The 269618-nt window shown below is 62.8% G+C and overlaps 15 protein-coding genes across 51 annotated transcripts in view; 9 read left to right on the top strand and 6 right to left on the bottom strand.

Annotated features, from left to right (window-relative positions):
• The window catches only part of ZFR2 (zinc finger RNA binding protein 2), a 38188-nt gene extending 538 nt beyond the window's left edge, over positions 1–37650 (top strand). Inside the window, exons 2-18 of one of the 4 annotated variants that reach the window (XM_070272495.1) lie at positions 12685–12919; positions 13882–13996; positions 14682–14980; positions 17167–17349; positions 20000–20228; positions 21448–21608; positions 22524–22643; positions 23613–23752; positions 24512–24641; positions 25201–25391; positions 28516–28687; positions 31370–31508; positions 33238–33344; positions 33815–33910; positions 34892–35003; positions 35655–35752; positions 36432–37650. In XM_070272495.1, the coding sequence (XP_070128596.1) occupies positions 12685–12919; positions 13882–13996; positions 14682–14980; positions 17167–17349; positions 20000–20228; positions 21448–21608; positions 22524–22643; positions 23613–23752; positions 24512–24641; positions 25201–25391; positions 28516–28687; positions 31370–31508; positions 33238–33344; positions 33815–33910; positions 34892–35003; positions 35655–35752; positions 36432–36611 (2707 nt within the window). In that variant the 3' untranslated portion in view covers positions 36612–37650. Of the gene's footprint in view, positions 1–12684; positions 12920–13881; positions 13997–14681; positions 14981–17166; positions 17350–19999; positions 20229–21447; positions 21609–22523; positions 22644–23612; positions 23753–24511; positions 24642–25170; positions 25392–28515; positions 28688–31369; positions 31509–33234; positions 33345–33814; positions 33911–34891; positions 35004–35654; positions 35753–36431 lie in introns of all 4 variants that reach the window. The other 3 variants (XM_070272494.1, XM_070272493.1, XM_070272492.1) reach the window with 3 other exon arrangements.
• An 11123-nt stretch (positions 37651–48773) lies between these two features.
• Positions 48774–55345, top strand: MATK (megakaryocyte-associated tyrosine kinase). 5 transcript variants are annotated; one of them, XM_023644409.2, is made up of 14 exons: positions 48776–48985; positions 49817–49977; positions 50214–50272; positions 50666–50779; positions 50866–50981; positions 51058–51277; positions 51732–51825; positions 53056–53121; positions 53586–53685; positions 53759–53843; positions 53929–54002; positions 54131–54326; positions 54742–54828; positions 54913–55345. In XM_023644409.2, the coding sequence occupies exons 3-14, from the start codon at positions 50264–50266 to the stop codon at positions 55150–55152; spliced, it is 1401 nt and encodes a 466-aa protein (XP_023500177.1). In that variant the 5' UTR covers positions 48776–48985; positions 49817–49977; positions 50214–50263; the 3' UTR covers positions 55153–55345. The 5 variants fall into 5 exon arrangements, with proteins under 5 accessions (XP_023500178.1, XP_023500177.1, XP_070128599.1 ...); XM_023644410.2 differs by lacking the exon at positions 49817–49977 and having other exon boundaries at positions 48774–48985; XM_070272498.1 differs by lacking the exon at positions 49817–49977 and having other exon boundaries at positions 48851–48985; positions 53759–53834.
• Positions 55346–58246: 2901 nt separating this feature from the next.
• RAX2 (retina and anterior neural fold homeobox 2) lies at positions 58247–60600 on the top strand. The gene is made up of 2 exons (XM_023644413.2): positions 58247–58636; positions 59220–60600. Exons 1-2 carry the CDS (start codon positions 58421–58423, stop codon positions 59556–59558), a joined length of 555 nt encoding a protein of 184 aa, XP_023500181.1. The 5' UTR covers positions 58247–58420; the 3' UTR covers positions 59559–60600.
• A 50-nt stretch (positions 60601–60650) lies between these two features.
• MRPL54 (mitochondrial ribosomal protein L54) lies at positions 60651–64756 on the bottom strand. The gene is made up of 3 exons (XM_023644412.2): positions 63962–64756; positions 63081–63243; positions 60651–62332 (listed from the first exon to the last, which is right to left on the bottom strand). The coding sequence occupies exons 1-3, from the start codon at positions 64077–64079 to the stop codon at positions 62200–62202; spliced, it is 414 nt and encodes a 137-aa protein (XP_023500180.2). The 5' UTR covers positions 64080–64756; the 3' UTR covers positions 60651–62199.
• Positions 64757–64844: 88 nt separating this feature from the next.
• On the top strand, positions 64845–70821 carry APBA3 (amyloid beta precursor protein binding family A member 3). Of its 2 annotated transcripts, XM_023644408.2 has the most exons (11): positions 64845–64998; positions 65523–66180; positions 66259–66307; positions 68609–68754; positions 68866–68952; positions 69039–69197; positions 69413–69592; positions 69676–69888; positions 70199–70318; positions 70409–70549; positions 70621–70821. In XM_023644408.2, exons 2-11 carry the CDS (start codon positions 65605–65607, stop codon positions 70690–70692), a joined length of 1743 nt encoding a protein of 580 aa, XP_023500176.2. In that variant the 5' UTR covers positions 64845–64998; positions 65523–65604; the 3' UTR covers positions 70693–70821. The 2 variants fall into 2 exon arrangements, with proteins under 2 accessions (XP_023500176.2, XP_070128597.1); XM_070272496.1 differs by lacking the exon at positions 70199–70318.
• An 83-nt stretch (positions 70822–70904) lies between these two features.
• On the bottom strand, positions 70905–94764 carry TJP3 (tight junction protein 3). 2 transcript variants are annotated; one of them, XM_023644407.2, is made up of 21 exons: positions 94525–94764; positions 84963–85019; positions 84743–84852; positions 84137–84239; positions 83689–83989; positions 82539–82642; positions 81607–81766; positions 81267–81375; positions 80071–80129; positions 79761–79827; positions 79511–79667; positions 78834–78942; positions 78472–78709; positions 77725–77936; positions 75324–75419; positions 73418–73488; positions 72908–73118; positions 72727–72827; positions 72223–72504; positions 71488–71534; positions 70905–71098 (listed from the first exon to the last, which is right to left on the bottom strand). In XM_023644407.2, the coding sequence occupies exons 2-21, from the start codon at positions 85008–85010 to the stop codon at positions 70996–70998; spliced, it is 2688 nt and encodes an 895-aa protein (XP_023500175.1). In that variant the 5' UTR covers positions 85011–85019; positions 94525–94764; the 3' UTR covers positions 70905–70995. The 2 variants fall into 2 exon arrangements, with proteins under 2 accessions (XP_023500175.1, XP_023500174.1); XM_023644406.2 differs by lacking the exon at positions 94525–94764 and adding an exon at positions 88530–88727.
• Positions 94765–98722: 3958 nt separating this feature from the next.
• On the top strand, positions 98723–147236 carry PIP5K1C (phosphatidylinositol-4-phosphate 5-kinase type 1 gamma). 3 transcript variants are annotated; one of them, XM_023644402.2, is made up of 19 exons: positions 98723–98910; positions 121555–121586; positions 122888–122980; positions 124791–124921; positions 125733–125850; positions 127938–128090; positions 128221–128520; positions 129152–129357; positions 130828–130911; positions 131508–131556; positions 133841–133925; positions 135480–135641; positions 136321–136459; positions 136908–136940; positions 137574–137678; positions 140016–140136; positions 141455–141532; positions 143935–144018; positions 144300–147236. In XM_023644402.2, the coding sequence occupies exons 1-19, from the start codon at positions 98817–98819 to the stop codon at positions 144300–144302; spliced, it is 2070 nt and encodes a 689-aa protein (XP_023500170.2). In that variant the 5' UTR covers positions 98723–98816; the 3' UTR covers positions 144303–147236. The 3 variants fall into 3 exon arrangements, with proteins under 3 accessions (XP_023500170.2, XP_023500171.2, XP_023500173.2); XM_023644403.2 differs by lacking the exon at positions 141455–141532; XM_023644405.2 differs by lacking the exons at positions 141455–141532; positions 143935–144018.
• Positions 147237–148882: 1646 nt separating this feature from the next.
• Positions 148883–160683, top strand: CACTIN (cactin, spliceosome C complex subunit). Its single transcript, NM_001434730.1, is given in 10 exon segments — positions 148883–149148; positions 150500–150971; positions 153253–153348; positions 153840–153985; positions 154835–154997; positions 155076–155190; positions 157947–158139; positions 158763–158885; positions 159000–159283; positions 159550–160683. Coding segments are annotated over 10 exon segments (2262 nt in total). The 5' UTR covers positions 148883–148969; the 3' UTR covers positions 160041–160683.
• Positions 160684–162993: 2310 nt separating this feature from the next.
• Positions 162994–171716, top strand: TBXA2R (thromboxane A2 receptor). The gene is made up of 3 exons (XM_023644401.2): positions 162994–163407; positions 166698–167539; positions 170985–171716. The coding sequence occupies exons 2-3, from the start codon at positions 166754–166756 to the stop codon at positions 171228–171230; spliced, it is 1032 nt and encodes a 343-aa protein (XP_023500169.2). The 5' UTR covers positions 162994–163407; positions 166698–166753; the 3' UTR covers positions 171231–171716.
• Positions 171717–172040: 324 nt separating this feature from the next.
• GIPC3 (GIPC PDZ domain containing family member 3) lies at positions 172041–178297 on the bottom strand. 6 transcript variants are annotated; one of them, XM_070272488.1, is made up of 7 exons: positions 177596–178297; positions 176738–176923; positions 176419–176599; positions 175221–175333; positions 174871–174965; positions 174525–174764; positions 172041–174470 (listed from the first exon to the last, which is right to left on the bottom strand). In XM_070272488.1, the coding sequence occupies exons 1-7, from the start codon at positions 177818–177820 to the stop codon at positions 172313–172315; spliced, it is 3198 nt and encodes a 1065-aa protein (XP_070128589.1). In that variant the 5' UTR covers positions 177821–178297; the 3' UTR covers positions 172041–172312. The 6 variants fall into 6 exon arrangements, with proteins under 6 accessions (XP_070128589.1, XP_023500160.2, XP_070128590.1 ...); XM_023644392.2 differs by having other exon boundaries at positions 172041–174764; XM_023644397.2 differs by lacking the exon at positions 172041–174470 and having other exon boundaries at positions 174476–174764; positions 174884–174965.
• A 2395-nt stretch (positions 178298–180692) lies between these two features.
• On the bottom strand, positions 180693–186186 carry HMG20B (high mobility group 20B). Its single transcript, XM_023644399.2, has 10 exons — positions 186093–186186; positions 185757–185812; positions 185397–185505; positions 184627–184830; positions 183889–184009; positions 183551–183597; positions 183208–183280; positions 182715–182930; positions 181845–181977; positions 180693–181349 (listed from the first exon to the last, which is right to left on the bottom strand). Exons 2-10 carry the CDS (start codon positions 185792–185794, stop codon positions 181337–181339), a joined length of 954 nt encoding a protein of 317 aa, XP_023500167.1. The 5' UTR covers positions 185795–185812; positions 186093–186186; the 3' UTR covers positions 180693–181336.
• A 6771-nt stretch (positions 186187–192957) lies between these two features.
• MFSD12 (major facilitator superfamily domain containing 12) lies at positions 192958–201354 on the top strand. Of its 2 annotated transcripts, none has more exons than XM_023646425.2 (10): positions 192958–193388; positions 196526–196736; positions 197853–197991; positions 198071–198253; positions 198496–198588; positions 198671–198763; positions 199248–199418; positions 199500–199594; positions 200629–200759; positions 200856–201354. In XM_023646425.2, the coding sequence occupies exons 1-10, from the start codon at positions 193091–193093 to the stop codon at positions 200876–200878; spliced, it is 1437 nt and encodes a 478-aa protein (XP_023502193.2). In that variant the 5' UTR covers positions 192958–193090; the 3' UTR covers positions 200879–201354. The 2 variants fall into 2 exon arrangements, with proteins under 2 accessions (XP_023502193.2, XP_070128580.1); XM_070272479.1 differs by having other exon boundaries at positions 192997–193388; positions 196526–196740; positions 197857–197991.
• Positions 201355–201486: 132 nt separating this feature from the next.
• TEKTIP1 (tektin bundle interacting protein 1) lies at positions 201487–211311 on the bottom strand. The gene is made up of 4 exons (XM_023646426.2): positions 210902–211311; positions 202010–202248; positions 201797–201922; positions 201487–201685 (listed from the first exon to the last, which is right to left on the bottom strand). The coding sequence occupies exons 1-4, from the start codon at positions 210982–210984 to the stop codon at positions 201507–201509; spliced, it is 627 nt and encodes a 208-aa protein (XP_023502194.2). The 5' UTR covers positions 210985–211311; the 3' UTR covers positions 201487–201506.
• A 1928-nt stretch (positions 211312–213239) lies between these two features.
• On the bottom strand, positions 213240–235582 carry FZR1 (fizzy and cell division cycle 20 related 1). 8 transcript variants are annotated; one of them, XM_023646398.2, is made up of 14 exons: positions 235441–235582; positions 221402–221532; positions 219932–220057; positions 219771–219834; positions 219559–219686; positions 219080–219162; positions 218478–218661; positions 217608–217673; positions 217036–217138; positions 216771–216955; positions 216375–216608; positions 215951–216055; positions 215237–215329; positions 213240–214901 (listed from the first exon to the last, which is right to left on the bottom strand). In XM_023646398.2, the coding sequence occupies exons 2-14, from the start codon at positions 221468–221470 to the stop codon at positions 214860–214862; spliced, it is 1482 nt and encodes a 493-aa protein (XP_023502166.1). In that variant the 5' UTR covers positions 221471–221532; positions 235441–235582; the 3' UTR covers positions 213240–214859. The 8 variants fall into 8 exon arrangements, with proteins under 8 accessions (XP_023502166.1, XP_023502165.1, XP_070128575.1 ...); XM_023646397.2 differs by having other exon boundaries at positions 215228–215329; positions 235441–235581; XM_070272474.1 differs by lacking the exon at positions 235441–235582 and adding an exon at positions 234192–234956.
• DOHH (deoxyhypusine hydroxylase) lies at positions 234811–248488 on the top strand. 13 transcript variants are annotated; one of them, XM_070272484.1, is made up of 7 exons: positions 240273–241011; positions 242561–242748; positions 243846–244167; positions 246136–246212; positions 247461–247701; positions 247792–248159; positions 248230–248488. In XM_070272484.1, the coding sequence occupies exons 3-6, from the start codon at positions 243894–243896 to the stop codon at positions 248139–248141; spliced, it is 942 nt and encodes a 313-aa protein (XP_070128585.1). In that variant the 5' UTR covers positions 240273–241011; positions 242561–242748; positions 243846–243893; the 3' UTR covers positions 248142–248159; positions 248230–248488. The 13 variants fall into 13 exon arrangements, with proteins under 13 accessions (XP_023502186.2, XP_023502183.2, XP_023502187.2 ...); XM_070272485.1 differs by having other exon boundaries at positions 241008–241045; XM_070272487.1 differs by lacking the exon at positions 242561–242748 and having other exon boundaries at positions 240207–240397.
• Positions 248489–269618: the final 21130 nt, after the last annotated feature.

Genomic DNA, 269618 nt, shown 5'->3' with positions numbered 1-269618 from the left:
GCGGGCGGCTGGAGGGGCAGAGGGTGGAGGGCGGGGGTGTCACGACCCCTGATGGGGGCGGGGAGACGATGGAGACCAGGGAGGGTATCTGGTGGGGCAGGGGGTGAAGCAGAGACCTTGTTGGGAGATAGGGGGGTGGAGGTGGGGACCTGACCCCTGATTGGGAGGGAAGAACAACCTGGAAGGGTACCTGGGCAGGCAGGGAGAAGAGCAAAGGGTGGAGGGCCAGAGCTGCCCCCTGATGGGGGGAGAGGGGAGAGGATGCAGAGCTGGGAGGTGGCAGATCCCCGGAGCAGCAGCCAGAGACTTGGGGGGTAGTGGACTTGACGTGGGCCAGAGCCTGAAACCCTACAGGAGGAGGGGCACCTGGGGCCTCTGGGGAAAGGGGAGCAGTAAGGGGGGGTAGAGGGACCTGGGACCTTGGAACTCAGTGGAGCAGGTGTCTGGGTATTGAGGATCTACCCAAGCACTGGGGCCCAGGGGACCCAGCGTTTGGGAGGGGAGGGAGAGGAAGGAGCCTAGAGATGGGAACCAGTTGGGAGAAGGAGGGAACTATGGGTAGAGACATGTGGGGTATGTTTGTACCCCACACGTACAAACGCCCCCTCCCACACCGTTCTCCGGGGCCAGCCCCTTGGAGCAGCTCTGCTGTCTCAGTCCTTGGGCCTGGCGCTCAAGACCAAGTCTGGGGCAGGGGTGCGGGGCTGGGGTCCCTGGGGAAGGTGCCCCCCCCCCCCCCGCATTGTTTTCATTCCTCGCCCTTGTGTCAGTTTCCAGCCCTTAGCCTGGCAGAAGCTCTGCAGCCGGTTTCTCAGGGACCCTGAGGAGCCAGCCACGGCTGCCACCGCCCCTTAGGCGAGGGCCGGGGCTTTGCTGCACGTTTCCCTTGTGCTGTCATTGTGATAGTGCCCTGATGGTCCCCGTGGGCTCCGAACATGCTCGTGCAAATGAGAAGTCCTGCTGATGTTTTCCTCACTCGAGTCGTCCCTGAGGTGTCGGGTTTGGCTCGTGAGGGGTTTTCTATCAGGGAAAGGATGTGTGGGCTGCCGTCCTGGAGGGAGCGGTACATCTTTATTAGATTGCCCCTTGTCCCCCTCATCCACCGAGGCGTTCCCGTTGCTGGTGCTTGAAGCAGCAGGACTCTGGGAAACGCCCCACCCCTCTGCTGCCTGCCAGCTCTTGCTTTTCTTTCTCTTTTCACTTGCTCTCTTTCTCCAGTGCATTCGTCAATCAGAGGTGGAAAGTCACTTGAATGTTGTGCTTTCTATTAAGATTACCTTCCAGAGAAAAAACTGAGTGTTTACACTGATAAAATAGGTAATTTCTGAGCTTCACTAGGTGCGTTTGTCATTTAATTTAATTAATACACTTACTACATTTTTATGTGGGTTTTTTTTTTTTTTTTTTTGCTTTGGAAGATTAGCCCTGAGATAGCATCTGTGCCAGTCTTCCTCTATTTTGTCCTTGGGATACTGCCACATCATGGCTAGTAAATAGAGTGGATCCATGCCCAAGATCCGAACCCGCGAACCTGGGCCGCCAAAGCAGAGGTGCGGAACTTTAACCATTCGGCCACAGGGTGGCCCTGCACTTAACTACATTTTAACACGGCTGTCTGTATTCTGACGGCTTGCGTGATACAATATATGCATGTAACTACGGATGCGAAACTACTACGAACCGAATGTCCCATTAGTCTGTGTCTTTAGAATTGTCCCCGAGAGTGTGTTATTCCTTGAGAAAAGAGTGGACTTAACTAAAACTAAGACATGGGAGTCATAGCAAACTAAATTTCAGTCTCACAAAAGCTTGAAACGAGTTGTCTGCATTATCTGCCTAATTTCAAGTTGACCAGACGCTGGGGGACACAACTTTGCCTAAAACCTTTAGCTGCCTCTACGGTCTGTGTTTCTTATGATGTGCCGCGGAAAAACGGAGCAGATGACAGAGTTTGTGCGTGCCAGCTTTACGGTAGCGTTTGGACCACAGGAGTTTCAAAGCCCCTTTCATGGATTGCCGAGGCGGAGACAAGTGTTTATTTCTTGGAGGAATTTTGAGTGGGTTTTCTTGGATTCTAAAACTGACAGCCGTAGCCCTGGCCAGGAACATTCCTTCCATCGTCCTTCCTAAATGGGGTTGGGATCTGAACGGTCCTTCAGTTGTTGGTCTGTGAGAATTGGGTGCACGGTCTCTCCTGGAGGCGTAATGAAAGTTTGCGGTCGCCCGAGGACAGTGTTGCTTTATTTTATTTTATGAGGTCTTTTAAATCTCGTAAGCCTTTTGTAGTTAGCACTGCAAGTATTCAGCATTGAGGATTCACCCCGTCTGGGAAATTGAGTTTGACGGTGTTTTTGATTAGACCGAGGGCAGTTTCCAGTTGGGCAGCCGAGAGCGGCTCCAGGACCCAGCAGGTGCTGTGTGAGGGTGAATCGCGTTGGTGGGAGAACCCGAGAGCGCGGAGCTGTGTGCCGGAGGGCCGCAGCCGCCTGGCCGTGTCGCGACAGCTCCCTCTGCATGGAGCAGTTTTGTCAAAATGCCGCCCGCGGAGTGGCTCCCGCTGCCTTCACGTTCTTTGCTGGAGTTCGGTGTCATGCTGAGGTTGCCATCGGGAGCAGCTCTGTTTTCCTAAGCTTTGGGCTGAATTCCGTCATCTGGAGGATGTCAGGAGGCTGGCAGTTGGGCTGGAACGCCCTCAGACTCGCTTGGTGGTGGTAGTGATGGAAGTTGCTGGTCATCGGGTCTGTCTTATGCCTCAGTCCCAGACGCTGATGTCGCCTCGCGTCCTCACAGTGTCCCTTGAGGCCAGTATGATGATGCCCATTTTCTGGAGAGGAGAATGAGGCTCAGGGTGCAGTGACTGGCCTAGGGTCCCCAGGGTGGTACGTGGGGGGTCTGGGCCGGTGCCTTTGCCCCACACGGGCACGCCTGAGCCTGGGGGCTTGTGGCAGAGCTGGCCTGAGCGCCGCGCGTGGCCGTGGGGCCCGCTGGACGACAGCGGGTTGTGGTCATTGTTTGCAGCACCTCCTGGCCCCTGCCCCTCTCATTCTGGGCCCCAGTTGCATTGTGGTTTAGGGCCACGTTCTTCAGACTTTACAAAACCGCCCTCCCCAGGTAGGGAAGCCAAGGAAGTGTCTGGGCTGGCGTCGCTGGGACGGTGACTGAAACCCAACCTGTCTCTCTCGAGGCCACGGAGAGCTTGGGGACGGCCCCGGAGCCACACCGCCCCCCTGTGCCGGCAGACGGAAGACCCCTGGTAACACCCATGATCGGGAGCCCCTGCTCTGTCAGCTACAGCTGGGCCTGGTTGGCCCCGGGCCGGCCTCCACGGCCTGCCCCCCGCGGGTCTCCAGAGCCCTCGAGAGTGAACCTCACCCAAGGCCCGGCTCTCCCCTGAGCTTCAGTCCAAGGAGCAGGCTGCTGGGGGAGTCTGCTGTCGCTGCCTCGGGGCCCCGGGACTCCTGCCTCCACACCCCAGAGCAGCGCTGCGTTAGCCAGCCTGGAAGAGGGGCCCGTGGGGCCTCTGCTGAGTCTGCGGCTGATCGGTGATGCTCCTCGGGGGCGCCTGCCGTTGACCCCTGGGGATGGCCGGCAAGTTGCCCTTGGAATAGCGAGGCGCGGGGGTCTTCCTGTCGGAGAGCAGTCGCTGTGGTTTCTCTAAAGGCCCGTCTCACTGAGGCTGAGGCAATCTGAGGATTGCTGGAGGAAGTCCCTGGAAGGAAATTTTGACTGGCAGCTCTCAACTACAAACTTGATTTAAATATATTTTAAAGAAAACGTTTCAAATGACAGAGCTATGTTATCTTAACTCTGATCACATGCAAATTAGGTACAGTAAAATTTTTGAAGTATGGATTTTGAATTTTTATTTTATCCATTTTATCACCAAGGTCAGCTCATCAACATCGAAGCATAAGGAGATTCCTAAGAGAGATTTTTTTTTTCCTAAACATACTCTGTTTCTGAATCTTTAGTAGTTTTATTTTATATTTTGCCCAGATCTACCAACATGCGTATTTAGAATTGTCAACAGATATATCAAATTTAAAAGCATTTTCAAATGATCTTTAAGCTCACTTGTTCAATGTGTGTCATCGGTGTTCTTTTGTGTGGCCGTAGAGGTGAGGGGACGACGACTGTCGACCTGGGTAAATAACTGGGTGGTTGTGGAAACGTAAGGAAGACGTGCAGAAAGGGTGTCTGTAAACCGTGTGTTTCTTCTCTCTTTATTTTATATTAGTAAATGGAAAGTTCGTGAAACTTCAGATCAGGGATTATCAAGGGCCAGACACATACATAAACGAGTCGAGTCCAAGATGGTAGGGGGTGTCTGGGGGACTCGAGACGGAGCCTGTGCCCCCCCCCTTGGAGTTTTAAACCCCAGCCCCAAATTCAGACTCATGCGGGACCGTTGACCCCTGCCTCCACTTTCTGACCTCTGCCTGATGTTTTTAAACGTTTATCACCAAAGGCTGACGTAGGAGATAGTATAGACACGTTCTGTAATTAAAAGGAACAGTACATACCCCAGCCAGGAGGAGGAGCCCTCATATCGACTGGTTTTGGTCAATTCAGAAGGTTCTGGGGGTTTTATTGTATTAAAAAGTTAATGTCAGTTTTGTTTTCATCGCGGCTCTAAGTTGTTCAGACAGCTTTCTCGTCTAAGCCGACCGATGCTGGCTCATTCAGAGCAAAATCGGGGCGCTTCGACGAGGCAGAGATTATTTTTGCTTGTTTCCTTTGTCTTTGCACGTCTTTTTCTATGTCTGTGACACCTTTGATCAGAAGTATGCCGTTTACTCATAGAATATTCTTTAGAATCTTGATTGGGAAAAGTTTTGGCACCACCCAAGGTCTGCTTGGTTGGCCTTGTTCCCTTGTTCTGTCCTGTGCACCAGCCGGGAGCTCAAGTTCTTTGCCTGTTCCTTTCTGTGGTCTTCATGTCACACGATCATGGTAAGGTGGCCGAGGGATTTCTTCTAGCTGGAAACTTCATTTGTAAAGGTTTTGGGGAATGGAACTTCTTTTTTTGGTAGATATTTTGCTTTGGGCAATTTCCTTTCCTGCCCCCCTCCCCCCCCCAAAGGTAAGGTAAGTTGCATTTGTGGCACTTCACTGTCCATTTGCCTTTTTTTCTTCTTTTTTTGCAGGGGAGGATTTGCCCTGAGCTAACATCTGTTGCCAATCTCCCTTTTTATTTTTTTCTTTTCCCCAAAGCCACAGTGCATGGTTGTGTATCCTGGTTGTAGGTCCTTCCAGTTCTTCTGTGTGAGCCGCCACCACAGCATGGCAGCTGATGGGCGGATGGTGTGGTTCTGTGACAGGGAAACGAGCCCAGGTCACCGAGGCAGAGAGCGCTGAACTTTAACCACCAGACCATCAGGGCTGGCCCCCATTAGCCTTTTAAATGAATGTATCCTAGGTCACGTATTTGTCACTGTTGACTAAGAATGGAGAGTTGCTTCCCTGTGCTCCTGGAGCATTTGTACTTGGGAAAGTCAGTTCGGTTGACCGAGGTTAATGCCTCGATGAGTTTTGCTCTCGGGGCAGCATGAGCTCTACCGCCTAAGACCTTTGGACGCATGTTGGATAAGAGCCAGTGGCGTCCTTTTAATTTAGAATGTCGTTGGCTGAATCGAGGGTTGGTGGTTCGACGTCTGTTGTGCTTGCTCACGAGAGCCCCAGATTGGCTGTCTAGTCCTGCCCGCTCTGTTGACTCAGAGGCGCACGTTAGACCCGAGTGGACGTGGCTGTGGGGTCTTTCCGCCCCTTCAAGCATCAGGAGAGGAGAGCGCTGGAACCACAGACAATCCCTTGCTGGTCCCACAACGCTGGCCGTTCCCCACTTGGGGTCACAGCAGTAGAGAGGCCTCACGGCCGCAGCGACACTGGTGGGAAGTCCTTTCATGTGCCCTGCTTCTCGGAGGCGCGTACGTAACGCTTCTCTTTGGCTCGGCCCGCGTAAGACCATTTGGACGGCGTCCTCATGCACCTGGCCCTCGGGGCTGACCGTGTGGCCGCCTGCCACGTGGGGACCATGTTCCTATCCAGAGGATGAAGGGAATTCCAGGAGCTCCACTGCCGCACAGAGTCTGCTCACCCTCGAGGCTCTGGAAGGACTGTCTGCCGTCTCTGGAATCGGCCTCGGGACGGCCGAGCAGCCGGTGGCTGCATCCCCGGGCACCAGGCTGGCCCTGACTGGGAGCTGAGACTCTGACTCTGCTGTAAAGAAGGTGGCAGGTGGGGCTGGGGAGTGAATCCTGTGTCACCTTGTCGGGAGCCCACAGATGTAGTTCGCCAGCCCTCAGCAGCCTGGAGGGATGTTTCTGGGGCGTCTGCATCTGAAATGGGCGTTCCACGTGGAGAATGCGCGGAAGGCTGTCAGCGTAAAACAAATTCTGTTAAAAAATCAGAATCGATGTGGGGATGAATGTGTAATCTGTTGTATGTTTTGAATAAAAAGCCTGTGTGAACTGAAGTGCCAGATGAAACCAGGGCGAGTGTGTTGTCTGCGTGTCCCAGGAGGTGATGGCGATGGGATCCGACTGCCAGTAAAGCAGACGGGAAATGCCCCAAGGGATGGCTCGAGTGGCCGTGTCAGCGTCGGTTGCGTGCCTCACAAGGCCCCATCTGAACTGGAGTGTTGGCGACCCTGCATGGGCTCCCAGACGCTCCTGGAGCCTGGGCTCCGGCACGAGGCCGAGGGAGGGGACCTTTCGTCCCAGCGCACTGCGGGATGGTGGTCTTCGCCCAGAGCTTTCCGACCCTCGGCGCTCAGCTTGGGCTCTGTCTGGCGTGGTCTCCGCCCTCGGGAGAGTTAGGAGGAGGGGCTCAGTAAGTGGGTGAGGAGCGCGCCCTGGAAGGGAGAGGCCACGATTCCAAAAGTGGGGGCTCTGTGAGCTTTCTCAGCACTGTGAGGCCGGGAAAATCTTTTTCCACTTGATTATTTTTCTCAGGCTAAATGTTTGTGTGTGCGCGCACGTGTGCGTGTGTGTTCCCATCGAGTACGACCCTTGGAAAGCAGTATGCAGCAGAAATCACTGTTACAGCCAGCTCAGGGTGACCCGTCTTCCTGACTGTCTCTCAGACCTCACGTCACCTGCCGGGCACTCCTCAGCTGTGCCCTTCCGAAGTGAGGTCTGTGCGCAGGGCCCCACGTGTCTGTGGGGTGGGCCTTTTGGGAGTAAGCCAGAGTGCGTGCGCGCCGCCCCCGCCCCAACCCGGCAAGCCTTGGGTCGGGAACCTGGCCGCCTACAGTGCGTTCTTTCCATCTTCTGGCCTCCCTGTCCCCATTGGCTTGGCCTTGCATCCTAAAATCTCATCTAGATGGTGTGCCCAGAAAAGCCCGACCCCCCAACAAATGTGCAGACCAGAAGCCACTGATGACCTTCGCCTGGGACCCAAGGCCGAGGCCACCGGCCGGGGCTCAGCGATCTGCGTGCTCACAGATGCGCTCAGATCCTGCTCTCCCTGCGCTGACCGGCGCCCGAGCCTCTGCCCCCGGCTTCGTGCCCAGCTCTTCTCCCTCCCGGGCAGGCGGCACCGGCCGGGTCCTCAGTGTCATGGAGACAGCAGCCCTCGCCCTTGTAGTCCAGTGGCATGCTCTCTGCACAGCAGGTGGCTGCAGACGATGTTTAGGCTCCTTGCGTCCCAGGAGGCTTCGCCAGGAGCGAATCTGTGACCTTTAATTCCTGGTCCCCAGCCCCCACCCCAGCTCCTCGCCTCGGTCAGGGGTTGAAAGTTGGCGGCCTGCAGCCCCGCTTGAGGCTCGCACCTGCTTGCTCTGCCTGTGTGGCGGGTTTCTGCTGCTTTATTTGAATTAGTTGTCAGCATTTAAAAATTAGGAGACTTTACAAAACCCCCGATTTCTAGCCTCACTTCACATCGGAAGACCTGGGCCCCCTGGCCTGCCGTGTGAGCTCTGCCTGCGCGAGGCACTGTGACACCTGAGTTCTTGGTTAATTGTCACACCGTCTCAAGAGGTGGGTGTCCCCATTTTGCAGGTGAGTAGACTGAGGCTAGGAAAGTAAGTGGCTGGCTCCAGGTCCCAGTGAGCAGAGCCAGGATTAGAAGCCCGGTGGTCTGGCCCGGAGCCCGTGCCCGGCCCTCGGCTGTGCCTCTTCCCCCTAGTGTCTGAGTTTGAACCCACTCGAGCTCTAAACCGGTCCTTGTGCAGAACCATCGCATCCCCGGGGTCTGTCTGCTTTGAAGGACCGCAGTCCTGTAGGACCAGGGCCACACGCTTATGGCCTCATTTAACCATAATTACCTCTTCAGAGGCGCCGTCTCCAAATACAGTCTCGCTGGGTGTTAGAGCTTCGTGTGAATGTGGGGGCACAGTTCAGTCCGTAGCACCATCATAACGGCCTAACACAGGTCCGCTCTGGGCATGGGACACCTCGCTGACTCCCCATGGCTTACTGGGTAAAATCTGGATTCTGTCCAGCATCTGAGAGCCCCGAGCCCAGCGTCCAGCCTCCTGTCCCCCCCATGCCCTGTCCCTCAGCACACAGGACGGGTTCCATCAGCCCCTGTGCTTTCTCCCATGCCGATGTCCGCACAGGCCCTTGTCTCTGAAACCCCAGTCACCCTTCACGGGAGGCCTTTTCCAGCCTCGGGGAGCGGGAGGAGGGCTCCTGCTGCCCGCTGGGCCGTCAGCACATCCACCCTTCTGCTGCCCCGCCCCCAGCATCTCAGCTGTTCGCACAGGAAGAGACGCTCCATCCCAGCAGCCGAGCAGGTGGGAGGGGGTGACCTCTGGTGAGGTCAAGGGTGTCATGCCATCCCACATAGAACTTAAAGCTGATATTGACTCTGACCCTGTACAGCTCACAGCCAGCCCGCCTGCTCACAGCTGTGACATTTACAGGCCCGCTGCTGGGAGCCGCGCTGCATGCACACAGAACACCCGAGATCTCCCCACACTGAGTCGCATCCAGGCAGAGGGGCCTGGGTGCCTAAGCGTTACCTTTCAGGGTCGTATACGACAAAAGCATGTCCTTTTTAGTTTACACTCGCACACGTGCTGTCTCGAGGCTGATCCTGAGTCAGGGCAGCCCGTGGTGTCCGGGTGATCCTTCTGGTTAGGGTCTGGACCAGGCATGACCAGGCCATGATGCTGCCCACCTGTGGCCTGGACCTCAAAGCTGGTGGCCTGGGATCGAGCTTGTCCCAGACAGTGGTTCTCAACCAGACAGTGTCTGGGGACATCTGTGATTGTCACACTGTGGGTGCTCCTGGCATCCAGTGGGTGGGACCAGGGATGCTCCTCGGGACCCCCACCCCCCAGCGCCCAGGATGGCCCCCCAGAGAGAGTGACGTGGCCCTGACATCAGCAGTGCCTGGATTGAGCAGGTGCACCCTAGACCAGACTGTGAGCTTGTGGCGGGGAACAAGGTCAACAACCACCCGCTGGGTCCCCTCAGTGGCCCCACCAGGTGGAGACAGCTTCCGGCCCGAGTTGGATCACCGTGGGAGCGGAAGAAGGAAGCAGGTCGCTCTGCCTCCTCTGGGCCCTCGGCTAGAGGAGGGAACTCACGCTTCTGCCCCGGGAGACGCTCGCTGCTGTGTCCTCAGTGGGTGCGCTTCATGGGCTGTGGCTTCAGGACCGAGAAGGAGAGCCTGCTCGCGTGGGTGGCCACGGCCTGGAAGGAGCTGGGGAAGAAGGGACCCCCCAGGGCTGCTCCATGTCGCCGTGAAGAAGCAGAGCCATGGGGGCAGCGGGTCTCCGGCCACAGGGCTCCAGTCTGCACGCTCATGCACTCGAGGGCCCGCCCTTGCAGCCTGGGCAGATCAGGCCCCTTGTTGAGTGTGCCTCGTGCCTTCAGAGACGTGGCCTTTCATTGTCCTTCCGGTGTCCATCCCTTCCGTTTTCCTTGCTGGTTTGGGTTGGGTCCGTGCCTCTCCCGTGTGACTCAGGACAGGCCCTGGCCCCAGGGTAAATCCTGCTGGATCTGAGGCAGCCAGCCTGGCCCTGGCCCCCTCGGCTGTGCTTGTTTGAAGGTGGATGGTGCGGGACCCAGGCTGGATGAGAAACCACAGGGGAGGCCGGCTCGAGGAGGCACGTCTAGAACGTGCATAGAACAGGCCCCACAGCATTGCTTCAGCAGCAGAAAATGGGAACTTTCCTGGTGGTGTAAAGATAGGCCAGGAATTCTTGATATTCCTCCCTTCAGAAGCGGCCTGACCGTCTGCCCTGCTTAGATTCGGTGATTCTCTTCCGGCCAACGGACTGTGGCAGGAGTTATGTGATGTCTGAGGCTGGGGCACTGCCAGGACAGCCGCCACCTGGTGCTTCCCCTCTCCCTCACTCCCCTCTCTCGGGCCTCTCGCTCTGGGGGAGCCGGTCTCCCTGTTGTAAGGACACCCAGGCAGGGCTGGGAGACGCCAACCCAGGGAGAAACCGAGGCCTCCCCCAACAGCCAGCACCAACTTGCCAGCCATGTGAAGGGACATCCCGGAAGCAGGTCCACGTCCCCAGTCGAGCCTTCGGATGATGCAGCCCCAGCCGACTTCTTGTTGGCCACGTCATAAAGACCCCAAGCCAGAGCCCAGCCAAGCCCGCCCCACATTTGGGACCCACAGACACTGTGACGATGATGAATATTTATTGTTGTTTGAAGCCACATCATTTTGGGGCAATTTTAAGCTCGGCAGTAGATAACTGATAGCTAATGTGAATGTCCCCCCTGGGAAGATAGGCGAGTGAATGACAATATGTCCAAACAAGTTAATAGCCTTTAAGCTTGGGAGGCCCAGGGCGCAAGGACAGATGGAAGCCTGCACACCGCATGTCTGAATATCTTAGTGTTATAGACCAGGCTGGAAAGAGTTAGATACACTATGTTCTGTCCCGCCTACCTTGACAAATACACCTTTCTAATGACAAAAAAGGGGCGGGGGCGACGGTAAGGGTCTTGTGGCTGTCAAAGCATCAGAGATGACTGAACTGGGTTATCCTGTGTATCTGGGCATTCTCTTGAGGGGCTGGTGATGTTGGATGTCTTAAAATAAAAACATACTAATTAATAAACAATTGTGTGTTCTTTAAGATTTATTTTAGGTGCCTTGATTTCAGCACGAATGACATTTGTAATCAAGATGTTCATGTCATTTGAATTTTGTGACACTATGACCCAAAGTAGCTGTCGTGGGCTGACTTGTGGACCCCTAAAACTCATACTTGAGTCCCGGCCTCGAATACATCAGAATGTGGCTGTGTACGAGGCCATTTGGAAGGGCCGTATGTAGACGGGGGCCCCAGGGGCCACTCCCGCCCCATTCCCCACGGCGTGCCCACCCGCATCTGTGAGGCCGTGCTCCTGCATCTGCCATCTTCACTGGGCACCTGCTGCGTGCCGGGCGCGACTGCAGGGCCAGGAGGAGCTGGGGACGCGCTGTAGCCCTGTGTGCCTGTGGCTCCGAGCTGGCGGGAGGAGACGCGGGGACTGACAAGTGGGAGAGGATCAGGCCGGGCTGGGGGAGACCCAGAGCAGAGTGAGGGGACGTGGAGAGGCGTGCTGCTGCTCTCCTGGACAGACTCAGGGAGGGCTTCTCGGAGGAGGCGGCATCTGAGCAGCCACCTTCAGGAGGTGAGGCAGGGAGCGCGCAGGTGTGGGAGGGGCCGGAGCCGGAGGGCTTCGGGGTGCATCTGGAGCCTTGGAGGGTTGTAAGCAGGAGGGTGGCAGGGTCAGGGCCATGCTTGAGAGGACAAGGACAAGCCAGCGAGGAGGCTCCTCCACCCCCAGCTCTGGGAGGAACTTTCCTGCTTCCTTCCCTCCGCCTGGCTGGTCTCTCAGCGCTCAGTGCAGCCTGGATCCCACTCCTTGTCTTGTCCCCGTCTGTCCACACTCGCTCCACTGGGCAGTGAGCCACTTGGGGGGCGGGAACACGTGTGCGGAGGTCCCCGATGGACGGGGGCCGTGTCCCTTTGGGCTCAGTCGGCCTGCCCCCAAACATGCGCAAGCTGTGGTCTTCACTGCCGCCCTTCCTGACAACGGGCTTGTAAATTCAAGCACTGTCTCCCGGGGCTGGCGTTTAGCAGAGGGCAGGGCCCTGGGGCCAGAGAGATCCGGGTCGGAATCAAGCACTTGATCACTGATCCGCAGGGTTTCCTCCTCCGGACAGTGCAGATGGACAGACGGACTGACGGATAGAGCTGGCACCTTCTCTGGGGGTCACAGGGCGTGAATGAGGCGATGTGGACCAAGGCCCCAGTGCCGGCTTTGTTGACAGAAGCCGGCTCTCGTTATCGCGAGGTTTTAGCTTGCTGTTAACAGACTTTCCTTATTTTAATAATTGGGTGGATCCACTTGTTCCTTGTTTAAAAAATACCATTAAAGTCTAGCTTTCTTTGAAGAATCTTAGTGTCGGGAAATCTTGATGTCGCCCACACAGGTGAGCTGAGAAGTTCTGGAATGGTTTGGGGCCTGACTGCCACTCACTGTGCCTCAGTTTCCTCTTCTGTAAAATGGGGTCATGGATGGTCCCTGCCTCCCGAGGGTGGTTGCAAGATTGCTTTAATTCATGAAAAGCGCTTGAAAAGTCATAGAAAGGTCTGAACAAGTGTTAGTCGTTCCAGAAAGAACTGTGGACGTGGGCAGCCAAAGCAGCTGCCGTCCGTGGCTGGTGGAGTCGATGCTCAACTCGGGTCCCTGCGATGCACGTCTGTGTTTGTCTTGGTTGCAGTGCCCTGCTTCCCTCGGCTTCTCCCCTCCCTGCTGCTGGAGCCACCTCCGCCACGCAGCCCGCTCCTGGGATGGGCCCCACCGCGACCCCGACGCTTCCGGAGGCCGCCCAGCCGCCCCGGCCCGTCGTCCCAGTGGGGTGCAGTGGGTACCAGCCCCACTCTGGCCAGGACTCCTGTTACAGCAGCCCGCCCCAGGAGCCCACCCCCGCGCCCACCACCACTCCCTCCTTCCAGGTACCAGCTGGCCTGTGTCTGACCACGCCCTCCTTCTGGAAAACTCGGACAGTGTTGAGTGGAAGAGTGCGTGGGCCGCCCGTGCCAGCAGACAGTCGGGACATGCCCTCACCCTCCTCGTGCTCCGGTCCCTGCCTGGGAGTTGATCAGGGGACATGCATGTCCTTGTCAGGCCCTTCTGGTGCTGCTGACCCCAGAGCTCCGGTCCACAGACGTGGCCGCCGTGCTTCCGCTTAGAATCACTAAGGTGTCCCATGCTGGACGTGGCCCACGCCCTGAGCCTCTGCCCCCCAGCTTGTCCCCAGTGGGGTCAGTAAATGGCACCCCCGGCCACCAGTTAGCTGAGCTCGCACTGTCTCGCTGCCCCTTGCTCCCTCAGGCCTTTGCTTCCCTAAGTCTTGGGGCTCCCCTCCAGCGCACCCTCCCCGCGCTCCTGCCCTGCTCCAGGGCTCCCCCCAGCTTCCCTGCTTTCATCCTCACCTCCAGGTGGTCCCCAACCCCGCCAACAGCCCGCATCCCCCTATGAACCAAACCAGCTGTGTTCCCCGCTCCCTTGGCACGGAACCCAGACCCTCCCTGAGCCCCTGGCCCGCCCACCCGGCCCCCTGTGCTGGCAGCGCCTCTGAGCTCTGAGTCCTCTGCTCTTACCACTTGCCAGGGCTCCCACAGGCCCACCAGCTGACCCTGCCAGGAACCCTGTCCCTTGGTCTTTTCATGCTTGCCTCCTTGTCGCTCCTCCTGGAAGCCTCTCCCGAGCCGCCCTTGGCCTGCTGGACGGTCCTCGGAGCGCTTGCTCTCAGACGTTAATGTTGGCTCCATGGGAGCAGGCTGCATCCATCTCCCAGGTCACTGCATCCCCAGCTCCGGGAATGGGGCCTGGTGCAGGGCAGGGGCTCAGGCACCGTGCACACGGGGTCACCTTACCCTTCCTCCCACTCTGAATCTCCCGTGTCCTCTCACAGCACAGCTGCGGCCAAGGACCATTGGCAGCCGCCAGAAGCTACGAGAATGAGCAGTGTCTCCCGCCGGCCGCCGGCCAGCCCCAGCTCCCTGCCTCAGCCCCGCTCTGCCAGCCAGGTGGGTCTCTGTGAGGTCCGTGCCGGAGCGAGGGGACGCTCGCCTTAAAGTCACATTGAACATCCCAGATTCACAGGCGGTGCAGAGTAATGGGCGCAGCAGGGCACCCTGAGGTCTCCAGTGGGCGGTGGGCCTGTCAATGAGGGTCGGGGGAGGCAAGGATGGGGACAGAGAGCTGGAAGCTTCTGTCCAGGGAAGTCTTCTCGGCTGGGCAGGAGTTGAGTTCCACCGAGGACTTGGACTTGAGGATGGAAGAGCCGGGCCGGCCCCAGCACAGCTTAGATGTCCAGGGGGTCCGGGGCCAGCTGCACCGGGGCCGTGTTGGCTCCAGCAGCTGGGAGGCCGGTTGTGGGGTCACTAGGAGCATAACTCTTGCTCTCTGGGACTGTGGTGAAGAGGTGGCTTGCTCTCCAGGGACCCAAGGAATTTACGGTCGGCCCAGTGGTGGGACAGCCAAACGCAGCCCCCACCACAGGCACCCACCTGTCCAGCGGGGCTTCCGGCCAGCGCCCTGGCCTCCAGCCCCCCCAGCTCTCAGCCCGCGGCCTCCGTGTCCCCCTGCCCTCCCCGAGCACGGCCTCCGCCCTGTGCTCACTCAAACATGCGTGCTGTTAGTGTACCCGCAGCCCAAATAATCATCCTCGAAACCCACCCGTCCCCTCTCTCTCTTCTCTCTGCTTCCTAGGGCCAAGCTACCTGGGCTATGACGCGGCAGCCTACTCAGGAGCTGGTCCTCAGTATCCTCCACCGCTACCCCCACAGATGCAGCACCCCCCACCGCCGCCCCAGCAGCCGCCCCCACTCCCAAAGCCCGTGGACTCGTGCCCGTGGGGTGGCTCAGGAAGCGGGCCGGGTGCCAGTCCTGGCGGCAGCTTTACCAGGAAGCTACTGGCTCCCACCAAGCAGCTGACTCCCAAGGGTGGACCCCGGCAGCCCCCACTTCACTACTGTGACGTCTGCAGGATCAGCTGTGCTGGCCCCCAGGTCAGCGCCCCCACTGCGCGGAGAGCACACCCTGGCCCCTGTGGCTGACCAGAGGTCAGATACCGGTCAGGGGCCCTGCCTGTCCCAAAGAGGCCTGTTAGCAAACCCGCAATGTTGAGTGTGTGGCAGAATTGCCAAAAATTGCTCTGCTGGCATTCGGGGGCAGAAAGAGAGCAGCGCAGCGCTGGCTGCGGGCCGCAGAAGGGGGCCTCGTGCCTGAGCCCAGGGGCTTCTCCATCTGGGCTTGGGGACGCAGGCATTGCCGCCTCCTCAGCACAGCGAGGGGCCGGGCGGATGCGGCTCCGAGGGGCGGCTCTCTGTGGCGCCCTGGTCACCAGGCTGTTCAAGCAGGGCCACGGGTGGAATCGGTGTGTGTGCCTGTGTGCATCTTGTCTACAGACGAGCCAGCCGTGCCCTGGAAGGATGAGCAGGCGCTGGCGCTCCGTGCTCACGCAGCACGCCTGCTCGTTCTGTCTTGTGTTTCCTGCTCTGAAGGCAAGCCAGAGCCCAGGAGGCCACCCGGGCTGTAGAGACACGAGGAGCCCCGAACGGCTCTGCCAGCCCCCACCCACCCGGCCGAGGAGGGGCTGGGGCCATGCTTGGGGCCGTGTCCAGTGCCAGCCTACCCCCGTCGCCTCCCCAGGCCAGGCGCCGCCCGTCTCCTGGCCGTCGTCAGGTTCTCTGACAAGCTCCGAGCGTTCCTTCTTTTGCTCTAACACACGCTCCTTAGCGGAGGCCCGTTGTCCTTCTTCCGTCTTTGTTTGTCTGCGGGATTTTTATTTCGCATTGTGGGGCTTCTTGCTTCCTCTCATGGTTCAAACACGAGTCTGCTCGTGATTCTAGACTTCACAGCATCGCACTGTGTGAGCGCGTGGTCCTCCCCATGGGGCAGGCGGGCCTCCGTATCGCATGTGGGGCGGACGCAGCGTGGGCTCTGGAGCCGGCGCCCTGGGCTCGCAGCCCAGCCCCACACCTGTCATCACCCCGAGCAGGCATCACAGCCTCTCTGAGCCTCAGTCTCCCCGTGGGGCAGGTACAGCGACAGGCATAGCCTCTGGCACTCTGGCACGTACGCCTTGTGCCGCAGAAATGCCAGCTCCTGTCCCTCCCGGCTTTGTGCTAATGTTAATAGCGGTTTTTCGTTGGAGTTTTTACTGAGATGGTTGTAGGCCCACACGCGGTTGTAAGAGGCGATGCGGACAGGTCCCAGACACCTTCACCCGCTTCCCCCACGCTGACGTTTTGCCCAACGATAGTCCATTTCACGACCAGGATGCTGACATCAGAGCCACCCTCTTGTCCAGACGTCCTGCTTTTACACGGACTCGTACATGCATGTGCCTGTGTGTGTGTTTTGTTCCCTGAGAGCCTGTCACCTGGGCAGCCTCACGTGTCTGCCACCACCGCCAAGAGCCTGAGCATGTGTGTGTGTGTGTGTGTGTGTGTGTGTGTGTTGCGTCGGAATAACAAGATTCCTGCCTTCCAGGGAGGGCCCCTCCGGCTCCCGCCCCCGCCCCTGCCTCCTCGTCGCCCCAGACCCCGCAATGGTGCCAGCTTCTCGTGTCTTTCCGTCCATGGGGCGTTGATTCTTGGCCTGGTTCGAGTGCATCCGTGGCCCGCTTTACGCGTGTTCACTTCAGCTTACGTTGTCCGTCTTGAGGGTTCCGGGGCTGAGTCCGGGTGCCCCGTCAGAGCGTGGTCATCTGCCAGACGCAGCCAGATGCTCTGGCACAGTGGCACAGGCCACGTCGTCTGCCTCACTAGCCGCTCCCGTGTGGAGCCCCCAGTTCATTAGCAGGGTTCCCCCGAAGAAGGGGGCCCCCGTTGTGCCATGGCTGCATCCTTGCTCGGGTTCTGAGGTCAGATTCTGAACAGCTGGCATCTTCTTTCAAGCAGCCCTGGAAACTACATGTGTGACCCTTGGAGGACGCTTGCTTGAGAAGCTCATTGAGTTTCAGGAAAAAAAAAAAGAAAAAGAAACCTTTTATCTTTCAGCCTGAGCTTCTGAGTCTGTCGACTGGGTTTCATTAATAAAGTGGCGCCTGAGCCTCTGGAGGCCAGTGAGTGGAGGCGGGGACGTCAGGCCGGTGTGTCCCCTCAGGTCCACGCGCCACCAGTGACCTGGGGGGACGGTGCCATGCCCGGTGGGCACAACCCCGCTCAGGCCCCTCTTGCTCTGCCGGCAGACCTACCGCGAGCACCTGGAGGGGCAGAAGCACAGGAAGAAGGAGGCGGCTCAGAAGCTGGGCGTCCAGCCCGGCGGCAGCCCGTGCGCAGTGCAGGCCCAGCTGCACTGCCACCTGTGTGCCGTGTCCTGCACCGGGCCCGAGGCCTACGCCGCCCACATCCGGGGCGCCAGGCACCAGAAGGTAGGAGCCCTGCCAGGCCCACGCGCGCCCTTCAGCCCTCGGGACCCAGAGGGGCATCTGCTAACATCAGAGGGCAGCCGCCCACGAGAGGGGGCTTCCCCTGCAGGGCCCACGTGTCCTCCTTGCTCGGGAGCCACACGCCTTCTCCCAGTTATAGAAGCCACCACCTGCCAGCTGGGCAGAAGTATAGAGCCACGCAGGGGCCTCGTACCCAGACCCCGGGGGAAACTGCCACGGGCCCTCGGGTACGTCTGTGTGTTTGCATGAACGGGAGTGTGAACAGCGATGAGAGCAAACGCATATTCCATTTGGGCGCCTGCTTTTTCAGAATAAATAAATCAAGCTAAAGAAGTGAAATTAAAATAGTAAGTTTTAATGTTTTAATATCAATGTCTCAATTGATATTAAATTAGTCCACATCAGTGATTTTAATATCTATTACTATTTTAATATCAGCGTTTGCCTGTGGCTTTAAAAATGCCTGCATTGTGTCACCTCATGGGGACAATGAATGGGCCCCCTGCTGCGAGAAGGTGGGGAGACCCCGCCTCTCCCAGGCCTGCTCCCTCTCGGGTCCACGGGGTAACTGTGGGAAGCAGCGCCCTGCCCTGAATGGCAAATGGCATTGCTCCCCTGCGAGGCCATGCCCACCTTAGAGGGAGGCGCTGGTCGAGGCGGGGGGGTCCCCGAGTTGCCTGGAGCAATTGGCACGGGGGGCTGGGAAGGCCCTGTGCCGGGCCCAGCCTCTGCCCACTCCTCACACAGAACCCCTGCAGCTGCCCCCGGGCCTTTGCTCACACCACCCCCTGCTCTAGGCCCGCCCTCCTCCAGCCCCTGCTGCAGGGCTGGGCTCCCCACCTGAGATCACCCCCTGAGGACCCGGCTGCCCCTACTCAGCAAGGCCTCATTTCCCGGCCCAGCTGGCCCCGGCTCTTGACCGCCTGAGCGAACCCACAAACCCCACAAAGGAAGGAACAGAGAGGCATGGAGGGGGGGACACACTGGCCCAGCGGTTACAGGTGCAGGGGGGGAGTGGGAGCCCCTGTGGGTGGGCTGCAGCTGTCACGGCTCCCAGGCCGCGACGTGTTCTGGGCTCAGGGAGGCCCTGTGGCAGGGGCAGGTCTGAGCTGTGAGTGTCAGAGACTTGAGCCCGGAAACGGGTCTGAGATGGTGACACTGCGGATGCGGGGGGCGCAGCAGGCCTTTCCAGGGGCACGTGTGCAGTAAGTGCCTTTACCCGGGGGAGGATGGGTGCCACCGAATCCTAAGCAGACCTGTGTCCATGGGCATTTATGTGTCTTCCTACAGAATGTGGACATGTATACACATATGTACAGAGTGTGGACACCTGTCCGTGGGTGTGTGCCTGTGTATGTACAGAATGTGCACGTGTCCATGGATGTGCACACACATATGTACAGAATGTAGGTGTGTGCCTGTGGACATGTACACACATCTGTACAGAGTGTGGATGCCTGTCCGTGGGTGTGCACATGTGTATGTACAGAATGTGCATGTGTCCATGGATATGTACACACGTATGCACAGAATGTGGTTGTGTGTCCGTGGACGTGTACACACGCATGTACAGAATGTGGACTGTGTCCCTGGATGTGTACACACATATGTACAAAATGTGGACACATGTCCATGGGTGTTGACGTGTGTTATGTACAGAATATGGACATGTGTCTGTGGACGTGTACATGTGTATGTATAGAATTTGGATGTATGTCCCTGGACACATACACACGTATGTACAGAATGCAGACGTGTGTCTGTGGATGTGTACACGCATATGTACAGAATGTGGGCACTTGTCTATGGATGTGTGCACGCGTATGTGCAGAACATGTCCATGGAAGTGCACAAACGTATGCATGGAACATGGACGTGTGTCGGTGGATGCACACACATGTATGTGTGGAACGTGGGCACATGTCCATGGAAGTACACAAACGTATGTGCAGAATGTGGGTATATGTCCGTGGATGTGTACACATGTATGCACAGAGTGTGGACGTGTGTCCGTGTATACACATATGCATAGAATGTGGAAGCATTTCCGTGGCCATGTACACACGTGTACAGAATGTGGACACATGTCCGTGGACGCAAACACACGTATGTACAGAATGTGGACACATGTCCGTGGACATGTATACACACATGTAGAGAATGTGGACGCGTGTCTGTGGACATGCACATGCACCCATCAGCAGATGTGCGCTACCCACGTGTCCATCCACCACGCTGTGTCCCCGTAGGGGGGCCCTGGGCTGGTTAATGCTTGGGGTGCAGACAACAGCGCTGCCTTTCACCCGGGCAGTAAGTTGAAGGAAGGAGTCGCCATCAGCTGGCACAGGGTGTTGAGGGGTTACAGGTCCCACGTATGCACGACTCATGGGGGCAGAGAAGCAGGGGATGGTCGGCTCAGGAAGGACCTTCCCGAGGGGGTGATGCTCCAGAGAGCCGGCGGCATTTACCCGGGAGCTGCAGAAGGGCTGGGCCCTCGGGGACTGGGACGGGTCCACCGCCGGCACTTCCCCGGATTGCCAGCCCCCCACCCCCTCGAGGGATGCCTCCTGTCTCCTGAGGAAGGTGGGTGAGGCCTGAAGGTGGCCCTGATGGGGGCCTGTGTCTGTTCCAGGTCTTCAAGCTGCACACCAAACTGGGGAAGCCCATCCCCACCATAGAACCGGTGCCAGGGAACTCCAGCTCGGCCCCCGCCACCCGCACCAGCGAGCCGGCCCCCGTCACCACAGAGAGCCCCCCTGCGGCCCCGGCCAAGCCTGCGGCCCCCGCTGGCCCCAGCGTGCGCGCCCCAAGCAGGCCAGAGCTGGCCAAGAGACCGGGGGCCTCCAGGGCCACCCGAGTGGGTACGTGTTGCCGCTTCCTGCCCTGGCTCAGCAAGCTCAGGATTCAGGCAGTGACAGTCCCGTTGCCTCGTGTGCACGTGCAGCCATCACACCTCCTGGGAGGGACTCAGCGTGGAGGGGTGGAGGGCAGGGATGGCGAGGGGAGCTCTCTTCCTACTCCACATCCCTGCCTGGCGGGCGGGACGTGCTGGCCTGTGGGACACACTCTCCTGGACCTTTGATACGAGGCTGTTCCTGGGAAGCGACAGCCGAAATGACAGCTGGCGGCATCCTTTCTTCCCCTGGAACTTGGGCCAGCTCGGCTGCTGGCGGGTCTCCAGAAGCCCCGCCCCAGGCCTGGAACATTCCCTGGGCTTCCATGAGCTGGGGAACACCCCTTCACACCCCGGTGCTGACAGCGAACACACTGGGCCCTGACAAGGTCTGTGGGTCCCGGGAAATCAAGGCAGTCCCTTGCAGCGCCCCATCCATCCTGGCCTCCCTTGGGTGTGGGACGCCACCATTGGGAGCTGAGGAAGCGGTGGCTGAGCAGCCTGTGCCGAGGGTTGTGTGCCAGGCTCTCACTCCGAGACCACCTCACAGGCGTTGTCTGGTCCCCCTCTGTGCCACTCTAAAGCAGATTTTGTCCTTCGTCCCAATTTGTGATGGAAAAACCAAGGCGAGGCACAGTCAAGTACCAGCTGGGCCCCGCTAAGCAGGGCGGTGGGATTCGAACCCGGGTCCATCCGCCGGTCTGCTCCTCGCCTGCCGGCTGTGCGCCGGAGGGTGGACGGGGCTCAAGCATCTTCAGCCGCAGCAGCGCTGGCTTTTGACTAATCACGTGATAGTGAAGATGAAAGCATAAAGCAGTTTTGAGAACAGTGTCTCCCTCCCGTGGCTCAGTGAAGTTGCCCGATGGGGCTCCCTTGTCCACCTGCTGCCTCGGCCCCAATTAACCAAGGGCGGCGGTGTTGTGTGGTTGGGGGTCCCTCACCAAGGGGCCTAGAGCAGGGCAGTCTGAGCGCTGTTCACACTGTGTGGGCCTCGATCTCTCAGATGTGGCCAAGCTGGCATGCAAGGGGCCCCGAGGACAGTGGGTCCCACCAACAGACGTCACAAGGGGTGAAGGGGCAGCGGGAGACCCGGCTTTGCGTCGCTCTCTGCCCTTCACACTGGGGCCTAGAAGCTGCTGTGGTTTCTGGCTGGTGCTGGTCATGAGTAACGCACTTCTTCCTTCCAGGGCCTCCCAAGCCCCAGGCAGCAGGCAGCAGACCCCCCGACGGGAAACCAACACACCCCAAATCAGAGAGGGCCAGAGAGCCGCCCACCTCAGGAGGCTCCGCGGATGCTTCTGGAAGCTCCTGCGATGGGCAGCCAGTGGGCCCAGGCTACGTGGAAGAGGTAACCCAGCCAGGGGACCAGCGTGCCCCCGGCCATTGGTGTGTGCCCCGCTCCACCTCTGGCCTCTGCTGGAGGAGGGCCTTGTGGGGTCTGGCATCAAGACCGCCCCTGAGCCCGGGTTCTCCATCTGTCATTTACACAGCAGTCCCCTGCAGGCCTCAGGGAGCCAAACATCGTGCACTACCCACTGGAAGGTCCAGCCGCTGGGTTTCAGATCTTAGAAGGCAGGCAGAGGCTTTCCCACGGGAGGGAAGATGGGAGGAGCAGTCTGTGCCCTAGGAAGCTGGGCGACCACTCGCCCCACAGGCCCGTGATGCTCAGGCACGAGGAGCCAGTGCGCCCCAAGCGGCCGCCGCCCAGACGCCCCGAGCCCAGGGGGGCCCCGCAGGGCTTGTCCTAGCCAGCCTTCCAGAGCGCGCTTCTGAGGCCGCCTCTGGCCGCGTCTGTGGTCCCAGCCTCCTCGAGTCTTCCAGAGACGTGTGTGTGGCTAAAAGGAAGTTCGGGCCTTTGCCTTCCTTCTGTTTTCATCCTCGAGCTTTTTGGGCAACGATGCAGCATCTTCTGTCTTGTCCCGTGCGAGATAACCACAGCCGATAGGGCTCCTGCTGCTGGAGGCCCATCATGTGCTGGTTCAGGGGAGAAGCAGAAAGGCCAGGAGACAGACGGGCGCACAAGGGGCAGACGGCACGGCGGGGGCATCAGCTGCGGGGGCTGCACTGGGGAACGGGGCAGGGGGCTACATGGTGGCAGAGGGGAGCCGGGCGTGGGCGGCGTGTTGGGCCCTGTGAATAAAAGCACTCAGCAGATGGGAGCCAGCACGGCCGGGCGGCTCCGCTGTCGCTGCTCCGGGCGGCCCTGAGGCTCGTGGCCTCAGAGGGCCAGGGCCGCCGTGATCAGCTGAGCTCCGTGTCACAGGTGTGTGACGACGAGGGCAAGGTGACCTGCTTCCGCTGCCGGCTGTGCGAGTGCAGCTTCAACGACGCCAACGCCAGGGACCTGCACCTGCGGGGACGGCGGCACCGGCTGCAGTACAAGGTGGCTCGGGGTCGCCCAGGGCGGGCTGAACCGCCATGCTTTCTGGGTCTCAGCCGCGTCTGAGAACGCATCTTTGCCTCGTGGGTCTGAGCCCCGACGGCAGCCCAGGCCCGGTGGGCCTCAGGCGACATCCAGCCCCACGTCCCGCTGCCTGGAGAGCAGAGGAGGAGCAGGAGTGGGACCGGCTTCTCGCGCGTCCTCTCTGGCTGGTGAATGTGGAGTTTAGAGCTCTGTGTCCATGTGCCGCTGGCGGGAGCGCTCCAGCGCGCGGTCAAAGCACTGATGCGCCCACAAAACAGGACTCAGTGTGGCCTCGTTTTCCCAGACGCTCGGCGTCGGGTCTTTCATGTCTGACACAAGTCGTTGTTTCTTCCTTTGGCCTCTGCCAGGCGCCAAGCTAGCGGCTCGCTGAGATGGGAGCTCTGGTGCGAGGGCTCCAGCGGGCCTGGGAGCTGGGCTCCGTTTCCCCCGGGGGCGCCTTCCTGTGGCCTAGGGGCTCCCTTGGGCCCTCCTGCCCCTAGGCTCCACCAGAGGGGCTGTCAGCGCCTTCATGAGGCCCCCCTCACACGGGTGTGCCCGGCTTCACACTCATGGTGTTCCTCAGAATTACTCTGATGGGGAACGAGTGTTTTTCGTGGATTTTCGGTGAATATTCCACGGTCACCTGTGGTTACTCGCCAGTGGTGTCACATCACCTTCCTCCTTCGGTCCTTCATCGCACAGAGACGGGGGCTCGGCTTCCGCGCTGGCAGACGTCTGTTAACTCTGTGTGTCACTGTAGTTTCGTTCCCTTTCCTGCCTTTTCTTGGGGACCAGGAGTGTTAAGACATTGGGGGCTTGAAAGCCGACTGCTGTCTAAATCCAGCGGGAGGATGGCCTTCGGGGGCTCTCCCGGGTCCCCGAGACACCCCCGTGGCATTCTCCTCTTGATGGGGGGCTCCCGTCTTACAGCCCTTTCCTGTCTTCCAGAAAAAAGTGAACCCCGATCTTCCGCTCGCGCTTGAGCCCAGCAGCAGAGTACGGAGGCTGCTGGAGGAGCGGGCGAGGAGGCGGAAGCAGCTGACCCGGAGGCGGCTGGAGGGGCTGCGGCGCTGGCACGCGGAGATGAGGTGCGCGCGGGTCCCCGCTCGGGGGCCGCCCCCCTGCCGCCCTTCCCAAAGCTTCTGTCCCTGGGGGCTCAAGGACCAAATGGCTGCCCTGCGCTCTGTCTGGGGGACATGTGCTGTCACCTTTAGGCCTGAGGACCGGACGCTCCTGACCTGCCAGTTGGGCAGGGACACCGCCCTTTGAGGAGACTCGAAGGGTCTTAGAGCCAGCGGCCCGCGCAGGGCAGGCAGAGTTAGCACGCAGCACTGATGAGTGTAGGATGCTGTGGCCACGGTGCCTTTGGGCCCGATTCACAGGGACACCCTGGGTCCCCGCGTCCCCCAACCCCCGTGATCTCTGCCCACTGTGTCCCCTGACCGCCTGCGCATTTGTCACCCTCTAGAGCAATGCCAAAGCATTTTCTGACACAGTATCTGATTCACGGAAAACTGTGGTGGCATCTGAGCCAAGGAACGAGGCCCAGGAGAGACCTGGGGCCACAGCTGCTCGGGCCTGTGTTCCCCCAGCCCCAAAGCCTGTCTCCCAGGCACACTGCGGGCGTTCATGCAGGACCCTCATGTGGGCTCTCATGGGGCCCGCCAGCTGCTGCGCTCCTCGTTCGTCCTCACCCAGCCTTGCTCAGCCCGAGGAGGGGGCGGGAGGAGCCCTGCGTCCGGGGCTTCCCCACCTCGCTGGCGGCAGGAGGCCTGTGCAACTCTGACTTGCGGATCCCAGGGTCCTGTGGCTACATGCAGCTCCTTGTCCCTCTCCGTCCCCCACAGGCGTCAGGAGCTGTGCAGGAGGCGCCTGGAGGAGGAGCCGCGGGCCCAGGACGAGCACCCGGGACCCTCACCGCCCGAGCAGCACCCTCCCTTCAGGAGCAGGCCAGGGGCACCCCCCGACACGCCTCTGGTGGGTGGTGGTCTGGCCTCAAGCCGAAATGCCCCTGTGGCGGAGCCCAGCGGGTGGGTGACGTCCTCACACCCTCAGTGGGAGGACCTGAATTTTCCAGGGATGAGGAGCAGGACTTTGAACCAGGACCCCAAGGGGCACTCGGAGCCGGAGCTGGAGGGGCCTGGGGTCCCCCTCCCCGGCTGCTCGCTGCAGCTTCCTGGGAGCCTGAGGCGGCTCCGTCTGCACAGGCCGGGCCGGGCGTGCCGGGCCCCTCGGATCACATCTTCAGGGAGGAGGCCACGGGGCTGGCTGAAAAGCCTCTGGCTCAGAAACTAAGACTCTTGCCAAAGGAGCCACGGGCCCCGACTCAGCTCAGGGGAGGCCCCGGGGTCCCCGGCATTCTTTGGCCTGGCTCTCTGGCCACTGCCTGCCTGTCACCCCCAAAGCCAGCCTGGCTTGGGGCCCTGTGTCCTCCTGCTGCGGGTACCTCACCTCTGCAAGGCTGACGCTTGTCTTGTGCCCGCCCACCGGGTCCCCGTCCTCTCAGCTCCCCGGTGACGCACGCGCCTCCCTGCAGCCCGCGCAACGGTGGGAGTCCAGCGACGACCGGCACGTCCTGTGCAAGCACGCTGCCATCTACCCCACGGAGGAGGAGCTCCTGGCTGTCCAGAAGGCCGTCTCCCACTCGGAGCGCGCCCTCAAGCTGGTGTCCGACACGCTGGCCGAGAAGAGTTCTGGAAGCCCAGAGCAAGAGGGCAGTGGGCACAGGTAGTGGAGCTCCCCTCCATTCCCAAGGCCGGGGTGACTTGGAGGGGCTGAGGGGCCGGGCTCTGGGCGATAAGTGGCTGCCAGGGGCACAGCTCTGCAGCCTCTGCAGTCGCCGGGGCTTTCCAGCCTGCGGGCAGAAAGTTCCCGGGTCTCCGAGCCGCAGCCCAGGGCTCAAAGGGAGCATCAGTCCCAGCTGGGGAGAGCTGTGTTCCAACCCCAGGGTTTACTTTTCCTCCCGAAGGCGCATCTAGAAATCTAGTTCACAAAAGCTTAACCCCGTCTCCCCATCCGACTCATGACTCGTCCTTCCAGGAGCCGCGATCCCTGGGAGGCGGGAAGGTCCCCACACCTTGTTGTGAAGCCTCGCACGGCTTAAATGACCCTGGAGGCATGTCGCCTTGCCAGGCCCTTTCTCCCCGGTGGCTGCTGTTTCATTTCCCTTTTTGTTTTTTTCCACTGTGGTAACATCCTCAGAGCCCTCTGGACCATTTTTCTGCACGATACAGTGGCACTCGCACATCCACGAGATTGTGCAACCGTCACCACTATTTCCAGAGCTGTCTCACCATCGAAACAGAAACCTGTCCCCGTTCAATCCCCCAGCCCGGCCGAGCCCTGGCCCCCGGTCCCGCTCGCCGTCCCTCTGGCTCGGCCTGTTCCGGACGTCTCCTGGAAATGGAGTCACGCCGCAGGGGCCTTCCGTGTCTGCCTGGCCCCGCTCTGTGGCTCCCTTTTCCCGTAGCGCTTGCTCGCTGGCGAAGAGCGTGCGAGCTCTGGTGGCCGTGATAAGGTGGACTCGCCTCAGCTCAGACGAGAACCTTCGCCAATGTGAGGGCGAAGGAGCCCTCTTCACCTGCCCGGTAGAGAAAGCCGGGGCACACAGACGTTTCTCTCAGCTGCCCCTGCGCCCGCATGAAGCCAACACACCAGACGGCCAGGTCCCCAGAGGGAGGTCCCAGACGGTGGAGCCGTCCCAGCTCCCAGGGGGGTCGGGTTGCTCCTGCGAAAGGACAAGATGCTCTGGCCTCTGTGCCGGGCCCCTGGGGCCTGACACACTGCAGCCCGCTCCGGGGGCAGGGGGGCCAGTGGGAACAGTGGGAACCGCGCTTTGCAGCTGCCCATGGCCAGCGGCGCACACAGGAGGGTGGCCCATCCTTGAAATCCCCACACAGTGTGGCGGGCCGAAAAGTCACCCCTGGCGTCATGCTTTGCTGTCTCCCCCCAGCATCCTCCCTGCGCACACGTTTTGTTTTTGCTTTGCTTGGTTTTGTCACTTTTTGTTTTGAAATAATTGTGAGCTGTCACAAGAGTAGCAGAGGACCGTGGGCCCTTCCCCCGCTGCCCCAGTGCGGACGCGGAGGCACCCGGAGCTCATGTCAGGAGGAGGACTCCCTCCTCCGGGCCTCCCTCCAGCTCCTGGGGCAGCACGCGCTCTGCGTGTTCCATGCCGGCCGGGGCCGTTCACCGGCATCTCGTCACCTGCGCAGATGCGCAGACCCACCACAGTCAGGACCCAGAACCTTCCGTCAGTACCAAGGAGCAGCCTGCTGCGCCCTCCCCAAACCCAGCCCCCACTGCATGCCTTCAAGACAAAAGCCACTTCATTCCTTTTCGGTTTTCACATAACATATCTGTCACATTCCTTGTTATGTCCTTACGTTATTTTTCAAAAACACAGAAACGTGGTTTTTTAATAGGAACATTGTAAACTTTTCTCTGGATGTTCCGTTATCTACTTCACTGTTGCGAAGAGGATGTTAGCGCTGGGTGTCCCTGAACTTTTGTGATGGAAATTCTCTAACATAAAAGTTGACGGGACGGTGTAATTATAACGGGCACCATGTGACTGTCCCTAAACCATGATTGTCCTTGATCTCAGGCCCCGCGCCCGCCCCCTCTGGGAGAGGTTAGTGGAAGTCCTGTCAGACCTCACACTGCCCCTTTAGTAAGTGTTTCAACCCGTATCGCTAAACCATAAGTCTCTTTTTTTTAAAACAAAACCACAATGCTATTATCATGCTTTTAAAAATTAACAATAATTCTTTACCGTTGTCAGCTATACAGTCAGTGTTGAAATTTCCAGTTGTCCCACGGATATCGTAATGTGGCTTTTTAGTTTGGGGGGTTTTTCATTTTATAGTTCGTGTGAATTGGGATCCAAATCGATGGACAGGCCTCTGGGTCTCTCCCTGAGGTTCCCCCCACCCCCACCCTCTGCTTTCTCTTCCCTTGCGGGTCTCGGTCACAGAGTCTGGTCCTGGCCCCGGAATCCAGACGTCCCTGGTCTGGATTTTGCTGGCGGCCCCCAGACACAGGTGCCCTGGGGCCACATCAGGCTCCAGCGCTCTGTGGTCCAGAAATGGACAGGAATCCGTAAACGTGTTTAAAAATAAGATTGTCTCCTGCCCGGAGAAGTGTCACAAAGTCAAAGTGCTGATAGAGTGGCAGGAGCAGGTGGCAGCTTCTGGAGCCGAGGAGCGGACGTTTGTGTCGAGATCGGCTACCTGAGGGCCCCCCAGGCAGCGGTCTGGGCCTCGCAGGGCAGGAGCCGAAGGACCGGGAAGGGTGGAAGGAGAGGGCGGTGGCCAGGAGGCAGGGGTCAGGCCGGGGGCTGCGCCCGGGGAAGAAGTGGGTGTCCCCCCTGCAGAGGGCAGCCGAGAGGGTGGAGTCACACTGCAGAGAGCTGGCCCTGGGCTCAGCGGGCATGCACGTGTGAGCAGCCCGCCCTTAGTGAGTGTGCTGTGGCGCTGGAGGGGCAGTAGGGGCCTCGGCTCGACGGGGAGGATGGAGGGGAGGGGAGGGCAGGCTCCTGCTGAGCGACCAGCGCACCTTCTCGCAGAGGGGGGCACAAAGTGACCCCAGAGCCGGCTCAGAAGGAGCGCCAAGCCAAGGGCTGGCAAGGGTGACGTCAGCTGGCTGAGGACCGGGGACCGTGGGGATGGCCGGCAGGGGCCTTTTCCAGAATGCAGCTTGTCAGGAAATAGTCAAGCCACCGGCCTTTGTGATTAGGCACGACTCACAGGGCTGGGTCAAGTGCCATTCCGGGACCCCGGCGGGGTTGCGCTCGCTGTCCCTGACCCCCTTCTTGTGTGCGTGCCACACTCTCTCGGGTTTGTCTTCGCAGTGGCATCGACCCGTCGCCTCGGATCCTGAAAGGCGTGGTGCGGGTCGGCCTCCTGGCCAGCGGCCTCCTGCTTCGGGGAGACAGGCGCGTGCAGCTGGCCCTGCTCTGCTCCCGGAAGCCCACACGCGCCCTGCTGCGGAGGGTCGCGGCACAGCTGCCCCAGCAGCTCTTGGTAAGCTTCGAGGCCGCCTCGTGGGCTCCTGGGCGGCGTGACTGTGTTCCTACAGGACATGAGGGGACAAGAGACAGCCTGTTAGCTACAGCCCGCCTGTCTCAGACAGTCGGAGGGAGACACTAGGAGACAGGTGAGCTCAGGGCCAGACTCAGATGTGGCTCGACGCCCCGCCACTGAGGGCAGTGACGTCTGGTCTGTCCACACGACGTGGCCTTACCCAGCCACTGCAAGGGCAGAGGGTGGCGAAACCTGCACGGAGACCCTTTGTGGGCGTGATGACTGTGAGATGCCCGTGCACAGGCCTGAAAGGCCTTCTGCCCAGGCGGAAACCCACCCTTAGACTGGGGGGTGACTGACCTTCCTCTGGAGCGGTCCCTCTGTCCTCATGGTCCTTTCCTCCCCTGGATTGATGACAGGGGGAGGGGTGAGCTCACGCCTTGATTTAAATCCGTCACCTTCGATGAAAAAAGTCAGTTCCCAGGACTGTCTCTCCCTCCTGACGTGTGGGTTGCTGGACCCGAGGGAACTCAGCATCGCTCCTCCGACTGGCTCAGCGAGCACTGGGGGCTGGCAGACCCAGGCCCACCCCCTGCGCTCCCACTCTGGTCAGGAGACAGAATAGACAGGTAGCAAGCTAACTTCCAGTTTGTCTTCTGTGATGAAATTAAAACGTGATGCCAGGTAGAGAGCACCTGGGGAGAGCAGGGGCCACATCAGGGTGGGGGGGTGTCCTGACAGAGGATGGAGCATGTGAGGGAAGAGCCGAGAGTCAGGAGAAGCCTTGAAAAAAGGGGGCAGTGTTCCACATAGAAGGACCGGCACCTGCTGAGGCCAAGAGGCAGGAGGCCCCAGGAGAGGTGAGCCTGGATCAAGCCAGGCCTGAAGGCCGTGTGAGCAGGACTCTATTCTCAGGGAAGCCTGGAGGGATTTAAACAGGGGAGTGACGTGCTCCAACTTCACTGATCTAATCACTCACTTCCCAAACACACAGCAGGGCAGTTTTCTGCTACGTACGTAGGGGTGCAAAGATGGCTCAGATGCAGACCTTGGCTTCTGGAATCTCACAGCCCAGCAGCTAAGAGAAGCCCTGAGAAGATGGCTAAGGCTGTGGAGAGCTGGCAGTGGGTCCCACCCAGTAATGTAGACGGGCCCAGGGGCTGCCTCAGCAGGGAGGCCCTGAGAGGGGAGGGGTGGCTGTCGGGAGAAACGGGCATTTCAGGTTCAAGGCCAGCCTCAGGCTGGCGATGATGATGATGACCATGTGGCCCTGGGTGACGCCGGGACAGGAACCCCAAGGGACCACACAGGAACTCTGAGGTGGGCCGTGGGCTCCGTGTGCCCCACCCAAAGACCCAAAGCACATCCACGTCCAGTGAGGCCCCCCCGGGGGAAGCCTCTGACCCTGCCATCTGACTCCAGAGTCCCCATGCAGCCTGGCAGACAGCTTCGCCAGGCCACGGGGCAGCCGGGCAAGCAGTGACCACTGCGTGAGGCTCCATGCCTGCTCGGGGCATGCTGGCCAGGCATCTCTGGGGCTCCAGAACAAGCCAAGGGACACTGTCTGGCCTCCCTGGGAATCAGGTCCCCACACCAAAGCCCCCTGCATTGTGAAGTCTCCTCCGGAGGCTGGGGACTGGGACGGGCAGTGAGAGTTCTCGTGGCTGCGAGCTCGGGGGTCTCTTCTCCCTGAGACCCCTGGAGTGGGCGGCTGGCAGGAGCAGAGCCTGGGGGGGCCGTCAGTAGTGGGCAGACAGAGGGTACCACTGAGGGTTGACCTGGAGCCTCTGCTGGTAAAGGACCGATCCTCTTGGGGTGTCCCCCAGTGAGGGCGGCAGGCATGGGGTGGGGACCGGAGCCCAGGAGGCTCAGATCCTATCTGAGGCAGCCTCTGTTCAGCCTCCTGGGAAACCTTTCTCCCCTGTGTACCCAGACGGTAGCCTGTGACCAACTAGAGGATCTCGCCTTTTCCCCTCGACGGTGTCTCTCGGCTTGCATTCCACATTCGTGCTGAAGGAGCTTTGTTCCTTTTTTGTGGCCGAGGAATATTTTGTTGCCATTTGTCCATGACCGGCCGAGTCCTCCCGAGTGGTTGGACATCTGGTTGTTTCCAGCGTTGTGTGTTACCAGCAAGGCTGCACAGAATGATAACCTTGTGCACAGGCCGCACGGCTCACGTGGGAGCACATCCCAGGGCAGAGGCATGGGCCAAGGCAGGAGCTGGATGCCTCTGGGGAATGTTGCCCGGTCAGCGTCCACCAAGAGTTTCCAGATGCCAGATCTGCACCCTCCCAGCTGCTCTCAGACTCCTGGAGCTTTGTTCTTCTCACAGGGGAGGTGGCACCTCGATAGCGTTTTAATTTGCGTCTTTCTTACTGTAGGGGTAATCTTGTCATTGTGTGAAAGTGGTCACTTCTGTTTCCTTTTCTGCCAAGTGTCTGCTATGTCACTTTCCAGTTTTCTTATCGGATTGAGGGTCTTGTTCTTATTGAGCTACAGGCATTCTTTACATATGAAGGCACCTGTATGCAGGCTCCACTGCTCAGACGTGTTTCTCTGCGTGTGCTCCTGGAGGGCAGGGCCGCATCTCAGTCCCTTGGAGGTTCCGGACCACCATGTCCTTGTCGTTCACATTGCCTCTTGCCCGGAGTAACGCAGCCTTGTGTTGTGTTTGCACTGTAGATGGTGACGGAGGACAAGTACGAGGTCTCCTCTGACCCTGAAGACAACATTGTCATCTCCTCCTGCGAGGAGCCCAGGGTGCGGGTCACTGTGTCCATCACCTCGCCCCTCATGCGGGAGGACCCCTCCATGGACCAAGGTGCGGCTGGGCCCTTCTGTCTGGCTCCCCTCCCCATGCACCGGGTGGCCTAGGGTAGCGTCCACCTCTGCTCTGGGTGGGGTGGGGCATGGCCAGTGGCCTTCCAGCACTTGTGTCAGCCTGGATGCCACTGGTCAGACGAGAGCTGGGTCTGGGCAGCGGGTGCCACGTGGGCCGGAACCCGGGCTGCGGGTGCTCCGGGTATCACCCTCCTCTCTTGGCTCTGGGCTGGCAGGGGCCCCTGCGCCCCGCTCAGGGGAAACCAGCTCTGCCGGGCCAGGAGCTCAGACTGACTCCGTTGGTCTGCCCACAGCGGGGCCCACAGCACACCCCGCTGGTCCCAGACGCGAGGCTCGGGGGCTCGAAGCAGGTTGGATTCCCTGCGAGTCAGGGGGCACTGGGCCAGGCCAGAGGGCAGCCAGGCCTTGAGTCACCGACACACGGTGAAGGCCAGCTGATGGGCCGCGCCGCACCTCTCACAAGGCCACGGAACCTCCTGGAACAGCCCCCAGGCCAGGTTTCCAGACTCCAGTCACTCCTGAACCCCCTTCCTGATGGTGGTTTTGTTGCAGCTGAGGGCCACGAGCTCCTAGCGTCTTTCTTTAAACTGGTTCATTTTTTGGAGGCCGGCCTGGTGGCACAGTGGTTAAGTGCGCACATTCCACTTCGGCGGCTCGGGGTTCACTGGTTCGGATCCCGGGTGCAGACATGGCACCACTTGGCACGCCATGCTGTGGTAAGGGTCCCACATATAAACTAGAGGAAGATGGGCACGGATGTTAGCTCAGGGCCAGTCTTCCTCAGCAAAAAGAGAAGGATTGGCGGCAGTTAGCTCAGGGGTAATCTTCCTCAAAAAATACCAAAAAACCAGTTCATTTTGAACACAAATTGAAAGAGGAGCCTCTGAGCTGTGAGTGGGAAGCCATGGCTGGTCGTCGGAGGTGGAGAGCCCTCTGAGAAGAAAACACAGCTCAGAAAACAGACACCCTGCAGTTCCCGCTCAAGGCCTGCGGGGGTCACTCTGGCCAATGGGGCGGTCAGGACCTGTAGGAAGTGGCACAGCCCCGGGCGCTGCCTGGCAGGAAACCCCGTGATGAGCATCCTGTGATGGGGCCGCGAGCCGGGAGCCGGACCACTGGGCATGTGCTTCCCGTCAGTGTCCCCGTCCCCCGCTGGCTGTCACAGAGCTGGCTTGCAGCCCCTCCCGCGGGCATACCCCGCCCCCTCCACCTCCTGTGATGAGGGGCAGACACCGGGCCTGGGCCCTGGGATGTTTGTGGGTGGAAGTGAAGCCCAAGCCCCATCCTGTGACCTGAGGGAGCCAGGGCCTCCTTGATGGAGAGAACATTCCTGAAGCAATAGCAGCAAGTAAGAAAAAACAGACCTGAAGTTCTCCTGGACACGGGAGCCTTTGTCATCGATGATGGGACTGGCTCGCATCTGACCTAGCTTCTCCCTTTTCCTTCTGTGTTTGGAAGTTTCTGGAACTCTGGCGTAATTCATAGTTTCCCATCTGGACTAATTCTCTCCCCAAGGGAGTGGGCGCTGCAGGCGTCACGTCCCTTCCCCGTGGAGCAGGGAACCTCCGGGAAGCCGTCCCTCTGGTCCTGGTGGTGTTGGGAGCAGACACCGTCTCGGGGGCCGGCCCGCATGGCCCAGGAGGGGAGCGGGGGAAGGGGCGCCCTGCCCACACACCCTCGGTGACTCGCTCTCCTCCTTCTTCCAGAAGGAGTGGAGGCACCTCAGCCCGACCTGGGAGATGACCCGGGAGACGTTCTGAGCCCGGAGAAGTGCCTCCAGTCACTGGCCGCCCTCCGCCATGCCAAGTGGTTCCAGGTCAGGGGGCAGGGCTGGAGGGGGCCCACGTCCGTCTGTCTGTCCTGCCGGCTGCACGCCTCAGCTGTGCAGGCTCCAATTACAGACAGAGGACAAACATCTGTGAGGCGGCTCCCTGCCCAGACTGACCTGGTGGAGGTCACTCCTTGGCCATCAGGGCCGTGAACTTGAAAGGAGTGACCACTGCTCTGGGGGTGGGGACGCCACCACCCCGTGGCCACCTCTGGCCAGCACCGGGGGCTCAGAAGTGGGCCGGTTCCATGGGCCTGTACCTGTTTGGCAGTGGACTCTGCTCCCAGCTGCTGCCCTCAAGGCTGGCCAGCCCGTGCCCCCCACAGTCCGTCCCCGGCCTCCACTGTCAGGATGGGCCCCCTGGCCAGGCTCGCTGTCCCGGGGTCAGCCCTGCTCCCCAGCCTCGCGCGCCCCCTCGTGCACGCGGCCCCTGGAGCTAACGGCGCTTCTCCCCCAAGGCGCGAGCCAGCGGCCTGCAGCAGTGTGTGATCGTCATCAGGGTCTTTCGGGACCTCTGCCAGCGCGTGCCCACCTGGGGGGCCCTGCCAGACTGGGTGAGCAGCGCCGGGCAGCAGCCCTGCCCTGGGAAGCCCCCGAGGCCTGATTTCCCCCCATCCCAGTGCTTGGCTTTCTGAGAAGGGCCCACCTGAGCCTGAGCGCCCCGAGAGGTGGTGGGTGGGCGCCCCGGGCCCCCGGACCAGGAGGAGCCGCCTGGAGCGCAGCCGCATTTGACCGCCCTTCCTAAGACGCGCGGCCTCGCCGAACCAGCTGCCTTGCCCCTGGGAAGGCGGCGAGCGCCCCGAACTTGGGCGGACTTGGCTTCTACGCGCGGCCTTCTGCCTGTCCCTCTCCCCCCATGGCCGAGGCCCGGGCCCTGCACAGGCGACCCTCCCCGCCCGCCGGGCCGCCCCGGCCTCCTCCCCAAACACCAGCTCCAACCCAGGGCTCCGGAGCCCGCCCGCACCTCCGCCTCCTCCCCGTGTCCAGGGGAGACGTCGTTCCTGGGGCCACCTCGTGGACGGCCCCATGACCAGCTTCATGCAGAGTGACTGGTGTGGGGTCGGCTCTGATGCCGACAGAACCCCAAATTCCCCAGCCTGTTTCCCTGGAAATGAAGATGCACCCTCCCGGGGAGGGGGGCTCCCAGAGCAGGGGGATCCCAGAGGTGGGCACGCCCGAGCCAGTGGCCGAGTCACCATGACCCTAGCCCAGTGGACTGTGGGCCTCAGGGAACGAGTCCTCTCACCCTCCTGACGCTAGTTTGCAGTGTTGGCATCCACGGGATGTCACCGATGGGGAAACTGAGGCATAGAGAGTCAAGTGGCCCGCCCGAGGCCTTGCCAGCAGGTGTCGGCCCCAGTGCCCCCCACCTCCGTAGAAGCTCAAGGGTGGGTGGGAGTAAGGGAAAGACCTGGAAGGGGCCTCCCATCCCAGGGTGCCCTGGAGGCCCCTGCCGAGCCCGAGAGCCCAGGGTGGGAGGCGGGCTGGTCGAGAATCCCCTGCGGGACGCAGCGTCTGCGCTGTCCGCCCGGCAGGCCGTGGAGCTGCTGGTGGAGAAGGCTCTGAGCAGCGCTGTGGGGCCCCTGAGCCCAGGAGACGCCGTGAGACGGGTCCTGGAGTGCGTGGCCTCGGGGACGCTCCTGACAGGTCAGTCACGGTGGCTGGGGGCCCAGACCCTGGAGCAGACGGGGGGCCAGGGGCCGGCATGGGGTCCAGGAGGAGCCTCTTACAGACAGCCGAGGGCAGCGGCCACCCAGGCAGGAGGATGGTCGTCCCCAGGAGGACGGGGAGCGGGTGGGAGCAGGGGCAGCCTCTCCTCCAGGGGTGCGGGGCTTGGACTGGAGCCACCGCGACAGCACGGCGCACCACCCTGCTGGCGGCCGGCCGGCCTTGGCAGGAAGGTTTCCCGGGGAAGGACCAAGAACGCAGCTAGCGGGTTCTGTCCGAGACGCTCCCCATGGCTCGGTCTGCAGTCGCGGGAAGGAAGGGAGCGCAGCACTGGCCCTCGTGTGTCAGACGCAGAGATGGAGTTCCGGGCGTTTTGGAGCCTGGATGGTGTCATATCCAGTGAAAAAGGAGATAAAGCCCTGGGCCGTGTGAGCCTTCTGTGTAACTGCACACTTGCAGACGTGCACACGCAAAGGCCGGGGCATGGGGACAGCTCCCCCAGCGGGGACCCCAGGGCGCCTTGGGTGCAGTCGCGGACCCTGCACATCAGGCCCCCAGTGCTGTGGAGCCGCAGGGGCGATCTTTCACGAAGGTGCTCTCCCTCTTTGCCGCCCCCCTGCCCCCACCAAGACGGGCCCGGGCTCCAGGATCCCTGTGAGAGAGGCCAGACGGACGCCCTCGGGGCCATGACCGCCCAGGAGCGCGAGGACCTCACGGCCAGCGCCCAGGTAGGGACCTGCTCAGCCAGGCCACGCGGCCCCCAGCCCAGCCCCGGTTTGCAGCTTTGGCGTCCCAGGAGACGGTCTGGGGTCGCCCTGCCCTCCCTCCCTCGCCTGCAGAGATGGGAGGCCTGTGGTGCGATGGGTGGGCGGCCCAGAGCAGAAGCTGCTAGCAGAATGCGGCACAGACGTGGGGCCTCTGGGGCTGGGACCGTGGCTCGCCCCCTGACCGCCCTGTGGTCTCTGAACTCCCAGCCGTGGCTTCCAGCGCCGCCTGGCCAGCCTCAGGCACCGCAGCCGAGCCCCCAGCTGTGGTTTCCCTTTTGTTCGCAAGTTTATTTATAAGAAAGTCTCCCAGTGGTACAGAATCAGGCGTGACCTTTACGAATCGCCTTTAACGGAAAGAGGCCAGTTGCTCCTGATCAGGGCCGACCTGGGGGAGCATCTGGGGTCCCTGTAGCGAGGCAGGAAAGAGCTGATGCTCCGAAGGGCTTCTGGCAAACTCCTGCCATCAGCTGCCCCCACCGCCCCCCACCAACTCCCGGTGTAGTTCACGCCCGAGGGTGCCTGAGCTAGAAAAGTACAGTCAAGGGAGGGCGCCCCGCGAGCCCCGTGTCCGCATTAGGCTGCCCGAGAGGGGCCGGGCAGGCGGGTGCGCCGGGGGTCCTGACGGGCTGTCCGCCCCCAGCACGCGCTGCGCTTGTTGGCGTTCCGGCAGATCCACAAGATCCTGGGCATGGCCCCTCTGCCGCCCCCCAAAAGCAGGCCCGGGGCGCGCGTCCGGAAGAGGCTGCGGGAGGCGGCCGAGGCCCAGGAGGGCGCGGGCCAGAGGAAGCGGGGCCGGCCGGGCAGCGAGGGGCCCGTGTGAACGGTCTCCCCTCCTGGAGGGACCCAACGCTGCACCGCGTGGCCGCTCCATCCTGACGTCAGATTTCCGCTGGAGTGACGTTCTGCGGGTTTCTTTAAAAACCCTGTGCTCGGGTCATTGGAGAAGTCGCCTCATTTGGGGGAGAGCCGCTGGGCAGCACCCTGTACCCCGATGCCTGCCCCACGGCGGGTGGGGGTGCAGCACAGTGATTTCAAAGCCGGGCAGCCCTCACGGGCTGTCAGCTCGCCCAGGGCCTCCTGAGCATGTGGGCGTCTAGCTCGCTGCCTTTAGAGGCCCCTGCTGTGTGTGGCCGTGAAATCTCGGGACAGGCCTGTCTGGGGCCCTGTGTCAGGAGGCAGGCCAGGGATGGGAGCCAAGCCCGAGGCCCAGCCTGCCCCAAACCTGCTGACCCCTGCTCCCCAGCCTGGAGATGGCCCCGCGGCCGGAGGCCTGCAGGCCTGAGCTGGGCTCGTCCCCCATCCCCCGTGGGGAGGGTGGCAAGACCGAGGGGTGGTGAAGAGGCAGGCTGGGCTCCCCTGGCCCCCATGAAACATCTGTGTCCCAACCGTCTGCCCTGACCACCCCCCCCAACCTCGTTGCACCAAGTGCCTTCCGCCACAGAGAGGAGCTGCTCTGGGACGTCCCTGAGGGCGGGGGGTGCCTTCCGGCCGTTCTCGCAGCTCCCTGCATAGCTCCAGCGCCTGCCTCTTGGGTGCTGGTCTGGGGGCTGGGCCTGGTGCAGGGCTCAGGGGTCAGGTGCCTCTGGGTCCTGGGGGACGTGGGGCACCCCCTGCCCAGCCTCCACCCCGATGTGTCCAAACCTCCCTCTTTGCCACCGTTTTTCTTGGCCAGCTGCCCAGTGGCACCGAGGGAGAAAAGTCCGGCTTTGGGCTGACGCCATCGACAGCCACTCAAGTCCTTTGATTCATTTCTGTGTTTAGGAGACAGCCTGTGTGTGGCTTCGCGTCTCACGTCTTCACAGAGCCGCCTGGAAGTGTGGGGGCGGGGCGGGGAATAAAGGAGATACGCTTGTCTCTCAGTGTGGGTCCGTCCTTCCCTCCAGGTCCTGCCTGCACCTCCCACTGCCCCTCGGGGCTGAGGCAGGGGCGCGGACCAGCCAGCATTTCTCCCCAGGCCCTAAGGCTGCCGACGTGCACGGGGAGGAAGTCCGAGGGGCTGGTGCTGCCCCCAGGGGTGGGCCCCTCGGGCCATCCCCTCACCGAGGTCCCCTGGGGGTGAGAGGAACCCAGCTCCACAGGCCCCACCCACCCACGGGACCCGGCCACTCAAGAAACCTACCCCGGCCTGGTCCAGGAGATGTGCAGGGGAGCTGGCAACCTGGAAGGCTTCCTGGAGGAAGGGGTGGCCAAGCTGAGTTGGGGATGGCTCTCTGCTTGCAGGCCCCCACCAAGAGTTCCCTGGGAATTTCCCTAAATCCCCGTCGCAAACCTCGGGGTGGACGGGGGCTCAGATGTGGAGACCTGGTCCCACAGCTTTGAGCCCCGGGGCATCCCCAGGCCATCGCTGGGGGGCTGGGCAGGATGAGGCAGGGAGAGGAGCAGAGGGGGAGGCAGGTGGGGCGAGGTGGCGATGGCTCTCATCAAGAGGGTCACGTGTCAATGGGCACCGAGCACGCACAGACCAGGCGGGGGCACGGCCAGGAGCCCCCTCAGCCCCTCGGGCGGGCGAGGCCGAGCCTGGTTCTAGGACGCGCCTTATCTACCGGAACAGGAAGCAGCTGCTCCCCCCCACCCCACCCCCCGCCCTGGGATGGCAGGCAGCTCTCCGCTCCCTTGGGCACTCTTCCTGAGGGGGTGGCCCGCCTGCCTCCCACAGGCACCCCAGCAACACTGGGAGCAGAGCCGGCCCCGTAGCTGGTCCTGGCTGCAGCTGCAGACCAGACACGGGCCAGGTCCAGGGAGGGCCCGGCATTCTCCACCTCACGCAACCCCCACACCCGCATCTCGGTCGGCAGCTCTGCGGTTCACCCAGCTGCCCAGGCTGGCCGCCACCACCACCAGGGAGCCCTCTTGGATTTCTTTGTGCTGGGGGCCAAGCCATCAGAAAGTCATCTCAGTCCCACTTCTACTGCTCTCCATTCTCAGTGGCCGTCTGCTGCTTCAACCCCCAGCAGTGGGCGCTCAGGATAAAACTCAAGATTGCACCTAGGATAAAACCCCGAACCCCAACAAAGGCCCCACAAGAACCCACGTGCCACCCTCTCCCTCAAGAACTCCACTTCACACCTGCCAGTCTCTGCCGCTCCTCAGACCAGCCAAACTTGTTCCTGCCACAGGGCCTTTGCACGTGCTGTTCCCACTGCCTAGTAAGCTCGTCTCCTGACCTGTATGGCCAGGGACTCCTCCCTCCTTTGGGTCTCAGATGTCATCTCCTCAGAGAGGCCTCCTTGACCACCTCAAGGAAGTGTCACATTACCCTGGTTATTTTCTTTACAGCTCACAGCACTGACTAAAGTCATTTGAGAATTCTCTGCGGCAGGAAGTCAGTCTCCCTTACTCACCCAGGATCCCCAGGTCTAGAACAAGCTAGGGACACAGTAGTTGCTCAATAAATATGTTAATATTTGAAGTCACACTCTGACCCCCCAAAGTGAGTCCCTCCCTTAGAGGAGCTGCCCCCAGCCGCGAAGAAGACACCATTTGTTTCCATCTCGTCCCAGGAGCTTGCTGTAATGGTCTCGAGGCGAGAAACTTCAGCTGGGGCAGCGGCAGCGGGCTGAAGGGGACCAGGAGGGGTGGGCCTTCTCGGCGAGGACGCGCCAGGTGGCGGTCACAGCTGCCCCGTGATAGGAAGCCCCGGGCGCGACGATGAACTTCACTCAGCCGTCTCCGCAGACTGACTTCCTGCCTGACAGCCCGGCAGAGGCGGCTCCTGGAGACCGCACGCCCACGCTCCCCCCGGTCCCGTCCCTGGCTCCCCGGAAACGCGGATATCCTCCTCACCCAGGTGGTTCGAAACCAGCCCTGTCGCCAGAGGGTGGAATCTGCCCCCTGGCAACTCCGAACAGCCCAGTCTAGGAGACGCAACAGCGAAGTCTGGGCCCCGGATGGACGAAACGTCTGGGCGCCGAGCTGGCCGCCGCAGGCCTGAGGAGCCGTGGCCTCTGGTCTCTCCTCCCCAGCCTCCCCCCGCCGGGCAGAGGAGCCCAGAGCAGGCCGGCGGCCAGCGGGTGGATACTGACCCGGCGCCCGAGAAGCTGGGCTGCTGCAGGCGGGGACCTCAGGCTGCAGGATGCTGGCGGGCAAGCCCGGTTGCTAGGCGACAGCAGCGCGTGTGGGAGGGATGAGGCAGGCCGTGTGGGCAGGGCTGAGCGGAACCTGGCAGGCGCCCCGGAAAGACAGAGACGGAAGGGCAGGTCTGTCATCCCGTCTGCAAGGTCCCTGATAAGCCAGACAGCGAGCCCCAAAGGTGCACCACATCCCCTCGTCCCCATCAGTCACCCTCAGTGGTGGAGGGGGCATCTCCAAGGCTTGGCTGGCTTCGGCGGCTGCCTGGGGAAACGCTGGCTCCGCCTTCTCCCTGGTCGCCTGTTAGTTTGGCTGCCGAGGCTGAGAAGCTGTGTCAGGGAAGTGGATGAAGGCTCTGCTGAGCGGATGAGCTGGAGGAGCCAGGTTCCTCCTGAAGGTGGAGGAGGCAGCCTGGAGCTGGGGAGGAGTGCCCCATTTATGTCTGTCCAGGTTCTGAGAAGTAAGACGTACTGGGAACAGATGTATGCACACCCGTGTTCACGGCAGCCAAAACGTGGGAGCGCCCCCGAGTGTCCGTGGACGGGTGATGGATCCACAGAGTGTGTCCATCCACACCCTAGAATATTACGCAGCCATGAAAAAGAAGGAGATCCTGACGCCTGCTCCCACGTGGATGGACCTGGAGGACGTGATGCTCAGGGACGTAAGCCGGACACAGAAGGACACACACTGTGTGGTCCACTCACAGGAGGTCCCCAGAGGAGCCACATCCACAGAGACAGAAAGTGGATGGGGGGCCAGGGGCTGGGGGAGGGGCGGGAGTCCGTGTTTCATGGGGACAGAGCTTCCGTTTGGGAGGATGAAAGGTTCTGGACACGGATGGAGGGGATAGTGACACAACCGTGTGAATGTGCTTCATGCCGCTGAGCTGGGCCCTGAAAATGGTTAAGATGGTCAATTTCATGTCTATTTTAACACAAAAATATTTTTTTAATGCATTGGGTTTTTCCCATTACAAAAAACTTGGAAGTTTCAGAAATAATGGAAGAAGAGAAACGAAGTCCAGCCCTGTTGTCAGTCTGCGCGTCTCCTCCGAGTCGGCTCATTCTATGTGCACATTTTACCGATGGGCTGTTTATACCAAAGCGATTCCTGCCTTTCTTCACTTGACATTATAACAGCTTTCATTCCTCACATGTTTTCAATGTGCTGAAATAGAGTTTTTCTAATTTAATTCTTCTGGAGACCTTACAAGACAAATCTCCTTTCCTTTTTTATTGTGGTGCACATAATATAATGCACATAATATAAAATTCACCACTTTAAACTATTTCAAAGTGTGCGACTCAGTGGTTTTGGGTATTTTCAGTGTTGTGCATCCATCACCACTAATTCCAGAACATTCCATCATCCCCCAAAAAAAGCCCGTCCCCATCAGCATCACCCCCACCCCCTCCCCAGCCCCTGGCCCCCACGAGCCCACTCTCTGTCTGTGGATCTGCCTGTTCTGGACGTTTCATGTCAATGGGATCACACGCCGTGTGTCCTTCTGTGTCTGCTTCTCTCCCTGAGCGTCGTGTGTGCAGGTCCGTCCACGTGCAGCTGTGTCAGGGCCTCGCTCCTCTTCACAGCTAAGTGGATGGACCATGTTGTGTCTGCTCTTCAGCTGATGGACGTGTGGGCTGTGTCCACTTTTTGGCTGTTGGGAAGGTATATCATTTTTATCAGCTGCGTAATATTCCACCAAATGAACATACTCCTGTTTGCCTAACCATGTCCCTTCTGTTGGACATTTAGATTATTTCCAAATTGTATCTTGACAAACAAGTTCCTGAGGGTCGGGATTCTGCCCCCCGATGGAAACCCAGGAAAGGAATTGCTCCATCGAAGGGCGTGAGCATCATAAGGCATTTGGAACTTCCCTGGGTAAGACTGCGTTCTGTCAGCGCCTTGCCCAATCCCCTCACTGTCAGTGAGGGAGCCCCCATCGCCGCCTCCGAGCCAGGACCTCGCCTTCTCACTTGTGAAAATACTTTTCTGCACACGGATATGAGTCCAACCATTAGGGTGCTTTCTGCGACCTCTTGTATCCTCAACTGCTGGTCTTTCGTGTTGTCATTCATTCAACACGTGTTTATCGAACGCCTCTATGTGCCGGGGGCCGTCACTCACGTGGCTTCCCTGTGTCTACCCCTGAGAATGTTGAAATATATTCAATATTCAATCAGCAAACGTTCACCAGCTTCCTTGGAGGAACCCGAAGATGAACCAGAAATAGTCACTTCACGCAGCGAGGGTGACTCGGGGCTCTGGTCCCAGCGTGGCCCTTCGACATAGCAGCCGTGGGTGTCAGGACAGCTCGCTCTGCCTTCCTGGGCCCCTGTGAAACTGGACTAACGCTCGCGGCACCAGCCTTGCAGAGCTGAGGGGAGAACTCAGTCATAAAGTGCGAGTTTTTACGCTTGCTGCCCAGCAAGGTCCAGCCTCAGGGACACAGGCAGGCGTGGGGGACACGGCGATTGAGATGGAAGTCACATGCGGGACAGTGACCCATCTCGGCTTCCAGAGCGCTGGTCGCCAGGCTGTGAGAAACGCCCCACAGGGGCGGCTGATGTAGGGGACTCCCCTGCAGTGGCTGGTCCCCCCATTGCCCCCCGAGTGAGGCCACCCCATGGCCGGGAGCCGCCTGTCAGCTCTGCAGCCCTCTCCTCGTAAATGTCACCCGGGGAAGAGACTAAAACCCAAAAAGAGGACAAAAAAATAGCGTAGGAAAGAGACAACGAGAACAGAGGGGGCAGTTCTAGAAAAGCCCTTACGCGTTGTATCCTCCAAGAGCTTCCAGCAGATGCCGCAGCCAGGACACGAGATGAAGTCTGCCTTTTCAAAAGGAGCATTCAGGGTCTGGCCCGGTGGTGCAGGGGTTAAGTTCACACATTCCACTTCTTGGCAGCCCGGGGTTCACCGGTTCCGATCCCGGGTGTGGACACGGCACCTCTTGGTACGCCATGCTGTGGGAGGTGTCCCACATATAAAGTGGAGGAAGATGGGCACGGATGTTAGCTCAGGGCCAGTCTTCCTCAGCAAAAAAGAGGAGGACTGGCAATAGTTAGCTCAGGGACAATCTTCCTCAAAAAAAAAAAAAAAAAAAAGAGGGGGGAACATTCACAGAACTACAGCGAGCCCTTGGAAATGAAAAGCCTGACAGTCCAAATCAAGATATCAACGAAGGGTGGGGAGAGAAAGTAGAACGAGAAAACATTGGCCAGAAAATAAGATCCATCCAGGAAGCCAAGTCATGAGGAAGGAGAATTCCACGGGAGGGGACAGAGAAGCCGACGTGGAAGGAAGCACCCGGGACGGCGCTCGAGAAAGCCTGCGAGGAGGGGCAGACGTGATATCACGGAGCCCACCGCCCGTCCAGCGCAGCGGGTGGAAACGGACCCACGCCAAACGCGCTCGGTGAAAGAGCAGCACGCGGACAAGAGGAGAAGATTCCAGAAGCTTCCGGAGAGACACGCCGAGGAGGCGGGACAGCTTCAGGTTGTCCGACTGCCCACGACTGGAATCCGGAAGACAGGAGGCCGGGGAAGTGACCCACCACCGAGGACACTGTCTCAGCCAAACCCCGGATTTCCCGGGAGAGTGGAAGGAAAGACACCTTGTCTGGAAATGCCTGTGGGGGGCGTGCACCCAAAGCGAGGGCACAAACCAGGAAACGGGGAGACCCGGGCCAGAGAGATGGGTGCTACACCACAGGAGGCCCAGGTGCTGAAGGAGAGGGGCGCTGGGGGGACAAGTTACTTCCTCTGGAGAGGCCGGAGGAGCGCGAGTCACAGACGAAAAACAAAGGCGATCGCTAACGCCAGGAAAACCAGAAAAGCAAAGTGTTCCTTAGGGCCCCTGCTCCCCGTGAGCAACACTCACATCTAATAACATAAACACCGAATGTACCATTTAACCGAAATTGTGACATAACTATGGGGAGAACAGTGTGCTTGGGAGAGCTGGGTCTCCACCTTCAGGAGCAGGAAGTCGATGGGCAACGTCCGACTGATAATGCAGGAGACGCGTAAAATGTTATTTGGAAGCACAGAAGCGGATACGAGAGGAACAGCGGACAGGAAGAGCAGCGGCGGCCCTCGGGGAGGGAGACGGACATCGCTTGCTTTGTTGAAAATGTGTTTTAAAGCCTTGCCCCCGTCTTCGCACACACGAGACACTCTACAGATGTCGCGTGTCTTAATTTTGACGAGAAGGAAACCCACGTGGCCTTGAGGGCTCGTCGCTGGGTCGGGGGCTGCGTGCATATTGGCGAGCACGGGAGGGCTCGCTGCGAACCGCGAGCATCGACACCTTTCCTGGACCGAGAAGCGCGCCTGCAAATCAAGCAGCTTAAACGATGGGCCTGCTGCTGAGAAAATAAAGATTGCGAGGGATCAGAGGTCAGCAAACCGCAGCCCGCTCACCCCGTCTGCCTTTGTGCCTCCCGCGAGCTACACATGGCCCTTGCCGCGTGTAAATGGCTGGAAAAAATGCAGAGAGTCATGATGTCGCGTGACCCGTGAGAAGTATAGGACACGGACCTTTCAGCGTCCACAAGTCCAGCTTCATCGGAACGCAGGCGCGCCCCGTGGCTTACGTGGAACCCACGGCCGCTGTCGTGTGACAGAGGCAGAGTTGACTCGTGGAGACGGAGGGTCGGGCCCTTTGCAGAGAGAGTTTGCCGACTCAGTTAGGGGATGAGGGTGTGGGACGGGATGGGGAGGATCAAGGGGGGCTCCCGGAGCAGGTGCCCGGGGTTGGGCCTTCCAACAGACGCAGCTTCCCTTCCGGCACCTTGTGGCTCTCCCGGCCTCCTCCCTCCGACTCTACCCTTTCATCGGATCCCGTGTCCATTTGTCCCACGAGGGCCCACTGTGCGCCAAGCTCCAGAGAGAAATGAGTGTCCGAGCCAGAGCCGGTCCCTGCCCTCACTCACAGAGCAGACGTTCTGTCGAGGGGAGCTCAGTGAGGCGAGGCAGGAGGGCAATCGATGAGAATGAGCAAGACAGGGTGACAGGCAGTGATTCGGGCTTGGATGGGGGGTGGCCACCATGGGGGTCAGGAAGGGTCTCTTGGAGGAGCTGAACATGCTGAGAAGGAGCCTGCCTTGAGAAAAACTGGGCGGAAGCATCTACAAGGAGAAGGAAACAGCACGTGCAAAGGCCCTGCGGCTGGTGGGCACCTGGAACACTTGAGAAACAGGAGCCAGTGAGCTCAGAAGGTGGAGGGAGCTGACAGCAGAGAGGTGACAGTGGCCGGGCCAAGCCGGTCGTGGGCCACAGTGGGAGCCACGGGAAGGCAGGCAGTCTATATTGAAGCTGCCAGTGTGGCTGGGAAATGACGTGCCAGCTCCACCTGGATCACAAGGAGAGTGGGACAGGCGTGCGGGGGAGAGCAGACACCCCCCTCTCTCGAAGGTGGATCTCCCCGAAGCACAGCCTGCACCCCTGAGCGGGTCACCCCGAGAGCCCCCTCACTCGACATGGACCGCAACCCTGGTTGCACAGTGAGCCAGGCGGCATTTGTCCTTGAAAGAGCGGCGCGGTCCTCCACTGGCCCCAGGGCCGCAGGGAGGGGACAGCTCGATTCAAGGAGGTGCTAACTGGGGCAGGCCACCCGACCGCGCCAGCCAGGGTCCCAGGGCCCCGGCGGCCTGCCCGCCCTCCAGACCTGGAGAGCTCAGGTGCGGCACGTCCTCCTGGGTCCCCCGTGTGCCCAGCTCCCGCCAGGTGGCTGGGCCCCAAGGCCAGCCCCCGCCTCCTGTGTCCCGGGGCGAGCTGGGCCGCAGCTTCAGACGGCTCTGCTGTCCCCTCCCACAGTCCTCGGGTGAAAACGCATGCTCGGAGCACCCACTGTGTGCCAGGTACTGAGGCCGCAGCGGGAATGGCGCCGTCCACAGCCCCTGCCCCCCGGAGCTGACGTTCTGGGGAGGACAAAGCCAGTGAGCGGACGAGCACGTCAAATCCACCGTCAGTCCGGCGGCGGGGCCTCCACAGAGGACAGGCAGGGACGTGCCGGGTCAGCGGGATGGAATCTTCCAGGAACTGCTGGAACGTTGAGTTTGTCTGGGGAGGGGTCCCAGGCAGAAGGCACGGCTCATGCAAAGGCCCTGAGGTGGGAGTGAGCCTGGAGGCTTTGAGGGAGAGGAGGCCAGTGCCCCGCCGCCCCCTCTTCCTTGGCCCCCGGTGTGAAGACTGCATCCGCCAACTTCTCCTGCTCCTGGGTTTGGCCATGTGGCTAAGTTCCACCCAGCGAGATGAAATTACAATGGCATTTCCTTTGTTTAAGGACCCAGGGAGGGTCCGTAAAGGGAGGAGGTGCTCCTTTCTCTGCCAGCTCCCTGCCTCCTGTTGGCTGGAATGCAGATGGGATGGCTGGAGCTTGAGCAGCCATCTCAGATCAAGAGGTGGAAGCTCTTGTGCTGAGAAAGGCAGACCAACAAGATGGCAGGAGCCTGGGTCCCTGACACTGCCCAGGATAGCCTCCCTGGGAGAAGATTAATTTCTGCCTAATTCAATCTTCTAGCACTTGGGGTCTCCCCTCCCATGCAGCCAGTCCTAATCCTGATCGATGCATTATGTAAAGTGCCGGTCGCATGCCTCCCTTTGTTCATTGCCTACAGTGCTTCTGTCCTTACCAGCAAGAATGAGAAAGATGCCCTGCCTTTGAGAAGTTTCCAGCCCCACTGGAGGAGTCTGCAGGCCTAACTATTAGCCCCAGCCCGCTGTGTGACCACAGGCAAGTAGCCTGGCCTCTCTGGGTCTCAGCTGCTCCAGCTCTAGCATGAGCTGCAGGCATGGCTGGAACTGAGGAGGCGAATTCTTCCCGCAGAGAAACTGGAGGCAGCCGCGAGAGCCAGGAGGGGCTTCTTGTCACGCGCCTGCACAGGAGGGTGGCCTGGGGCGTGAGAAAATTTCTGGAATCAAGTCGACTGGACCGAAATGTGGAGGGTGAGGAGCCCAGGACTGGTGAATTCTGGAGTCCCATCCAATGGGGTGGCCACCAACTGGCTTCAGGCTGGTAGAAAGAGGGGCGAGTCCCCTGGCTCCTGGCAGGAGGCAGGAGAAACTGGTGTGGCCACCTCTGAGGACTGGAAGACCCATTTAGTCTTCGTGATCCAAAGTGGCCAGTTCTTGGATGCTTCCAGGCACAGGGAGCTCACCCCTTCGGTAGCTCTGACCCAAATAAGCTGTGGACTCAAATCTGTACCCCTAGAGCTGGGCGCAGCTCAGTGCCCTGTGCCCAGGCCCTGGGGGCTCCCTGCGCCTGGAGGTTCAGGCCCTGACCCTGTCTCCTCGAGTCTACCCTCCTCCAGCCTCAACGCCTCTGGTTTCTCTGGTTGCTCCTTCTCGGGTAGGGAGTGTGGGACAGGACCCTGGGGGCCTGGGGAGGACGGAGGTGTTGCTCAGATGCTAAAAATTGCATCCTGGAGAAAGTCTCCGGGGGTGCTGGGGCGTCTCAACGTCTTAGCTCGGCCTCCCGTCCTTGCTGCGCACAGAGGGGGCAGCCCCGGTCGTCGTCGCGGTGGGGCCCGCGCGGCAGCAGCGGCTCAGGAGAAGCCAGCGGTGCTGCTGCGTTTCCGCTGTGACTATTCTGATGCCGCGTTTCTATTTCGGGCAAGTGAGGGTGGTTTGCCATATATGGTGGGCGCCTGGGGGCCCTGCTGAATGCGGCTGCAGGGTCCCCAGCCCCAGGGCCAAAGTGGTGCCCGCGGCTGGGAGGCGGGGGCCACGCCCTGGGACTGTCCCGCCGCTGGATCCGTGGACCCTCCCTGCAAACGCTCCGGCCGCGAATAATGAGTAACACAGCGCCCCCTCCTCCTGCGCGGCCCCGGCTGAGCGTGACCCCAGTGCCAGTTGGGGGATCCCCCTCTGGAACTCCCCGCTGGGATTTATTCTCTCCTGCATGAGGTGAATGGCATGGTGCCTTTGGGTTGTGTCACATCCCGGGGGGCGGGGGGTCGACAACGGCTGACGTTCGCCTTTTAATATGCATAGTTTCCTAGTTGTTGTTGCATAATATTCTAGCATGTGGCTGTTCTGTGACTCTCCTCACTCGACCTCTATTCCCAGACCTCAGGGCGGCCTTAGAGGCACGGCCCCTGGGCCTCGTGGGGGAACAGAAACTTGAATGGGGACCCCGGCTCTCTGGGCGGCTCAGTTCGCGGCCTCGCAAGATCGGCCTCAGCCTGGTCCACGCGGACGCATCCAGTAGAAGGAAGGCGGCCGAAGGGGCTCACAGGGCGACCGGCCAGGACGGCGGCCATCAAGTGCTCACCAGACTGTCCCCTGAGGTCGAAGCCGGTGCTGCGCAGCCCTACAGAGGGGGAAACCGAGGCTGGGAGGGCGGCAGCGCCTGCCTCTGCCACGGCTGGGCTGGCCCCGGCCTACCCCGCTGTTAGCCTCCACGCGGGGCTGCTCCTCCAGGAGGCCTCCCGTTGCAGATGGTTTGCTTCCCGTGGCCCCAATTTTCCCTTGATGTAGATGATGATCATAATGATAGGGATAGCGGTTGACATTTGGGGGCGCTTTCTTTGCGCCAGGCACCAACAGCTCTCTGAAGGTGCCCTCCCCGTTGGCAGAGGAGGTGACTGAGGACGTTGGAATCGTAGTCAGAAGAGTCCACGGTGTCGTCTGGGCTCCGCGGCTTGCTTACCTCCCCGGATGGGCAGCTCACTCGACCTCCCCTCCCCGTGCGCTCGTGCGCGCGCGCAAGTGCGGGACCCCATTCACTCTCCGATGCGTCCGCATCCCGGGGCGGGCGGAGTGCGCGCCCCGCGGCGCCAGGCCGGAGAGCGGCGGGGAGCCCGCGAGCGCCACCAGCCCCCGCCCAGGCGGCGGGAGGCGCCGGGGGCCGCGGGGGCGGGGCGGGGAGGGGCCGGCGGCGGCAGCGGCGGCGCGCCGAGCAGACCGCAGTGCGGCCGGCGCTAGGACCCGCGGGGGCCTCCCAGGCCGCGCGCCTCCTGCTCCCCCCAACCCCAGCCCTCCTCCCCCCCCAAAATGAGGAAACGGAGCAACTTGCTCCAAGTTGTGCAGCCGAGGCCGCCTCGGGGTGCGCAGCCGGCGCGCGGGGGCCCTCCTGGGGGCGGGCGCGGGGTGCGGCCCGGGGGCGCGCCTTGAACAGGTGAGCGCGGCGGCGGGGTTGGGGGCAGAGACCGTGGGGCAGTGGGGGGACCAGGGGACTCCGGGGGGACCCCGGGCGTGCGCGGGAGGGGCCGCTGTGCGCGCGAGGGTGCGCGTCCGGGGCGCGCGGCGGGTACGCGGCTGGGACGGGCGGTGGCTGGAGGCGACCAGGCGCGGCGTGGGGGGCCTTTTTCTGGCTGCGGGGGTGCGCGTCTACGAGTCCCGGGTGTGTGTATCCGCGCGTCCACGTGGAGGGTGTGCGCGTGTGGCCGAGATGCGTGTGCGCGGCCCTGCGTGTCGCTGTGCGTGCGCGGGTGGCCCTGAGTCTGGCGCCCAGGTGTTCAAGCATGGGTGTGTGTGTGGGGGGGTGGGGACAGGTACACACGTTTCGGATGTCCGAGCGTCTGTGCGCGTGTACACACGTGTGGACGGTGTGCACACGTGTCTCTAGGGGATCAAGCTGCTGCTGGCACCCCTGCGTGGCTGGGGGCACCTGTGTCCACGCCCCGTGTGTTTCTGTGTGTGCTTGTGCATACGTGGATCTGTATGCGTGTGAGAACACAGGAGGTTGGGGATTTCCGGGGGGTGCATACAGGAAAAAGAGGCTCAGCCCCCCCAGCCACCCCTGCCGTGGGGTCCACGCTGGAGACAGGGTGAAATGCCCCCACCCAGCACCAGCGAGCCACTTTGTGTGTCCCTCCTGGGGCACAGTGGGGGGATCAGAGAGGCCCAGCTGGCAGCCCAAGGAGCCCAGCTGGGCTGCGTGCCCCCCTCCCCCCCAGGGTCAGCGATTCTCGGGAGTGACCTTGAGTCATCCTCTGCTCCCACTTAGCAAGAAAGAGGAAGAACCAGCCTCGATTAGGTGGCACCGAGCTCCCCACGCACCGTGCGGGCTGCTGGGGCCCGAGCCAGGCGCTTCCGCCCTCCCCAGCCTGTGGCCACTTGCTCTCTGCCCACCTTGTGCCTCAGTTTCCCTTTGGGGATGATGGCGAGGTGAGGTTCTGTGGTTTTCCCTCCTGGTGTTTCATGGCTTCGACTCTGCTAAGGAACGCCCCTGGGTAGAGAGCACCTCCCCACATGGGATCGGGAAGCCAGGGCCTGGTCCCCACCCCAGGGGATGCCCCCCGGCTGTCACCTCCACCTGGCTGGGCTCAGAGAGGTAGTACTGGTCCCCGGGGCCCAGCCCGGCTGGGGTCTGGGCTCTCCAGCGGGTCTCTGGCCCTCCCCAGGTGAGCCCTCGCTTCCTCGGCACCCAGCACCCCCTCCCGTCTCAGCCAGGATGCCAACGGTGAGCGCCCCAGCCTGTGGCCCCAGCCCTTCCCGCTCAGCCCACCCTGGAGGGACCTCAACTCCCCGGGGGGCTGGACTCTCTCCCAGGTCCCCTTTAGCCGGTGTCTGCCCAGTCTTTCTCCGTCCCTTAGTGTTGAATTTCTCTCGCCTTCTCCTCCCGACCTTTGACCTGTGGTCCTGGGCCCCTAGGTTTGCCGTCTAATATTTCTCTGCTGGCTGCTCCCCGCGCTCTCCCTCTTTTTCTCTGTCTCCATCCAATTTTCCATCTGTGTCTCATCTCTTCCTCAATTTCCATTCCTTCTTCCTCCTGTCCTCTCTCCTCTCGGCCTCTCTCTCTCCCCATTTGTCCCTCATGCCCCCGGTGCCCTTGTCCCCCTCATCCTCCTCCCAGAGGCGCTGGGCCCCGGGCACCCAATGCATCACCAAGTGTGAGCACACGCGCCCCAAGCCGGGGGAGCTGGCCTTCCGAAAGGGCGACGTGGTCACCATCCTGGAGGCCGGCGAGGTGAGCGGTGGCCGAGGGCCCAGGGCTGCCTGGGGACAGGGCTCTGCTGGGAGCCCCCCCACCGACCCCTGGCTCCCTCCGCGCAGAGCAAGAGCTGGTACCGGGCCAAGCACCACGCCAGCGGGCAGGAGGGGCTGCTGGCGGCGGGCGCGCTGCGCGAGCGCGAGGCCCTCTCTGCGGACCCCAAGCTCAGCCTCATGCCGTGAGTGTGGGACGGCCCGGGGCGGGGGTCGGGGGCCCGGGCAGCCCGGCCCAGCGCGCCCTCCCGCCGGCCGCAGGTGGTTCCACGGCAAGATCTCGGGCCAGGAGGCGGTGCAGCAGCTGCAGCCGCCCGAGGACGGGCTGTTCCTGGTGCGCGAGTCGGCGCGGCACCCCGGCGACTACGTGCTCTGCGTGAGCTTCGGCCGCGACGTCATCCACTACCGCGTGCTGCACCGCGACGGCCACCTGACCATCGACGAGGCCGTCTGCTTCTGCAACCTCATGGACATGGTGGAGGTGCGCGCGTGCGCGCGGCCCCGACCCCCCGTGTGGAGACAGAGGGACCCCGGGCGCCGCCCCATCCCGGCAGCCGGGTGCACCCGGGACGCCCAGAGCTGCGTGCTCCCCAGTGTGGAGATGCAGGGGCTGGCCTCCATGGACCACCGACCCTACAGGAGGTCTGAGGCCGCTGGGTCCCACCTCCAGGGACTGGGCGGCTCCTCTGGGGACCCCCAGGAACCTGCAAGTTGACATCAATGCAGAGCCCCCTCCCCGGGATCCTCCTGTTTCCTCCTCGCCTGCATCCTTTCCGTTTCCATGGAAACCAGCCCAACGCATCCTGTGGGAACCAACCCCTCTCCTCCTGGCCCCCCACCCAGAGGCCCCTGGGGAGGGGGACGGGATGCAGGCCCCCCCAACACCCCCCCCCCGGGGTCGCGCTCACACCGCCTCTGCCCTGCGCATCCGGCAGCATTACAGCAAGGACAAGGGGGCCATCTGCACGAAGCTCGTGAAACCCAAGAGGAAGCAGGGCACCAAGTCGGCGGAGGAGGAGCTGGCCAAGGGTGAGCCACCCCCTCCGCTCCCATGCTGGCACGGCCTGGGGAGGGGACCCCGGGGCCTGGCATGTGGCCAGGGCCACCTCCCCTGAGCAGGTCCCCGCGCCTGGCACGGTGAGGAGACCTGAGCAGCCCTCGGGTCGGGCAGGGGCCCCATCAGCCCGATACCGAGCGGGTCCCACACCTGCTGCTTCTCCCGTGTCCCCATCATCCGCCCTGTCCCCTGAGCCTGAAACCTGGCTCAGAGCCTTGACCCTCCCACCCTCCCACATCCCCTCCACCACTAGGTTCTAACACCTGTTAAATCTGCACCCCGCCCCCACAGGCCAGCCTCGGCCTTCCCATCAAACCACCTTCTTCCTGGAGGGGGGGGGGTCCCACTTCCTCTCAACCTCTGCCCCGTCCCCACAAAGAAATTCCACCCACGCTGCTCTCATGCTTAAAGGAGGGAGGCCAGCAGCTCCCCGGCCTTCCAGAACTTCTTCTTGTGTCTGAGCCACCTTTCCTGCCTCCTCTGCAGGGCCCTTCCTCCATGCCCCCCTGGGCTGTGGTTCCTCATTTCTTATTGCCTCTGTGCCACTGTGCCTTCTGTTCCCTCCACCTGAAATGCTTGTCCAGTCCCCGAGTAGTGAAATCCTCCATACTGGAGGCCCGAAGCGAATGCGCCCTCCCACGGCCACCCTTTTGAACCCGATGACCGTGGCTGTCTTCTTGGATGCAGTGGCCCCTTGGGGATGGTGCCTGGGTGGAGGCTGGTGTCACCGTGCCCGATTGTACCTAAGGGCTCGTGATTTTCCGGGGGGATCTGGGGAGGAAGAGGAGGAGGCCTACCGAACCTGCTGGAGGGGAGAACACAGCTGTGCTTGAGAAAAAGGATCAGGGAGGCCACAGCCCAGATGACGACTTAAAGCCCTGGGAGATTCTGGAACCTTCCAGAAGCTTTCCGAGTCTCCACATCTGTTGTCTTTTTTTCTCTGTGCGTGTCCCTGGGTGACCAGAGATAAAGGACTGTAAAGGGAGGGGCCCACGGGGTATCTGGACGGACACAGCCTCCAGGTGGAGGAGACAGGGCGGCCCTGAGCGGTGGCCTCTGTTGCTCTGGACCCCCGATCCCTGGCACCAGGGGTGGGGTGCCGCCGGCCGGGGCGCGGTGGAGACGCCTGGTGTCGCCAGGTGGAGCCCCGAGGCGGGGCCGGGGGAGCCCGTCGCCCCTCTGACCGGGTCCCCGCCCCGCAGCCGGCTGGTTGCTGGAGCTGCAGCATCTGACGCTGGGAGCGCAGATCGGCGAGGGCGAGTTCGGAGGTGAGCGGGGCGCGGGGGCGGTGAGGGGGGCTGCCGACCGACTCCGTGCAGGGCGGGTCGCGAGGTGGGCGGCCTGTGCGCATGCTCCGCTCTGCTGATGGACAGCCGCAGACGGCAGGGGAACGAGTGGGCGTGGCCTGTGCCAATAAAACTTTATTGACACCAACGTGAATTTCATGTCATTTGCTCGTGGCGCGAAACATTATTACTGTTTCGATCGTTTCAACCATTTAAAAATGGGAAAGCCACTCGGAGCTCGCAGGCCTGGCAAAAAAGTGGCGTCGGGACTGGACGTGGCCCGAGGGCCGCAGTCTGCAGACCCCTTAGGCTTAGCTGATTCTCTGCGATCGGGGATTTGGGGCGCGTAGGGGCGGGTCTCCGGGCGGCCCCGGGGGTGTCCGCGTGGTGGGCGTGTCCGCGTGTCTCTGGGGTCCTGATCCCGGGCCCGCGCCCCCCGCCCCCAGCCGTCCTGCAGGGCGAGTACCTGGGCCAGAAGGTGGCCGTGAAGAACATCAAGTGCGACGTGACGGCTCAGGCCTTCCTGGACGAGACGGCGGTCATGACGTGAGTGCCGGGGTCGGGGCGGGCATCCCGGGTCTGGGGTCCCGGCCGCGCCCTCACCCGCTGCCGCCCCCAGGAAGATGCAGCACAAGAACCTGGTGCGGCTGCTGGGCGTGATCCTGCACCAGGGGCTGTTCATCGTCATGGAGCACGTGAGCAAGGTGGGCGGCGCCCGGGCTGCGGGCGGGGGGCGCCGGCCGAGCAGCCTCGAGACCCCCCCCTCCCCCCACCATGTCTCCCCCCCAGGGCAACCTCGTGAACTTCCTACGGACGCGAGGCCGGGCCCTGGTCAACACGCCGCAGCTCCTGCAGTTTTCCCTGTGAGTGGGGCTCCGGGGCTGGGGGGCTTCCCGAGGTCATGGGGAAACTGAGGCACAGAGCGGGGAGGAGCCAGGCCTTCCGGGTTTGTGACCAGCCACCCCAGCGCACGTGCCTGGCCCCTCTCTAGGCACGTGGCCGAGGGCATGGAATACCTGGAGAGCAAGAAGCTGGTGCACCGGGACCTTGCCGCCCGCAACATCCTCATTTCCGAGGACCTGGTGGCCAAGGTCAGCGACTTCGGCCTGGCCAAGGCCGAGCGGAAGGGGCTGGATTCCAGCCGGCTGCCGGTCAAGTGGACGGCGCCCGAGGCTCTCAAACAAGGGGTGAGCCCCCCTCGTCCCAGGGCCCTTGGAGCCCCAGCTGTGCTGTGTGACCCTGGGCATGTCTCTTGGCCTCTCTGAACCTCCAAAGGAAGTTTGCCTCACCAGCGAGCACTTGGCCCGTACTTGTTCCTTTTAGCCCTGTCTGGCCTCTCCCTTGTGCGACCCTGTCTGGGCTTCGGTTTCCCCACTTCTGAAAGAGACTCGGACCCAGGCTGAGGGCAGGAGGAACCAGGCCTACCTCGTGCTCTGGATCTGAGCAGAGGGTCTGAGCTCTGCTTGGATGGGGGGGGGCCTCGGGGAGGAGTCTGTTGGGAAGAGACCAGAGAGCAAAGGTCAGCCCAGGGGGCCTTCCTGGAGGCAACAGGGGCTGGAGCCGAGGCCGGGGTCCCTCCTCAGCCTGGTATCTGCCCCGCAGAAGTTCTCCAGCAAGTCGGACGTCTGGAGTTTCGGGGTCCTGCTCTGGGAGGTCTTCTCCTACGGCCGGGCTCCGTACCCCAAGATGGTGAGCGGGGTCGGGGGGTGCGGGGTCCTGTGCGGTCGGGGCGTGGCTGTGCGCCTGGGCCCACCACGTGCGCTCTGCCCACAGTCGCTGAAGGAGGTGTCGGAGGCCGTGGAGAAGGGCTACCGCATGGAGCCCCCCGAGGGCTGCCCGGGCCCCGTGCACGCGCTCATGGGCAGCTGCTGGGAGGCCGAGCCCGCCCGCCGGCCGCCCTTCCGCAAACTGGCCGAGAAGCTGGCCCGGGAGCTGCGCACCGCCAGTGCCTCGGCCCCTGCGGGGGCGCAGGACGCGGACGGGTCCACCTTGCCCCGCGACCAGGAGCCCTGACTGCCCGGCGGCCAGGCCCGGAGGACCGAGGTTGTGGGGGGCACGGGTGGGGCTGCGTGCCAGCCCGAGGAGGGTCGGGACCCATGAGGTGCCCGCCTGGCTCACGGTGCAGGGGCCGGCTGGCCTGGGGGCTCGGCAGCCCGCGGACCTCAGCCCTGGGGGTTGGCGGCTCCATAAAGACCGGTTCTGAGGACTGGGTGTCTGCGTCTCTCTGCAACCCCGGTGTCCTCACCACCCTGGGGCCCCCGCTACTGAGCCCGGGCGACCTGCCTGCTGGGGCATCTGCCCACTGAGGGCTGCCCCCCGCTGGGACCTCGCAGCCACCGTGGGGACATAGCTCCCCAGGATGGGGCCAGGAGATGCTCTGGGCCGGGGAGCACAGCCACCGTGGACCCACTGGCCATCACCCACGGCACCCACTGCGGGCCACCCGTGGGGGCCGGTTCAGTGGTCAGGACCCGCCCTGACCCTTGGGGTCCCAGGCACAAAGGGCTCTGGGAGAATGCCAGCGGCCGCGGGGTTCTGAGCCCCATGCCCCGAGAGGGTCTGCCCCTGCAGCGTCATTCCCCCCGGGGGACGCTCTGGGGCAGCCACCTGCGTCGTCCTGCTGTCACAACACAACAGCCTGGCCCGGGGCCTCTGGGGGGCTCGCTGAGAAACGCCCGCTGCGTGGCCTGTCCCGGACCCTGCCTCTCTTGTCCCCTCACTTGGGGGCTGGGCCTCTGGCTTGCACCACCAGCTTCGGATCCTTTGCCCCCCTGGCTTTGTGGGCCCGGCCTGCAGTCACCAACCATCCCGGACATCGGGCGTTTCCAGGATGGGGGACATTAGTGCTAAAGCTGGAACAGTCCCTGGCAAACTGGCGATTGGTCCCCCTGCCAGGCCCCGGCAGCCTCCTCTGTGGTCAGGCGTCTCTTCCCAGGGTGGGGGGTGAGGACCCCAGGGGCTCACACAGCGGAGGGCTGAGCGCATGCAGCTGGCGCCCGTTTATGACTCTGACCGTCAGCCACCCCTCTCAGTTCACGCTTCCAGCCTGGCAGCCTCCAGGAGGCCCAGAGGGGGTCTGGGGCCAGGCTGGGCGTGGTCCCCACCCCGGGACCCCCTGAGCTAGGGAGGGGACACGGGCCACAGCACGCCCTCCCCAGGGCTGACCTCCCCCCCCCGCACCCCCCAATCCTGCCAAGCTGAGCCTGAGCTGGAGAAACGCCCCAAGGTCCTGCGGATCTCCTGCCGTGCCCCTGAGGCACTGCCCACCCTCTGGCCTGTTTCCCCAACAGCACCCAAAGGGGTTTAGTGTCTGTTCCTGGGGGAGACAGGAAGGGTGGGCGGCCAGAGGGGCTGAGAGTGGCCTGGCCTCACGAGTCCAGCGGGGGGGCCGCCTGCGCCCCGGCGCCACCCCTAATCCGGCCCTTTAAGCTGACACAGCGTCTGCATCTTCAGCCCGTCCCTCCCGCTAAGTCGCCAAAGCCCCCAGGCCTGATGCCCCATCCCTCCCAGGGCCTCTTAAGCCCCCCCACCCCCCACTGTGGCCAATTAGCTAACTGGGGCCTGAGAACAGAGCAGCACGTTCGTGTTTTAAAGTGATGAAGCAATTAGGGGATTTGTCCCCCAGCCACAGGCCTCGCTCCCCTGGCTGCCGCCGGCTGAGCCCACCTTAGAGGGGGCACCCCAGGGAGCCCTCCCGCCGGCGCTCAGGGGGTCGGGGGCCTCCCCTACCCAAGTCCCCTCCTTCCTGGGCCACGGCTCCTCCTCCAGGCCCCTCGCCCCTTTTCTACCAGCTGTTCCGTGTGTCTCTCCCCGCGAAGCCGACGTTCCCGAAGGATCTACTCCTGTCCCACGGGGCCGGGCAGCCGCCCTCCCGTCCTGTCACCAAGTCCAGGAGCCCCCACCCCCCACCCCTCTCCTCTCGGCTTTCGGGGCACCCCCTTCCTGAGCCCCCAGGCTCCTCGGATTGGGGGGTTGGCAGGCCGGCCTGGGGGGCTTCCCCTGGAACCTGTGCCGACTCTCGGGCCCCCGCCCCCGTGACAATCCCATCATCCACCTGCCCCCAAACGGGCCTGCGTATCGCCCGCTCCTCCTCCCCAAACTTTGTCCCCGTGGAACTGCTCTCCTGTCCCCCGGGCCCCCCGCCATCCCCATGGCCCTGACCAGGCCTCTGCATCCTCCCGGCCTCCATCTTGCCCACAACAGATTCTTGTCCCAAACGCCGTCCGCCTGTGTCCCTCCCCTGCCCCCCACCCCCGACGGCTCCCAGTAGATCCCCATGCAGATCCTTAAAAGAGCAGCCCACCCTGCGTGCCCCGTCCCTCCTCGGCCTGAGTGTCCTCACTAGGCCTCCGACCACCAGCAGCTGCATTTTCCTGGTGTAGTTGCTGGTTGTCTGTCTCTCCCACTAGGATGTCAGCTCCAAGGTTTGTGTTTTGTTGCCTACTGTGGGCAGTACCTGGTCCACAGTCAGGGCTCCATCACATGTTGACTGAGAGAATGGAGTGAACTTCTATTCATCCCTCAAAACCCAGCTAAAATGCCCCCTATGCCCTGTCCTACTCAGTGCCCGGGGAGCCACCTGGAACTGCCTTCACCTCCTGGGACCTCAGCTTCCCCCACCCCGTTGACATCTGTGACTCTGAGAGGGCCTTCTTCTGGCCCCAGCTGATAAAAACCGTAACTGGACACTCAGTAAGCACTGACTGCATACCATTCACTGTGTGGAGTCCGCGTGAGAGCTCCAGGGCTGAGTCCTGGTGTCACAGCTAGGGAAACTGAGGCCCAGAGAAGCGGGCCCTTGTTGGTGTCCTACAGCGAGGGTGGCAGGCCCAGGCTGACGTGTCCCCCACCCCACGGCCCCAGCCCTCCGTCGGGCTGCCCTCCCCGGGAGGCTCAGTTAATCACCGGGCTAATCCTCCCCAGGGCCCCCCCTCGGGCCACCGGGCGGAGCCCCGTGGACGCCGGATCCCACGGCCCAGGAGGGGCTGCCTGGCCGTGAGCGCTGCGCGGGCGGCGGGGGAGGGAGCTGTGGGGGCAGCGTCCCAGCCTCTGCGTCCTGGGTCCCAGACAGGGAGACAGACAGACAGACAGACGGACAGAGATGTAGGGAGCCAGACGCGGAGGCATCAACAGGGAAGGAGGTGGAGACAGAGAGTCGGAGGTCGACGGGGACGCCGACGAGGACCGCGGGCCCCTCCCCGCCTGCCCGGCCGGCCGTCCCTCCCGCGGTCCCACCCCATCCGTGGCGCTGCCGCCCCGCCAGGCGGGGGCGCGGAGGAGCATGTTCCTGAGCGCGGGCGAGGGGCCGGCGGCGGAGGGCGGGGCCCCGGGGCCGGGCGAGGAGGCCCCCAAGAAGCAGCACCGGCGCAACCGCACCACCTTCACCACCTACCAGCTGCACCAGCTCGAGCGGGCCTTCGAGGCCTCCCACTACCCGGACGTTTACAGCCGCGAGGAGCTGGCAGCCAAGGTGCACCTGCCCGAGGTGCGCGTGCAGGTGAGGGCGTCCCGCCACCCGGGGACCCTCCCAGGCTGTGGCCCGAAGAGAAACCGGGAAGGCCTCCTGGAGGAGGAGATGCAGGGCTGGGGCCTTGATGTTGGAGTAGGAGTTTGCCGCTGGGAAGGAGAAGGGGCGTTTTCCTAGGCATCCAGAACAGCTTGTGCAGAGATGTGGCAGCAGTACATTGAAGGTGTTTCCGCTGAGCTGGTTGGGCGGCGGTGGAAGGGGAGGCAGAGAATGGGGCTGTGAAAGAGCTCGTGAAGGGCCTCGAATGCCGAGCCGAGTGGCTTGGACCTCATGCCTGGGGCCTGAGAGCCGGGAGCCCGAGGGGGCCCAGGCAGAGGGAATGGCAAGGAGGGACTGGATTCCAAAAAGCCTCGGGGGCTGATGCGGTGGGAGCCAGGCGGCAGGGGTCCCGCCCTGAAGATGGCCATGTCCTTGAGGCGCTGCAGCACGAGGGAGTCAGGCTAGACAGCAGGCAGCACCCTGAGAGGTGGGGAGGAACGCCACAGGTGGGGAAGAGTGGCCTGGCTGCGCCCCGATGGCCCTGAGCTGGGAGAACCCCTCTCGCCGCCTCCAGGTGTGGTTCCAGAACCGCCGGGCCAAGTGGCGCCGCCAGGAGCGTCTGGAGTCCGGCTCCGGGGCCGTGGCAGCCCCGAGGCTCCCCGAGGCCCCAGCCCTGCCGTTCGCCCGCCCTCCGGCCGTGCCGCTGCCCCTGGAGCCCTGGCTGGGCCCCGGGCCCCCTGCCGGGCCGGGCCTGCCGCGCCTCCTGGGCCCCGGCCCCGGGCTGCAGGCGACCTTCGCGCCCCACGCCTTCGGGCCCGCCTTCTCGGACGGCTTCGCGCTGGAGGAGGCGTCGCTGCGGCTGCTGGCCAAGGAGCACGCGCAGGCGCTGGACAGGGCCTGGCCCCCGGCCTGAGCCGTCCGCCCTGTCACCAGGGCCTGCGACCTCCCGGGGACAGCGGCCACAGCCTGGTCACAGAGCGGCCCGGCCACCAGAACAGACCGCTGCTGCAGAGCAAGGCTTGGGGCCTCCGCGTCCCACCCTCCCTGTCCGTCAGTGGCCTCCCGCGCCGGGTCCCCCACCCGCGGCTGGCCTCGGGGCACCCTCTGCCCCTCCTGGGGCCTCAGGAGCCACGGGACGCTGATTCTCTGAGTGCCCCCTGCTCATCTCCCACCCAGGTTCCTGAGGTCGCACGGCCGGGAGTGGACGGAGCCGTTTCCAAACTCGTTGCTGACCCCGTCCCGCCAGGCACGGCGCTGGGTCCCTGGGGGCGTGCGAAGCGGTGGGACCCCTGCCGGGCGCTCACGGGGGACACGCAGGCAGAGGCAGGTGACGCTGGGGGAATACCGCCCGTCCCTGCTCCCTCCAGGTACCCAGGTGTGGCTTCTGTCCCCCCACCCCACCACAGACCCCGTCACGTCCCCCAGCCCAGCGAGGCCAACCCAGCCGTGTCTCCCCGGGGCTCATGAGGGCAAGACGGCCGCCCTGCCCGGGGCCGGGCCGGACTCAGGACACGAAGCTGTTGGGGGCAAGGAATGGGGTGTGACCGGTGCCAGCACAACGGGGCGTCTCCCCAGGGAACAGGCAGCCCCGGTCAGAGCAGGAGGGGGATGGGGACACAGGGGCAGAAGCTGCAAGCGGCCGGCACCCCGCCCCCTCCGGGCTGCGTCCAGGAAGCGACCACAGGCTCACTTCCGGCCCTCAGGCCACATCCACATCCGCGGGGCCCACAGCCCGCCTGCTCATCTCCAGCCTCAGATGGCAGCACACGGGCCCCGGGTCCATGTCGTGGTGACGCTACAGCTGCCGGGCCAACCCATCCACCCATCCATCATTCATCCAACATGCGACAGGGACGGGATGGTGAACAGAACAAAGACCCCTGTCCTGACCGAGCTGCCACTCCAGTGGGAGAGACAAAAAGCACGATTAAAAAAATAAATAAGTAAAACCCAAACCGCGAGCTGGTGACAAGTCCTAGAGGGAAAATAAAACCAGGACGACAACTGGTCGTGCAGGGCTGCAATTTAATAGGCGGTCAGGGGACGCCTCGTGGACAAAGTGACCCCAGAGCAGAGACCTGGAGAGGAAGGAGGGAGCCATGGGGACACCTGGGGGAGGAGCGACCCAGGCAGAGGGCACAGCCTGTGTAAAGGCCCTGGGGCAGGCCCGGGCCTGGCGTCTGGGAGGAACAGCGAGGAGGTCCCCGTGGCTGGAGCAGAGGGAGGAGAGAGGGCAGGGAGGGGACGGGGCAGGTCGGGCCTGGCCCCATGGTTGTTACATCTCTGGCCCCTCCCGAGAGCCACGGGGAGCCGTGGGAGGGTTGGGACTGTCTGCCGGCCCAGGGCAGGTCACCAGGCAGAGCAGGTGGGCAGTAATCCGCTCGGCAGAGTCCTAAGCGGATGAGGCTCCCGTTTTCTCGGGACCCGGCGGCATTAGCCGCAAGGCCCCCACCCCACTGGTCCAGCCAGAAGACAGACGGGCGTGGAGGGCGGGGCCACAGCTGTGGGGCGGGGCCTACCCAGAGAGGGTGGGGCCATGGCCATGGGGGCGGAGCCTACCCGGGAGAGGGCGGGGCCTGCAGACCCAACGTGACGGGCCGGCCTCCTCCAACCCTCCAGTCCGCGGGCTCAGGCCTCAGCCCTGCGACCCCCGCACACCCGCCCTCGCAGCCAGGCCGGGCAGGAGGTGGGGCTGCGGGAGCCGCGCTTCTCCCCTGGGCTGTGTGTGGCCAGATTCTCGGTGCCCAATGCGGACGCCAGGATGTGTTTCGAGGGGGGTGGGTGGTGGCGGGCGCACAACACGACAGCTGAGACCCGAGCACCAGTGCGACCACTACAGATGGACGGGAGAATGACCCACAGCCCAGCTGCCTGGGCTCAAGTGACTGCCCCTGGAGAAAGCCCCGTGACCTTCACAGGAAGGAAAGTCCTTGCTGAAATGGGTTAGGATGGAGTCAACTCTGCCGGGGAGAACTACCCACTGGAGGCTGAAAGGACTCAGAGATAGACAGAGACACATATCTGGATACTGAAGCACCTGGATCCACCCCTGCCTGAAGCCAAAGCCACTCCCGGACATCTCAGTTCCTGAAGCTCACACTCTTCGGCTTCGGGTGGCCTGCGTGGGGTTGATCCCCTGGCAACCCAGAGGCTTGGCTAGAAAAATCCGGCCCTCGAGGACTGAGGTGGGGCCCGTTGCACAGGGCGAAGAATTCAAGAATCCAGACAAGAAATCCAGTTCTGCCTGGAGGTGAGGATGGCCCGCAGAGGCTCAGCAGGGGGTGGCAGCTGGGGCCCCTCCCCGCTGGCGTCCCTCCCCCTCCGGGCGCTGTCAGACCACCCCCCCCAAGGACGGGCCCGGGGTCTTTATCCCCCCCCAGCCCGGCCCTGATCCAGCCTCGCTGAGGGGCGCACACGGGAGCCGGGGGAGGCTCCGTTCATGGAAAAGGCTGTTTCTCCCGGAAAGACAGTCTCCCTCGGGGGCGGGATGGTGCGAGCCGCGCCCTCGGGGGTCCCTCGGGGTCCTCGCGGCCTGGGCTCGGGCGACCCGCCCTCTAGAACTTCTGGTTCTTGCTGAGCCGGTTGTGGCGCCAGATGTTGTGCTTGCGCAGCAGCCGCCAGTACTCGCGGGTCTCGGGGTCCAGCTCCTCCAGCGTCTTGGGGGGGCCCAAGTTCATCTGGAACAGCCTGGCGGGGCGCGGGCGGGGCTCAGGGCGGTCCCCCCCCCCTTCCCGACGGCACTAGGATCCCAGGGGGACACACAAGCCCTCTCCTGCCCCCGGGCCACTGGCTGTGCTGTGACGCCTCCCCGGCCACTCGCTCGACCTCTCTGAACCTTCCCCGGCTCTAAGGATCAGCCCACGTCGGTGGCCCGCATGCCTGGCTCTCGCGGCCAAAAGCAAAATCCCTCCTGTAGCCCCCTGGGCCCTAGGGGGCTGGGCTCCGTCCCCTCCCTGCCCCGTCTCCCCGGCTCTCCACCTCGGCTCCCAGCCATTCCACTGACTAGCCAGGGGCAGTGCGGCCCCAGGCCCTTTGCACGGGCTGTTCCCTCCGCCTGCCTCTGAAGCTCCCCCCACCCACTCAGGTGCTGACTCTGGCCTCACCTCCCCGGGGGGGGGGGGGGGGGGGGGCTGACCCGTGAAACCTCAGATTGGATCAGCCAGGCCCCCCTCACCCGTCACCAGGGACTCTGGCCTGTTCTGTGCCCTTTTGTGTCCCCAGCACCTAGGACAGGGCCTGGCAAACAGTAAGCGCTTAATAAATGCTTGTTTAAAACAAAGGACGCTGCTGGATGCAGTTCGCAGGCATCCTGATCTCACTAACTCCTCACGACCCTCTGACGGAGGCGTAACCCCAGTCATATGAGGCCCCCCGGCTACCCCCCGACCCCCCAGGGCGTCCCGATGACCTGGGAGGACGCCGCCTGGCCACTCACCACTCGGGGTACTCGGCGTCCGGCCTGAGCGCCACGTCGGGCCCGTCCTTGTAGATGTTGACGCCCATGGCGTGCGTGCTGAGCCGCACCGGGTCCGTGCACACCTCCGGGTCCTTCAGGGCCTCGCTGACCGCGCCTTTGCCGCCTCGACCCCCCTTAACGACTGCGGCCGGGCGGGCGGGCGGGTGGGGAGAGTCGGCTCAGCCCAGCCCCGCCCAGCCCCGCCCTCCTCCCCCGGCTGCCCCCTCCCCGGGGGCCTGGCTGGACCCTGGCTGCGGCCCTCAGAACGACTTCAAGAGTGACCGAGCCACTGCTCTGCAGCTCCATTTCGAGTCCTTCTGTCTATGGCGCGGAGAAAACGCTGCCACGTGGCTTTAAGGCCGAACATTTGTCAATTCCCGCCTCGCCACAAGGAGATCAGGCAAGGCTGTATCCAGCTAAACTTTAAATCACTTTGTTCGCTTTTGCTTAAGTGGTTAATCCTTAGATGGAGCCCACTGCCTTCTCGAATTTCCGGTGGTGACTTGACCAAGGTCACACTGTGATTAGGGGGCAGAAACAGGCTGAGAATTCAACTTCATGACCTTCTCTGACCCCGCCTCCAAAAAAAAAAACAACTCTGCGCCTGCGCAGTGAAGCGCATGTGCTCCACGTAACCCACACCCTCCTCACTGGCCGCTCGGCTTCACGACTCGCGCCTGCGCATTGAGTCCAATCGCGCCCGCGAGTCCCTCAAACTGCGCATGCGCGTAAAGCCTAGCGTCGGCCTCTGCACGCTTGCGCACTGATGCTAGGACCCACCTCCGCAACCAGCGCCTGCGCACTAGCAACTCCCCAATGTCCCCGCCGTGCTTATCTCGGTCCCTCTTAACGCAGCTCACCCGCTTTCTTGGCATAATCCCGTACAAGGAGTCTTCCTGGATCGGCGGGATCCGGGAGCTGCCGCGCCGGCCAGCCGGCCCAGGTCCGGGCAGCTCCGAAGAGGCGTCTGGCCGCCATGACGTATGCTGGCTGCCCGCACGTGCTCGCTTCCGGGAGACGTCAGCGGCCAAGGGGTCCTTGGGAGTTGTAGGCTCTTAGAGACTTCTGGGAAATGTAGTATTCCAGCCTCAGGTGTACATTCATCGTGACTTCTCTAAACTTTTATAGATATCCCGTTACTGTATGAGGCGACTTTCAAAGGGTGTTTCATTGACTTCTTGTCCTTCTTCAGTTACTGGTCATTTACCCCAAAGATCGCACCTTGTACATTCCTGATTCTATTTGAGGAAAATTACCGGAAACCTAAAAGTAATAAACAGCTCACACGTGTTGGATTCATTATATTCCGGCCCTCCTGCTAAATCCTTAGCCAGCTTCCTCTCTAATCCTCACAATTAGGAGGCGGGTACTATTATTATCCCCCGTTTGCAATCAGAGCCGACGCTCAGGGAGATAAAGTCAAGCCGGGAGGCGTTATTCGGCCTCCTTAATACAAGCCAAACCGGAAGTCCATCTACAATAGGGTCCCCGTGCTGCTTCCGGTTTCCCCGGAGTCCGAAGAGACCGCCTCTCCCTCCTTCAGTATTTCCCAATCCCATTCCTACCCAGCCGTCATCCCTTGGGAGAATGCCGCCGCCGTCGGAGGCGGGCAGTGATTATGAATCCCATTCTGCAGTTGAGGAAACACGCCCAGAGGCCAGCCCATGCGCCCACGGTGCATGGATGCAGGCCGGGGATTCGAACCGGCGTGCGTACACCTAGCGCCCCCGCGCGGCGAGTCTGGCTGGGAGAACTACATTTCCCAGCAGACCCCGCGAGCATGCGCATGCCCAGTGGGCCAGGGAAGCGGCGAGCGGCGGCGGCTGGAACGAATAGGGCGGACCCTGGACGCTGTGTCCTGGGGTCCGCGCGCGCTGGGACCACCTCGGTTTGAGAAGTGAGTGTCCCCGCGGGACAGAGCGGGGTCTGGGGCGGTGCCTGGGGCCAGAGGTCTGAAGTCTTGAGCGTGGGGTCTGCGTGAGCGCTGGGGTCTGAACTTTGAGCTTTAGGCTCGGGGTCCGTCCTCAGCCTGGGTTCTGGGGTCGGGGTCGGGGTCGGGGTCTGGAGTTGACCCGGGCCGTGGCTTCGGAGGTGGCAGGTGAGGGTCTGCTTTCTGGCGTCTCGGATCTCTACGATTAAGTCTGGGGCCCTGAGTCTAAAGTCTGGGGTCTTGAGTCCGGGGTCTCTGGGGTCGGGGTGTGTCTCCAGCCTGGGCCCCACGTTGCGGGGGAGGAGGATTTGGAAGAACCGGGGCTGGGGTGACAGGGACCGGGGAGTCGTCAGGGTTTGGAGCCCCGGGAAGCCACTGCCTTACCCCTGCTCATTCTGTGCCTCAGTTTCCTCGACTGTAAAACGGGGATCGGGGCAGGCCGTTCCCTGCAGGGTATGGCAAGGATTAAATCCCGTGTTCTGTGTGCGCAGCGCCCGGCGACAGCACCAAATTAGCCCCCGGGAAACCGACCCTTCCAGTCTCTCAGATGCCGGCCTCGGCCTGGGGTCCAGGATGGAATTCCTGACGCCGCCCCGCCCCCCGCCTGTGCCTCCGGCCATGGACTTGGAGGAGCCCGGGGGCTCGCTCTCACCCTCTCAGGACGCCCCCCGTGACCTCCAGTGGGCCCCGGCGCCCGGAGGCCCCGGCAGCCTGAGTCACATGGAACTGGACGGGCCGAGTGTCGAGGACCTCGTGCAGCAGTTTGAGGCCCTGCCGGGTGACCTGGGGGGCCTGTCCCCGGATGGCCCCCCCTGCCCCCTGCACATCGCCACCGGCCATGGCCTGGCCCCCCAGGACGTCGCCGATGCCCACGGGCTCCTGTCAGCCGAGGCCGGCCGGGACGACCTGCTGAGCCTCCTGCGCCTCGAGGAGGCCGTTCCTTCCCCGTCGTATCCCGAGGAGCCCCCGGACCCTGCTCCCCACCTTCTGCAGCCCCCCGAGGACCCGGAGGAGGAGAGCGGCCCCCCGGAGTGGGCAGAGGGAGCTTCTGCCGAGCAGGGGGGCAGCAGGAGCTCCAGCAGCTCCCCGGAGCCCTGGCTGGAGACTGTGCCCTTGGTGGCTCCTGCAGGGCCACCCACCGGCGCCCAGGTACAGCCTGCCCGGTCCCGGGCGCCTCTGCTGCTGGCCGAGCCCGGGACTCAGGCCGCCCTCTTCGTCTCCTTGCAGAGCCCGGCCACCCCGGCGTCCCCTGCGTCCCGCCCTGCCCTCCAGGAGGGTGAGTACCCTGCCCGCCCGGGCCCAGGGGGTGGGGGGTGGGTCAGAGCAGCCAACTCGGGCTCCCGGATCTGCCCCAGAGCTTTGCCCGTCAGGAGTTGCTTCCAGATGAGGCTCAGAGGTTGCTTTCGAGTGGATTCCACGCGGCCTGGGAGAGCAGAGACAGTCGGGAGAATGTTCTGGAAGGAGCCGAGGGGGGCAGGGCAGGCCTGGGGGTTGGTGGCACATCAGATCTGGAACCGAGGGTGGCCTGTGCGTTTTCAAAGGGCTAGAAAAGAATCCAAAAGGAGAAGAGTTCTTGGCACGTAAAGATGGGACGCGGTTGGGATGTCAGTGTCCGCAGATAGAGTGGGCCACGGTCACGTCCACGCGTTGGTGTGTCGTCGTCTCTGGCGGCCTTTGTGTCAGAACAGTCAGGTTGCAACGGAGACCATCTGGCCCACAAGGACAGAAATACTTACTCTTTGGCCCTTTGCCGAAACAGTTTGCCAATCTCTGCCTTAAAGGATTGAAAGAACCAGTTCTGGCCATTTGGAATGTTCTAGAATGTCCCCCAAAACTACTAGAGGCCATAGGTCAAAGAGCAAGTTCTGTGGTTGTGGGGAGGGGAGCTGGTCTGGGCCTGTAGGTCCACGAAGGTTCTGGACTCGTGGGTGGAGCTGTGGCTGACCTCGGGAGTTCTAGAACTGGGCACTCTGCTTGTGGTTCTAGATTAAAGGAACCCGGGCTGGAGAATGATCTGGAATGCTGGCCAGAGCCGTCTGGTCCTGCTCAGAGGCAGGCGATCTAGAACCACAGCGGATGGAGGTCGTCTGCGGTTCTAGACCAGCAAGGGGTGTTCTAGAACTTGAGGCAGGGCCCTCTGATTCTAGAGGAATCAGAAGATTCTAGAACTGTGCCATACAGTGGGAAAGTAACGTGAGCCATATGCGATTTTAAACTTCCTGGTTATCCCCGTTCAAAATAAAACAGGGAAGATTACCTTTAATAGTGTATTTTAGTTCACTCGATGTCTTGAAAACATTATTTCAACATCTAGTTAGCATCTTATAATTATTTCACGTTTTTTTACACTAAGTCTTCAAAATTGAATTGCACTTTGCATCTACGGTACATGTCAGTCTGGACCAGTCACATGTCAAGTGCACGGTGTCCCCTGGTGCCTGGTGGCTGCCACGTTAGCCCAATTCCAGAACCCCAGGGCCGAGTTGCCTGCTGTTCCGGAACGCTCAGCTCGTGGGGGACACCGGGCAGAGCTGGCTGTACTTAAATTCACTTAGAGCCTCCACGACTGGGGGCCTGTCCCTGTGGTTCTAAACCAAGCAGCAGTAGGTACGGCTTAGAACTTTCTAGAACCGTTGCAGTGCCATCTGGTTCTAGGTGGCTCAGGGAATTCGGGAGCCAGGGGGCAAAGCTGTATGTGATTCTGGGCTGGGTTGGGGGGAATTTGAGACCATTGAGGAGAGCTGTGTGTTTCTGGACTGTTCAGATAATTCTAGAACCCCCGGGGGCAGCTGGGGTCACAAGCTATTTGAGGATATTCTAGAACCTTGGGACGAGCTACGTGATGCTGTCATGATTCAGAAGTTCTAGAATCGTGGAAGGGAGAAGCCTGTGGTTCTAGAGTCATCTAGGCATCTAGAACCCCTGGCGGGTTTAGTTTGAGACCTGTCGGAGAGTTCTAGAATCGTGGCTTGGAGCCATCTGGGGTCTGGACAGCATGAGAGTGATAGAGACAGAACAGTTACTTCTTTCTGCTCTGATCGGGCGTTTTCGTGACCACGGAGCCGAGTTGCCTGTGGTCCTGGGCTGATTAGAGAGAATTCTAGAAAAAACGGGTCAAGTAGACTAGTTCTAGATTGATTAGGAGAATTCCAGAACCATCTGGTGGCGTTGACCATAGTCCTGTAACGCTGCACGTTTTAGGAACGAGAGTGGGGCCGTCTGGTTCTAGGCTGATCACGGGATTCTAGAAGCCCGGGGCGGGGGGGGGGGGGGGGGGGGGGGCCCGTGAGCGCTGGAGCTGTTTCTGGATCTGGCCGTCATTCTGGACTCACAGCCGCTCTTGAAACCGGGTCCTCTGCCTGGGGGCCCTGGAGCCGTGGGCAGAGCTGGCTCCAGACTGATGGAAGGTTCTGGAGCTGTGAGGGCCAAGCTGAGGGCGTGGTGGGGACCGGGGATGGCCCCGTGCGCTTCAGGACGGTCAGCCCCACGGGCTGGAGCTCGGTGCCTCGGGGCAGAGCCGGCGGGGGCGGCGGAGCCTGGGGGCCCTCGGGGCTGACTGTCGTCCCCGTTGCTGCAGCGCCTGGACCCTGTGACTACGAGGACCTCCTGGACGGTGTCATCTTCGCGGCCAAGTACCTGGGCTCCACGCAGCTGCTGTCCCAGCGGAACCCGCCGCCCAGCGCGCGCATGGCACAGGCCCAGGAGGCCGTGGACCGCGTCAAGGTGAGGCCGCGCCGGGCCACGGGGCTCCCCAGGGTCGCCGGGCAGGGGGGTGGCCGCCTGGGGGGGCAGTGGCCAGGTCCTCGGGGGCCTCCACGTCCCCCGTGCCCACAGGCCCCCGACGGGGAGACGCAGCCCATGACGGACGTGGACCTCTTCGTCTCCACCAAGCGGGTCAAGGTCCTGACGGCCGACTCCCAGGTAGGGGCCGGGCCGGCGTCGGGTCAGGGGTGGGGGGGCTCCGCCGGGACCTCGCAGCCCGCCCAGGCCCCGTGTCGCCCGTGCAGGAGGCCATGATGGACCACGCGCTGCAGACTATCTCCTACATTGCCGACATCGGCAGCATCCTGGTGCTCATGGCGCGGCGGCGGGCACGGCGGCCCCCACCCCCGGCGGGCGGCCCGCGGCTCTGCAAGATGCTGTGCCACGTCTTCCGCGCCGACGACGTGAGCGCCGGGCCCGGCCACCCCCCCGCCCGCCCCCCTGGTCCCCCCCCATAGAGTCCTGAGACAGCGGCTGGCATCCCCGACGCCCCGAGAGCACCGTTTCTGGGGAATCCCGTCCCCGGGGGGCGCAAGGGCTCAGCGCCAAGGACGCCGGGAGGCTGGGGGGGACCTGGAGGAGGCGGGCGGCCCCCCCGAGACGTCCCCCGTGCCCGCAGGCCCAGCTCATCGCCCAGGCCATCGGCCAGGCCTTCGCGGTGGCCTACAGCCAGTTCCTGCGCGACAGCGGCCTGGACCCCGGCCAGGTGGCCGCGCGGCAGGGCCAGGGGGCCGTGGGCCCGGGCCACCTGCACAACGGGGACCTGGATCACTTCTCCAACAGTGACAACTGCAGGGAGGTGAGCGGGCAGCGGCGGCCCCCTGCCTGCCGTGTGTCCCCCGCCCCCGGGGTGCACCGACGCCGTGCCCGCGTGCCCCGCAGGTGTGCATCGAGAAGCGGCGCGGCGAGGCCCTGGGCGTGGCTCTGGTGGAGTCGGGCTGGGGGTCGCTGCTGCCCACGGCCGTCATCGCCAACCTGCTGCACGGCGGCCCAGCCGAGCGCTCGGGCGCCCTGAGCATCGGGGACCGCCTGACCGCCATCAACGGGGCCAGCCTGGTGGGGCTGCCCCTGGCCGCCTGCCAGGCCGCCGTCCGCGTGAGTCCCCCGGGGCCCCACCTCCCCACGTCCCCTCGGTGGTCCCCTCCCACCAACCGTCCCCAAAGGGACAGCATGGAATATGAAGTCCTGCCTGCACGTGGGCACTCAGGGGAAACTGAGGCCTGGGGAGGAGAGAGGTCACACAGCCCCGCCCCTCGAGGGGCCTCCCAGAATCTAGGGCCTGGACGGCAGGTTCCATCTGATGGGTGGGTAAACTGAGGCCCAGCAGGGGCTGCAGCTTGCCAGGAGGTCGGTCCGGCAGCCCCCATGGGCCCAGCTAGGCCAGCGGCCACCGTGCCCCCGGCAGGAGGTGAAGTCGCAGACGCTGGTGACCCTGAGCATCGTGCATTGCCCGCCGGTCACCACGGCCATCATCCGCCGGCCGCATGCCCGCGAGCAGCTGGGCTTCTGCGTGGAGGATGGCATCGTGAGCCCCGGCCCGGGGTGGCAGGGGACAGGTGGGTGGGCGGGCGGCCCGTCGCGCGGCCCCCGCAGCCACCACGTCCTGTCCCCACAGATCTGCAGCCTTCTGCGCGGGGGCATCGCCGAGCGCGGGGGCGTCCGCGTGGGCCACCGCATCATCGAGATCAACGGGCAGAGCGTGGTCGCCACGCCGCACGCGCGCATCATCGAGCTGCTCACCGAGGCGCACGTGGAGGTGCGGGGCGCGGGGGACAAGGGGGACCGCCCGCCCCCAGCCCCCGCCCAGCCGCCCGCCCTCTCCCCCAGGTCCACATCAAGACCATGCCGGTCGCCACCTACCGCCTGCTCACCGGCCAGGAGCAGCCCGTGTACCTGTGACGGCCGCCGTCGCTGCCACCGCCGTGCCTTAGCCCCCCGCCCGGAACCTTCCGTGGTGGCCGGGCCCCCGGGACCCCCAGCCCTCCGTTATGTCGGATGTAAAAAATTAAATGTTTATCGAACGGGTAAGAGCTCAGATCGCAGTCTGTGGGGTCGAGACCAGGCCCCGCCTCTGCCCCGGGTCCTTCCCGGAAGCCACTAGAAGCCGCAGCTGCGAAAATACTCCATTTATTAAACACCACGGGGAAGGAGGCAGGGGTCCGGGTCCTGGATGGGAAACTGAGGCCCAGCTCCAGGGAGGGGTCACAGATCGGTGGCCGGGCCCCAGGCGTAGCCTTCTTCATCGGAGGACTCCACGTCTCGCGCTCGTGTGAACTTCTTCCGCAAAGCTTCCTGCTCATACATCCTGGGGAGCAGGAAATGGAAGAGGGGCTGCAGGTGGGGAGGGCGGGAGCGTCCCTACCATTAACTGAGGTTGCTCTGTGGGAGGCACCTCGGGTGTAGACAGCACAAACAAGACTGGGCACTTGGGGGTGGGGTCTTGTTAACGAACTCCTACACATCTTTCAAAGCCCCAGCTGCAGTGCCCTGGCCTTCAGGAAGGCTTCACGATCCTCTCAGGAAGAGGGTCCCTACTCCCCATGGCCCCAGCTCCATGGGCCCAGAGCGGCTCTGTCCTGCCCGCTTGGCCAGGAGCACCATGAAGGCGTGGCTTCATTCTAGGGTTTGCTAACCCCGGAAGCCTGAGTCCCGGGAAATGGTTGAGGCCCCAGTGTGGGGCCCAGGGGCCCTTACCGCATGCTGTCCTGTCGCCTCGGAGCCTGCACGTGGCGGCTGTCCACCTTGGAGCCAGAGAAAAGCAGTTAACCCTTCCCGCAAAAGGATGACAAATCGGGATGAATGTTCCCCCCGTCCCCCTTGTCCCCATGCGAGTCCGAAACCCATCCCTGATTTGAAGTGAGGAAGTGGGGGGACAGGGGAAGGCCATGGCTGAGCTCCTGGCCCGTCAGCAAAGGGGGAATTGGGTTCCCCTTCTGGAAAGTTCCTCAGATGGCTGTCGTCAGGAGTCTGTAAATGAGTTCACGTGTGTAAAGTGCTTAGAAGACTGCCAGGCTGCCACGGACAGTTGAGCAGGTCGGGCACTGCACAACCCCAGGAGCACCACTGTGACGGCAGACCTCATGGATCTGCACGTTTCCACGCGGACCCAGAGGGTCCGGAGGGAGGGGGCCTTCCCTGAATGCACAGCCGGGTTGGGGGGGGCTGAGGTGGCCCCACGGGAATGAGAGCTGAGGAAATACTTGTTACACACGGGCCACCATGGGCGGGGACCTGAGTTCGAACAACCACCCAGTGGCGTCCAGATTTGATCACCTGGCCCGTGTCCCGGACACGGAAACTCAGGCCCGGAGGGCACAGCATTTCCCCGAAGTTGCTCAGTGACTCAGATCTGATCAGAGAGGCTTCGGTTCCCAGGCATCTGGTGGAAGGCGGGTCCCCGGGTGTCCCCGCCCCGCGTGCCCTGCTCACCTGGGCCGCCCGGTGACCCCGCGGGCTCGGGGGCTCGTCCGCCAGCACGGGCTCCGAGGACCGAGCCAGGGCCGGCACGGGGGGCTCCTCGTCCCCGTCCGTGTGCCGCCCACCCTCGCCGTCCGTGTAGTCGCCGTCTGTGTAGACGCCGTCCGTGTAGACGCCGCCCTCGCCGTCCGTCTCGTAGTCGCTGTTGACCCGGCTGTCGCAGCTCAGGTCCGCCGAGCTGTCGCCCAGGCCGCGCAGCGGGAGGTCCAGGTTGTCGTCGGAGGAGCCGTCCAGCTGCGGGGCCGGGGGGGTCTGGCTGAGTGGACCCCCGGCCCGACCGGGTCAAGACCCTCACCCTCAACCCCAGGGTCACCCCGGACGCCCAGGCCTCAGCTTGAGGCTTAACCCTTGACCCCCAGGAGTCTGACCTTGACCTTGCCCAACTCCAGGCTGAGGCCGGCCCCGAACCGACCTCGCCCCGGGCACCAGGTCGTGACCCCGCCCCGGCCGTGTCACCTGGTCCTCGGCCGTCCAGATGGGCCGCGTCTGCTGCTCGCGGATGATGCCCTTGAGCTCCTGGAACCAGGCGTCGCTCGTGCCGCGCAGGGGGACGGTGGCTGCGGGGCGGGGTCGTGAGCGCCGAGACCCAGGCCCCGCCCCCCAGCCCGGACCCCGGACCCCCCAGGCCCCGCCCCACCTGTGAACAGGTGGTCGCTGTGCTTGCGCAGCTTCTGCGCCTGCGCGTAGAGGCGGCGCGTGCTGCGGCGGGAGGCGGGGGCCAGCCACCGGCGCAGCGCCTTGAGGGCCGCGCGGCTCTCGGGGACGCAGAAGACGACGATCGGGTAGTATTGCACGTAGTTGAGGCGCTCGATGGCCGAGGGGGTCACGTCCAGGAGCGCGTGCTTGTCCTGCACAGGCCGGAACAGACAGCGGGACGAAGCCGAGAGAGAGAGGGAGAGGACGAGTCTGCGGTCAGAGTGGACCCCAGCCTCTCACACACCCGCAGCGTCCTGGGCCCCGGAGCCCCAGTCTGAGTCTCTCTGCCTCTTCCCGGGGTTTGCGGCTGCGGGGCTCCGGGCGGGCTCTGTCCCTCTCGAGCCCCCCGCCCCCATCACCAGGCCTCCCTCCAAGAGGGGGCTCTGTGGGAGACCACCTGGGCCTCGGTTTCCCCAGCCGGGAAACGGGACCCGCCGCGCAGCCGTCTTACCTTCTCGGCGATGACCCGCACGGTGTCCAGCTTGATGACCTTCGAGGGGCTGTCCGTCCTCGACACGCTCTCTGCGGGGGGAGGGGCGGCGCAGCCCTCAGATCGCGTCCTCCCGCCGCTCCCCCCACAGAACCGCCGGGGCTCCCCTCGGCCGGATGGACGGAGCACCACCCTCCCCCACCCCGACTCGCCCGCACTCCTCCTGTCGCTGGCCCATCTGGCAGATGGGGAAACTGAGTCTCGGGGACATAGGGTCACCTGCTCAGGGTTGGGGCCTGAGCACAGTCTGCTCCAGCCACCCGCTGTCCTGGGCTCGGCCGGACTCGGGGCCTGTGCTCGGGCTGTGACCCAAGGGAAGTGGCTCTCCCGGCCCCCTCTGTCCTCCAGGACCTGGGATGCTGCCACGCCTCCTCCAGGAAGCCCTCCTGATGGCCCTGCCCCCGGGCCCACAACCCAGGGGGACACAGCCTGGCCTATTTTTTACATTGTGGTAAAACACACATTACATAAAATTTACCATTTTAAGCACACAGCTCAGCGGCATGAAGCACATTCACACGGTTGTGCCACCATCCCCTCCATCTGTCTCCAGAACTTTCCATCTCCCCAAACTGAAGCTCTGTCCCCATGAAACACTGACTCCCACCCCTCCCCCAGCCCCTGGCCCCCCATCCACTTTCTGTCTCTGTGGATGTGGCTCCTCTGGGGACCTCCTGTGAGTGGTCCACACAGTGTGTCCCTCTGTGTCTGGCTCACGTCCCTGAGCATCACGTCCTCCAGGTCCGTCCACGTGGGAGCAGGCGTCAGGCTCTCCTTCCTTTTCACGGCTGCATAATATTCCAGGGTGTAGATGGACAGACTGTGTGCGTCTGTCCCCCATCCACGGACACCCGGGTTGCCTCTGCTTCAGGCCGCTGTGACTCACGCTGCCGCGGACACGGGTGCACACACATCTCTTGGGGCCCCCGCTTTTGAGGGGGGTGGAGGCGCAGGAGCGGGGTTGCTGGACCACGTGGTGAACTCAACGTCTCCCTTGTCGAGGACCCTCAGCCCGCCTTCCACTCCCGCCAGCCACACACGAGGGGCCGACTTCTCCCGGTCCTCACAGACGCTGTTTCGTGTCCCAGGGCCACCCTGTCCTGCCGGGTGGGACGTGGCATCTGACTGCGGTTGACATTGACCTGCCCCTGCCTCCACTTCTGGAGAAGCCTCTGGAAGGCAGGCGAGGCCCGAGACCCTCAGCTTTAGGACGCTGTGCCGCCGCCCCTCTCACCGTCTGTCCTTGTCCCCCTCTCTCATCTTCTCCCCCCAGTGGGCGTGGCCGTGTGCCGATAAAACTTTATTGACAGGCGCTGACATTCGCATTTCACGTCCCCGTCACGTGTCGCATCATGTTTCATCACGAACTCCTTTTCCACCGTCAAAAGTGTGTGAACACCATTCTCAGTCAGCGGGCCGTCCAAGGACAGCCGTGGGCCAGCTGTGGCCCGGGAGCTGTCATTTGCTGACCCCTCCTCTGGATGAATTGTTTGTGTAGTTGTTAATTTTTGGTCTCCTGGGGGGACCTTGTGTGTCTTGTTCGACACTGTGTCTGTAGCTCAGTAAACATCTCTTGAACAAGAGAAGGAACAGGTGGCACATCGGCTCAACTGGCGATGGCTGCTGGCGAACTGTGTTAAGAAGGATTCTGAGGGTCGGTCCAGACAGTGCCAGGATTGATTGAGGATGTCTGGCCTGGGGAATTGGAGGGTGGCTCCTCTGCCTCGCATTTGCCATGGTTGTTTCAACTCTTTCCCGCAAGTCGCCTCATTAGCAGCCCCCTCCTCAAGCTGTGCCAGCCCCAGGGGCTCGGAAAGGGTTGTGAAATGATTCTCCCTCGAGGTGGCCAAAGGACCTGGTTTCTCACCTGCGATTTCAAACTCGTCAGGCATCTCAGCAGTCAGCTTCTGCATAGCGATGTCTGCCACGGGTCCCAGGATCACCACGGGGCGCTTGAAGCTGGCTGAGGGACAGAGAGACAATGACAAGAATCACGGCCTTATTTGTGGCAAAGAAGGCTAGCATTTGCCCATGGCTGCCCAGCTAAAGACTACATCTCCCAGCCTCCCTTGCAGTTAGGACTGGCCATGTGACTATATTCTGGCCAATGGGGTGCAAGCAGAATTAATATATGCAATTCTGGGTTGTATCCTTCAAGGAAAGGGGTGAGCATCTTGCCCATGGCTGCCCAGCTAAAGACTACATCTCCCAGCCTCCTTTGCAGCTAAGGATGGCCGTGTGATTAAGTTCTGGCCAATGGGGTGCAAGCAGAATTGTATGCAATCCTGGGTTATAACCTTTGAGGAAAGGGCTGAGCATCTTGCCCATGGCTGCCCAGCTAAAGACTATATCTCCCAGCCTCCCTTGCAGCTAGGGATGGCCATGTGACTATGTTCTGGCCAATGGGGTGCAAGCAGAATTGATATATGCAATTCTGGGTTACATCCTTCCAGGAAAGGGGCGGGCCCTCCTTGCCTTCCTTCCCCTTCCAGCTGGTTGGAATGTGGCTGTGGGTGCACCTCCTTGGACCACACAGTAAGCCAGAAAAACGAGACAGAAGGAGCCTGGGGCGCTGAAACCGTGAAGCAGCCAGAACCTGCTCCGCTGCTGACACCGGGACTGTTCCTCGAAACAGAAACTTCTTTTTTGATTCTGCAGCTGTCACTTGGGGTCTGTTAGAGTGATCGAACCTCGCTAACTCAGGGCTCAGCAAACCACAACCTGAGGGCCACATCCGGCCCACTGCTTGTGTTTGTAAATAAAGCTTTATTGGCACTCAGTCATGTCCATTCCTTTATGGACCATGTCTGGCTGCCTTCGTGCAGATTTGAGGAGTTTCAACAGAAACCATCGGACCCACAAAACCAAAAATAGTTACTGTGTGGCCCTTTCCAGGAGGAGTTGCTGACCCCTGGCCTAGCCGATGACCCTTTTACCCACGAGGAAAAGGGCGCAGAGGCATCTTGAAGGGAGGGAGGCGAGTGGCCCCTCTGCATCATCCCTTCCCTTCCTCTCTTTCTAGGCCTGGCTCTTGCTCTGAAAGCACGAGACAGTCAGATTTCTAAAGTCTCCTCGGCTGGGGTGGAAATTAAGCACATGCCTTTTATTCTTAAGTCTTTCTCGTCTGGACGCCGGAGCCCCAGCGGAAGAGAGCAGATCAGCCCTCCCCGCCCGGGCGCCTGGCTCTGCCCGTTTTTTCCGCCCTTCCTTGTGGAAGCCTTCCCTCTGCACCTGGCCTTAATCTTTCCTCCCCGAGGCCGTGGGCGAGCGCTGAGTCTCTTTCCTTCTGGAAATCCAGAAGAGCCTGCTCCCCGGCCCCGCCCCCACTCCCAGAGAGGGACGGCATCTGTGTGCTGGTTTCATTTTTAAACAGCGGCAAAATACGCATGCACGAAATTTCCTTTTTCAACCTGTACATTGTCAAGTGGACAATTCTGTGGCATTTAGGTCACTCATAATGTTGTGCAACTAGCATGACTAGTCCAGAACATTCCATCACCCTCCAAAAAAACCCCGTCCCCATCAGCAGTGACTCCCACCCCCTGGCCCCCACGAGCCCAATCTCTGTCTGTGGATCGGCCTGTTCTGGACGTTTCCCGTCTATGGGGTCACACGCCGTGTGTCCTTCTGTGTCTGCTTCTCTCCCTGAGTGTCGTGTGTGCAGGTCCGTCCATGTGCAGCCGTGTCAGGGCCTCGCTCCTCTTCACGGCTGCGTAATATTCCATGGATGGACCATATTGTGTGGATCCACTCATCAGCTAATGGACACTTGGGTTGTTTCCGCTTTTTGCCTACCGTGAATCATGCTGCTGTGAAGATGCGTGGACACATTTTGGTCTGAACACCTGACCACGGGTGAGTGTGTATCTCTAAGGGCATCTATTTACCTCCAGCTGACAACCTAGAAACAGCAGCACCCACTAAAGATAGAACGCCTCCCGCTGTGCTGTCCGGTGTGGCCGCCACGTGGCCACGTGTGACTGTCGAGCACTTGAAATGTGGCTCGTCTGATGGGAGACGCACTCTGGGTGCAAAATACACACCAGACCTCAAAGACTCACAACAAAACCAAAGAACGTGAACTGGCTCCTCCATCATTTTCCTATGGGTTACCTGCTCAGATACTTTGACTAGAGGATGTTAAATAAAATAAAATAATTTCCAACGACTTCTCTTCCAGATCCTCTGTGTGGCTCTCGCATTATATCTCTACTTCCGAACAACCTTATTCGGGGGCCCCCCGCAGCTCCTCCCACCCCGGGGCCCACCTTCTCTCAGCACCACGCGTTCGTACGGTGGGTAGTGACCCTGCTTGGTCAGAGCAGACAGGTCCTCTCGGCTCCGCTGGGTCGTCCTCTTGGCGCCCCGACGAAGACCCCGCAGCCGCCAGAACTCGGCCCGCGTGTTGGAAGCCGCTGTGGCGCCGGGCCCCGTCCCCAGGGCCCGCTGGGCCGCCTCCAGACTGGCCAGCTGCTCCGCCCTGGGGAGGGGGGGAGATCACTGAGCACGGGGGTCGGCAGAATAATGGTCCCAAAGACGTCCCCATCCCAATCCTGAGACCCGTGGACGTGTCACCTCACGGGGCAGAGGGGACTCTGCAGATGGGTTAAGTCGAGGCCCCTGGGATAGGGGTGACACTGGATTCCCGGGGCCCAGGGTCATCCCAGGGTCAGAGGCCGAGATGGAGACGCTGCGCTGCTGGCCGTGCGGCCGGAGGAAGGGGCCCCGAGCCCAGGACGCGGCGCCTCTGGAAGCTGGAGGAGGCGGGACACGCTCCTCCCCTGGGGCCTCCGGAAGGACCCGCCCTGCCCGCCCCTGGGTTTAGGACTCCAGACCCCAGAACGTGAGATGATCAATGCATGCTGTTTGAAGCCACTAAGTTTGTGGGGAGCTGGGACAGTGGCCCTAGGACACTGACACAAGTGCAGACGGCACCTCCTCACGTCAACCATCACCACCACTAAGGAGCGACACCATGCCCATTCCTAGCGGGGAAACTGAGGCGCGGTCCCCACCTGCTTTGGTTGGGAATGATGCCCCGCTCCTGCTCCCGGAGGTCCCGGCCCACGCGCACCGCCAGCCAGTGGCCTCCACGGGAGTGGCTCTGCCCGGGGCCCGGGTATAGCGTGTCCACCACGTGGAAGACGTCCCCCCGGGTGAAGCCCAGGCAGGACGGCGGGCTGGCCTCCAGCTCGAAGTGGGTGCGGATGTAGAAGGAGTCGCCCACACGGGACTGCACCATTTTCCGGAAGACTGAGGATGGGGTGGGGGTGGGGATGGGGTGGGGATGGGGGTGGGGGCGGTCCATGAGCTGGCTGGGCTGCTGCCCCGGCCCCCCAGGATCCCAGCCCCCAGGGACCCCTCGCCCCACACTCACTGTCCTGCTTCCGCTGTGTCACCAGCTCCACCTCCTCGCCGGGCGGCAGCGCCAGCAGGAACTGCACGGCCTCCTCGCGGGTCAGGTTCCGGAACGGCGTGTCATTCACCTGCCAGGAAGGGGGTCCAGATGGGACTCAGCCCGGGGTGCCCCCTGGCCAGGCCCGAGACCCCAGCTCTTCTTCTGGACAGAGCCCCCCCAGCTGCCTCCAGAGCCGCCATCGGGGCCCCGGCGATGGGACGCGGCTTTCCACCGGGGCGTCCCCCTGCAGCAGCTCGGGTGTCACGGGCCGACGGGGGTCTCGGCCCAGAAACGGGACCCGGGCCCTGCAACACGCGCACGGAGAACCGAGGCGCAGCGGGTCCCCAACTTCAAACCGTGGGGGCAGGGGCCACAGCTGTGACGGGATGACGCTGGTCGAAATTTTGTGACAGTCAAAAGTGAAGACACAGTCGCACAGACAAGGAGACGATAAAGTGACCATGGGGGATGACAATTGTGGGGGAATTAAGATGCCACCAAGGCATGACCCGACCGAGGTCATGACACAGACGGGGAGACGTTAATATGTTCGAATGTCTGGGGGGGTCTGGCGGGTCCCCAGGGCAGCCCCAGGGGAGGACACACAAGCCGTGAGAGACCCCACCCCCCGGGTACCACCCACCACCCGCGGTCACCTGCAGAATCTCGTCGCCTTCCTGGATGCCCTGCCCGTCGGCCGGGCTGTCAGCCTGCACCCCCGACACGAAGATGCCCACGTCGTTGCCCCCCGCCAGCCGCAGCCCGATGCTCGCGCCCTTGCAGAAGCGGATCACCCGAGAGTCGGGGCTGTACCTGCGGGGGGAGGCGGAGACGGGCCGGTGGGCGTCCCTGGAGAGCCCCCACCCCTCCAGGCCTGTTTCCCCAACACCCCCACGGGGCACGTACCCACGGTCCTCCACACTCTGAGTGCTCGGGACCCTGTAGATGTCATAGCTGCGCGGCCTGGCGGAGTCTGGAAGGGAACAGTGGTCTCTTTCCCAAGCACAGGGGCCGGTCCGGCCCCCCAACCTTTGCTGTTGGGTGGCCCTGCCATGTGGAAAGCCGTCACCCAGTCCTCGTCCCTTCCCAGGGAGCTGTCCCTGACCTCCCAGGCCCGTGGCAACCTTTCTGTTCTGCCTGGAACAGCCTCACTGGCAGGGATCAGAAAAATCAGGGGAGGGCGCTCAGAGTCACCACCCACCCGCCCTGGGCTCACCTGGTTCTGAGATGCTTCTGGAGTCCCCGGAACCTTCCCGCCGAAGCCGGGGGCTCTCCCTGGTGCAGGGGGATGTCGAGGAGTGATTTTTAGGACTTTTTTTTTACTGAGGAAGACTGGCCCTGAGCTAACATCGTGCCCATCTTCCTCTACTTTATATGTGGGACACCTACCACAGCATGGTGTGCCAAGTGGTGCCATGTCCACACCCAGGATCTGAACCCGTGAACCCCAGGCCACCGAAGTGGAACGTGCACACTTAACCACTGCGCCACCGGGCAGGCCCCAGGATTTTAGCTGCACTCAGATTCAAATCCTAGTTCTGCCCCTTCCTGGCTGTGTGAGCTCGGGCCCATGGCTCTCCCTCTCTGAGCCTCAGTTTCCTCCTCTGAGCCCTGGGGATGGCTGAGTCAAGTCAAGGCTTCCTTTCGGGCTGGCTCGAAATGAGATGAGCCTGTCACAAACGGTCACGTTTATCGTGGACTTGCAGCTTCCAGGACTGTGGGAAATGCTGCCCTGTGTCCTGCAAGCTGGTTCATTCATCCCACACGACGCCAGCGCATTTTCCTGGCCCTTTTAAATACACTCTCCAAGACATCCTTTTTCACGGCTGTCTAGTATTCCCGAGCGAGAGTATGTTAGAATCGTCATAAAGCGCGGAAGAGCCGCTCACGGACTGAGCATTCGCTGTGGGCGGAGCACACGTGCGCATCATCTCCTTTTGTCATCGTTAGTTAGCACCCTAAGAGTTGGGGCTTTGGGGCGGACTCTCCTCTGGCCTCCGAGATGGCCCCCCCGTGACGCCACCTCCTGGCAGTCCCGGCCTGCTGGAGTCGCCCTCCCACGCTGAACCAGGGTTGGTCTGCGTGACCCACAGAACGCAGCAGAAGCGCTGGTGCGCCCCGGTCCCTGCACACACCCACGGCTCTTTTGCCCCCAAGATAAATCCCTAAAAGGGAGTCTTCTTGGGTCAAAAGGCTTCTAGAAAAAAAAAATTCAGTTCATTCCGCATCATTGATCCACATCTGGTTCTCCCGTGCTGAGAACCCAGAGCCACATACTGGGGGCAAGAAGGACTGTGTGTGGACAGGGAAGGCCTCCTCCAGGCAGGCCACCGGGACTGCACCCTCAAGGCTACCCCCCCCCGCTGGCAAAGACATGCCCATGATCCCCTCCCGGCCGACAGGGGTACATACACAGGGGAGTTGGATCGGCTGCCATCTGGGCTCCACCGCCCGTGCCGGGGTGGCGGCGGGATGTGGGAGGGCGGCACCTGAGACACCTCTGAGCCGAGTTCCGAGATGTCTGCGGGGGAGAGGGCGCCCCGTGAGCCACAGTCACGCCTTCCGGGCTGGACCATTTCACCGCTCGGAACATCGAGGCCCCTCGAGGCAAAGGGACCTAGACCGGCCCTGACCAGCTGTGTGGCCTTGGGCAAGTTTCTGTCCCTCTCTGAGCCTCGGGGACCCCCCGCCTGCTCCGCCCTCCATTCAGCACCCCCCACCATCCCCCGCGGCCTGCCTCCTGGCCCCTCACCCTCCATGAGGGAGCTGTCGCTGTCACTGACGGCCGGCGGGATGTTCACCAGGAACTGCCCTCGGTCTCGGAGCACCAGCAGGGTGAGCTTCCCTTCCGACTTCTCGATCAGTCGCCGAGTATCGCTCAGCGACAGATTCTCACTGGACACCCCGTTGATCTAAAAGGGACCCGGAAGGAGGAGAGGAGGTGAGTTAACCAGAGATAGGGGGAACTAGAAACAGATGGTTTGGTGGGGGGACTAGAAACACACAATCCTTGGGGCTTCCTAAAAACAGACATTCTCATGAGGAAATGACAGCCCTGGCTTCCTGCCGTGACAAGGGACTACGCCAAGAACTGACTTCCACAAGAATTCTAGACACAATTTTCTAGGCGGGATGGGAGGCATTAGGGAAAAACTGGAAACGGGTGGACTCTCCCCGTCTCCCTAGGAAAGAAAAGCTCTCAGGAGAGACTCGGAACAGATGTTAGAAACAACTGGAATGGAGGAAGGGGGGAGGATACTTAAAGGGACCGGAAACAGACATCTCGAGGTGGGTGAGAAACACAGTCCCTGGGGAGGACGATGTCCCCTCCACTCAGACCGGGAATCCCTTTGTAACAGTTTCCCCTGGGAGTGCCTGGTCTTCAGCAACCCTGGGAATTGTGAGTTTCTAGTCCCCCCACCAAGCTGTTTCCAGTGTCGGCCCCAAACCACTAGAAACAGACAATTCCTCAGGGTCACTAGAAACAGACAACCCCAAGGGGGTACTAGAAACCGACATTTGGCAATGGATCAGCAGCAGATGGGGGAGGGGGCATCCTGGCGCCACCTCCAACCTTTGGGAGGCAGGTAACAATGCAGACGGCAAGCGGTTCGGGGCCAGCTCGGCTGACGTTGCCGAGTGACTCGGGCTCCCTGCCCCGCCCCCGCCGGGAGCCTGGCTCACCTGTAGGACGAGGTCCCCCTCCCGCAGCCCGCGGTTCCGCGCGGCCAGGCCCGAATCCGTGATGTGTTTGATGAAGATCTGACTGCCCAGTTTGACCCCGAACTCTGTGGGGGGGAAGAGGGGAAACTGAGGCAGGGGCTGGGGTCTGGGCTCTCGGAGCTCTGCCTTCCCGCCTGCCCTTGGCTCTGTCCGCCTTCCGGGCCCCTGTCCTGCAGGGAGGGCCAGGCCGGGCTCCCGCCGGGTCACACCAGGGCTGTCCCGACGGTGACAATGAGGTGGGACGTGCGATGTCACCACAGGACTCTGGCGTCATCACACGGAGGTCACAGGGAGGCCTGAGACGCAGCAGAGGCCGAGTCCCCTCTTCTTGACGCCCCGATGACACCACCGTCGGGGCTCCCACGTCAGGGCCCCGATACCCTTAGCGACATCGCGATTAGGGTTTTTAGGATGTGACTGTTGTTCTTAAAACGACGACGTGGGGAGCAGACGTGCCAGCGTCCCTTGTCACCTCGCGACCGGACCAGAACCCTAAGGTCACGTTGCCACCGTTGAAGGGAAACTCGGGTCAGAGGTCACATCCCTGTGGTCGGTGTCAAGAAGGCAATTCGATTGCGGTGACACCCTAGTGATGTCACCTGGGTGAGTTTCCTGGGGCCTGTGTCACAAATGGCCACCAACTGAGTGGCTGGAAAACAACATGAGATTGTCAACTCTCGGGGCCGGAGGTCAGAGTCTGAAATGAGTCACATGGGGCTAAATTCCCGGTGAGGACAGGGCGGGTCCCGGAGGCCCCAGGGGAGGAGCGTGTCCCGCCTCCTCCAGCTTCCAGAGGTGCCGCGTCCTGGGCTCCGGGCCCCTTCCTCTGTCTACACGGCCAGCAGCACAGCGTCTCCATCTCGGCCTCTGACCCTGGGATGACCCTGGGCCCCGGGGACTCCCAGGTCACCCCCATCCCAGGGGCCTCAACTTAGCCCATCTGCAGAGTCCCTTTACTGAGGTGACATGTCCTCGGGTCTGGGGACCAGGATGGGGACGTCTTTGGGGCCCATTATCCTGCCCGCCGCGCACCAGACGAGAACAGGGCAGCAGTGTGGCCCCCTTTCGGGGACGCCGAGCCCCACGGTCCCCAAGCCGGCCGGCCGCTCACCGTCACTGTCCGTCCTCCGCACCAGCACCGACTTCACGGGCCGCATCTGCACGTCCTGCCGCGGCAGCCGCTTGAAGCCGGACACCAGGGCCAGCCCATTGGCCTCGGAGCCACCGGCCCGGCTCCGGCGACCCCCCCTCGGCCGGCGGGAGCGCTCGCCCCAGGAGTGGCCGGAGCCGCTGGATGTGTCCCCGTCGTAGCCCCGGCCGCGGTCGGCCTCGTCGTCCGAGTCCTGGTGTCCCAGGCCGGCCCCTCCGGCCCCGGTGGCGGGCAGCTGGATTTTCCGGGGTCGCTTCACCGTCTGTGAGGGGAGGCGGGCAGGGAGGGGGCAGCTCAGGGCTCTGTCCATGCACCGGTGGCCCTGGGGGACCCCCGCCCGCTCTGGGCTGTCCTCGGGCAGCGGGACCCAGTGGGGGCCGAGCCGGGCCCTCCCCCCGACCCCACTCACAATGTTGGCCACCTTGGTGCCCGTCTTAAGGATCTGAATGGCGAAACTGGAGGTCATGTTCTCCATGGAGACCCCGTTGACCATGACGATCTGGTCCCCAGTCCTGGGTGGGGGGAGGCCGGGTCTCAGGGAGGAGGCCTCCCACGGGGGGCCCCCCACCACCCACCTTCGGGGCAGGCACCCCCAGGTCTACGAGGCCTGCCTCCACCTCCCTGGTGCCCCTGGGCCCATGGAGCCGTTTATCCCTCATATTCTCCGAGTCGGGGCTGAGCCATATCACCCATGAGCCACTCGGGGCCCAGAATCATTTCCCAGCAGAGCTCCCAGGAGCCGCCTGCTCCCAACGGCTCAGGACACTGCGTCTGCTTCACTCCGGCCAAAAAAAAAAGGTTTCCAGGACTTTTTGTGCCAGGAGCACCCTGGGGCCACTATGACCCCAGGAACCTCATCGGAGGACCAGGAACTTCCACGGAGGGCGTGGGGGTCACGTAGCTGACTCTGTCCTGCTGCCAGCTCCCGGCTGGTGTCAACAGAGCCCGAAGGTGCCAGCACGTTCCAGCCTCCCAGCTCCGTCCCCGCGGGGCCCGCCCCCCACCTCATACTCACTGCAGCCTGCCCTCGGCCGGCCCTCCGGGCACCACATCGGAAATGACCACCGCGCCACTGGACCGGTCCCGGCTGCCAGAGATGGCAATGCCAAAGCCACGGCGGGGGTCCTGGGGGGGTGACAGCCAGGATGAGCTTCTGTCCCCTCCCCATGGGGACACAGGTTCTCGAGTCCTGCTGAGCTGAACCCCCCCCGGGGGGGGACGGAGGGAGGCCTCACCTTGCAGACCGTGGCCGTGTGCTGCTCCCAGATGGTCAGCTCCTCCATGTCCGAGACCTGGCGGGAGGGGACGGGGACGGGGGCGTGAGGAAGTGGCACGTCCCTGGGAGCATCCAGGGAGCCCAGCCCTGGGGGAGGAGCCTGGCTCTGACGCTCCCGTGATCCCAGCCTGTGGCCAAGATGCTGCCTTTCTTGAGACCTCAAGTTTTTCATCTGTGAAATGGATTTAAGTCAGTGGCTCTCTCTCTCTCTCTCTTTTTGTTTTTTGCTGAGGAAGACTGGCCCTGAGCGCACATCCGTGCCCATCTTCCTCTACTTCATACGTGGGTCGCCTGCCACAGCATGGCTTGCCAAGCAGTGCCATGTCCGCACCCGGGATCCGAACCGGTGAACCCCGGGCCGCCAAAGTGGAACGTGTGCACTTAACCACTGAGCCATCGGGCTGGGCCCCAAGTCAATGGTTCTTAACTGAGGACCGTTCTGCCCCCCAGGGGACACTGGGCGACATCTAGGGACATCTGTGGTTGTCACACCATGCGAGCTCCTGGCATCAAGTGGATGGGGGCCAGGGATGCTGTTCAACCCCCCACAGAGAGAAAATGGTCCAGCCCCAAGTGTTGAAAGTGCCGAAGCTGAGAAATCCCAGTTTAGATGACCAAACTGGGGTGGGAGCGGAGGGAAGACCAGTTCATGGCCCTTTTCCCTCTGGAAGGTCTGGCTCAGCCCGGGGGGCATCCAGCCAGGCCCGCAGGCAGAGGGAGCTCACTCGGTTCCAGCCACATGGGCCTCTTGGCTGTTCCTCCCGCACGCCAGGCCCAGGCCTGCCCCAGGGCCTTTGCACAGGCTGTGCCTGCTGCCTGGGACACTGTTCTGTCCGATATCCACCTGACTCGCCCCCTCACCTCCTCCTTCCAGGAGCCCGAACTTGCCTCCTCGGTGAAGTCACCCCTCCGGCCCCCAACAGACCACCTCTGCCCGTTTCCCTGGACATCACCCTGATTCATAGAACTTGTGACCCCTGAACATCTTCTAGGTTTTTAAAATCTGTTCACCCTCCGGCTCGCGCCGGAACACGGGCTTCGGGGAGGAGAGACTTCTGTCTGTCTCGCTTGGGAGGAGCGGGGAGCCCGTGTCTACTGGACGCAGGGAGGAGTGAGGACAGGAGGTCACTGCCAGGACAACAGAGCCGGTGGGGCTGGGGGGTGGAGACCCCGGGGAATGGGGGGCGTGGAGACCCCGGGAGAAGTGGGGCTCGGAGCCGCCAGAAGCAGCCCCCATCCCTTACCTCCTGCCGGGCTGCCCTGCTCCTGGGGGCCCCCTCCCCAGCCTGTGTCCCCGGCCGCCCCGCACTCCGGCACCTTCTCTTGGGGATCCCGGTCCCCGTGAGCAGCATCCCCGGCTCCCGGAGCGGGAGCGGAAGAGAGAACCAGGCGGAGGTGGTCGGGCCCCCATCCACACTCAGGTCCCTCGGCTTCCCCACCTGTGAGCTGGGTCCCCGCCCCCCCAATTCTTTTTCCCGCGGCCGGCAGCGAGCGCTCTCAAAAACCCCTTCCTGTCATCCCGAACGACCTCGGGAAGCGGCCCCGCTCCTCTTCCTACCTCACAGGGGAGGAAACGAAACTGGGGCCCAGAGAGGTTCAGGAACTTGCCTGAGGTCACACAGCGCAGTGTGAGCCCCAGCGGCCTGCCTTGCACCCTCACTCCAAACCGGGGGTCGCAGCATCCTTCCCATTTTTTTTTCTTTCTTCCAAACTTATTTTTCAAAGCAGAATCTTTTTTACCTGCTTTGATTTTATACTGTGGGTCGTTAAACGGCCTCCTGGAATTTTAATTTCCTGGCCTTATTTGAAGAAAACAGCCCCCAGGGAAGCGGGGCCCCCGGGAAGGGGCTGTCGCACGCAGGTGGCCCAGGCTTGTCCCAGCTTGCCGGCTTCGCCTCCATGGATACGGGAGGTCTGTCTAACACCCTCCGGGGCTCCCACGCACCCGTGGGGTCCAGGTTGACCCCGCAGCCCACCTCAGATAAGCTCTGCCCTGGTTGCCCCCTGTGCCTGAGACACCCTCCGGGACCTGCCCCTCAGGTCTCAGCACAGACGCTGCCTCCTCCAGGGGGTCCTCCTTGGCTAGCCAATCTTCCCTGGCATCCCATCTCCCCGGGGTGCTTCATTTATTACGCTTTATTCACAGCATTTAAAACCACATTAAACTGTCCTGTTTAATCCGCCATTTGCAAATTTCTGGTCTTCCCTCTTGGGGTGTGAAGGCTGGCGGGGCTGTCTCTCTGGTGACAGTATCAGCATCTCCCGGGCCCTCCTTTCCAGGCCTTTGCACATCCCGTCCTCCCTGGCAAACTCCTATTCATGCCTCAAAGCCCCAGGGCCACCGTCCCTTCCTCCAAGGGCCCATACATGCAGCTTACATCCCTGATTACTGGGGCCTGGGACATCCCAGTCCGCCTGTCTCCCTCACACCCCTCCAGTCTGGGGACTCCGGGTGGGTGGAGCCCAGCACCATCGCCATAGGACGAGCAAGGGGACGGAGTGTGAGAAATGGGTGAATGGTGGAATAAAAGGCACATTCGGCCAGGAACTCAACCAGGTGTGTCCAGAGCTCCCAGCCCCCTCAGCGCAGCCCCGTCCAGGTGAGCTCCGAGGGGGCGGGGCCTGGGCCTTATCCCCACCCCCTGGCAAGGGCAGGACACGTGTCCAGAGAGGGCAGGTCGCGTCCAGAGGGGACAGGTCGCACCAAGTCACACAGCCCGGGGGCACGTGGCTGCCGGGCCGCTGTCCCCTCTCCCCCTCCCCGCCCCCACCTCGGGGAACAATGGAGGGGGAGGGGCGGGAGGGGGCCACACACATCGAGTCGGGGAGGGGATCCCGGGAGCTGCCTGGAAGGACGCGAAGGAATCAGAATTGCCCGGCCCTAGAGCCTGGGGCGGTGTGGCCCCGGCGAGCCCCGTGCCCCCTGCGGCCTCAGTTTACCCGTCCGGAGCCCGATCTGAGACCCAGTACGGCGCGTGGGTCAGTTCAGGCTCCATCCTCGGAGGGCGACGTCCCCCCAAACAGAGACACGGGGCTCCCCTCCCCATCTCTGCCGGGTAACGCGAGAGAACGGCTCCGTATACAGTAGGCGCCAATCAACGGTCTCCTGTCCCGCAGCCTCGCCGCGCCCACAAAGCCTCCCCAGCCCGCAGACGAAGTCACCACCCGCTGTCCGTCATCAGGGTCCCGCTGAGCTCGGCCGGGTGCCCCTGGGAACCGGCGTGGGTCTTTATTAGGCGCCTATTGCCACTTCAGAGAGAAAGGACGGAGACGCGTGGACCCGCTGGCCCGAAGTTGCACAGAACAATCGGGATCTGAACCCAGGTCTCCCGGTGACCCTGGGGCAGAGGACGCCCCCGAGGCAGCTTTCGGAGGCTACGCAGCCCGGGCTAGCCACTGCCTTCCGCTGGGCCTCAGTTTCCCCATCTGTTAGGCGGGCAGAGGGTGGTCTGGGGGTCCCGGATCGGGTCCCAGTCTCCACCCCAGTCCGAGCCCCTCCCCCTCCTGCCCTCGCCGGGCTACTTGCCTGGAATCTCACCGCCATGCTCCACCCCGGGGTTCTCCAGCGCCCCGGCCCCAGGGGGGGCCTGGAAACAGTCAACCGGTCCCCACCCCGGGGGCAGGGAGGAGGCTGGGAGGGTCGGGGCGCCGGGGACGCTCGGCTGTCGCCCTCCTCCCGCCCGCCCCGCCGCTCCGGGCCGCACCTGCCGGTCTTCCTCCTCCGCGTCCCCTGGCGGCCCCGCCCCCGGCGCGACACGCCTTCGGGGCGCCGCGCCCGCCGCCTTCGCTCCCGCTCCGGGCGAGGATCCGGGTCCTGGGGGCGCGGAGCCCAGGCCGGGTTTTCCGCTTAGCCGGACGCGAGCCGGCGGCCGGGGCTGCGGACGGGCCGGACCGGGCTGCAAGGAAGACCCGGCGGGCGGACGCACGCGGAGCGGAGCCCTTGCAGCCCCGACAGCCGCCCCGCCCCCCCCCGGAGGCTCGGCGGAGGGGACCCGGGGGGTCGGGAGCTGGTCGAGGGCTGGGCCTCCGGGGCGCGGGGCGGGTCATCCTCGGGTCGCCCCATCCCCGGGAGGTTGAGTGCATGTCACAGAGGGGAAACTGAGGCCCGGGGGTGCCAGAGACGCGAACTTGCTGAAGATGCACAGCCTCGCCAGCGGGGCCTGGCCTGCTACCCGGCTGCGGAGGGCGGGGCGGCGCGGGAGGCGACCCCGCAGGCTCCCGAGGGCAAAGGTGGGGCGGTAAAGGTCGGGCTTCCTGCCCCTTGCCCAGCCCCACCCTCCAAGGCGAGAGCTGGGATCACCCAGCCACCTGCGGGAGGGAGGGAGGAGGTCACCTGGGTGGAGCTGGCGGGGGCTCCGCCCACATTCCTTCTGGCTTGGGGGGGAATACCAGTTGTGTCCCTGCTGCTCCTGTGCCCCAGCTCACCCCCCCCCCCAGGTAGAAGCAGCAAATCTGGGCATAGACGCCCCTTCCCAGCCTCACCCAGTCAAGGCCTCGCAGAGAGGAAGCCCAGGCTGGAGGAAGAGAGAGGCAGAGGGGAAACCGGGGGTCAGGGAAGGCTTCCTGGAGAAGGGGGCATTGCAGCTGGGGTTTTGAAGGCTGGGTAAGAGTTTGCCAAGTGAACAGGCAGGTAATATACCCAAAGTCTTTGAGGCCCCCAAGCTGGCTTCTCACCTCACCTGAGTCCTCCCCAAAAACACAAGTCCAGGGACACCCGTCAGCCAGAATCAGCCCCTCAAGGGTCCCCAGAGGCCCCCCCTCCCCCAGGCAATAACCCTTTGAGGAAGCCCCTTCTAAGGACCTACTTGAACTTGAGGGATGGAAGGGTTCTAATCTTGGATCTCTCACCTATTTGCTGTGGGACCCCAGGCAAGTCACTTCCCCTTTCTGGGCCTCAGTTTCCCCATCTGTAATTGGGGGAAATAACAGCCCTGACAGAGTGAAGGTTAGGAGGGTTTAACGGGGGCTGGAGTAGGACAGCGATGTGATCCGCTGTCCTGGTCCAGCAGTGCGACCTTGTGTAAGCCACGTGACCGCTCTGTGCCTCAGTTTTCCCATCTATAAATGGGGAAAATCACAGGACCCACGTCAAAGGATTAGTGGGTGAATAGGCATAAGATGCATAGAGAGTCCCCGTGCGGACCCACGTGGCAACACCATGACCCCAAACCAAGGCTCGCTGGGCGCCTGCTGTATACCCACCCACGGCTCAGCCTTTCCCAGCATGCCGTTTGGCCCCCAGCAGGCCACGGACAAGACGGTTTGAGGAAAAACAGGGTCAAGCGGGTTTTAAATCGCTGTGTCTGTTCTCATGAAACCCCCCTAAGAAGAGGGCAGCCCCCCAGGACACGTGTCAGTCTATCCTCACACATCCTTGCCTCCATTCAAGAACACTCGATGGCTCCCTAGGGCCCCTCGGCCACCGCGCTGAAAGGCACCGCTCAGGGAAGGGCGTGGCCGAGGCCACGGTCCTTCATTCGTTCATTCCCTCCATTCAGTCGTTCACCCCGCAGACTCGTTTCCAGACTCGTTTCCAGCCCTCGCTTTGAGCCGTGAACACAGGAGACTCCGGCTGGATCGACTTCCCGGCGGAACGCAGTGCCGCCATCAGCCAGGAGGGGACGAAGGGACGAGGGGAGGAGGGGGCAGGGGGACCAGGCCGGAAGGGCCTCGAGGGTGCCCCTGCTCTGCCCCTTCGGAGCACCTGGGGGGAAACTGAGGTCCAAGAGGGCAGGGGCGGGGCTGAGGGCCCCCGGAGGGGTCACACGGGCTGCTTGGCTGAGGTCACACCTGTGGCCCGACAGGTCTGACCGGAACCCAAAGATGCCCCGAGGCCGCGCTGCAGCCCGCCCGCCAGGCCACAGCACTTTTTGAGCGCCCACTGTGTACGCACAGGACAGACGGTCTGCGCCCTGATGGCAGCCCCGGGGGCCCGGGCGACCCGCACAATCGTGCCCCTCGGGAGGCCGACCTGGACTTCCGAGAGCTCTGCCAGGAGACACGCCCCGGCTGGAGGCTCCTGAGGGCTTCCCTGGGGAGGTGGCGCTGAGCTGAGAACTGGGTTTGGCAGGAGTCACCTAGGGGACAAAGGATCCAGGCAGAGGGGACAGTAGGCCTGAAGGAGAGGTGGCGGGAGCACGGAGAGACCTGGGTGTTCCAGGAAGTAAACAGCCCGTGCAAAGGCCCTGGGGCAGGCCCGGAGGAGCAGCAGGCACAGGCGCTGGGCTTCAGGAAGGGCCACCTCCGGGCGCGGCTGGCTCGGCAACAAGCACAGAGGACGAGGGACGTCCTGTGAGTTGGCACCGTGGAGGACCAGCAGCTTGGAGCCGGGGATGCCGCCTGAGGGGCTCCCGGGAGGGTCCCCACAGCAGGGAGGAAGCTCAGGGCCCCTTCGGAATTCCAGCCCCGCTGCTTCCTGCCTCAGTTTCCCCATCTGTATCATAGGGATCTGGTTCCCAGCGGGGAAAACAAAGGTGAACGACGGGGTCCCCGGGGCTGGAGGGGGACCCCTGGAAACTGTCTTCATTGAGGGTCTATTGTCTGTGTCCAGACCCCGCCCTCCGTCCCCCCCCCCCGTTCTCCCGTCCCTGTCTCCAGTCGGGCTCCCCGAAGCCCCCCACTCCGGGTCCCCGTGCCCCCCACACTGCTGGTCCCTGGGGGCCTCGTGGCCGAGCCCGCGGCGCCCAGAATCTGCCCGTCCTCCCCCGTTTAGAATCTTCGGTGGCTCCCAGGGAGCGACTGAGGCACTTATCGAGCACCTACTGCGTGCATCTCAGGCCCTCCTCGGGGGGCGGGGACACGACCGACCGCGGAAGGTCGCAGCCCAGCGGGGAGAAGAGACGAGACGTGCCACAAACGGGGCCACCGAGGAACGCGCGGCTCCCAAGCGGGGCCTGCGGCTCTGGAACATTCTAGAGCCCCCGGGCACCGGCTCCCGGCGCATTTCCGGAGCGTCTGCCCGGCGCCAGGCCGGCCCCCCCGGACTCCTCGGTGCTGCTCGGACCGGTTTCCCGCCCTGAAAATCCCGGGGAGCGGGCGGCACAGGGACCCCGCGGAGGCCGAGGGCCGCTTGGCATCGACCTGTAAATTCGTCGCAGCGTTTTCGAGGCCTCCGTGGGTCCGTCCTGTCCCACTTTCCTCTTTAAACTGGTATGGAATCTCGCTATTCGCGCGCGAATGAGCGAGTTCGCGCGAATGAGGGAGTTCGGTAACCTCGGAACCCGCCTGCTTGTTCCACATGGTGTGAGAGTCGTGGTTTTATCTTTTTTGGGGGAAAAAATGATCCTTTAATGTCCTAACACTGAAAGCCTTCCCTCGGCGTTCAAGGCTCTTCCGCGGGGAGGTTTCCACCCACCTCCACCCGGCCCTCTCACCTAGAAGTTCCGGAACCTTCTTCCCACTTTTCTTCCCTGTCACCTGGGACCCCAAGTTGGCTCTGGGATGTCGGCAAAAGCTGTTCATTCTGCCAAAATCTTTCCAGAATCTGCCCACTTCTCCCACCTCTGCCTCCACCTGGGCCCCCAGCATCGCCCCCTGGACCAGCGCTGTCCCCTCCGCCATTGTCCCCCCAGCCTGTCCTCCCCGCAGCGGCCACCAGAGGGCGCGCGGAGCCCCTGAGCCTGCAGCCCTCCAGGCTCCCCTCCCTCGGGGAGGAGCTGAGTCCTCCCCGCGGCCCCCCAGGCCCCACACAACCTGCCCCTCCCCCCCCCCCGCCTTCCCTCCTCCCTCTCTCCCCCTCCTCCCTCTGCTCCAGCCACAGCCTCCTCGCTGATCCTCCAACAGCCCTGCCCCAGGGCCTTTGCACATGCTGTTCCTGCTCCCTGGAATGCCCATCCCCAAACTACTCACTTCCTCCAAGTCTTTGCTCAAATGTGGCTTCGTGAGAAGCCCTCCCCTGACCTTTCCTTTCAGATTATAAAACACTGCCCCGCCCGCCGGGTCACTCCGGTCGGGGTACCTCCCACTTTTTTTCTCTTTTCTTTCCTGTCTGACTGACCATCCTCTAACCCAGGATACAACCGAGAATACAAGTTACTTCCTTATTAGGTCTCTTGTCTCTTGTTCATCTTCCCCCACCAAAATATAAGCCCCACGAGAGCAGGCATCTTCGGGGCCTTGCTGAATCCCCAAGGCCCAGATGCCACCGGCAAACAGTAGGCGCTCCATCAGTGCAGGTTCGCTCCCCGGGCGACCCCTCCTCCCAGTCGGGTCTCCCACTAACCTCAGCTCATTCCAAAGGGTGTTGGCTCCACCCTGAGCAAACACTGCTCGCCTGGCGCCCGGCCCAGCCCCAGGAGGAAGGACAGGATCCCAGACTCCCGCTGGGGACTTTCCTCAGAGCTCAGGGCCCGGCGGAGGCGCTGAGCCGGGGAGGCAGGGCTTTCACAGGATGCTGAGCCTGGGGCACGGGGTTGGGGGGCCGGGGCAGCCCCCAGAGCTTCCCGTTCTCCTGTCTGCCTGACAGCTCCGCATTGCTGTGCAGCCCCAGGCGAGTGGCCCTCTCTGAGCCCCAGTTTCCCCTCCATCGCACAGGGAGGGCAGATGCCCCGGTATTCTGAGCTCTGATTTTGGGCGGGACGGCTTATCCCCAACAAGAATCTGTTCCCCGCCCTCAGCAGCCCAGCGAGGCGGAGACTCTTATATTCAGTTTACACAGAGAGCGGGAGGCCAGCTCTGTCAGGCTCTGTGGGTTTTCTCTCCCAACCCCGGGCAGGGCAGGATCTGATGGTCGAGATGGACCCCCCGAACCCCACGCACCCCAGATCCCCAGCCTCTCCTCTCCCTGGGAGTCCCCCCAAATACAGGGCTGGCTCTGCACCCCGCGTCTGGGACGCCCCGACTCCCCGGCCCCGGGGCCCCTCCTGGTCCCGGACAAAGGGCCCTAAGGCGCCATTGGACACCGGGCTGGCCCGAAGCTCGCTTTGTCCTGCACTTTTGGGAGCAAATGACCCAGAAAGAGCTGTTGCCGCTGGACCCCCTGTGGCCTCCAGGTTCTGGAGACTGTGTGACCGCTGGCCGCCCCCGCCCCTTCCTGCGTCTCCCCTTTGGGAGTCTTCGCTTGGAGACGAATCAAGAAGAGAGATGCGCCCTCTGGGGACCCCCGCCCCCGGCTCCCCAAGGTTCCAGCAGTGGGGGGAGGCGACGCTCTGCAAACTTGGGGGCCTCTTAAGAACTTCCAGGAGGCTCAGACACCAACCAGGCGACGGGCTGCCTCCCCGCCAGGGCCTCCCCTCCTCTGTGGGGGGATCGGAGACCAACCAGTGCCCCCTTGGCCTCCCAGTGTCACCTGGGCCAACAATGACCCTTTCAAGTCTGTGGCTGCGGCCGCCCGGGCAGGCGGCCAGGGGCAGAAACTGGCGGCAGCTAATCCTTTGGAAACCGTGTCAGATGCCCACACGGAGTGTCAGTTTCCCTTTCCGGGGAGCTGGGGAGGTGACGGGGGTCCCGGGACCCCGCGGAGGGGGAGGCGGGGCTGCGCCCCAGGGATGCGGGCAGAGCCATCCCCAGGCTGGGGGACTCACCTGTCTAGGAGGCCGCAGGAGCCCGGGCCTGGGTGGCCGGCTGGCATGCGGGGCGGGGAGGGGGCCTGGGGGCTGAGCTCAGGCCTGCCCACCTGTTAGCCCAGCTGTCCGTCCCTCTCGGCAGCAACAGGCTGGCGGGTCCCGAGAAAGGTGGGACCAGCGACAATGTGCAGGGCAGACCGGCGGGTGTGAGGGAGCCCGGGCCGGCGGCCGGCTGGGTGTGTGGCTCTGTCGCAAGGTGCTCTCACGTGGGAGCAGCTGGCCTTAACCCCTGCTGGCCCGGAGGCGTCGGCGCGGGGGACTGGCACCACCGGGGCGCGTCCTTGGGGAACGCTTGCTGAATCTGTGAAGGAGTGAGTGAGTGGCACCCTCCTGGCCCCCTTGCCGCGCCAACCCCCTGCATCGGGGACTCCAGAGCCGTCCCACAGACGGTGGCCCAGTGGCTGCCTCCTTCCCAGCCAGCGGGTCTGGGTGCAAATTCTGCTTCTCTGCCACCAAGGGACCCCCGGGGTCTGTCCTGAGAATCTCCAGCCACACCCCAGCCGGGTCCCTTTGGCTAAGTCCTCGGTTTCCTCATCTGAGAAATATAAAGAACACCAGCATCCACTTCCCAGGGGCGTTTGGAAGACTGACTAAAGGAAAGAATGTGTGTAAAGTTCTTTGCACCCTGCTGGGCGCACAGTAGGTCCGCACCTTCTAGATGCCAACCACGGGTGGCTGGGGCGAACGAACGAGGTGTGGGTAACCGTGGAATTCACGCCGGATTGCCAACACCGGGTCCCCCCAAAGGGATGCAAAAAGCGGCTCGTTCTTTTGAACACCGATTCCATGTTGAAAGGACAATGTTTCGCGCGTCTGGGGTTCGGTGAAATACATCGTTGAAATTCATCCCGCCGGTTTCTTCTTTGCTTTCGAAAACGTGGTTACTAGAAAATGTTAAATGGCGTTTCCCGTTTTAGATGGAAATTGGCTCGCGTCGGAGTTCGGGACGGCGCTGGAAGGGGCACTTAATCCGGATTGCCTGTCGGCTGCATCTTTTTGCATCACAACTGTGTTATTTTCTAAGTATCTATTCGTGGTCGCAACTGTCTTGTATTTATTTGTCTGTCTCTTCTAGATGTCGCCTCACTGAGGTCTTGGATTTTGTCTTGCTCATTCCTGCATCCCCATGCCTGGTAAACAGTAGGCGCTCAATAAATATTTGTGCCATGAATGAATGAATGAATGAATGAATGAAGATGCACGTCCCTCCCACCTGCCGGCTGGCGGCAATAGCCACTATCGCCACCAGGGGAGCCAGAAACCCAGCAACCGGACCGGCGGGGCCTCCTCGCTTCTCCATCCTGCAAAATGGGGACCCGGGACCGGGGATGAGGGCGGATGCAGCCGGAGCCCCGCCCGGATCCCGGCCCCCCGCCTCTCCCCTCCCGCCCCCCACTTTCCAGCACCAGTTTGGTTGATTTTTTTTTTTAAGTTTTTATTTTTAATTAAAATTTATCCATGCACGCGCTTTAAAGAGTCACTTTTCTCGCGCGGCGTTTGTGCAAAGGAGCAGCGACATCGCCCCCCAACAATTTCTCGCTTCCCGGGGGCGGCGCCCCTTTCGCTTTTTTAAGCTCAATTCGGTTGACGTTCACTTCCGCCTCTCTGAGTAATGCGGTTGGACCACTTCTTGATTTTTCTCTTTGAGGATTGACGTCCGGCCTGGAGAGTTTCAGAATCAACCCTGAGTTGGGTTTTTCTGTTTTTTGCTTTTTTTTTTTTTAAATTTGCTTCGGTTGCGTGGCCCTGATCGCCGATCTGCCCCCTGGCCTTTCTGTCTCAACCTCTACCGGGCGCCCGAATCGCCTTGGGGGGGGGCACCTTGAACCCCAGACTGCAGTTTCTGATGTGGGAGGTCTGGGGTGGGGCCCTGAGGATCGGAATTTCTCACAAGCTCCCGGGTGATGCTGAGGCTGCGGGTCTGGGGACCCCGCTTTGAGAACCATTGGTCTAAATCTTCTCTCTCAAGATAGAGCAGAGATGATTCGGGAGTTCCATCCCTTTTTTTGTTTTAGATGGTGGTAACATACACCTGTCCCCGTGAAACACTGACTCCCACCCCTCCCCCAGCCCCTGGCCCCCCATCCACTTTCTGTCTCTGTGGAGGTGGCTCCTCTGGGGACCTCCTGTGAGTGGACCACACAGTGTGTGTCCTTCTGTGTCTGGCTCACGTCCCTGAGCATCACGTCCTCCAGGTCCGTCCACGTGGGAGCAGCTGTCAGGGTCTCCTTCCTTTTTCCTGACTGAGTAATATTCCACTGTGTGGCTGGACCACATTGTGTGTATCCATGATCCATCAGTTCCCTGGAGCATTTTGGCTCCTCCACTCTGCTCACCTGCGGGAGCCCTTTGCCCAATCCCGGGCAATCCTGTTCTCCATCTCTCCCCTTTCTTTGATTTGTCTCTTTGTTTTGATGGATAGCATTTCTGAAGCATCTTTCCACTCCCTGGGTCTGACTGTGACCTGCTCCATCTTCCTGTTCCCCATCATTGCATTGCCAAGCACCCCAAAAACCAACCTTGCTAGCCTTCCACTGGCTTCGCCAGGCCCCGACTCAGTGACAAGGGGCCAGGTCTCTGGAGCCAGAAGGCCTGGGTGACAACATCCCAGCTCCGTCCCTCACTCGCAGGGCGCCCCACTCCCCCACGCACCCCCAGCAGAAATTGCTAATAACCAGTGAAACTAACAGCAACATTTATTACTCCCCAAATCATGACCTTAAAATTAATGACCACCTAGCCTTATCTTTCATAAATTCACCATTAGACTTTAATGACAGTATTAACACAATGATTCTTGAGACAATACACAAAGATGCTGTTTCAGGGCCCGATTCTTTGCGTGATTTGAGCAAGTGGCTCCAGCTCTCTGAGCTTCTGTTTGCTCATGTGTAAAATGGGGTGACAATAGTTTCCGTCGGCTTGATCCATATCATCAAATATTCATTGTCTTCGAGGTGTTAGATTCTGTGTTAGGTGCTGGGAATATACGAGTAGTGAAAAAAAGGAAAACAAAGGAAACAAAAAAACAGCTCTCTAACTTATGGAGATTCCACAGACAGTCACCTTAGCACCGAGCCTGGCATTTCATAATAATATAAGTCACTACTTATAACTTATTTGTTATTACATTGTACATATATATTATGCATGATATTTGTAGGTTACACATTAATATTACTTTTATAACAATATATTAAGTTTTTTGATAACATGTCTATCATATATAATGTATGTTGAGCAGAATAATAAAAATCGAACTTATTTATTTTACATTATACATGTCATATGTTATGTATGATATTTGTGAGTGTATATTAATATTACTTAGATAATAATATCATATTAATTTTAAAATAATGTCTGTTATATATAATTTATGTTGAGCAGAATAATGAAAATTAAACTTATTTATTTTACATTATACATAATGTTACACATCATGTATGATATTTGTAAATTATATATTCATATTATTTATGTAATAATATGTTAATTTTTAAAATGTGTGTATTGTAATATATACAATTTATGTTGAGCAGAATAATAAAAATTAAACTTATTTTTTTCCATTATACATAATGTTACATATTATGTATGATATTTGTAAGTTATATGTTAATATTATTTAGATAATAATATGTTAATTTTTAAAATGTGTCTATTGTAATACATATAGTGTATGTTGAGCAGAATAATAAAAATTAAACTTATTTTTTACATTATACATAACGTTACATATTATGTATGATATTTGTAAATTATGTATTAATGTTATTTTACGTAATAATATCATGTTAATTTTTAAAATAATATTATGTCTATTGTAATATATATAATTTATGTTGAGCAGAATAATAAAAATTAAACTTATTATTATAAATATTTACATTAAAACATGTGAAATAAGCAGGTGTTCTTTGTAGTAGGAAGGTAGATAGTTTGCTAGTTGTAAATATTATTTGTATTGATTATGTGGGATATTGCTAACAGACCGACGTTAAGTGCGGGGAGCGGCGCTGCACTTCCACCCCCCGGGCGCGCGGGGGCGCACGAGGGGCTGGGAGGCCCGGGGCGCACGCAGGCCCCGCCCCCGAGCCCCGATTGGCAGCGCGCGCGGTGCGCGATGACGCGCGGCCCCGCCCCGCCCCCGGCCCGCCCTCCGCCCTGCGGCCGCCGGCGCTTGTTGTTCGGCGCGGCCGCAGTCGGCTCGCAGCCCCGGGGCGCCGGCCCTGCCGGTCCGCGCGGCCATGGAGCTGGAGGTGCCGGACGAGGCTGAGAGCGCCGAGGCGGGGGCCGTGCCCGCGGAGGCGGCCTGGGCGGCGGAGAGCGGGGCGGCGGCAGGTAACGGTTCCGGACCCCGCTCCCCGAATGGACCCGCCGGCCCCCCCCGCCGGCGCCCAGTGGACCCGTCCGAGCGCCGAGGGGCGCGGGGACCCGGGCCGGAGCGTTCCACTCGGGGCGCCCGCGGGGGGGGAACGGAGCGCCCCGGGGATGGGGCACCCCGCTTGGGGGCCGAGGGATGGAGCACCCCGGGGATGGAGCGCCCCGGGGATGGAGCACCCCGCTTGGGGGCCGAGGGATGGAGCACCCCACGCCGGGTCCGGGGGATGGAGCACCCCGTCTCGGGGCCGGAGGATGGAGCGCCCCAAGCCCGGGTCGGGGGATGGAGCACCCCGTCTGGGGCTGGGGGACGCCGCCCATTCCGGGGGTCCTGGAGGTGGGGAGCCGGGCCGCGGGTGGGTGCGGGGCCCCATCCTGCAGGCTGTGGGTGGAGCAGCCCCCTGAAGACGGATCCTGACCTCCGGCGTGACAGCCCCTTGGAGGACGCGCGGTGGGTGGGCGCGCTGCCTCCTGCCGAGGGCGCTCGGGGACGACGGCCCCCCCCAATCTCGTCGGCGGGGGGCTGCTCTGCGTGTGTGGGCTGCATGGTGGAGCCCCCCACCCCCGTTCTGGTGGTGGGCCCTGCTGCCAAGGCCGGGCGGGGCATGGCAGGGAGGTGACAGTGTCCCAGATGTGCGCCCCTGCCTGGACCCGGTCCTCGGGGCCGCTCACCTTGCTGGTGTCAGCTTCCAGGCCTCGCCCCTTCCCCCAACTAGCGGTCACCCGTGGGCCCATCTTAATGGTCAGGGTGGCTGGGGTGGAGGTGGGAGGTCTTTGAGGCCATCTGGGTCAGCCTGCTGACGGTGTCCTCTCCCCCTGTGGAAGTCACCAGACCCGGTTTCCAGGGCAGTGGTCATTCTTTACCATTCTGGGCCTCAGTTTACCTCCCTATAAGAGGAGAGGTCTGGGACATGAGGTCCAGAGGGCTCTGCAGTGTGGGGCCTCAGCAAGCAGATGGCAGAGGAGGAGGCCCCCCCCCAGCCTTCTGCCTGGCCCCCGGGGGGCTGTGGGAGCCGTGTAGGGACATGGCTTCCTCCTGCCTCTCTCCTTGGCGTCCCTCCCTGGCCCCCGGCAGAGCAGGTGTGGGGAGTGAGTGGCCTGGCCCAGCCCAGCCCGTGGCGCCTGCCTTGCCCCGGGGCGGTGTGCAGAGCCAGCCACAGCCCAGAGGAACGATTCCTTGGTTCCTTCTCGGTTGCGATCACACGCTCCCTAATAGGAAGTTTCCGGTGCACAGAATCCTCTGCTGCCCCCAGCAGCTCGGGCCCCGGCCGGCTGAGTCCCTGTAGACACCCACATGGGCACCCAGCCTCCGTCTCCCCCGGGCCTCCGGAAGCTTCCTTGGCGGGCGGGGAGATGATATGCTGCCTGGGAGTTGGGAGAAATGTCTGGAGAGAGAGAGCACGAGCGTCCCCCGGGCTCCGAAAGGCTCCCGCCGCCTCCCTGCCCGCTGCCATCTGGACCCGCCTGGCGGATGACCCCGTTCATTCATTCCCAGCATCCAGTCGCCTCGCCCTCGTTCTGGGCCGGTGGCCTGGCTGGGGACTCAGATGAGGTCCTTTGTAGCCCCCTGCCCTCCACCATCAGCCCTCGGGCCTGGGCTGGTCGGAGACAGGATGTCCCAGACCCGGGGGCCACACGGAGGCCGCGCAGCAACCATGTGTCTTATCAGGGGCTCGGGCGCCGATCGGGGCAGAGAGAGGTCCCGGCTGTGGCTGGGCCCGGGCACGGGGACCTCAAAGACACGGCTGGCTCCTCCCACCTGCCCCCAAAGTCTGTAGAATTAGGACTCCCCCGCCGATGGTTTATCTTACTCCCTGTATGCGGAGAGCTGCCTGGCCCCTCCAGCCCCGGTTCTCCCCGCGCCAGTGTAGCCCTGGCGAGTGCTGGCTGCCACGCTACATGGTCCAGATGTGTCAGCGGTGCCGGTGCGAGTTCCTCGCCCAGATGACATTTGGGCTGGAAAATTCTTTGTTTGGGGGCCCAGGATGCGCTGTGGGGGGCTGAGCAGCATCCCTGGTCCCCACCCACTCAATGCCAGGAGCTCCCCGAGTCGTGACGACCACAGACGTCCCCAGACATGGCCCTGGGTTCCCTGGAGACGCAGTCACCCTGGGCGAGAGCCACGGTGCTGTATCTCTTATTCTAGAACTTGCTCGCTCTTTATCCGTAAGAATCTGGATTTTTTCCCCACGTCGGTATCGGTTATTTGCTTAGAGAGAGGTCGGTGCCGCGGTGAAGAGGGTGGGAGGCCCAGGCTGCCTGGGTCCCGCTCCGTTGCTGTGTGACCTCGAAGGGCAGACAGACGCCTTGACCTCTCGGAGCATCAGTGTCGCCGTCTGTGCAGTGGGGCGGTCATGGCCCTCCCTGAGTCACCCCAAGTATGTCGGGGTGCCAGCCACTGCCGACTCCACCAGCCTCCTGCTGGGGACATCCCGCTTGTTTCTGGAGTGGCCTTTCGCTGTCATAAGCCAGGCCTGAAACTGGGCGCTCCGTTTTCAGCGGTCGGAGTCCCCGCCTTGGGGTGGCTGGGTCCGGGGCAGGCAGGTTGCAAAATGACTGTCCGGTGCCCGGTGGCTTTCCGGAAAGGTCCGACGGGCCGAGGGAGATTGTCCCTGTCCCCCAGCCTTGCCAGCTCCGGGTGTTGTCGCCTTGGCAGTTCTGGCCCATCTGACGCGAGGCGGGACAGAGCTCCTGCCCTTTAGAATCTGGTCACTTTAAACGCCCAGCTCCTTGCTCCTGAGCTGGGTCTGGAAGGGGCCTGGTGGGGTCTCCATTGGCCTCCGAGGGCCGCGTGGGGACATCTCGGGGTGTATCTGGGGGGGCTTGGACACGTTCATGGGGCCGACCGCCCTGGCCCAAGGGCTGCCTGTGGGCTTCAGCCTGCGCTGTGCTCGCTGTTTCCGAGCCGTTTCCCTCCTGGCCTTCCTGCGTCCGTGACATCTCGGCACTGTCGGCATCGTGCCCGCCCCCCGCCCTCCCACGTCGAATGTGTTGGCCGCTTCTGTCCGCTCTGCCTTCCAGACGGACCCGGATCCACCCACGTGCCCCCCGCCTCTGCCGCCACCTGGTCCAGCCTCGTCATCCCTTGATGGCCTGGTCCCTGTCTGTGCCAGTGCCCCCCACTGCTCGCTCCAGAGGCTCCCACTAAACACTGAGTCAGGGCCCGTCCTCCTCCGCCCACAGCCCTCGGGGGAGAAACTGAGTCCTCCCCGCAGCCCCCCAGGCCCCACATGACCTGCCTCGTCCCCTCCCTGCCCTTCCTCCTCCCTCTCCCCCCTCCCCCTCCTCCCTCTGCTTCAGCCATACAGGCCTCCTCGCTGCTCCTTCCACGTGCCAGGCCTCAGCCTGCCCCAGGGCCTTTGCATGGCTGTTCCCTCAGCCTGGAACACTCGTCCTCCATACCTGTGTCATTTGCTTCCTTAGGTCGTTCAGGTTTTGCTCCAGTGTCCCCTCTTCGGTGAGCCTTCCCCTGCATTTGGGGAGGTCTGAAGGGACAGGAGGCCAGCGCAGCCCAGCAGAGGCCTGTGTGCTTAAGGACAGCGAGGGCCAGCAGGGCCTCCTCTGTAGCCGTGAGCGAAGGGTAACCGGGGGTCGCCACGTCCCTTGTCCCCTGGGTGCGAGTCAGCGCCGTGGCCTTTGGAGGCATAAGGCCCCCCTTGGAATCCCGCCCGGGCTCTGGGACTGACGGCCTCGGGCCATTCCATGGGAGCCCAGCCACCAGCTGGGGACGCTCCGCCTCAGTGTCTCTGTCTGTGACACGGGCGTGGGCTGGGCCGGGCGGGTGCTGGGTCTCCCTCCCTCCTCGGGCCGGGTCAGAGGGCACTGCTCGGGAGCCCGTGCGGGTGGGGCTCAGTCCTCCCATGGTGCTCACTGAGCGCCGCCTAGGGGCAAGGTGGGGTCCTGGGTGCCTGGGTCACATCAGTGGGGGGGGGTCAGGGTACGGACGGTGAGCAAGTACACAGATGAGACCCAGGGTCCGCCGACAGTGGCTGGAGTCCGGCCACCACCAGATCTTGTTCATCAAGGTTCCTGGGCCCCCGGCCATGCCCATCGTGTGCGTGTCGTCCACATGGCCTCCCGCTCCCACGGCAGAGACCGAGTCCAGACGGGCTGCAAACTTGAAAACATGCCCCTTCTGCTCCTTTTTGGAAGATGTTGGTCGAGCCCTGAATGAGGCCACACTGGACGATGGGTGCACGACCCAGGCGCCCTGGGATAGTGGGTGCCTGGGACCCACTGTGGCCGAAATGGTCAGGGAGGAGGGGACCCAGTGAGAAGCAGCAGCCGTGGGTTAGCATTCAGGCAGAGGGAGCAGCCCGTGCAAAGGCCCTGAGGTGGGAAGGAGCATGATTTGCTGGAGCCACAGAAGTGGAGTCAGTGTGGGGCCTGATGGGCAGGGCCAGCCACGGGGCCAAGCAGCCACAGTGGCCGCGCCCCGGGCTCCCTTCTGAGCTCAGTGGGTGGCGCTGGCAGGTTGAAGCGGGGCCGTGACACCGAGTCACGTTTTACAGAGTCCTCGGCTGCTTCGGGGGGAGGAGCTGCTGGGGGCTGGCGTCCAGGAGGGCGGGGCTGGGGGCCTGAACGGCCCGAGGAGGTGGAGGGAGGAGAGGGGACGGAGCCCCGGGGGGTGTTGGCCTGAGCCCCACAGTTGGCGGGGTGGGAGGGCCCTGGAGGAGCCGGCGGGGGGCGCCCACGGGGGTCCCCACGGCCGGGCAGCCTGAGGCTCGGGCTGGTTCCACCCCGCCCTGGCTGGGGACAATGTGTCTGAGCACGTGGCTTCCCTCCTCTCTGCCTCAGTTTCTCCTTTGAGACTAGGCAGTGGGGTCCCGAGTTTCAGGGGACAGGCGCAGGCGTGGCCCGCAGCCCCCAGGGGGCTCAGAGGTGACAGCTGTGTGACGGGGGCATGCACAGATGTGGCGCCGGGTTCCAGAAAGGGCCTCGGCCCCCTCCTCCCTGCGCCCCCGCCGCCGTGGCCGAGCCACATGTCCCCTCGCTGTGACGCTGCAGGTCGAGACCCCGCTGGGGATTTCGTGGCTGCGGCCAGCTGCTTGGGGCCCGAGGCGGGATTACTGACCCTGGATTAGCCGTAGGCCGTGCCGGCCATCGGGCTGGGGCCACCCAGGGGCCTGAGCCATTGTGAAGGGGACCCAGCCTCTGGCTTCAACTGAAGAAAAGGACCCTCAGCATCTTGTCACAGCTACTGTCCTCTTGGTCGCACACGCGTCTGCATACGTTTCACGCCGGTGTCCCGGCGGCCGGGGGGCCGTGCTAGGCGCTGGGGAGCGGGGCGCAGCCGGGGCGTCCGTGTCCACAGCACCCACTTGGGGTCTCGGCTGGGCCTGGCGGGTGCTGCCTGTATCCTGGGGGTGACGGCAGTTCCTGCAGGCGATGAATGGAGGGAGAGAGAGGTGTGTAACACGGCATGTGGGGTGAGTGCCCAGAGCAGAGAGGGCAGCAGGCGTGAGGGGGCCTGGCTGAGCCCAGGTGGTCGGGAGGGGGTGCGTGCAAGTGGAGATCCACAGGAAACAACGGGTGTGTGTTGTGGAGATGAGGGGGAGGGTTCTAGGCAGAGCATACCGCCTGTGCAAAGGCCCTGGGGCCGGCCCGGGCCTGGCGTGTGGGAGGAGCAGCGAGGAGCCCCGTGTGGCTGGAGCAGAGGGAGGAAGGGGAGAGAGGACAGGGAGGGGACAGGGCAGGTTGTGCGGAGCCTTGGGGGCTGCAGGGAGAACTCGGCTTCCCCCTGAGGGAGGGGGAGCCTGGAGGGCTGTGGGCGGAGGAGGTCAGACGACGCGGGGGCTCCTGGTGCCCTGTGGCCGAGGCTGCGGGGAGGGAAGCCTGTGGGACGAGGAGGGAAGCCAGGGACCAGGGGCGATGCGGGGGGCCCAGGCAGAGGCCAGGCGAGATGAGCGATTCCGAGTAGGTTCTAGAAGCAGAGCTGACAGCACTTGCTGGCGGGTCAAGTGTGGGAGCAAGAGAGAGCAGCAGTGGTCACCCCAGGGTGTGGGCCGCGTCCCTGGAGGACAGAGCCACCCTCAGCTGAGATGGGGACACGGGAGCAGCGGCTGTGGGGACGGTGGGCCCAGCGTGGCCATGTTGAGTGTGAGACGCTGTGAGCCCCACGTGGAGACGGGGCAGCCGACCTGAGTCTGGGGCTCAGGGACGGGGCGGGGAGGGCTGTGGGCGTGTCCCCTTGCCTGGAGCTGTGACGTGGCAGTCGATGTCCCCGTCCCCTCTCAGCTGGGGGCCAGCCGGGCGCTGTGACGGGAGGTGGTGCTCCCAGCATGTGACGGGGGGTGGGCGTGGGTGGGGGAGGGGAGAGCAGCAGGAGGGCTGAGAAGCGGGGTCCCAGCAGCCCTGAGGTCAGGCTGTTCAGCCGCTCCGTGCCTCAGTTTCCTCATCTGTACAGCGGAATCACAGATGCGCCTTCCTCTCGGGGTTCATGTGAGGCTAGGAGGAGTCAGCCTGCAGGAAATGCTCAGAACAGGGCCTGGCATGCGGGGGACGCCCCAGATACGGGGCACATAGGCGCCCAGCTTAGCCATGTGGGGGGCGCCAGGGAGGGAGGGGGCATCCCCCATCTCTTCAGGTGGCGCCATCAACCCGGGGTCCCGCCCAGGTGAGCAGGTGCCGTGTGTATCTGTCAGTGCAGCCCAGGCCCTGCTGCATGACGAGCATCCCCACGGCCCAGCGCCCCTCCCTTGTCTGTCACCTGTGCTGAGTGTGCGCGTGGGGCCAGCAGGGGCTGTGCTCCTGGTGGTCACTCGGAGACCCGGTGACGGGGCTGCTGTCACCTCGAGGCGCTCTGTCACCCGGCAGAGGGAGAAGGGCACCCGAGTTGCGCCCTCATCTGGAAAATCTCTGTCTGGGAGTGACCTGCCCGCCGGTCGCTGGCAGACTCGTCACATGGCTCACCTGGCGCCAGGGGTGGGGACGCACGTGCCCTGGACAGAGGGCCGGCCGGCTGCCCCTGCGCCCCCTGCGCTTCAGCGTTGGCGCTTGGTTCTCTATGTTTTTACCGCAAATACCTTCTTTCTGTTTCTCTCGTTTATTTGTTCATTTTTGACGATTTTCCTGGGTTTATTCTGTAACTAAGAATATTTTCACGTTGCTCTGAATTCACAAAGGGTGGAGAGTCTCCGTTGACATGGAATCTGCCCTCAGCCTGTGCCGGGACCCAGGCGGTGCCCACGCGCAGTGACAGGGTCGACGTGCGTGCGTCTGAGACAAACGTGAAGCGTGTGCGTGTCCCCCAGCGGCTCCGGGCGGTCTGTGCTTGGCCGGCCCCCTGGGGGTCGGCAGGGGCCGTGGGCCTGTGTGTGTGTCTGGGGGGGTCTTGTTTGCACGTGGGAGGCGTGCACACCTGTCGTAGGTGCTGACGCTCAAGCAACAGTCCCCCGTCTGCAAGGTCCCGAGATGTCACAAGCATCAGAAAATACAGAGAACGAGAATGCGCGGTTCCTCTGGGCCGCGTGAGCCGCTGGGGTCCCCCGGCAGCGGGGGACAGCGCCGGGTCTGGTCCAGTCCCCAGCCGCTGCCGGTCTGATGGCGCAAAGGGACATCTCGGCATCATTGTGGTTTCTGTTCCTCTTAGCGTGAATCAGAGGAACCGCTCTTCACGTGTCGCTTCCTTTTTCCCGTGTTTCATCTGTGTTTTATTAAACATATTCCAGCGAAGGGAGCAGAGTCGAGTCTGGGAGACAGTGACTTGCCCCCTGGGTAACACGGGCAGCGGCTGCACCGCGGGGGGCTGTCCCTTGCTCTCCCCCAACGATGCTCTGTATTTTGTCAGAGCTGGAAAATGGAGCATCACCCACTGGGGAGGCAGGCCCGCCGCCGAGGCCAATGCCTTGTTGCCTGCCCTCCAGCAAGCCTGTGGGCGCTGCTCCCGCCTGTCCTGATCCACACACACAGACCCCTCTTCACTGCTTGCCCCCATCCCTGCATTTAGTTGCACGCATCTCAGCTCTCACTTCATCTTCTGGAAACTGTGTGCTTGTGTCTTTTCCAAGTTCCATTGGATTTTCAGGCTTTTTCTTATTGATTTGTAGGAGCTCTTTACATATGATGGAAGGTTTTTTTTTTTATCTACGCTACAAGTGCAAGCAGTTTTTTCCCATCTTCTCTTAGGATGATTTTCTCTTAGGATGATTACTAATGGCAGGCAGGTACTTTTGGTTTTATGTGGTCAAATTTATCAATCTCTCCATTCATGGTTTCCCAGTTTGGTGTCGTGGATGGAAAAGTCTCTGTTCTGAGGTCATAATTAAGTTTTTCTGGTACTTCTGTAGCTTCATTTTCTTTGAGCACTTACCTTCTTGCTGTATTTGGGGTTTATCCTGGCATCAGGTGGACAAGGTTTAATCGAACCGAGCTTTTCCAGGTGGCTCAGAGTTGTCCCAATGCCACTTTCTGGATCATCTGCTTCCCTCGCCCATTCGAGACGCCACCTCTGTTCCAGACCGACTTCCTGTGTGTGGCTGCTCTATTTCTGGCCCTCATCTGGCAAGTCATCACGAGCTTTCGGTGCCAAAGCGGCCGGCGGAGCCGCCGGCGGCGGGAAGTCGGCGCTTCTGTCTCGCCGTCTCCGTTCCTGCAGAGCTGATGACCGGCATCGCAGACGTTTTCTGTGCCCATCCGTCCCCGTCTCCGCGTGCATTGGTCTTTGTTCAACATTCTGTTTTGAAGACTTCTTAGCTGGCAGAAGGTGTTGCAAGAACCCCACGCACCGCCCTTCCCTGAGGTCCCCCGGCTGGCAACGCTCTGCTGATTGCTGTCCCTCCGAGTGTGTGTGATCTCGCGTGTGTGTGCGTGTGTGTGCGTGAGAGGGATGTAGTTGGGCCGTGGCGAATCCGTTGCAGACACGATGCCCCTTGTCCCTAAATGCTCACAGACGGTCGATTCTCGTTATTCGCGGCGCTTCTGCTCCAGAAAGTCGTTGCGACACTGAATCAGCGAATACGGGGCTCCTGCTCTGGGGAGGTTCCCGCGGCCTCTGGTCGCGACGTTGTCCTCGAGCCGCCGACGCCTGGCCTGGTGTCCGCGTGACTCTGTTTAAAGACGCTGTGTTTACCGTGCTCGGTGGCCACTTGCCGCCGCGCCATGACCTGCCTGCATCCCGGCCCCGCGTTTTCCCTGCGAGGCGCCTCCGGGCGGCCTTCTGGCCCTGGGAGTGCCGGCTGGCGCCGCAGCTCTGAGCCCGGGGGCCGTTCAAACAGCAGAATCCGCTACGGAAGGATGAAGATGCAGAAGCCACAGCCTTAAAGAGGCCGCAAGAAGGACTCGTTTCTGGCCTGAGCTGGAGCAAGAGGGGGCATCGCCTGTCCTCTCAGCTGGGCACACGCGGGTGGGTGACCGAGGATGGCCGGGCAGCCCGCGACATGGACGTGGTTACCGTGGATCTTGGCCGGCGAGTGAGGGTGGATACGTGCGCTGCTGTCCCCGCCCCATCCCAGTCCTCTGCTGCCTCCTCCAGGAAGCCCACCTGGTGCCCCCCAGCCGCCCACAGCCTCATGGGACCTCCCACATGGCAGTTGTCCACTGCCCCACGGCTGGCTTTGCCCAGAGCTGAGGGCCCTGGACTTTGGTGGCAGGGCCTGTGTGCAGCACAGACAGGCGTGCGGCTGTGTTTGTGGCCCAGGTGGTGAAGATTCTGGAACCTTGTTTCTCTTAGGGCCTGTGGAGTTCTGGATTAATCTGTGTCCCCCACCCCCCCCCCCCCACATCCTTTACAGGGCTTCCTGTTTACGTCTCTGGAAACACGTTTAAAAGCTCTGTACAGTGAGGTCGAGTTGTGGGGAGCAAAGCGGGCAGAGAGTCGGGGCAGGTCTCAGTGTTGGGGGGGTAGAAGGGCTGGCAGCCGGTCAGGGCTCTGCCCCCAGACTGCCCCCCACCCCTGTTCTCACTTCCCAGCTGCGCCCACCCCTCCACCACCCCAACCCTTTCTTTGCTGTTCCCGGAAAGCAACCTGTCCTGTCACCACAGGGCCTTTGCATGTGCTGCCCTCGCACTGAGAATTCAGCTCTCTCCTGACTGTCCTTTTCCCTCTGGAAAGGGGTCACATGTTCATGGCACAAAGTGCAGGCCTGGCTCCACCCCCAGGCCCACCCCGAGGCACCCCTGTCACCAGCTGCGTGTGTCCCCTTGTGAGGCCCTCGGCCACGCACCCGCTCCCTGCACACCTCCTGCATCGTGTTTGTAAATAGACCTTGTCCTGCACTTTGGCTTTTTTCTAAACACTTTTTGGTAAGAGCTTTATTGAGATGTAATTCACATGCCACACATTTTACCTAAACTGTACAATTCGTCAGTTTTTTAATGTAGTCACAGAGTTGTTCTATTACAAGTCAATTCCAGAACATTCCATCACCCCAAAGAAGCCCCGTCTCCATGAGCATCACCCCTACCCCCTCCCCAGCCCCTGGCCCCCACGAGCCCGCTCTCTGTCTGTGGATCTGCCTGTTCTGGACGTTTCACATCACTGGGGTCACACGCCGTGTGTCCTTCTGTGTCTGCTTCTCTCCCTGAGTGTCGTGTGTGCAGGTCCGTCCACATGCGGCTGTATCGGGGCCTCATTCCTCTTCACGGCTGTGTCATATTCCAGCGTGTGGGTGGACCCCGCTGTGTGGCCATCATCTGTCGTTGGGCACTGGGGGCGTCTCCGCCTTTGGTGGCTGTGAATCTTCCTGAACGACCTTCTGTGTGGACAGACGTTCTCATCTCTCCTGGGGGGGGCACCTGGAGCGTCCTTGTGGGGTCAGACGGTCCCTCTATGTTTAACCTTTCGAGGACCCGCCATCCTGTCTCCACAGCGGCTGCACCGTCTCCATCCCCACCCGCCGGGCACGAGGCTCCCGTCTGTCCCGTCCCCACGGACACTCGTCACCGCGGACACTCGTCACCGTCCGTCTGTCTGATCGTCGCCGTCCCGGTGGGGGTGGGCCGGTCTTTCTGTGGTTCCGATTCGCTTTTTCCCGACAATGAGTGACATTGCGCATCTTTTCCCGAGTGTCCGGCCTGTCGTGTGTCCCCTGGAGCGGCGTCCACTCAGATCTCTGCTCGTCTCAGCGGAGTTGGGTGTCCTTCTGCCGTGGAGTCGTGAGCGTCCCGTGTCGTGGACACAGTCCCCTCTCGGGCGTGCGAGTCACAGGCTCCTCCTCCCGTTGGGGTCAGCTTTTCGCTTTCTCCAGGGTGTCCTTTGAAGCACAAACAGCTTTAATTTTGACAAAGTCCCCTTGCTCTGTTTTGTTTGTCCCTGGGGAGCTGTCCTGTGTCCGTGTCAGGATCAGCAGCCTGTGGATGCGCAGGTTCCATCTGGGCTCTCGGCCGATCCGTTCTGGACGGTTCCACGGGCCCCAGCCCTGCTCTACGAGCGCCTGTCCTCTCTGGGGTCCGGCGCGGCTCTGCGTCTCTGCCGCGGCGGCTTGCGTTCTCTGAATGGCTGTGTGACGCCCCGTCGTGGGCCTGCTGGCCGTCGTCTCATTTGCCCCTTGGCTCTGTAGGGAACACCTGCTGTGTGCAGGCCTGGCGGGAAGAGCGTAGCTGCTGGAGCCAGAAGGAGAGGCCAGCGCCAGGTGGCCTGCCCTGTGCCCCTGCGATGGGGTGCCCCCTTGTCCCACTCTCCTGAGCAGCGTGAGTGACACAGATGTTCATTCAACAACCACCTCAAACACCAGCCAAGGCAGACCCCGGCCCTGCCTCCAGGAGGCTGGGAGGGGCTGCAGACGGACCCTGATCACGACCCACACGTGGGTCCTCTTGGTGACAGTGGCGGCAAGGCCCGTCTGCTGCCTGCCCTCGCCTCTTCTCACTCCCTCTGCTCCGGCTACACAGGCTTCTTTGCTGATCTCCGACTCCGCAAGCCCAGTCCTGCCCCAGGGCCTTTGCACAGCTCTTTTCCCTGCCTGAGAGGCTCTGCTGGTCCTCGAACAGCCAGTTCTTTCCTGTCTCCTTCCCGTGACGTGGTGTGGCTCAGGCTGGAGCCTGACCACCCGGAATCGAGTCCGTCCACCCCCAGTTTTCCCTGGGTGACCTCAGGCAGCTGACCTGGCCTCTCTGAGCCTCGGCGTCCACCTCTGTTAGTGGAGGGAAAGCTAGTACCCAGCTCCCGGGGCTGCAGGGAGCATTAGGTGAGTTAATACGTGGGGCATCTGCTGTGCTGGCCCCACTGGACAAGTGCAGTAAATAAACGTCGGCTCCTGGTCACTGTTCCCGCTGCCCCCGGCTGCTCCCGGGAGCTGACACGGCTCACACAAGCAGGCTGCACCCCAGGCTCCTGCCCCCCTTGGCCTCCTCACTGGGACTCCTGGGGCCACCACCAGGGAGGAGGGAGCTGGTGCTGGTGCCGGCAGCCCTGCCGAGTGCCAGGCACGTGTCCCCACGCCGGGGTGGTGAAGGACGGCGCTCGTGGCCACTGGGGGAGTGAAGGGATTAAGCCAAGCAGGGTGGGACTTATGAAAGGGCCAGGGGAGGAGAGAGCCAACTTCAGTCCGTGGTCAGGGAGGGCCTCCTGGAGGAGGTGACATGTAACCCAGGCCTGAATGGTGAGATGGGGCTAAGCGGTCCAGGCAGAGGAGAAGGCTGTGCAAAGGCCGTGGGGCAGGACTGGCCACTCGTGTGGTGGGAATGCAGTGAGTGAGGGGAGAGAAGGAGGGGAGGGCAGGGAGGGCGTCCACTGGTCACCTCCTCACCCGTCATTTGTGCCATCAGGGGCCACGTTGAAACCCCGGGTACATCAGTTAGCACGTGCTGCAAAATGAATCACCCCAAAGAGTAGTGGCTTTCAGCAATAATGAGCATTTGTGGTCTCGCGGCTTCTGGGGGTCCGGAGTCTGGAGTGGCTTAACCCCAAACCTCGTGGCTTGGGGTCTCCGATGAGGTCACAGTCGGGCTGTCAGCCGCCCTGCCTCATCTGAAGCTCGACCGGGGCCGGGGGAGCTGCTCCCCACATGGCCGTTGGCAGGAGGCCCAGCTCTGTGGGCCACTTGCGCGTCCTCACGGCGTGGTGTCTGCTCCCCCTCAAGGAGCGATCGTGATGGCGACAGTGTCCTTCATGGCCCACCTAGAGGTGGCCGCTCCCACCGCAGCCGTGGGGGAGGTGGAGACCAGGCCCCCTGGAGGCTTCCCTCCCAGCCTCCCACCTTTCTGTAAGTTGAGGCGTGAGGTGAGCGGTCAGTGGTCGCCTGCAGGCCCCGGGGGATGTGAGTGGCTGGCGTGCTGTGTGCCAGTGAAACATTATCTACAAAGGAGGCGGTGGCGGGTTTGGTCCGTGGGGTGCAGAGCGCTGGCCTGAGGGGTGTCAGCCGGGACCCCCTCCCCCTCCGCACCTGTCTTCCTTTAGGTGAATTGGGCTTCTCTCTCAACACAAAGCATCCTGTATCCCTTCTCTGAGCCTCAGTTTCCCCCTCTGAAAAGGGAGGACATGGGCATGGCTGGGGACAGGCCGGAAGCCCTGCAGGCCGTGGGACTGTGCGTGAGGCAAGTGTGTGCACTCTGTTCCCTGTGCTTTTCCCTGCGGTTCCTGGTGGTGCCCGTCCTCCACCTCCTCCAGGCAGCCCTCCAGGTTTCCACTGGCGGATGCTCGCTGAGGCCTGCCCCTGCCCACGCTGGCTGCTGCGGTCCCCGGGGGGACGGGGTCAGGGGGGAGGCCCACCCACAGAGCTATCTGGAGCCCGGACACCACGGAAGGCGGACTGTCGTGCAGGAGGGAGGGTCGGGGAGGGGGCGCAGGCAGTGTCAGGGCCTGGGGCCCAAAGCCAGGAGGGAGGCTGAATGGGGAGGACCAGAGTGAGGACCCCGGGCTGAGCGCGGTGAGCAGGAGGGAGGCGCCAGGCTGTGGGCCGGGTGGGGGCTGGAGGGGAACTGGGTGCGGGCGCCCCCACCCCTGTGCTGGGCTCCGGGAGAGGAGCGGAGCCGCCCGTGATGGCGAGAGCGACCCCGGGCGGAGCGCTTGTGGGCACGAGGGGCTGCGCAGAAGGTGGCCCCGGCTCAGAGAGGGCGCCAAGCAGGCGCGTCGGTGCCCAGGGCAGAGCCACAGTTGCCATCAGATGCGGGGAGAGCCAGCGCTCCGTGCCAGGCCGGTGCTGGGCCCGGCGCGGCCTCTGTCCTTGAGGAGCCCCGTCGAGGGGATGAGGGGACGGGAGCAGATGGCTGTGGACACACGGCCCGTGGCTGGAGCAGCTCCACCTGGAGGGCGGGGGAAGCCACAGAAATGCTTCAGGAGGAAGCTTCTGGAAGCCCGAGAGGACGGGCTCGCGGAGTCTGCAGGGACCCCGTGCACGCACATCCTCAGGAGCCCGCGGCTCCACGGCCTGGAACCCGCCAAGACCTCCGGGCCTCAGTCTCCCCGGCTGCACCGTGGGTACAGTGACGGTGCCCCCCGGGGGCATGGGGACGGCCGGGGACGCGCGGGCTCGTGGCTTTTCAATATGGGGACTTCAAACCAAAGACGAAAGTAGAGAGGATCGTCTGATTAAAGATACTTGGGTCACGAAATATCGCAAATACCCAGAAAATGCTATAACGAACAGTCACCTACCACCGTCCCCCCGCGTCCCCCACATGGCTGACGGGCCGGGTCACCTCTGGGGGCCGTCCTGGGCGCTGCGGGGGGCTGAGCAGCATCCCTGGCCCCACCCACTCAATGCCAGGAGCCTCCCCAGTGTGACAGCCACAGATGTCCCCAGACACCACCCAGTGTCCCCTGGGGGCAGGACACCTGTCCCGGCCGCCAGACCTCTGACCCTTCACGGGGAGTCCGTGCCGACCCCTAGTTTAAGGATGAAGAAAAAATAATGAGTTTGGCCTGCACAGAGGGATTTTGTTGTTTGGTGCTTTTCTTAATAAGATGTTAAAGGAAATGATAAATAAGATGTTAAAATCTTTTCTTGTTAAACAGTGTAGTTAGATAAAGAGCCAGGCCCTCTGTGGCATGTTGTCCCCCAGACGGGGCCCCGCACCCGGGACGCCGCTGTTTGGGGTTAATGAGCGAGTGAGCCAACAGAAGGTGGTTGGGGAAGTTGTTACTGGGACATTTTTAATTCCTCACCCGATGCCGTCCACACTTGCCCTCCACACGCCGTCGCGCACGTGGGCCCAGCGCCACGCGTCCCTCCTTCTGGGCCCAGTCTTGGTGGTGGACCCACTGTGCACCTGACGGGGGCCCGCCTCCCTTCCTCCCCTGCACTGCGGGGGTCTCCTCGTCCTGGCCGCCCTCTCCGGGGTCTCCTCAGATCCCTGCCCCCCTCTCCACCCCACCCTCCCCTGCCCAGCGCCATTCAACCTGTAGGTATTGTGCTCCTACTGTGTGCCAAGGGTCGGGCCAGGTGTTGGGGAAGGCGGCCACGAACAAGACAGTCCCGGTCCCTGCTCTCCCGGGCAGGAGCAAGTAATAAAGAAGTTCGCTTCAGACAGTAGTAGTAGCCCTGGGAAATAAACTGGGTGTGGTAGAGGGGCGGGCGTGGGAAGGGACCCGTGTGGTCAGGGAGGTCTCCCTAGGAGGTGACGTTCAAGCTGAGAGCCGAGTGAGGGAGGACGGGAGCCAGTCAAGTGGAGATGTAGGGACAGTGTGTTCCAGGCAGGGGGCACGGCAAGTGCAAAGGCCCTGAGGTAGGAACGAGCCTCCTCAAAGGTGTGATGAGTGACTGTGTGTGAAGCCCGTGGCATGGGGCCTGGCACAGTGGTGGTCCGTGGTGTCGGCTGCTAGCTGGGTGATCACTCACCTTCCTTGGGCAGAATCTGCTCAAAAGATGTGTTTGTCCAAAGCTTGAAGACACTTGGCATCAAAGGTCAAAATTCGCCTTTAACGTGGAGGGAAAACATTTTATCACGACAGCTTTCAGGTGCACTGAGAGTTGAGCGAATTGGACAGCAGACGCGCCCCACTTAGCCCATGGCCCCCGAGACTGGCGCTTTGCTGTATTTATTTCATACCCGCTCCGTGGCCCCCCATCCGTCTGACTTTCTGGATGGTTTCCGAGTCGCAGACGCACTCGCCCCACCCGCCACCGCCCAGGCGTGTGTCTCATTAACCAGAGTTTGATATTTTCCAGCGTGTTCTTTGCGACGTTAGTTACTCTGATCAGCTATTAACTCTGGGATTCTCGGCCCGAACCCTGGTGCTAAAGTCCGAGACGACGCAAACACCGGAAAGTTCTCTCTTTCCGTGTCGCCGAGCGGAACCCTGGTTCACACCTGGTCAGCGTCACACCAGGTGCGAACCTGGCGAGGGGGCATTAGCGGCCACTGGGGCTTTGGCGCCCTGGGGCCTTCCCGCCATCGGTCTGTTGATCGGAGGCGGCTGCCGTGGACAGACCCACCCGGGGGCGGCGGGGGTGGCAGAGCGGGTGGCGGGTGCGAAGGGCAGCGTCTCCCGAGTCCCCTCGCCTCCTCTCGCCGCGCTGGCCGCATGACCTCACTGAGTCACTGGACTCCTTGCTCCGTTTGGCTCTGACGGTTGGCCAGTAGGTTCTCTGGATTTAGTAAAATTCTGGCTTTTCCTCTCCCGCCTCCATCCCATTTCTTTTTCTGCTCTTATTGCGTTGGCCGCGCCCGGCGTGCGGTCACAGTGGGCGTCGGCTGGGAGCTTTGCTGTCTGCCTGTTTGCACGCGCCCCAGCCCCACTTTCTTTTTCTCTCTGTCCTGACTCTCGTTTCCTGACTGTCCTGGATGTGACCTCCAGGCCGAGTCTCGAAGGCTCTCCTGGATTGGGAGATGCGAGCAGAGCGTTCCTCAACTTCGACTCGGGGTCACTGCCTCCATTTCTCCAAACCCCTGCTTCCCCAGCCCGGAAACGGCAGTCACGAAATAGGGTCACTAAGTCAGTGGGGTCTGGCTCAGGGGTCCCCTGGCTGCCGTGGGAGTGGGCACCGCAGGGCGAGGGTGGAGGAAGCTGCCGCCCCCTCCAGGCGAGTGAGGGTGCAGCCCTGTGTTTCCAGATCTGCTTGTGTTCGAGAAACCGAGGTCTTTCTCCCAAAAGCCCTGGGTCTTAAGGTTGCCTTGGCGTCCGCCAACCCTGCGGGCCAGCCAGGGTGTTCCGGTGGTGTGAGCAAGGGAGGTCCTGTGTTTGCGCGCCTGTGTTCACGCCTCCGCCTGTCACCTCCCGTGAGGACCGTCGGCCTCGGGTCCCCGTCACTTCACGTGGTCCGTGTGGAGCCCAAGATGACCTGAGGGGCCCGGCTCACACGCGTTCTCGGCAGCACCGTCTGAGTCCCCCTCGCTGTGCCTCGGTGCCCCCAACTGTGACACGAGGCTTTCAGGAGCAGCCACCTCTCTGGGCTGGGGGGAGAGTCTGTGGGAAGGGGACACTGGCCATGTCTGGGGACGTCTGTGGGTGTCACACTGGGGGAGCTCCTGGCATTGAGTGGGTGAGGCCGGGGATGCTGCTCAGCCCCCCACAGCGCCCAGGACGGCCCCCCAGAGGTGACCCAGCCACTGTCACGGTGCCGAGGGGGACCCTGGACTAGTGACTGGGCTTTGGGGGAGCCTGGAGGCCCAGACTGTTGGCACGTGGTGCCTTCTGTCAGGAGAGCAGGGCATCTGTGTCACGGCGGCACGGCCGGTGGTCCACGATGAGGGAACAGCAGAGGTTGGGGTCCCCATTTGCGGCTTTGACCCGGTTGGACGGCCATTCCGTGTTCGCTGGGTCACGTCCTCAGGGCCTTGGACTTGGCCGTGTCTGCGTCTCATTCTCCAGCCGTGGGTTCTGATGAAGGTCTCGGTCCAGGACGGAGTGGCTGCAGGGGTAGCTGGCCGGTCCCCGTGGAAGGGGCGCCCGCCTCCCCTGGTCCGCAGCCGCCATCTGGTTTCAGGACCTCATTTCAGGACAAGGAGGCTGGGGCCCCGCACTCCCTCGCTTTGCAGCATCAGTGACCGCCAGGACGGAGCCTGGAGAAGGTTCCGGATGACGCACAGCCTTGGGCACTGTCTCTGCTGCTAAAGGGAGTCGCTTCCTCATGCTGAGATGTGGCTCACACCCCATAAAACCCACCCCTTTCAAGTGCGCAGTTCAGTGGCAGTTAGTTCACTCACTGTGTCATGCACCCATCACCACTGTGGTTCCAGAACATTCCATACCCCCAAAGGAAGGAAGCCCTGTCCCCATCAGCAGTCCCCCCAACCCCTCCCCAGCCCCTGGCCCCCACGAGCCCGCTCTCTGTCTGGGGATCAGCCTGTTCTGGACGTTTCACGTCCATGGGGTCGCACGCCGTGTGTCCTTCTGTGTCTGCTTCTCTCCCTGAGCGTTGTGTGTGCAGGTCCGTCCGCGTGCGGCTGTGTCGGGGTCTCGCTCCTCCTGGGGCCAGGTTCCTGCCGCCTGGGTGTGTCTGACGCTTCTTTTATGGAGCAGGTCCCAGTTGGCAGAGGCGCCGGAAGCTCCAGGCCCTTTCTCCCGCTCCCCGAGTTGTCCCTGGGGACAGACTGCCTGTTCCTTCTAGAAGCGCCCTTGGCCTGTCAATGGATGGTCAGCCATGGCTGTGTAACAAACCGCCCCCAGCTTGGGGGCTTCCGGCAGGAGCTCTGCCTGCGTCTGTGCGTGGCCTCCAGCAGGGACCCGCCGTGGACCTCGGGCCTCAGGTGTCCCCGGGGTGGAGCCAGCAGCTGCCAGCCTCCCTTGCTCTCCTGTCCCTTTGTCACCGTCTGTTGCTCCGAGACGTCACGTGGCCGCAGGGGCCCCTCTCAGTCGAGCAGGAGTCTCTCCCGCAGTAGCTGGAGCGTCCGCGCAGTCTGCTCCCCGCGGCCCGGCCTGGCCAGACTGAGGGTTGGCGCTGCCCCCCGAGGGTCCCCAGGTCCCTCCGTGATTGCCGGCTGGCTCTGTGCCCGGGGTCGGGTCTGCAGTGCGGGAGCCCCAGGCCTGCCAGCCCCTTCCCGCTGCTCGGGGAGGTGAGGGCGCCCGGCCCGCCTGCCTTGTCCCTGTGCTCACTTGTTTGTGTGAGTCGCGGCCCGGCCCCCAGCTGGCAGCCGCCCCTGCGCCCCCCCCGCGGTGACTCTCCATCTCTGCACTCAGGGAGCCCTGCAGGCGGCCGGCGGCGGGTGACAGCAGACCTGGCCCCCGTCGTGGGGGAGACACAGTGCACAAGCGCTGGGGGGTGCCATGTGCCGGGAAGACCGGGAAAGCTGGGGAGATGAGGAGGGTGCCCTCAGAGGGACTGTTTTGGGTGAAGTGGCCGGCGGATGGCCTCTCAGAGGGAGACACTTGAGCCAGGTCCTGAGTGAAGCAAAGAAGCAAACCCTGCAAGGGGCTTGGGAAGGGCGGTTCAGGTAAAGGGCACAGCTTGTGCAAAGGCCCTGGGGCAGGCCTGGGCTTGGCGTGTGGGAGGAACAGTGAGGAGGCTGTGTGGCTGGAGCAGAGGGAGGAGGGAGGGCAGGTCGTGCGGGGCCTGGGGGTCCAAGGGGAGGACTCGGCTTCTCCTAGAGGGAAGGGAGCCTGGAGGGCTGCGGGCAGAGGAAGTGGGACTGACTCACGGCTCCCAGGTGCCCTCTGGTGGGGGCCATGGGGAGCATAGACTGGGGGGCGACGAGGGTGGAGGGGACGGCGCTGGTCCAGGGGGCAATGCTGAGCTCGAGGAGCAGGGAGCAGCGGACAGATCTGCATAGGACAGATCTGCATAGACGCGGAAGGTGGAGCCGGGTGGTTTTGCTGAAGGACAGACGTTCAGGCCCTTCCCCAGGTCCTGGGGACCCACGTTCTTTCAGGAGCTTTCTCCGCCTCAATTTCTACATCAGACAAACGTGGAGAAGCTGCTGCTGCTGAGGCTTCTCTGTGTGCAGAGGGGAGAGGAACGGGTGTGTGTTACCATCCCTCAGTCAGTCAACAAGCACGTGTAGGTGTCTGCTGAGGGCGGGCCGCACACAGCTGAGCCCGGGGCGGGTCGGCCCGGCCTGCTTTCCGCTCTGCAGCGCCTCGCGCCCCCCTCCCCGGTCTATTTTTAATACTGAATTTCCTTGAAGCCAGGGTGGCTCATCAGCAGATAACCAGTCATGTCCCTAGAGGGGCGGACAGAAAAGGAGGAACTCCGGAGAGTGATGAGGGCGCAGACGCAGAGCGAGGGGTGTGACTGCAGGGGAGGTGCCCAGGGAGGCCCCTCGGGGGGGGAATGTGGGGCTGAGACCTGCAGGTCGAGGAGCCATCGTTGGGACGAGCTGGGAGGGTGTTTGGGCCAAGGGAGCGGACTGTGCCAAGGTCCTGGGGCAGGCCTGCTCATCCCCAGAGGCCACACGTCTGTACCCTCCCCGCCTCTGTGCTATGCTCCAGCTGCAGGCTCTGGTGGGGTCAGTGTGGCCACGGGTCCGAGGGTCACTGGGTGGCGGCCGCTGGGTGGCATGGCCGGGCAGGCAGGGGGAGCGGAGGGGAGGGTGCAGGGGCGGTGTGTGTGTGGGGGATCACGAGCTGGGCACCCACGCTCTCAGGCAGAAAGCCCCGGAATGAGGGACTGGGAGCTGCAGGTGGGCATGGCTGGGTGGGCTCCGGGCTCAGGGGCCCTGGGTGGGCCAAGGAGGGGACACCCTGGGCAGCCGGCTCATGTCTCTGATACCAGGGCCCCCAGACGAGGCCTGGAATGTTCCGCCCTGGTCCACACCAACTTCCTGCCTTCACTCCTCTTCCTTCCCCCACACCCCAGACGCAAACCAGCAATTGTTCTGCTGTGGGGCTGCCAACGAAAATATTATGTCGGCTTTCCAGCACCTTCCACCACCCGCTTGAGTCGGCCGGGCCTCGGGATGGCCAGGAGCCCCCTATGTCTGCCGTGGACACACGTGGCCCCTGTGACCCCCACGTGGCTGGCGTGGCCCCGGCCAGCCGCCATCAGCAGCCTTCCTGGCCCGGGCAGGTGACCCGGCCTCGGTCTGTCCTCTGGTGGGCCCTGTGGCCGTGACCATGGCCTTGGGCAGCCACCCCCCCAGCCTCAGTTTCCCTCTCTGGCCATCTCCTGGGGGTCTCGACACTGGTGCCTGCACAGGTGGTTGGCTCAGGGACTGTGGCTGCGGCTGAAAGGACACGAGTCCCCACCCGGGTTGGCCTGGCCACGCCCACAGCTCAGTGTCCTCTCGGCTTGGTTTTTGTTAATTATTGAAAGATAGTTGATAAATCATAAAATTCACACTTTTATGTGTACAAGTCAGTGTTTTTTGTGTCTTTAGAATGTTGTACGACCGTCACACCTCTGATTCTAGAACATGCCTGTCCCCCCCAAGGAAAACCCGTCCCCGTTAGCAGCCCCTCCCCCTCCCCCAGCCCTGGCCGGGCGGGCGGGTGTTAGAAGAGGACAGAGCAGGTCAGTGAGCCTGACCCCTGACCCCTCACCTGGGCCTGCCACACCTGCGACCCCCAACCTTTCCCTCCCCTACCCGCACCCCCGTCCACCCTCGGGGCTCCAACCCCGTCTGCACCCGACGACGCCGACGCCCACAGTCCTGACTCCCGCCCGGGCCTCCCCTGAGCCCCAGATGCGGGGTCCAGCGGCCCCTCGACGGGCCCCAGTGGTGGGGGGGGCTCCCGCTCCGCCCGGCCAGGCTGCCCCCGCCGCCCCCCGCCCCCGGCTCCGTCCTTCAGCTGATGCTCCGTCCGCGTCCGGAGTCGCTTGCCGCCTGCTTCTCGCCCCCGCCTGCGCCCGCCCCCCGCGTCGCCTGGGACCAGCGCCGGCCCCTCCTCCTGGTCCCCGCAGCCTGAGCTCCTCGCGGCCGCCGCCAGAGGGCGCCCGGAGCCCGAGTCAGGGCCGCCTCCGCCCGCCGCACCCCAGGCTCCCGTCCCTGGGGAGAAGCCGAGTCCTCCTTGCTGACCGGCACCCGACCTGTGCCGCGGGTCGTCTGCGGGCTCCCACGCCCTTTTCCAGACCATTCTCCGCTCCCCGTCCCGGACTGGGAGCCCTTGTCTGTCCTCGTCTCCACTTACCTCCCCGGAGGCGACACCTGTAGACACTCAGTGTGTGTTTCATGTTGCACCTGTCACACATCCTCATACCCTTGGGCTAAAACCACACGGTCCTGGGGTCAGGAGTCTGACAGGGTCCCACGGGGCTAAATTCCCCATGAGGGCAGGGCGGGTCCCGGAGGCCCCAGGGGAGGAGCGTGTCCCGCCTCCTCCAGCTTCCAGAGGCGCCGCATCCTGGGCTCGGGGCCCCTTCCTCCGTCTGCACAGCCCGCACTGCAGCGTCTCCATCTCGGCCTCTGACCCTGGGATGACCCTGGGCCCCGGTGGGCTGCGCTGTCTCCCCCCTCATCACCTGATTCCTCCGTGGCCCAGGCGTCTCTGGTGAGGGCGCCGAGGGACATGGCTTGTGTCAGTTCAGAGTCACGCGGTTGTCTGTGACCGAGAACCTGATGTCTTCGGGGTAAACAGCGGCCTAGAGTCTGGCACCCTCTCCCCGCTGCGTCTCCCCTCCTCTGGGGAGGCCCAGGCCCCGGCCGTGGCCTTGGGGGCACCTGGTGTCCAGCCCTCCCACCGTCTCGGCCTGTCCTGTCTCTGTGCCCGTTTCCCACGAGGGGTCCCCATGACCGTCCAGGGGCCCACGGTGCCGAGTGAGGTGGTGGGTGCTGCGCCCGCGTGTGAACGGGGGACATGGGCGGCCTGGGCCCGCTGCCCGAGGTCTGAAGTCTCTCCCTTCTCGCCCTCAGGTTTGGCCCAGAAGAAGATGGCCCCAACGGAGGTGAGTGTTCCCTGGGCCCCCGACCCACCTCCTTCCAGAACATGGATGAGGGAGCGCCTGGCCCTGCCTGTGTCCCGCTCTGTGGCCTCAGGCAACTCGCTGCCCCACTCTGGGCCCAACACTAACACATGTTGTCAGGCGGGTGACAGTCGCATCTGTCCTGCCAGCATCCTGGTTTGAGGGTGGGTGCAGGGGGTGAAGCCTGAGGACCAGCCCTGGGCCCACGAGGGGGACAGGAAGGCTGGGGGGCCGGAGAGGGACAGGGAAGCCAGGTGCACACGGGGTCCCCGAGGGGCTCCTGGAGGGCCTGGTGGGTTGGGGCTGTGTGGACGTGGTGCCTGGTGGCAGCACCCTACCCTGCACAGGCGTGGTGGTCCCTCCCTGCCCCATTCCTGCCATCGGCCCTTCTCCCGGCCGAGCCCGTCTGGGCCGCCGTCCCCGGTTCAGGCGCCGCAGTGCCGTCCCCGGCCTTTGCCGTCTCTCCTGAAAGTGGCCTACGGGGTGTCTGGCCCTGTGTTCCCATGCAGCTGTCCTAGCAGGGGTCCCCCACCGTCCCAGCGGGGAGTCTGGGTCCCCTCGGAGCCCGCTCTCCTCCCCCGGAACGCCTCTGCCACACCAGGGCCTCAGAGGAGGGCTTGTCCACCTGCTGGGTCGCGGGGGCGTCCCGGCAGAGGGCTGGGGAGCAGGGGCGCCCACTCCTGTCTGCTCGGCTCTGGTCCCCAAGCTGGCGCGTGTCCCCCAGGCCCCCATGGCCCCTGTCCCCAGCCTCCCTGCAGGGTCGCACAGGGGGGTGGTGGCTTCCACACGAGCTTGTTTGCACGGCCCGTGTCACGTCTGCCACAGTCCCCGTGGGCCCGCGGGACCCCCTTGGGGAGGAGATGCTGTCACCATTTTTCCAGCCCAGGAGTCTCACCTGGCTTGTCCTGCCCCCAGGGGACACTGGGCCATGTCTGGGGACATCTGTGGCTGTCACACCGGGTGTCTCCTGGCATCGAGAGGGTGGGGCTGGGAATGCCCCCAGCGCCTAGGACGCCCCCCGGGAGTGACCCGGCCCCATGTTAGCCCTGCCCAGGGGGCCCTGAGCTGAGCTCCTGGCTCTTCTCCAGGAGTCAGCTGTCCTGTCTGGTGGGGGCCCCTCTGGAAGTGGGGTGTTACCCATGGGGTGTGGCCGGTGCCCTGGAGCCACCCACACCCGCCCTGGGCTCCGGCTGAGCACGGCGACAAAGCCCCTTTCTTGTGAGGATTTCTAGAACCTTCTGGCCCTCCTTGCTGACCTCCAACCCCTGTTTCCTTTTCTCCAGGCCCCACTGATGACCGGACAGCCAGGCCCCGGCCATGGGAAGAAGCTGGGCCACCGGGGTGTGGACGCATCCGGCGAGACCACCTATAAGAAGGTCCCTCCTCTGCCCTGAGCCAGCGGGGGGCGGGGAGGCTGGGGGCTCCCAGGGGTTCCGGGGGCCATCTGTCCCCCCCACAGGGTCCATGAAGCTCAGGCGCGGGCCATGGTCACACTCGGCTGGAGACAGACGCTCTAGTTACAGGGTCCTCCCTGCGGGACCTCAGTCCCTCGAGGTCCCTGCTGCCTGTCACTGTCGTGGGCGGCCCGGCCGTGATCCGAGGCTGCCCTGCCCGCTGGCTCCAGGAGCGGCCTGTGGCCTTGGGGGGCCAACAGCTCCCACCCTGCCCCTCAGGAAGCAGCCAGGCTGAGGCCAGGCCAGGGCCCCCCACCGTCTCCCGCCTGCCTCAGTTGCTCCTTCCTGCTACGACTGGTCTGCCCAGAGCTGGTGCGTGCGCCACCTGAGCCGTCCCAGAAGTGTGCAATTAGATGGTCACTGGTGCACTCACAGGGTTGTGCAGCCATCCGCATGTCAATTCCAGAACTTTCCATCACCCCAAAAAGCACCCCTGCCCCCATTAGCAGTCACTCCCCCCCCAACCCAGCCCCTGGCGCCCACGAGCCCGCTCCCTGTCTGTGAATCTGCCTGTTCTGGACGTTTCCCGTCAATGGGGTCACACACCGTGGGTCCTTCTGTGTCTGCTTCTCTCCCTGAGCGTCGTGTGTGCAGGTCCGTCCACGTGCGGCTGTGTCAGGGCCTCGCTCCTCTTCACGGCTGCGTGGTATTCCAGCGTGTGGGGGGACACATGTGTGTGTCCATCGTCCACTGATGGGCACTGGGGTTGTGCCCACCGTTTGGCGGCTGTGAACCGTACCGCCGTGCACGTTTGTGTACAAGTTTTTGTGCAGACACGTGTTTCACTTCTCTCGGGCACACACGTAGGAGTGGAAGTGCTGATCCCATGGAAACTCCGTGTTTAACCTTTTGAGGACCCAGCAGACTGTTCCCCACGTTGGCTGCACCACTTCCGCTCCCGCCGTCCGTGCACGAGCCTCCAGTCTCTCCCGTCCCTAGCGTCACTGTTGTCTGACTTTCCGATCCGTCTTGTGGGTGTGAAGCAGTCCCCCACTGTGGTCTTGATTTGCATTTTCCTGGGGACTGATGGCGTCGAGCCCCTGCTCCTGTGCCCAGTGGCCGTCTGTGTCTTCCCCGGGGAGCGTGTGTTCAGTCGATGGCCTCTGGAAGGAGTTGATCACGGAGAGCCGAAGCGGCCCCTCGGTGCAGGGGTTCAGGCGAAGAGGCCACTGATGGTGGGGGCCCGGGACGGGGAAGGGCAGCCTACACGAGCTAATGCGTGCAGCCCTGGGAGAGCCGGGCCTGTCCTGTCCACGGCTGGGGAAACCGAGGCAGGGAGGGACGATGTCCCTTGCCCATTGTGACAATGGGAATCCTCTAGAAAGCAGATAGAAGGGACTTGGTCTACAGAAAGGAAGTTGGGGCATCATTCTATAAATTGTGCTCCTCTCCAAAAAAAAGGAAACCCTGGACAGACCCCTGCTGTGTCGAGGCAGTTTTGAGATGTTGGAACCTTCCAGAACCTCTATTGAAAACTGGCTTGGGGCCGCACGAAGCGGTGTTGGCGTCTTGGCCAGGCCAGTCCCCTGCTGCAGGTTGTGCAGGCCGAGGCCAGCGGGGCTGTGACAGTGCCAGGCAGGCGGCCTCGGTGTGAGCCGGGTCGAGCCGCAGGCTGGACGTCTGCCCCAGTGCCCCAGTCCCGAGGGGCTTCTGGTTCTGCCTCTCCCTCCGGGGACCGAGGGCCGGGCGGGGGTCCTTCCGGGGGTCCTGATGCGGCCCGCTTTCCCCACAGACCACGTCTTCCACCCTGAAGGGGGCCATCCAGCTGGGCATCGGCTACACCGTGGGCAACCTGAGCTCCAAGCCGGAACGCGACGTGCTCATGCAGGATTTCTACGTGGTGGAGAGCATCTTCTTCCCCAGGTGGGCCAGGCCCCGCCCGCGGCGCCAGCAGCTCGGTCCTCCCACAGCCCACCCTGCAGCCACTGTCATGACACGCACAGCCTTGCCTGCTCCCTGAGCTCCCGTCTCCGCTGAGAACTGCCCTGGTCTCTGACCCTGTGTCAGTCAGGGTGTTAGTTTGATAGCAAATCAGAGAGATGCAATATGAAAGTGGTTTTAAAAAACCAGGAAAAGGAAAGATACAAGTTTGTTTTTCTCACACACACAGAAAACTAATAGACAATCCAGGGCTGGTCAGGGGGCTCCACAGTGTTGGGGTCCAGGGTTCTTTCTAGTTCTTCTGCCATCCTCAACATGCAGCTTTTCTAACCAGTGGTCCTAGGTGGCTGCCCAGGCTCCTGCCATCACAGCTGCATCCGCCAGCAGGAAAGAGGAGAAGGAGACAGGGAGCACATGCCCCTTCCCTTTAACAGCACGGCCAGGGAGCAACACATGGGGCTTCGGTTCCACTCACAGCTCAGTGGCCAAGCGCAGTTGCATGACCACCCCTCCCTGAGGAGACACTGGGTACTGTGGTGTGATTCTGGGTGGCCGTGTGCCCAGCTGGCATCATGGGCCCCGTTGCTAATGGGGGAAGGGAGGGTGGATACTGGGGCCAGCCCAAGGCCAGCCACGGCCACATTGTCCCTCGGGAGCCCCGTGTGGGTGGGTCGCGCTGGGAAGCCTGGCGGCTCAGCAGCGGGAGGCACCGTCGTGGCCTGGGCAGGTGGGGCCGTAGGGGCAGCGGGAGGCCACACCGCCACCATCCCTCACCGCGTCCCTCCTCCCGCAGTGAAGGCAGCAACCTCACGCCCGCCCACCACTTCCAGGACTTCAGGTTCAAGACCTATGCGCCCGTCGCTTTCCGCTACTTCCGCGAGCTCTTCGGGATCCGGCCGGACGACTATCTGGTGAGTGTGTCCGTCGGCTGTCGCTGTATCAGAGTCACCGCGGGCATTGTGGCTGAGGACATGACCTGTCCGTCTCTGCACGGTTCCCAGGGGCCGGGAATCGGGCCGTGGCTCTGCGGGGTCTTGGCTCGGGGCCGTAGTCGGGGGTGGGCTGGGGTCTCCCCTGAGGCTCTACTGGGGCCAGGGCCGCGTCCCAGCTCATGTTGGTGGGGACTCGGCCCCTTGCTGGCTGTCGGCGGGGCTGTTCCTCCACGGCTGGGAGAGGCTGCCGGCAAAGCAGACGACACAGTGTCCACGAGCTCATCTCGAGGGGATGGTTCCCTCTGTGGGCCCCTTTGTTGTTAGGAGTATGTCACAGGTCACGCCTGCAGAATCGGTTGATACACGTGACGGGTCTCCGTCTGCCGTCCCGGGGTCCTGGGGTCCCCCTGTGGTTGGGGGGCCTGGATGATGGGCTCTGACTCCTCCTCCTTGCTCTGTGGGAAGCTGTGCCCTCGGCCGAGGCCGCATCCTTCCAGGGACAGCCAGGACTCACTGGGCCAGGGCGCAGGGACCCCGACAGCTCGGCTCTGTCCAGGTGCCGAGGAGTCCCGGCGCCACGGCAGGGGCTCGGACTGTAGCGTCCGTGTCGCACCGGCCAGCGCACGGCTGTCCCCCTCCAGCCCTGTCGCAGCCCCAGCAGACGTCCCCCATCCTGCCAGCCCCACAGAGCAAGGACGAGGGTCGTGTGTGCAGCTGGTGGCTCTGCAGTGGGTTCCCTGGGTCCCAGGTCGCTGTGTTCCCAGGAGTGGACGCCCGTGGCGCTGTTTACAGCCCCAGGAGGCCGGCCCGTGTCCATCAGTAGGGGGTGGACAGACGAAAGGCGCCTCCGCAGGGTGGGGACGCGGGGACGGCTGGGTCTTGTCTGGAACTTGATGAAAGAAAGTGCAGGGACTTCAAGTCTGGGCCCCCGGGGCATCTGGACAGCGTGTTCTGGAGGGGACGCCTGGCCTCCGTGGGTGGCTGTGGCCGCGCGATTCCCCAGCCACGCTGAGGGGGACCCCACCGCACGCCAGCACATTGGGGTTCCCTGGGCGGGACGGCTCTCAGCACCCCTGGGAGTGGACCCATCCCTGCTTCTCCCCGTGTCCTCCCCGTCTGCCCGTCCTGGGCCGGCACTGAGAAACAGCCAGTGTTCATGCTTGGCACTTACCCTGCGGCAAACGGCCCGGTGGGGACACCCCGTGGCCTCGTCCCGGTATACCGGTGGTGCTCAGGTAGGATTAACCGAGCACCCAAACAGCCTTTACCTCAAAAGGGACCCCACTGGCTCAGTAGCTGAAAAGGCCAGAAACCATGGCCTGCAGGCTTTGCTTTTCCCTCATCTGCTCAAGAAACTGAGCACCTACTGTGCGCAGAGCACCGTGGCAGTGCTGGGGAGCCTCAGTGGCCAGAATCCCGTAGAAATCGCTGCCTCCACAGACCTTACTGTCTAAGGGTGGGCGGGAACGTGTGGAGTGATGGACAGTACACACGGAGGTGGAAGAGATGTCAGGGGGAAGGGCCAGGGGCCGGGTGGGCCGGGAGCCGGAGTGCAGGCTGCCCATCAGGGACGCAGCTTTCCTCTCTCTCTGTCATTTTGGTTGCATGGCTTCCATCCTGAGGGTCACCTCATGGTCCAGTGTGGCTCCTGGGGTTCCAGCTATCACAGCAGCATTCCAGGTGGGAAATGGGTGGGAAGGAGAGAAGGGCACAGACAGAAGGTGCACCAGCTTCTGTCACCCGTCTAGGGAGCCTTTACCGAAATCCCACTCAGCAGCGTCTGTGACAGCTCCTTGGCCAGGTGCGTTGGTAGCCTAGTACGATAGGGTGTCTGTCACTCACAGGAGAGGGAATACATTGCAGTAGACCACATTCAGGCTGCGGGGTTAGCCGGGTTCCAGTCCTTGCTGTGTGGCCTCTGGCCCATCAGTCCCCCTCTCTGAGCCTCAGTTTCCTCATCTGTGAAATGGAGCTGACAGGGACCGGTTCCAGGGCTGTCTGCTGGCCCCGGGGCCTGTGGGGGTGATCCGTGACCTGCCCCGTCCCCTGCCCACCCGCCCTTTCAGTACTCACTGTGCAACGAGCCCCTGATCGAGCTGTCCAACCCCGGCGCCAGCGGCTCGCTCTTCTATGTCACAAGCGACGACGAGTTCATCATCAAGACAGTGATGCACAAGGAGGCCGAGTTCCTGCAGAAGCTGCTGCCCGGCTACTACATGGTGGGCGGCGGGGGCTCTGGAAGGGTCCGGGGGCTGCCCTGGGCCTGGGGGGGCGGGGCCTCGCGGGGGGCCGGGGAGGCGGCAGCCCGCTGGCCCGGCTCCTGCACCGACCCGCCCCCGCCCCCCCCAGAACCTCAACCAGAACCCGCGGACGCTGTTGCCCAAGTTCTACGGGCTGTACTGCGTGCAGTCGGGCGGCAAGAACATCCGCGTGGTGGTCATGAACAACGTGCTGCCGCGCGTCGTCAAGATGCACCTCAAGTTCGACCTCAAGGGCTCCACCTACAAGCGGCGCGCCAGCAAGAAGGAGAAGGAGAAGAGCATCCCCACCTACAAGGACCTGGACTTCATCCAGGACATGCCCGAGGGGCTGCTGCTCGACGCCGACACCTTCTCCGCGCTCGTCAAGACGCTGCAGCGCGACTGCCTGGTGAGCCACGGGTGGACGAGGAGCCCGGGGTCAGAGGGGCCCCCTGCTGCGGGGCCGAGGGCGCGTCGCCGAGGGGGTCTTGCGTCTCTGAGCCTCAGTTTCCCATCCGTGAGACGGGGACGCGCGCGGCGTGCAGGACAGGGGGCTGTGTTCCCCCCGCGGGCACAAACCCACAAGCCCCTGACTTAAAGCACGCTCCCTCCTCCACGGTTAGGGGCTTTTGGGGGAAAGGGCGCCCGCCGGGCTCCTCGACAGCCCCCAGTCTCAGCCCCCACCATCCTTGCAGAGAGAGGCGCCCTGCCCGGTGGGGCGCCCTGCCCACGGCCCATCCGGAGGTCCCTGTGCTGGTCTCGCCTGGGGGCCTGGAGCTGGGCGGGGGCGGGGCAGGGCGGAGTCTGGGGGTGTGGCCTGGGGCGGGGGCGGGGCCTAGGGTGTGGCCGGGACAGGGCCTCCCTGTGGCTGGGGCGGCGGGGGCTGGCGCCTGGGTGGGATGGGGCGGGGCATGGGGGCGGAGCTTGGGTGGGGCGGGGCCTGGGTGGGCCTGGGGGTGTGCCCGGGGGCGGGGCCTCCCTGTGGCTTCGGGGGCGGGGCCTGGGGTGGGGCGGGCGCGTCCTGACCGCGGCCCCGGCAGGTGCTGGAGAGCTTCAAGATCATGGACTACAGCCTGCTGCTCGGCGTGCACAACATCGACCAGCAGGAGCGCGAGCGGCAGGCCGAGGGCGCGCGGAGCCCCGCCGACGGGAAGCGGCCGCTGGGCCAGAAGGCGCTCTACTCCACGGCCATGGAGTCCATCCAGGGCGGCGCGGCGCGCGGCGAGGCCATCGAGGCCGACGACACGTAGGTGGCGCGGCCGGCGGGCGGGGGCTTCGGGCTCTGGTCAGTCAGCGGGTCAGGGCCCGGGCCGGCCAGGTGGAAGCGCAGCCGGCCCTCCCTCCCGCTGGGCCCATCGTGTGCAGCAAAACCAGAAAGGGTGGGAGGTGGCCTCAGAGGAGGGGGGACGAAGGGGACCTCTCAGAGCCAGACAACCAGCCTAGAAGCCGCAGGGACAGTTTCCCCAAGATGAGGGCAGTGGGACGGGGACAAAGCTGAAGAAGTGAGAGAGGAGTGTTCCCTGGTGCACCCACCCAGCCGGTGCCCGGCTCCTGCCCCACGGGCTCAGGGTTTGGTCGGGAGACACACATGTGGGGTCCCCCTCGGCTCTGTGGACGTCAGGCCAGGTCATCTCTGGGGGACCATCCTGGGTGCTGTGGGGTTTGAGCAGCATCCCTGGCCCCCACCAACTTGATCCCAGCAGGTCCCCCAGGGTGACCCCCACAGATGTCCCCAGACATGCCCAGTGTCCCCCAGGGGGCAGAGCCGCCCCAGGTGGGAGCTTCTCCTATAGACAGGTGTCAGCATTGTCCCCTGGTCACCGTGCATGGACCATGTGGGGAACCACTGGAGCCTCCCCGTCCATTACCCTGTTCAGTCCTCATGGGCTGTGGAGGAGGAGGGTGGCGCCCCATCTTCAGCTGGGGAGCACGCTCACAGGCTGGGCCGCCGTCCAGGTGCACAGCCAGCTACTGGTGCGGCCAAGGCTTGACCCAGCCTGGCCGCCACACTAGGCCATCAGCTGCAGGGGACCGAGGAGGAACAGGTCCCAGGGCCCCAACTGGAGCGGGGTGGGGGGGCAGCGACACGTGCAAAGGCCCCGCTCCGCAGGCCCATCCTCAGACCGTCTTGGCGTTCGTAGGGTCCGCGTGGGGCCTGGCAGGGGACGGCAGGGCGAGCAGGTGAGCTCCGCCGCCTGGAGTGCAGGGAGCAGGGCCTGCGGGCCTGGGGTCGGCGTGGCTTCGGACAGCCGCTGCGTGTGTGACCTCGCTAACCATGCTGGGCCGGCTCGGGTGGGTGGGCCTGGGGCTGAGTGAGGCAGTTAACTCCCCAGCCTGCGCCGAGAGCCCTCGTGGCCGCCTGGGGTGCCGTGTGCATGTGCCTGCATGTGTGTGCAAGGTGTGCTGCAGGTGTGTGGGTGCCTGCATGTGTGTGCACGCACGCGTGTGTGCGCCTCGTCTCAGTGCCAGGACCTCTCGCAGCCTCGGGTCTCCAGCAGTGAAGTTGGGAGGTGGCTGGGAGAGGGGCCCCCTCCCACCCAGGGCCAGGGAGAGCTCCCCGGCGCCGGGACCCTCCGTGGGGCATGGGGATGCTGAGCCTCGGGCTCCTTCCCTTCGGGCGACTCCTCCCTGCGTCCCTGACTTCCATGTCCCCCGCAGTCCCTGGCCCCTGCCCGGCCTGGGGGTGCTCACGGGCTCCCGGCCCCTCTCTCCCCAGGATGGGCGGGATCCCCGCTGTGAACGGCCGCGGGGAGCGTCTGCTGCTGCACATTGGCATCATTGACATCCTGCAGTCCTACAGGTGGGTGCCCGCACCCACCTGCCCGCTCACCCCCAGCAGCAGCATGCCGTCTGGTTCAAGGCTTCCTCAGCCTTCCGGAAGGCTCCTGCTGGCCACCCAGAGCCCGAGGGGTATTCTGAGAGGGTGAATGCTGAGGGGGGTGCTTTCCCCACTGTAGACTCAGGGCGTCCTGGAGGGCTGCCTGGAGGAGGCGCCCTGCTCCCCAGCCCAGCATAGTGCGGTGCCATGGTGCAGGCAGGGGGCTGACTCTAGCAGAGGGGCCCAGGAAGGAGAAGGGAGGGATGGGCTCCTGAGGCGCTGGCTGGCTGTCCGCATGGCCTCTTCTCTCCCTCCCCCAGAGTGGCGCTGGTGGGAGCCGCCAGCAGGTGGGGAGGGGACAAGGGGACGCAGGAAGAGGAGAGGTGGCCCCTGGCTGGCACAGCATGTGACCTCAGTTCCTGAGTCCAGAGCTCTTCCACGCACTCGATGCCAGGAGCACTGCTAGTCATGACACGGATGTCCCCGGATGTGGCCCAGTGTCCCCTGGGGCAGGCCCACCCTGGTGGACGCCCCCTGGTTCAAGGGTTTGGCTGACGTTCTGGGCGTTTCCTCTGCAGGTTCATCAAGAAGCTGGAGCACACCTGGAAGGCCCTTGTTCACGACGGGGTGAGTCTTTCTTTCTGTCAGCCCACAAACTGGTGACTGTCTCCCCGGGCCAGGCGAGGTGCTGGAGAACCGAGATGCGTCCCCCTTCCTGGAGTCACTGTCCAGTGGGGTGGCCCCATGACCAAGGCCAAGGGTTCAGGGCCATGATGGGGAAGCACAGGCGGCTGGAGGAGCCCTGAAGGGGGGGTCAAGCCATCGGTGAGGAGCACAGGAGGGCTTTCTGGAGGAGGGGACCCTAAGCTGATTTGGAAAGATTTTCAAGGACAGCCTGACCAGGGAGGTCAGGGGCCAGCCAGGCAAAGAACATTCTGGAAACACATGACATGGAGGGGTTCTCGGGCAGGACCACGCAGCTCTGACCCCTGTTGCCACACAGGGACATGGCCCACTTCGGCAGAACGTCTCAGCTGTTTGAGAAACGCTTGACAGGAGCTCTTTCCCCATGGGTATCGCCCCCGTGTAAATGCTGGCTGTGGGTTGTTTTTTTTTTTTCCAAAGATTTTTTATTTTTTTCCTTTTTCTCCCCAAAGCCCCGTGGTACATAGTTGTATATTTTTAGTTGTGGGTCTTTCTAGTTGTGGCATGTGGGACACCGTCTCAGCATGGCTCGATGAGCGGTGCCATGTCCACGCTCAGGGTTCGAACCGACGAAACACTGGGCCGCCTTCAGCTGAGCGTGCGAACTTAACCACTCGGCCACGGGGCCGGCCCCTGTGGGTTATTTCTTAACGTGAAGACCAGGAGGACCATGCATCGGAGGCCCAGGCAGCCTGCACCCCTCGTCCAACTGTGCCCACAGCCAGCTCCAGCCACAGGCGGATGCCTCTCCCCATGGCCGTCTTCAGACCAATTCTTACTAAAGTGCTGGGGGCTATCTGTGTACCTGCCATTGGGAAAACCCAAGATCTACCCAGCCCCACACCCCTCGGAGGGTGTTCGGAGGGTCCAGGTGGAGCTTCCTGAATGTGCATCGAGCAAGTCCAGGTGGCAGGTGGCCCTTTTGTGGGGTCGCAAACCCACAGCAGACAGGAGAGCTGCCAGGTCCTAAGCAGGCCCCCGTGACCCCCAAAGCAGGATTCAGGTCAGCTCCAGGGGTCCCCCAGTGCTGATCAAAGTGGCCCTGCAGGTATGAGCAACCTGGGGCAGGTGGGGTGACCCTGGAGCTGGGCCAGGTGCTCCCTGTGTCGCCACACATCCCCAGGCGTTGCCCTCCCCTGGCCCGGGCGACAGCCAGAGAGCGAGGCAGAGGGTGGGGTGCGTCCCTGTGAGGCAGGAGGCCGCTCCCTGTGCCGGCCCCCAGCCCTCGGCCCGAACGGGCACGTGGCCAGCCTCCGTGTAGGTGAGCTCGGGGACTGTCATCTCCATCCCGGGAGGCCGCGTGTCCAGATGGGTTCTTTTATGTTACAGCAGGGGGCACACTGGCCATGTCTGGGGACATTTGTGGCTGTCCACAGGGCCTGGGGGAGACTGGGTCCTCGGGAACACGGAGTCTCCACCTTGGGGTCCCAGCATTCATTGAGCACTGACTGTGTGCTGGGCTCCCCGCCTTACACAGATTCCCATCATTGCAGCCCATTGAGCACAGCAGTCCCGTCTGCGGTGGCACAGACAGAACAGAAGCCCCCGGCGGCGAGCGCTGGGCCGGGCCGGGCTGCCTGGCCCTGGGGAGCCGCTTCCGTCGCTGCGGCCGCCGGGCTCTGCCGTGGGGCCAGCGCGGCTGTGTGCCAGTAAAACTTGACTCAGCGAGCGGCCGCCGGCCATGCTGTGCCAACTCTGGCTTCAGAGAGCCTCTCTGTTTCTTTATTTTGATATTATTCACTTCTTTGAATAACTTTTTATTCACACGGTTCAAGAAATTAAAAATTCGGATGGGTTTATAATAAAGAACCTTTCTTGGGGCTGGCCCCGTGGCCGAGTGGTTAAGTTCACGCGCTCTGCTGCAGGTGGCCCAGTGTTTCGTTGGTTCGAATCCTGGGCGCGGACATGGCACTGCTCATCAAGCCACGCTGAGGCAGCGTCCCACATGCCACAACTAGAAGGACCCACAACCAAGAATATACAACTATGTACCGGGGCGCTTTGGGGAGAAAAAGGAAAAAATAAAATCTTTAAAAAAAAAAAAACACCTTTCTCTCATGGCCTCCCTATCCCTGGTCCTGACCCTTGGGCCCCTCCGGGAAGCCCCGTGCCAGGGACCCATCTCCCCTCCACACAGCGGTATCCTGGGCTCCCTGCGGCACACGGGGTGCTGGGTGCCCGGCGCTCACACCCCCTCCCTTCCCAGGACACCGTCTCCGTGCACCGGCCCAGCTTCTACGCCGAGCGCTTCTTCAAGTTCATGAGCAACACAGTCTTTCGGAAGAATTCCTGTGAGTTGCCTGGGCCTTTGAGGGGAGGCATCAGGGGCTGTGTGGGAGGATTGGGGGCGGCCGAGAGCAGGGTGCACCCGAGCTCCCCGTCCTGCCACTCGGGCAGCCTGGCCTCGGCCCAGAGAGCAGGGGATCAGGGCGCCGCCCCACATGGGCGCAGCACAGGGCCTAGCCTGCTGTCCTGGCCCTGCCTTGTCCTGGCTGTGTGATCTCGGGCCAGTGACGCCCCTCTCCGTGCCTCAGTTTCCCCATCTGTACAGAGCCGTGAGGTGAGATGTGTTTACACATGGCAAGTGGGCCTGGCCCAGCACAGTGCTCAGTTGGCGAGACTGCCTGCACCTCTCGCCATCGGCAAGGCAACACAGCCTCAGTGGGCACCAGGGTGGCTGGTCATCCGCCAGCCCGGGCGCCATCCGGGAGGGCACAGGGTGATCGTGTTGGCCCCGCCTGTGGGTGCCCTCGGGAGGCCCCATGTCTATCTGGGCCTCTAGAGTCCTGGACCCCGGGCCGGGCTCCCATTGCTGCCTGAGAGGGTCTTTCTCCCCACGGGTCTGTCGTCTGCCCTCCCCCTCGCCCCCAAAAGGCAGGGTGCTGGTCGGCCTCGTCACTGTGTCCCCAGCATCCAGCCCGGGCCTGGCACACAGCACGTGCTCACTGAGTGTCTCTGGGCACAGCAGCAGCCTTAGTGTGCGCCTCACTCTCCGGGGCTCACTCTCCTGCCTGGGCCAGCCGGTGTAGCCCCAGCCACTGGGAGCCAGCTCACGGTGCCTGTGCAGCCCCGCCCTGTGTGACACCTGCAGGTGGCGTGGCTGACCGTGGTTAGAATATTCACACCGTGGAAACAGGCAAACACCACCAATCCAGCATGTGTCCCCGGAAAGCCGGCTGTCAGCCATGCCCGACACATCCCTTCCTGGAAGGGTGTCATTCTCATGGAGGCCTGGGGAGGGTGCTGGCTCCAGGAGCAGACGGCTGTGCACAAGGCAGCCTGAGTGTCTGCCGTGTGCCGGGAGCTGGGCTGGCCCTCCTGGGGGCAGAGGTCACAAGAGTGGGAGAGCACGGGGCTGGGCCGGGTGTGGAGGGCATTAGGGACGGGGTCCACCTACCTTGCCTGCCCCCATCCTTGCAGACGAGGACACCAGGGCCCAGAGAGGCTGAGCCAGGTTCCCCAGGCCCCACAGCCTGAATTGAGCCAGGTCCTTGGCGCTGAGCCCACCCTGCCCAAGGCCCTCGGTTTCCCCGTCTGAAAGTGGGGGTCCTGGCAGGGTGGGCTGTGACAAAGTGGGTGAGGCCCCAAGCGCTGGCGGCTGCTGCTCCTGCTGTTTCTAGGGGCCCGAGGTGGGGGCCAGGTGCCACAGCTCATCCATCTCTGTCGGTGGGCAGGCCGGGGTCCCAGGGGCTCCCGGGGCCAAGCCACGTGGGCAGCAGGCAGGGCCACCCCCTCATAGAGCATCTCCTGGGGCCCCTGGGCTTCCATGCAGAGGCGGACCCAGGCGGGGGGCCCTGCCTGGGTGTCACCGCACCAGCTGAGCGCCACCCGCCCTCCCTCCGCAGCCCTGAAGTCGTCGCCGTCCAGGAAGGGCCGCGGCGCCCTGCTGGCCGTCAAGCCTCCGGGGCCCACAGCGGCCTTCTCGGCCAGCCAGATCCCCAGTGAGCGCGAGGACGCCCCATACGACCTGCGGGGCGCCCGAAGCTACCCCACGCTGGAGGACGAAGGTGACCAGCAGGAGTGGTGCATTCGGGACGGGGGCGGGGGGTGCCACTGGGGACGGCGCCGTCCTGGGGGGCTGAGAAGGGAGGGCGCAGGGAGCAAGAGGGCAGTCCAGGGTGAGGACGGGGACCCTGAAGCTGGCCTGACCAGGTGGGAGGGGCTGGATCACAGTCAGCCCCCCCAGTCCAAGATCTGCAGCCACCCAGGGAGGGGGAGGGAGGAGCAGCTGGGACTGAAGGTGCCCCCCGGGGATGTGACGGCTCCAGTCACATCACTGCAGGTGTGCAGAGACCTGGAGGGTCGCTCCCAGCTCCTAGGGCCAGCGATTCCAGGCAGGGAGGGGTGGGGGAATACCATCAGGGAAGGGAGAAGCAGCATGCAAAGGCCCTGGGGCAGAACATGGAGGAGGCCCGTGCGGCTGGAGCAGAGTGTGCAGGGGGAGAGGGAGGAGGGGAGGGTGGGGGACACAGGGCAGGCAGGGGTTTGGGTTTTAGTTTGAGAGCAGTGGGAAGCTATTGGAAGGCCCTCTTAAAGCTCCCAGGGAGAACGGAGTGTGGGGTGGCAGGTGGGAGCAGGAGGCGTGGGTGGTGGGGGGTGAGCGGAGCTGCAGATGGAGCCGGGAGTCCTCGCAGGGCGGCCGTGGGGGCCTGGCTCCCGCAGGTGCCCACCACCTCGTCCCCACAGGCCGGCCCGACCTCCTGCCCTGCACGCCGCCTTCTTTTGAGGAGGCCACCACCGCCTCCATCGCCACGACCCTGTCGTCCACGTCCCTGTCCATCCCGGAGCGGTCCCCCTCGGAGACATCGGAGCAGCCTCGGTACAGGTGTGCCGACAGAGGTGTCTCCCTGTGCGCACACGGCCCCCCCCCCCCCCGCCGCGTCCACCTCCTGCACTCATCCCCCTCCACGCGCCCCCTACCCCCGTGCACCTCCCCCCCTGCACCTCCCCCTGTGTGCATCCCTCTCCACGCGCGCCCCCTCCTCTGCGTTCATCCCCCGCCTCCACGCGCCCCCTCCTCCGCGTGCCCCCCTCGCGTCCACCTCCTCCCTGCACTCATCCCCCTCCGCGCGCCCCCTCCCCCGCGCGCAGCCCCCCTTCGCGCCCCTCTTCCGTGCACATCCCCCTCCTCTGCGTGCATCCCCCGCTTCATGCCCTCTTCCCCCGCGCACCCCGCCTCGCGCGCATCCCCCTCCGCGCACCCACTCTGGGTGTGTCCCCGGGAGGAGGGGCGGGGCCTCCCTCACCTGCTCCGCTTGTTTGCATCTCTGCAGGCGGCGCACACAGTCCTCGGGACAGGATGGCCGGTGAGCTGAGACCCCAGACCGCCCTGCGCAGCCCCCTCCACTTCCCCACCCCGGCGCTTCTCTCTGACACCAGGTCGTTCCCCACTGTGTGACCAGTAACACGACTGTCGACTGCCGGGAACAGGGGTTGCTTTCCCTAATTAGTTTTCCGGGGGAAATTCCTGCCGGTTGAAAACAGGTCGTGGCCTGAAGCATCTGGTGGAAAGTGCGTCCCCGCCAGTCCAGCACCCGCTCGAGGGCAGGACCTTTCCGCCCTCGCGTGCTGTGGTCCAGAGGGACTGCATGCTGGCCTGGCAGAATGTTCCGGCCCGCGTACATCAGAACCCCGGAACCAGCCCACCCCCTAGTGCAGGCCCCAGGCAGGCCCATCCGCCCCCAGAAGGGGGGGCAGGAGCCAGACCACCGGTCACTCGTTATGCCCCAGCCGGTCCCAGAGCCGCAGGTGGGCGGTCAGTTGCTGCGCGCTCGCAGCCCAGGCAGGCGTTGCAGCCGGAGGGACAGGCAGGGCTGGGCCCGCTCGCGGCCCCGGTCGAGTGGCACTCGGTGCAGGCTCCCAGCTTCCCGCCGCGAGTGACAGCCGAGGTGCTCCCGGGAATGGAGGGAAACTGAAGCGTGGCTTCCGGTTGCCTCCAGACCCCAGGAGGAGGCGCACGCGGAGGAGGACCTGCAGCAGATCACGGTGCAGGTGGAGCCCGCGTGCAGCGTGGAGATCGTGGTCCCCAAGGAGGAGGATGCGGGGTGAGTGACCCTGGACGCCACTGTCCCATGGCCGGTTCCTGCACGGGACCCCTGCTCTGATTCCATTGGTCGAGGGAGGTCACATGACTGGCTGGCAGCAAGGCAGGCTGGGAAATGTAGTCCGCCTCAGGAGCAGGGGCTAGGCGTCAAGGCTTCTGGTGCTGGGTGTTGGGGTGTCAGAAGGACAGAGGTCCCCGCACAGGAGGTCCGGGGGGCGTCGTAGGACCCCTGGTGGTCCCTCTCTGTAGCTCTTGGCCTCCCGTGGCTGGCAGGAGGGTCATGTCATTACCCGTGCTTGCAAAGACCCTCTCGTTGACCTGGTCCACGGCCTCCTGTTGTGCTTTGTTTTCATTTCATTTGCTGTAACTTGCCAGTAATTGCTTCTTTCTAGATCTTTCTGCTTTGTTTTCTGCCTGTTTCCTCTTTTCCAGTGTAGGTTGAGTGCCTGAGTTCCCCCTTTTTTTCCTTTAATGTTGAGGTGCTGAAGATAATGCATTTTCCTCTGCGCACTGCTTTTGCTGTGTCCCCTGGGTCTTTTTTTTTCCCCCGCTTGGGTATAGAAAGTTGAATCTTTATTATTTCTTATTTTATTTTTGTTTGTTTATTTATTTTTTTGGCGAGGAAGATTGGCCCTGAACTACCATCTGTTGCCAGTCTTCCTCTCTTTTTTTTTCCTTCCCAAAGCCCCAGCGCATAGCTGTATATCTTAGTTGTAGGTCACTCTAGTTCCTCCTGTGGGATGCCGCTACAGCGTGGCTTGATGAGCAGTGCCATGTCCACGCCCAGGATCAAAACTGGTGAACCTGGCTGCCAAAGCGGAGCGGGCAAACTTAACCTCTCTGCCACGGGTGGGCCCCTCCCTGGGTCTTAATGTGAAGCTGGCATCCGTGTGGGTACTTAGTGATCTCTTTTCATTTCCCCTTTGACGTAAGGCAGTGGCTTTCAACCATCTGGGGGCAACTCTGCCCCCCAGGGTACTAGGCGATGTCTGGGGACATCTGTGGTTGTCACCACTGGGGGTGCTCCTGGCATCGAGTGGGTGGGGCCAGGGATGCAGCTCAACCCCGCCAGTGCCCAGCTCGGCCCCCCCAGAGGATAGCCCGGCCCTGATGTCAGCAGTGCTAAGGGGGGACCCTGGACTGTCTTATTTATGAGTCTCTCTCAACTTCTGAGCTTTTAAGGATTTTTTTCTTTACCTTTTTAGTGCGTATTTTCAATTTTATTAGATTTTGAGTTGAAGAAAGTGGCCTAAAAAATGTATTTTTTTAAAAAAAAACGGATTAAAGTCTTGGTGGTCAGGTATACATCTGTTCTGTCTGATGTCCCTGGACAAGGGGGAGAGACGTGCGTTCTCTGCCAGGGGTGGAAGTTCCCTGCAGCCTGTTCTTTCGCCCCTGCTGACAGGAGTCAGTCGGTTCCTTTATGTCCGTCCTTATGTCTCATGTTTGGTCTGTTTAATTCCGTAATTGCATTGTTGTCAAATTTGTCTTGACTTTCTTGTAATCATTGCTTTATGCGTTTCTTAGAATTTCTGTTCTGTTTCAAGAGACCTTACTCAGCCATGACGGCACACATTCCCCGGCCGTGCTTTGCCACAAAGAGTTTCTTTCACACACTCACGTGCACACACGCCGGTTCCTGCCACTGTCGGCCTTTTTCCTTAGTCTGGCGGTGTGAAGTGCCCCTCAGCCTCTCCCAGGAGTACAGCGTGACCCCCGGCGTGGCTGGAGGGCAGGTCCTGCCCAGTTAGAGATGTTCCATCACCTCAGACCTTGTCATGTTGTTCTCGAGACGAAAATCACACGCCGGTCACGTTCTTTGCCTCTCTGAGCCTCAGTTTCCTCATCTGTCACATGGGACGGCAGCAGCCCCCCCGCCCCAATGGACATTCCGTGGGTTAATTCACGCAAGGCTCTTGAACAGGTCTCAGTCGCAGCAAGTACTCGATGAAGAGGGGTTCTGACCCCACGGTGGGGGTGCCGTGCGTCCCCACTTTACAGATGGGGAAACTGAGGCTCAAGGAGGAACGTGATCTCCAGGGTGGCACAGCGTGAGTGGTGAGGCAGGATCTGCCCCTGGGGTGTGCGCCTGAGCAGAGCGCAGGCTAGAGCCTCGCCTGGTGGCGGGTGTGCCCAGCGGTCCCTGGGTCCGGGCAGTGTTGGGGTTCCGTTTGCCTTGCGTGTAGACAGGAGTGTATCAGGATACGCCGCCATAGCCAGGCTTCCCGAGTCTCATCTCTGGGATGAGGGAGGGAGGGAGGGTCCGGGCATGGGCAGGGGGAGTCGGTACTGTCCCCAGCTCTGCCCCAGGATGCCCGTGTCCTGCCTGTGTCCCCAGCGTGGAGGCTGGCCCAGCCTGCGCCTCTGCCGCCGTCGAAGCGGAGACCGCCAGCCAGGCCTCGGAGCCCGCCAGCCAGGCCTCGGACGAGGAGGACGCGCCCGCCACGGACATCTACTTCGTAAGTCCCCCGGGCCCCCAACCAGACACACTCACACATGCACACACACTCACACGCCACACACATGGACATATTGCACAGACGCAATCACATGTGTGTGCGTGTGCTTAGACGAAGGCACTCACGCTGACACATCACATGCACATGCTGGCACGTTCAGGCGCACGTGTGTGCTCAGCCGTCAACACTGACGTCCATGTCCTGCATGGCTACCGGCGTGCTCACAGTGTGCTCTCGCACGCTCACACCTGCACACGCTCACACCTGCACATGGTCACACTCACATGCTGTGGGAGCACCCCACCCCGTGCCAGCCAGGCCAGGCCATCACGAGACCCCAAACAGCCCCGGCCCCCCTCCCTAGGCCTTGTGGCCATGCCTGGCCGCAGCCAGCCCAGGTCCCTGGGAGACACCTGGCGTGCCCAGTGCTCAGCCCCCGGGGAGGCCCAGGCTGGGTCCATGGGCGGCCGGGCCAGTGTGATGGGCTGTGTGACATACGTCTGCTCCCACTGGGTTGTGACTGTAGCTGGGGGGCTTGTCCTGGAGGACAGCGCACTGAGGGCCAGGTGGGCGTCACGCTGCCAACTGCATGGGCCGGGGACACAGCTGCTGCTGGATGGGTGGGGTCTGTCGGAGCAGGACGGGGTCTGCCCCAGGGACCTGGGACCTCCCTCCAGAGTGGGGGCCACATGCCTCCCGCAGGCACATGGGTGAGATGAGCCGGGACCCCAGGGGAGGCAGGTGCGGGGCGACCAGAGAGCCCACTGAGTCTGGTCCAGTGGCCCCCGACAGAGGGTCCTGGGGCGCATCCCTGGGGGGCCCTGCTCAGGGGTCAGATGGTCCTGGTTACAACAGAGAGGGCCAGATGCTGCAGCCCAGCGGCCATCCTCTTCCAGCCCCCCAGGAAGGAGAGCCGGCCGGGGCCCCACCATCGCTAACTGACACCTCCCCGCTCTCTGTCTCGGGCCGGTGCTGCCAGGTTGCGGGGCCCCTGGCTTGGAGAAGTAACAGGGCCCCATATGCACGTCCCCCTCGGTGTCAACTCCCCGTCCCTGGGGCTTGGTTCGTGTCCTGGCCTCTGGATGGGTGTGTGAGGGGCTGGGGGGGGTGGCTGTGTCCTGTCATGTGCGCCTGGTCCTGATCCCTACGAGGGCGGCTGGGCCCCACGGGCGGCAGAGGACGTAGCGCCCACCGTGGGACCCCACCGCCCCAGACCCGCCCCCGCTTGGCCCCCTGCCCACCCAGCACCCTCCGCCTTCCACCCGCTCCTGTCGCCTCATCCTCTGCTGTCTCCTTCCTCCCCGCCGCCCGCCGCCAGTTCAGCGATGGGAGGTACTGGATTTACTCTCCGCGGCGTCGCCGTCTGCGGGCCGTGACGCTGAGCTCCTCGGGGACTGTAAGTGACCGCCACAGGCCTCCAGGGAGCCCAGCCCCGCCCGCGCCCTGAGAGGGGCCTCGGGGAAGGCGGCCGTGCGGGCGCGTCCCACGGGGATGTCACTGAGTCCCCTCTGAGGCCTGCAGGCGCTCAACCGGGGGCAGGGGGCCCAGCCTGGCCACAGGGGGGGGGGTCACATATGACCCCCAGCCCCGGGCCACCTCCCCTCGTCCCCACTCTCCTGAGACGGGGACGTGTCAGGCGGACACTCGTCCCACGTCAGACCTGGCTGCTGAGGGCTCCTCAGGGCCCTCTGCCCTGCTGAAGGGACAGGCACACGGGTCAGTGAGGGGTCGAGAGCCGGGCTCCTACTGCAGGAGACAGGGCCTGGGCTCCCCACGCTTGTTTCACACATGGAGAAATAGAGGCCTCGGCTCCCCAGGGAGCTCCTGAAAGAGCATGGTTTAGACAAAATCTTGGGCCCAAACCCCCAGTCGGCCCTGTGTCCAGGGGACAGTTGTCGACCCAGTGTGCTCAGGACGCTACATGGATAGCCTGTAGTGATAGCACTGTCACTGCCTCCTGTTATCATCATGAGCAGTAAATGCACAGCCCAGAGAGGTCAGGGAGCCTGCCTAGAGCCACACAGCACAGGAAAAGGCAGAACGGGGGAAGACCTGCAGTGAGAGCCTGTCTTCGAGGCAAGGCCCATCAGCAAACCCTTTTGGGCGTCACTGGGTGTCAGGCGCTGCCGAGCAGCCCAGGAAGTGGGGACCACGGCCCCAGCGCCCCCATGCTCTGTCCAGCAGAGACGGGGGACCACACCCCGGAAGTGATCTGGAGCAGGGGCCACATGGTGGCCCCAGGGGCCATGGAGGGTGGGGAGCAGTTTGCAAGGCGGTCTGGAGAGGGGTCGGCAGATCTTGAGCGACACCTTGGGTGTGCAGGCACAAGATGGGGGCACGGTCTGGGGAGGGGCGCCGTGGACGCAGGAGCGGGCAGGCTGGCCGGGAGGAGGGGAGCCGCGAGACAAAGGCTGGACCCTGAGGCCCGCAGACGGGTCACCGCAGGATCACCATGGGCTCTGGGTCCCTCCCTCCTGCAGGCCCGGCTCTTACAGGGCTCGTTGGGGCCTCCCGCTGTCCCACCTCTGAGCCCCACGGGCCGCTGGCCCGGCATCAAGCACATGCAGTGGCCACCCTGGGCTGGGCGCTGGGCACAGGCGGCCCCCCAGACGGTGGGCAGAACAGGTGGGCCCTGTGCTGGGGTCTCGTCCTGCTGCTCCATGGTGAACGTGCGAGTCCATTCGCAGAGGGACACAGTCCTCCTGGTGTGCGGCCCGGGGCTGAGCACGAGGCTTGAACGAGCTCTCCTGGGGGCCCATGTGGCCCTGGGGGCCTGGCCTGTGAGGGCAGGAGGGGTCGGGTGGAGCGGGCCCAGGGAGCCCGAGGCCCGGAGAGGCCGCGGGAGCCAAGAGCCGGGGCGGGTCCCCCGAGAGCACAGCGGCCACGGCGGGCGCTTCTTCCCGGGCTGTGCAGACACCAGCTGTGCAGAGGCGAGGCTGGTCGTGTAACCGTGACCGGACAGGGGCGGTCTGGGGGGTGCTGGCTGTGGCCGTCATGGGTTTAGGGGCCAAGGGATGCTCAGGGGATGTGGCCAGGGCAGGTATGTGCCCAGGCCCCTCTCCAGGCAGAGGCCGGCCAGCTAGGGCAGTGGTCCCCAGGCTGAGGGGGTGGAGGGGGAGCCCCCAGGACGCCGCCAGGGCCCGGGAGGGTCTCGGGAGGGACAGGGTGGGTCTGGAGGAACGTGCGTCCTCCCCACAGTTTCACCCAGGCTCAGGGCGGCCCCTCAGCGGCCAGACCCGGTTCTGCCTGTCCCAGGCCTGGACCTGGGTCCCTGCTGCACCCGCGTCCCAGGACAGCGTCCCCGGGCTCTTGGAGGGGGTGGGGAGGCCTCTGCTGCTGGCTCCCTCGGTGGCCTGTGCCTCGGTCTCCCTTGAGCAAGTCGTGAAAGGTCTCCAGGCCATGGAGAGATGGGCTCCATCCCCCACCCAGGACACCCTGGGAGGGTCCCAAGGGTCCTGCCCCAGTAGGATCCGCGGGGCCGGGGTGTCCCCGTGGGCGGAGTGGGCAGTGGGGAGAGAGGACGGCAGAGGAGGCCCGGCCCCTGCCCCTCCTGCCACGCTGCGCCTGCCCTGCTGTGACTCCCGGCTTCCTGCCGCCACCTGCTCGGCCGCAGACCCGTCCCCGCCCGCCGCACCGGGCGCTGGGTGGGCACAGGTCCCGTCGGGAGAGGCCGCCGCCCACTGTCCGCATCGGGTCCGCCTCTTTTATTTCTGTTTCTTCCTTCTCCCTCTGCCTCTCGCCTCCTCGCACCCTGCTCTTCTTCTGCGCCCTTCCTGCACGCGCCCGCCCGCCCTGCAGCCCACCGACGAGAGGAGCTGGGTGTACTCCCCGCTCCACTATAGCGCCCCGGCCCGCCCGGCCTCCGACGGCGAGAGCGACACAGTAAGTGCGCCAGCCCGGCCCCCACCCCGGGCCTCGGCCACAGAGGGCCCAAGAGCCCGGCCCCCAGACACCCCAGGGACAGAAACTGAGGGGAAACTGAGGCCTGGGGCGGGAGGGGCAGGCCAGCCCGTGGCTCCACGGGGTAAGTATCCTGGGGCCTGTATCTGGCCCTCTGGGCACGAGGGGACCCTGGCCTGAGCATCGGCGCAGGGCCAGGCCCGGCGGGTGGGGGTCCGGTCCCCTGTGCGCCCGCCCTCAGCCGCCCCTCTTGTCTCCTGCAGTAACTTCCGTGCAGCCGCCCACCAGAGCCGAGCGCCCGCTGCTGCCCTGGCCGTTCAGAGGCGCCGCCTGCCCAGCCCCCGCCGCCCAGCCCCGCGGGACCTCGGCCCCCCGCGCCCTCCCCCGACGGCGGCCTGGCACTCCACTGCAGGGCGACCGGGCGAGCGCCCCGGCCAGCAACTCCCTGCGCCTGTGATACTGTGACCCCTGAGCTCCCGGTTCTATTTATTCTGGGCCCTTCCTCTCCGCACAGACGCAGCACACGTGTGTTTTTTTTTCTAAAAAAGAAAAAAAAAGAAAAAAAAACCCAGCAGAAAAACGAGGAATCCATTCCACTGCACTTTTGGGTCTTCGCTGTGCTTGCATGTGTCCCGCGAGGGAACGGGCCCGTTGGCGTGGGGACCTGCGCCTGGCGGCCTGGCCGCCCTGGCTGAGTCCGTGCTCCTACTCTCGGCCGGCCCGGTCCCCTCTCTCCATCTTGGACAGAGCGCCTCGGAGGGAAGGGCCACCAAGTCCCCGCTGGTGCCAGGCCCACCGCGCACGGCAGGCGCTCTCGCTCAGGCGTGCAGCCGGGCGCCGGACATCCGTCCTTGGGGATGGCTGACCAGTGGCCTGAGGACAGCCCTCCACCCTTCCCGCCACCCTCACCTCCCACGTGACCTGTGAGCAGGGATCCCAGGAGGCGACTGGAATCGCCAGGTGGACGCCCGGCCGCCCCCTCTCGGTGGAGCTGGAGGCTGTGGACTTCTTTCTCCTGCCAGCGTGGCCCTCTCGGGATCCAGAAGACAGGGCCCAAGGGACAGAGGTGGCGGCTGGCCCTCAGCTCGGGACACGCGGCTTCCAGAGCACTCGTGTCCTGGAGCCTGACCCCCTCGGCCAGGCCACCCGGCCCCAAGGGCCAGATCCCTCACCAGTAGGCGCTCGCCCCAGGACCAGGTGGACGTCCTCTCTTTATTAAGCGATGGCAATGCCTATGCTGATTGAAGGATAGGAAAAGAAATGCCTCATGAAAACCTTTTTTTTTTTTGGTTTGGCATCTTCAGCAAGGACAGCGCCACTGGGCCCAGAGACCCGCGGGGTGGCCACCAGGGGACCCCCCCCGTGTCCCACACAGCTCTGCAGAGCCTCCCGCCCCCACGCCTTCCTGAGGGGTGACATGTCGGGATGGTGCTCCCTGCCCACTTGGCGCACGTGGGAGGAGCTGGGAGCCGGCTCGGAGCGGAAGCCGCACCTTCTGGAAGAATTTCTCCCCAGCCCTCGTCTCCCTGATGGAGCCTGAGACAGCTGGAGGAGACGCCGAGCCAGGAATTCGATTTCTCGAGTGCGTTGCAGGCCCTGCCACTCCGTCCTGCCGTGTGGGTGCCTCCTCATCTCCCCTCGTGCAGCCGGCTCTGTGCGCCCGGAGGGAACCTGGTGGCCTGGCTGTGCCCAGGACCCTCCCCGTGCTGTCGGCAGGGGCGGCACCCAGGCGCTGAGCGGGGCCCTGGGGACCCTCAGGGGACCCATCAAAGCAAGCCTGCAGGTGTCCCGGCTGGAAACAAAGCGACATCCTCTTCCTCCTGCCTGGGGAGCCTTTGTCCGGACCGGGGGCGTCCTGCCTGGATTTCAGACAGCGCCAGGCCACATGCCATGCATCGCCAGTCCATCCCTGTCCCGCTGCCCACTGACAGGGAGCCAGGCTAAGCGGGCAGAGGTCTGAAGGCACATGAATCTGGCAGACTAACGGGGATGGCTGTGTCACCACAAGCGGACATTGGAGTCCCCACCCAGGGGCCGGGCGCCCGAGACATCGTGAGCCCGTGGGGATGACCGGAGCAGCGGGCACACTCCGGAGCGGAAGGCCCCGCGTCCAGGGCGTGCTCAGCCACCCAGAGCTCGAGGAGCGAGGAGGGGAGCCGCCCTGTGGCCATCAGGCCCGCTGTCCGTGCCAGGCCCCTCGGGCTTTCCCAAGCAAATCACAGAACTAGCCCGAACTAGCGCGCCGGCCGGATGCTGGCTTGTGGGAGAGCTTCGCAGACCTCCTGGAGGTCGTGACGTTCCTCTTTCTGTGTTAAGTCATGAGGAGGCCGTTGGAGACCTGTTTGTGTTGGCTGCATCCCTCGGCCCCTTTCAGAAAACTGTTACACGGATGCTCAGCTGTCCGCAGGCTGTGCCGACCGGGGGCGCTGGCCTGGTCTTCTGGGGTGGGAGCGGGAAGGCAAGACCCTATTTATAATGTGTAGTGAACTCCTGGCCTTCCGCAGACCCCCGGCGGGGATGGCCCTGGACCCACCCAGCTGTCACCCCCCCCCCCCACTGGACACCCCATTCCCTCCTGGCTCGTCCCCCATGGCTGCTGTTGCGGGGCAGCTGGGCAGCGTCTGACCGCTGTACCGCGAAGACAGGAGGCGTTTTCTGAGACTGACAAAGTGGAACCTTCCGTTGTCCCCTGCCAGCCTGTGTCCTCTGCCTCCTCTCGTCCCCGTCTCTCCACCACCTGGCTCAGTGCAATATTCCCGTCCCCCGGGGGGCGGGGGGCGGTCCCTTGCCATGGTCCTGTCGCCACAGCCCCTCGGTCCCCACCCAGAATGAATGAGCGCCCTCTGGTGGTCCAGTTGCATCGCCTGTCCCCCGTCCCCCATCTCCCCCCACCCCCCAATCTCGTTTTTATGGCCGAACTGATTTCGAAACACAACAAAACCTGCAAACCTTGTGTGTCTTAATTCTCACCGGGGGTCCGTGTGCTCAGCCCCCGTGGTCTGGTGTGTGACAATCGGGAGCGCGGCCTCCTCGGGCACAGGATGCCGTCTCGCTCAAACCCAGAGCCCTGGGCCCCTCTGTAACCATGCAGCCTCTGCTGGCCCCGAGTAACACTCGTATGCAGCCCCGGACCCCATCCCCGCCGCCCCTCCCTCTTTTTACGTTCAAGAGATCTCTAATAAACCGGATAATAAGCATCAGCCACCTCCCTCTGCCTCTGTCTGCGGTCGGGGGTCCCACTGGGAGTTTAAGGACTGATGTTGACCGAGAGCAGAAAGAAACCTTAGTAAGAATTAACGGCAACGACAGGACCCAAATGCCTCAACAGCTGTGGCCTTCAGCTTCCAGCTCAGCCCAGAAAACTTTTAAAAGCTTCTGACATCAGTGCAGCCCGGCTCAAAGCAACAAACACTCCTCAGAGTTTGTGTTTGTCCTGCCAAAGTCGCTCAGGTTGAGTAATGCGTGGACCCCTTTTAAGGGGAAAGTATTTCTCCCAACTTGAGAAACACGGCACAGAGTCAGGTCCTGTCTGTAAGCGAGCCTCTGCAAATGCAGTCGTAATCGCAGATGCAGACGCAGAACGGCACCGCTCATTTATGAACCAGATGCGCAGATGATCTGGAACGTGCCTGCCTTCTGTTCAAAGATTAGTATTCAAATACCCACAGATGGGTCTGCAGTTTGAGAGTCACAAGCCAGGCCCCCATCATGTCACGTTTGGAGCCATCCCATCGCCAGGGCAACCCACATCCCATGACAATCAGGGGTCATTAGCAGGGGTGGCTGGGCATGGTCTGACGTTTCCTTTGGCAGGTTCGCCGCCACCCCCACCTTGTGCCTTGGCGCCAAGCAGAAGCAGAGCATACAAAGCCAGCATTTGGGGTGGGGTATGAAGTTGTTTTTTAAGACAAACATTTAAAGAGTTAGCTTAAATTAAAACATTGAGTACCATCCTCTGGGGTGGGCTGGGGGAGCTCAGAGCAGGACTTGAGTCCTTCAGATCTCCAGGCCACCAGGCCTGTGCCCTGTGGTCCATCCTTTTCACCAGCCCCAAGGGGACCCCACCTAACAGCCAGCCCCTCCTTCATACCTCCCGCGGCTCCCCAACACCCACAGAACGAAGCTGGACCAGCTCCACGCTGCCTCCTTGGGGTCGGGGAGGCGGGTGTCAAAAGCGACTTTCGCTCTCTGAGCCTGTTTCCCCATCTATAAAATGGGTCGATGGGCCACTCAGGGAGTTAGCCAAGTCTTTTTCTTAAATAAGCTTAACCCCTGAAATACCATGATGGTGACTCATAGGTCAGCCCAACATCTAAGGCTTTTCAGTCTCCAGCCCAGCTCCCACCCCTCGCCCACTTGAGCAGTGTGGTCTCGAACCTACTGCGGTGCTGGAGCTTCCCCGCCTACACTGGCCAAGAGACCTCGCTCTCCGGACCACGCCTCCCGTTGGCCCCGCCCCGACCACGCCTCCCATTGGCTCCGCCCGGGCCCCGCCTCCCGTTGGCCCCGCCTCCTAGGCCCCGCCCACGCCGGCTCCGCTTCCTCCCTGGGCCTTCTTCTTGTTGGTCCCGCCTCCCCAGGCCCCGCCCCACTCGCAGTTCCTGGTTTGCACTTTGCTCCGCCCACAGCTCCTCGGGCGCCCTGTGGCGCGAGGACCCACATGGGGCTGCCCCTAGCATTGCCTGAACCAGGAGTCTCCCATCCTGGAGGCTACAGTCCGGCCGGAGTCCATCAGGCTGGCCTCGCTTGCGGGCGAAGGAGAGGTTCTGGGGCGTCGGAGTCCCCGCTGGATAAGGCAGCGGCGCGGGTTCTTATGTCCAGGCTCAGGCGCGGACGGGGCAGCCCGGCGCGCGCCGCGGGCGAGGAAGGACCCCCGACGCAAGACCCCCAGCAATTTGTGTCAGCAGCGCCGCCGCCGCCACCGTCCCTGCCGATGGGTCGGGATACGCGCTCGCGCTCGCGCTCGCGCTCGGCGGGTCGCAGGGGCCGAAGGCAGCGGAGCCGGAGCGGGAGTCGGAGCCGAAGTCGCAGCGGGAGCCATGGGCGGCGAAACCGGCGGCGCCGGGACGACGAGGGGCGGCGCAGGCGGAGGCGGCGGAGCCGGGAGCGCAGGTTGGGGTCCGGCTCCTGCCCTCGGGGAGCCGGGAGACCCCGGAGCTCGTCAGGGAGGGCTTCCCGGAGAATGGGGCGTCGGGCGGCGAGAGGCGCCCCGGGCCGGGCACCCGGTGGTTGGGGGACAGCGAGGAGAGTAGGAGATGGGGTCGTGCAGAGTCCTGTGGACCGTGCTGAAGGGTTTGGCGGCTACGGAGGGAACTGGGGAGCCGTGGGGGGATTTTGAGCAAGGGGGTGACACGGTCGTACGAAATTCAAATTTCGGTCCAGACATGAAGTCTTATTGGAACACGGCCGTGCCTGTTTGTCCGTGTCCCGGCCGTGGCTTCTTTTGCACTTTGTCACGACAGCAGAATTGAGTGAGTGGGTCGGTCGGTCTGGCCCTTGGCAGAAAAGGGTTTGCCGACTCCGGTTTAAGCCCCTGGTGTTGGTGTGTTCGCACTGGATCACGTGTAGTCTTGTTATTATCATCTTTGTATGTTTTCCATCGGCTGTTTGAATTATTCGCAAGAGGCAGCCGCCCTGGATCCGTAATTAGAGTCGATGTCGTTTATGAAAACTTGCTCAACTTTGTAGCCTGTTTTGAAGGACTCCAAAGTAATGGGTATTCACAGCGTAGGACTTTTGACGTGAGCTTAAGAGATGGAGCATTTAACAAGATAAAGACAGATTTGTTTGGTCCTCTACACATTCAGAGGCCCTCAAACATTAAAGAATCTATTTTGAGGGCTCACACATTCTGTTCCCTCCCTTCGCTGCCCTTCCCCGGCTCTGTTCCTGCCAGTCTTACTCCAGTTCACTCCCACCCGTCCTCTAGGACCATTTAAACGCCACCTTCTCCTGGAAGTCCTTCTTTGACAGCTTGGACAAAAGGGGTCGTCTGGGTCGTGTTCTTGTAGCAACACCAGCCCCGGCCCGCCTCCGTGCCCTCACCCCTTCCCGCCCTTTCTGCCCGCCTCGCTCACTCTGCTCCCGGCACTCAAGCCTCCTCGCTGCTGCTTGAACATGCCAAGTGATTTCCTGCCCCAGGGCCTTTGCTCTTGCTGTGCCCTCTGCCTGGATCGCTCTTCCCACGTCTCCCGGTAGCTTCCTCCAGAGTTGCCTCCTCAGAGAGGTTCTCGCTGACCTCTCCATGCCCTAAGGCTGTGTCCTGTTCTTTGTGGCTCCATCTCTGTCACACTGTGTGTGTGTTTCGTTGTTTACGTGAGCCCCACAAAGGCAGGCACCATCAAGGGTTTGGTCCCTGCTGTGTCCCCAGAACCTGAAGCAGCGCCTGGAACACAGCAGGCGCTCAGGAACCCGTGTCGAATCGCATGGATGAATGAGCAGCCCTTTGTGGATTCCTCCGCAGGTCGGACTCGGAGGAGGAGCGGTGGCCGCGGCGAGGGAGGCAGAGCCGCAGCCCCCCGCCACCCCGGTGGCACTCGCAGGACCGGTCCTCTCAGTCCGACTCTGGTGACGAGCGGCAGCAGCAGCGGGGCCGGTGGGCTCGCGGCCGGCGGACGCGCTCCTGGTCGCCCAGCTCCTCGGCGTCCAGCTCGGCCTCGGCGGAGCGCGCGCAGAGCCCCCGGGCGGCGGCGCTGAGCCAGCAGCAGAGGCTGCAGGAGCGGCTGCGGCTGCGCGAGGAGCGGAAGCAGCAGGAGGAGCTGCGGAAGGCCTTCGAGACGCCCGAGGAGAAGCGCGCGCGGCGGCTGGCCAAGAAGGAGGCCAAGGAGCGCAAGAAGCGGGAGAAGATGGGCTGGGGCGAGGAGTACATGGGCTACACCAACACCGACAACCCCTTCGGCGACAACAACCTCCTGGGCACCTTCATCTGGAGCAAGGTGAGCGCGCCCTGAGGCCCGTGGCCTGTGTCGGGGCGCCTGCAAGGCCTCCGCCTCCCCCGTCACTTTGGCTGTGTGCGCGTCACGGCTCCTGTCTCAGGAGACATCACGTGGCTCTGGGCACACTCCCAGGTCAGGGGTTGAGCGTGTGCACACGCGCATGCGCACGCACACCAGCTCCTCGTGCTGCATCCCCTGCCCCCTGCAGGGGAGAGTTTCAGGCACCCTTTGCCCAGAAAACCAGCCTACCTCCCAACGTGACACGGGCCCAGGAGGGGATCCCCAAGGATAGATGCCCGGTCACCTCCGAGCCACCACCTCATTCTCGAGATGGCACTCACACTGATCCCTTACCCGCCAGCCAGGCCCTGGGCTCATGGCTTCCAGCCACAGGCTTTCTCTCACGTTCCGGAGCCAGAAGTCCCAAGTCAGGGTGTCGCCAGAGCCGTGCTCTCCTGGAGGCTCCAGGGGAGGGTCCTGTCTTGCCTCCTTCAGCTCCTGCTGGCTGCTGGTACCCTCGTCACTCCCGTCTCTGCCTGTGGTCACGTGGCCCTCTCCTCTCTGTGTCTCTGTCCACATTCCCCTTTTCTTGTAAGGACACCAGTCGGTGGCTTAGGGCCCAGCCTACTCCAGGACGACCTCGTCTTAACTAATTTCGTCTGCAGAGAGCCTGTTTCTAGATAAGGCCCATTCACAGGCTCCAGGGCTGGGGCATGGACATATCCTTCTGGAGGACACAGTTCACCCCGCACAGTGCCCATCAGTGTGGGGGAGGGTGAAAGCAGGCGGGCACAGTCAGAAGCTTTGGCGTCACATGTGTTCCAGGCACAGTTGTTGCCGTTGTCTTGAACACACCAAGCCCATCCCACCCCAGGGCCTTTGCACTTGCTGTTCCTCTGCCTGGAACACTCCCACTTCTTCCCATGGCCGCTGCTGTCTCGCCCTCCATATCTCGGCTGACACAGCCCCTCCTCTGAGAGCCCCTCCTGGCCCCTGTCTCCTGAGCCCCGGCGTTCTTTATCCAGGCCCGGCCCCTCCCTCCCTAGCACTTCACTAACAAATGTGTGTTGTGCATCCGCTGGGTGCTGCATCCCGTGTGGGCCCTGGGCATGTGTGTCAACGAGCAGAGAGACAGAGGGGCCGTCCCTGGGGGTAGCAGTCCTATGGGCAGATGGCCTGTGAGTGAGCACACGAGCCAGGTGGGCAGAGGAGAGAACGCTGTGGCCCAGCCGCGGCATAAGATGAGCAGGTCCAGAAGGTCTAGTCACGGAGTTGCCACCTGAACACACATCCTAATTCCCAATATGTCACCCCTGCCAGATGGCGAGCTCTCGGGCCAGCTCTGTCCCCTGGCCTGGCATGCAGTGGGTGCTCGGTAAGTGTCAGCGGAGCGAGCGTGCACAGCGTGGTGTGCAGGCGTGTCCCCCACGCCCCTCTCAGGGCCGCCCGGCCTGGGGGTTCACCCCCGGGAGGCGTCGTCGGCCCCTCCTCTGATCGGCCGTGGGCTGTGGCTGGGCCTGGCCTCTGCCGCCTCTAGTCTGGGGAGGGCACTAGACAGGCCACAGTTTGGGCGTTGTCGTGCATCTTGTCCCCTTGTCCTTGGGGCTGCTGGGCTGGCGGAGTGGGCAGTCACGATGTTGAGGAGGAACACGTGTGATGGCAGATTGGGACTTGAACCGGGCCGTCCTGCACAGCTGTGGGGGGCAGGAGGCGCCAGTGGGCGGCCCCGAGCCAGGTAGCCCCAGGTCCCCTGGAGACACATCTTCCAGGTGCGGGGGGATCGTTGAACACCCCTCGGAGCCGGGGGAGGTGCCGGTCGGGAGGTGCCCCCGGCTCGGGCGTCGATTATGAGGCGAGGTTGGGGTGCGAGGGTCTCCGAGCCCCTGCGCCTCGGCCCCCATCAGGCGAGGAGACAGACCGGGAGGATCATTCGCGGTGGTCGCAGCGCCCCCAGGGGTGTGTGACTGTGGCACCGTTGCCCCATCGCAGCGCCTGGGCGGCCGTGCTTTCCAAGCCCCTTTGCTCAGTCTCTGCTCTCTGCGCCCTGCAGCCGCCTCCCTGCCCCTGTGGCGGGTCTTGTCGGGGTGACAGGGGCGTTGAAGGCAGCGTCTCAGTGGAAGGCGGGGGTGGGGCGCTTCCCTGAGCCCTGCTCCTCATCTGCACAGGCGCTGTGGCCCAGTCCCGCTCCCAGACGAGTGTGTCGAAGGCTCCCTAGGGGGCGTGCCGGGGAGGGCAGACGGAGGGAGGCATCTGCTCAGCGGGCATGTGGTTACCCTTCCAGGCCCTGGAAAAGAAGGGGATCAGCCACCTGGAGGAGAAGGAGCTGAAGGAGCGGAACAAGCGGATCCAGGAGGACAATCGACTGGAGCTGCAGAAGGTGGGTGCCCTTGGCCCGCCCACGCATGTCAGGAAGCCTTCCCTCCTGAGGTCCCAGGGCCAGCTCACCCTCACTTAGGTCAAGCAGGAACTATTGGGCTTATATGGAAAGTCCAGGGGAGGCTGGCTGCAGGCACAGTTGGATCTAGGGGCTCAGGCAGTGGCTCCAGCCCCCTGTCTCCCTCCACCTCGGCTCTGCTGGCCTCTGGGCTTTACTCAGATGCTCCCTTCCAGGTGGCTGAAATGGCCCCAGCTGCTCCAAGCTGCTGTGTCTCCAGGAGAGAGAGGCTCCTCCTGCCCCAGGGTCTGTCGGAAGCCTCAGGCGTCCCTGGACTGATCCCTGTGTGCAGGGCCAGCGGGCTGAGGCCAGGCCTGGGTTATAGTCCCACCCCCAACCCCAGGGGAGCCCGCAGCTTAAGAGGGCACAGGACAGGCCGCGTGAGCCCCCCGTCGTCCGGCCGTCCCACCCTCACCCTGCCTGTGCGCCCCCAGGTGAAGCAGCTGCGGCTGGAGCGGGAGCGGGAGAAGGCAATGCGCGAGCAGGAGCTGGAGCTGCTGCAGCGGGAGAAGGAGGCGGAGCACTTCAAGACGTGGGAGGAGCAGGAGGACAACTTCCACCTCCAGCAGGCCAAGCTGCGGTGCGTGCGCAGGCGGGGCGGCCCCAGGGCCTTTGTGCCTGCTGTTCCCTGCCTGGAACCGCTGCCCCTGCCGCTGCCCATGGTCCCCCAGGAGCCTCCCCACCCGTCCCCGATGCCGGCCCCTCCTCTCTGCGCTGCTTCCCGTGTGCTTACCTCCTCACTCCTGTCACTGGCTGGTCTCCCGTCTCCCCATGGGGCCGGGTACCCAGGAGACATCTGAATGTGCCACACTCCTCGCAGCAGAGTGGAGTCGCATGCGCTGGGCCCTGGCCGGGCCGGACGGGCCACACTCGTCCCTCTCCACCCCGGCTCCCAGCGTGTTCGCTCATCGGCCCCGTTTACAGAGGAAATGGGGCTCCCAGGGGGCTGTGAGTGGCCAGGGCCACGCAGTGGTGTTGGAGCCCAGGCCTACGTGCATGCCCCATGAGCCCGCTCCGGCCCCTCCCTGCCGTGCTGCCACCACCGCACCTGGCCCCCGGGCTTGGAGCCCCTGGTCACGGGCTCACTTGTGGACCCAGTCAGCCTCTGAGGCGCATCCCTGCGCGCACGGCTGCCGGGCTCCTGTGTCCACCCGGCATGGCCCGCTGGGCGGGGAGAAGCAGCCCTTTCTGCCCTGGCTCCACTCCCCGCTGCCGCTCTGCAGACCCCACGCTCGCCCATCCGCCCCTCTCAGGCCTGTGCCCCACATCGCCCGAGCTGCTCCTCTGCCCGGTGCCCCCTCTTCCAGGAAGCCTTCCCTGACCCCACAGGCTGGGTCTTCCCCCAGCTCCCATGGCGGTTGCCCCCAGGGCAGGGCCTTCAGGAGGGAGGGTGCCCCCGGCTCTGACGCTGCCCCCGGCTCCCCGGCAGCTCCAAGATCCGCATCCGGGACGGGCGGGCCAAGCCCATCGACCTGCTGGCCAAGTATATCAGCGCTGAGGACGACGACCTGGCCGTGGAGATGCACGAGCCATACACCTTCCTCAACGGCCTCACGGTGGCCGACATGGAGGACCTGCTGGAGGACATCCAGGTAGCACCCGGCCCGTCACCCCCCGCCCCCGGCCCCCGGGCCGCGCCTCTGCCCTCACCCTGCACGCCTCGCCCACAGGTGTACATGGAGCTCGAGCAGGGCAAGAACGCTGACTTCTGGCGGGACATGACCATCATCACGGAGGACGAGATCGCCAAGCTGCGCAAGCTGGAGGCCTCGGGCAAGGGGCCAGGTAACCGGGCGGGGGCGCCCCTAGGGCCACACGGGGGCGTCTGGAGGGAGCGCCGTGGCCCGCTGGCTCCACGGGAAGCCCCAGATTCTCCCCTGGGCCGGTCTCCCCGTGCACGCCTCAGTTTCCCCGGCTTGGTTTCCGCAGCCCACTCGGCCTCGGAGCCATCAGAGGGTAGCATGGGCAGCGAGCGCCACGGGGCCGGGGACGGGGCTGTCCCTCAGTCTGGGGCGGCAGGGCGGGGGGCCTGCAGGGCTTCCTGCCCGGGTCCCTCCCTGTCCCTTGGAGGCTCCATCTGCGTGAGGGAGGGCAGGACCCTGGACGCGCTGCCTTGAGCTGGTCGTCCTCGGTGTCTTGTCAGTGGACCTGTCATCAGAGTGAGGGTGTGCCCACCATCACGAGGGAGGTGGCCTCTGGGACACATTTCTCGTGCTCAGCACCGTGACATCGGGGCCGGGTCATCTCTGGGGGGCCATCCTGGGTGCTGTGGAGGGCCGAGCAGCATCCCTGGCCCCCACCCACTCGATGCAGGGGCACCCCCCAGTGTGACAGCCACAGATGTCCCCAGACACTCCCCAGGGTCCCCTGGGGGCAGCATCGCCCTGGCAGGAACCACGGTTGTGTGACCACAGCAGTCCCGCTCTCAGCCTCTGGCTTGACAACATCTGACTCCTGTGAGCCTCACGTCCCTGTCGTGGAGCTCTGTCCTTCACTGCCCTCTCTCTCTTAGGCCTCAGTGCCGGCTGCGTGGTGGCCAAGGACACACCCTCCCCTCCCCTCCCGTCCCGTCCCCCGAGCGTGTGCGCATCCTCATTCGAGCTCGGCCCACGCTCAGCCGGGTTCCTTCCTCCGGGGCAGGAGGCGCATCGATGTTGGTGAAGTGGCCCTCTGTTCCTCGTCCTCAGCGGGGCACCTCCTGCCCTCAGGGACAGGAAGGGGAGCTGTGCCGTCAGAAATGCGCCTCCAGATGCGGCTCCCTGGGTGGCAGGCGAAGGGCCTTGTCCTTCGGAAGCAGGCGACCCCGCCTACGGCCCGGGAAGTGTGAGAGGACACTGCAGTGGCCCCGCCGCTCTGAGGCCCCCGGGCGCCCGCTGCTCTCTCTTGGCCCGTCCCCCCTCGCCATGTTGGTCGCCCCTCTGCCACTGTCTCCCTGGGGGCCCAGGCGGCTCCAAGAGCCCTCAGAGATGAGTGTCTGTCTGGAGCCCCACAGCGGGGCCTTCATTTTTCACATTAAGTTGGGCTTTTTCTTTTTCTCTCTGACTGGGTGTGCAATAGAAACAGGTCCCCGGACACCCCTGTCCCTCCCCAGCGGGCCCCCCATTACCCTTCCCCAGGGGCCTCGCTGGTGCCCACGCAGCCACCTTCTCTCCCGACACTGTCCCGAGCGCCCCGGTCAGATCTGCCGGCCTGTGGGTGGGCGTCCGGGCGGCGCAGACTGGGACCTGCCTCCTCAGCCAGTGGCTGGGCTCCCACCGGGCCATCTGTCTGGGCTTGAGTTGTCACACGGCTCCGTCCAGCTGTGTGAGAGCAGGATGCAGCCCCGCCTGGCCGGGCCTGGGGGTTGTCTCCAATTCAGTTTTGGCCGTGCGCTGTATCTGCATCTTGACAGACTGAGGCCAGGCCACCAGCCCCGGGGCGCTGCTCGGTGCCCAGCACGGGCTGAGTCTCGATGCTGGTGCCAGGCCGGCTTGGCTGGCTGCAGGGACTCGGGCCCCTCCCAACCCCGTCGAGTGGCTCTGACCCTTTGTGCACCGGTAGGGCTGTCGAAGCCTGCTTTCGAGCACGGAGCACAAGCCGGGCGCCCGCCCTGTGTCCACCCAGCAGCGGCGGCTTGAGCTCCCCTTGGGCCCAGCACAGTGCTGGGGGCAGCAGCCGGAAGCCCAAGGAGGCCCTCACCCTTGGGAAGCCATGAATCAGGTGTCTGGGTCCAGAAATTTGCTGGTCGGAGAAGGCTTCCCAGTAGAAGGGACATTCTCGCCGAACGCTGAGGACGGGTGGGGTCTAGGACCGGGAAGAACATGTTGCTGGAAAGCACTGCAGGTGCAAAGGCCCTGGGGCAGGGTGGGAGTGAAAGTTGTTGTCTGATGAACAACCAGGAGGCTGGTGTGCCCAGGCACCAGGGTCAGGTAGCATCGGGCCCCCCCTTGGGGCCTCTCAGTCTAGAGGGAAGGACGAGTCTCTGGGCCCCCGGCCGTGACGGATGCTGGGACAGACTGTCCTGCAGGACAGAGGTGGTCTCTTGTCTCAGGGCAGCGTCAGGGCTTCCTGCAGCCTGGGAAACGAGCAGCCCTTCCTGCTGCAGTGGGGAGCGGCCTCACGCCAGGCACAGCTGGGCACTCACATGCGTGGTGGGCCTGTCAGCCTTCACAGAGGGGGAAACTGAGGCCCAGAGAGGGGGAGCCACTTGCCCAAGGCCACCGGGCTGGGGCCAACAGAGCAGGGTGTGAATTCTGGAGAGTATGGCTGCACATGAACGCCCCCAGCTCCTCCCTGTGGTTGGGGTGTGCAGGCTGGTCACGCCAGGCCAAGGTGCGCGGACTTGATCTGTGGGTCACGCTCACCCTCGGAGGGGCTGAGAGATGCCACGCGGCATCCCCCTGGCCCAGGGGGTCACATCCGTCCCAGCCGGTCGCCAGGCTCAGGGAGAGCCAGCAGCCAGGGAGAAGCCGGGCCCCCGGGTGGGAGGCCGAGACGGGGGAGGAGAACCGGCACGGGGGGCCCGGGCCGGCGGCCAGCACTGAGCGGCCCCCCCCCCGCAGGCGAGCGGCGAGAGGGCGTCAACGCGTCGGTCAGCTCTGACGTGCAGTCGGTCTTCAAGGGCAAGACGCACAGCCAGCTGCAGTTCATCTTCCAGGGCATCGAGGGCAAGATCCGCGCGGGCGGCCCCAACCTGGACATGGGCTACTGGGAGAGCCTGCTGCAGCAGCTCCGCGCGCACACGGCGCGCGCCAGGTGGGCGGGCTCAGCCTCGGTCTCCCCGGGCCTGCCGCGCGGGCGGGGGTGCTCCCGGCCCCACCTGGAGTCGGGGCCCCGGGGCTTTCCTCCCGCGGCGGGCCTGCCTGCCTTCGTCCTGTCACCACGCCGGCCCTGTGTTTCCCCTGGCGTCAGCCGGCAGCGCAGGAAGCCCCTCAAGGCCGCGTGTGCCCAGCCGGGCCGTCCTTCCGCAGGCCCCACACCCATTGTGTATAAATTCTCGGCGTGCTTGGCTGTGTAAACACGCCTGCCCGCCCGCCACGACCCGTGCAGCCGCCTCTAAATTTATCGTCTTCCTCGCCTGCCTGGGGCCTGGTCCAGCCCAGCTGGGCTGTGGGGTCACGCCCGCACGTGCATGCCCTTCTACAGGGACCCGCCCCTCCCCCGTGGGACCGTTCTCAGGGCTCTCTGACCCCGCGTCCCACTTTCCTCATGGCCAAAACCGTGCCCCTGGGCTGGCCAACCCCCGGCTGGGGCCCCTGCTGCCCTCTCGGCCGGCCCGGCCTTGCAGCCAGAGGGGATCAGGAGAAAGCCTTAGGGGCAGGGCCCCTTCCCCTGGAGTGTCGAGTGTCACATGTGGGTGACCGCCGCCTGCCTTCCAGGCTCCGGGAGCGGCACCAGGACGTGCTACGGCAGAAGCTGTACAAGCTGAAGCAGGAGCAGGGCGTGGAGAGCGAGCCCCTGTTCCCCATCCTCCAGCAGGAGCCGCCGTCGCCCGGCCACAGGTAGGCCCCCCTCCCCGGCCCGCCGGTCCCCCTTCCCACCCACCGCTGCAGGGACCCGGGGCCCGCCCGTTCGCCCGCCGCCTGCCCACCCAGCCCTGCCCGCTCTCCCCGCAGCCTGGAGCCTGAGGAGCCGGCCGCCACCCCGCCGGGACCCTCCTCGGAGGGCGGCCCGGCGGAGCCCGAGGCAGAAGGGGCGGCGCGGGCGGAGGGCGAGGCGGACGGGGAGGCCGTGCTCATGGAGGAGGACCTGATCCAGCAGAGCCTGGACGACTACGACGCCGGCAAGTACAGCCCGCGGCTGCTCACGGCCCACGAGCTGCCGCTGGACGCGCACGTGCTGGAGCCCGACGAGGACCTGCAGCGCCTGCAGCTGTCGCGCCAGCAGCTCCAGGTCACAGGTGCGCGGCGGGAGGTGGGAGAGGCGGGGCCGGGGCTACTGGGGGCGGGGCTACTGGGCGCGCCGCTGGCGGGAGAGGCGGGGCTGGGGGCGGGGCCTTGGTGGGAGAGGCGGGGCCAGGGCTGCAGGGGGCGGGGCTACTGGGGGCGCGGCTGGCGGGAGAGGCGGGGCTGGGGGCGGGGCCTTGGCCGCTGGGGCGGGGCGGGGAAACAGAGGCTCCGTGGTGCTGCTGTCCGCTGATGCCCGCGCCCCGCCTCCTGGCCGCAGGGGACGCGAGCGAGAGCGCCGAGGACATCTTCTTCCGGCGGGCCAAGGAGGGCATGGGCCAGGACGAGGCGCAGTTCAGCGTGGAGATGCCGCTGACGGGCAAGGCGTACCTGTGGGCGGACAAGTACCGGCCGCGCAAGCCGCGCTTCTTCAACCGCGTGCACACGGGCTTCGAGTGGAACAAGTACAACCAGACGCACTACGACTTCGACAACCCGCCGCCCAAGATCGTGCAGGGCTACAAGTTCAACATCTTCTACCCCGACCTCATCGACAAGCGCTCCACGCCCGAGTACTTCCTGGAGGCGTGCGCCGACAACAAGGACTTCGCCACGCTGCGCTTCCACGCGGGGCCGCCCTACGAGGACATCGCCTTCAAGATCGTCAACCGCGAGTGGGAGTACTCGCACCGCCACGGCTTCCGCTGCCAGTTCGCCAACGGCATCTTCCAGCTCTGGTTCCACTTCAAGCGCTACCGCTACCGCCGGTGACCGAGCACCGGAGGGGCCGCCGGCGGGGCCGGAGCCCCGGGGGCGCGAGTGTCGCCGCCGCGCTGTGCGGATGGGCGGCCGGCGGGGACGCGCCCGAGGGCCGGGAGACCCGCGTCCAGGGCCTCGATGGCCCCTCCTCGGGGCCAGGCCCCCGCCGCGCACGTTCTGGAGGGACCGTCGGAGGGCGTCCGGGCTGCGCGGGCCGAGGGTCAGTGCCCCCTCAGTGGGCGTGGAGGACGTGTCACCGTCGCCTTCGGGACTGGGAACCGAGGGTCCCGAGATGTCCTCGTGCGGGCGCGGTGTCCCCCACGTGGGGACGGCTGCGCTCCTCGGGGCCGCCTCCCGCCACCAGCGCTGCCCTCCTGCTCCGTGTGTGGGACGCGGACGCCTCGGGCCTGGCAGGCGTGGTCCCCTCCCCGGTCCGCCTCAGAAACACGTCTCCGGTGACGTTTTTCTCGCGGGTCTTTTCCAGCCCGACGGGAGGAGCCCCGCGCGGCCCCCCACGGCCTGCTCCATTGGGAACCATCTGAGGTTATTTCTCTAAAAGGACTGTTTTTGGCGGGCAGGAATCTTGTTTATTTTCATTTAATTGGTCTACTGGTGAGATTGCATGTTTTTTAATAAACGTTTTATTTTAGAGTAATTTTAGATTTTCAGAAACGTGGCACATAGTCTAGGGTTCCCACAGCCGGTGGTCCCCGCCACTGCTGTCCCGTGTCACCGCAGCAAGTCTGTCACAGCTGAGAAACTGAGCACAACCCAGGGACCTTTTCAAAACAGCCACGGCCCCTAAAAATAGCCGCCGGCAGTTCTCAGGAAGCTGCTGGGAGCGCAGGTGCCGGCGGCCTCTCCCCCCACCCGGGCCCGGGCCTCGCCGCAGCCCCGCCAGGCGGCCTTCGTGTCCGCGCTGCTGCTGGGGAAACTGAGGCTCGGGGGCCCCCTTTCAAGTCTAGAAAGTGGCAGGCAGGGTTCCAACCCAGGTGTCTCCAACTCGGAGAAGGCCACCCGGCTGGTGTCCCCTGCCGCGTCCCAGGCCAGGAACACACGCTCCCGGCCGACCCCCACCGGAAACCGCAGCTGCGGGGCCGCCGCTCCAGCCGCCAGCCCCGAGCCGGCACAGCCCTTCCCACGGCTCCCGGGGAGCAGGGGACCGAGGCCCGGAGACCCCGCCCCCAACCACGCCGGGCCAAGCGCGGCGCTTCCTCCCTCTGGGCCTCAGTTTCCCCTTTACCCCGCCCGACCGGGGCGCCCTGAGGACTAAATGCAAGCCCACTGCTCTTCCCTGACCCCGGTGCCGGCTGTTTCCCAGAAGGGACATTGTCCCTCTTATCTCAGGGCTGAGGAAGTGGGAACGGAAGTCTCCCCCCATCGCCCGCCCCACCATTTGGAGCCCCAGCCCCACATCCTCTCCCCACCACAGCTGCCTCCTCGCAATTCCCTAAGCCTCGCCCTCTCTCGCCTCCAGAGTTTCACACACGTAATTCCTGCTGCTGCCATCATCCCTCGGACCTGGGGAACTCCTGTTCATCCCACAAAGCCCCGGTGCTCATGCCTTCTCCCCCCAGCATGCCTTCCTGGCTCCCCTAAGCCCTGTCTGTTCCTCCGGCTCAGCCCTGACTGCAGGGGGCCGGCCGCCCCTGTGCTGCTCTGTCTCTTTCCAGCCTGGGGGACCCCGGAGGGCAGGGCTGTTTTCCAGTCCTCCCTGGGGCTCAGAAGTGTCGCACCCCCTGAGCTGGGCCGCAGAGCGGCATGGCAGGAGGGTCGCCGGGTAGCAAGACTACTGGGGAGATGAAGGCTTTCCAGAGGACGGAGCCTTGGAGTCAGGGCTCTGCCAGATGCATAGGAGTTGGGGAGACTCCTTGCCCAGCGAGAGAAATTGGGATCCACGGCTGAGGCCTCCGGCGGTGGGATGCAGAGGGGCGGGGCCGTCTGGAGGGGCGCAGGGTGCAGTGACGTCCCGAGGCCGGAAGGCCGGGAGGCCGGGAGCCAGAGAAGGGGCTTCCGGAGGCCGGGGCCGCGGGGAGGCTGGGGCGGGAGCGCATCCTCCTCGCTGGGAGCCGGCCGCGCGGGCGCCTCTCGCGCCCTAAGGGCTGCGTGGGGCGGGGTCACGGCCGGGCGGCTAGTGCCGGGCAGCCCTCAGCCCCCGCCCTGCCCCCACGGATCCCCACACCCCCCCAGGCCCGCAGACCCCCGTCTACGTGCGGCCACGCCCGGGGCAGGAGGGGCCTGCAGGAAGCCCCCTTTCCCGCCGCTCCGGCCGGCGACACGCTGGGCTCTGGCGGGTGCCCTCTGCTTCCACGGCCCTGCTGCCGAGACCCCGCCCGGCCTGGTCCCCAGCCTTTCCTGCAGTGGGGGCTCCGGGCTTCTTCCCACCCCGCCCCCAGCCCCAGCCCCAGGCCCAGCCCCACGGCGGGCGCGCTGCTAGGGAGGGGCTTTCCTTCCTCTGCTCTGGGGCCACCTCCCAGCCTGTGCCCTTACAGGACCCTCCCCCCAGTGCTCTCAGCTGACCGCCCAGGAAGCTGCTGGCTGGAGAGTCTGGGCCCCCCCACCTCCCGGACCCCTGCACCCCCCTCCCCCAGCCCTGGCAGGGGTTTCAGACAGATCCTGCATTGATTAAGCACCCAATGTGTACCAGGCACCATCCTGGCGGGCCCACTAGCTCAGAGTCCTGGACCCCTGGGCCGCGGTCGGGGCACCCTGGGGAGCCGCCCCACCCCCCACCCCTCCCCGGTCCGGCCTGGGGCGCTGGCTCTGGGGCGAAGAATGCGGGGCGGCGGCGGGCAGGGGGCCAGGCTGGGGCGGGCCAGCCCTCACCCCATCCCCACCCCCCGCCACCGCGCCCCTGTCCCTGCGGCCCCGGGTCCCCTCCCCCAGGAGGCCGCGCGATCTCCCCGCCGGCTGGGGCGCGCCCCCCGCCCCCCACAGGCCAGGCCCGGGCCCGAGGGGCGTGGCCAGCGCCGCGGGCGGGCTGGTGAGACAGAAGGACGGACAGAGTGAGCAAGAGACAGACGGAGACCGGGACAGACAGGGGCCCGCTGAGCCGAGCCCCCGCCCGCGCGGTCTGTGGCCCCGCCGAGCCCGCTCCAGCCCAGAGGGGTCCCCGCGCCCCCAGAGCCCCCGCGCACGGCGCGGCCGCGGCCACCGCCCTCCCTCTGTGCCCCGGCGACTGGCAGCGCCGGGTCCCCTGTGCGGCCCGCCCTCGCCGTGACTCAGTTTCCCCAGGGACCGCCGGAGGCCGGGCCGCCCCGCTCCCCCGTCCGCCCATCCGCAGCCTCGCCCGGACCAGCTCCCAGGCGTCTGCCCCGCTCGCGGTGGCGCGGGGACCCGGGCGCGGCCCCTCCATCGCCGTCTCCATCAGCATCGCCAGGTGAGCACGCGCCCGCCACGCTGGAGGCGGGGCTGGGAGTGGGCAGGTGGCTCCGGGGCATCCGTCAGTGACCCGCCCTGCTGTGGGTGTGTCACCCTGGGCGGAAGTGTCACCCTGGGCAGTGACAGCGGCCGAAGCTGGGTGTCCTGGGGCATTCATGAGTCTGTGCCCGGGCTGTGGGTGCTGTGTCGCTGTGTGGCCGCGGAAATGCATGTGTGGGGTGTCCCCGGGTCTCTGTGGGGCCACTCGGGGTCCTTGGGGCCACAGGGAAGGTGCCCAGGGCCTGGTGTGGCTGTGAGCGCGCGTCTGTGCAGTTGTGTGTCTGTGTGTGGGCATGCAATGGTGGCACATGTCCGTGAGGTCTGTGTCCATCATTAACCGCCAGCCGCGTGGCCTGGGGCCTGTCCCCTCATCTCACATCTACCCTCAGAGGATGCCCATTGGATGGAGGAGGAAACTGAGGCTCAGAGGGGACCACATGAGTCGGAGCTGAGGTTCAGCTCAGCCTAGGCAGGCTCACTGGGGAGCCCCGCTCTGCACCTTCCGGGGTGGGAGGTGGTTCATGTCGCAAACAGGAAAAGTTCCGGGAAATCGAGCCTTGTGGCAAGACGAAGCGAGGTGGGGCGGGCCCGGGGCCCCGCGTGTGTGGGTGCGTCTGCACGGGTGTCTGTAGCCACACAAGGGTGTGGCGGGGGGTCCCCACCCGTGAGTGCTCACGGGTCTGCCTCAGGCGTGGCCCGGTCCCTGCCGGCTCGTGCCAAAGGGCGTCATCGTCATCGTCAGCCAACAGGCCGAGGGCCAGGGCGGGCCGAGGTCACCGGAGCATCAGGGCCCCCGCCTGGCAGCCCGTGCACCTGGCCCCTGCGCACAGCCAGGCCGGGAACGGCGCACGGCCAAGGCAGGAGGCTCAGAGGCAGGAGCGAGCCGGTGTCCTTGTCACCCCATTTCACAGAGGGGGGAAACTGAGGCTCTGGAAAGTCGTGCCCCGAGTCCGGCCGTGACAGATCGGGGACTCCAGGCCGAGCTTGTCTGTCAGCGCAGCCCCTGGGGGAGGCTGGGTGTGCCCCGGGGTGACGGTGTTGAGTGGCCGGTGGAGTGGGGGGAGGAGGCGATGACGGGGGCCATCTGGCAGAGGACGGCCTGGCGCTGGGAACCGCAGATCGCGTTCCCTCGGGGCTGGGCGTGGGGGAGCCAGCCGGGTGCCCGCGCCTCCCTCCCGGCCTGGAGGATGGAGACCCCCAACCCCGACCCCGGCCTCCCCCCGCCGGGCCACCGGCCAGCTCAGCGTCCGTCCTCCAGAAGGGAGCCGACCCAGAGATTTCTGGAACCCAGGACCCAGGCAAATTCCTGCGAAGGTTCTGGAACCTCAGCCCCTTGGAATTCTAGACTCTAGGGGCCTCCGGGTGCCAGAACTGGAAGCTCATTAGCATAGCCCTTCGGAGTCCAGCCCCTTAGCTCTCGGGCCTGGCATCCTGGGTTCGTCCAGCAAGTCTGGGGGCCATGCTTCCCATGAGGCCCAGAGAGGGAAATCTAGTTCCCCAAGGGTCACACAGCGCTCCTTCTGGACCTCAGGCTGGGATGAGGACGGTCCCCTGCAGGCGGGCGCCCTGCCATGCCTCCTGGCCAGCATGGAAGGGGACGGGCGGCCCTGCCAGGTGCCCCTCCTGGCTCGCTTGCCTGGGGAACTTGAGCCGGGCGCTATCAACTGAACCCGTGGGGAGACTGGAAACCGCAGGCTGTGGCCAGAGGGAGTCATGCCAGTTTCCAGCCTCCCCCAGGCCAAGGACTGGGTCACAGATAAGCCTGGGGGCAAAGGGGATCGTGAGACCCAGGAGGGGCTGGCCCGCCGTCCCGGCTGAGGCTGGGGCAGTGGCGGCACATACAACCCGAGTCCTCAGGAATGTTGAGAAACAGCGCATGGCAGCTCTCGAGGGAGGGAGCGCCCCGTCCCAGGAGGAATCCAAACGCAGGCCAAATCCGAGACGGCAAACAGCACACCCCCGCCCCGGCGGAAAGCCCCGACTCCGCGTGACCCACCTCTCTGGGCCTCAGTTTCCCCACTTGAGGCCCCGCCTCCACCCACTGGTGCCGGGTGCGAAGCTCAGAGCCGTGTCGTTTGAGGCTCAATGAGGAGTCGCTGAACCGAGCAGAGGAGCCGGCCGAGGGCCTGTAACTCGATGGGGCTGAGGGGCAGTGGTCACAGGAGGGGAAACTGAGGCCCAGAGCGGTGCGGTGACGAGCCCAAGGTCACCGGGAGGGTACGATGCAACGAGGCCTGGGTGTAAATCTCAACCACCTCTGGCCGGGCTATGTGACCCTGGATAAGTGACTTAACCTCTCTGGGCCTCAGTTTCCCCCCCCTCTGCAGTATGGGGGTCATCATAGGACCTTTCTGAGCTGTGACGGCCCGGCCCTCCATACCTCCCTCGGTGGTCCCACCTCCCCACCCGGTGCCCCCTCCCTGCTGACCCAGGGGGGCTCGTGTGTGCCCAGGGCGGAGGCTGGGGACCCGGGAGCTGGTGTCCCCCCTGGTGTGTCCTTTTGGGGAACTGGAGCTGCTTCTCTTTCTCCTCGATCCGTCCACACCGCGCAGCCGGGACCGGGGCCCTCCGCTGCCGTTTATAGCGCGTCCCGGGGGACACGTCGCTCCAGACGAGCTGTTTTCTGTTCCCAGAACGAGGCTACGGTTCTGGGCTTGTTTCTCATGATAAACACGATGCCACAAAAGTGAGAAAAACCGACTCTGGGATGTGAGGAGGGCTCCCCCAAACCACCCTTGGGGGAGGGGGCCCCAAAACGCATTCACAACAGACTGTGACCCGCGGGCCACCTCAGAGCTGGCGCGGGAGCCCGAACCCTGCCCACCCTGGCCGAGTCCTGTCTGGACCCTGCAGTCCGCCGAGGGCTCAGAGGGGTGGCCAGTGGGGACACGGCAGTTTGGAGAGAGGGACCTGGGGTCACGCAGTGGGCGCCAGGGTGGGCGTTCAAACCCAGGGCTTCTCAGCCCTTCTCTGCGACCCAGCAAATACTAACCTGTGTCCCCTGGGGATCCCAGAGGACACAGAATGCATCCTCATCCTTGAGGGTCACCGACTCTGGGGCAGGACAGGGCTGGAGGTCGGAGGAGTAGTGATCCTTGCTGAGTGGGGAGTGAGCCAAGTCTGGAAAAGCTTCCTCAAGAAGCGGGTATTGGAGCTGAGGCGTTGAAGGTTGTGTAGGAGTTCACCAGAACCCCTCAGATTAAGATGCAGAACGAATCACCAGCAACTCTTCTCTCTGCCTCCCCCCAGGGGTGACTGAGCCCGGGCCGGATGGAGTGGTGACCGTCCCTGCTCCACCCAGCACCATGTGGCCCAACGGCAGCGCTCTGGGGCCCTGTTTCCGGCCCATGAACATCACGCTGGCGGACCGGCGCCTGATCGCCTCGCCCTGGTTCGCGGCCTCCTTCTGCCTGGTGGGCCTGGCGTCCAATGTGCTGGCGCTGAGGGTGCTGGCGGGCGCGCGCCACGGCAGCTCGGCCACGCGCTCGTCCTTCCTCACCTTCCTCTGTGGCCTGGTCCTCACCGACTTCCTGGGGCTCCTGGTGACCGGCGCCATCGTGGTGTCCCAGCACTTCGCCCTGTTCGACTGGCAGGCCGTGGACCCCGGCTGCCACCTCTGCCGCTTCATGGGCGTCGTCATGGTCTTCTTCGGCCTGTCCCCGCTCCTGCTGGGTGCCACCATGGCCTCGGAGCGCTACCTGGGCATCACACGGCCCTTCTCACGGCCCGTGGCCGCCTCGCCGCGCCGTGCCTGGGCCACGGTGGCGCTGGTGTGGGCAGTGGCGCTGGCGCTGGGCCTGCTGCCACTGCTGGGCCTGGGCCGCTACACGGTGCAGTACCCGGGCTCCTGGTGCTTCCTCACGCTGGGCGCCGAGCGCGGCGACATGGCCTTCGGCCTGCTCTTCTCGCTCCTCGGTGGCCTCTCGGTGGTGCTGTCCTTCCTGCTCAACACGGTCACCGTGGCCACCCTGTGCCACGTCTACCACAACCAGGAGGCCGCCCAGCAGCGCCCGCGGGACTCTGAGGTCGAGATGATGGCGCAGCTCATGGGCATCATGGTTGTCGCCAGCATCTGCTGGATGCCGCTGCTGGTGAGTGGCCCGTGGGGGCAAAGGCAGCGTCTGGGGACCGGGATGCCCAGGGAGGGGCTCCAAGGCTCTACCTGGGGTCTCAGAGAAGGCTTTCCAGAGGAGGGGCATGGGAGCTGGGGCCTTGAAGGATGAATAGGAGTTTACTTGCGAGTCTAAACCAGGGAAACGCAGTCTAGGCAGAATCACTGAATCATCAAACGTTTTCTGGGCCTCATTGTGCCCGTTCCAGGCCGGCCCCGAGCCCTGTGCACGTTTGCCCTGAGTCAGGGGGGCTCGGTTGACGTCCTTCCACCGATCGGTGTCGTTGGGCTGTTTGGGGCGGCTGCTTTTTCATTTCTGATTGGGTCCGACGAGTCTGGAGGCTGCAGTCAGACCCTCGGTTGAGTCCGTCCGATAAGGCCATGCTGGTGACTCTGGGATGGGCGTCCCCCCTCCAGCCTCCGTCTCCCGATCATGCGGCTTAGAAAGTTCCCGCCTCTGCAGGCGGCTGCAAGGACGAAATGGACTCATTTATTCGTGTGTTCCTTCCACAAATGTTTGTTGAGTGGCTGCTGGATCTCAGGCTCTGATCTGGGAACTGAGGACACAGGAGGAAATAAACTGAGAACAGTTCCTCCCCCGCCCGGGGCCTCGTGGTGAGGAAGACACATCGACACGCGGGAGCGGAGACGTGGCTGTGATGAGGGGGAGCCCAGACTGAGCCCACGGAGGGCGGAGGGCACATCTGTTTTTGCTGTTCCCGCTTGTTTTGCTAAGAATGCTTTTCCCGGGAACGAGGGTGGGAGAAAAACATCAAAAAAAGGCTCCTAGTTTGTGCCACATGGAAAGGACATGAGATTCAAATTTCCGCACCCAAAAAGAAAGGCTTCCTGGAGCCCAGCCACACCCTTTGGTTTCTGTCGCTACACGGCAGAGCTGGGGTGGGGGGTGACAGAGACCGTGTTTAACTTTGTGTTGACCCTGTGGCCCTTCTAGAAAGTTCGCCACCCAAGGGGACTCTGGAAACGTTTCATGATTCAGTGATGCTACCCAGGATGCCTTCCTGGTTTGTATCGATCGAGCAGTGAAACTCCTATTCATGCTTCAAAGCCCCAGCTGCAATGGTGTAGAGCAGGCAGGGCCCATTCTGGGTGTCCCCAGAGACTGGGGGCTGCAGGGCAGGGAGCAGAGCTGGCCAGGCAGAAAGGTGCCATTTGAGCAAAGACATGGAGGAGGTGAAGGGTGAACCGAGTGGAGATCTGCAGGGAGCAACCCAGGCCGAGGGCACAGCCCATGCAAAGGCCCTGGGGCAGGCCTGGGAGGGACAGGATGGGACAGCCCAGAACCGCAGCTCTCCTGGGACCGCCCCCTCCCCCAGCCTGGGTCCTGCAGGTCCCCGCTTCCCTCCCGTGTTTGGGCTGCACACACGTGTCCCCATGCAAGTTCCCTGACCCCCGAGAGACCCATGCAGGCCACACCGCATGCACGCTGCCCAGCCGCCTCCACCTGCCTGCGGCCCCCAGGCTCCAGGAACACCCCGAACGGGCCCTGCCCTGCCCTGAACCATTGGAGCTGGGGCTTTGAAGCATGACTAGGAGTTCCCTTGCTCGACAACAACAGGGCAGGCATCCTGGGTAGGATCACTGAGTCAGTCACGATTCCTGAGTCCCCTTGGTGGGAAATGCAGTCTATCACCGCCCCTCATGTGACTCTCACGTCATTGTCACCTGCCACACCCACGCTCCTTTCGCCTTCTCACCCGCCCTTTCCATGTGTAAAAATGTTCTTAGCAAAACAACAAGACAAAACAAGCTAAAATGCACAAAACAGAAACAGGGGGCAGGCGGCCCCGGCCCAGGGCCCCCTCCCGCTCCGAAGCCACCCGTGGCTCCCTAGTGCCCAGAAGAAAGGCCACAGGCGCTCCCCTCCGACGCCCTGGGAGACGCCTGCCCGTCTGCTGGGGACCTGCCCCTGGGCCTCGGCCGCCCCCGTCCCGCTCGGTCCCCCCGGACTGTGAGTCTCTGCACGTGGGACCTGGGTCCATCCTGGCCGCCGCAGTGTCCCCAGCACACAGTAGGGGCTTAGGAGACAATCCTAATATAATAATTCTAATATGATATGAATGATAATGACACTTAAGATAATACAAATTTTAAGTACAATTATAAACTATAATACACATTATAATTGTATTATGATTAATAGTTAATAATTATACCAATTACTATATAGCATGTAATCACATTATATATGATATAATTATTAAATACTATATATGACTAATAATGCATTATTGATTAATACTTTATATCATTATTATATAATACAAAGTTACATAATTATAACTATATATTAAATCATTACAGATATAGCTGTTAAATTTATAATATATAACTATAATTTTCTATTATAGTTATAATTAACAATATGTTAATTATTAGATAATTATTATTACATAATTTGTAAATAACAGTATATATTGCATATTATGTAATATTAAATATGAACTCTAACATTCAAGAAATATTAAAGTATTTTAATATAAAAATTATTTAATATTAAATTATTTGCCAAAAGCTACCTAAAATATAATATGAAATTATTTAGATTAAATATATAATATAAAAAGTAAATTATTTAATTGCAACTTTAGACTATAATTTTGCAACATTATAGTATACACTTTTTATAAAACATAAGCCGTTGCTAGAATAATAGCGCAGGCAGGAACAGCGATCCCACCGCTGCGCACCCACAAGTCTTCTTTTCCACCGTGTTTAATCGCGCCCAAGAGAGGAGCAGGAAAAGCGCGCTATTTTGTGGCCCCATCAACTGAAGCTCAGAGAGGTCAGGCAACTCTCTCGAGCTCACACAGCAAAACAGCGGCAGACTGGGCTGTGGGTCTCAGGAGCCAGGGCAGGTGTGAGGGGGCAGGTGCGGTGGGGGCCAAGTGCGGGGAGGCCGCAGGGAGAGTGGGGGGCGTGTGTGGTGGGGGCCGGTTCAGGGGCGCAGCTGCGGTGGGGGCAGGTGCGTGGGGCGCAGGTGCAGGTGTCAGGGGCGGTGGGGGCACAGGGGTGGGGGGCCGGTGCAGGGGGGCGCAGGGGCGGTGGGGGTGCAGGGGCGCAGGGGCGGGGGCACAGGTGCAGGGCGGCGCAGGGGCGGGGGGCAGGGGCGGGGGTCGCAGCGGCGGGGGGCAGGCGCGGGGGGTCGCAGGGGCGGTGGGGGTGCAGGGGAGCGGGGGGCCGGTGCAGGGGGCGCAGGGGCGGGTGTCAGGGCCGGTGCAGGGGGCAGCGGCGGGGTGGGGGGCGCAGGGGTCGGGGGGCCGGTGCAGGGGCGCAGGGGCGGGGGCAGGGCCGGTGCAGGGGGCGCAGGGGCAGGGGCGGTGGGGGTGGGGGGCGCAGGGGCCGGTGCAGGGGGCGCAGGGGCGGGGGCAGGGCTGGCCGCGCTGACCCTCCGACCCCCGCAGGCCTTCATCGCGCAGACGGTGCTGCGGAGCCCGCCGGCCATGGGCCCGAGCGGGCAGCTGCCGCGCGCCACGGAGAAGCAGCTGCTCATCTACCTGCGCGTGGCCACGTGGAACCAGATCCTGGACCCCTGGATGTACATCCTGTTCCGCCGGGCGGTGATGCGGCGCCTCTACCCGCGCCTCAGCACGCGGCCCAGGTCGCTGTCCTTGCAGCCCCAGCTGACCCTCAGGTCCTCCCTGCAGTAGGCCCGGGGTTGGGGGGCGGTGGACACCTCGGCGGCGGCTCCGGAAGGACAGCCGGACAGAGCGCGCCGCCCGCGTGTCCCCCGCTGCACCTCGGGGCCCCTCACGGTCACATCGCGGGGCCCAGAGCTCGAGGAGCCGGGCTGCGGGATGGACAAAGTCTGAGCGGCAGGATTGCGGACTTCCTGGGGAGCCCACCCCCGCCCCGGCCCCCCTTTCCATCCTGCCCTCTCTGAGTCCCCTCCCCTGAGTCCCTCCCCCCGGGAAGGGCGTGTGGGGGTGCTGGGAGGGGGTCAGACCGGTGAGCCGCCCCTTCCAGAAAGCCTGGGAAATGGGGGGCTCTGACCCCCGTGACCTGCTTCCTGGGGTCCAGTGGATTCCCTTTGACCCCCCCCAGCCCCAGAAGGCTCTGTCTAGAAAAGACTGAATGGGAACGGGCAGGACACCCCCTCTCTCGCCAAAATATATCTCCAGCCTGGCTTTATTGTCCTTTGCGTCCGGAAGTCGTCAATCATCGTCGATCCTTGAAGTTTCCTGCATCCGGTTGCTACGCAACCGCGTCCGGGCGGGTCCCGGCGCCTCCCGCCTCCGGTCTCGGGGTCGTCGCCGGGCGGGTTCCCGGGGGTCGCTGCGCAAAGACCCCGCTGATGCCCCCAGACGACGAGCGCACGCGCAGTGAGCACCTCGTGAGGCGCCTGGCACGTGGGAGGCGCTTAACAAGCATCCGGTGTTGTCATGGCGACCATGGCAGCCCCGCCCCCCACCCTCGTGCCCTCCCCCTCCTGTGCTCTCCCCCCAACACGACACACCGGCTGCAGGGGGTGGAGGTGCCTTTATTCCCCGCCAGCCCTCGGGGTACACGAGAAGGGACCCCCCCCGCCCCCCTTTCCCCTCCGCAGAGCTGGGATCTGCTTACACCTGCAGGAGCCAGGCCCCAGTGAAACCGAAACACCTGTTTCCACCCTGCCCCCCTCCCCACCCCCGCCTTGGGAGAACGAGGTCACCTGCTGCTTCTGGGGGACCAGGGCTGGGAGGAGGGGAGCAGAGGTGGGCGCCACGGATGCCAAAACTAGGTCACGCCCAAGCTACGGCCCCCTGTGATGGGGGAGGGGCCCTGCCCCCCTGAGCACGGGGAAGCTGGGGGAGGGGGCCGGCCCCCGAGCTGGGGGTCCAGAGGGCCGGGAACACAGCAGGGCTGCCCTGGGGGCAGGACTAGATATGAGGGGTGATGTGGACTTCTGGAGTCCCAGCTGAGGCTTAGGGGAGAGGGCTGGTTTCTGGGGGGCTGAGGGGGCCTGTGGTGGGGGGGCCAGGTGGGAAGCTGGTGGGCTTTGGCCCCGGCCAGTGTCGGCCTGGGTTCCATGTACCAGATCATGGGGCTGGGGCTGAGGCCGAGAGACTTTGCTAGGGACCGGAGCCGGGCCTCCGGGTGGTGGGCCTGGGGCCTGAGGTCGGGCTGGGGGAGTGGGCTCGGGTTGGAGTCTAGAGTCAAGCTCAGGGGTCTGCAGACGGAGCCCGTTTCCAGAGCTGAGCTGGATTCTTGAGCTGGTCTGGGTTCTGGAGCTGGGGTGAGTTCCAGAAATAGGCGGGGTTCTGGAACTGAGGTGGGCTCCAGAGCTGGGTTGGGTCTCAGAGCTGAACTGGGTTCCAGAACTGGTCTGGGTTGTGGAGCTGGGTTGGGTTCTGGAACTGAGGTGGGCTCCAGAGCCGGGCTGAACTTTTGACCTGGTTTGGGTTTCAGAGTTGGGCTGGGTCTCAGAGCTGAACTGAATCCTGGAGGTGGCCTGGGTTCTGGAGCCGAGCTGAGTCTCAGAGCTGAGCCGGGTCTCAGCGCTGGGCTGGGTTCTGGAGCCGAGCTGGCCTCCAGAGCTAGGCTGAATTCTTGTGCTAGTCTGGGTTTCAGAGCTGGGCTGGGTCTCAGAGCTGAACTGAGTTCCAGAACTGGTCTGAGTTCCGGAGCTGGGTTGGGTTCCAGAAATAGGCTGTGTTCTGGAACTAAGGTGGGCTCCAGAGCTGAGCTGTATTCTTGACCTGGGCTGGGTCTCAGAGCTGAACTGAATCCTGGAGCTGGGCTGAATTCTTGCACTGGCCTGGGTCCCGGAGCTGGGCTGGGCTCTAGAAATGAGCTGAGCTCCAGAGCTGGTCTGTTTTCCAAAGTCCAGCTCAATACCAGAGCCGCCTTGGCTTGTGGCCTGGAGCTGGTATCTAGAACTTGTCAGGGTTTTCGAGATGAGCTGGGTCTCAGAGGTTGGTTGAGCTCCTGGGCAGGGCTGGATCCTGGAGCTGGGCCTGCCATCGGAGCTGGACAGAGTTCTGGAGCCTAAGTCTGATGCTGCATTGGTCTGGGTCCCAGAGCTAGATTGGATTCCAGAGTTTGCCTGGATTCCAGAACTTACCTGCGTCTCTGCCACTGACCGCATTTTGGAGCCGGCTGGGATTTCAGAGCCAGTCTGTGCTCCAGAAGTGAGCTGGGTTCTGGAGCTGGGTGGAGTGCCTGAGCTGGACTGAGCTCTGGCCCTTGGCCAGGCGCTGAAGTCGGTCTGGGTCCCGGAGTTGGACAGCATTCTAGAGCTGGTCTGCGTTCTGCGGTGAGAGTGGGGCTCAGCATCAAGCTGAGTTCTGGAGGCGGGCGTTGCTTCGGAGATGGATGGGGTTCCAGAGCTCGTCTGAATTCTGGAGATGGGCCTGGTTGTGGCACTGGGCTGGGGTCTAGAGCTGGGCTCAGTCTCTGAGCTGGATTCGGCACTGGAGCTGGACTGGGCCCCAGGATGGGGATACGTACTGGAGTGTCGCAGGGTTTCAGAGCAGGGCTGGGGTCTCGATCTTGACGGAGCTGCAGCGTGCCTCTCAGTTCCTGAGCTGGGCTGGCTCCGTGCATGGGCTTGCCTCGGGGAGCCGTCTTTGAGTCCTGAGCTGGCGTGGCTTCTGTAGCTGGGCTGTTTCTGGAGTCTCGCCTGGGTCCCAGAACTGACTGGCGTTCCTGAGCTAGACCGGGTGTCCAGGTGTGGCTGTGTCACGGAGTTGTCTTGCGTTCCAGAGTTGGGTGGAGCTTTATGGCGGGGCTTGGTCGGAGAGCTGGGTTGGGTCTTAAAACTTGTCTGGGTTCCAGAACTGGACTTGGTGTCAGAGCTCAGCTTAGCCTCAGAGCTGTCCTGGATTCTAGAGGAGGGCTGGGTTTGGGAACCGGGCTGGGTTCTGGAGCTGGGCTGGCTCTCGGGTTGGGGCTGGGTCTCAGAGCTGAGCCTGGCTCTGGAGCAGGGCTGGCTCTCGGGTTGGGGCTGGGTCTCAGAGCTGAGCCTGGCTCTGGAGCAGGGCTGGATCTCAGGTGGGGGCTGGGGCGGGGGTCCGGGCTCCGGGCTGGGGCTGCGCGCTGCCCCGGGGCAGCCTAGCCACAGGCGTCCCTGGCCTCGCCGATGGCGGCCCACACCTCCACCACGAACTCGTCCGGGAAGGCGAACTCGCCCAAGACGGAGTCTAAAAGGCGCGCAAACTCCTGGACGCTCGCCGTCTTCTTGGACGTCTCCACCATCGTGGACGCTGTGGGCCGTGGGGAGGGTGTGGGTGGCGGGCTCCTCGGCCCCCATGTCCCCCGGGGCCCCGCCTCCTCTGCGCTGTCCTCCCCCCCGGGGTCCAGCCGGCTTACCCTGGCCCCTTACCCAGCTCTGGGTCCCGGATGCCCATGTAACTCTCCAGCAGGTCGTCCACCCTCCGTGTCGCCTCCTCTTCGAATTCACCAGGCTGGGGGCACAGGGGTGCGGAACGGGGGGTTGGACCCCTCAGCCCAGCCCCTGCCCGCCTCCCCTCACCCCTCAGATGGGAGAAGGTTGGGACCTCACGTCAGTCACCGCTTCTGGTCCCACAACGAGGACCCATTTTGCAGGGGGGGGGGGGTGGAAACTGAGGCCGGGGAAAGCAGAGGGTCCTGCCCAAGGTCACAGGTCAGAGGTTGAGCACCAGAGGGAGAGCCCCTGATGACCCCGTCCCCGAACTCACCACCTCCTCCACCGTGGCGGCGCCCCCCGAACGCAGCCGCAGGGTCTCCCTCCCGCTGGTCACCTTTCCTTCCACGGGGCACTTGCTGCCGCGGCTCCTCTGGCCGATCATATCTGGAGGGGACAGAGTGGGGGTGGGGTGCGTGTCCCGGGCGGATCCGCATCTTTGTAAACCACTTCGGAAGCCACTCGGAGCCTTTCTAGAACCTTCTTATCCTTCAAGGCCTCTTTCCATCTGTGGGTAATCTTCAGACACCCTGCCTGGGAATCCTTTTGTCCCCGAAATCTCCCTCGGCTTCTTAAAATGACTCTCTCTAAAAGGGACGGCTTAAGACCGTCCAGCGGCCAGAATCTAGAAGAATCCTGGCTCCACCACCGGCTCTCTCTCACTTTCGAGGTGGCTCCCAGAGGCGTCCCCCGCTGTGACGGATGCAGCGCAGGTTCCCGGCCCAGTCCTGTCCCGCTCTCCCTGGGCCCTCCCTCCAGACCTACCAGGGCACTTCTGGACCTTCTTGTTCTAGAACAAGGCTACTCGAAGGACATAACAAGGTTGTGCTAAGATGGAGACCAACATGCTGCTTTCTTCCTCCGAAAAGCCTTGCTGTGAAAAAAAAAAGTCTGCCAAAATAAAACTGACGATCTACATTCTAGAGTGGGGGTTCTTGACCAGGCCATGGTGGGGGGGGGTGACATTGACAATGTCTGGAGGCATTTTGGTTGTCACCACTCGGGGGTGGCCCCTGGCACCTGCTGAGCGCACAGGACGGCCCCCCCGCGGAGAACGACCCGGGGCCCCAAACATCGCTGGTGCTGAGGCTGCGCACCCCTCCGGGGCCGGTTCCTTCGCTCATGGGTGGACCAGCCTCAGGCTTCTCTTTGAAAGCATCTTTCTAGAACTCCCTCCGAAAACCATTCTCCAGAACTCACCAGGGCCTCAAGGCTCCCGGCCAGGTCACAAAATAGATGGAGACACTTCCTGGTCCCATCCGCGTCTTCCCAAGCTCCCCGCCCTGCCCGGACTGACTCTATAACAGTCTAGAAATTACCTACCTGGTCCTGATACAGTGCCAGAAGCGCCCTGGCATGTCAACAGAGGCATCTAGAACCTTCCATCCTGTCCCATCCCCCACCCTCCACCGGCCCCGGGCACCCAGGGAGCCCCCTCTCCGCCTGCCCCCTGGGTGCCAGGCGGCCCTCACCAAAGGCTCTCTTAGGCTGCACCAGGCGCAGGGTGAAGGGCTGGGCCTTGGGCAGCTCCCGGAGCATCTTGGCCACCTCATAGTGGCGGCAGCCCACGATGGAGTGGTCGTTGATGGCCTCGATGCTGTCGCCCACGCACACGGCCTCGATGCGGTTGATGATGCTGCCCTCTTTGATCCTCTGCAGGGACCCGGAGTCACTCACGGGGCCACCGCAGCCACCCCCCCTCGGGTCCCCCAGAGCCCCCTTAGACCAGAGAGGGGCGGTGGCTCGCCCCAGGTCACCCAGCACCGGGGAAGCCGCCGCCCCCGCGGGCACCTTGATGAAGGCGTAGCCCGCCCCGTTGTCCGTGATGGTCAGTCCCAGCGCGTCCTCCGTCTTGGTGACCTCCACCTCCTTCGTCTCGCCGCGCACGTGGGCAAAGATGAAGTCCTCCAGCCCGATCTGGCCACCCAGGAGCTTCTGCATGTCCACTTTGTGGCTGTTCAGGGTGCAGAACAGGATCTGTCCCGGGGGGAGAGGAGGAGCCCAGAATTACCTAAGCGGGCACATCCGCCGTCTGCGCACAAAGGCTGGGACGATGGGCTCTGGGGCCCGATGGGGAAACTGAGGCACAAAGAGGCATGGAACTGGCCCCGGTCACCCTACCACCCAGGATCCCAGCCCCTGGGAAATGGCAGGGCTGGGACCCCCGGAATGGGGAGCGGGGTGAGAAGGAGGCCGCGGCCAGGAGGAGACCCCCTCTCCCCCACCCCCGGACACCCCCAGACCATCCTTTTCGGGCCTGTCCGAAGCTGCGGGCGCCCCCTGGGGGCTGCGAGGCGCACTGCTCTGCGGCCCAGCCCCTGACCCCTGCGACCTCTGATTTCTCCGCTGGAAAGTGGCTGCGGAACCCCAGCCCCCGCCGCGCCCAGGAACCTCCCCAAGGGCCGGGATCCAGTCCGGCTGGGGCGGCAGAACGGTTTCCTGGACGGTCTGGGGATCCACCTACCCTAAGACCTGCTCATCCTTCTTGCAGGGCATGCAAAAGGGGGGTCCCCGCGGTATGGGCACCCCGGGATCTGAGAGGTGCGTCTCTGAGGTCTGGAGATCGAAGCCCCTCCATCCGGGGATGGGGATCCGGGGCCCCCAGTCCAGGGATCCAGGCTCCACCCACCTCCACCCGGTGGTCCTCACCTCGGTGGGCGCGATCCCGAAGGCCTCGGCGATCTTGGCGTAGAGCTCGCGGACGTTGGTGAAGCCCTCGATCTTGCCCGTGGGGCTGCCGTGCGCCAGCTGCGTGCGGAAGACGAGGCGCGGGCGGGCGCGGGGCGCGGCGGGGGGCTCCGCGGGCGAGGGCGGGGGCGCGGACGGGCGCGGGGCCTCGGCCCCCTGGGGCTCGCGGGCCGCTGCGCTCTCCATGGCCCGAGGCGCTCGGCCACCCGGGCCGCCGTCGCCGCCGCCGCCGGATCCGCCGCTTCCTGCAGCCTCCCCTCCCCCGGCCCAGGGCGCGACAGCCGAGCCGCCCGGGTAAGGGGATCCAGGAACACGAGCCGCCCGGCAAGGCGACACCGCGGGGTGCGGGGAGGGGCCGGGCCCCAGGTGTCCGAGCCCTGCCGGGGCCAGCTGCGCGCTCCCATGGGCCGCCGGACGTGCGCGGGAACAACAAGGATGGTGGATAATTAGGGGCGGGGACAGCTGAGCGTGTGCCAGCGCTCACTCTCTGCTAGGCGCACCTATTCGTCCTTGCAACAACCCTAGGAGGTGGGGAGGATGGTCACCTTGGTATAACCTGAGCTACATCCGGTCTTTCCTCTGCCCGCAGTCCCCCAGGCTCCACCTTCCTCCAGGAGGAGGCCTGAGGCCTCCCTGCTGTCCTCCAGGCCCCCAGGAGCTGCCTGTCCCCTCCCTGCCCTCCATCCTCCCTCTCTCCTCATCCTCCCTCTGCTCCAGCCACACGAGCCTCCTCGCTGCTCTTCATATACGCCAGGCCCAGACCTGCCTCAGGGCCTTTGCACAAGCTGTGCCTGCCACCTGGAACGTCTTCCCTCACCTCCTTCAGCTCCTTACTCAAATGTCGCTCCTCTCACCACCTCCTCCTGGTCTCTCTTCCCAGCTTGCTTTCTCCCCCCAGCCCTGAACACCACCTGACATGCCAGATATTTTACTTACTCATCTCGGGTCCTGTCTGCCTCCTCAACTGGCATGTCAGCTCCAGGAGGACGGGGGTTCTGGTCTCTCGTTTCCCCTGGCTGTGTCCTGGTGCCCTGGGCCTGGCACACGGTGGGCGCCCAGGCAATCTGTGCAGAAGGAGTGAATGGACCCCCAAGGTAGAGATGGGGAAGGCGGCTCCAGGCACCAGGAAGCGCCTGGAAGAATCGGCTGGAATACAACCCCTGGGCCTCCACCCACAGGAAATTCAGCTCAATAAACAGGCGTGCCGGCCGGGGGGGTGGACTGCCACACGGCCGGGCGACAGAGGGGCCTGGGAGGAATCTCAGAAACCAACATGGGTGGGAAAGGCAGGTCGCCCAAGGCTCTGGAGGATGCGAGAAATTTATGTAAAGCTTAAAAAACCTGCACAAGGTGACACAGCCGCACGTGGACGGACTTGAACCCATGACGCTCAGGGACAGAAGCAGACACAGAAGGACACACGGTGTGTGATCCCATGGACGGGAAACGTCTAGAACAGGCCGATCCACAGACAGAGAGCGGGCTCGTGGGTGTCGGGGGCTGGGGAGGGGGTGGGGGTGATGCCAATGGGACGGGGCTGCTTTTGGAGTGAGGAAAACCTTCTGGAATTAGATTGTGCTGCTGGTTGCACAACTCTGGGAATATACCAGAAACCACAGAATTGCACACTTCAAAAAAGAACTGGAAAAACAAAAACCAACCTTGTTAAAATGATGCTCTTGTAGGAAGGTGTGCAAAGACCCACCCAGGAATGAGAAACCCCAAATCTGGGAAGGGGGTGCGTGTGCCAGGGCGGGGGTCACACTAGGGAGCACACACCTGGAGGGAGAGGGCACGTGACACTTTCTGGTTCCATCAGTCTTCCAGGGCTGCCAGAACAAGACGCCACTAATTGGTGGCTTAAAAGAGAAAAGTAGGGGGCCGGCCCGGTGGCGCAGTGGTTAAGTGCTCACATTCTGCTTCGGCGGCCCGGGGTTCGCCGGTTCGGATCCCGGGTGCGGATATGGCACCGCTTGGCAAGCCATGCTGTGGCAGGCGTCCCACATAGAAAGTAGAGGAAAATGGGTACGGATGTGAGCTCAGGGCCAGTCTTCCTCAGCAAAAAGAGGAGGACTGGCAGAAGATGTTAGCTCAGGGCTAATCTTCCTCCAGGAAAAAAAAAAATAGAGAAAAGCATTCGCCCCCAGTTCTGGAAGCTGGAAGTTCTCATCAGTTTGTGGGCAGGACCACGCTTCCTCTGAGACCCAGGGGAACCCTCCCTCGCCCCTCCTGGCTCCTGGTGGTGGCGGCAATCTTTGGTGTCCCCTGGGGCTCTGCATTATTCCAGTGTCTGCCTCTGTCATCACACAGCTGTCTCCTCTCTCTGTCTGTCTGCATCTTTATCTTCTTATAAGGGCAGCACCGCTATTGGATTTGGGGCCCACCCTGCTCCGAGATGACCTCATCTCCACTAATTATATCTGCAACGACCCTATTTCCAAATAAGGGCACATTCTGAGGTGCTGGGGGTGAGGGCTGCACCGTTATCTGATGCATCTGTCATTCAGCCCCATACGTTGGGGTTTGTCAAGTTCTCCGAATTTTTAGGATGCCTTAAATATGCCATTAAACGCAGCAGTCTCGGAGGGGATTCCTCAGTAAGTTAAGCACAGAATCACGACAGGACCCAGCAATCCCACTCCTGGGGATGCACCCAAGGGAACCAAAGGCAGACGTTCAAACAGAATCCCGTACATGTGTGTTCCCAGCGGCCCGAGGGTGGAAACGGCCCAAATGAGCATCGAGGGATGATGGACCCACACAACGCGGTCCATCCATGCACTGGAATATTACTCAGCCAGGAAAAAGAATCGAGGCCCTGACACAGCTGCACGTGGATGGACCTTGAACCCCTGACGCTCAGGGAAAGCAGCAGACACAGAAGGACACACGGTGTGTGATCCCAGGGACGTGAACCGTCCAGAACAGGCAGATCCACAGACAGAGAGCAGGCTCGTGGGGGCCAGGGGCAGGCCTGGGACCCCCAGCAGGGGCATCTTGGGGACCCTGGGCACATCTTCTGGCCCATCCCCACCAAAAAAACCCCACACGCACAAGATTGAAACTGAAATTCCACTTTTTATTTTAAAAGTCCGGATTAGGTGGTGGCAAAAGGCCGCTCCAGGAGGGTCCCTCGGCTGGGTGAGGGCGGGATGCTCAGTCCCACCCCCCCATTCCGGGGTGCAGGCGGAGGGCCCCCCGAGTGTGCAAGCGTGTCCCTGCAGTGTGCCTGTCCGTGTGGGGGTACCTGTGGTGGGCACCTGCCGGGAGTCCTGGTGTCTCGGGCGGGGGTCTCCCCTGCCTGGTGTCTGGGACAGGTCCTCGAGAGCTGTGTAGCGTGTGACCGGGTGTGGGAGCCGCCGTGGGTCCCCTTGTGTCCCGGTTACACTGCCCGCGTGTGGTGTCCCTAGGTCCCTGTAGTGTGACGTGCCCCGGGGGGTGAGCCGGCCCGGCCCGGCCCTGGAGCCAAGGGTTGTGTGTGTGTCGTGCACGGCGGCTGGTTTTCCTAGGTTGCGGTGCTGGGGAGGTGGGAGGCTAGAAAGACGCTGTAGAAATTTAATTTTAGGGGGGGCTAGAGCCCCCAAGGTGCAGGATCGGGCCTGGCCCCAAAGGGTGGCCCCCGCCCCTCCTCCATGGGGTGGGGGTGGGGAAGGGGCTGCCACAGAACTTGGTCTTCTCTGCATCCCGGGGCCGCCGACACCCTCATAGGTGCTCACTGTGATGGGAGAGAGGGCACTGGTGATGGGGGACCCACATCACGTCTCAGCCCCCACCCCCACCCCCAGCTCCTCCAAACATGCCAGAGTGGGGGGGCCCGGAGTTGACCCCACCCAAGCTGGACCGCGGGAGCCACCCAGCAAAACCCACCGAGAAGCTCTAGGGAGGTTCTGGTCCCTTCCAGCGGACCCCCGCCAAGAGGGGCTGGCAGATCCCCCCCCACCGGCGACATGAGCCCAGAACCGGCCTCACCGGCGCCCCCCAGTGGTCAGGCTATTAGCCGCCTGCGTCACGCAAACCCCACCCAGAGGATCCCCCAGGGCGGTGGCCCCGGAGTACGACCCGGGACCGGGACCCCTCCCACCCCCCCTGGCACGCCCACGGACCCCGGGAACCCCACTGGAGGGCGAAGCCCCGTCATTCCTGCAGGGGCCGCCCAGGCAGGGCAGCGCCACCAGGACGGAGCGGCCCCGGGGTCCTGCCGGGCACGCACCTGGCGACCTGGGCCAGGATCTCCTTGATGCGCACGATGAGCTTCTCGTGCTGGGCGGGGTCGCGCTCGATGGCGCCGTGCAGCCGGGCCATGTAGAAGTCCAGCGTGCTGAGCGTGGGCGTCTCGCCCGTGCCTGCGGGGGCGGGACGGTCAGCGCAGCCCGGCGGGAGTCGCCACGATCGGGGCGCCACAGGGACAGAGGTCAGAGGAAGAGCGGGGTCCTGGGGAGGGGGCCGTTGGCGCGCGTCAGGAGGGTCGGGTGGGGGGCCGGGGCGTCTGCACCCGGGGAAGTCGAGGTGGGCTGTGGGTGGGGGTCAGAAGGTGGAAGTTGGAGAGAGCGAGGTCGTCATGGTAATATGGGGACAAGTGAGGGACAAGGAATTAGCCAGGGTCAGCTGGGGACACAGTGGCGGGAGGCGGGGACGAGGCGGCGGGGCAGCCAAAGAGCTGCGGCCCATTGGGCGGGGCTCGGAGTGGCCAGGGGCGGGGTCAGCGGGGCAGTAGAGGCAAGAAAGCAGAGTTAGCAGGACAGGGTCACAGGGGCGGGACTAGCGGGGGTCCAGGGCGGGGCTGGCGGGCGGGACTCAGGGAGGTCGGGAGTGAGGCGGGGCTAGCAGGGCTCGGGGGTCAGGCGTGGGGTCACGGGCCGAGGGACGGGACTCGAGGTGGTCGGGTCTAGCGGGGTGATGGGCGGAGCTCGGCGGCAGGAGGCGGAGTTAGCGGGGTTCGGTGGGCGGGGCCAAGCGGGACCCGGGGCTGGTCTGGGTGGGCGGGGCTCAGTAGGCGGGGCCTAGCGGAGCTCGGGGCGGGGCCCGGCGGGCTGGGGGCGTGGCAGGGGCGGGGACAGCGCGCTGGGGGCGTGGCTCGCACCGGGCACGGGCAGCGAGGCGAAGCTGGCGGTGAGCGCCTGGCGCACGGCCTGGAGCTGCTGCTGCAGCGCCAGCGTGCGCCGCTCCTCCAGCGCCAGCTCCTGCTCCAGGCGCTCGCGCGCGCTGCTCATGCTCTGCGTGTGCCGCTGCAGCACCGCGTTCTGCTCCTCGAAGGCCACGTTCATCTTCCGCAGGCGCCGCAGCTCCGCCTCCCGCGCTGCAACGGCGGAAGGGGGGGCGGGGCCCGGGGTCAGCGCCTGGCGCCGCTTCGCGTCCCCTAGGCGGGCCCTGACCCCCGCCGGCGTTCCGTCCCCGTCCCGCTCCAGCCCCACACCTGAGCTCCCCGGGCCGGGGAAGCGGGAGCAAGGCACCTGGCTTCTACAGGCCAATTCCCCCAACCCTGACTCGGGTCTGGGCGCCCTCCTGGCCCACCTCTCCCGCGCCACCTGCCCCCACTGAATCCCCACGAAGAAGGATCGCTCGTCAGCGCTCACCTTTGTTTTGGTCCAAGAACTCTTCAGTGAAGATGGGGACGTCGAAGGTGGAGAAGCTGTCGCAGTCCCCACCCTGGGACGACAAGACAAGGTGGCAATTTTGGGGGGCAGGGGGCAGCCCAACTCTCCCTGGGACATACACCAAGCTTGGGAGGGTCTCCTCCAGCCCCCTGGGTGGGAGTCCGTTTGCCAACATCCCCAGGGGTGGCTGCCCCTCCTCGGCTTGCACACCTGGAGGAGGGGTGCTCACTTCCTCCCATGAGCGTTGGTCCTGGCTCACCCAGGGGTCTTGACCTCCAGACCTCCCTCACCCAGATGCTCTCCTTGGAGGAGTGGCGCTTACCTTGTGTCCATTCAAGAGCGTATTCATGAGCCCGGAGCCCGAGTCCTCTGGTGGCGGAGGGAGGAGGGCAGAGTCAGCCTCGCAGGTCCCCTCTGACCCCACACTTCGCACATGCTGTTCCCCCTACTGGAATATCCTCCTTCCCCTCCCCCCTTGGTCAGCCCTACTCATCCTGGGACAGGCTCCCTGCCTGGGGTCCCCGTGACTGCGTGTCCCCCATCTCAGCTCCGATCAGCCCAGCTCACTCCCAACTGTGGTTACCTATCTCTCGTCCCCACTGGACTGTGCGAGCCACAGAGGGGGGCGGGACGCGGGACGCGGGGCGGGGCCCTCCCCACCTTTCTTGATCTTCTTCTCCTGGATCTTCTCCGTGCACATCTTGTAGGCTTCTGACTGCTGGTACGCCCGCAGCTCCTTCATGTACTGCTGCTTCTCCCGCTCGGCCTCGTCCAGGTACCGCTGGCGGGGCAGCGCCAGAAGGCTCGGGCCAGCCCCGGGGCCGGCGAGGCCTCGGAGGCTAGGACTCCGTCTCCAGCCCTCGGCTGCACCTTCCCAGAGCTCCCCGCTGCCCTCCACACAAAACCCTGCCCTTGGCCTGCCGCTCAGGGCACCTCCCAGCTCCCTCCCTCCCCCTAACTCCAGCTTCTAAAAGCCACACTCCCTGTGGCCTGGATGACGACAGGCTCCCACCTCCAGGCTCTGCCCATGTCTAGACCGCCCTCCAGCACCCACTTCTGCCTGCTGAAGTCCCAGTTAGAGGGGACAAACTGGTGGTGGGTTTTGTTACGTTTCCATGATGTCTTTGCAATTTCTAAATTGCCAGGATTTGAAAATCGGAAGATTTCACATGACCAGACCCCATCCTACATCTTTAGACACATTCACGTTGGTTATTGTTTTACTCCCTTCTGCTTACGACTACCCTCCCCTGCCTTCAACAAGCCGGAGAGGGCCCATGGGTGGTCACTTCTCCGGGCGGAAGGAAGGGCCCTCCACAGCCGGTCCTTTGGGGAACGTGGCTGGCAGGGGGCGTCCAAGTAGGTGGGGGGAGGTCAGTGGTCCCGGGCCGGCCCCACCTGCTTCTCCGCCGGCTGCAGCTTGCTCCACTCGGCGCCCAGCATCTTGGTGATCTCGGGGAAGGGCAGGTCCGGGTGGCGCGTGCGGATCTGCTCTCGGCGCTCGTTCAGGAAGCGCACGTAGCCCGTGACAGGTGCCTTGGGCCCGTTTGGCAGGATCTTCTTCCGCTTCTTGCCCTTGGGCCAGCCGCGCTTCTTCACGGGCTGCAGAACCGGGCTGCGCCGTTGGGAGGGGCCTGGAGGGCTGGGGCGGGGCTGAGGGGGCGGGGCCTTGGACGACGTGGGCGGGGCTAGAGGGGTGGGCGGGGCCTTCCAGGAGATGGGACCTGGGAGGCCTGGAGCTACGACCTGGTCAGGGGTCAGGATTGGGAATGGAAGGTTAGGGGAACCCTGGCCAAGGTGAGAGGATCAGAGATACTGGGGTCAGGAGTTCAGCCCAGGGATTGGGCTGGCTTGTGTTGTGGGAGTGGCCTCTGGGGGCGTGGGCGTGGCTTCTGAGCTGGCGGAAGGGCGCCAGGAGGACGGGAACGTGCCTCCCGCAGGGAGGGGAGCACGGCGGAGCTGGCATTCGGCGGTGGGCGGAGCCTGGGCACAGAGTGGCAGTGGCCCCCCTGGGGGCGTGGCATCTGACAAGGGGCGGGGCCTCCGCTTCGGGAGGGAAATCTGGACTGTGGGCGGAGCCACAGCGAATTCAAATCTAGCCCGGGGCGGGGCTTCAAGGCTGGGGGCCAGACCCAGGGCCTCCCCCATCGCAGTGCAGGGGCTCTCACCTCCTCCTCGTGCGACCCCTTCTCGCCGGCCCGCGGGCCCTCGCCGCGCTCTTGCTTGACAGCCACCACGAAGCCCCCATGCTGGCCCGGAGCCTTGCCGCCCGCCGGCCTGGAGCCACGGGACGCCAGGGTCACCCCCACCCGCCACCTCCCACGCCCGACGGCGGATCTGGCAGCGAGGGTTCTGGGAGGACGGATCGGGACAGGAGCACTGGGAGGGGGCGGCCAGTTGGGAGCTCAGCGGGGGCGCTGCTCCAAGCTGTGGGAGTCAGGACCCTGGGGGGCGGGGGTCGAGCAGCTGCGACGGGGCGGGGCTGGGCTGCACCCCGAGTGGGCTGGGGGAGGGGAGGTGGCACTCACGCGGCGGCCGTGCCGGGCTGCTTGGGGCCGTGGGACATGGCCGCTCCCGGCCGCACCTGGAACGCAGACGCGTGGCGGAATGAGGGGCGCCCGAGCGGCCGACGGCGGGGCCCCGCCGGGCAGCCCCGGAATGCCGGGCCCGGGGCGCTTGGGGGGGCCGGATCCGGGGGCGGGGAGGCCCTCGAGGGCGGGCGCCCCAGGGATCCTTTGTTGGGCGATCGCCCCCCAGGAGGCCCGAGTCCGCCCCGTCCCGGCCCAGGAGGGGCCCCGCCCCGGCCCCGGGACCCCCGCGCCCCCGCCCCCTCGCAGGGCCCCGAGTTCCGCGGCTGTTTTCACCTCCAAAGAAACTTTCCCGGACCTCTCGGCTGCTGCGACGCTCCAACCAACCGCCCCGAGCCCGCCCCTGCCTTCCGCCCCGCCCCGCCCCGCCCCCGGCATGCTAATGACCACCTCCGCGAGCGTCCGATTGGCTGCGGCCGCCCCCTGGGGCGTGACCATGCAGATGAAGGTCGGCGCGCCGGCCGGCGATTGGCTGAGGCGGCCGCGGCGCCGCGTGGGAGGTGGGTAAGTCGGGCTGCGGGCGGGTGCGTCAAGTTCGGCTGCGCTCGGCCGCTCTCGGGACCAATCAGGACGCTTTGAGGCCTCGCTGGGCGGAGCCTCTTAAAGGGCCAGTAGGCGCGGCGCGGGCTCCTTCTCCGCGGCTGAAGGCGAGACTCCCCGCCCCTGCGGGATCCGGGCACCTGCGGAGCCGGTGGGGCCCCGCCCCAGTTGCCATGGGGACGGCGGCAGGTTGCTAGGGAAGGAGTTACGGTCCTTCGGGCCAGCCCCCTGCCCCGGGGCAAGGTGAGACCTGCTCTTAGCACCCTGCAAACCTGGCTGGGAGGTGTCTCATTCATCCACTGGACTGCGGTCCCTGCTGTGGGCCCGCAAGGCTTTCCCCCTGCGGCCGGGGCTTTCCCTCCTGTGCAATGGGGACGGGGGACGCTGTCCGGGACCAGGAGGATGCGATGCTGCGAAGCTGAGACCCGGAGCTGGGCTGGAAGCATTTGGAAGAAGGTGGTGCGACAGGAAGGCTGCAAGGAGCTCGTGAAGATGGAGGGGCAGGAGGCTCTGCCCTGGGATCTTGGGGACCCCCCCCCCCCCGCCCCAGGAAGCAGCCTGGTCGTCTCCTGACCTGGGCTGGGGCTGGCCCTGCTCCCAGGATCCAGTGGTGCTCCCGATGGCCCATTAGGCCCTAAATAAGCCACCCACATCACCTCTCTACCCTCATCTCCCCCCGCTCCACCCCTCACTTTCCCCACGCCGGCCTCCTCCAATACGTCCATGTCACTCATCTCCACCTCTGGGCCTTTGCGCAGGCTGTTCCCTCCACCTGCAGGGCCCGCCCCTTATCTGCCTGGCTCGCTCCTCAACCTCCTTCAGGTCTTTGGCCAAACGTCCACGAGGCTTTCCCAGGCTTGAGCCCCACCCTATACACCCCGTCTTATTTTCCCCATGTGTCCATTTCCTCCATGTGACCTGGGCAGTTCCTCAAAAGGCGACATAGACACGGAGTTACCGTGCCATCCAGCCATTCCACTCCCTAGGGACAGGCCCAAGAGGATGAAAAACCTGTGTCCACGCAGCACCTTGGACGCGAATGGTCACGGCAGCAGGATTCCCAATAGCCCCAAAGGGGAAACAACCCAAATATCCATCAATTGGTTCAGACAGAAGCAAAATGTGACCCATTCATCCAGTAGAATATTTTCAACCATCAAAAGGAATAAACTGCTGATTCATGCTACGACAGAGATGAGCCTTGACAACATGACCGTCAAAGAAGCAGTCACCAAAGGGCACACAGCGTGTGATCCCCTTGATGCGAAATGTCTGGAACAGGCGCATCCACACACCCAGAGTGGGTTTTTGGTTGCCGGGGGCTGCGGAATTAGTGGCAAGGGAGAATGGGGTTTCTTTTTCAGTGATCAAAATGTTCTAAAATTAGACTTCGGTGATGGTTGCATAATTCCGTAAATACACTAAAGCCACAGAACCGTACCCTTTAAATGGGTGCATTATATGGTGTGTGAATTAAGTCTCAATGAGCCTGTTTTCCAAGAGGCAGCCCAGGGTCGAGGAGGATGAGCGGCCCTGGAATCTTGACAGACCCGCATTCCTGACCTGCTCTGGTCAGCAGATCGGCTGTGCGATCTCCTCCCTCGCGACCCCTCTGCTCGGTTAACAATTCAGGTGAGACGTCCAAGCCGGAAGACGGGAGGAAGCCCCGCCCTCCGAGCCCCGCCTCCTGGGCGTGATTGACACAGCTGGCGTTGCCATAGAAACCGTCCTTTTCCCCCTCGCGAGGTACCGCGCAAAGATGGCACATCAAAAAGAAAGGAAAGGTTTTGAGGTTGCTTTTGAAAGCAGCTTGGCCCTCCTTGGCAGCAAGAGAAGGGCCTTGCTGCGTGGCTATTCTCTACAAAAAATTAAAGCGTCTTCAGTCCAATTCATGCCAGCCACCCCTTCCTCCACCCCAGCAAGAGACAAGTAGCATTTATCCTCTTTGACTTCTTGTCCTTCATGCATTTATCTAAAAGCACATCCATTTTGCTTTCCAATTATACATCGGTTTGTCTGAGCAACGTGAAACGCTCTTAATTCCGAGCTTTCAGTAAAACCAGTAACCAGAGCTGTCTAAAGTCGCATAATTTTGTGTTGCTCTCTTCGCATTCCTTTCTGTGCTTCCTTTGGAAATCTATACGGTGTGAAACCAGGAAGAATATCCCAATTTGTGGTCCTAGAAATGCGAGCTCCCCGAAGGATCTTAAACATCTTTGTTTCTGAAATGAACTTTGTGAGGCAAATAACGTGCAAATGGATTTCATTTGTACAAAAGGAAAGTGTGCCGTCAGGCCACCGCACCTCCGCGGCGCTCCTCATTATTGGCTTGCTACGTCTCTTACTAAAACTTTTCCGACAAACTGGGAAAATGTCAACAGAAATTTTAGCATCTCATAGTTCTGGGGGCCAGAAGCCCAAGATCGGGGACTCGATCAGGGCTGGTTCCTTCTGGGGCCGGGAGGGAGAGTCTGTGCCACGCTCTTCTAGATTCTGGGAGTCCTGGCCGTCCCTGGCGGTCCTTGGCTTGTGGACGCATGACCCGGCTCTCGGCCTCTGTCTCCACGTGACGTTTTCTCTGTGCTTATGAGTCTGTGCCCACAGTTCCCTTTTTTTTTTTTGGAAGATTAGCCCTGAGCTAACATCTGCCACCAATCCTCCTCTTTTTGCTGAGGAAGATTGGCCCTGAGCTCACATCCGTGCCCATCCTCCTCTACTGTCTACGTGGGACACCTACCGCAGCATGGCGTGCCAAGCGGTGCCGTGTCCACACCCAGGATCCGAACTGTCGAACCCCAGGACGCCAAAGCGGAACGAGCGAACTTAACCACTGCGCCACTGGGCCGGCCCTCACAGTTCCTTTTTATTAGGACATCAGTCATGGGACCAGGGCCCGCCCATTCTAGTGTTACTCATTCAACTGACGACATCTGCAATGACCCTATTTCCAAATAAGGCCCCATTCTGAGGTCTGGGGGTTAGGGCTCCACCTGTTCATTTGGGGGCGCAGCGCAAAGTGCAACACGCTCCTACGCACGTGCACATCCCTGTGTGTGTCCTTGTATTCCTGTAAGTGTGAGGTCACGTCTCGATTTTTCTGATCACAGTGGCCTTGTCCTCCTTCACGCCATAACCTTTCTCCGAGTGTGTCTACATCAGGTGCACGGCAGTGCCTCATTCGCCCCAGGCAGGGTGACATTCCACCTCGTCACCGCGCCACCGCCTGGTTAAAAAATCCTGGCTGACGCTGACGCACCTTCTGGTCCTGCCCGAAGTTGCTCCATCACAAACGTCCCCAACCTGCTGTCCGGGGCCCCTGGATCGCTTTTCCAGGCCAGGCAGAGGGACACGGAATTGCTGGCCTGGGGCGTCTCCCATTTAAATGTTTCCTGCCTATTTGCCAATAGTGGGTGGCTCAACCTTTCTCCCCCCTCCCCGCCCCCAGGAAGAATCAGGGTCTCCCAGGACATCTCAACCTCCTCAGGCTTTTTTACAGGGTGAATTGAATACAGGGATCACTTTAACAGGTCGTGACGGGAAACACTTCCCCAACAAAGGGGAGTGGGGACGGGGGTCTCAGACCCCCAAGGATGCTGGACCCTCAGAAGCACAGGGAAGCAGCGCTGAGCCCCCGCTGTGTGACTTGAGCAACTTAGGAAAACTCTCTGTGCCTCAGTTTGCCGCTCTGAGAAATGGGATGATAGCCGTGTCTACCTTCATGAGGTTGTGGGCAGGGCTCAGTGAGTTTAATGCACGCGGCTGCTCAGAGCCGGGCCTGGCCAGCCAGGGCCGCAGAAAGCGTTAGCTCGTCTTGTCCACGAAGGAGAAATCCCCTGATACGGAGAATTTTCTGGTGGATGGCTTCCCCCCCCCCCCCGGGGCCGATTCGGCCCCCCAGGGGGGGACTGGGCAAGGTCTAGAGACATTTTGGGTTGTCACGACTCGGGGGTGCTCCTGTCACCTGCTGGGCGGACGCTGCGGTGCCCAGGTCCGCCCCCCACCGCAAAGCAGGATGAGCTGCCACATGGCCATAGCGCCCAGCTTGAGAAACCCTGCGTGGGGCCTGGAAGTCCTTACCGGCCTCCCAGGAACCTCCTCCGTGGTGGTGTTCTCACCCCCATTTTACAGAAAGGGAAACTGAGGCTCAGTGGCTGGCATGCGACTGCCTGGGTTTGAGCTTGGCCGTGGCCTTCCCTGCCCACAGCCACCCTGGCATCTAAGGAGGCGTAGGCTGAGCCTCAGAACCCCCCTCCTTTCCCCTCCCCTCCCCTCTCTCCTCCCTTCCTCCCACCTCTCCCTCCCCCCAGACCCTGGGCCTGTGTGGCAGAGGATGAAAGCCAGCGTCCCCCCTGCCCCCCGCCCCGGGATATCCGATGTCTGGCCGAGGGAGGGGGGACGCCAGGCCGGCGTCGGCGTCGGGGCCGCTGGGAACGCTCTGGGGACATCAAAAGCTGTCCCCATCTCTGCTGACCCGAGCCTGTCTGTGCATCTGTCCTCCCCCTCTGGCATTCATCTCCCTTTCCCGTCATCCCTCCCTCCAGGCAGGCCTTCTCTGAGCTCCCAGGTCCATCGGACACCCCTCTCTGATGTGCCCTCTTCTGGTTCCGGCTCTGGGACAGACCGCCCCACCCCCACCCCCAGGATTCTTTATCTGACCTTCCCAGCCTCTCTCAGAACCCTCCCATGGCTCCCTGTGACCCGAGGGTGAAGTCCTGACTCCCTGTCATTCCATCTCCCTCCCGGGAGGATTCCTCCAGCCCTGGCACTGACCCTGGAAGGCTGTCCCGGCTCAGACTAGGGGGCTCCAGCCTCGCCCAGCGTGAGGCCAGATCCACTGAATGAATGAATGAATGAATGACACGGGGGGCGGGGGGGGCAGCTCCCCCTGCTGGGCCCCAGGGTCAGGCAGCCTCCCTCCTGCCTCCCCACAGACTCAGGCCCAGGAAATACTAGCTGGCTCCAAGAGGATGAGAACCCAGAGACTTCCACCAACCTCCCCTCCTCCCCGGGTCCGATCTGCCCCAAAGGGCTGCTGGGAGGGTTCCGTGGGTCCCGGACCATCGGGGAGGCGGGTAAGAGCAAGCCCTGAGCCCCTTTTCCCGCCCAGCTGGGCCCGCCCCTCTGAGCCTCAGTTTCCTCATCTGTAGAATGGGCAGGAAGCGGTGTCAGCACTCCTGGGGCCGGGGTGGGACAAAAGGGGACGAGGACCCTACTTCAGAAGCCTAGGTTCCAGGTATTTCAAGCGTCTTTGAGTTCCCTGGGAGCAACCTGACCGGGACGTGCCCTGCGGGGAGGAAAGAATTGACTTTCTTATCTCGCTTATCAGTCCATCTCTCCAGTGCGGTCTACCCCTATCTCCCCCCGCCCCCCTAGATTGCCTCTGAGTCCCCGTGACCAGGCCACACCCAGACTTCAGGCTCCTGTTCATGAAAGAGCGGGTGTGGCAGGGGGGCGGTGTGTCACCGCGTGGGGGTCTGCGCTGGGGGTCCCTTGGGCAGCCTGAGCCTCCTGCTTGTCACTGGCTCCCTGTCGTTTGCCGGATTTGCGTCTGCATTTCTGATTCTCTGCCTATATGGCCACCCTTCGACCAGGGGAGAGCTGATGTCAGGGCGGGATGGGGGCAGCCCAGGGAACTGGGGGGGACCGAGAGTCGTGACTGAAGGGGAGGAGGCGGTGCAGAGAAGGCTTTCTGGCTGAGAATATTAAAAGCTGACATTTACGCCACTTTTAACATCCGTCATACCCATTCCAGAGCAGGGAGACTGAGGCCCCCCCCCCCCCCCGAGTTAAGGGAACAGCTGGCAGGGGGTGGGGGGCTGGCTCCGGCCCCCACGATTGATTGCGGCTCCGGAGAGCGGGTTCTGAGCCGCTACCCCAGGAGGCCTGGAGGCGGGTGGGGGAACGGTGCCAACGCTTGGGGGAACTTGAAACCGCTTTGTGTGACCCAGTCGTGGGAGGGCCGTTGGCGGGGATGGGGAGCACCGGCCGGAGTCGCACGCGCATGACTCACCGAGCGCCCCTGGGCGCCCGTCCCCTCGCCCGGCCTGTTCCTGGAGGGTTAAATGGGAGAGACACTCGCTCCGCCTCCCCGCCCGGCCGGGACGAGAAAATCCACGTGGGCGCTTGGCACAGTCAGCGCTCATTAAATGCCAGCTGGTGTTATTATTATGATGGTCCCCATTATTATCGTTAATAACTAATTAATTAGAACTAATGCGTCCGATTGGGTCTCTCCGGTCCAGGATGTCATTGGACCCCAAGGGCAGCTCCGACTCAGACCTCCCCACCCCCCCCACGCCCCCAGCCCACTACCTCCTCCCCGGCCCACATGAGGCCTCGGAAAGCTGCAGGCAGGCTGGGGTGGCGCGGGCAGGGAGGCGGGGTGAGGGCGCCCCTGGTGACGCCCCCCACCTCGGTGGGGAGTCCCGCAAACCTCATTTCGCGTAGTCGGGCTCTAGGACCGCGCGACCCCGTCGGTGCCGGGTGTGGAGGCCTGGCTAACCCCGAGGCCACGCCCATCCACCTGGTGATTGGCTCTGGGGCCCCGGCGCGCGGCCCCGATTGGCGCAGGCGGCCGCCGCTCCGGGGATTCCCCGCCCCGCCCGGGCCGGAGTCTGGGGTTCGCGGGTCCGGCGGGCGCAGGCTCGCTCGGCCGGGCGGGCGCGGGGATCGCGGAGATCGCGGGGCGGGCGGGCGCGGGGATCGCGGGCCCCGGCCGGGGGCGCGGCCGCGCCATGGTGCCCGGGTCCCCGGCGGCCGGAGCGGGGCCGGCGCCGCGGGCGCTGTCGCTGGCGGCGCGGCTGAGCTACGCGGTGGGCCACTTCCTCAACGACCTGTGCGCGTCCATGTGGTTCACGTACCTGCTGCTCTACCTGCACTCGGTGCGCGCCTACAGCTCGCGCGGCGCCGGCCTCCTGCTGCTGCTCGGCCAGGTGGCCGACGGGCTCTGCACGCCGCTCGTGGGCTACGAGGCCGACCGCGCCGCCGGCCGCTGCGCGCGCTGCGGGCCCCGCAAGGCCTGGCACCTGGTCGGTGAGTCCGCCGCCGGGGCTCGCGCCTGCCCGCCCGCGGGGACCGGCCCGTCTGTCCGTGCGCCCTCTGTCCATCCGCCCGAGGCCTGGGCCTCCCCCCTCTGTCCCCTGGCCTGGGCCTCCCCCCTCTGTCTGTCTGTCCTGTGGCCTGAACCTCCCCGCTCTGTCTGTCTGCCTCATGGCTGCCCTCTGACCTGCAGAGCCCCCTCCACCTGTTTATCTTTCCCTCCAGTGCCCCTTCCCTTTGTCCGTCTGTCTGACCCCGGGGCACCCTGAACCCTCTCTGGGTTGGGCCTGACTGTCCAGCGCCTCCTCTCTCCGTCTGTCCGGTCTGTCTGTCAGGGTGACCACCCAGGATGACTCTGTCTGTCTGAGTGACGGTCAGGCTGCCCAGAGCCACCCCCCGTGTCCGTCCGTCTGTGTGTCCGTCTCCTGCCTCACCTCGGGTGACCTGGTGACCGGGGGCACAGCCCTGGGAGTCGAGCGTCGCGGCCGTGCTGGCTGGCGGCCCTGGGGGCTGCGGGTAGCGGAGGAGGCATGGGGCTGGGCGCCCTGCCCAGTGCATGCTGGTGACACTGCCTGCTGGACCCGGGGCCTGGTGACAAGCCAGCCACTGTCCCTGCAGCTCGGCCGGGCAGAGGCGCCCGCATCCTGGTATCCGGCCGCCTGGCGTTGGGGGGGCACAGCCAGGAATCCCGCCCACCCCCGGAATTCCGGGCGGCGGCTTTCCAGAAGCCAGGGGACAGTGACGCTCGGCCCGGTCACGTTTGCAGGTGCAGCAGTCACCTGTGCAGCCACAGCTGGGGCGGGGTGTCAGGTGTCCCGGGCGCTGAGCGTCCCGTGAAACCCTAGCAGTTGGGAGGGGACAGGGAGAGGCGGGCGGCTGGCGGTGGCCACCACGTCAGGGACGGCCGTTGAGGTGTCCTCTCCGGGCTCATGGTGGGGTCGCAGGTGGAGCCGAGCCCAAGTCTCGGAGGTGACCTCGTCCACAATAGTGAGATAAGCTGCTCGATGAGCGACAGGATGGCTTCCGGGCCAGAGAGAGGGGGACCCCCGAGGAGGAGCCAGCTGGGGACAGGGTCCCGGTGGAGGACACCGCGTGTGCAAAGGCCCTGAGGTGGGAGCCCCAGGCATGACAGTCGGCCTGTTTTGTGGGTGGGAGGCCTGAGCTTCCGCGGGGGTCCCTCCTGACCCCGGAGCCAGGACCTGGGTCCCCAGCAGAACCACCCATGTCAATCCAGAAGAGGAGGCTTTGTGCTCATGCAGACGGGCCGGGCTGGGTGCCCCTGCCCCACACCAAGCCCCACCTGTGCCCCTCCCCCACCTCAGGCCAACCCTCGGGCCGAGGATCGGTAGGGAAAGGAAGCTGGCCACCCCTCGTGCTGCCCGATAAGGTGGCTTGAGTAAAGGTCACCTCCGCAACAGTGCCCACTTCTCTATTCTTGCCCCGAGTCTGTGGGTGGTGGGGGGGGACTCTCCCTTATACTGCCCTCGGGGCTCCCCCTCTAGCCCAGGGAGGACCCTCAGCGCCAGACGTGGACGTTCCAGTGGGGTCTGGGCTGGGGCAGGTGGGGGACTGGGCCTCGTAAGCAGCAGAGCTCTGGAGGTGGAGACATTACCTTTGGGGTTTTGAAGGATGAATAGGAGTGTGTCTGTAAACTGACACCCCAGGCCGTTGAAACAGCTTGTGCAAAGCTGTAAAGTAACTCAGCTTTGAGGGGGGCAGGGGTTCAGAGCGGTGGGAACTCTCCCTTTCACACTTGAACTCTTAATTCTCACGCTGACCTTGCGAGCCTCGTATTTTTATTGTCCGTTTCTGGAAACTGAGGCCCAGCGGGCGGAGTCACTCACCGTCGTCCCCAGCGGGCAGCCGAGCCTGGCAATGGTTAACCCATCCGGCCGGGGCAGCACATTCTTTGGAGCTGAGTCCACGGTCAGGCCAGGCCCTGGGGGCCGCTCGGCCTCAGTTCCAGAGAAACAAACGGCAACGAAGGAGGTTTTGCTTTCAGTTCCCGGTTCCAGGCCCCAGGGCGGGCCGGGCCTGGGATGAGGTCACCCCCTGGCTGGGGACGGAGGCAGGCCAGCTGCCACCGGAGAGGAGGGAGGGGGCAGAGGGGAAGGGAGGTGGAGGAGAGAGGAAGGGGAGGCAGGATGCTCGGTGCCCCCTCTGCGGCCCGGTCCCCCTGGAAGCCGTCCGGCTCACACCTGACTCATGGTGACTCATTGCTGTGCCCGTCCCCGTGCCAGGGGCTAGGGACACAGAGGTGACCAGAGGGACTGTTCCCCACCCCACGGAGCCCACGGTCCGGTGGGGGAGGCAGGCAGGAAACAGGCAGATGGACAGACGCAGAATTCCCAGGTGTGCCGAGCGGGGTGAAGGACAGAAAGCAGCGTCCAGATGTGTGCCGGGCGGGGAGGGGACTGCTGGTGACCGGGCTGGTCAGGGAGGGCTGCCTTGAGGAGGTGGCATTTGAGTTGAGTCCCGAGAGATGAAAAGGAGCTGGCCCTAATGGGATGTGAGGGGAAGAATGTTCCAGGCAGAGAGCACAGCTGGTGCAAAGGCCCTGGGGCAGGCCCGGGCCTGGTGTGTTGGAGGAAGAGTGAGGAGGCCTGTGTGGCTGGAGCAGAGGGAGGAGGGGGAGAGAGGGAGGAGGGAGGGCAGGGAGGGGCCTGGGGGGGCCGCAGGGAGGACGGACGTGGGCTTATTCTGAGCTACTGGAGTGTTCTCCAGGGAGAGGCCCCCTCTTGAGGTGACGGGGACACAAGGCTCGGAGCACAGGGTCCAGCCGAGACCCCCAGCGTCACCTGGGCCTCCTGACTCCTGGTGGCCCCACAGGACCCTCAACAGGAGCTGGGAGGGAAGGCCCCTCCGCTCTCCGCCTGCTGCATGACCTCAGGCTCTCTGTGCCTCAGTTTCCCCACCTGCCACCCCCTCCCCTCTCCGCCTGCTTCGTGACCTCAGGCGCTCTGTGCCTCAGTTTCCCCACCTGCCACCCCCTCCCCTCTCCGCCTGCTTCGTGACCTCAGGCGCTCTGTGCCTCGGTCTCCCCATCCGACACAAGGGGCATGGAGCGCGGGCTGGCTGGCGGGTGGAGGCCCGGCCCGGCCCGGCTCAGCGTCCCGTCGCCCCGCCCGCAGGCACCGTGTGCGTGCTGCTGTCCTTCCCGTTCATTTTCAGCCCGTGCCTGGGCTGCGGGGCCGCCACGCCCGAGTGGGCCGCCCTCCTCTACTACGGGCCCTTCATCGTCGTCTTCCAGTTCGGCTGGGCCGCCACGCAGATCGCGCACCTCAGCCTCATCCCCGAGCTCGTCACCAGCGACCACGAGAAGGTGGAGCTCACGGCCCTCAGGTACCTCCCGGGCGCGGGCGGGTGTCGGGCAGCTGTGGCCGCGGGACAAACGGCCGCAGAGTTAGCAGCTGGATCCTTGTGCAGCGTCCGCGGGTCGGGGGTCCGGCTCGGCTTCGCTGGGTCTTCTGCCTCTGGGTCTGTCTCGAGGCTACGGTCCAGGCTTCAGCCCTGACTGGGGTGTCACCTGAGGCCTGGGGTCCCTCCCCCGTGCTCACACAGTTGGTGGCAGACGTGGCACTCAGGGTGGCTAGCTGCTCTGAGGCCAGCAGGACCCTCTCTGATCTCAGGGAAGGGCCAAGTCCTCGGTCTGAGGATCACCTGATTAGGTCAGGCCCACCCAGGGTAACCTCCCTTCGTTGCATCGCTCAGTCTCTTTACCTAGACATGGGAGTGACAGCCCGTCACCTTCACAGGCCCCGTCCCCAAGGGGAGACGGGGTGTGGGGCTCCCCAGGGCCGTCTTAGAATCCCGCCGGCTACATGTGGGTGCAGTTGGCACCCGGCTTATCTGTCAACCTGCTTGCGCTGCTGAAGGGGATTCCGGATATGACGACAATGGGAGCATTTATGGAGCGCCTGCTGTGTGCAGGGCACAGTTCTAGACCCGACATGCGGATCACCTGCTTTAACCCTTGCATACCTGAGAGGCTGTCACCGCCCGAGGCCAGGGTTTGGGCAGAGCGGTGCCCCCGGGACGTGCGCGTGGGAGGGGCACAGGGACAGCACGTGCGCAGGGGCGGGTGGCCGGAGCTGCTCCTGGTGGGCGCCCTGTCAGTGCCGGTTCCTCCTGCTGCCGCAGCGGTGGCTTCCTCGAGGCCCCCGTCCCCACTGCCGCGGCCTGAGTTCCCCATTCCGGCCGCGGGTGGGCTGGAGGCCCCTGCACGGGGTTGCCCAACGCCGCCCCGGGGGCCTCTGCCTGCGAGCGCGTCACCGCCAGTCTTGCGCCATCGCACCTGGACCTCCGGGGTAGGCTGTCCCCACTTCCAGGAAGGAAGCAGGCCTGGTGGGATCCAGAGGCCCCCCCGCCCCGTTCTGCCCGGATTCGGATTCGGATTCGGGTGGCGGCCGTGGAGGGGGTGCCGGGGGTCCAGGCCGCGCTGACCCCCGCCCGCCGCAGGTACGCCTTCACCGTGGTGGCCAACATCACCGTCTTCGGCGCCGCCTGGCTGCTGCTGCGCCTGCAGGGCTCTGCGCGCGAGGGGCCCCCCGACGAGGCCGGCGACCACCTGGGGGTCCAGGACGTGCCGGTGTTCCGGGTGAGCTGGGGCCGCGGCGGGCCGCCCCGAGCCCTGCGCTCGAGCTGCGGCCGCTGACCGCCCCCCGCCCGGTCCGCAGACCCTGTCGCTGTGCGTCGTGGGCGTGGGCGCCGTCTTCTCGCTGCTGTTCCACCTGGGCACCCGGGAGAGGCGCCGGCCACCCGCGCAGGAGCCGGACGAGCGCAGCCCGCTGCTGGCCCCGGCCACCGCGCGGCCGCTGCTGCTCTGGAAGCACTGGCTCCGCGAGCCCTCCTTCTACCAGGTACGCTGGGCGGGGGGCGCACGGACACCCCCTCCGCGGGCTGGGCAGGGAGGGCCGGAATGGGCACACGCGCCCCTTCTGCAGTCCGCACCCGGGGCAGACATGACTAATCGATCAGCGTGCTCTTCCCACGGCGCCGGCCCGGGCCGTGGCTACTAATGGATCAGGCGCAGCGCAGGGGCGCCCCCTGCTGGCGGGAGAGCCCCCTGACCCCCAGCATCCCTCTGTCCGTCTGCGCACAGGTGGGCCTGCTGTACATGAGCACGAGGCTCATCGTGAACCTGTCCCAGACGTACATCGCCATGTACCTCACCTACTCCCTCAACCTGCCCAAGGTGAGCGGCCGGGGCGCCCGGGGCGGGGGTCGGGGGTGTCGCCCGCGAGGACCCCGCTGAGCCCGCGCCCGTCCGCCCGCAGAAGTTCATCGCCACCATCCCCCTGGTGATGTACGTCAGCGGCTTCTGCTCGTCCTTCCTCATGAAGCCGGTGAACAAGTGCATCGGGAGGAACGTGAGTGGTGGCCGCCGCGCCCTCGCAGCTCAGGCCCCCGGAACCCCGGGATCCAGACCGCGGCGTGGGCGCCCCGTGGAAGCCCCGGGCCTGGGAACCGGGTTCCTGGATCTCGGGGCTGCAGAGCGCTAGAACGTTCGGCACTGACCACAGGGCTGGGCAGGGGGTGGCCCCGAGACGGAGGTACAGAAGCCTTTGTTTTGTTTGAGTAGCTCTGCGTTTCCATGTGGGCAGCCACTGCCTCCGGTGGCAGCCGCGTGCGACGGCCCGGGCCTAGGATGTCGGCTCCTCGGAGCTCCCGGCACCTCGGGCTCCCACAGTCCCAGGATCCTCTGAGCTCAAAGCTGGGGCTCCTTAGGGACGGTCTAGCTCGACCCCCTCATTCCTGGGAGGAGGGCAGTGGATTGAAGACCAGAGAGGGCAAGCGCCAGGCTCCTGGCGCCCAGCGAGGTGGGCCTGACTGGGGGGCCCGCCTCCTCTGCAGATGACCTACTTCGTGGGCCTCCTGGTGATCCTGGCCTTCGCAGCCTGGGTGGCGCTGGTCGATGAGCTGGGCATGGCCGTGTACGTGGCCGCCGTGCTGCTGGGCGGGGGCTGTGCCACCATCCTCGTCACCTCACTGGCCATGACGGCCGACCTCATCGGCCCGCACACGGTAGGGCTGGGGGCAGGGCCGGGTGGGGGTCGGGGACCGGGGTCCGGCCGTGGGTGCTGACCCCCTGCGCGTGTCCCCCAGCACAGCGGAGCTTTCGTGTACGGCGCCATGAGCTTCTCAGATAAGGTGGCCAATGGGCTGGCGGTCATGGTCATCCAGAGCCTGCACCCTTGCTCGTGAGTGTCACCCATTTGTTCGTTCATTTAGTAAGAGTGTCCTGAGTGTGTGCTGTGTGCCAGGCACTGCCAGGTCTGGGGGTTTGGCGGTTTGGGTTTGGGTCTAGGCGGTTCACAGGCTGGGGAGACCAAGTTGTTCCTGTCCTCAGGCACTTCGTTTATTCATTCAACAAACACTGTCTCATGTGCCAGGGGCTGAGGGCACAGCATACAGGTGTATGGGGGAACGTGAGTGGGCAGGGCTGGGGGAACCTGGAATCTGCGTACCTCCGGCCCTCAGAACGTGGGGTTCCAGACCCCCGAGTTCACACCTTGTAGAAGCCGGGGACCCGGAACCAAAGCCGGCCTGGCGTCTGTGCTCGGCGAGCTGGGGCAGCACCCGCCTCTCCACTCATCGCACTAACCGATGTGTGACGCAGACCAGTGGTGAGGGGTGGGGAGGACACCACTCACGGCCTGGCGGGGCGGCAGGTCAGGGAGGGCCTCCCGGGGTCGGGGGACGTTGGTCCTGGACGTCGGGGAGGTAGTTCTGGCAGACGGGGAGGGACAGCCCTGGGGCAGGACGGGGCCTGGGGTGTGGGAGGAGGAGCCAGGGGGATCCTGTGGCTGGAGCAGAGGGAGGAAGGGGACAGAGGGAGGAGGGAGGGCGGGGAGGGGACGGGGCAGGTCGCGCGGGGCCTGGGGGGCCCAAGGAGGGGAGCCTGGAGGGCTGCGGGCGGAGGCGGCGGGACGGACTCGGGCTCCGGGCGCCCTCTGGTGGCGGCCGCGGGGAGGACAGACGGGGACCAGGAGGAGGGGCCGGCGCTGGTCCGGGAGGCGACGCTGGGGGCCCAGGCGGAGGCGGAGCGGGGAGAAGTGGGCGGGCCTGGGGTGGCCTGTGAGGCGGAGCCGCACCGGCTGAAGGTGGGAGGGAGGGGAGGAGGGGGTCGAGGGGGCCCCTGGTGCCGGGAAAGGCGGGGCTGTGCCCGGCTGAGCGGGAGGAAGGGCATGGGGGTCCCTCGGCGTCCGCTCACGGCCGCGTCCCCCTCCCCCAGCCTGGAGCTGTGCTGCAGGGCCTGCGTGGGCTTCTACCACTGGGTGATGGTGGCCGTGACGGGCGGCGTGGGCGTGGCCGCCACCCTCTCCCTGTGCAGCCTCCTCGTCTGGCCGATCCGCCTGCGGAGCTGTGAGTTGTAGCCCCTCCCCCCCAAAAAGCCCAAACAGCCACGCCTGGTGGGACAGGGACAGACGCCCTCACTGACCCCACCGCCTTCTCTTGCAGGGGACCCTGGAGCCCAACCCTGACCCCGCCACGACCCCCCGTGTGGAGGAAGCACGACTGCACATTCCACGTCCAGCCGAGGCCGAGAAGCGCCCTGCCTGGCTGCGGGCCGGCGGGCGAGGGCGGGACACGCAGGACCCTGGCGGCTTATCCCGCTGGGACAGGGCCCCTGAGCTAGGCCCTGAGGTCCCCAGGGCCGTGGGGTCCTCGCAGGTCTGGGGGTGCCCCGGTACAGCTCTGGATGGTCTGGGGCCCTCTCTCTGTTGTGTGGGGGCAGGACGTGAGGGGCCCAGGGCTGTGCCGGGCTCAGCCCCGGTTCCTGGCTCACCCTCGGCCCCGCTGGGGTCTCCCGGCCGCTGCCAGGCCTCTTGGGGACAGTGTGTCACGGAGGCAGCCAGGAGTCCCCACTGGGGCTGCCCAGGCCCGGGGTGCCGGCAGGTGAGCCCAGCTCCTGGCTGCGCCAACAGTGAATAAAGAGCCGCCGGTGGGCGCGCGAGGACTCGCTGGCTGTTTGCTGGGACCAGGAGGGGAGGGGACGGCTGGGGCCCTGCGTCCGCCCGGGCTCAGTCACTAGCGCCCCCCAGCTGCCCGCCCATCCCCATCCCGTCCCCATGTGGACACACACACGGCGGCCTGGGCAGCAGGTCTGTATCAGTAAGGGGCCGTGGGGACAGCTGGGGCCCGCTGGCCGGTGGAGGGACAGTAAGGCTCCAGGTTCCACTGCCAGTACATCTGGCTGGTGTGGCGCGGGCGCTGGGCCGCGGACAGGAACGGCACATAATCGGACGCCCGCCACAGCGGCTCCACCCCGTGCGGGTGTCTGTTGACCACTGCAGGGCCAGGACCTGTCACCTCCTGGCCCCACCTCCGTCCCCGGGCAGGTTCCCCCCTCTGGGGGCCACCCGTCCCCGTCCCCATCCCCTGGCTCGGCCACTCCTCACCGTACTCCTTGCCGGGGGTGGCTCTGTCCTTCCACAGCATGCTGCCCCAGCGCGGGCGGGGTGCCCCGGACTGCGCGGGGACCACCGGGTCGTACCAGGCGGTCTCGCGGAGGCGCAGGGTGTAGGCTGCAGGGGGGGTGGGGAGGGGGGAGGTCATCTCCGCTCTCCGTTGTCCCACCTTCCCTGGGGCTGGCCGGGGGCCCGGGCGCTCACCTGACGGCAGGCTCCGCTCCCGATGGCTGCAGCATCCGTGCCAGCGGGCGTAGGCCTCGCAGTAGGGGCTGTCCGGGGACCTGGGGAGCGTGTACCAGGCCTCACGGGGGTCCGAGTTGGTCAGGCCGGTGTACCACAGCTGGCCGGCCGCGTCGTGCCCCATGGGCGTGTACTTCCAGCGTGTGGCCTGCTTGATGGCCGGCGCCCAGCGGGGCCCCTCCAGGGACAAGTAGTCATCGCTGGGGGCGGGAGGTGGGGGAGGCTGAGCCCACAGCCGCCCTGTCCTCTCCGGGCCTCTGCTTGCCCGTCTCCAGGAGGGGCGTTGCCACGCTGAGGGTGCAGAAGCCTGGCCATGGCACGGGGGCCTGCCTCGGTCCCCACCCGGCCCTATCTGTCCTTCGGCGCTGGTCACCCCCACCCGGGCTGGCAGAGGTGGGCCAGCTGACCCCTTGTGGCCCCCTCCTCTGCCGCTTCGTCCTTGGCTCCCCAGGACCCTCCCAAACCTTTCAGCTTTTCTTGCCTCTTCCCCAGGGGACTCCAGGGAGGGACGAAGGCTCTGGCCTCTCCTGGGATCCTGACCTTGTTCAGCCTCTCAGCCCTGCAGGCCCCTTCCTCCAGGCAGCCCCCTGGCCTGGAGGTGCGTCAGGAGCAAGGGATCTAGGCTGCAGCTGAGTGGGTGCCCGTTGGTTTGGCCTGAGAGCCATGGACTGGGGACACAGGAAAAGCACGTGGGGGTGCCCACGCTCCTGGGCAGCCCTTGGGGAACCCTGTGCCATTGTCCTGCACCCAGTCGTCAGGGGCCAGCTGGGAGTGAGGCCGAGCTCTTGTTGAAAGGAGAAACTATGTAGTTACATGTGTCTGTTCCAGGGGCCTCTGGCGCCAGAGACTGCCCTGGGCTGAAGGCACCAGGAGGGCTTCCCTGAGGCAGAGGGGGCGGCATGTGCAAAGGTCCTGGGGCAGCAGGGGGCCGTTTAAGGAACAGAGGCTGCGGTGCAGACAAGGGAGTGGAGATACACTCATCATGGCAACAATCAAACCTCAGTGAGGTATCATTGATACTAAAAATGAAGAAAAGTGACAAGACCCAAAGCTGCAGAAGCTGCAGGGAAATCTGCTTGACTGGAAACCTCGAATGGCAGTTCCTTCCTGGACACAAAGACGGGCCTGTGCTTTGACCTGGCGAGCTTGCTCCTGGGAAATCCCCCCAGAGGATGAGGGGTCAGCCCCAGGATGGCCCAGCAGGGCTCCGACAGAAGGCTTCCATCTCTGCCTCGCACGGGGCGCCGGCTCAGGGTCCTCGCTCCAGCAGATGATCGGTCATGGAGAACCGGAACCCACAGGTCTCATGAAAGGTGGGGCCTTCAGTTCAGTTGAACGACACAGCAGAGGGTGGGAGAGCAGACAGGCGAACCAGAACAGAGGGTCGGCCCACTGAGGACCAGGCAGGGGAGTCACCCAGTCGGAGCAGCAAAGAGAAGAGTGAAAAATGGTGAAGATAGCACGAGGGGCTTATGGGACGACATCAAGCAGACCAACACTCGCATTACAGGGGTCCCAGAAGGAGAACAGAGAGAAGAAGGGGCAGGAGTCCTGAGGACATAGAGACTGAAAGCTCCCCTAACCTGGGCAGGGAGACAGACATCCAGACCCAGGAAGCCCAGAGGGTCCAAATAAGATGAATCCAAAGAGACTCATGCTAAGACAGATTGGCATCAAAATGCCAAGAGTTAAGGACAAGGAGAGAATCTTAGAAACAGCAAGAGGAGGCCAACTTGTTCCGTACAAGGGAACCCCCGTGAGACCATGGCAGGGTTCTCACTTCGCAGGCCAGAACGGAGTGGCATGTGCTGAAAGGAAAAACTTTCAACCGAGAAAACTACCCAGCTAGGTTATCATTCCGAATTGAAGGGGAGAGGAAGAGATTTCCAGACAAGCAAAAGCTAAAAGAAGTCATCACTACTAAACTGGCCTTACAAGAAATGTTAAAGGGACTTTTTTCTTTTTTTTTTTTGAGGAAGATTAGCCCTGAGCTAACTGCCGCCAATCCTTCTCTTTTTGGTGAGGAAGACTGGCCCTGAGCTAACATCCGTGCCCATCTTCCTCTATTTTCTATGTGGGACGCCTACCACAGCATGGCGTGCCAAGCGGTGCCATGTCCGCACCTGGAATCCAAACTGGCGAACCCTGGGCCGCCGAAGCGGAACGTGCGCACTTAACCGCTGCGCCACCGGGCCAGCCCCTAAAGGGACTTCTTTAAGCTGAAAAGAAAGGGCACTAATTAGTAACAGGGAAACATGTGAAAGTATAAATCTGACCAGTAGAGATAAATATGTAGTAAAAATAGTGGCTTAATCACTTATAAATGTAATATGAAAGTTAAAAGCAAAAGTAGGAAAAACAACTAAGTCCAATGATTAGTTAAGGGAGACACAAGACAAAAGATGTAAAATGTGACATTGAGGATATAAAACGTGGTGGGGAGTAAAGATGTAGAGCTTTACACCGGGATCAGGTATCCGTGAGCCTCGTCACCACAAAGCAAACACACACAGTAGATACACACGAGATAACGAGAAGGGAACCTAAGCGTAACACTACAGAAAGTCATGCAACACGAGGGAAGGAAGCGAGAGAGGAAGAGAGAACTGCAAAACAGCCAGAAAACAATTCACAAAATGACAATAAGTACAGCCTATCAATAATCGCTCTAAATGTAAATGGACTAAGTTCTCTGATCAAAAGACAGAGTGGCTGATTGGATAACAAAACATCTATATGCTGCCTACAGGATACTGACTTCAGATGTGAGGACGCACAGACTGAAGGTGAAGGAATGAAACAAGATGTTTCATGAAAATGGAAACCAAAAACCTGGGGTAGCTATTTTCATATCACAGAAAATAGACTTTAAAACAAACACTGTAGAAAGAGACAAAGAGATTCATCATTACATATGATAAAAGGGTCAATCTAAGAAGAAGATATAACATCTCTAAGTATTTATGTACCCAACAGAGGGGCTCATAAATACATCAAATAAATATTAAGAGACCTAAAGGGGGAAAGTGACAGCAAGACAATACTAGTTGGGGAGTTTAATACCCCCAGTTATGTCCATGGATAGAGCATTCACACAGAAAAGCAGTAAGGACACACTGTTGGCCGACCTGGTGGCATACTGGTTAAGTTCATGCACTCTGCTTAGGTGGCCTTGGGTTTGCAGGTTTGGATCCCGGGCGTGGACCTACACACTGCTCATTGAGCCACGCTGTGGCAGCATCCCACATACAAAATACAGGGAGATTGGCACAGATGTGAGCTTGGGGCAAATCTTCCTCAAGCAAAAAGAGGAAGATTGGAAATGGATGTTAGCTCAGGGCTGATCTTCCTCACCATAAAAACAAAAACAAACAAACAAAAAAACTTTTGGAAAAAAATGACACACTGGCCTTGAACAACACATTAGAATAAATGGACTTAAGAGATGTATACAAAACATTCCATCTAATAGCAGCAGACCACACATTCTTCTCAAGTGCACATGGAACATTCTCCAGGAGAGACCCTATGTTAGGCCATAAAACAAGTCTCAGTACATTTAAGAAGACTTAAGTCATATCAAACATCTTTTCTGACCACATGGTTTGAAAATAGAAATTACACTAAGCAAACTGGAAAATTGATACATGTGTGGAGATTAAACAACGTGCTAATGAACAACCAATGGGTCAAAGAAGAAATCTAAAGAGAAATAAAATAACCTTGAGACCAAAAAAATGGAAATACGACATACCCAAATCTGAGATGCAGCAAAAGCAGTTCTAAGAGGCAAGTTCATAGTGATAAATGCCTATGTCAAGAAACAAGAAAAATCTCAGATGAACAATCTAACTTTACACCTAAAGGAACGAGACAAAGAAGAACAAATGAGGCCCAAAGGCAGAAGAAAGAAGAAAATAATAAAGATCAGAGTGCAAATAAATTAAACAGACTAAAAAGATAATAGGAAAGATCAATGAAACTAAGAGCTGGTTCTTTAAAAAGATGAACAAAAGTGACAAACCTGTAAAAAAATGGGAGAGGACTCAAATAAATAAAATCAGAAATGACAGAGAAGTTACAAGTGAAACCAAGGAAATAAACGGTTGTAAGAGACACTACAAATGAGTGAATGTCAACAAATTGGGTAACTTAGAAGAAATGGATGAATTCCTCGAAACATACAACCTACCAAGACTAAATCACAAAGAAACAGAAAATGTGACCAGAGCAATTACTAGTAAGAAGGTTGAATCAGTAATCAAGAATCTCCCAGCAAACAAAAGTCCAGGACCGGATGCTTTCACTGTGACTTCTACCAAAGAAAGAAGATTTAATACCTATCCTTCTCAAACTCTTCCAAAAACAGGAGAGACCATACACTTCCAAACTCATTGTATGAGGCCAGCATTACCCTGATACCAGAATGAGGCAAGGAGGCCACAAGAAAAGAAAACTAGACGCCAATATCCCTGATGAATGTAGATGCAAAAGTCCTCATCAAAATATTAGCAGACCGAATTCAACGATGCATTACAGGATCCCACATCGTGACCCAGAGGGATTCATTCCAGGGATGCAGGGGTGGTTCAACACCTGCAAGTCAGTCACGGTGACAGACCGCCTTGGAAGAATGAAGAATGAAAACCACATGATCATCTCGATAGATGCAGAAAAAGCACTTGATAAAATTCAACATTCTTTCATGATAACTCTCAACAAAGTGGGTACAGAGGGAACAATACCCCAACATAATAAAGGCCACATATGATAGGCTCACAGCCAACATCAAAGTCAACGGTGAAAAGCTGGAATCTTCTCCTCTAGGACCAGGAACAAGACAAGGATGCCCACTCTCACCACATCCAACCTAGTATTGGAAGTCGTAGACAGAGCAATTAGGCAGGAAAAAGAAATAAAAGGCAGTCAAACTGGAGAAGAAGAAGAAAGCCTGTCACTCTTTGCAGATGACATCATCATATACAGAAAACCCTAAAGACCTCATCAAAAAACTGTTAGGACCAACAAATTCAGTAAAGTTGCAGGGTAGAGAGTCAATATGCAAAGAAATCGACTGCATTTCTATACACCAATAAGGAACCAGCGGAAAGAGAACGAAAGCAACCCCATTTACAGTTGCATCAAATAAGAATAAATACCTAACAATAAATTTAACCAAGGAGATGAAAGACCTGTATATTGAAAACTAGAAGACACTGATGAAAGAAACTGAAGACACAAATAAAGGGAAAGATAGTCCTTGCTCAAGGACTGGAACAATCGTTGTTAAAATGTCCATATTACCCAAAGCAATCTACAGATTCAATGCAATCCCCATCAAAATTCCAATGGCATTTTTCAAAGAACTAGAATAATCCTAAAACCCGTATGGAACCGGAAGAAACTCCAAATAGCCAAAGAAATCTTGAGAAAGGAGAACAAAGCTGGAGGCATCGTGCTCCCTGATTTTAAATTGTATTACAAAGCTACAGCCATCACAACAGTATGGTGTTGGCATAAAAACAGACACATAGATCAACACAACAGAAGAGAGAGCCCAGAAATAAACCCACGCACATATGGTCAGTTAATTTACAACACAGGAGGCAAGAGCACACAATGGGGAAAGGACAGGGTCTTCAATAAATGGTGTTGGGAAAACTGGACAGCCACATGCAAGAGAATGAAACTGGACGCTATCTTACACCAAACACAAAAATTAAGTCAGAGGAGATCAAAGACTTTAATGTAAGACCTGAAACCATAAAACTCACGGAAAAAAACATAAGCAGTAAGCCCCTTGACGTTGGTCTTGGTGATTTTTTTAATCGGACACCAAAAATGGAAACAATGAAAGCAAATAAGTGGGACTACATCAAACTAAAGAGCTTCTGCAAAGCAAAGGAAACCATCAACAAAATGAAAAGAGAACCTACTGAATGGGAGAAAAGATTTGCAAATCATCTCTCTGATAAGGGACTAATATCCATAATATATAAAGAACTCATACAATTCAATAAAAAAAAATTTGATTAAAAAATGGGCAGAGGATCCGAGTAGGTTTTTCCAAAGACGACACAGAGAGATGCTCGACATCACTAGTCATCAGGGAAGTGCCAATGAAAACCACATGAGATGCCACCGCACACCTCTTAGGATGGCCATCAGCAAAGAGTCGACAGATAACAAGTGGACGTGGAGAAAAGGGAAGCCTGGTGCGTGGCTGGTGGGATGTAAATTGGTGCGGCCACTATGGGAAACGGCATGGAGGTTCCTCAAAAACTAGAATTCTCATACGATCCTGCAATCCCACTTCTGGGTGTTTCCTAGAAGAAAAGAAAAACACTAACGCGAAAAGATCTATGCACGCCCGCGTTCATCACAGCCTTATTTACAATCGTCATGGAAACGACCTAAGTTTCCAACAATGGATGAGTGGATGAAGAAGATGAGGCGTGTGTACATATATATGCAACGGAATATTATTCAGCCAGCAAAAAGGATGAGATCGTGCCGTTTGTGACAAGATGGCTGGAGCTTGAGGGCATTACGCGCAGTGGAATAGAGAAAGACAAACACTGTATGATCTCTTACACGTGGAATCTAGACAACGACAAGCTCATGGATAAGAGAACAGACTGTGGTTGCCAGAGGTGGGGGCGGGGGTGGGAGAGCCCGGTGAAGAGGGTCAGAGGCTAAAAAGAGAAAACGATACGGTGCATTACTGAGGATCGATGACGACAGAAGACGCGATCGGTTTCTTCTTGATGAACGAACAGAAAAGCAGGATGGAAGTTACCACAGTATCAATTCCAGTTCAAGTGACTTTCCTTTTGAACCGTAACATGACAAGAAAACTTACTTTGAAATAGAAACCCTAGTTTAAGGAATATCCATGCTCACATTTTCCACTTGAGCAAACAACTTACATTTACCTGTTTTCTGCAAAAAAAGTTGATTCTAATAGGACCTTTTTAGTCAAGCAGAGCAGCTATAAAGGGTTAAGCATGAAAATAACCCTTGTTAATACTGATAGGAACCTTTCATAATATAAGCCTCACACCAATGAAATACACAGAAGGTGACTTTCTAAGTATTTCTGGCATCATCTTAAGTTTAAAAAAAGAAAAAAAAAAAAGACAGAGAAAAAGCCAGGATTGGCCTGGCCGGTTCCAGATCGTCCGTCTGGGGAACCCCACATCGCCGGGTTTGCCCCGCCAGGGGGATTTCAAGGGACGCCCCACCCTTTAGAAGTGAACGTTTCTGAACTGCAAAAGGCACCTGGTTTGTGAGATGCGCTTAAAACGCTCTAAAATAAGACGCGTGTGAGTCTCTATGTTGCCAATGATCCCTCATGAAAAAACAAACATTATAGCTGGGAAAAATTTTTTTCTCGTGACAAATGAATGCCTTTTGGTCTCGGATCAAGAGATTTCCTTGCATTGAAATAAAAATTAGTGTTAAAAAAAGTGTCCCCTCTTGCCCCAGCCGCCAGCCCCCGGCATGTGGGCTGCCACCCTCATTTCTTCTGCCCGCTTCCAGGAGGAGGCAGCGTGCGTGGATCTGCCTTGCTCACCGTTTCACTTTTTTTTTTCTTTTTTGAGGAAGGTTAGCCCTGAGCTAACTACTGCCAATCCCCCTCTTTTTGCTGAGGAAGACTGGCCCTGAGCTAACTGCTGCCAATCCCCCTCTTTTTGCTGAGGAAGACTGGCCCTGAGCTAACTACTGCCAATCCCCCTCTTTTTGCTGAGGAAGACTGGCCCTGAGCTAACTGCTGCCAATCCCCCTCTTTTTGCTGAGGAAGACTGGCCCTGAGCTAACTGCTGCCAATCCCCCTCTTTTTGCTGAGGAAGACTGGCCCTGAGCTAACTGCTGCCAATCCCCCTCTTTTTGCTGAGGAAGACTGGCCCTGAGCTCAATCCGTGCGCATCTTCCGCTCCATTTCACACCTTTCCTTGATGCCTTTCTTTGGACACAGAGCAGAAGCTGCTCGCTCCTGTTTTGAGAGCCGCGTACTCATCCGTTAGTCACTGTAAGCAGTCCTTATTAACAATGCTTTCCAGGGCTGGAAGTCCCCCCAGATTCACGTGCCCTCCCGTGGAAGCAGGGGCGAGTGCAGGACTCTGTGGAGGTGAGGTCATGCTGGGGAGGGCGGGCTGGCTGCACGGCCTGGGCCCTTGTAAGGAGAGGGCATCTGGACACAGACGGGCAAGGTGCGCCATGACGGAGGCAGAGACGGGAGTGAGGCCCCCACAGGCCCAGGGCCACCAAGGCGTGCCAGTGAGTCACCGGAAGCTGGGAGAGACACGGGACAGAGCCCCCTGACATGAGGCCCGGGGGGAACCCCCTGGATCCCTGACTCCGGCCGCCAGAGCTGGGGGAGGACGGATGTGTGGGGCTCACGCAGACACTGGTTCACTCCGTGCTGGGCACAGTGACCACTCCCGTGGGCACAGCCTGGTGCGCTCTGCACGCCAGCTGGGAGCTGGGTACCGGGGTCGGGGGCGGGGAGGGGATGTGGAGCCGCCCGGCTAGGATGCTGGAGTGGTGCAGACGGGCCGTCTATGGGGCCGGGGAGCTGGGCATGGGGGGGGGATGCGGGAGCAGCGGGGTTAGGATGCGGAAGGGCGGCACCGCCCCTCTGCTCCTGCGTCGCTGTGCACCCCTAGCCATGTTGCACAGGGTCCTCAGGGCCTGGTGCCCCCACACCTTGGAGCACTGGGAAGCCCCCCACCCCAGCCCCCCGGCCCAAAGCCGTGGGCTCCCCCTGGGCCGCTGGAGAGAAGCCAGACCCAGGCCGAGCGGCCTGAGACCCAGCGAGCTCGCTCCGTGCGGGGCGGGGCGGGCGCCCACCTGTACAGAGGAGCCGGGGAGTCCACTTCGAGGGTCCCCCGCGGGACGTAGGGCAGGGCAGGGTCCCGCTGCAGGCTCTGCATGTCTGCCTCCGGGTCCCAGGAGCTCTGGCCTAGAAGGCCTGGGGACCACTGTTGACAGCAACAAAGGCCGCCCACCCTGGGTGTCCTGGCAACGGCGCTGGCCAGCCCGGCCCCATCCAGGCCCCTCCCCCGGCTGAGGGCAGAGGCTGCAGGCAGGAGGTGGGGACACCCCTGGGGGGGTCTAGCCGTGAGCCCCGCCTCCTGGTACCTCGAGCTGGGCCCCTCCCAACACTCCCACGGTGGGTCTGCCAGCTGAACGAAGCTTCCCGATTCCCCTCCCGCATCCTCAGCTCCACCCTCCCAGGGCTCAGGCTGGGACCCGAGTCCCCAGCTCCTCTCTTCTCACCCCACCACCATCCAGTCCTTCGTGTTTCCAGAATAAACCAGAGTGAAACCCTGCACACCCACGTTCACAGCAGCCAAAGCTCAATGCCCATTAACCGCAGAACGGATCCACAGTGTGTCCATCCACACGCTGGAGCACAACGCAGCCGTGACGAGGAGCGAGGCCCTGACACAGCCGCACGTGGACGGACCTGAACACACGACGCTCAGGGAGAGAAGCAGACACAGAAGGACACACGGCGTGTGACCCCATTGACAGGAAACGTCCAGAACAGGCAGATCCACAGACAGAGAGCGGGCTTGTGGGGGCCAGGGGCTGGGGAGTGACTGATGGGGACGGGGGTTTCTTTTGGGGGAGATGGAATGTTCTGGAATTAGTGGTGATGGCAGCACAACATAATAAATATACTAAAACCCACTGAATTGTACAGTTTAAGACAGTAAATTGTATGTTATGCGTGTTTTATCAAAATAAAAAAAATGGAACAAAACCCCAGAATCTCCACTGTTCACCACCCCCACCTGGTCCCCGCCAGGGTCACATCATCACCCTCCTAGACAAAGCCTCCCCCCTCGTCTCTCTGTGCCCCTGCCCCCGGTTGTCGGGTCTCCACACAGCAGTCTCCTCCCTTCCCAGGTCAGCACACACCCAGGGCTCCCCACCACTCAAGGGAGAAGCCCAAGTCCCGCCCAGGCCCACTAAGGCCCACACGACCTGCTCCATCTCTTCCTCCCTCTGTCCCCCTCACTCCCTCTGCTCCAGCCACATGGGCCTCCTCACTGTTTCTCCCACACGCCAGGCCGGGGCCTGCCCCAGGGCCTTTGCATGGGCTGTGCCCACTGCCTGGAACACCCTCTGCTCAGGTGTCTCCTGCTCTCCTTCAGGCCGAGGGTTCAATGTCGGGTGTGTAGTGGCCTCTACTCAAAGCCGCCTCTTCCCAAGGCTTCCTACTGTGACAGCCACGTGGGCTGCCTAAGGCTCTACTGTGCCACTCACATGCCACAACAGAAGGTCTTGGGGTCTGGTCTCATCACCATTGCCCAGGACGGGGGTCTGCACCTGGAGGGAAGGGCCTGGGGTGCGCCACCCGGTGTGGGCAGCAGCTCGCTGCAGGGGCCTTACCCCGTTCTCAACACCCCAGGGCCCCCAGCCTGCCGGCCGCATCCCGTGTTGCCACCCCATCAGCCTCCCCTCTGGCTTGGCTTTCCAGGCCCCGGACCTCCCGCTCCCCCTCGGTCACTTCCGCCACCCCTCTCCTCTGCACCTTAGCACCCTGGCCATGCTCCCCGCCCCTGAGCTCGCCCCCCGGAGGCTCCTGTGCCCCCCGCGGGGATGCGCGCCTTCTGCCACTCCACCCTCGCCTCCCTGCCACCACGCCTCGACCTTCCCCTCTGCCAGCACCAGCTCCCTCTCCCTTCATCGCAAAAGCGACTTCGGGCATCAACAGAGACCAGCCTCGCCCCAGCCCAGCCAGCCCTCCTGCGTGCAGGGCCCCCGCAGGCCTCGGTCCCCGTCGGGCAGCCGGAGGCAGCAGCAGCGCCTGGCCCCCGAGAGCTGCTGTGCGCCCCCTCCGCCAGCCCTCACTGCGAGCGCAGGCCACCTGGGCCCCATGCTCCTTGCCCAGACAGCCACTGGGGTCTCCTCCTCCCCACAGCAGGGGTACCCGGCTGGGCCCCAAGGACTGGCAGGAACCCACACCCTCAGCCTCAGGGACCACAGATTCAGGGACCCCGGTGCCCCCCGCAGACCGCCCACGAGTGGTCTCTGCAGCCAGCTCGCCCAGGGCCAGCTGCTCGCTGCCCGTCCGTGACATTCAGGCTGGTCTGGGGCCCCGGGTGTGTGCAGACTCCAGCTGTGGGCCCCCACCCCAGCTGGGCACCAAACAGACAGATGGACAGCCAGCCCTAGGTGTGCATGAACCCACTCTGGTTTAATGACAATGACACAGCATTCATTACATGAGACCTAGGCTGGCTCTGCGCCGGGCGCCCGTCGCCTCCCCTCCACCCAGCTCGCGCACCGGGAACAGCCTTGCCACTCTCAGCTGGCTGCCCTGGTGCAGTCGGGTCGGGCGGCACCCAGGGGCTCGCACACAGACAGCTCCCAGGCCCTTTGGCCACTGCACGGGGCGGGGGACCACAGACGGGCTGTTTTCTTCTTAAAAAAAAAGACTCGAACAAACAAAAATAAGGTCTCGACGGATCGAAATACACACATCTATGTACACTGCCCCTCGCCCACCCCGAGTCCAGGCAGGTTCCGGGCGCGGAAGGTGGCGCCCTCGGCCCCCTGCCCTCCCCAGCCAGCCTCACACACTGCGGGGACCCGTCTACAGAGACACGAACACGTCCAAAGAAAAGTCACAGATACGTATATACACATGCACACACGAGGCCGACGGTGCGAGAGCACGAGGCTGCCAGAACCCGGGAGTGGGGTGATGGGGTCTCTGTGCGGCCGTTCCCGGACCCTGCAGGACCCTCGCCCCGCCCAGGCCTGCTCGGCCCCGACCTGAGGGGGAGGCGGCGCTCAGGCCGCGGCCCAACCTCCCTCCCATCCGATTTCTCCTGGTCTGGAGCTAAGGTCAGAGGGAGCGGGCCCGGGCGCAGCTGGGGACAGGGCAGAGGACGAGGAGGCGGGACAGGGTCTGGGAAAGCTCAGGAAGCTTCTGGGGGACCAGCTGGCTGCCCCAGAGCTGGAGGTGCAGATGGACAGGACCCATGGTGGGCCTGGAGGGAAGGCTGGGAAGGATGGCCGGGCGCCCGCAGGACCTGGCCCTTGGGGTCACTTCGGCCCTCAGGCCCCCTAACTGGCCGTCCAGCATGCCACAAGAGCCGGAGTCCCACTAGGGAAGGGAACAGGGCTGTGAGCCCGTCAGTGACAAGGATGGCACACGGTCAGGGTGAGGACATGGTGACACGAGGTGACTTCAGTCTTGCCGGGACAGCCGGTCCATCTCCAGATGACCTTCGGCATGGAGCCGCCTGGGGCCTGCTCCTGCCGCCCAGCTGGGCCCCCGGAAACATCCCCAGGGTGGCTGCCGGGGCAGGACGGCAGAGGCGGCCACGAAGAAACCTCAGAGGTGGCAACGTCCCTCTGACCCACGGGCCAACCTGAGGTGGCACGTCGGCCCAGCACTCGGGTCCTCCTGCGGCCGGCCGGCCTGGCGTCCAGCCGTGCGTCCCATGGCAGGTGTGGCAGGGGTGGCGGTGGTGAACACAAGCTTCTGGGAAGAGCATGCAGCCCCGAGGTGGTGCCGGCACGAACGGAAGCGGGCGGGGGCCAGGAGGCGTCCAGCCCTCTCTGAGGGCAGCTGGTCCGAGGCAGGGCCCGCTCCTGGGGCCGACGACGTCCCCGCCCCAGACACCGGCGACAGGCTCACAATCAGGCTTTAATGAGAAGCTTCAGGGTCTCTCCAGGCCCGGCTCCCCGCCCACCCGGCCGCCTGCCTCCGGGCCCACGAGCGGGGAGGGGAGGGTCCGTGCGGGCTGACGGGCCATCTGCCGACTGGGACGGCGGGCCCGCAGCTTTACCGGATCCTGGTGAAGAGGTTGAGGACGGACACGGATTCCTGCAGGGCACACGGGGCGACGCTGAGCTGCAGCCCCAGCGGCCTCCCGCAAGTGGCTCAGCAGGGGGGGATGTTCATCCCAGGGGGAACCCAAGGCTTCGGGCCAGGGGGCTGGGGTGGGCGGCTTCCCAGCGCCCAAGGTGTGGGGCCACCAGGCCCTGAGGGCCCCATGCAATGTGGCTAGGGGTGCACAGCCATGCAGGAGCAGAGGGGCAGGGCACCCAGGAGGACCCCCGGGGAGAGATCAATGGGGCCAAGGGTGGCGGGGGACGGCCAGGGGACAGGCCGAGGGGACGCGCAGGGGGACAGCTGGCACTGATACCGACCCACTTTACCTTTGTCGAACGGGTTTTGCTAAAGACATTCCAGAACCTCAGGGTTTCATCTCCAGCACCAGTGACGATGGCCTCTCCATCAGGGGACATCGCCTGCAGAGGGACAGATGCCATCGTCCTTGTGCCCTGCAGATGGCCCCGCCGACAGAGGATGGCAGGAGCCAGGGGCAGGGAGTCGGGCCCCAAAGCCACAGCAAGCCTCGGCTGCCAGCTCGGAAAGGGAAGGCAGGCCCGAGGCTGCCCCACCAGACCTGGGGTGGAGCGTTCCTCTGAAAACACGGAGGATGCCACCACCCTATCTCCAGGAGGAACGGCCTGCTCTGTGACGCTGGGCAAGGGATAGGCCAGATGCAGCACAGAACATTTCTTTCTGGTATGACACAGAAAATGGAAGAAGGAGCATGGCCGGGAGACGGGCTCCTTCTCCAGCCTCGTGCAAACGACTCTGAACCGTCCAGAGACAACCGCAGCCGTTGGCACGGGGCACTTCTGGCAGCGGCTGTGTGCATGTACACACGCGTGTGAAAATAAACACCCAGGTAGAGACTCGAGGAGGCACAGCCGCCCTTCCCCACAGGGCGGGGGGAGAGTCCGGCCCAGGAGGCCCAAAGCGATGCCACCACTGGATGCCCGAGGGCACCAGCCGCCGGGCGGTTGGGTCCAGGCCCCTGCGCTGGAGTGGCTGACCCCCTGCCCCGGGCCCGGCGGACTCACCAAGTAGAGGACCCGGTAGGAGTGGCCGGTCAGCTTGGCCACCTGCGTCAGAGACGGGTACTTCCAGACCAGGATCTGGTTCTGCGAGTAGCCGTGCGTGCTCACCTGTGGGGAGACGGCGCCATGGGCCCTGGGGCTCCTCCCGCGGCCCTGGGCCCAACACACCCCTGGGAACAAGGACAACGGGCCTGCCTCGTGGTGCAGACCACGGTGACAGCCCCTCCCCCTGCACTCGGTGATGGCTGGATGGAGACGGGGCCGCTGGCTGACTGAGCCCAGGTCCTCTGAGACCTGGGGGCAGGGGCCTGGCTTCCCCCAGGACCCCAGGGGAGGCCGTGACGGGCCCAGGGCTCGTGCTCTGCCCGCCTGCAGCGCCTGGCCGAGCACCCGGCCGAGTGCCCCCAGGCTGGGGGCCCACACTCACCAGCTCGTTGGCGTGCTTGGACCAGGCCAGGTTGCACACCTGGGAGCCCGTGTCGATGCACTGCAGCGGCTGCCCCGTGAGCGTGTTCCAGAAGCGGATGCAGCGGTCGGCCGTGCCTCCGCCGGACGCCAGCAGCCCGTGCTGGTGCGGGGACCAGGCGATGGCCTTCACAGCTGCCAGGTGCTCCGTGTACTGCTGCACGGGGCTCAGGCTCGAGTGGTTCCAAACCAGCAGCTGGGGGGCAGTGGCTGTGAGGCCGGGGTGGCGGCGGCCCCCATCACGGTCCTCACTCGGGGTCCCCTGGGGGTGCACCCTCTCCACCCCTGCTCTCAGAGAGGGCTGGCCAGGTGGGAGGGACAGGCTGAGCCCGGGCCAGTGAGGGGTCGGGGTGCCTACCTTGTTGTCGTTGCCCCCTGAGGCGAGGAGCTGGTGGTCCGTGGACCACTTGAGCCCGCACACCTCCTGCCGGTGGCCCTGGAGCCGCCGCTCCGACTGCAGGGGCGGGGTGCGGATGTCCCTCTGCAGGATCATGCGGTCCCGGCTCCCCGACGAGAGCTGGTCCGCGTTCCAGGCCAGCGCCCCTGGAAGCCAGACCAAGAGCGGGATGAGGCCTGGCCTCTGGGGGTCGCACCCGCCCCCAGGGACCCGGGCGGCTCCTCACCGACACGCGCCGTGTGGCCTTCCAGCATGGACAGCTTCTTGCCCGCGGCCGCGTCCCAAATCTGCACGAAGCCCTTGTGTGTGCCGACGGCCACCAGGTTCCCCTAGGCCCGAGGACGCAGGCGAGAGGGCGTCAGGCCCAGCGTGAGAACCCTCACTCGGCCCCCTGCCCCCGGCCTCCCTGCTCTCCCCTCCCCCTCCTCACGCAGGAGCCTTAGGCTGTTTCTGTATAAGATCTTTAACACACATCCCTTTGGATCAGGGTGACAACCTTCCTCAGAACTTTTCGGGAAGACGGTTACAGAGCGTAGGTTTGTCAAAACCCAGCCACTAGGGGCTGCGGGCAGCTCTGCGGGGGCCGTGCCCGATCCAGTGTCTCATTCCCACCAGACCGGGGACAGGCGAAGGCACAGACATCCCTCCTGGGACCCAGACACGTGGCCTCCAGGCTGGAGTCTGGCTCCTCTGGGTCTCTGAGACCCCTGACACTATGGAGGGTGGGCCCTGCCAGCGAGGCCTGGTCAGACCTCCCTGCGCCAACCCTGCCCAGAAGGGGACGGCCTGTGTACTGACCCGCTCAGACCAGCCCACGGAGGTCACCGAGTCCCCTTCCACCGAGAGGTCGCAGAGCCGGGTCACCTGGAGGAAAGGGGATCAGTCGGCGTGAGGGGACGTGCTGCCTGCTGGGCCTTCAAGGCCCTGACCCTCCGTTCACCCATCCATCCATCCTGACCCTCCATCCATTTATCTGTCCGTCTGTCTGTCCATCCATCCGCCCACCAGCCCACTCGCTCATCCGTCCCTCACTCACACCCTAGGCCTGAGACAGGGGCACCAGGACTGGGATGGGGACAATGTGGCTGGCTGCTTGGGTGGCTGCCCAAGGATGACTGACTGCACAGGGCCTGGGGGACGCTCGGGTGACGAGGGCATCACACAGAGGGGTCCTTCCAGCAGGGCAGGCCATGGCTGGGGGTGGTTGGGGGAGGTGCCAGCCCTCCTACCGCGGGGGCGGTGCTTGCCCTGACCCCCCGACACTGGATTCATCCCTGAGAATGCCCACGGCAGGGCAGTGCCCTCGCCCTGCAGCCAAGCCCTCGGTGCGGCCGGCAGCTCCTCGGAGGTTTACCGCTGGGGTGGCAGGGACGACACACTCCATCAGGACGGGACCTCACGGCGGTGCCCAGGCTCAGTGAGCTTGGCTACCCGGCACCCCTTCTGCTGACTCGGGCAGGGGGACACAGGGCCTCCACCCACACTGCTGACAGACCCCAGAGCCCGGGCTGCACTGGGGGCAGGCCCCATGGTGGGGACGCGCAGAGTGCCACCCTGGGCTCCGGATGGCCCCGCCCGGCTCGGCCACCAGGAGGCCGCTCTGCAGCCTGCGGGGACGCAGATGTGCACCAGCGCGCGCCCACGCACACTGCGCTCAGCGGCGCCCACCTGGCTGGTGCAGGCGCTCCACAGGTACACGCAGGTCCCCAGCCCCACGCTGAGCACGTTGAGCGACGACCAGTCCACCAGGTTCAGATAGAAGTCGTCCTGCAGCTCGGGCGCGTCCAGGACCTTGAAGGGGATCTTGGAGATCTTGCGGGTGGGCTTCCGCGGCGACCGCAGCAGCTTCTGGCTGCAGGGAGCACCCGAGATAGTGACCCTGCCCCGCCCCTGAGCCACCTAGGGCAGCTGTGCGGGAACCTCCCCACCCTGGGGCCTGCGGGCTCCTCTGCCTGCCGCCCGCATGCTCCCAAACCTGCGGGGGACACTGCGGCTGCCGGCCCCTGCGCCACGGGACACCAGGCCACCCTGAGCTCCGACAGCCCTGTCACCCCTCCACCTGGTGCCCCCTCTGGAGGGCCCTCCCTGACTGTCCTCCCTGGGTCTGGGTCTGGGCCCGGGCCCAACACCACCAAGCCCACAGCGTGCCCCCAGTGAGGGGGTCCTCTGGGCCACCTCTGTACCCCACACACAGTCCTAGGACTGACAACGGCCCCCGGGCCCCGGCCGGCTGCCCTGCCCACCCCCCGCCCCCACAGGCGAGGACTCACCTTTTGTTGCTGACAGGGGACAAGGAGTAGGGAGACACGTCGTTGCCGTCGTCGGGGCTGGAGCGCTTGGTGCTAAGGGAATACTGCGGGGGATGGGGACACCCGCTGAGTGGGCACTGCAGCCCCAGAGCTCAGGGATCTCAGACTCGAAGCCCTGAGGTGCTGGGCCCCCGACAGCTGGTGGGAGAAGCCAGGGCCCACGCCTGGGTTCCGCGAACACAGAGGCAAACCAGGCCTTGCCCCGAGGCGTCCCCCGGACAATGACGGCCAGTGCTGGCCTGTCTCTCCTGCCCCGTGGGGCCACCAGCCCCCAGCCTTCTCTCGAAGAACCTCGGCCAGGCTCTTTCCGACACTTCCCTGTGCTCCCTGACCACCCGAGGGAGCCGTGCTGAAGCCACGGCCCCGTCAGCCCGCACCGGGCACCTGCCCCACGGTCGGCTGACAGTCCGGACAGCCCGTCCCCTGGCCTGGGGGCTCACCGTGAAGAGGCCCTTCTTCTCGGGCGTGGACGGCTGCAGTCTCCGGTCCTCCGTCTGTGGGTCCTGCACCCGCTCGATGCCAGCTCCCAGCAGCTCGTTCTTCAGCAGCGCAGAGTAGGCCAGGCCATCTGTGGGCACCAGGCTCAGTGAGGCCGGGTCGGGGGACAGGGGAGGGGTCCCGAGCTGGGGCCGGGCGGGGCCTGACTCCTGACCTTTGCCGTTGTCCGAGGTGGCGTCCTTGGCTTTCCGGTTCTGGCTGGGAGACTTCTCATTCTCCTGCGGGGGAGGGGAGGCGGCGGGTGAGTGGGAGGAGCGCCCCCGGCCCCCAGCAGCCTGGGTCCAGCCCGCCCCAGGCCTCACGGTGGGGCCTCACGTTGATCCTGTGGAAGTTCACGCTCCAGTTGGCGCCGGCTCTGGAGGGGATGAAGCGGTCTCCGTGCTTGCTGGGGGAGGACACGGGGGAGTTGGCGGGCGTCAGGGTTCGCCGCATCTCCGTGACCTGGAAGGACGGCAAGGGGCTGGGTGCTCAGAGCCCCAGCGCACCGCGCTGCCCAGCACACCCTGCCCCCTTCCCTTGCTCTGGCTGAGGAACGAGGGGTCAATCCTGGACACCCGAGGGGCGGAGGACAAATGTTTTGGGGAACAAGTCACGTGCGGGAACCCTGCCAGCGGCCCCCATGTCTGGGGCACGTTTGTCCTCCAGCCCCATGGGGCGGGAGGAGGCCGGGAGGGACACCCTGGGAGCACTGCTCTGCCTCCTTCCCTCTAAGCCATCACGGGCGACGGAAAGGTTGAAAGCAAAGGACGAAGAGCATTCATCCCCAAGCGCGGAGCGCTGGCGGCGCCCACACGGATATTTTCGCACCAAACCCCACACAACCAGAGCCTGGACGTGCGGCCAGGGCGTTGTTCCCAGCGTCCCTCCCACCCGCTCGACTGCCCAGAGGTCCTTTCTCTAAAGGCTCTGCTGCGGGTTAAACTGTGTCCCCTGAAAGCACACGCTGAAGTCCTGACCCCTGGGAACGGGACGTGGGACGGGACCTCATTTGGAAACAGGGCCTTTGCAGGCAAAATCTAGTTAAGACGAGGTCATCCTGGACTAGGGAGGCCTCAGATCTAATGCCTGGTGTCCTTAGACGAGAGACTGCCACACACAGAAGAAAGGATGCCAAGTTGGACGCAGAGACTAGAGTGACGGGTATATGGCTGGGATCGTGGCTGCAGCAGAAGGTGGGGGAGCCTTGCAGCGGGGGCGGACACCCTGCGAGAGAGCCGTGACGGCCCAGCGCGGAGCTCCGGGAACGCGGCCTGTGGCGTCGGGAGCCCGCGACAGAGAAATGGGGCATGGCTGGGGGGCGCAGGAAAGAGCAAGGACGGGGCTCCCCTAGATCGCGCTGGGGTCCAGGAAACGGGCCAGGGCTCTTCAGGCGCCAGCACCCTTCCGCCCCACCCCACCCTGGGAGCGCAGCCCCGGGCCTCTGCCCGTCAGGCCGCCCCACAGGCTCCCACGGCCCAGCGCCCCAGACCGGCTCCCCCGTGCAGGCGGTGGGACTGCATCTGCACCCCGGCTCCGGGACTCTGGGCCGGAAGGCAGCTCCCACTCCTGCGTCCCCCAGTCCGTCCTGACCAGGGCCTGGGGGAGGGCCTGCGGCCCTGCAGCAGCAGGAGGAAGCGGGGCTGGGGCTGGGGGCTCACACCCGGGGTGCGGGGCAGCCGTGTTCCTTGCCCACCCGGCCTGCTGCTCCCCGAGGGCTGACTGCCCCGCCCCGTCTGCCCCGCCCCGTCTGGCCCCGCCCCGTCTGGCCCGCCGTCTGGCCCGCTCCCTGGGCGGCGCTGCACTCACGCACGGCATCGTGTTCTCGTTCTGGACGACGATCTGCCGGAGGAGGCGGCGCTCGTAGTCCTGGTCCATGGCGAGGCGAGGCGGGGCCGCGGCCAAGGTCGCCCAGCCGGGGTCAGCCGGCCAAGGTCAGCCTGGGCAGGAAGGGCAGGAGAGGTCAGCAGCGGCAGGCAGCGACCCCACTGCCGCCTGATGACCGCAGGGACTCCTCAGGGACCCCTGAGCCCCCTCCACGTGGCAGGGCCTCCTCGCAGGAGCCCAAGCACGAGCTCGGCCGCAGTGCACAGGCCCTGGAACCAGTGGGGAGGCGACAGGGACAAACAGGCTCCTCTCCACTTCCTCTGCAGGGAACCTTACGCCAGGCCCCTCGCCCTCGTCCCGGTTAGAGCATCTCCCATGGATCCCCGGCCCCAGGGGCTCACCCTAGGCCCCTGCTCCTCCGACCCACGCACCCCATCTCGTGGCCTTCCTGCTTCAGACCCTCCGAGGTCACGAACTGCCCCGGGACCGTGTCCACGCTCCCTAGGCCCCGCGAGGAGTGGGGGTGGGGTCCCCCTACAAGTACATGTGTGCGTGTGGGCACGTGTGCGTGCACGAGCAGGAAGTGGGGTTCGATAAGGCCCAGTTTGCTGCTCAGGATCTGCCAGAGCTGACTGTGCGCCAGGCGCCATCCAGCACTCGGCCAGGCCAGGCAGTGGCCCAGGGATGCTGGCCTCCAGCGGACAGACACACGCTCATACTCAGGTCCACCGAGCTCGACCCAACCCAGGCGGGCCTCTCTGAGGAAGAGAAGCGAGAGCACAGCAGCAAGAGGTGGCTAGAGAAGAACATTCTAGAGAGGGAAGAGCAGATCTGAGGCAGGAAGGGGCTGTGTGACTCCCAAGACAGGGCAGAGGAATGGCCGCCTCAGAGAGGACGCTCCTACTGCGGGATGCAGGCAAGCCCAGGCCCAGGGCCGAGCAGGCCCGCAGCAACGCCCATGCGTCTGCGCCCCTCCGGCTGCCCTCTGCCAGCACGGCACTGTACGCCTTTAGAGAAAGGCCTGCCAGCTTGCCCCGCTCAGGAGCGGCACAGAGCCAAGGGGGCGTGGCAAGGGTCTCCAGGACGGAGCCGGCACAGAGGGCTCCGCAGACGGCAGCCTCGCCCGCCAGGCGCCCGCCCGCACCCTGGACCCCCCCGCCTCTAGCCATCACTGTCACTCTGCTCCCCGGATGGAGCCTGAAGGCTTCCACGGGCGCAGGGCTGACAGCGGCCCACACACAGAGGGAGTCGGAAAGCGAAGGCTGGCCAGACTGAGGACGAGCTCCTGGGCGTAGCCCCCTGGTCAGGTCAACACTCGGCTTTCGAAACCTTCTGGTTAAATACACACAACATAGAGCCCACCAGCTGAACCATCCTAAGGGCACAGCTCGGAGGCACAAAGCACACTCACACTGCTGTGCAGCCATCCCCACCACCCGTCTCCAGAACCTTCTCACCTTCCCAAACAGAAGCTCTGTCCCCACTGAACACTGACTCCTCACTGTGAGCCCCTCAAGGAGTCAAGCACAGCCACGTGGCCCAGCGCATCCTAGGTGTCACCCAGCAGCAAGGTCGACGGCCCCACACCAAGACTAGACTCGAATGTTCCTCCCAGCATGGCTCACAAGAGTCAAAGGAGAAACGCCCCAGCGCCCGTCAGTGGAGGCATGGATAAAGTGCGGTCCATGCACACACTGGCCTGTCATCCGGCTGTACACGGAAGGAGATCCCGACACAGCCACAACGTGGATGGACCTGAGGACACGAAGCTCAGTGACACAAGACAGACAGAAGGACACACTGCATGACCCACTCACAGGAGGTCCCCAGAGGAGACACAGCCACAGAGACAGAAAGCAGAGTGACGAGAAGATTTGTTCCTTTAAGAAGACGACACCTGGGGAAGGGGCCAGCTTGGCGTCACAGGGCACAGGCCTGGTCACCCCGTCCTCGTCCCTCTCCGCAGGCCACCACACGATGAAATATTTAGGCGGATCTGCCTAATTCCCATTTCCACATCCCCAAACAGCCTCTCTGACGGTTCCCGGGTGCTAACAGAGCCCGTGCACCCATGAGCCTGCCGGGCCCCGGTCCTTACCTGTGACTGCGGGACACACAGGGCCACCTCAGTGTGGCCCAGGCTCAAGGCCGGAAGCCCGGCCAAAGGCGAGCCCGTCAGATTAGACTCTGAGGGACAGGTCGGCGGCCAGCAGTCACTGCGCTGGGTTCCACGCCACGTGCCGCTTTAGCGGGCTCCTAAGTGTCTGTGTCCTCCACATGGCCTCGTGACCCAGGTGCCCACCCCACCCGCCCCCATCCACCCCCTCCCTGCATGCCCCGAGCCCCGTTGTTCCCCCTCGGCAGAGAGTGGCCCCTACTCACTGGGAGAAGGGGGGCACGGTGCCTCGGTGCCGGCTCCGTCCCGGGGGAGCCCCAGGTAAATCCCTTCTTGGTCATTGGCTTCCTGCCCCCTCCAGCAGCTCTGCCTGGCAGAGGGCCGCAGGACAGTGACAGGAAGTGGTTCACGGCTGTCTCCCTCCTCCCAGCCTTCCTCACGTCTCCCGGGGGCGGGGCCACTTCCCCCTCCTCCTCCTCTGCTAGCCTGACACTCTCTCCTCCCCTCCCCCCACCACCGGGGCCTAGGCCAGGCCCAGCGCCCCATCTGTGTCCTCACCACGCCCCACCCCGCCTGGGACAGAATGGCCACACTCAGGACAGGAGACACCCGTCGAGCATCTGTCCCGGGTGGAAACACCCGTGTGGAGGCCAGTGTCCCAAGGGCAGGCCCGGGCATCTCGCTGACCACAGTGCCAGGCCGCGCGTGAACTAGAACGGAGCCCCAGGCACCACCCTGAGTGGGGTTCCCGGGGGGCCAACACACAGAGGAGCAACCACGGCTCTGTTCTGGAATGCTCCTGCCTTCAGTGGACGCTTCCCCAGGGTCAGGCCAGTGAGGCGTCCCCTAGTTTGGAGACAGACCAGCTAACTCCCAGGCCGCAGTGTGCAGAGCCGGCCCCGGCTGGCCCTGACGAGGGCCTCGTCTGTCACCCCTAGGCAGTGAGCCCTCGGGAGCCATGGCAAAGGCCGCATTTGGTCCATGTGCTCAGCAGCCAGCCCTGTCCACGCTTCCAGCCCAGCTGGAGGCCACGCGCCACCAGTGCCCCATTCCAGAGAGGCGGCAGCTCGCTCCCCAGCAGAGCAGCTCAGGGCGCGGGGGCCTGGAGGAAGGAGGGGCCCCCAGGCTGCCCTCTGTGCAGGCCCACTGTACTGAGAGCAGCACCAGCTGGCACGCACGAGAAGTCAAAAGGCTGACGCCGTCCCGGGGACACGGGGGGCGGGCGGGTGCTGCCCAGGAGGCCTCGGGAAGCCGCTGCTGAGGCGCCCAGCGTCCCGGAGCCGGGCAGGCAGGCAGGTAGCTCTTCCCGTGCAACAGGTGTGTCCTGCAGGCGTGCCCCGCCCCCGCCCCAGCAGACCCGCCGCCCCTCTGCTGCCGGCTGCATCCCGCCGTGCAGCTCCTGCCAGGGTCTCCCCACTGACAGAGGCGGCTACTCAGCGCACAGCGGCTCCGGACTTGCCACGTCTGCAGGGTCCTCGTCCCCGGACCTGTGGGTGTGTTCTCTCACGTGGCAGAGGGGACTCTGTAGATGGGTTAAGTGGCAGCCCCTGGGATGGGGGTGACCCAGGATTCCTGGGGCCTAGGGTCATCCCAGGGTCCTGATCAGAGGGAGGCAGGAGGGTCACAGGCAGAGATGGAGACGCTGCGCTGCTGGCCATGCAGACGGAGGAAGGGGCCCAGAGCCCAGGACGCGGCGCCTCTGGAAGCTGGAGGAGGCGGGACACGCTCCTCCCCTGGGCCCCCGGGTGCCCTCCCCTGATTTAGTCCAAGTAGACTTATTCCAACTCCTGACGAACAGAACTACGAGAACACATTTCTCTTGTTTTAAGCCATCAAGTTGGCGGTGACCTGTGACACTCACACATCAGGGGCAGGGCAGAGGAGGGTGGAGGCCATCCTGGAGCCCTGTCACTGAGCTTCGGGGGGTGGTGGCTGCCAAGAGGGTCTCCTCCACACAGGCCCCCGCGGGCCTCCGCTGCCCCGGCCCCGGGCGGCTCACCCCGAGGGCCCACCAGCCCTGCCTTCTCGCTTCCCTGCGCCTGCCCCGCCCCCTGACTTCTGTCGGGACGTGGCGGGTCTTCATTTCCCCAACACACACCTCTGCCGAGCACCCACAGGCCCGGGGTCGGGTGCAGGGGACACGAGCAGGGGTGGGAGGCCAGGAACAAGCTCCTGGGTGACAGAGGGTCTGGCAGCAGCTCTTGCCCCCAGGAGGCACGTTTCAGAAAAGTGGTCCCTGACGAGCAGCTGCCTGAGTAAGGGCGACAAGGACGAAGGGCCCAGATGGAGGAGGGGCCCGAGGGCCCGCGGATCCCAGCAGCCAGCCTGGGACGGGTTCCCAAGACCCAGCGCCCCACAGAGAGACCCACGGGCGCAGCACAGACAGAGGCGCGCCACAACTAACTCCTTAGCAGGCTCTGACTTTAAACGTGGACAACAGGTCCTGGCGGGAGGTGCCTCTCTGTTTCTAAAGCGCCCCCCGCCCCCAGCCACACTCCGCGCTTTCTCGGTAAGGAGGTGGAGGGGGAGGCAGACACTATGGGCGCTGACCAAGGTCTCAGAAGGAGAGCGCTAGCGAGCAGATTCGACGGGCTGCAGACACCCAAACCACACGACGCTGGTGACAAAGGCACGCAGCCTGGCCTGCCCAGCAGCCCCGAGACCCTGCCAGCCTGCTCTCAGAGCCCAGGGCGTGCAGCTCGGCGAGTCTGCAATCGGCCATTCTAGAGAGCTGCAGGTGGCACCTGAGAGTCCTCGGTCCCACGCCTGGGGCCTCGGGAGCCCCTGTCCACCTCCTCCGAGATGACCGCTTCCTGCACCACAGAACAAAAGACCCCGAAGCCGTAAGGGAAGAGGCGGGTGAACCACGGATGAGAAACGGAAAGTGTCTGCACAAGACACCGAAGTGATTTTTTAAAAAAGGATGAAACAACCAGGAAACAGATCTGCCACCCGAGGGCAGCCCAAAGGCAGGACATGAAAAAACCGTCTCGGGAAAGGATGCCTGCCCACCCTCAGTCGGAGAGGACACGGTCCCCCAAGAGCCCGGCGTCGTCCTCAGACGCAGTGAGGCACCCTCGGCACCTGGGCGGGCGGAGACGCAGATGTGCTGCACTCTTGGCAGGAGCTGGAGCGGCAGGCCTGCGAAGGCGGGCAGTTTGGCAACCGCTCTCTGAACCCAGAAACGCACGTCCTTTCAGGGCGGTGTTCCTCCTTCTAAGAACGGGCCCCCAGAAACGGGGCGCAGGCGGGAAGACGCCCTCCGCGCTGCTCGCGAGCGCAGAAGACGAGACGGACAGAGCGCCTGCGCCACGGAGGCCATCTCCCCGCAGGGGACTCTACAGTGCGAGGGGGCGGGGGGCGGGGCCCGCGGGACCCTCTGCACATGGGACCCTGCTGTGCAGGACAAGCGACTGCTGAAGGTGGGAGAAGGTGGCAGACGCGGGGTCAGCTCTGGGGGGCACCGAGGATAGGACCAGGAGGCAGAAGCCGCGTTCCTCCTGCCAGCTCATCTCGCTCTTCCTGACTCTGCATCGCGGGGACATGTCAGCTGCTCAAACAGAACCAGCCGGAAGAGGGGAGCACACAGCCCAGGCCGCGACCTGAGGAGTGTGGGGGGTGGGGCATGGCCCTCTGCCGAGTGTCTAAGTTTCCTAACGAAACGTGGAAGAGAGCAGGGGTGGCTCGTCCCTGACGCCGGGGAGCGCAGATGACCTGCCTGGCCCTGGGGAAAGGCGCCCCTGTCTGCAGGATTTAGAGCTGACGCGGAGTCCCCAGAACCAGGGAGCAGGCGGTGAGTGAGGGAGGGAGCCACGGCCGCGCCCTGCTGACCAGGCAGGTGCGCCCTGGGGGGCCGCCACCTGCAGGCTGCTGTCCTGGGTCTGCGGAGGAGGGCTGGGCCTTTGGCCATCCGCTGCCACTGTCCCCTCTGCAAGGGACTATCGCTGGGGGTCTCGCCCACCCACTGAGCCAGCCCTTGAGAGTCTCTCCTTACCCCCTGTGGGCCCCAGAGTGAAGGGCCAGGAGGCCCGCCTTCTGCCACTGCCTCTGAGCCTCACCTGCTCCTCTGGGAAATGGGCATGAATCCCGTCATCCGACAGGACAGTGCCAAGGTCCCTACTCAGCTAGGGCTGAGGTTCCATGTGTTAGGGACCCCCGACCCCCAGAGCTGCCCTCCCGTGCGCACCCATGCCCACCTGGCCTTGGCCCTCTCTGGGAGTCGGCCCACTCACACCAGACAAAGAGGTCCTGGGGCACTGACGGAGCGGGGCTATGTTTCCCAGACGCTGCCCACTGCCCGCTGCCCTCCCGAGGAGGCCCTGCCTGCGCCCACACCACCCTGACCTCACCCAGGCCTGCGGTGCTCCAGGGCACCCAGCACCAGCACCTGGGCGAGACCGTTGGTTGAGGATAGCCTAGCAGTATAGCCTGCCCCCAGGGGACATAGGGCTGTGTCTGGGGACATCTGTGGTTGTCACACTGGGGGAGCCCGTGGCATCGGGTGGGTGGGGCCAGGGATGCTGCTCAACTCCCCCAGCATCCAGGACGACCCCCAGAGAGAAAGACCTGACCCCAGCACCGAGGGGGGACCTGCTCCAGGGCTGGGCCAGGGAGGCCGTGAACGAGTGAGATGATGGCGCGTGTGCGCTGGCTCAGAGAGCATCTGTGCCCGAGGCCTGCAAGCCCCTCCTCCAGCTGCAGCAGTGGCGGGCCAGAGTCCCAGACAAGGGACAAGCCCGTGGGCAAGCTCTAACCTCGCCAAGTCAGCCGCCAGCCCCAGATGAGGAAACAAGGTCAGAGGTGCGGCGTGGAAGGCACCACCGGGGCAGGGAGCCCACGCACGGCCTCCCTGGGGGCGGGCGCGGCCCGGTCGCTGCTGCCGCCTTTGCACAGGCCCCGGGCCGCCTGGGACAGAGGCTGTGCTTCCAGGAGCTCAGCCAAATGTCAGGCCTTCCAGGTGCTGCCTGTCTTGAAAAACTGGTCCCGCTGTTTCTACATCCGCCTGGCCCCTCAAGGAGGCCCAGGAAATGAGACATCCCCATGACAGGTCAGTCCTGACTCAGGGTTCTGCGGCTGACTGTGTCTGCATGTGACCACCTACGACGCAGCTTCTACCAGGGTCTGTCCCCGTCGGCACTGTGGACATCGGGGCTGGGTCATTCTCTGGTGGGCTGCCTTGGGTGCTGTGGGGGTCTGAGCAGCACCCCCTGGTCCTACCCACTCGATGCCAGGAGCACCCCCAGTGTGACAGCCACAGATGTCCCTGACACCCCGACGCCGCCCAGCGTCCCCTGGGGGCAGCATCTCCCCGAATGAGGAACTGCCACCCCTGAGGGGCAACCGCACCGGCCAACAGCTTGAGGTGGGGGCGTCTGCCCTGCCCACGGGGTTCGGAGACGGGGGTGGGAGGGGAAGAGTACGCCAGCAGGAGCCTGTGGACACTGCCCCGTCCCGTCCCGAGTGGGCACCAGGCACCCGCGTGAACAGGACACACTCCTGGCCCCGTGGGGAGACCATCAGGACACAAACAAAGGCGACGTGACAGCGGCAAGCCCCGCCTACAGCCGCCAAGAGCCAGCACGGCTCACAGCTCTCGAGCGCCTTACAGAGTTCTGTCCCCCAGCGCGATACCATCTCCACCTTCTCAGGTGGTCACCCGGCTTGGCAGCTGCTGGCGGCGGAGCAGGGAGCCGAGCCCGGGCAGTCCGGTTCCAGCGCTGCGCCCGCCCGCCGGCCCAGGCCGCTCCGAGGGCAAGGGGCCCAGGCCAGCGCCCAGTGAGCCTGGCCACAGCTCAAAGGCACACTCTGGGGGGTCAGCACAACCCCAGGGGACTCTCCACCAGCCGGTACCATCAGGGACCAACCAATCAGGGACCCTAGTGACAAATGGCGGGGGCTCCCTGGAACATCACTTCAGGGCACAGGCTTTGGCAGACGGCCGAAACTGCAGCGGACGGTGCTGCTGTCTGAGGCACACGGCGGAGGACCAGGACACTGGCGGCGAGCTCCAGACGCCCCCAGACTCCCTGACCGCCAGCCCCTGCCTCCTGAGAAAGGTGGGGGATCACACTGGGCCCCAGGGCTGGCCGCCTTATTCCCAGCCATCCTCTAAAGGGTGGGGGACTAGTGCCACATAAGACAGCCCCATCCAGAAAAAGGGGCAGGCATCCAACTGCCCGCCTCAGGCTCAGCAAGCTGGAGCCGACCCTCGCAGCCCCCTCCCTCCCCTCACAGTAAAGCAAAACACCTCAGACGCTCCTAGCAGGGGCATCAGAGAAACGTGCGCCCTGGAGACGGACAGACCTGGCTTTGAGCCCTGGCTCCAACCCTCACAGGCCACTCTGGGCCAGCCACCTCCCCGCAAACTTCAGTCTCTTCATCAACCACCACGTAACGTCGCTGTGAAACTGATGCAGCTTTATGGAGCAGCTGGCAGAGTGCCCGCCGCAAAGGAGACACTAGGAAGTGGTGGCTGGTCCCCTGGGCTCAGTGACAGGCAGACAGCAGGTCCCAGGTGCGCCTGCATCCTGTTCCTCCATCCATGCAGGGCGTGGTGGCTGTGTGGCATGGGAGGTGCCCTGGCGGCCACGGCGGCTGCCCCAGTGAGGTCAGGCCTAGAGCTGTAGGCTGGGTGACCAGGCAGCCCAGCTCCTGCCACGCTGCCCCCGCAGGTGAAAAGGACAACCTCCCCCAAGGGATGGGAGCGGCGGCCTCAGTCAAGGACGTGGGAGGGAGGGCACTGTCTGCCAGGAGGGCTGCCCGTGGTCTGAGGGACACCGACTCTGGCCTAGGCCCCAGGCAGCTGCCCTCATGATGGCAGAAGTAGACTGGGACCTTGGAGGGGAGAGGTCCCACCCCGCGTTGGGCACAGGATGAGCTGGCGGCCCCTTCCTCTAACACAGCAAAAGATGAGGCCAGAGGCGCCAGGATCAACAGGGGCTGCGCCCGGCGCACGGCATGTGGTACATGGCACAGAGACGCAGGCCCCCCTGGGGGCTGATGGGAGTCACAAGACAGGAAAGTTATTTCAGGGGGCCTGGCGGGGCGCTGGGGCCCGGGAGCACAATCCAGCATGCATTCACTCACTCATTCATTCATTCATTCAGCTGATGTTTACCGCCCTCGTACTGTGTGCAGGTTGTGCCACATGCTCATCACGGAGCTGGAAAGCAGAGAGCCGGGGCCACTGTTCCCCAGGGCTCACAGACCAGACGTGAGAATTCCGTCAACACATGGTCTTCTGGACCTTTCTTCTGTGACGATGGCCTGCGGGCACCCTGCTGGCAGCAGTGCTCTCACCTCAGACACAACGCCTGAAGGGAGGGCGGCCCGAGGTTTCTCGTCTCCGTGGCCCTATGACCACGCACGGGGTTGTCACTGTGACGCCTGTCAGAGGGCCCACTCGAGGCCAGATGGGGCCATAAAGGGGATCACAGTAAGCAAGCCTATCAGGTTCCCGGAGCCCCTTGTGTCCGTTTGCACACCCACAGGGACGGGGAGCTCACCCCGTAGCTTCCTCTGTCTGCCTCCCTGCGGATCCCACCCATGGGTCCACAGAGGGGGTGACAGAAGGAAAAACCTAGAATGTTTAGGGCGGGGTCCCGTCCTCCCCCACCTGCTAGCACTGCTGACACTGGCGCCGGGTCGGCCTCTGGGGGAGCCGTCACACTGCGGGGGGGGGGGGGGGGGGGGGGGGGGGCGGGGAGGGGATTGAGCAGCATCCCTGGCCCCACCCACTCGATGCCAGGAACGCTCCCAGTGTGACAGCCACAGACACGCCCCCTGGCGGAGGCCCCCTGGTTTAGTGGAATCCTTAGCGGAATAACTGTCCCCCTGGATCCACAGACCAGCGCTGACCTCTCTCGCTGCTCCGCCCCTCCAGAAGTGCAGACAGTCAGCCCGCCTCCACCCAGCGTCGGCACCCCCTTGCTCCCTGCCCCCCGCCCCTCCCCCTACCGCGGGACGCAGTACAAGTACAGCCTGAGCCTTCCCCATGGCCGCACTTCTGGCGGGGACGAGACCCTCCCTGAGGGGCAGAGAGCAGTGGGTCCTGGGTCAAGTCTGATCTGGGGAAGCAGGGGGTGCTGGAGCACACGGAGGTCTGGGGAGGCTGGGGTGTGATGGGCACGCGGGGCGGGGGCGGGAGAGGAGGCGCAGCCAGAGGGCAGTCTCCTGGCTGGGCCCAGGGCCCAGGGCAGCGGCAGGGGCTCTGCGAGATGGGCGCTCCTGGGCTGCGGGGGTGTTGTGCGGAGACTGCGCAGTGCGGGGCAGGGGTGGGACAGAGGGGCCAGGGAGCCGGCCAGCGGTGTGTGTCCAGGTGAGAGAGGGGCCGTCCTGAGAAGACAGGGGTGGGGAGGAGGAGCCCGTGGGAGGCTGCGGAGCAAAGGGAGGGAGCCGGGCAGGTCTGAGGCAGGAGCGGCCTCTCTGGACACCCAGGACAGAGGCCGGACGGGCCACATGGGCCTGGACCCCAGGAGCCAGCTTTGGGCAGCAGCAGCAAACGAGGACAGGAAGCTAGGACGAGGGGCAGGCCGCCGAGGGGTGTGCAGAGGAGCAGAGGCCGAGGCCCAGGGAAATGAGATCCGCCACACACAACCCAGACCGACTGCGGGCAGTTCTGTTCACCACAGGGAAGGCGGGCACAGCCCAGGGGTGCACCAGCCGGCGAACGGACACGCACACGTGTTCACCCACACGCTGGAACACGACGCAGACATGAAAAGGAGCAGGGCCCTGACACGGCCGCACGTGGACGGACCTGAACACACGATGCTCAGGGAGAGAAGGACACACGGCATGTGATCCCACTGACGTGAAACGTCCAGAACAGGCAGATCCACAGAGAGCGGGCTCGTGGGCGACAGGGGCTGAGGAGGGGGCGGGGCACTGCTGATGGGATGGGGCTTCTGTTTGGTGTGATGAGAATATCCTGGGATTAGACAGTGGTGATGGACGCACAATCTTGCAAAAAGACTGCACACCACTGAAGCGCACACTTTAAATGAGTGAATCGCACGGCACGATAACTGCATCTGAATAAAGCTGTCACCAACAAGAAGTAATCAACAAGATACGCCCAAGAAGAGCGAGGGGAGGAGCTGAAGGACCGGGGGCAGCGCGCAGGAGGCCGGGGGCGGAGTCCCCATCCTGCTGTGTTATGGGGCCACTACCTATCACCATTACGCTCACATGGTGGCATGAAAAAAGGGCAGGCAGGGCGCAGCGGGTTCTCCAACTCCATGCACACGAGAGGAAACTGAGGCAGGAGAAAGGAGTCACTTGCCGAAGACACAAGGATGTGTGGCCATCAAGAACGCCACATGAGGGGCGCTTTGGTTGTGTCCCGAGTCCTGGTGTCAACAGGCATCTGTCCACAAGGTCGGGGCTGCGGGGCCACGGGGCTCGCCTGGCTCCAATCCCTGCCGCCCGCAGCCCACAGCCCACCGCAGGCATGGGGCCGGCCCTGCAGCACGCCCAGCCCAGGGAGGTCGAGTGAGGGGTGGGCAGGGTGTGACAGGGGGAGTGGACGAGTGGAAGGCCAGTGGGGCAGACACTGGACCCAGGGGAGCCGTCAGGACCCAAGCGGGGCAGCCAAGCACTCCTTCCCAGCTCCACAGGCCTGCGCCCCCAGGCTGGCCTTCAGCGCCCGCCCTTCTCCAGCTCCAGCCCCCCAGGGCACCGCGCAGGCTCTGGGGATGGAGCCCCTGCCCTCAGAGGGCTCACAGTCCATATTCCAGTCCAGGGTGCCCCCCAACATGCTGACATCAGGGCCGGGTCACTCTCTGGGGGGCCGTCCTGGGGGCTGTGGGGGGCTGAGCAGCATCCCTGGCCCCACCTGCCCAATGCCAGGAACTCCCCCAGTGTGACAGCCACAGTGTCCCCAGACATGGTCAGTGTCCCGAGTGGAGAACCTCACTCTAGAAGAAAGGAAGGACAAGGCTGCTGAGATTTGCTCGTCCCTCAGAGACCCAGCCCCTCGATCCTGACGCCAGCCAGGAGTCCCCGGGATGGGTCCTGCAGACAGGATGACTTTTGGGTCCTCGTCCTTCTCAGCGACATCACCACAGCCAAGCCCACTCTGGACGTCCCCAAACCCAGAAGTCCCAGGCAACAAACCCACCCGGCCAGAGGCCAGTCCACAGCGGGGGACCTGGCGCCATAAGCAGACCCACACCTGGAGCCTCCCTAGCCTTTTCTATCTGCTTCTAGGTCCCCCCCCACCCCCAAACAGTCACCACCCCCGGCCCGGGGACAGACTCTGAGATTCTCCCAGGAAACCACATGGGGGGAAGTCGGCTGCCACAGCCACCTGAGACCCTGCCCCAGCTATGCAAGGCCGAGAGCCCCAGCTTTTGGGGAGCAAGAGCCTGCATCCTTCAGAAAACCCTCCCCAAGCAACCCAACCTCGCCAGCTGTGCAAAGCGCAGCGCGATGGCCAGCCCACCTGCTTCCACCCCGGGTCAGGAGGGACGCGCCCAGCATCGCCCAGACGGCAGGGTCCTCCACGTCAAAGAAATTTGCCCGGTGAGCAGCCTAGGGTGCGTTCTGGGGGACAACGTGCACCACTCCGGGACTGTCCCCAGAGGATCTCATGGGCTCCCTGCGTCCCGAACCCACCCCACCTCCTTCCCTTCAAATTCCCGCCCCGTCTCTAACCCTGAGGATGGATCTGAGGGCGGCTGCACAGGCGCTGGTGGATGCCTTTTCTTTAGACAAACGGTCCTCATTCAAGTCCGGTAAGGAGTGGGCATGGAGGAGGGCAGGCAGCCTCCCCACGAGAGGCATGAGGTCATCGCTTGGGGACTGGGGAGCGGGGCGGGCTCGGGGAGGATCAGTTCCCAGCCCCAGGGGCACCCCGAACGAGGAGATGATTTGGGCGGGGGGAGAGAACAGAGAAGAACAAAACAGGTTTAGGCTGGACATCAGCACAGCGCTGGGTCCCAGGCCTCGGGGTGAGGGCAGGTCTACACCACGCAGGACCAACGGGGGAAGGGGGTCACAGTTCTCAGCAGGGGACAATGGCCCTGATGGGGGGGACCACCCCACACTTGGGGGGCCCCAGGCTCGGAGGCTGGTGCCTGCAGGAAGACACAGAATAGGCCCTGATCGGAGGGCGGCTGGGGAAGGACAAGCCGGCTCAGATTTTGGTGGGGTTGGCGCCCAAGCAGGCGACGGTGATTCTGGGAGGGTCAGGCTGGGGGCGGGGGGAGCAGAAGGCGGAGGGGCGGGAGCCAGGAGGGCATTTATGCATTCCACCCGCGTCGCCGAAGGGCTTCTGGTGCCAGGAGCGAGAGGGGCGCGGTGCATACAATGGGCGCCCGGACAGCCTGGATCCGCACCCCGGCCCTGGGGTCCCAGGGTCCGAAGGACTCAGATCGGACTTTATCGGGGCGATTCGAGCCTGGGTGAGTCGTGACAGCTATTGGGGGCCGTTTAAATCTGGGCCGGGCCAGCTAGCATGCTCCGAGCCTGCAGGGCCGGGTTTGACAGGCCAGAGCGCCGGCTCGGGCTGGGCCTGCTGTTCCGGAGGGTGGAGTGGGGGATCCCCGGTTTGGAGGGGGCAGAGCCCGGCCCCATGTTTATAAAGGGGCTGTGGACGCTGATGCGGGGGGAGGTGGCGGGCTGCGGGGGGCCCGGGGTCTGGGGGTCACGCAGGGCCGGATTGAGGGGTTCAGCCGGGAGGAGAGATGCTGAGCTCCCCCCGGGCCTCGCTGGGCTCGGGGGGCGGAGTTCAGGGGGTCCGCCCGGCTCCCGGAGGGCCCGGAGAGCGGGGAGTCGCAGCCCGAGGCGCCGGCTCGGTTTTGGGGGCCCCGGGGGAGGGTTCGCGCCGCCGCCAGGCCCGGCCCGGCTCGGGGGTCGCGGCTCGGGCGCGGGGGGGGCGGGTCCCCAGACCCCGCCGCCTCACCTGGCCCGCTCCCGTCGCCCGCTGGCTCCGCCGGCCCCGCCGCTCCCGGCGCCGCCCCGCGCCCGCCTCCGCCGTCCGCAGCTCCGCCCGGTCCGGCCGCGGCCGCCGCCGACGGGACCCCGGGCTCCGCGCTCCTTAATATGGCGGCGGTCGCTGCTCCGCGGCCTCCCGGCGCCCTCCTCCGCCGCGCGCGCTCCCGCGGCCGGCCACGCCCCCGCGCCGGCGCGCTGCGTGCCGCCGCCACGCCCCCGCGCGCCGGCGCACCACGCCCATCCCCGCTGACTGCGCCTGCGCGCGGCGAGCATCTCGGGAGGACGTGACGTCGCCCGCGATTCGAATCAATACAGGAAGCGCGGCGCCACGCGTTGCCAAGGGCAACCGCGGCCGGAACCGGACGGGCGGCCCCGCGGAGGAGGCTGCGTGGAGTCTGGGGAGATGGCTCTGCTCGGTTTAGGGCGTGGCTCTTTTCTTAGTAGGGGACAGTGACCGAAACGGGGGCCCGAGGGCGGACCCACGCCGCGACGAGGCGGTCACGCCGCGTGATGAGCGCGGATGGAACTCAGCGACAGGTGCACTGGCCGGACGTGCAAACCCCACTGCCGGCCTGAAGACATCCATTCATTCATCCCACATTGATGGCGCTCCTACTGAGGGCTCTTCCCGGCCCTGGAAGCAGGGAACAAAACAAACAGGCTTAAAAAAAATCCCTGCTCAAAAAATGGGCGAGGGATCCAAACACATTTCTCCAAAGAAAATAAATGAATGGCCAATAAGATCATGAAAAGATGCTCATCATCCTTAGTCATCAGGGAAATGCAAATCAAAACCACAGTGAGACAGCACTTCACGCCTACTAGGCTGGCTATCATACGACAAAACAAAAACAGGAAATAAGTGTTGACGAGGATGTGGAGTGGCTGGAACCCTCCCACGTTGCTGGTGGGAGGGTCAAAGGGGCACCCACTGTGGAGAACAGTCTGGCAGTTCCTCACAAAGTTAAATATAGAACTACCAGATGACCCAGCAATGCCACGATTTAAGTATCTACCCGAGAGAATTGAAGATGTGCCCACATAAAAATTTGTATATGAATTTCATGGCAGCGTTATTCATAATAGCCAAGAAGTGCCGACAACCCAAATGTTCATCAGTGGATGAATGGATGGACAAAATGTGGTCCATCCCCACGCTGGAATATTATTCAGCCATGAAAAGGAGCGAAGCCCTGACACAGCTGCAATGCGGAGGGACCTTGAACACATGACGCTCAGTGAGAGAAGCCAGACACAAAAGGCCACCTGGTGTGTGATTCCATTGATATGGCATGTCCAGAACGGGCACATCTATAGGAACAGAAAGTGAATTAGTGTTTGCCAGGGGTTGGAGGGAAGAAAGGAGTGGGGAGTGACAGCCAGGAACTTTCCCACTGGGGTGATGGAATGTTCTAGAATTGATGTGATGATCGTTGCACAACTGAATACACTAAAAATCACTGAATTGTACACTTTAAATGAGTGAATTGTATAGTATGTGAATTATACCTCAATAAACGTCTTATAAAAAAATTTCTGTCTGCCTGGAGCTGAATTATAGGGAAGAACGAAAAAAGGAAAAAGGGAGTGAGGGGTTACAGTGTCAACTATGGTGATCAGAGAAGGTCCCACTGCAAAGATGACATTTGGGCAAAGCTTTGAAAGGAAAGAGACTTCATGGTACACGACTTCTGTTTCTTCATTTGGTGTGAAATTATATATATTATATAATGCACATTTATCTGATTTCAGCGAACTCCGCAACCACCGTAGGATCTAGAACAGAGCCATCAGCACAACCATAACGAGAGCCACACAAGGAATTTAAATTTTTCCAGTAGCTACATTGAAAAATACACAGAAGCCAGTGTCATTAATTTTAATGATATATTTTATTAACTTGATACATCAAAAATATTTACATTTCAACATGTCAACAAAATCAACAAATATCAACGAGGCATTTTATGTTACTTTTTTCACACTAAGTTTTAAAATCCGGTGCATGTTGTACATGGACAGCCTATCTCAATTTGGGTGCCAATTTTCTTTTTCTTTTTCTTTTTTTTTTCCTGAGGAAGATTAGCCCTGAGCTAACATGTGCTGCCAATCCTCCTCTTTTTGCTGAGGAAGACTGGCCCTGAGCTCACATTGGTGCCCATCCTCCTCTACTTTCTATGTGGGACGCCTACCACAGCATGGCGTGCCAAGCGGTGCCATGTCTGCACCCGGGATCCGAACCGGCGAACCCCAGGCCACCGAAGTGGAACGTGCGCACTTAACCCCTGCGCCACTGGGCCAGCCCCTGGGTGCCAGTTTTCATTAGTAATATTTGATCTGTGTGTTTTATAAAATTTACAGTGGAAAAAGCAGATTCACATGCCCCAGGTGTTCCAAGCATGCTTAAAAGTGTTCCAGTAACTGAATTGAGTATCAGATTTCTCTGTTTCTATTTAAATTACTTAAAATTTTAAAAATTTAAAAATCAGTTCTGTAGTGGCACTGGCCACATTTCAAGTGCTCCACAGCCCCGTCTTGCTAGTAGCTACCACATTGGATGGTGCAGATACAGAATATGTCCATCGTAGAAAATTCTACTGCACAAAGAATGTCCAGAGCAGTGCCGGGCACAGGGTGGAGGTCAATAAACTTCGAATGAAGAAACTTCTTGAATATCTGCCTCTGCAAACTAGGTCTGATTTCTTTCTCTCCTCAGGCCCAGTAGCAGATTCAGTAAATGTGTGTAATATTTACAGCTCCTCGCTCCAAACCAAGATGATCAACATTCCAGCTAAAATGTGACAAGTAGAATGAAACAATTCAGCTGCACTAGATGTTTTCAAAAAATTCTGATGGTGATGAAAAAAATGTCTAAATCCATAATAGTGCCTACTTTCATTTCAGACCGGACTTAGCACTCAGGGAGAAAAGAAAGTGAGCAAATTGGAATTCCACCTGTGCCATCTGACTTGGTTGTTTTATTTTACTCTTTTTGGAGGAAGATTAGCCCTGAGCTAACATCTGGCACCAATCCTTCTCTTTTTGCTGAGGAAGACTGGCCCTGAGCTCACATCCGTGCCCATCCTCCTCTACTTTATATGTGGGACGCCTGCCACAGCACGGAGTGCCAAGCGGTGCCATGTCCGCACCCGGGATCCGAACCGGCGAACCCCGGGCCGCCAAAGGTGAACGAGCAAACTTAACCACTGCGCCACCAGGCTGGCCCCTTGGTTGTTTTATTTTAAATAAAGACAGTATCCAACAGGGCTGGGATTAGGGTGAGCCAGGTATTTGAGTTGTGCAAGGGCAAAGTTGAATCTTGTCTTTCTTTACAAGTTTGGATTTTTTTTGCATTAATTTTGATTTTTTAAAATATTGCATTAATAAGGGAGGGACGTGTTATAAAAAGGCAACATGGGAGATCACTGTGCATTAGTTTCTGGTGGCTGCTGTAACAAATGACCATAAATTTAGTGGCTAAAAACAACAGAAATTAATTATTTTACCATTCTGGAGGGCAGGAGTCTGAAATGGGTCTCTCGGGGCTAAACCCAGGTGAGGGCAGGGCGGGTCCCCCAGGAGGCCCCAGGGGAGGAGCGCGTCCCGCCTCCTCCAGCTTCCAGAGGCGCCGCGTCCTGGGCTCGGGGCCCCTTCCTCCGTCCGCACTGCCAGCAGCACAGCGTCTCCATCTCAGCCTCTGACCCTCCCGCCTCCCTCTGATCAGGACCCTGGGGTGACCCTGAGCCCCGGGAATCCAGGGTGGTCCCTCATCTCAAGATTTGTAACTTAATCCATCTGCAAAATTCCTTTACTACCACTTAAAACAACATATTCACAGGTACTCAAGATTATCTTTGCGGGGGTCATTATTCAGCCTGGCACATTTGGGATGCTGGCACTGTTTTGTATCATCGTTGTGGTAGGACACACAAAAGTACACAGTCATACAATTGCATAGAACATAATCCACACAAACACGTAAATGAGGACAGTACAAGTAAAACTGAGCAATCTGTATCAGGTTGGTATGTATTCTATCAATGTCAACATCCCGGTCATGATATTATACTAGCGGTTTGCGTGTATTTTGCACAAAGTTACCTTTGGGGGAAACTGGGAGAAGGGAAGGGTACCTTGCGTCCTCTGTATTATTTCTTACAATTATTTCTCTACAATGATCTCAAGAGAAATGTCAATTCAAAAAAAATTGCATTTAAATAGTATGGACCTTATTTACTGAGTTTTGGGGCACCTCCTTCAATTTTGTGCTCATCCCCGGCACGGCTGAGCAAATTGGTTCCACTTGCGGAAAGCATCATGCAATTCCTATTTAATTCGCCATCTTTTAGCAGCGGCTCACGTTTTGACAAACTAGAAGTCCAGAGGGGTGACAGAGCCCTGTATACAGGCAATAAATTATTCCTGGGCTCTGCCTGGGGGGCTGAGAGCGTTCTGCAGGAGCCCAGAGGATGTCTCTTGCTCAGCCTGGGTTGGCGCAGGCGCCAGGCTGGACGCCCAAGCTGAGATGGGAAATCTAACGAAGCGTGCTGGGCTCAATCGTGTTCCCCCCAAAAGACACGTTCAAGCCCTAACCCCCAGTACCTGTGAATGGGACCCTATTTGGAAATAGGGTCTTTGCAGATGGAATCAAGTTAAGATGAGGTCATACTAGAGTGGGGTGGGCCCCAAATCCAGTGACTGGTGCTTATAAGAAGAAGGTTTAGTCACAGACACAGGAAGATGAGGGAAGAGACTGGAGTGACGTGTCTCCAAGCCAAGGAGCGCCGAGGATTGCTGGCCACCACCAGCTGCTGGAAGAGGCAGGAAGATCCCGCCCCTAGAGCCTCCGGAAGGAGCGCGGCCCCACTGACACCTTGAGTTTGATCTTAGGGGTTCCACGGCCAAGCGTCGAGGAGCCACAGAAGGTGCGAGCAGGTGCAGACGTCTCTCCTGCTATCAGTTTCTCAACAGGTCTGCAGGTTCAAGATTCCAAATTCTCTGCGTACACAGCCTCGCTTTGGGCTTGGGTGTGGCTTCCATATCTGCTTCCTGCAGCCCTGGGCCTATCTCCTTCCCCCAGAGCATCCTCGGGGCCGATCACACCCGGCACGGGGCCCTGTGGCTTCCCAGATTGAACACAGCCCCGGGCCCACGGGGAAACCCTCTGTAACCGTCAGCCGGACGACAGAACCTGGGCCCCCTCCAGCTCAGGGCGGGATCGGCACAAACCATTTCCACTGGTCCTGGGGGGGAGGCCGGAGAGACTCTGTTCCGGGGAAAGGATGGAAGTTGTCCTTCCCCTTCCCTGAGGGATGTCCTTAGACTCTGCCTGCTGTGTGAGTGTGAGCGCTGGCACCGGAGCCCACTCGCGCTTCCGGGTCTCCCCGCGCCGCGGCGACTTTGACTGGACTCCTCCCCCCCGCGGCGCTGCGTTGGTTCCGTCCGGCCAGGTCACGTGGGCGCCAAGATGGCGGCTCCCAGAGCGCGCCGCGAGCGTCGCGGTCTGTGAAGCTGCAGCGGCGGCGGCGGCGGGAGCACGGTGCGGAGCTGGGCCTGGCGGGCGGGCGAGGGGGGTACGGCTCGCTGTGGGCGCCAGAATCTGGGATTCGTTGGCTGTGGGGGTTGAGGGGCCTCCTCCTGAGCGATTCCGGGTCCCGGCGGGCTCTTTCCCCGGGTTCTGGGGACCGTGGCTCCGGGGATCGCTGGGCAGCCAGCGCGTGGTGGTGGGGGCGGGGGGTGTCCCATATCGGGCGAGCCCTTTTCCGGGGTCCTGGGAGCACCAACCCATGAGGGACCCCGTACTCGGGGCTCGGCGTGGACAGATCTTGAGGCATCCGGTTCCTGGGCGGAGGCGGGGGGGTCTCTTCCATGGAGACCGATCCCGGGTGGGGCGACCCCTCTCCGGGGGGAGTCTAGCTGCGGGGATCTTGGTGCTGGGGGGTCGTGGTGTAGAGAAGTCTGGGGGGGTGAGAGGGGTTCCGAGGACCCGGCCGCCTCCTCCATCCCTTACTCCCTCACCGTGTCCGTCTCTGAGAGACCTTCGTGGGGGGCGGGGGGCGGCTGCCCAGGTTCTGCCTTGATTTTGGGGGCCGATCCCCTCAACCCCACGTCCACCGGGTGCCCCTTCCCACTGACAGACAGGCCTGAGGTGTGAGTGGCAGGCTTCCGGGTGGCTGGGTGTCCCCTGCCTTGTCGGGCTCCCCCAGGAAAGATTTCATGCCGGCTCTGGTTTTCTTTGTGTGCACACAGATCTGCGTGTATATATTATATATATATGTGTGTTTTAAACCCTGTCTTCATGGAGGTTGCTTTCTAGGAAGAAACAGATCCGTAAAATACATAGGACGTCAGGGGACGGTAGACGGATGTGATGGGGGAGGAAGGGTTTGCACCCTTCCACCGGGGGGTCGGGGAAGGCCTCTCCCGAAGGTCATGTCTGAGCCGAGCCTCGAAGGGACCCTGACTTCCATCGATGAGCTGTTCACGGGTTTATTCCAGCCGAAGAAACCAGACTCAGAGATGTCTGCCCCACTTCAGCTCCAGCCACAATCTCTCTTCTTGGCTCCTCTCTTGTCGCTGGAGCCGCCTTCTTGGCCAGATTCCCCTTCTTTCCCAGGAGTTTAAGGTCTCCCGGGGTGAGGAGGTGACGAGGGGCCTTTCCCAGGTGTCCTGAGGGCCGGCCCCCCCTGCAGCCCGGGAGTCAGGAGTGCTGGCTCCTCTCTGTCCTCGACTTGCTGGGTGACCCCAGGCACGTCGCTGCTCGTCTGGGTGGAACAAAGAGTCGGGTTCCTCGGGCCCTAAGGCCTTGCCGGCTCGCTCCCTCCCGGCTTCGGTGGTCCCTGGTGGCCCCTCTTTTGAGGGGCGACCGCCCCTAAGGGTCGTCTGTGCTCAGGTGGCTGCGGTCGCCCCTGCTGACGCCGCTGGGTCAGAGGGCTGCCGACGTGCCACAGCCTGCCGTCGTGTTCATGAAGCGTCTGCCGGGTCCTCATTGGTCTAGAGGACAGAGAGGGGACCCTCCTCCCAGGCTGGGTGTGGTGTCCCATAAACGGTCCTGTAAAATGGTGACGGTCCTAGTGCCTCTCTCGTAGGCTTGTGGTGAGTTCACGAATGAAGAGAGCTTCCAGATGCCAGGCACGTAGCTCCTGCAGTGTCAACGTCAGCTGCTGTTACTGTTACGGTTATTGTTTTTCCTGAGGACCTACTGTGTGCTGGGAGGACAGCGGTGACTCTCAGAGTCTCGGTCCCTGCCTTCAGAGTTCTCATATTCTGGTGAAGGGTAAGGCCGACCATCACCAGCTAAACCGAAAAATATCCAGTACGCTATCTGGTGGTGGCCAGTACTTTGAAGAGAGACAAAGCAGAACAAAGGAAAAGGGATGGGAGCGTAGTGTCAAAGACTGTGATCAGGGAAGGCTCCCCTGAGGAGGTGACATTGGGAACCAAGGAAGTGAGAGAGTGAGCATGGGGGCATTTGGGGAAGAGTGTTTCTGAGGGCGGGAACAGCCCGTGCAAAGGCCCTGGGGCAGGACCAGGCCTGGCATGTTGGAGGAACAGCGAGGAGGCTGTGTGGCTGGAGCAGAGGGAGGAGGGGAGGGTAGAGAGGGGACGGGGCAGGTAATGGGGGGCCTTGGGGACTGTCAAGGAGTTTGGAGTAATGTGGCGCCATAGGAGGGTCTTGTGAGGGAGTCACGTGGTCCTGTTTCTATATGGAAAGGATTCGTCTATCCGTTACCTGTGCCAAGTGACCAGTTACCCCCTGTTTAGCAGCTATACCAACAGGAAATACTACCGCCCCAGTTTCTGTGGCCAGGGATCCGGGCCTGGCCTAGCTGGGTGGCCCCGGCTCTGATCTCTCGGGGGGTTGCCGTCAGGACAGTGGCCAGGGCTGCGTCCTCTGGAGGCGGGACCGGGGTGGAGGAGCCGCTCCCACCCTTCGCGCTCTCCCGGCTGTTGGCGGGAGGCCTCAGCTCCTCATCATATGGCTGCCCCACAGCCGGTGATCCCAGAGCAGGGGACAGAGCCACAGGGCCTGTCACGACCTCCCCTCCAAAGTCATTTCTGCCACATCCCATTGTTCGCACAGGCTCCGTGTGAGAGGGCCCCCCAGGTCAGGAACAGCAGGAGGTGGGGGGCATTGGGGTCATCGAGGGGACCAGCCGCCACAGTCCCTCGCTGTGGTGTGGAGGGCAGACGAGCAGAGGTCATTGCTGATGTATAAGAGAGGCCCAGAGAGGGAAGGCCACACAGCAAGCAGGTGAGGCCAGAGCTTGGCTTTCCACCCAGAAAACCACCCCGCCCAGGTCCGAACGTCAACCAACAACCCCGTGAGCGGGCGAAGGACGTCCCTGACCTGCCGCCCGGTTTCCGCCATAGGTTCTCGTGCCCGGGCGGGCCCACGGCAGGCGGAGCGGGGCGGGCGCCATGGTGACCGAGCAGGAGGTGGAAGCCATCGGGCGCTCGCTGGTGGACCCACAGCAGCCCCTACAGGCCCGCTTCCGGGCGCTCTTCACGCTGCGCGGCCTCGGCGGCCCCGCGGCCATCGCCTGGATCAGCCGGGCCTTCGATGACGACTCCGCGCTGCTCAAACACGAGCTGGCCTACTGCCTGGGCCAGCTGCAGGACCCGCGGGCCGTGCCCGTGCTGGTGGACGTGCTGCGGGACACCCGCCAGGAGCCCATGGTGCGCCACGAGGCGGGTGAGTGGTCCCCCCCCCCCCCGGCCGTCTGTCCCCTTCAGCCTCCCGCGTCCATGTCCGCCTGCATGATCTCTGCCAGGACACTTCTCCATACGGGGCAGGCCAGTCTCTGTCACCACAGCTCCCCTCTGCCTTTGTGGCATAAAAGCCGCCGTCAACACACCGGCATGGCACAGGTCAGAACCCCTTTGTGGACCCTGAGAGTTAAATTTCACGTGTCATAAAATATTAGCCCTTTGATTTTTTTTTTTCTTCTTGCTGAGGGAGATTGGCCCTGAGCTGACATTGGTGCCCATCTTGCCCTATTTGGTATGTGGGACGCCGCCACCACGTGGCTTGCTAAGCAGTACTAGGTCCGCTCCCAGGATCCGAACCTATGAGCCCTGGGCTGCCTAAGCGGAGTGCACGGACTTAACCACTATGCCACCGGGCCGGCCTCCTGCCTTTGATTTTAAAAATGTCAAAAACCATTCCTCGCTCCTATGAAGACAGGTGGTGGCCACAGACGGCCAGCCCCTGATGTCTGTTTCGTTCATTCGTTTCTTTCATCGGACAGACATCTACTGGGCGCCTGCTGTGTACCAGGCCCTGTTCTTGTGAGGGACACAGACAGGAAACAAAGGAGCAGCGCCCCTGGCGGGCCTGGGCCACCGAGGCCGCGTGTCTGTGCCCGGCGAGCTCGCTGCCAGGTCGTCAGCCGGGCCTGGGTTTCCATTCGATGGTTTCCGGGCATTTTGAACCTTCCCCGAGCCAGTCTCTCTGCTGAGGCTGGCCCCCAGCCCCGGCCGCCCCGGGGAACTCTCTAGATTCCCGTGACTGTTTTTGCTGGAGCCGCTTTACAAGCACGCCCCACCCCAAACCTCGCCCTTCCCAGAGGCTCTGTTATTTTCAGTGTGATTTTGCAGAGCGCCCAGTCGTGTTAGGGTGGAAAAATTTCTGTAAGTGCTAAGGAGAACAGTAAAGCCGAGAACAGGCGAGGGCGCTGGAGGTGTCACCATTTGTAATCGGTGACCAGAGACCTGAGTGCAGTAAGGGAGTTATCTGGGTAGATATCTGGGGAAAGGTGTTCCAGGCAGAGGGCACAGCCTGTGCAAAGGCCCTGGGGCAGGCCCGAGGCTGGCATGTGGGAGGAACAGCAAGGAGGCCTGTGAGGCTGGAGCAGAGGGAGGAGGGAGGGCGGGGAGGGGGCGGGGCAGGTCATCCGGGGCCTGGGACGCCACGGGGAGGACTCGAGCTTCCCCCCTGAGGGAGGGGGAGCCTGGAGGGCTTCAGGCAGAGGAGGGAGGGACCAACTCAGATTCAGGTCCAGGAGGATGTTCTGGATTGTGGGCAAGAGCATCCTCCACCGGTTTGTAGAGCGCAAGAAGGGAGTGACTGAAGGAGGCCTCGGGTCTCCACCGTGCTCAGCACCCGTCTGTGGCCCTGGGAAAACAGTCACACTCCTCCTTGTGGCCCACAAGGCCCTGCCCCGTCCCACACCTGCTGCCCAGTTTCTGCACACCTGCCCCTGCCTGCCGGCGACCTGTACTCCACCTGCCCGCCCCAGGGCCTTGGCACGTGCCATCCCCTCTCACCCAGAGGCCTTGCCGTCAAGCCCTGCCATGGTCAGCTGAGCCTCCTCCTCCGGGGGGCTCTCCCTGATGGGCTCCACTCCTCTGAATGTTCTTGGAGCCCTTTGTCACCTGTGACCCCAAGTCGTCATGACACGCTTGTCTGCGTCTCCCCATCGAGGCCGTGAGCTCTGGTGTGGGCCGGGTCGCGTCCCAGCCCAGTTCCAGTCAAGTCCAGCTTCTGGGGAAGGGCCAGCTCGTGGGCTGTGCCGCTCCTGCTGCCACCGGCCAGGTGGGGGTGGGACCGCACAGCAGGGCAGAGCTGTGGGGAGGGCAGCCCGAGGGGCCGTGTCACTGGCTGGCGGGGCCCCAGGACATTTCCCTGGCCGGCCAACAGCGCTCTGCCCTGTCTTCTCAGGGGAGGCCCTGGGGGCCATCGGGAGCCCCGAAGTGCTGGAGGTCCTGAAGGAGTTCGAGGCCGACCCCGTCGTCGAGGTAACGCCCCACCGGCCCTCTCCCCGCCCATCCCGGGTCCCAGGACCAGCCCTCCCCCCTGGGTCTGGTTGCCAGGGCGACCGCGGGGCCAGGGATGCGGGACAAGAGGCAGCCGCCAGGGGGGCCGTTGCCCCACGGGGCAGAGCAGGGCTCCGGATGCCGGGGACCAGCCCGCGCCACCCGGCCCTGAGCCGCGTGGAGCCCACCTCGCCGCTGTCCCGCGTCTCCCATGTCCAGTCCCTCCGCCAGGGTCCCCCCCACCCGCCTCCGGCCCACCCACCTCTTCCAGACCCTCCCTGCCACCTTTCCTTCTTTTTCCTTTAATAACAGGTTTATTGAGATAAGTTACACAGCCTAAAATTCACTCTTTGCACGTGTACATTGGGTGGCAGGGCATACCCAGAGCTATGCAGTCATCACCTCTGTCTGGTTCCAGAACATTCCATCCCCCAAAAGGAAACCCCATCCCATCAGCAGTCACCCCCCCACCCCCCCAGCCCCTCCACCAACGAACCCGCTGTCTGTCTGTGGATCTGGACGTTTCATGTCCATGGGGTCACATGCCGTGTGTCCTGTGTCTGCTCCTCTCCCTGAGCGTCGTGTGTGCAGGTCCGTCCACATGCGGCTGTGTCAGGGCCTCGCTCCTCTTCACGGCTACGTAATGTTCCATTCTAAGCATCGATACCACATTGCATTTGTCCATCATCAGCTGATGGCATTTGGGCTGTTCCACCTTTCGGCTGCTCTGCACATGCGTGCCACCTGCCATATCTACTTCCCACGGCCCGCCCCCCGTCTCCCCTCTGGCAGCCAGGGATGTATGGCACTCTGAAGTCTCTTGACGTGTTCTATGGCTCCAGCACTCCTGGTTTATCATCATCGTTAGGACAGCGTCCCACGTCCTCGCTGGGGCCCGCAGGCCCTGAACAGTGGCCCGACCACGTCACCTCGCCTCTGTTGCTCGTTCCCCCTCAGTTGGCTTGCTCTTCCCAGACGTGTGCGGCACGGTCCTGCCTCAGGGCCTTTGCACGGCTGTTTCCACCTGACTCCCTCTCCCCCTTGGTTCTGATGTCACCTCCACATTGAGCCCCTCCTGGCCTTGTGTCCCCCTGGTCACCCCCTAATCCCGTAAGCCCCCACTAAGCATGGAGCCCTGGAGGGTGGGGAGGGGGCTGTCATGCCCACCGCGGGGGGGGGGGGGCCCTTGGCCTGCCCGGTCCTGACAGCTGCCGTGTGGACCACCTGCAGGTGGCGGAGACGTGCCAGCTGGCCGTGCGGCGGCTGGAGTGGCTGCAGCAGCGCGGTGGCGCGCCGGCGCCCGAGGGGCCCTACCTCTCGGTGGACCCGGCGCCCCCGGCCGAGGAGCGCGACGTGGGGCGTCTGCGGGCGGCGCTGCTGGACGAGGCGCGGCCGCTCTTCGACCGCTACCGGGCCATGTTCGCCCTGCGCGACACCGGCGGCGAGGAGGCCGCCCTGGCGCTGGCCGAGGGTGAGCGCTGACCCCGGGGCCCGGGCGGGGCGTCCTGCAGATGGGGAGCCCCGTCTCCAGCCCTTCCTGACCCCCCTCCCACCCCCGCAGGCCTGCGCTGCGGCAGCGCCCTGTTCCGCCACGAGGTCGGCTACGTGCTGGGCCAGCTGCAGCACGAGGCGGCGGTGCCCGCGCTGGTGGCCGCCCTGGCGCGGCGCGCCGAGAGCCCGATGGTGCGGCACGAGTGCGCCGAGGCGCTGGGGGCCATCGCCAGGCCCGCCTGCCTGGCCGCGCTGCGCGCGCACGCCGGCGACCCCGAGCGCGTGGTGCGCGAGAGCTGCGCGGTGGCCCTGGACCTGTACGCGCACGAGAGCGGCGCGGCCTTCCAGTACGCGGACGGCCTGGAGCGCCTGCGCGCGCCGCCGCCCGACCCCGACCCCGGCCCCGACCCCCGCGTCTAGACCGCCTGCCCCCGGGGGGCATCCGCTGGCCCAGACCCGGCTGCTTTGGCCTGTTGAGTGCCCAGCGATCGCAAGCTCCCGGGGCCAGGCTGAGGTCTCTGCGGTGCTCCCGGGGGGCGGGGTGTCGGCTGGGTGGGCATCTGGGGGGCGGGGCTGGGCTCCGAGGTGGGGGTTCCGCGGCCCAGCCCCTCTAGGAATGAGAGGCGTTGCTGAAACCCGTCCCCCCGCCTCCCCCGGGCCTGCGGAGGGGCTGTGGGCGTCCGGGGGTTGTGCTGCGGCGGGGAGGGCCAGGCAGACCCCAGGACACTTGCCCGGATCGACCATTAAATTATTTCTGCCAAGCGTGACTCTCAGAGTGTTGGGGGCATCTGTGTGTGGGGGCGGGGCGCCTGAGAGCGGAACCTGAGCCACCACGCACACCCGCGTGCCCGTTTCACCGCCAGTTCCCGGGGTACAGACTGCCCAGCCAGCCCCCTCCAGGCGTCAGCCGGGCCTCCCCAGACCCTCATCCTCACCCAGCTCTGATTGGGGGCCACGGGGAACGGGTTTAGTGGTGTGGCTAGGAGCCCGGGGTGGGGGTTCCCATCCCAGCTGGCCCCTCACTTCCTCCGCGTGCGGCCTCAACCAGCCCACTTACCGCTCCGTGAAACGGGTCTAAGTATGTCATTTCTGCTGCTTTCTGTTGGTCCACGACAGCCCCGACACCAGAAAGGGCATGCACACAGGAGCTGGGGGTCCTCGGGCACCACGACCTGCTGGTAGCACGATGGCCTGTGCTGCTACCAGGCCCTTACGCCGCGGTCACCACCGGGCTGTCCCACAGTTCAGTGGAGACCTGACGCAGACCCCGCGGCCCAGGGCTCAGGGACCGGTGTTCGATGGAGGTCCCGCCACTGGGGCAGCATTGATGAAATCGTCGGTCAGTGGTGATCGGCTGGGTCCCCAGCCCCTCTCCTCTCCCAGGAGGTCGGGGAGGCTGAGCGCCCATCCCTCTGTCCCCACCGCCGCCCCAGCCCTGTTAGCACACACGGGGTGGGGGGGTCCTCTCTCCCTGTCACCCGGGAAATGACGGGGTCTCAGGAGCTCTGCGCCAGGAGCCCGACGGAGGGCAAACACGGATTTCTCATCATCTCACGAGGTCGCGGGCACCGCCTCCCGCATGGCCCGCCAGACCCCAGGCCGCTGGCCAGCCCGGCCATTCCCCTCGTCAGCAGCACAGACAGGCTGTAATTTCTTAAAAACAAGAAAAGAAAAAACACCCACAACCGTCCCTGGACACCCTCCCCAACCCCCACCGGCGTTCAGCTCTCCGTTTTTGCTGATTATCTTCACAGCAGACTCTCCGGAAAGAACTGTCAAACCCTCACCGGCCCCCTCTCTCCGCCCTGCCCCTCTGTCCCCCGCACTGTCCTGGCCCAAAGGCGACCTCCCAGGGTCCACACCCGGTGGTCACATCTCAGTCTCCGTCCGACTGGCAGGCGCCCTCCTCCTGGACCCGCGCTGCTCGGCCCCCTCCTCCGTCTCCCCCTCCCTCCACCTGCCCCCTCCCCCCCGGCGGCCCCGTCCGCCCTCAAGGCTCGAACCCCGTCTGCGCCCCAATGACGCCCACGGTCCTGACTCCCGCCCGGGCCTCCTCTGAGCCCCAGACTCGGGGTCCAGCGGCCCCTCGCCGTCTGCACGTAGATGAGGCGCCCCAATCTCAGCACGTTCTTAGAATTCCCCACTTACCCCCCAAAGTGGCTTCTCCCGCAGGAAATGGAAGCGCCGTCCCACTGGGGGCTCCGCCGAAAACAAGGCGGTTTGATCGATTTAAAATCTACCCCGGATCCGCCCACTTCTCTCTCCACTGTCTCCACGTGGTCCCCCAGCATCGCCCCCTGGACAAGCGCAGTGCCCTCCGCCCTGGCCCCCGGGCTCCCGCCCTCGCCCCCACCATGGTCTGACCTCCCCGCAGCTCCCCACCAGAGGGCGCCCGGGAGCCCCTGAGTCAGGCCCGCCCTCCGCCACCCGCAACCCTCCAGGCTCCCACCTTACTCGTGGGAGAAACCCAAGTCCTCACCGTGCCCCCCAGGCCCTGCACGACCTCCTGCGTCCCCTGCCCTCACCTTCCCTCCTCCCTCTCTTGTCCTCGCTCCCTCTGCTCCAGCCACACAGGCCTCCTCGCTACTCCTTCAACATGCCAGGCCCAGTCCTGCCCCAGGGCCTTTGCACCAGCTGTGCCGTCTGCCTGGAACGTTCTTGCCCCAGACACTCACGTGCGAACTTGTTCTCACCTCATTTCCCCCAACAGGGGTAGCCTGGGGTCACTGGAGGTGGGAGAAGTCAGTAGGGGGCTGACAAGGCAGGTGTCCCAGGCCCGGGAGACCCGGTGAGGATGCTGGTCTATAACCCAAAGGCAGCAGGGAGCCGTGGGAGGGTTTCAGGTAGGAGAGAGGCGGGACAGTCTCTGCATTTCCAGCTCTCCCTCTGGCTGCTGTGTGAGAACAGACCGCGGGCAGACTAAGTGAAAAGATGCTCGGCCGCCTTCCAGGAAAGCAACTTAGATGAGGCTGGGGCGCCCCAGACTACCCCTTGGCTGGATTCGTCACCTTTGTCATTTAAACGGGGATGTATAGAATGATCCCTCTAATGTCCCTTTCCCCCCCCCGCATGCTGCGAGCTCCAGGGCACCATCGGGGTCTGCCTTACTCCTGCTGTGTGCCCCGGGACCTGGCATACAGCAGGTGCTCAATAAAAGTCAAAGAATGAATGAGTGAATGAGTGTCTCATGCCCAGAGCCCTGGCTTGGGGACATCTGACACCACAGTGGCTTTCACAGCAAAGCTGCAAAGAGGGCATCGTGGGACCCACTGTACAGACGGGAAGTTGAAACTCAAAGGAAGTGGGGATCTGTCCGCGCCCGAGTCCTCGGCGGGTCATGGAAGGTTGCCAGGGGGAGGTGGCATTCGGGGGACCTGGAAATGTGGGGATGAAGGTCAAGGGTCAGAGGAGGGCACTCCTGTCCGAAGGGCGGATTGTGCGGGGCTTGGGCGTCCTGAGCGGGGCAGGTCTGTGGCGGTGGCTACGACCTCCACGACATCCACCCTGTAGGGTCGCCCTGCCCCTTGAGTGTCGCAGGACCTGCGGCTTGCTCTAGCCAATAGGAAACGGCAAGGGGGATGATACTCTAGCCAATAGGAAACGGCAGAGGGGATGGTGCTCTAGCCAATAGGAAACGGCAGAGGGGATGATGCTCCAGCCAATAGGAAACAGCAAGGGGGATGATGCTCCAGCCAATAGGAAACGTCAAGGGGGATGATGCTCTAGCCAATAGGAAACAACAAGGGGGATGGTGCTCCAGCCAATAGGAAACGGCAGAGGGGATGATGCTCTAGCCAATAGGAAACGGCAAGGGGATGCTGCTCTAGCCAATAGGAAACGGCAGAGGGGATGGTGCTCTAGCCAATAGGAAACGGCAACGGGGATGATGCTCTAGCCAATAGGAAACGGCAGAGGGGATGGTGCTCCAGCCAATAGGAAACGGCAGAGGGGATGCTGTCATTCCCACAACATGCAGGTTCCTTTTTCCCCCTTGTATTTTTTTCAATTATGGTAAAATACATGTAACAAACATTTTTAGGCGTACAGATCAACGCCATGGAGTCCATTCACATAATTTATAAATAAGCATTTAAAGCTGCAATTTTTTCTCCTAAGCCCTGTTTTCACTGCCTCTCACAACTTTTGATACGTTGTATTTTCATCTTCACCGAATTAAAAGTATTTCGCCATGTCTCGCATGATTTCCTCTTTGTTCTAGGTTATGAGGAAGTTGGTGGTTTAATTTCCAAATATTTGGAGATTTTTTTTTTTCACATATCATATCTTTCTGTGATTGATAGCTCGTTTCGTTTGGTTGCGGTCAGAGAGCATCGTTTGGACGGTCTGAATTCTCTCCGGTGTATTAAAGTCCGTTCGACGGCCTCTCTTGGTGACCAGGAGGAGAGAATGCGGTCTATCTTGGCGAGCGGTCCCCGTGAATGCGAAAAGGATGGGGATCCTGCTGCTGTTGGATGGAGAGGGCGGTAAACGTCATCTCAAGCTGGTTGATGGAGCTGCTCAGGTCTTCTGTCTCTTTGCACAGTTTCCTTCGGTGGGAGAACTCTGAGACGACAGCGTTGGCGTCTCCAAGAATAATTGTAAATGTGCCCGTTTCTCCTCCGAGCTCTCCCGCTTTGTGCTTCGAGTCTTTGGATGGTATGCGGTCAGATCATTGATTGGCTGTATGTGGTCAGAGGCACGCACATTCAGGATTGGTGAATTGTCCCCTTTAGCAGAATACGTCCCTTGCTTTGATGTGCATTTTGTCTGATTTTCGTGTGTCCACTCCAGCATTTTTCAAATTAGTGCTTTCCTGGTATGTTTTCTGAATCTTTTTATTCTTAGCCTCTCTATCTTTTTATACTTAAAAGTGGGTGTCTTGCCAATCATGAATCTTCTGTCCTTTTTTTTTTTTTTTGAGGAAGATTAGCCCTGAGCTAACTGCTGCCAATCCTCCTCTTTTTGCTGAGGAAGACTGGCCCTGAGCTAACATCCGTGCCCATCTTCCTCTACTTTATATGTGGGACGCCTGTCACAGCATGGCTTGATAATTGGTGCCATGTCCACACCCGGGATCCGAACCAGTGAACCCCGGGCCACTGAAACGGAACATGCAAACTTAACCACTGCACCACTGGGCCAGCCCCCTTCTCAGTTCTTGTTTGCTGAAAAACCCTGTGTTTCTCCTTCATTTTCAAATGATATTTTCGCTAGGTATAAAATTCCGGATTGACGGTTCCCATCTCCACTCTAAAGATGCTGCTCATCTTGTTAAATTATATGGTTCCAGGTGAGAAGTCAACTCTTTTTCTAGTCTTGGTCCCTCCATAGGCAACGTGTCTTTTTTTTTTTCATGGCTGTCTTCACGAATTTTCTCTTTCTCTTTAGTTTTCTGCATTTGGAATATGAGATGTCTGGGTCTGTGTTCGGGGGGAGGTATTTACTCTGCTGGGTATTTTCTGAGCTTCCTGGATCTGTGATTTGATGTCTTTAATTGGGGGAAATTATTAGCCATTGTCTCTTAAAATATTCTTCTGCCCCTCTCTCTTGCTTCTCCCTCTGGGATTCCTATTCTTTGCGTGTTGGATCACGTGATCCCATCCCACAGCCCTTGGATGCTCCTGGTCTGGACACCCCTCTCCTTCCTGATTGTCTTTCTAGGAGAGAGCAGGCTTCAGGCTCCCTCTCCGGCTCCTGGTGGATAAATTCAGGAATTTTCCATTGCATCCATCTCGACAGCCGACCTTGCCCCGTGGCAGCCTGCCATGGCGAATTGTACCTTCCTCTTTAAATCCATCAAAGTCTTTTCCTATAAATGGTTTGGCGGAAAGAAAAATAGTAATACGTGGACACAGGCAAAATCGGGAGGGTGGTCTGTGAGTGACAGAAGGTGGAGAAAGCCTTCGCTATCCAGCCGCCTCATTTTGCAGCTGGGGAAACTGAGGCACGGAGTGGACCTGGGCCCTCTGCTCGTGGTATAGCGGGGCAGGAGGTGGGGGAGGAGCTGGGTGGTCCTCACAGGGATCCAGGCCCTGGCCCAGCTCAGCGGCTGCTCTGGGGCTGGGCACTGGGGCGGCCCTTGGGGGTCCCGGTCTCCACGAGTGGAGAATGTGGCTGATAAACCAGGCCTCTCGGGGGGGGGGGTGCAGGGGTGACCTGCAGCCCCACACCTGCCCTGCTGGACAGGGCGTCGCTGGGTCTCTCGGACTCTCTTGTTCTGTCTCTGTCTCTGTCTCCGTCTGCGTATCTCTCTCCTCTGTCTGCCTCTGACCATCTCTGTGTCTCTCTGTCCCTCTGTCTCTCTCTATCTCTGCGTGTCTGTCTCTCTCCATCTCTGCTTCTCTCTGTGTCTCTCTGTCTCTCCCTCTCCCCCTCTTTCTCTCTCTCGCTGTCTCTCTGTCTCTCTCCATCTCTGTTTCTCTCCCTCTGCGTCTCTCTCCCTCCCTTTCTCTCTCCCTCTCCGTCTAAAGGCTGCCTCCCACATCTGCCTTCCGCCCAGCCCGGGCTCTGACCCGCCGTCTGCATGCCTCACTCCGACCGCACATCTGTGGGGTAATTGTCTCCTGCGACCACAAGGGACCGAGGCAAATTATAGTTACGGGGCGGGGGCCTCCATGTGGGCGAACCGCGTCCGCTGGCCGGGGCCCCGCCGGCCTCCACCGGGCGACATGGCCGAGGCGTGGCCCCGCTCGGGCCCTGGGAGCCCACGCTGGCCCTCCCCCTCTCCCTCCCCCTCCCCTGCCCGCCCTGCCAGGCCTGCGTCTCTTGTGCCAAGATGAAGATGCCTTTGGGGAAAGTCAGCAGGAAATGCCGGAGTTTGCAAAACCCTGACCCGTTCCTCATTCATTCGTTCATTCATTCAACACACAGATCGCCGGGCGCCAGCTCTGAGCCAGGCGCTGTTCCGGACACCGAGGCCAGAGCGGTGAACGAGACAGACACACACTGGCACTGCCCTGGGGACAAGAAATAAGTAATAACAATAGGAGCAAACAAAGCTGGAAGGGGCTGCAGGGGTGGGGAGGGGACAGTTTTAAACAGGGGGCTCCAAGGGAGCCTCTCTTGGGAGGTGACATCTGACTGAGACCGGAAGGAGGCGAGAGAGGGAGCCGGCCGGGTGGATATTCAGCTCCCCGCCTCACAGGGGTGAGTTCTATTTGCTGTGTGTCCCCGGGCTACTGACTCAACTTCTCTGAGCCTCTGTTTCTCTCTGCCTGTAAAACAGGCCACGCTGGCCTCGCACGGCTCCTGGGAGGAGGAACGAGGATTCCAATAGTCGGTCTAATCCACACGCTTGGGCTTCGTCAGCGATCGTTGGGGTCTGTCGCATGCACGGATCTGTCCCGGGGGATGCAGGTGTCCCAGCAAGGGTTCAGATCCGGGTCCTGTCCTCCAGGGGCCCCAGGGTCGACACGGATGCTCTCGGTCCATGTGGTCAGGGCTGGGGCCTGGGCAGGCGTGGCTCACAGGGCGTCTTCCTATCAAGGAAAATGTGGCTGACCATCCGGGCCTCTGGGAGCTCCCAGTGTGCGACCCAGACAGTGGACAGGGCGTGGCTGGGCGTCTCTCACTGTCTCTCTGTGTCTCTCCATCTCTGTCTCTCTCCTTGTATCTCTATCTAACTCTCTCTCACACTGTTGTGGGGGGAGGTGGGGAATGTCCGGTGGGTTTTGAAGGATGCATAGGAGTCCCCAGGTGATAGTAGGAGGAAGGGTGTGCCAGGCAGAGGGGATGCAGGGACGCCAGCCCCAGTGCCAGGGAGGGCCCTTCACCTGGGGACAGTGGGGACCTTGGAGGGCTGCAGGCAGAGGAGGGAACCAGTCAGAGCCATGTTTTTGGAGGGTTCCTCCAGGTTGTTTGGGGATAGAGCAGAGCGGCAAAGTCTGGGGCCACAGAACCAGCGTGCCACCCTGTCTTCACTCCCCATTCCATGGGGACCAGCCTCGGTCCTCTTTCGTGTCAACACCTCCTGCTCTCTGTGTCCACTCTAATCGACAGCCGACAAGGTCACCGGGAAACCCGGGGGCCCAACGCCTCCCAGCGACCCCGTCACCGCCGTTTCAGAGCCCCGGGCAGCCCCTCGCCGGGAAATCCTCCTGCTGTCTGTCTCTGGTCCCTCCTTCTGCCGGCGCGGGGCCAGGACATCCACCCACCCAGAGCATCTCCTCATCCGGCTCGGGCACACCGTCGGCACAGCATAAATGCACAGCCATGATTAAACCACGAAAACAGGGCAATCCCCCTGGCTTGCCTCTGCTCAGAGGTTGGGAGGAGCAAAGAAAAAAGAGAAATCACGGCTGCAACATCCCTGCCGCAGGCTTTCGCCTTCTTTTTCACTCCCACCCCGCCACGGCCCTCAGCGACTATCTACCCTTTTCAAGCCCAGAGACACACAGCCACTTGTCCCAGATCACACAGCCGGAGCTCAATGCCCAGAGAAAGAGCGCATTTCTCGCCCGTCTCTCAGAACTCACCCGTCCGCTGTCCCGCGGCCCAGAGCCAACAGGCCTCGGGACCTGCTCCCTGGGGTGGGGGGTGGAGGGACATCCCGGCCTGGGCGGTGGGAGGGATGGAGGGAGTGTAGAGGCCGCCTGCCATGCCCCCCCAGCTCCCTCGGGCCCCCGCTTTCTTCCCTGATGGGACTGAGGAGGAGGCAAGGAGGCAGGAGCGAGGCCGGACGAGCCATACTCCTCCGGGGGCGGGCGGGGGGCATTGCCAATCAGAGACTCATTCACAAAAATTCGGTGTGATGGCCCTGACCGCGGCCACACGCGTGCGCACACACACACACATGCACACACACACGCACGCACACACGGCCTGCGACAGCCTCCCGGGCTGTGGGTGGCCACTCGCATGAGGCCGGCCTGGTGTGTCTCCCATTAGCGCGTCTCCAGCCTCCCGCCCCCTTGCTCGCTCCCATCTCTGATCTCCAGTTCTGCGTCCCGGGTCCCCGTCCCCACTCCCCTGGGAGGAAGCCCCGCGCCCGGGGCCATGGAAGCCGGGGCCCCGTCCCCGTGCCCCGGGCCGCCGGCCGCACGCCAGCTCCTGTCCCACTGAGGCCCGGCGGCCTCGCCCCGCGGCCGGCATGGAGGTGCCCGGGCCCCTGGTGGCCAGCAAGCCGGGCGAGACCTCGGTCAAGTGGCAGCTGTGCTACGACATGACGGCCAAGATGTGGTGGATGGTGAGTGCGGGGTGCCCACCGCGGGCGCCAGGATGGGGGGCTCGGGGGCTGCGAGGGGACAGAGGGCAGCAGAGGGGGCTTCCCGACCCGTTTTCCAGCCTCGCGGATCTGGGGACGCTGGAGCCTCAGCGCTGGGGGTCGGGCGTGGCGGGTGGCAGCCGTCCCTCCCCGGGCGTCTGCAAAATGGGGATGGTGGTCGGGAGCGGGGAAGAAGTTGCTCAGTCTCCCACCTGGACGCGGGTCCAGGGCTGCCCAGGCGCCATCAGGAGTTGGAGGCCAGGAGGGCGAGAGGGTGGCCGTCCCCCTGGGAGGCCGGCAGTGACTTAGCGGGACCTGGGACCTGGCGATGGCGCAGCCGCGACTCCTGTTGCCCTGGGGCCTGCGATGGGAATTTCTGGGTGCAGGGAACACTGGGGGGCTGGGGGGCTGGGGGACTGGCGTGCACCCTGGGTAACCAGCCAGAGTCTGAGCCACCGTGGGAACCCAGTCATGTCTGCGCCCCCTGGGGAAGGAGTGGGCGTCCGGCACCATCTGCCCCCAAGACCGGGCACCCTTCCGGAAGCTTCCGGGGAGGGTGGCCACGTTCCCCGAGCCAGGAGCCAGTCGATGGGGCGAGCAGCCTTTCCGGGCTAGGCCGGCCGTGGAGCCTGGGGCTGGAGTATCTGAGGCCCTCACGGCCAGCAGGAGGCCACCAGGCCAATGCACCAGTGTCCGCCGCTCTGTCCTCTGGGAGGTGGCCGGTCACCCGTAGTGGAACTGAAACCGCCTTTCCACACGGTTCTAGATCTCGCAGATCCCAGTTTGAACCTGGGCCTGCTGTGTGACCTGAGCCAGAGGCTGACCCTCTCTGGCCCTCAGGTTCCCCCATCGGGAGACAGTTTGGGGCCTGGACGTCTGGGGCCTTGTGGCCGGTGCTCCCCGGGGTGAATCGGGCCTTGGGGTGGGAGACGGCACCTCACGACCTGCCGCGACCCCTCATGGCTGCTGCGGACGCAGGCGGGTGGGGACGGCAGGAGCTGGGACAGGGGGTCTTGCAGCACTGAGATCTCGGGGTCCATGAGGGCTTTCCCCCGCATCCTTGGGGTCGTCGCGCGTTGGTTTCAGTTTCCATCCCTCATTCAGCCGACATCCGTTGGATACCTGCTGTGTTCCCGGTCCTGTGCTCAGGCTGCAGACACAGCAGCGACCCAGACAGACAGAGACCCCTGTGCTCTGGGGGCTGATGCTCCAGTGGGGGGGACAGAAAAGAAAAACACCTGTGCCCCATATGCGGCTTAGTTATGGTTGTGGAAGGGGTTCTAAGGAGCTGGGGGCTCTGAGTTAGGCTGGGCAATCTAGGAGGGCTTCACTGAGGAGGTGACAGTCACTCTGAGACCTGGCAGATGACAGAATTCATTAGAAGAGAAGGGGGAAGTGTATTCCTAGCAGAGGGCACAGCCGTGCAAAGGCCCTGGGGCAGGCCTGGGCCTGGCGTGTTGGAGGAACAGCAAGGAGGCCTGTGTGGCTGGAGTGGAGGGAGGAGGGAGGGCGGGGGGAGGGGATGGGGCAGGTCGTGTGGGACCTGGGGGGCCGCTGGGAGGACTCGGCTTCTCCCCCAGGGAGGGGAGCCTGGAGGGCTGTGAGTGGTGGAGGGCGGCCCTGTTTCACATTTTCTTAAAGTTCCCTTGGGTTTCCGCGGGGAGAAGGGCGAGTCTGCGGCTGACGTGGCAGTCGGAGCCCCGAGGGCAGTGATGGGGGCCCGGGGTGGAGGGACGTGGGTGGGTTGCCGGGGAAGACTGACAGGCCTTGGCAGTTCAGCTGGAAGCTCAGAGGATGGAGTGGCTGGCTCAGAGTCACACAGCAAGTGAAGGGCGAAGCTGGGAACGGGAGAAGAGTCTGGGGGCCAGAGGTCAGAGGTGAGGGTAGCGATACCCCATCCCCCTCTCCAGGGTCCTGGGAGAGTCGAGCAGAATTCGCAGTCTGAGAAAAGGAGAACATTTCTGTGCAGCCTTGGGGTCTTATCAATAGAGGTAGAAGCCCCAGGACAGGAGAGGTTATGGATCCAGCCATCAGCCAAGGTTGATTGAGAGACTCAGGGTTCAGCCCGAAAGGAAGAAGCCTGGACGAATTTGGTTAAATCCGCCACATTCTCTCCGACCTCTCGGGGCTCAGGCCGGCGCTGGCTCATCGGGGTCCCCGCGGAGGGTCAGGCCCAGTGCCACCCGCAGGGAGCTCCCGCACACATGGGCCGCATCAGCCAGACCCAAGACAGGCCTCCCCTCCGCCCGGCGGGGCAGCCCTCGGGCACAGGAGGCTAATGAGGGCGGGGGACGAGGTCCGTGCCATGCCGAGGGCAGAGCTTGGCCCTGCAGGGGTCAGTCCAGCCTCGGTAAGGACTTGCTCCTCCCTGGCTGTCAGGTAGTGAGACACCCATCCCAGGGGGCATGCAAGCCCCAATGGTGGGGGGGGGGAAATGCCACCCCATTGAGTTGAGGGGACCAGGCGAGTCCGAAAAGGGCGCTTTGTGCTCAGAGCATCAAGGACAACAAGGTGGGGGAGGCGCCGCGGCCCCCAGAAATGTTTTCATTTTAGAAAAAAACAACGACCGTGAAATGCCGACTAGATAGTCACGAAGCCACAGCCCGGATTGTGCGCCGCTGGGCCCCAACGCGGCCAGAAAAGCTCTGTTCAAGGAGCGTGTCATCTCGCCTCCCCGTGCCTCAGTTTCCCCATCTGTAAGACAGGGAGGGGCACGAATAAGAGGGCCTCCGCCCTGCAGGGTCTCGGCGGGGAATGCAAGGAGCTGACGACCGTGGGGGCGTCTTGCAAACTGTCCAGCGCTGTGCCCGGTCGGCAGAGGCGTGATGCTCCTGGCGCTAAAGCAGGGGAAACTGCGACAGAGGAGATGCACCAATGCATGCGGCCGATTCTACTCCAGAGGAGGCTGTGACATGATGGGGAGAGTGACAGCCCGCTGGGGACGCGGGGCGGGCAGGGGAGGCCTCTCTGTGCTGCAGCCTGAGTGATCGCAAGGGACCACGGTTCTGGGGGCAGGGGGCGGACGGCACAGCGCGTGCAAAGGCCCTGGGGCGGGCGTGTGGGAGGAACATTGAGGAGGCCGTGAGGCTGGAGCGGAGGGAGGAGGGAGGGCGGGGAGGGGACGGGGCAGGCCACGCAGGGGCCCGGGGGGCCGCGAGGAGGACTCGGCTTCTCCCCCGAGGGCAGGGGCGGCCGGTCCCCAGCGCCCGAGCGGTCCCCGCCGTCTGCGCGCGCCCCCCGCGGCCTCGCGGGCGCTGGGCCGGGGTCGGGGCGCGTCTCCCAGCCCCCGGCCGCCGCCCACTCTGCCCACATCTGAGGCGCCGCGGAGCCGGACAGTCTGCTGCAAACCACGGAATGTCTCCCGGAGCCCGGCCGGCGAGGGGGGGCGGGGAGCCCCGGGAGGGGGGGCGGGAGCCGCGACGAGCGGCGGGCGCGGCCGGGAGGCCATGTCACCCTCCACCCTGGAGCGCAGGCCCCGTGATTGTCCCGCTTTGCAGATGGGGAAACTGAGGCACGGGGCGGGGAAGGGACTTGGCCGCAGAGCGGGGGAGGGGCGGCGCTGGGAGTCGAACCCGGACCACCGGGCGGCAGCGCGTGGGGGCTTAACCGCTAACCCGGCGTAAAGGAGTCAGCGCGGGTCCTTCCGGATGAATGAATGAATGAACGAATGAACCGACCCTACAAGTGAGTGAGTGACGGCCGCACACCCGCCCGGCCCGCCCTCCCACTTCCGCCCAACGCGACCCGGAACCCGGACGCCATCTGTCAGCCCCCATTCTCCACGTGCCGTGCTTCCCCTGCCTTCCTGGGGTCCGACCCAGGGCTCCTCCATCCTTTCTTCTCCAGGGCAGAGGACGCGGGGTCTTCAGACCCGCCCCTGGGGGCTCCTGAGCCTGTCCCTGCAGCCAAAGGGTAGACCCGGGCTGCTGCTCATTCTGGAAGTTATCAGAGAAGGGGAACCCACGGCTCAGAGAGGGACAGCACCTTCCCCAAGGTCACACAGCAAACTGCTGTCAACTCGCCGCCCTGAGCGAGACCTCAGGATGACAGTCACGGCTGGCCGACTCCGCACAGTCGATCTCATTCCGTCCTCCTCACAAGCCTAGGACGGAGGAGCTGGGATCATTGCCATCTTATGGCTGGGGAAACTGAGGCCCGGAGAGGGGCGGTCGAGGGACGAGGTTGCAGGGAAGTGGCCAGAGTAACGTGGAGGTTCAGGGCTCGCCCTCCGGAGCAGAGGGAGCAGAGGTGTCCGCGTCTGGCTTTGCCGCCTGTGAATGGGTGATATTCTAGAAGGTCGTGTCACCGAGGGAGGTGGGTGTCAGGCCCTGGCCCCACGCTGAGCCCTCACGAGCTGCATGACACGCTGCCCCTGTCCCCCTTTGTGCCTGGAGGCCTTGCGAGGCTCTGAGAAGCTGCGGGGCAGGGCCACTGCAGGGTCCTGGTCCCTGCCGCGGGGCGGGAGCGGTCCTGGAGTGGGGCTCCCTGGAGGAGGCGGCGTTGGAGCCAGGCCTGGAAGGACCCTGAGGCTTTCCCCACAGAGAGGTGGCAGAAGGAACTGCTCAGACGAGGGGTGGCAGTGGGGACGTGCTGGGTGTGACAGCTCAGACATGGGGGAGGTGAGGCCACAGAGCGGGGTGAGGGAGAGGCGCAAATTGGACCGTGGTCGGCCGTGCGCGCTGGCCACGAGTCGGGGCTTCGTCTCCGGGGCAGGAGGGAGCCTCGGGAGGCGTCTGCACGGGTTGGGGGGGGGACCCGGCCGGTGGGCGGCGGCTGTGGGGTTTGGAATGGGGGCCGGGAGGACAGGAGAGCAGGGGGCCACACGGAGGAGAAAGCCCTGAGCTGAGGCCAGACGGTGGGGGGCGGCGGGAGAGGCCGGGGAGGGGAGGGGGCAGACGTGCCGACCGACAGGCTGTGGGGAGTTGGGGGGAGGAGGCCTCAGGGTCAGGCAGCCATGGTGCAATGTCCCTGAGCCGGGACACGGGAGGAGGAGCAGGTTTGAGGAGGAAGATGCTGAGTCTAGGGGTCCTGGGGCATGTTCTGGGGAGACGCTGTGGAAGGTGTGGAGAAGGCCACCGGGGCCTGACACGAGGCCTGGGACAGCTCAGAGGATCCCTAACCCCTTGTCAGTGGAGCAGAGGGAAGGAGGGAGGGAGGGATGGATGGATGGGTGGACGGTGGATGGATGGATGGACAAATGGATGGATGAGTGGATGGCAAATGAATGGATGGATGAATGAAAGGATGGATGGATGCATGGATGGGTGACTAGATCGATGGATGGATGAATAAATGGATGGATGGATGGATGGATGGACAGACGGATGGACGAATGGATGGATGAATAGATGGGTGGATGATGGATGGATGGATGATGGGTGGATGGACGGACGGACGGACGGATGGATGGTGGATGGATGGATGATGGATGGATGGACGGACGGATGGACAGACAGATGGATGGTGGATGGATGGATGATGGATGGATGGACGGACGGACGGACGGACGGATGGATGGTGGATGGACGGATGGATGGATGGATGGACAGATGGATAGATGGATGGTGGATGGATGGATGGTGGATGGATGGATGGTGGATGGATGGACGGACGGATGGATGGATGACTTGTTGGATGGACGAGCAGACAGACGGACAGATGGATGGACGGGTAGATGGATGATGCGTGGAGACTGCAGACGTGGTTGTCCCGAGTGTGAAGGCCGCGGGCCCAGAGCAGCCTGGGAAGCCCCCCTTCAGGGCCGGGCAGGGGAGACTTGGGGGCCCAGACGCCGTGCCAGTCGCCCCGTAGCGGCCTCTCGGGGGGCCCCCGTGCCCCTGCTGCCTGTGGCGGCCCGGGGCCTCGGGGCTCGTCTGCGCACACATGGCTCGGCTCTGGGGGGCCCACCGCAGACAAATCAGTGGAAAATTAAAATAGTGGCTGCGAGCGGGTTTAGGCGGCCTCAGCCGGGCCACTTAATGACCCCTTTCTGGGGATTGTTCCCAGCTGGAGGTGGCTGGGGGAGGGGGCCGCCGAGCCACCCAACCTGAAAGGGAGACAGAGGGGGGTCCCTGGAAACCGGCGCTGGGGAGAGGAGACGAGCCACATGGTGGTCGTGAGGGGGGCGGGGGGAGGGGGAAAAATGAGCCTGGGCTCCCGGCATGGGTCCACCCAGGTCCTGCATCCCCGCAGGGGCTCCCTCAGGACCTTTGCCTGTGAAATCCCTCCTGCCCGGGGCTCTCCTTCTCCCCCAGTTTGCCTGGGTGGCTTCAGCTCATCTTTTAGGTCTCAGCTGCAATGTCACCGCCTCCAGGAAGCCCTCCCCAGATGAGGTCGACGCCTCCGATCATTTACTCTCAGAGGCGGTGGCCCTGCCCGCCCATATATGTAATCTTACCCTGCCGGACACGCAGGGATGAAGGGCCAGAGCTCCACGTTGCCACTCACCAGCTGTGTGTCCTGGGGCAAGTCACTGTCCCTCTCTGTGCCTGGCTTTCCTCATCTGTAAAAGGGAGATAAGAATCGTTCCTTCGTCATAGGCTGTTGGGAGGATTAAGTGGGTTATTTGGGGCAAACTGGGGTTTGCTGAGCAGTTACTATGTGGGGCAGGGGACTGAGTCTGGTCACCAAATCCTTGCAATGTCACCTTAGCGATGGCGTCACTGAGGCTCAGAGAAGTTAAATAAACTGACCTGGTACCAGTGTCATGGGCCTCGGCCAGTATGAGCCCTTCTGCCTGGTCCCCCCTCCCACTTTGGTCCCCGCAGTCCATCCTGTCCACAGCCCCTGCAGAGGGCGCCCAGGAGCCCCTGGGTCGGTCCCGCCCTCCTCCGCCCACAGCCCTCCAGGCTCCCATCTCCCTCGGGGAGAAGCCGAGTCCTCCCCGCGGCCCCCCAGGTCCCGCATGACCTGCCCCGTCCCCTCCCCCGCCCTCCCTCCTCCCTCTCTCCCCCTCCTCCCTGTGCTCCAGCCACACGGGCCTCCTCGCTGTTCCTCCAATCACCAGTCCCATTCCTGCCCCAGGGCCTTTGCACATGCTGTTCCCTCTGCCCGAGATGCTGTTCCATACCCCCCTGGCCAAGATGGCTTTGTCTCACCCCTCTGTGCTCAGCTCACATGGCACCTGGGCACCCCCCCTCCTGGCTGATGTAGGTCCTGTGGGGTCCCCTCTCTGCGCCTCCCCCAAGCTTCTCGTTAATGCGACGTTGCAATTGTATCCTGTGTCGTTCTGTCTCCCCGCCTCGGCTGCGAAACGGGAGCAGAGGCTTCTGCAGGGGCCGTCTCCGCGTCCCCAGCACGCAGCGTGGGGCCTGGCACACAGCAGGCGCCAAATAAATGTTTATTGAATAAACTCAATGCCTTCGTTTCCCCCCACTCTGGCTGACTTCACGATTATTTTAAAATCGTAGCTCCTGGGTCCTACTTCCGTTTCTTCTCTTTCCATCCTGAAGAGTCGGTGACATCCTGGACCAGACGGGGCCGCAGGGGCCTGCTGTTTGGGAGTCATTTCAGATTTACAGAAAAGTCGCCGAGATGGCACAGAGACGTCCCCCACACCCTTCACCCGCTGCGCGCAGTGTGGACGTCGTCCTTAATGACAGGCCGTTTGTCACAGTTTAGAAACGGACATTCCTAGGGTTTATTCACTCAACTCGACTTTATTCAACATTCACCTGTTTTTCCATAAATGTCCCCTTTCGGGTCCAGGATGGCACGTAACATTTAGTTGTCACATCTCCTCAGGCCCCTCCGGGCTGTGACCATCTCTCCATCTTTCCTTGTTTTCCATGACCGTGACGGTCATGAAGGAGGACGGGCCGCCGTCCTGGGGACGTCCCCCGATCTGAGTTTCTCGGACATTTTCTTATGATCGGACTGAGGACATGGGTTTGGGGGAAGGACACAGAGGCAGGTGCCCTTCTGGTCCTGACACCCCCCGACATCACCCCAACGTTCACCTTGACGCCTGATTAGGGTCGGCCCACCAGGTTCCCCACCGTCGGGTCGCCGTCTGTCCGTTTCTCTGCTCTGATCTTTGCAAGCGAGTCATTGAGCCTGGACTCACCCCCGGGACGGAGGAAGAGCTACAGAGAAGGTTCGACATTCTTCTGCGAGGAAAATCATTCTATTTGCCCCCCATCGATTTCTTCGTTGCCATCGGTGTGGCCTCACTTTGTTAAGGTGATGCTTTAATTGATCATCCGATACCGTGTTATTCATTTTTTGCTTTAATTTTACCGGCTTTGCTAATGACGTTGCCGCCCTCTGCCGTATCTGTCATCAACATGCATTACGGAGGGGTCAAAGGTTTAGCTGTAAAAAGATTAAAACAGAAAAGTACTAGAAGAAAATATGGGAGAAACTGTTATGGGATCGGAGCGGGAGGGCTCTTGTAAGCAAGCACGAAGACTTGGAGACCAGAAAAGCAAGACTAATATTTCTTTTTTTTAAATTGAGGTGACATTGGTTTATAACATGATACAAATTTCAGGTGTCCATTGTTATATTTCAACTTCGGTGTAGACTACCTCTTGTTCAAGACTAATCAGTTTCATTACATAAAAATTAAAATATAACGCATGACCAAAAGGCCAGAAAACCAACCTCAAATGTGAGAGAAATATTTGCAACATGCTTGCGAAAAAGATCTTTACAGGACCACAAATATGTAAAGAGTTCCCACCAAGCAATAAGAAAAGGCCAACTGAAAAATATGCGAAAGACATGAGCAGACCATCACTGAAAAGAAATGAAAGTGGATTTAAAGTCTAGGAAAAGATGTTCAACCTTTTCAGAGGAAGAGGTAACATCTGCCAAAATGCAAAATGCAGCCCCCTGTTAACACAACATTGTCGATTCTCATCACGGAGCCACAGGTCTGCAAAGACGTGTGTGGAGAGATGTGCAGCTCGGTCCCGTTTATGGGGGCAAAAGACGGGACAGCACCTCGGGGGGGGGGAGTCACACAGGGAAAGTGTGGTCTGCGGAAAGCAGCCTGGTGGGTCCTCGCAACTTCAGCATAGAATCACCATGTGGTCCGGCAGTGGCGCTTGTGTGAATCGACCCCCAAAAGTCAAATGCAGGGGCTCCAAGAGGTTTTTCACAGCTGTGTTCACAGCAGCACGACTCACAGTCACCAAAAGGTGGAAGCAACCCGAGTGTCCGTGATCGGATGATGGATCCACACAGTGTGTCCATCCACACCCTGGAATATTACGCAGCCATGAAAAGGAAGGAGATCCTGACATCTGCTCCCACGTGGACGGACCTGGAGGACGTGATGCTCAGGGACGTGAGCCAGACACAGAGGGACACACACTGTGTGATCCACTCACAGGAGGTCCCCAGAGGAGCCACAGCCACAGAGACAGAAAGGGGATGGGGGGCCAGGGGCTGGGGGAGGGGCGGGACTCAGTGTTTCATGGGGACAGAGGTGCAGTTTGGGGAGATGGAAAGTTCTGGAGAGGGATGCGGGGATGGTGGCACAACCATGTGAATGTGCCTCATGCCGCTGAGCTGGGCCCTTAAAAATGGCTAAGATGGTGAATTTTAGGTTAAATGTATTTAATCACAATTAAAGGAAAAAGAACAAGAAAAGCGCGGGGCAGCCGGCGCTGGAAGTTGGGGCTCCGCCCTGTTGATGGACAGACGGTGGCAGCCGCCGCGATGCGCGCGGGCCCCGCTAGAGGGCAGCACGTGACCGGGACCCGCCTCGGGCTTTCCCGGCCCTTCGATCCTTCTGGAAGGTCTCCTTTCTCCTGTTCTCCCCCTTTTTCTTTAATTTACCCGCGTATTTCCTTCCTTTTTTCCCACTGCCTTCCCTTCCTAGGCAAACATCTCAAGGGCTCACCGTGTGTCTTATTTTATTTCTGTGTGTCCTCGAAACCCCTATTTTGTCGTCCCTTGCACACGTGTGTAAGACGCCTGGGAAGATGGTCCAGACGTGGATGCGCGTGACCGCGTGTCAATAAAACTTTATTTGTAAAAGCCAGGGATGCACCGCGGATCCTCGGAATTCTCCAGAGAAACAGAACCAACCGGATGTGTGTGTGTGTGTGATTCCATCGATACACGGGCACCGAGCGATGTAAACAGACTGAGAGAGAAATACAGATATAAATAAATAGGCAGCTATTGTAAGGAACGGTCTCATGCCGTGCGGGGGCCGGCAAGTCCAAAATTTGTCGGACGGGCCAGCACGTGGGAATTTCCAGGAAGAGTCCCCGTCGCCGTCTTGAGCCTAGAGTCTGTAGGGCAGGCTGGAAACTCAGGGAGGATTCCCGCGTTCCAGTCTCAAGGCAGAATTCCTTCATTCACTCGGGTTTGGCTCACCACCCCTTCGACTGATTGGACGAGGCCCACCCACACCACCAAGGGCCGTCTCCCTCCCTTAACGTCAACCGATTGTGAATGAGAATCGCGTCTGCAGAATCCCTGCACAGCCACATCTGGACGAGCGTTTGACCAGACAGCTGGGCGCCAGAGCCTAGTTTAGCGGACAGGAAATGTAACCATCACGGGCTGGATTTGATTCGTGGGGCACAGCTCACCAGCTCACGTGTATTCATTTCCAGGAGCTGCTGCAACAAAGTACCACAAACTGGGCACCTTAAATGACAGAAATTTGCTGTCACCCCATTCTGGCGGCTGGAAGTCCAAAGTCAAGGTGTCGGCAGGGCTGGCTCCTCCTGTGAGCCGTGAGGGAGAGTCCATTCCAGCCTCTCTCCTTGGCTCGTGGATGTCCATCTTCATGTTCATGTGGTCTTCTCCCCGTGTGTGCACCTCTGTCCAAATGTCCCTTTTTCATAAGGACAACAGTCATACGGGGTCAGGACCCACCCTCATGACCTCATTTTCAGCTTGGTCACCTCTGTAAAGACCCATCTCTGAAGACAGTCGCATTCTGAGGTCCTGGGGGTTAGGACTCCAACATATGAATTTGGGGGGCATACAATTCAGCTCATAACACCCTGTTATAATGGAGACGGTCCTTTTTCTTTGCTGTATAATATTCCACCATGTGACCAGAACTCGCTTGTCTCATTGGTTCTCATGTGGAGGGGCATCTTGGTTCTTTCCAGTCTGGGGTTCTTGTGGATCAAGGGGCTGTGGATGTTCCGACATGTGCCTTCTGGTGGACGGAGCTGAGCATCTCTTCTTGCACAGGTGGTCTCTAGGCTTCTCTCCCATGAAAGTCACCTGTTTGGACAAGTTGTCCACTTTGCCGTCCCTTTTTAGTGGTTTTGAGGAGCTGTGCCACCCTATCGCACACGTCGAGGACCAACATTCTCCTTGGGACTTCTTGGAGCTCAATTAGACTAGAGTAAGAATGACTTCCCCATGCAATATGCCAGACAGCAGCCCTGCGGAGGAGTCCTTGTGTATCTGGCTCTCAGCCCTGCCATTTCTTGTCCCGTCCTGTGGTCTCTCTATTCCCTCTGTGCACAGCGCCCTTCCCTGGACAGAAATCTTATCCTTCATGGTTGTGTCTTTAATCCGGGTGGCGTCCCTTCTGCAGGCGCTGTCAGTCAGGAGAGCAGTTTCAGTTCTCTCGTGGAGCAAGCGAGTTGTCCCCAGGGCCCTTGACTGACCCGTCATCTTTCTTGGTGGCTTGTGGTGTCACCTCTCCAGACACCCGAGGATGCGTCTCTGGGCTCCGAATCTCTCCAGTTGGTCTATTTCATCACTGTGAACATACTGCCCCACCTCGGAAGCCATTTATGAGGTTGGAACTCTTACCATCTCCCTTTGACAGATGGGGAAACTGAGGCTCTGGGAGGCAGAGTGCTCCCTAGTCGTGCTGCAGGAGGTCGAGGGTAGAGTCAGGACCCGAAGCCAGGGCGGAGTTGGCTGTTTTCGTGGGTTTGATTTCTGTGGTTTAGTCTAAAGCAGGGGTTGCAAACTTTTTCTAGAAAGGGGTTCACGGTCAGTGTCTTCGGCTGTGAGGGCCGGACCATCCCCACCGTGACGGTGGTGGCACAGAAGCAGCCAGAGGCGACTCGCGAAGGAGTGGCCGTGGTTGTGTGCCAATAAAACTTTATTTATAAAAACAAGTCGGGGGCCGGACTTGGCCCCTGGGCCGGTTTGCTGACTGCACGTCTAAACGTTTATCCAGCTCCTACTGGGGGCTGAGCCCTGGTCCAGGTCCTGGAGAAACAGCGGCGACCAAGACAGACGCGCACAAACACGGAAGCGCTGAAGATAACTTCAGAAAACGAGGCTGTGAAACCAGAAATGGGATGAGGGGAGGGTGACAGCTGGGAGGGGAGAAGAGAGGGAAGGTGTCCTGAAGGATGAGAAGATCCTTGAAGATATTAGGGAAGAGCATTCCAAGCAGCGGGCACAGCCTGTGCAAAGGCCCTGGGGCAGCCCCAGCCTGGCGTGTGGGAGGAGCAGGAGGAGGCCCGTGTGGCTGGAGCAGAAGGAGCAGGGAGGGCAGGGAGGGGACGGGGCAGGTCATGCAGGGCCTGGGGGCTGAGGCAGATCCGAGTTCTGATCTGAGCTGTTGGAGATGACAGAAGTGGGTACCCAGCGCACAGTAGGCCCACAGAGATGCTAATGGGGGTGAGTGGTGTGGGTCCCGGGCAGCCCCGCCCCCCGGAGGGGGTGGAGGGAGGAGCAGAGAGGACCAGGAGGTTGCGACCCGCTCCACACGTCCCCTGGGGCCGCCCCCTCCTGCTACCCGTGTCTCTGCT

This window comes from Equus caballus, chromosome 7 (assembly GCF_041296265.1).
Source record: "Equus caballus isolate H_3958 breed thoroughbred chromosome 7, TB-T2T, whole genome shotgun sequence".
Lineage (NCBI taxonomy): Eukaryota > Metazoa > Chordata > Mammalia > Perissodactyla > Equidae > Equus > Equus caballus.
This window is presented reverse-complemented; position numbering and strand designations above follow the sequence as displayed.

Bases quoted from the DNA above. Each gene is read 5' to 3' on its own strand.
- TBXA2R (XM_023644401.2), top strand. From the start codon at position 166,754: ATGTGGCCCAACGGCAGCGCTCTGGGGCCCTGTTTCCGGCCCATGAAC. The intron at 167,540-170,984 runs GTGAGTGGCCCG...CGACCCCCGCAG, and splicing joins TCTGCTGGATGCCGCTGCTG to GCCTTCATCGCGCAGACGGT.
- TJP3 (XM_023644406.2), bottom strand. The intron at 81,376-81,606 runs GTGAGGGGCCAG...TCTCCCCCGCAG, and splicing joins CGACAGCTCCCTCATGGAGG to ACATCTCGGAACTCGGCTCA. The intron at 75,420-77,724 runs GTGGGCCCCGGG...TCTGTCCCTCAG, and splicing joins ACGCGTGGTGCTGAGAGAAG to CCAGCTTCAAGCGCCCCGTG.
- GIPC3 (XM_023644392.2), bottom strand. From the start codon at position 177,820: ATGGAGAGCGCAGCGGCCCGCGAGCCCCAGGGGGCCGAGGCCCCGCGC. The intron at 174,966-175,220 runs GTGAGTTCGGGG...CTGTGCCCCCAG, and splicing joins CCGCCACGGTGGAGGAGGTG to CCTGGTGAATTCGAAGAGGA. The intron at 174,765-174,870 runs GTAAGCCGGCTG...CACGGCCCACAG, and splicing joins GAGCTGGGTAAGGGGCCAGG to CGTCCACGATGGTGGAGACG.
- MATK (XM_023644410.2), top strand. The intron at 50,982-51,057 runs GTGAGTGTGGGA...CGCCGGCCGCAG, and splicing joins CCCAAGCTCAGCCTCATGCC to GTGGTTCCACGGCAAGATCT. The intron at 54,829-54,912 runs GTGAGCGGGGTC...CTCTGCCCACAG, and splicing joins GGGCTCCGTACCCCAAGATG to TCGCTGAAGGAGGTGTCGGA.
- FZR1 (XM_023646397.2), bottom strand. From the start codon at position 221,470: ATGGACCAGGACTACGAGCGCCGCCTCCTCCGGCAGATCGTCGTCCAG. The intron at 218,662-219,079 runs GTGAGTCCTCGC...TGCTCCCTGCAG, and splicing joins TCCCCTGTCAGCAACAAAAG to CCAGAAGCTGCTGCGGTCGC. The intron at 215,330-215,950 runs GTGAGTCCGCCG...GTCCCTCTGCAG, and splicing joins CCTACCGGGTCCTCTACTTG to GCGATGTCCCCTGATGGAGA.
- TEKTIP1 (XM_023646426.2), bottom strand. From the start codon at position 210,984: ATGCAGAGCCTGCAGCGGGACCCTGCCCTGCCCTACGTCCCGCGGGGG. The intron at 202,249-210,901 runs GTGGGCGCCCGC...TCCCGCCCCCAG, and splicing joins TCCCCGGCTCCTCTGTACAG to CGATGACTACTTGTCCCTGG. The intron at 201,686-201,796 runs GTGAGGAGTGGC...CTGGCCCTGCAG, and splicing joins CACCCCCGGCAAGGAGTACG to TGGTCAACAGACACCCGCAC.
- DOHH (XM_070272482.1), top strand. From the start codon at position 240,785: ATGTCCTTAGACTCTGCCTGCTGTGTGAGTGTGAGCGCTGGCACCGGA. The intron at 244,168-246,135 runs GTGAGTGGTCCC...CTGTCTTCTCAG, and splicing joins CATGGTGCGCCACGAGGCGG to GGGAGGCCCTGGGGGCCATC. The intron at 246,213-247,460 runs GTAACGCCCCAC...GACCACCTGCAG, and splicing joins AGGCCGACCCCGTCGTCGAG to GTGGCGGAGACGTGCCAGCT.
- HMG20B (XM_023644399.2), bottom strand. From the start codon at position 185,794: ATGTCCCACGGCCCCAAGCAGCCCGGCACGGCCGCCGC. The intron at 184,831-185,396 runs GTGAGAGCCCCT...CCGGTTCTGCAG, and splicing joins AGGGGTCGCACGAGGAGGAG to CCCGTGAAGAAGCGCGGCTG. The intron at 181,978-182,714 runs GTGCGAGCCACG...CCGCCCCCGCAG, and splicing joins CGCCTCGCTGCCCGTGCCCG to GCACGGGCGAGACGCCCACG.
- MFSD12 (XM_023646425.2), top strand. From the start codon at position 193,091: ATGGTGCCCGGGTCCCCGGCGGCCGGAGCGGGGCCGGCGCCGCGGGCG. The intron at 193,389-196,525 runs GTGAGTCCGCCG...CCCCGCCCGCAG, and splicing joins CAAGGCCTGGCACCTGGTCG to GCACCGTGTGCGTGCTGCTG. The intron at 198,764-199,247 runs GTGAGTGGTGGC...CCTCCTCTGCAG, and splicing joins ACAAGTGCATCGGGAGGAAC to ATGACCTACTTCGTGGGCCT.
- MRPL54 (XM_023644412.2), bottom strand. From the start codon at position 64,079: ATGGCGGCCAGACGCCTCTTCGGAGCTGCCCGGACCTGGGCCGGCTGG. The intron at 63,244-63,961 runs GTGAGCTGCGTT...GCCCGGCCGCAG, and splicing joins GGATTATGCCAAGAAAGCGG to TCGTTAAGGGGGGTCGAGGC. The intron at 62,333-63,080 runs GTGAGTGGCCAG...GCGCCCCGCCAG, and splicing joins GACGCCGAGTACCCCGAGTG to GCTGTTCCAGATGAACTTGG.
- APBA3 (XM_023644408.2), top strand. From the start codon at position 65,605: ATGGAATTCCTGACGCCGCCCCGCCCCCCGCCTGTGCCTCCGGCCATG. The intron at 66,181-66,258 runs GTACAGCCTGCC...GTCTCCTTGCAG, and splicing joins GGCCACCCACCGGCGCCCAG to AGCCCGGCCACCCCGGCGTC. The intron at 69,889-70,198 runs GTGAGTCCCCCG...TGCCCCCGGCAG, and splicing joins CCTGCCAGGCCGCCGTCCGC to GAGGTGAAGTCGCAGACGCT.
- RAX2 (XM_023644413.2), top strand. From the start codon at position 58,421: ATGTTCCTGAGCGCGGGCGAGGGGCCGGCGGCGGAGGGCGGGGCCCCG. The intron at 58,637-59,219 runs GTGAGGGCGTCC...CGCCGCCTCCAG, and splicing joins TGCCCGAGGTGCGCGTGCAG to GTGTGGTTCCAGAACCGCCG.
- PIP5K1C (XM_023644402.2), top strand. From the start codon at position 98,817: ATGGAGCTGGAGGTGCCGGACGAGGCTGAGAGCGCCGAGGCGGGGGCC. The intron at 124,922-125,732 runs GTGGGCCAGGCC...CTCCTCCCGCAG, and splicing joins GAGAGCATCTTCTTCCCCAG to TGAAGGCAGCAACCTCACGC. The intron at 135,642-136,320 runs GTGACCAGCAGG...TCGTCCCCACAG, and splicing joins CCCCACGCTGGAGGACGAAG to GCCGGCCCGACCTCCTGCCC.